Source organism: Lissotriton vulgaris, chromosome 4_1, assembly GCF_964263255.1.
Source record: "Lissotriton vulgaris chromosome 4_1, aLisVul1.2, whole genome shotgun sequence".
NCBI classification, from domain to species: domain Eukaryota; kingdom Metazoa; phylum Chordata; class Amphibia; order Caudata; family Salamandridae; genus Lissotriton; species Lissotriton vulgaris.
The window spans coordinates 727,841,820-728,130,177 of record NC_141691.1 but is presented as its reverse complement, the minus strand read 5'-3'; the positions used below and the strand labels follow the sequence as shown (position 1 = coordinate 728,130,177).

The window sequence follows — 288,358 nt, the reverse complement described above, 5'->3', positions numbered from 1 at the left end:
CCAGCATTTACATACATCTCTCTCCCTCCTGCTCTCCCTCCTGCCCTCCCTCCATCTCTCTCTCCCTCCTGCCCTCCCTCTCCCTCCCCCTCTGTCATCTCACTGTGTGTGTGTCTATCTGTGTCAGCCTTCAGCCCGGGTTGAGACCGCTTCCTCAACGCGCACACACAGACAACAACACCAAAGTACTTAACAGGTCTTTAAAAGACCATTAACATATTATTGAGGCTTTGTTTGTTTTAGCGCCCCTGCTTCTCCACCCTGACAATCACTGCTTGCCCGGCCCCACAGAGCAGAGGCTTTGTTCTATTTCACCTCTTTGTGGCCTTGCATCTCCACTCTGCTCTGTGGGGGCCGGGGGAGCAGTGATTGTCAGAGTGGAGATGCAGGGGCGCTAACACGTGAAATACAAAAAAGCCTCTGCTCTGTGGGGGCCGGGGGAGCAGTGATTGTCTGCAAGGTCTGCGCACCGCCAAGGAAGGCTTGCCGGGCCACCACCGGCCCGCGGGCCGTACTAGGAGTACCCCTGCTCTAGATACACATATGCTATCTAAGAGTCAGATAGTAGCATGATCCAGGTATATGGACACATACAGTTTCTGTGTCACCCACCCAGGCTGTTGTCCTTCCACCCATCATTGCTTCATCATTCACCCAGCCATGCATCTCATATTCTTGCCTTCCCAGCTAGTCTTCAATCTCAATAAGTAAGGAATATATAAGAGCTTACCTCTGGCCGCCACCACCACCGTCTCAACTCTCACAGCTGCCGCCGCCGCCTCCTCCCCTGAAGAATCGCCCTCCGCCTCCGTGTCGAGCACCACCACCTCCACACTGGCCCCGCCACCAGATGTTCCACCTACAAAGTACATTTAAGAATGTTAGAATAAAGCACTCACTAGTCACTAGTATTTGGTCTAGGAATGAAGACATGTGAAAACAATGTAATTTGTGACTGTCTACGTTAAAGTTAAAAAAAATGTCCCTTTTTCCAGGGAAGGTTGTCTTGCTGCACTTTTTGGCACAACTGATGAAGGCTGTTTTTTTAACACGCACCATTTTTCTCCACACAGACAGAAGATGGACTTCTAACAACAAGATCAAGTTGAAACCAGGTGAGAGCTCGGCTCGACCACAAGAAATGTCTTCAATTAATCGTCAGCACTAACCACTTTTCCATTATCAGTTAAACGTTTAGTTTTATTATGACTTCATTTTAATAAATGTGTTTACTTTTAATAAAGCTTTTAAACTTAAATACAATCTGTGTTTTTTGGTCCAGACTAGAGTGACTGAGCGAAAGGTTTTGCAATTTTTGCAAGCATGAGTCCAGATAGAACACTTCAAAAGACATTATGGACAATCCCAGAGGACTGCACTAAGTTGATAGAGCTATTGCTGACTAGAATCATGGGAGTTTCGCCAACCGTGCAATCTTAGTTAGCTACACAGACAGACTAATAAGAATAATCTAGTAATACCACAGGGAGTCATAGTAGAGGCAGGATAAGAATTTAGATACAGTCTACAAGAAGAGCAAAGACAATTTTGAAAAAAGTCAAATGAGGAACGCTAGGAAAAATAGGTACTAGTCTAAAATGAAAACTTACTGGGGCCAGCAGAGGAGCCCTCGCCTGCCCGATCCTGGCCCTGTTGATGAACAGCATCCGCCGCCTGCTGCTCCTGTGTCCTCCTCTCGCCCCTGGGGGGAGCTGACGTACAACATGAAAGAAAGAACAGAAAACATGGATGATTGTTGCTTGTCAATGTCAACCAAATCAAACATTTCAAAAGAACAATAACAAAATATTTCTGCGAAATTATATTGATTATGGTTACTTTTCATTTATTTGCGGACCTGTGACTTCGAAAGTCACGTAACTCACTAAACAAAGTACTGAAACGTTCACCTAGGACTGGCAGGCAGCAGTCCGCAGGCAAGACGCAAAGTGACAGACAAACTCCATTGTGATTTCAGTCAGATCAGTGACAACACTAACAGTTGCCTGCTACATTACCAGTCATTTAAATAGTCAAACTATCAATCCACCGCCACTATTTTTCTTATTGTCAGGGTTACAAAGGAAGGGGCAGATTTAAGCCCTTACGGCTCTTTTGCGCCGTTCTTGCGTGACTTTTGTGACGCAGCAGCTAAACAAAAAAGGGCGCCATGGTGCGGCGTATAATATTATAACAACGTGACGCATTTGGGAGATGCATCCCGTTATAAAGCCCTGCGCCATCAGGGGGCGTTCCGGCGCAAGGGAGGGCATTCCTGCGCTGGAACACATCCTAATAGTGGCTGAGGGAAATCTACAAAATATCAATCAGTCACCTTTAGGACAATGATGCGTCACACAAACCCTGCACCTGCTTGAAGCAGACGTACGGCTTGACCCAGCATTGGGGAGATAGGGTACCCCAGAGCATTGATGGAGCTGCGCCATCGTTGCGACGCAACTCCAGCAGTAAAGCTTCGGTGACGTTTTGGGCCCATGGTGCGCCGCATTGCAAATACGGCGCACCATGTTTGGTGGTGGTAGCGGGCCGCACAATTAATGGCGCATCCCTGCTACTTTGCAGGGATGCGACGGTAATTGCAATTCTGCCCCTTAGGGGCATACTTACTTACGCGTTCTGGCGCATCTCCAGAGATGCGCCAGATGAAATGCGTCACGCAAAACTACCCTTGCGACACGGCAGATGTGCCTCATTTACAATGCGGCGCGCCCTGGCGCAAGGGTAGGCACTTGCGTGAGGCATCTCGTCACGTAAGAGCGGCGCATCGCTGGAGTCACGTCGCCAACGCAATGCAACTCCAGTAATGCTCAGGGCCACCCAATACTTAACATGCTGTGTCAGTCCTTTCGCCTGCTTCGAGCAGACATAAGGAATTGAATTGACGTAGCAGCGTCGCAGAAGTGCCTGCGTTAAATCTTGTACATTTCACGCAGGCAATTTTGCGAGGCGCACAGCCGCTGGACCGCCCACCCTGCGTACTAGGAACGCACCCATTGTGGTGCAGGCCCATGGCTTTATAACGTGACGCATCTCCCTAGATGCGTCATGCTGTAAATGACTCGCAGGGATGCGGCACGTTTACGCCGCTGTTGCGTCACGCAAGGCAACGTAAACGTGGCGCAAGGGGCTTGTAAATGTAATCTGCCCCCTAGTGTCTAGCATTACGCAGTTCTGTAAAGTACACTCATACATAATAGTTACTCAGGCCAATGAGACCACGAAATAGAAAACAAATAAGCATAGTAGCAACGCCACTGAGAAGGAGAGCAGTGCACCTGAAATGCACAGAAGATTTTGAAATATAATTTAACTACAATGTAATCGTCATCAGCGGCATTATTGGCTTGCTCCATGTAAAAAACAAATATTTGCAATACAACAACACAGAGCAGGAGAAAACATCATAGTAGTGAGTGATTAAATGGCTACTACTACTCACCAAGCCCGGGGATCTCCAAGCCGAGCTGGTCCAGCAGGTCGCGCTCGCGGTCCAGGAGGTCCGTCCAGCGATGGGTGACCTGGCTGTAGGTGCGCTGGACCCCGTAGAGGTGGGATATGGCCCAGCACACCTTCTCCCACCGCTTCCGGCGCTCCCGCATGTTGTAGCCGCCGGCCGCGATCCTGCCGCCTCCCGCGATGGTCCTGGGCAGGCGGCGCTGGACGAAGTAGACCAGCGCGCCCACTTCCTCCGGGCTGAAGATCTCCCGTCGCGTCACCTGCTCCCCCCTCAATCTCCCGCATGCTGTCCTGCCACTGGGTCCAGCACTACTCCCCGCCGCCGCTGCGGCCCTCAAGTGCCTGGGCAGCTTCACGGCGCCTGGCTTGACCATGGTCTGGGCAGGTAAGGTAGGAAGAAGTAGAAAATTAAGAAAGAATAGGATAGGGAAGAAGAAAAGAAAAGAGTTTAAAAAAGTAGTTTAAAAGTAAAGAAAAATAGCAGAAAAGACAAAAATATACAGCTAGGAAAAGAGAGGGATAGATAAGAAGCAAAATCGTAAAAAAAAACTGAAAACAAGCAAAGGATGGCAAAGATACCAAGAGGATTAAACACCATGCCCAGACACAGGAAATGAATGAAAAACAAGATGGCCGGCGCCCGTTCACGAGCGCAAAAGTAAATTCGCGCGAGATTTTCCTCGCGATCTCGTGCGAACCTCTAGATTTCCCGCGCGATCTCGTGCGAACCTCTACTCGCAATGCGCTTACTGCGTGAGATTATACATAGCGGGCGGAAACGGAAATACGTCACGCAAACAAAATGGCCGCGCCCGTACTCGACCTTGGGGTAAATTCGCGTGTTGCGCAGCAAGCGGCTCGCGAATACTGCAAAAAAACTCGCGAAACAACAAGCCGCAAAAAAATAAAATGCTCATTCGCACGAATTGGCGGCTTCCGCGGTCGGTTTCGCACGACGCCGCGCCCCGCGAATAGCGCGAAAAAAACCGAAAAACGATTTCAGCAAAAGCAAAAGCAATGAGCAGGTGCAAAAGGTCAACCTCATGATTTGTAACGATTCTTTGTAGTGCTTCCTGAGGGGGCCCTCCAGAATTCGGTTGCCTGCTTGCAACTATTGTGTGACCCTGCTCTGACCTTAACTGTATGCCACAAAGGTCCTGATTTACAGCTAAAGGAGCAGACAAGCAGGTGCCAGGCTGGAACTTTAAATTCTTTCAGTGACACATTAATTAGCCCCTAATTCATTATTGTCAGTTGGGGCAGGGCAGGTGTTGTTAATAAACTAACCCCAAATTAATTCATGTCAGTTCAAGCAGGGCAGGTGGGCTTGCTTTTCCCCCCCATCTTCTACAGTGATGATGAACCAGAGGGTGGCATTGATGTAACAGAGGGTGGCATGGGTCAAAGAGAGGGTGCCAGTGGTAAAACAGAGGGTGCTGGGAGGCTGTGATGATGAACCAGACGTAGAAACAACATAGTTGCGACCGTTGCGAGCCGACAAGTAAGTTCGCAATTGCGAACTAGTACCAAATCCTCGCGAACTGGCAGAAACAATTGCGAACACAAAAAAAAAAAATCCGCAAATTCGCGGGAATTCGCGGATTTTGCGGATTGCGAATCCGCAAATCCGCAAAATTCGCGAACGCGAGATCCGCAAAATTCGCCCATGCTTACCCGCAGCGCACAAAGCGGATCAGCAGTGACAGCATTAAAAGACACTGCAGGAGGGATGAGTCCGATCCGAGGATGTGTTGAAAGGTGTCAGCTTTCACTTTGGCATACCCACTGGGGTGAGACTTTTAATATTGGAGATATGACGGGACCCACTTGGGTTTTTTTATTTTTCAAGAGACCACATCCACCAGCATGCAATTACGCATACGCCCACTGGAGCGGGATATTTAATTATGTGCAGGGGGTTCCCTTGCCTTTGTATCCTGTTGCCAGTGATCAAGGGTGGTGGTTACGCCCGAAACGCGTTTGGCTTTGCATTTGTGCCAGGAGTGTATAGCTGACTGCAATCCCTGGATTAAATGGTTACAGCTCGTCTGGTGTGGCTTCCTCAACGTGGGCAACCATTTCGTTTTTGTATAGCGGCATGCCCGGGCCGCGAGGAAGCCCCGCCGCGCACAAAGCGGATCAGCAGTGACAGCGATAAAAGACACTGCAGGAGGGATGAGTCCGCTCCGAGGATGTGTTGAAAAGCGTCAGCTTTCACTTTGGCATACCCACTGGGGTGAGACTTTTAATATTGAGGATACGACGGGACCCTCTTGGGTTTTTTTATTTTTCAAGGGACCACATCTACCATGCATGCAATTGCGCATACGCCCACTGGGGCGGGATATTTATTTATGCGCAGGTGGTTCCCTTGCCTTCATATCACTGTTGCCAGTGATCAAGGGTGGTGGTTACGCCCGAAACATGTTTGGCTTTGCATTTGTGCCAGGAGTGTTTAGCTGACTGCAATCCCTTTATTAATTGGTTAAAGCTCATCTGGTGTGGCTTCCTCATTGTGGACAACCATTTCGTTTTTGTATAGCGGCCTGCCCGGGCGGTGAGGAAGCCCCGCCGCGCACAAAGCGGATCAGCAGTGACAATGATAAAAGACACTGCAGGAGGGATGAGTCCGATCTTTGGATGTGTTGAAAGGTGTCAGCTTTCACTTTGGTATACCCACTGGGGTGAGACTTTTAATATTGAGGATACGACGGGACCCACTTGGGTTTTTTTATTTTTCAAGAGACCACATCTACCAGCATGCAATTGCGCATACGCCCACTGGGGCGGGATATTTAATTATGGGCAGGTGGTTCCCTTGCCTTTGTATCCTGTTGCCAGTGATCAAGGGCGGTGGTTAGGCCCGAAACGCGTTTGGCTTTGCATTTTCGCCATGAGTGTTTAGCTGACTGCAATCCCTGGATTAAATGGTTTTAGCTCATCTGGTGTGGCTTCCTCATTGTGCGCAACCATTTCGTTTTTGTATAGCAGCCTGCCCAGGCCGAGAGGAAGCCCCGGCGCGCACCAAGCGGATCAGCAGTGACAGCGATAAAAGACACTGCAGGAGGAATGAGTCCGATCCGAGGATGTGCTGAAAGGTGTCAGCTTTCACTTTGGCATACCCACTGGGGTGAGACTTTTAATATTGAGGATACGATGGAACCAACTTGGGTTTTTTTATTTTTCAAGAGACCACATCTACCAGCATGCAATTGCGCATATGCCCACTGGGGCGGGATATTTAATTATGCGCAGGTGGTTCCCTTGCCTTCGTATCCCGTTGCCAGTGATCAAGGGCGGTGGTTACGCCTGAAACGGGTTTTGCTTTGCATTTGTGCCAGGAGTGTTTACCTGACTGCAATCCCTGGATTAAATGGTTACAGCTTGTCTGGTGTGGCTTCCTCATTGTGGGCAACCATTTTGTTTTTGTATAGCGGCCTGCCCGGGCCGCGAGGAAGCCCCGCCGCGCACAAAGCGGATCAGCAGTGACAGTGATAAAAGACACTGCGGGAGGGATGAGTCCGCTCCGAGGATGTGTTGAAAGGTGTCAGCTTTCACTTTGACATACCCACTGGGGTGAGACTTTTAATATTCAGGATACGACAGGACCCACTTGGGTTTTTTTTAGTTTTCAAGAGACCACATCTACCAGCATGCAATTGCGCATACGCCCACTGGGGCGGGATATTTAATTATGCGCAGGTGGTTCCCTTGCCTTCGGATACTGTTGCCAGTGATCAAGGGTGGTGGTTACGCCCGAAACGTGTTTGGCTTTGCATTTGTGCCAGGAGTGTTTAGCTCACTGCAATCCCTGGATTACATAGTTACAGCTCGTCTGGTGTGGCTTCCTCATTGGGGCAACCATTTCGTTTTTGTATAGCGGCCTGCCCGGGCCGCGAGGAAGCCCCGCCGAGCACAAAGCGGATCAGCAGTGACAGTGATAAATGACACTGCAGGAGGGATGAGCCCATCCCGAGGATGTGTTGAGAGGTGTCAGCTTTCACTTTGGCATACCCACTGGGGTGAGACTTTTAATATAGAGGATACGACGGGACCCACTTGGGTTTTTTTATTTTTCAAGAGACCACATCTACCAGCATGCAATTGCGCATACGCCCACTGGGGCGGGATATTTAATTATGGGCAGGTGTTCCCTTGCCTTTGTATCCTGTTGCCAGTGATCAAGGGCGGTGGTTAGGCCCGAAACGCGTTTGGCTTTGCATTTTTGCCATGAGTGTTTAGCTGACTGCAATCCCTGGATTAAATGGTTACAGATCATTTGGTGTGGCTTCCTCATTGTGGGCAACCATTTCATTTTTATATAGCGGCCTGCCCGGGCCGCGAGGAAGCCCCGCCGCGCACAAAGCGGATCAGCAGTGACAGCGATAAAAGACACTGCAGGAGGGATGAGTCCGATCCGAGGATATGTTGAAAGGTGTCAGCTTTCACTTTGGCGTACCCACTGGGGTGAGACTTTTAATATTGAGGATACGACGGGACCCACTTGGGTTTTTTTATTTTTCAAGAGACCACATCTACCAGCATGCAATTGCGCATACGCCCACTGGGGCGGGATATTTAATTATGCGCAGGTGGTTGCCTTGCCTTCGTATCCTGTTGCCAGTGATCAAGGGTGGTGGTTACGCCCGAAACGTGTTTGGCTTTGCATTTGTGCCAGGAGTGTTTAGCTCACTGCAATCCCTGGATTAAATAGTTACAGCTCATTTGGTGTGGCTTCCTCATTGTGGGCAACCATTTCATTTTTATATAGCGGCCTGCCTGGGCCGCGAGGAAGCCCCGCCGCGCACAAAGTGGATCAGCAGTGACAGCGATAAAAGACACTGTGGGAGGGATGAGTCCGCTCCGAGGATGTGTTGAAAGGTGTCAGCTTTCACTTTGACATACCCACTGGGGTGAGACTTTTAATATTCAGGATACGACAGGACCCACTTGGGTTTTTTTTAGTTTTCAAGAGACCACATCTACCAGCATGCAATTGCGCATTCGCCCACTGGGGCGGGATATTTAATTATGCGCAGGTGGTTCCCTTGCCTTCGTATCCTGTTGCCAGTGATCAAGGGTGGTGGTTACGCCCGAAACGTGTTTGGCTTTGCATTTGTGCCAGGAGTGTTTAGCTCACTGCAATCCCTGGATTAAATAGTTACAGCTCGTCTGGTGTGGCTTCCTCATTGGGGCAACCATTTCGTTTTTGTATAGCGGCCTGCCTGGGCCGCGAGGAAGCCACGCCGAGCACAAAGCGGATCAGCAGTGACAGTGATAAATGACACTGCAGGAGGGATGAGCCCATTCCGAGGATGTGTTGAGAGGTGTCAGTTTTCACTTTGGCATACCCACTGGGGTGAGACTTTTAATATAGAGGATACGACGGACCCACTTGGGTTTTTTTATTTTTCAAGAGACCACATCTACCAGCATGCAATTGCGCATACGCCCACTGGGGCGGGATATTTATTATGGGCAGGTGTTCCCTTGCCTTTGTATCCTGTTGCCAGTGATCAAGGGCGGTGGTTAGGCCCGAAACGCGTTTGGCTTTGCATTTTTGCCATGAGTGTTTAGCTGACTGCAATCCCTAGATTAAATGGTTACAGCTCATTTGGTGTGGCTTCCTCATTGTGGGCAACCATTTCATTTTTATATAGCGGCCTGCCCGGGCCTCGAGGAAGCCCCGTCGCGCACAAAGCGGATCAGCAGTGACAGCGATAAAAGACACTGCAGGAGGGATGAGTCCGATCCGAGGATATGTTGAAAGGTGTCAGCTTTCACTTTGGCATACCCACTGGGGTGAGACTTTTAATATTGAGGATACGACGGGAACCACTTGGGTTTTTTTTATTTTTCAAGAGACCACATCTATCAGCATGCAATTGCACATACGCCCACTGGGGCGGGATATTTAATTATGGGCAGGTGGTTCCCTTGCCTTTGTATCCTGTTGCCAGTGATCAAGGGTGGTGGTTATGCCCGAAACGCGTTTGGCTTTGCATTTGTGCCGGAGTGTTTAGCTGACTGCAATCCCTGGATTAAATGGTTACAGCTCGTCTGGTGTCGCTTCCTCATTGTGGGCAACCATTTCGTTTTTGTATAGCGGCATGGCCAGGCCGGGAGGAAGCCGCGCCGTGCACAAAGTGGATCAGCAGTGACAGTGATAAAAGACACTGCAGGAGGGATGAGTCCGATCTGAGGATGTGTTGAAAAGTGTCAGCTTTCACTTTGGTATACCCACTGGGGTGAGACTTTTAATATTGAGGATACGACGGGACCCACTTGGGTTTTTTTTATTTTTCAAGAGACCACATCTATCAGCATGCAATTGCACATACGCCCACTGGGGCGGGATATTTAATTATGGGCAGGTGGTTCCCTTGCCTTTGTATCCTGTTGCCAGTGATCAAGGGCGGTGGTTAGGCCTGAAACGCGTTTGGCTTTGCATTTTCGCCATGAGAGTTTAGCTGACTGCAATCCCTGGATTAAATGGTTACAGCTCGTCTGGTGTGGCTTCCTCATTTTGGGCAACCATTTCGTTTTTGTATAGGGGCCTGCCCAGGCCGCGAGGAAACCCCGGCGCGCACCAAGCGGATCAGCAGTGACAGCAATAAAAGACACTGACTGCAGGAGGGATGAGTCTGATCCGAGAATGTGTTGAAAGGTGTCAGCTTTCACTTTGGCATACCCACTGGGGTGAGACTTTTAATATTGAGGATACGATGGGACCAACTTGGGTTTTTTTATTTTTCAAGAGACCACATCTACCAGCATGCAATTGCGCATATGCCCACTGGGGCGGGATATTTAATTATGCGCAGGTGGTTCCCTTGCCTTCGTATCCTGTTGCCAGTGATCAAAGGCGGTGGTTACGCCCGAAACGCGTTTGGCTGTGCATTTGTGCCAGGAGTGTTTTGCTGACTGCAATACCTGGATTAAATAGTTACAGCTTGTCTGGTGTGGCTTCCTCATTGTGGGCAACCATTTCGTTTTCGAATAGTGGCCTGCCCGGGCCATGAGGAAGACCCGCCGCGCACAAAGCGGATCAGCATTGACAGCGATAAAAGACACTGCAGGAGGGATGAGTCCCATCCGAGGATGTGTTGAAAGGTGTCAGCTTTCACTTTGACATACCCACTGGGGTGAGTTTTATTATTGAGGATACGACGGGACCCACTTGGGTTTTTTTATTTTTCAAGAGACCACATCTACCAGCATTCAATTGCGCATATGCCCTCTGGGGCGGGATATTTAATTATGGGCAGGTGGTTCCCTTGCCTTTGTATCCTGTTGCCAGTGATCAAGGCCGGTGGATACGCCCGAAACGCGTTTGGCTTTGCATTTTTGCCATGAGTGTTTAGCTGACTGCAATCCCTGGATTAAATGGTTACAGCTCGTCTGGTGTGGCTTCCTCATTGTGGGCAACCATTTCGTTTTTGTATAGTGGCCTGCCCAGGCCGCGAGGAAGCCCTGGCGTGCACCAAGCGGATCAGCAGTGACAGCCATAAAAGACACTGCAGGAGGGATGAGTCCAATCCGAGGATGTGTTGAAAGGTGTCAGCTTTCACTTTGGCATACCCACTGGGGTGAGACTTTTAATATTGAGGATACAACGGGACCCACTTGGGTTTTTTTATATCTCAAGAGACCACATCTACCAGCATGCAATTGCGCATACGCCCACTGGGGCTGGATATTTAATTATGCGCAGGTGGTTCCCTTGCCTTCGTATCCTGTTGCCCGTGATCAAAGGCGGTGGTTAATCCCGAAACGCATTTGGCTTTGCATTTGTGCCAGGAGTGTTTGGCTGACTGCAATCCCTGGATTAAATAGTTACAGCTTGTCTGGTGTGGCTTCCTCATTGTGGGCAACCATTCTGTTTTTGTATAGTGGCCTTCCCAGCAATGGCCCCAGAGCCATCAACCCAGGCGGAAACTAGTAGAAGACCCCCAAACAGCCAAAAAGCAAAAGTACAAAAATGGGGACTTAGTCATTTTCATGGCAATTTCCAAAATCACTCCGCGCGCGCTCTTGCAATCAAAAGTATCCATACCCAGTAGTGCTTCCAGACCCCGAAACCCACCCACAAACACCAGGAAGCCCCCAAACAGGCCCCCGAAAACATGATAGTGAGCACAAAGGCAAAAACTTTTTCAAGTCTGATTTTGTTCAAACCAGTTTTATCCGGTATTAGACCTTCCCAGCAATGCCCCAAGACCCGCCAACCCACCCACAAAAAAGCACAACACCCCCAAACAGCCAAAAATGGAAAATCTCATACTTACAATATTTTTCAGCCTTCTGTCCAAACGCGCTGTGCAGCTAGGTCATGACTCCACTTTTCCACCATGGATGTCCTAGAAAACAAATGCAATCAACATTAGACTGTGCCAGCAGTGCTCCCAGACCCCGAACCCCACCTACAAACACCAGGAAGCCCCCAAATAGGCCCCAGAAAACATGATAGCGAGCAAAAAGGCAAAAACTTTTTCAAGTCTGATTTTGTCCAAACCAGTTTTATCCGGTATTAGACCTTCCCAGCAATGCCCCAAGACCCGCCAACTCACCCTCAAAGAAGTAGAACACCCCCACAAGTGCAGAGTCTTTCTTCATTGGGCGTAATCCAGCCCTCTGCTTTGAGGGAAATAGGAGTCTGGAGGAGGAGGATAGAGGAGCATGTTCTTGTGAACTTGTGAACCTGAGGAATGCAGCCTGCGGCACCTTCAAATCAATAAGCAAATAAGTGAAGACAGTTCTGCTGATGGGCTTGTTTTTGTGATTAGGTGATTAAAGTTTTAATTATATTAACTGTGCAAAACAAAGAAAGACAGACACACAGGAATAAAAGTGAATAAGGACGAAAAAGAAAGTTATTGATTCATTGGCTCATTTTCAGGGCTCGGTGTCAGGGAATAAGAGTTCGTCCTCATACTTGCGAATTCAGGCGGGAGTAGGTCACCTAACAGAGAAGAAATTCTCTCATCTAAGTTGCTGTCCTCCTCGTCTTCTTCCGGCGTGTATTCTCGTACTTTGTAATCTGGTGGTATGAGGTGCTGATTCATCTTGATCATTGTTAACCTCTCCACATTTTTGGGCGAGAGGCGGGTCCTTTTGCAAGTTACAATGCCACTAGCAGCACTGAAAACACGTTCAGAAGACACGCTTGCGAGTGGGCAAGACAAGTAGTTTATAGCCAGGTTGGAGAGCTGTGCCCACAATTCTTTTTTCCCATGCCAATACGCCAATGGGTCAGAATTAACATAGACCTCTGTTGAGTCATTCAGATAGTCCTGCACGATCGACTCAAGGTTCTCCAAGGTTCCTCCACTTTGCTTACTTTTTGCTGGGACCTTTTGAGAACCAAACCCAAGCCAAGTTAGCCAATCCTCTTCTTCATCCAATGTTACTGTTGTGTCTGGTGCAGATGATCCGGTTGCCGGTCTCTTTAACGGCTGAGAGGTCACTTGTGCCACAGCCACAGGTGCAGAAGTGGATTCTTTTGACTGGGGATGGCCTGCTGATGCTGATGTACTGCCTTTTCCTTCAATTTGCTGCTGTTCTCTTTCAAACCTCATGGCTGACAAGGCTAGCCAATGTTTGTACTTTGTAACATCTTCATCATCAAAAGGAAATAATGCTCGGCCTGCCAGCGCCTTTTTGTAGCGTGGACCCAGAATAGTAGCACAAATGTAATGCTGTTCTTAGTGGATCATTTTAAGACGTTCATCGCTAAGTAGGCGCTCTAATAATTTCTCCACCAAAACAAAGCGTCTTGCTTTTTTTTATCTTTTTGAAACATAGAAGACACCGCCTTCAGTTGGTGCTCCAGCATGCGCAACAATGGGATAGCTTTTCCCAAATTACAGTTCTCCTTGCTGACTCCACGCGTGAAGACCTCAAAAGGACGAAGCATGTCTGTCAGGCTTTTAACTAGGTTCCATTGCACCGCATCTAGCCTCAGGTCCTTCTGAGCTGTACCCAGTGTTAAGAAATAGTGATCGAGTACCGTATACTGCTCATACAGACGCTCAGGATTCAAGCAAGCCGGGCCGACGACAGCTGAAAATGCCAGAAACCGGTCCCCGGAAACTTGTTTCCTTCCCAGTATAAGAATTGGCTTGGTAGTTTGGTTTGCCCTGTTCCCATCATGCACTGGGACAGGAACAGACTAATTTGCATGTAGCCAGGTTCTGAGCTGGGATGGTGCAGTGAGCTAAAAAAGGGTGATGGATCAAGCCCTGATCTTTGGACTGGGTAAGAGTGGTCTGCTTAATTCAGACACTCTGTTCATCACCACCCCCTTTTCTGAATCGGTTTTGGCCTCTATAGGTGTGGCAGGGTATACTCAGACATGAGTCCCTTGCTCACTGCACCATCAGGATTCAAGCAAGCCGGGCCGACGACGGCTGAAATGCCAGAAACCGGTCCCCAGAAGCTTGTTTCCTTCCCGGTATAAGAATTGGCTTGGTAGTTTGGTTTGCCCTGTTCCCATCATGCACTGGGACAGGAACAGACTAATTTGCATGTAGCCAGGTTCTGAGCTGGGATGGTGCAGTGAGCTAAAAAACGGTGATGGATCAAGCCCTGATCTTTGGACTGGGTAAGAGTGGTCTGCTTAATTCAGACACTCTGTTCATCACCACCCCCTTTTCTGAATCGGATTTGGCCACTATAGGTGTGGCAGGGTATACTCAGACATGAGTCCCTTGCTCACTGCACCATCAGGATTCAAGCAAGCCGGGCCGACGACGGCTGAAATGCCAGAAACCCGTCCCCGGAATCTTGTTTCCTTCCCAGTATAATAATTGGCTTGGTAGTTTGGTTTGCTCTGTTCCCATCATGCACTGGGACAGGAACAGAATAATTTGCATGTAGCCAGGTTCTGAGCTGGGATTGTGCAGTGAGCTAAAAAACGGTGATGGATCAAGCCCTGATCTTTGGACTGGGTAAGAGTGGTCTGCTTAATTCAGACACTCTGTTCATCACCACCCCCTTTTCTGAATCGGTTTTGGCCTCTATAGGTGTGGCAGGGTATACTCAGACATGAGTCCCTTGCTCACTGCACCATCAGGATTCAAGCAAGCCGGGCCGACGACGGCTGAAATGCCAGAAACCGGTCCCCAGAAGCTTGTTTCCTTCCCGGTATAAGAATTGGCTTGTTAGTTTGGTTTGCCCTGTTCCCATCATGCACTGGGACAGGAACAGACTAATTTGCATGTAGCCAGGTTCTGAGCTGGGATGGTGCAGTGAGCTAAAAAACGGTGATGGATCAAGCCCTGATCTTTGGACTGGGTAAGAGTGGTCTGCTTAATTCAGACACTCTGTTCATCACCACCCCCTTTTCTGAATCGGTTTTGGCCACTATAGGTGTGGCAGGGTATACTCAGACATGAGTCCCTTGCTCACTGCACCATCAGGATTCAAGCAAGCCGGGCCGACGACGGCTGAAATGCCAGAAACCGGTCCCCGGAATCTTGTTTCCTTCCCAGTATAATAATTGGCTTGGTAGTTTGGTTTGCTCTGTTCCCATCATGCACTGGGACAGGAACAGAATAATTTGCATGTAGCCAGGTTCTGAGCTGGGATTGTGCAGTGAGCTAAAAAACGGTGATGGATCAAGCCCTGATCTTTGGACTGGGTAAGAGTGGTCTGCTTAATTCAGACACTCTGTTCATCACCACCCCCTTTTCTGAATCCATACAGACGCTCAAGCATGTAGAAGGTTGAGTTCCAACGTGTTGGCACCTCCTGGATGAGTGCTTTCACTGGCATTCGACGTTCATGTAGCAGGCTCCTCAGATGCTTCCGGGCCTTAAAAGAATGGCTGAAATGGTTGCACATTCTTCGGCAGGTGGTCACTAACTCGCACACTGGACTTTCTTCACTCAAGAATTTTTTAACAACCAGGTTTATACAGTGCGCCAAACACGGCACTCTGAACTATTTACCCAGCTCCATGGCCTTAGCTACATTGGCGCCATTATCCGTGGAAACATAACCAATCTTGCGTTTTTTTGAGGACAGCCATTGAAAGACCTTTGTGTTAAACTCCTTCAAAATGTTTTCTCCTGTATGACTTGTCTCCATGCCAAACATGGCTAGTGTTGCATGTTTCCGAGCAGCTTTAAAAACGTTGTCCGGGTCAACACCTGCCCTTAGCTTTGCTGTAACTCCTGAAAAAGAGACCCAGTGTGCAGTGATGCACATGTAATCAGTGCCTGCGCCACTGGTCCACATGTCTGTTGTCAGATGTATAGTGTGAAAAGCACTCTTCCGCAAAGCTGCCCCAATCACCTCCAGCACATCTTCATGTAGTGCTGGAACCGCAACTCTGGCAAAATAGAACCGGCTAGGAACTTTCCATTTAGGGCTGAGCGTTGCCACTAATTCTAGAAAACCAACCCCTTCCACAAAAGAAAGAGGGAGAAGGTCCAGAGCTAGCATTTTAGCCAGCTTAGTGTTATACAGACGCGTCAGTGGGTGGTTGCGATCAAATGGCGCTTCTGAAAACAACATGCTTCTAATGGTGGGCTGGACCATTTTACGGGATGATGACTTCTTCGACCCAGTTACGCTCGGTGATGATGAACCTTTTCGCATTGGTGTCTCACTCTCTCCCACACTCTTAGTGTGGCTCACAGGGGGTGTGCTGCTGACAGGGGTACTGGGTGTAAGTGAAGTGTTTGACGCTTCTTCCTCCTCGTCACCATCAGATGAAACATCAACGTATACAGTTTGTTGACTTCCAATTCGGGCTTCCTTGATCTCCTTTAGGTGCGCATACCATTGGACAGTGTGCTGTCTCTCAAGATGACCTCTCTGGCCTCCGGTACCATAGTTGGTACCAAACTTACCACGACTAACTGCAAGCTTGCAAATGCTACAAATGGCTATGTTTTCCCTTTTTGGGCAAACACTAAAGAAGTCCCAAACGGCGGACTTGAAATGTCTGTGGGGGGCAGAGGAGGCGATACTGGTGGTGGTCATGCTGCTAATACCAGATGAAGTGGAGGATGTGTGTTGCCGAACTTTACTACGTGGTGCACTTGCACCACCACTAATTGAGGTTGAGGTTGATGGAGGTCCCTTCTGGCGAGAAAGAAATATGGAAGCGGTAGGGGGTGGTGTACTAGTTAACTCCAATGATGGTGTTCCCATTGCCTCCTCGTCGACAACATCAGGCTCAGCAGCTTTTCGGGCTAGGGTCAAAATGTCTGTTTGCTGCATGCTCGCTGAGGCTGGAGTGGCGTGTATGATGATTGCGTCGTCGTCGTGATAGTCTTCATCAGCAGGAGTAGTAGACGCCACTTCTTCTTCAGCACCACACTCCATAAGTTCAAGAGTATTGGGGACCTTCCTTTTACGCTTAGCTACCTTTGTTAGATCATGGTGTGCCTCACTCTCAGACGGCAGTGATGGTTCCCAAGTTTGATCCGTATCATCAGAAGGAGGTGGGCTTGAAGAAGATGTAGACACCATCCTTGATATTTTCCTTGCTAGGGATGTGGAAGACAATGAATGATCAGGAGGAGTGGCTTCCTCAAATGATACCTCGGCTTGAATGTCGATTTCCTGATGTGCCCCTACTTCGTGAGGAACAACTATTGTGGGCACTTGTGCCCCTTCATGCACCTCTGCTTGCGCATCTCCTTGCGCTGCCTCTCCTTCCACATGTACTTGGGCTTGTACTTGCACATGTGGTTGTTGTTGCGGCTGTGGTTGTTCAACACTCGTCAGATGAGTTACAACAACCTGTGTTGATTGAGGGACATTGCTGCTACTTTCTTGCGATGAGCCAACATCACTGGTCAATGGTGATTGAACAAGTAGACTGGCTGCCTCTGCAGCACTCAAGGGCTTGGACTTAAGTTGGCATGGTGGTGGTGGCACTGAGCCCAATGGATCGGGGTGCTGCTCCCAGCTTGGTCCCCAGCAGATCCCGCTGCTGCTGCAGGCGTACTTTTTTTTTGTACTCCCAAAAAATGTGTCGGGCGGCACACCAGTCTCCTTGGTAATTTGCTTCTTCTGCTCCTTACTGGCAACTTTCTTGCTAGAGGAGCTACGGGGAACTTTTTTTGGGGCCATCTTCTTCAGAGGTCAGAACAGCAGGCCGCAGTTGCACGAGTTGCAGAGTTGTCTGTGGCCAGACGTGACGTCGCGTGACGTTATGCTGCACACACACACCGCTGCAGGACTTCTTCCTGGCACTGGTGGTTCACTTGAGTCTTGTGCACCTAGAAGCAATGGAAGACAGAGGAACATCAGTTCAGTTATACACCCCAAAAAATCGAAAAACACAGAAAAATCAGCACAATCCCATGCCATCCAAGCCATCCATGATGTTTAAATTCAAGACACCCCACAGAAAGACTAGGCCCATGCACCACTCACTACCCCTGGTCAAAAGGCCACAACAACAGCCCAAAAATCGAAAAACACAGAAAAATCACCGCAATCCCATGCCATCCATGCCCTCCATGATGTTTAAATGCAAGACGCCCCACAGAAAGACTAGGCCCATGCACCACTCACTACCCCTGGGCAAAAGACCCCAACAACAGCCCAAAAATCGAAAATTCCAAAATTGTAGTTGCAGCAACTGTAATGCCCCAAACAAACTTACTTGTGAAATTTCAAATCCAAAAGTGATCCAAAGAAAGTCAAAAAGGCCTCAAATCCAAATATCCAGCAGCATCCACAAAAAGTAATCCTTCCAGGTCAAGAATCCAAATGAAAGTGACCAGCACATGAGGAAAGCACTGGGAGGAGCCTGCTAGACAGGAACAGGAAGTTGGAGACTGTGGGGCACTTCCTTCCTCCCACCCCCCACCCCCCAAAATGGACTCCTTGCAAATAAAAGTGCAGGCAAATGTCAACCTGAAGAGTTATTCTGATAAAAATCATCATTTTCAGAAGGTTTATGCTGCTTGCTGGTGGAGTTCTTGTGCAGAATTTCAAATGTTTTAATTTCGCGAGTGCGAGATTGTTGCTGCTCGCCGCATCTACGTGTTCGCAATTGCGAACTCTCGTGATGCGTGCTGTGCAAGGTGGCAAGCCGCGATTACGTAATCGCGGTCGCCAAACTCCCGCGGGATCCCGCAGCAAGATCCAAAATGGCGCAGCACTCGCAAAATATCAAGAAAAACAACTCGGCAAACGCTGAATGACGGTAAGTGAACGCCGCACGCCGCAATATTTTATCATCAAGAAAAAAAATCTGCTGCGTGCGAATTTGCGGATTTTCCGTAAATTTGCAAGAGTTTGCGGATTGCGAATTTACCAAAAATCCACAAAATCCGCGAGCGGAACAGATTTTACGCCCATGCTTATGGAGAATGCTGACCTCTCCTTTGCCCCATCAGTCAAGGCGATCTGCCAGTACCAAGACGTTAAGTCAAACGCGCTGAGGTACCGTGCAGCCCCTAGCCGATCTATGAGCTCATCAGCTCTGGGGATGGGGTGCGTGTCAGTTTTCGTGCCTGAATTGAGCCCTCTGTAGTCCACACAGAACCGAAGTTAGGGTGTGGCACCCGGCGCTGCAGCCTTCGGGACCAAGACCACTGGGCTGGCCCAAGGACTTCTGGAGGACTCAATCACCCCAAGCGCAAGCATCTTTGAGACCTCCTCTTTGATGCAAGCTCTCACCCTGTCAGTTACCCTGTAAGACTTGTGCTTCACAGGTAAGCTGTCTCCTGTGTCCACATCATGAACGCACCAATCTGTGACACTAGGAACTAGGGAGAACAGATCAGAAAACTGTCCTAGCAACAGGTGGCAGTCATTCTGTTGCTCAGGGGTCAGGGTGGAAGAGAGGTTAACACCATCCACTGACCCATCTTGCTCTGAGGCTGACAGGAGGTCAGGAAGAGGCTCAGTCTCCTCCTCCATCCCTGCATCTGTGGCCAAGAGCATGCCCACTTCAGACCTCTCCAAGTAGGGCTTAAGGCGGTTGACATGTAGGACCCTAAAGGGGTTCCTAGGAGACCGCAAGTCCACCAAGTAGGTAACTGGACTCTTGTGCTTCACAACCTCAAATGGTCTGGTCCACTTATCTTGGAGTGCAGGGCTCCACTGGGGCCATGACCCACACTTTCTGTCCAGGTTGAAACTCTACCAGAGTGGCCTTCTGGTCATACCAGTGTTTCATCTCCTCCTGGCTGGCTTACAGATTCGCCTCACCGAGTTGCCTGAAACGCCTTGTTTGGTTTCTGAAGGCTAGCATGTAGCTATATACATCCTGGGGAGGTTTCCTGGCAGATTTCTCCCAGCCTTCCTTAACCAAATTCAGAGGTCCTCTGACTGGGTGTCCATAGAGAAGCTCAAAGGGACTGAACCCTAGAGATTGATGTGGCACCTCACGGTATGCAAAGAGTAGGCATGATAAGAAGACGTCCCACTTACGCCTTATGGGTTCCTCAAGACCCATTATTATGCCCTTCAGGGTCCGGTTGAACCTTTTAACCAGCCCATTTCCTTGGGGGTGGTAAGGAGTGGTGAACTTGTAGATTACACCACACTCCCGCCACAGGGACTTCATATACTTGGAAATGAAGTTGGTTCCCCGGTCAGACACTACCTCGCGAGGGAATCCCACTCGGAAGAAGATTCCCATCAGTGCTTGTCCCACCAAGGGGCCGTCACTGTCCTCAGGCGTATGGCTTCCGGGTACCGAGTGGCATGGTCCACCAAGACCAGGATGAACCTGTTGCCCATGGCTGTCTTTGGGTCCAGTGGCCCCACAATGCCAATCCCCACCCGCTCAAAGGGGGTACTGACCACAGGGAATGGCTGGAGAGGAGCCTTGTGCTTCCTCCCACTCTTTCCACTTGCTTGGCAAGTCTGATAAGTCCTGCAATGAGTATCAGAACTCTTGGGCATTTGGGGCCAATGAAAGTGGTGACAAGCCTCTTAAAGGTCTTGTGCTGCCCCAAATGTCCTGCTAACGGCACATCATGAGCCAGCCCCAGTAGGAAGGCTCTGAACTTCCTGGGTACAACCAGCACACGGGCTGACCCAGGCTCAGCAACCTTAGGCTCACTATATAGGAGACCATTCTCCCAGTAAATCAAGTGTGACCCTGACTGATCACCTGCTGCATGGCTTGCAGCCTGTTGCCGCAAGCCCACAAGAGAAGGACACTCTCTCTGCCCCTTGCAAAATTCCTCCCTGGAGGGGCCTCCTTCTTGTTGCCAATGGGTCAGCTCAGGCAGGTCCCCCAGTTCAGCTACTTGCTCCCTGGCAGGCTGATGGGCATCCCCCTCAGGTTCTACCTCCTCCTGGGCCGTGGGAACTTTGGAGGCCGGTTCCCATTCTCCTCACCACTTCTCTCTTCGGCAGGGTCTTGGGCCTCCCTCTCCGGCTCCAGGTCCTCTTGAGAACCCCTACGGGCTGACATTGACCGGTTGGTCACGCATGCCCAGGCAGGCAGTCCAAACATCTTCAAGTGAGTTGTCTTCTCCACCTTTTCCCAAGGGGAGTGCTCCAAATAATTTCCCAACAAACAGTCAACAGGCATGGCGGGCCTCACAGCTACTTGAAGAGTACCAGAGAACCCCCCTGCTCAAAGGGAATCCTGAGCCATTGGACAATGACTCTTTGTGTTGTCGGCGTTAACAACTCGGTGACACCTGACAGCTGTCACACTGCCTCTTGTATCTCTAAGAGCCGCTACCTTATGGCCCTTGACGGTCACTTGCTGTCCATATTTCTTAGTGTTCCTGGGCAGCTGAGCTTCTGAGACCATCTCACTGTCTCTAAAGAGACTAAGGTTATCTGTACGGGACCCCACCCCCCTTGGACATCAATCTCCTTCCCCAAGGCTACACTAGCCATCTGCCGGGGCGGAGCACCAGTGGGTGCTGGTTTACGAAACAGGTGGCACCTGGTATCATTCGCCTTATGACCCAGGTCGCCACACTTGTAACAATTCAGGGGCCCATGGGGGACAGGACTAACTGTTGGGCCCCTTGCTTTCTCTCAGGGGGAGGCTGGGAACCTTTCACTGGGTTCCCTTGAGGACTACTTTGGGGCCCTTTGAGGAACTCCTTCTGTTTACCCTTGTCCCCCCACTCTTCTGCTGGGGACCCTGCCCACCTCTGTCTGAGTCTTCCACATGACCCTTGTGGACCCGGGTACTCACCCAGCGGTCTGCCTACTTAGCAAGCTTCCTAGGGTTAGTCAGCTTGCTATCTATCAGATGCTGGCGCAGCTCTGGAAAACAATTATCAGACAAGTGCTCCCATGCAATCAAATCAAAGAGACCTTGAAAATCATTAACCTTGCTGCCTTTTTCCCAACCATCTAATGCTCTGCAAAAGAAAGTGACATATTCAACCCAAGTACTGTTTTCTAACTTTTTGCATTTCCTGAACCTCTGCCTATAGAGCTCAGGTTTTAAACCATATCTAGACATCAAAGCATCTTTCATGTGGCTGTATGAATTATGGACTTTAGAAGGCAAGTCTAACAATGTATCCCGCCCCTCACTAAGGAACCTTCCCCACAACCCCGCTCCCCAATCTCTCTCAGGGACCCGGTGGGAAGAAATGGCTAACTCATAGGCTCTGAACCACTGACCAATATCATCATTCTTGTAAAACACTTTCACCACATCCTTGGGAATATACGCTCTACTTTCTGTATGTACTGACGGTATGCTGCCACCAGAGGGAGTAACTTCTAAACTTTTGGTTTTAAACTCCAACTCCCTCAAAACTTTTTCATACTCAAACTGCAATTTCTTTTCCTCAAGATCTAATCTTCTATTTTCTAATTCCAGCTGCCTATTCACTTTGAATTTGGTCATCTCCATGTCATGCCTTCTTGATCTCTCTCTGTCCTCCAACTCCTCTGGAGACAGACTCTTGTTAGAACCAATGCTACCTGCAGGGGAAGGTACCTTCCTTTCTCCTGGGCCCAATGGCCCTTCCTGTTGTACAATTGCCTGGTCATCCCCTTCCTCAATTTCAGGGGTTTTCCTTGCTTCTACACAGGCCCTCAGCGCCTTGTAGAATTCTTCTTTCTTTGTGCACCCACCAGTGGCAAACTTGAATTTCTTGCAAAAATACTTCAGGTGCTTTATTTTGTAGCTTTCTAACTTCTCTTCTTCCCATTCACAATCAATGGAGGCCACAGATTCTGCTCTCTCTATTATGACTGAATCAGGCATCTTTCAAAAATAGAACAAAAATCTAAAAAGGAATCTACCAAAAGGTATGTGGTATCATTGCAAATCCAGAATCCTCACCGCTGACCACCAATGTTAGATTTGGGAGTTTCTAGTTGCCACAGGTAGGTACTTGTGACAAGTAGGGACCCTCTCCTCTAGTCTGGATAAGGGGATTACACTCCTAAAATAACCCCTTCTCACCTTCTAGGTAGCTTGGCACGAGCAGAAGGGCTTTACTTCAGAGGCGTTGTAAGTTAAGCAATTGTGACCACATACAGTAACCCAGTGACAACACTACAAATGAACACCACACAGGTTTTATATAAAAAATAAGTAAACTTTATATAGAGTTACAACAAGACCATAAACAACAAAAATACACACTATGATTACTTTAAGATGGTAGATTTAAGCTTCGTTCAGTTCCGTTCTTAGATGCGACACTCTGCGTCAATGTACCTTAAGTTGCATTGCGCTTCCACGACAAGCAATGTTGCAGCAATGGGAAATGCGGCAAAGTTCAGATACAAAGAAATAAAGACGTGAAGTACTTCCAGATGCGGCATACTTCTCGGGGATGCGAGAAGCTCTCGGTTCAATGCGTGGACTGCAGCGGCGACACCCTTACGATGCGATGACAACAGCTCCAGCGGCGATGCTTTTCTCCCACTATGCGTGAAGCTTCAGCTCGATGCGACAACTACAGCGGCAACATCCAAGATGCGACGGCAGCAGCTCCGACGGCAGCGCGCTTCTTGGGGATGCGAGGTGCTTTTGGTCGATGCGGTGCAATGCAACAGTTCCCGCGGTGACACCTCCTTCAGAGTTGCGATGGCAGGTCCAGCGACGGCGACACGCTCCGACCTCGTTGCGAGATTCTTCTCCTGATGCGGTGCAGTGCGACAACTACAGCGGCGAACCCCTTCTTCGGAGTTGCGACGGCAGCAGCAGCGACGGCGACACGCTTCCTCTTCGTTGCGGCACGCTTCTCTCTGATGTGGTGCAGTGCAACAGTTCCAGCGGCGACACCCCCCTTCGGAGTTGCGATGGCAGGCACAGCGACACGCTTCTTCTTGGTGACTCGCGCTTCCAGCTCCTTGCGACATGCAGTTCCTCAGAAGGCCCAAAACAGCTGCAGGCACTTCCAAAGAACTCTGGGAAGCTGGGGGTGAATTCTGTTGTCCCTGAGACTTCAGCAGGAGGCAAGCTCTTTTCCAAGCCCTTTGAGATCCTTCACAAGTTGAAAGCAAAGTACACAAAGTTCCTTTCTCCTTCCTTTGGCAGTAAGGCAACCACTGCAGGCCAATCCCCCAAACAGCACTTCAACTTGGGAATAGTCTCTCCTCAGTTTCTTCGGGTTCCCCTCCTCAGTAAAGGTTTCTTCTTGTAGTCCAAAGTGATCTAATTTCATGGGATCAGGGTCCCAATATTTTTCACCAAAAATCCTTTGTTCTCTGAGGAGAGAGGGGCCTTGGCCTAGTCCAAACCAGTTCTGAAGCACTCTGTTTACTAGACTTCTCCTTTCTTTTCACAGTGCAGGGCATGCACATCAGACGCCCCACAGGAGGTGGAGCCAGCATTGTGGAAGGCAAGTACAGTCCTGGAGCACTTTGGTTACAGGACTCCTTCTCTTCTTTCAGTGTGCAGGACAGAGACATCAGCTGCTCCGCAGGAGGTGGAGCCAGCATTGTGGAAGGCAGGCACAGCCCTATTCAAGGTTCAGGTGCAACTCCTCCCTCCCATTTGAATGCAGATCTCTCTATTCACCACCGGGTGACTCAGCCTGTCTCCTGGAATTCCCCAGCCCTGTCACTCACAAAACCAGACATAGGAATTCACAACCTAGCAGAGGCAGGTTTGAATGGTTAGACAAGCAAATACCTACTTTCTAAAAGTGGTATTTGTAAACACAGAATATTAAAACCAACTTCACTAAAAGATGTATTTTATTATTCTGGGTCCAGGCATACTAAACTCACATTTCTACCATCTTCTCTGAGACAGTTAGGATTATAAAATGCAATAGCTCTAACAGCCCATTCTAGCCTATGGAGAACAGGTAGCCTTGCAATAGTGAAAAAATAAAAACTGCTGTAATTCTCTATTAGGACATGCCACACACACCAGGGCTTGTCCTACCTTATACTTACAATGCACCCTGCCCTTGGGCCTACCATAGGGGTGACTGATATGAACAAAAGGGAAGGTTTAGGGACAGGGAATTTGGTGCACTTGCCCAGTCAGCATGACAGTACCAGACTGCACACAGGCTCTGCAAAGGCAGACCTTAGACACATTTTGCAAGGCTGCTTCTGTGGGTGGGACAACCAGTGCTGCAGGCCCACAAGCAGCATTTGGATTTACACGCCCTAGGCACACTCAGTGCACTAGACTAGGGTCTGACAAGTAAACCAAATAGCCATACATGGAACCACTGATTAATACATCAATTTACAATAGGGAGCACTCGCACTGTGGCACTGAATAGCAGTGGCACAGTACCCAAAGCATCTAACACCAGCAAAGATACATGCGGCAACAGCAAGAAAATGGAAGGGAGACACACACCAATTTTGCCAGGTCTTAGAATCAGGTTGCTAGAAGCCTAGCGATTTCTGGACGTCCTTTCCTGAGAAAATAGGAACAAATGGCAATTGTCATTTGCATATTATACATTGTATGTATTCAGTTCTTGCACAGAACCCTCTCTTACTATTTATGAATATTTCCTTGTACCACACTATGGGCTAGATGTACGACCCATTTTTGCATTCGCAAATGGGTTTGCAACCCGTTTTCGCATGCAAAAACCCTACAAGGTGATGTACAAATGCTATTTAGGGAGTCGCAATGTATTTGCGAATCGCTAAATAGCGTTTGGGACTCGCAATTAGGAAGGGGCGTTTCAAGGAAGTCCCTTCCTAATTTCGACTCTGAGCCCTATGTATGACTGTTTTGCGAAAAGCAATTGCGGTCGCAAAACAGTTGCAATTCACCACCTACCTGAAGTAGGTGGTAATGCAGTCGCTAATGGGAAGCGGTTCCCCGGAGACCCCCTTCCTCTTTGCAAATGCATGCGAAAATATTTTTCTGGCAGGCAGTGAAAACCTAAACAAAAACGTTTCCCTTTTTTTTTCAAGTGCATCCCGTTTTCCTTAAAAAAAACGGTCTGCATTTACAAAAACTGCTTTATTTAAAAGCAGTCCCAGATATGGTGGATCCCTGGGATGACCAGCCACTCTCAATGGGATCTCAAACTGCGAGTGTCTCATGAATATTGATGAGCCTCGCATTTTGCAACCCCCATTGAGAATCGCTAACAGTGTCTCTGACACTGTTGTACATTTGGAATTGCGAGTCGCAAATTGCGACTCGCTATTTTTCTCAATTTGCGAGTCGCAATTCCAAATGGTCATACATCTGGCCCAATGTGTTATGAGATTTGCCTCTCACTTGGATTTGTAAAAGAAAACACTGTGCCTCCATTTATTCTTTAGTCTTATTGTGTTACTCCTGATCCTCAGGTGGTGCACATCTCATGCCATGCTTATAGGACCATTATACTAATTGTGTTCTCACACGTAATCAGAAGGAACATCAATCATACCATGCTTCTAGTTCCAAAAATCATATTTCACCATATTGTCCGCCAATTTTGACATGGGCGGACCCGATGCTGCATTTGCATTTAAGTTGGCTATATTCCCCTTAATTTCTTTATCCCATGACATCAGTAGCGGCCCGTGGTGGGAGTGCTGCCGGGCGCTGACGTGAGGGGCATGGTGGGGGTAGTAAACTGCGGAATACAGACGCACAGAGGTAAGTACACAAACAAAACAAATTTTGTTGCTCGCAAAACTAAATTAATTGTATTTATTTGTTTGTGTACTTACCTCTGTGCGGCCATATTCCGCAGTTTACTGCCCCTCACCCTGCCCCACGTCAGTGCCAGCAGCACTCCCACCAAGAGGCGCTCTACATGGCATACTCCACACCTTTAATTGAGTTAATATAAGTCCACATATTTTGCGGCTTGCATTGTTTTTCATAGGAAAATACACCTTTCCAATAAGGCTTCAGTGCTTTCTTTTCTGTGTGTGAGACATGCATCCCTGGCACAAGACGCGCACGGTACCAACCATTTTGCAGACATCCGGTGCTCACAGGTCTGGTGGACACGCTCGAAGCTCCAGCAGTGCTTAGTGCAGCAGTGGCTCATCCGCTATGGCGGAGGAGCTTCGCCTCCCTGCCAGCAGCCTCAAAACTTGAAAAATAAAACGATAATAAAACAGGCCTATAATCATTTTATTTTTTTCAATGTCTTGGGGGCGGGCCATGATGGGGGCAGTCACGGAGGGGGAGTGGTTGGCTTTGCTGTCAGTGTGCATGTGGGTTTGACTGGCTGTCTTAGGATGGCCAAACCGACATGTGTACTGAGATGTCTCCGGCTTGGAGACAGCAGGCACAGACTCCCAGTCTCTCTGGGAGCACAAATCCAGGGCGCTCAGGCCAATCCTGATGCTGCTCTCATGCTACCAGCAGCATTAGTACAGTGTTACTGGGTTGGCCACAGCGGAGTGTGGGAGCCTCTCTGCTGCAGTAGAGCCAGAGAGGAGCAGAAGAGCAGCGATGTGGCTGGCGGCAAGTTATTTTTGTTTTGTTTTTTATTTTATTTTTTTCTCGTCTTCCGCCCCTTCTCCACAATCGTCCCCCCGCCAGCCCCGCTACTCTGCCCTGACACCAGTCGCTTCTGGCTTAGTGTCTCAGTGGAAACACTGGCAAAGCCAATAGAGCTGGCTTTAATGTGCGAAGGTATGAACATACAGGCAGGCACAAATGCTGTTTGCATGTGTTAGCGCATTAAAGCCAGATCTATTAGCTTTGCTGGTGTCAATTCTCATACTGGCTCAGGGGATGTCTCCACCCACATTGCGTGAAGTGGTAGCCCCACTTCGGAGTGCTTTGAGGTACTTGCTCCGTTCCCACCCTCGACCCCTCCCGAAGTTCGTGTCTGATTGTGTCCCTAGGTGCAATGTACTCCTGGGTAAAACGCTCATATTGAGAGTTAAATAGAATTCTGGTCGCAAATATATGTCCTGTCTTCTTGTACGCATGTGATTCACACTTGCAGTTTTTTCTTAACTGACCTTACATAGCAAGCACACTGTTTTTTATGTTTAAATTACATGTGCTCTGTTTCAGAAAGTGGTATATTTAAGCCACAAAGCAGCTTTTGAATTTACAGTGTAATACAGGATGGCGCAGTGCCATCTAGCGGTTGCTATGAAAAAGTATGTTTATTAGTATAATACTCTCCTAGGCAAATTCACTTGCATGCAAGAGTGGTTCCTTTTGCTCCATGTTACAGCATCGATGTTATCATAATATCTTGTAGGATAGCAAGGTGGACTGTGCATCAAATCGGATGATACCCAACAGCTTTACAGCCTGACATCTTCAAGTCACTGTATGCATACCATTAAAGTGATTAGGAAAAGACTGCAGACGGGGTAGCCCTATGTGCTTCATTCAGTACCTGTCTCAATTGGCCCCTCTCCCCATCTGCAAAATTTCAAAGGCGTGAAGACGCCTTAATTCTCTTTCTTTTCACCATCACTATGTCAGCTGCGGCAGTGCACTGCCCTCAAATCCCCATTCTTCATCTTCAATATGTGTGTGCCAACCCGCTGTTCGCCATTGAATGGGCCTGACTTTTCAATAATTAAATACATCAGAGATTGAGACTTTGATCTCGTTAATCATCTTCCCTTAACATGCTAACTTTCTGACCTAATGCCCTAGATCACATTCCCGGTTGTTAAAAAATGTTATTAAGTTTAAGAGTGCATTTAGTTGCTGAAGTCTTAATGAAGGAACACATTTCCATTGCCTATGATTCGGGGGCCATATTTATGATCCGGTTTGCGTTGCTATTGCACCACACAACATGGTGCAAGAGCAATGCAAACCATAAGTCATATTTTTGAAGCCACGCAAAGCCACTTTGCGTGGCTTCAAATGTCTCCAAAAATATGGAGTAACACGACGCAGCACAAACTGCTTCACTATCTTACTCTGCCCTGGGTAGGTATTCCATGAGCGTTCCATGGGTGTTCCAATGGTTTTTGATGCATTCCCAAATTTAAAAGACCCTGCCAACCTGGGAATGCTCTAAACAGATACTCCTCGGGAGGCGTAACGATCCGAAATATGTTTATTTCTCCACATTGTTTCCTCTTTCTATGTTTGCTGTATTTTGCAGCACACATAGACAAAGCAAAAAGCCTCTCAGGATTGTTTTTGTGCAGGAAGGTGCCCCTTCCTGCACAAAAATAATCTTGCCTAAAACACGGACACAGATAACAGGATGTGGGAGCACACCACTGATCTCTCAGGCAAAGTTTGCCCCTGGAATTCTGGGAAATGCAGTCTCTTGTAGCTCTCGCCAAATATTTTCGAGTGTTTCACCAAGATTGGCGCAGATAGTGCTGATCTCCAGACACGTGTTTCTGGTTTATTGACGGTCATCAGTAGAGAATACAGTCATGTATTTTGGGGTTTGCTGAGTAGGCTGCTAAACATTAAATCAGGTCCGGTACCTCTCACTGGCGCGCAGGTGCTTCATCCACGAGCTCGTCAGCTCAATGACTCACAGGAGTACTTTAAATAGATAACAGGATGTGGGAGCACACCACTGACCTCTCAGGCAAAGACGGCTGGAATGCCAGAAACCGGTCCTCGGAAGCTTGTTTCAGGTCCAGGAAAGGTATGGCTTGACCGTTCGGCTGGACTGTTCCCATGAGGCAAAGGGTCAGACGGATTTGCATATAGCCATGTCTGAACTGGGGTGGCAGAGTGGGCTAAAGAACGGTGATGGATTAAACCCAGGTCCTTTGACTGGGTGTGAGTGTTTGATTGGTTCAGATGCTCCGCCCATTACCACCCCCTTTTGTACCGCTTCTGGTTTATTAACCGTCATCAGTAGAGAATAAAGGCTTGTATTTTGGGGTTTGCTGAGAAGGCTGCCAAACATTATATCAGCTCCGGTACCTCTCACTGGAGCACAGGTGCTTCATCCATGAGCTCGTCAGCTTAATGACTCACTGGAGTACTTTAAATAGATAACAGGATGTGGGAACACACCGCTGACCTCTCAGGCAAAGTTCGCCCCTGGCATTATGGGAAATGCAGTCTCTTGTAGCTCGCAAGCAAGTAACCGAAACTGCATTTACCACAATGCCAGGGGTGAACCTTGCTGGGAGGTGAAGCGGCGTGCTCCCACCCCCGTTCCTGTTTAATAGTACTCCAGTGAGTCATTGAGCTGACGAGCTCGTGAATGAAGCACCCGCATGCCTGTGAGAGGTACCTGACCTGAGAAAGATGTTGGCAGCCTACTCAGCAAACCCCAAATTTCAAAGACTGTAATCTCTACTGATGACGGTTAAAGAACCAGAAACACGTGTCTAGAGATCAGCACTATCTGCACCAACTTTGGCGAAAGACTTGAACACTTTGGAAGAAAGCAAGTAACCGAAACGGCATTTACCACAATGCCAGGGGCGAACCTTGCTGGGAGGTGAAGCGGTGTGGTCCCACCCCCGTTCCTGTTTAATAGTACTCCAGTGAGTCATTGAGCTGACAAGCTCATGGATGAAGCACCTACATGCCTGTGAGAGGTACCTGACCTGAGAAATATGTTGTTATAAACAGGGGGTTATACCCAAATATAGTCACTGGGACCTGGGTTATAGTAGTACTGAGAAGAGGGGTCCCAGAACGTAAAGAATAGAGAAAATAAGTACATGTAGTAAAATATAGACATAAATCTTAAAGTAGTCACAACATTGTTGTTTAATCACAATGTGTGAGGTACGTTTAGTTACAAATAAATATATACAATTTAAGCGTATTGTGTGCCCCAGGAAGGAGGGAGTAGGGGAAATGGTAGTGTTGGGAGGAGTGTGGGAAGATTAGACAAGTGACGTAACAATGGTCAAACGACCTTAATATACTGTAAACTCATATGATTTACAAACAAAAGGACCAGTGGTTCAGAAATAATAATTAGGCATCATGCTTCCAAGGAGGTAGTACAATCAATTATATAAATGCGGAAGGAAGCTGATAGTACAGAGAGCTGTCGACGTTTCGACCCACGAATAGATGCAGGCACAGGATGATGCCTTGCTAGGGGGTCTTCATCAGGGCGGGGTGGGGCGGGTTACCTAAATCAGGGTAATTAACAAGTGGTCATTTGACAAGATGAATTAATCATGGAATTTGCACATAGGTATGGTAGTAAGGGAGACTATAATAGTTACCATGTAGTATAGAATACTGGGTACATGGTAGAGATAATCTCAAGGTAGGTCAGGAACATCAATGGTGTTAACTACGGAGGAAAAAATGTACAGTAATTAAAAAGGAAGTTGAAGAGTTAAAGAGTTAAAAAATGACATTAGTGCGTGGCGGGTACTCTGCGCCTGGTACAAAACTCACATTATAGTTGTAGGGCCACGTCTTAGTGTATTCAGGCGACACATGGAAGTGTTCTCTGTGAGGAAAAAACACAGGAGGCAGCAAGGTATTAGCCTTGTGTCACTGGGGTGCGCGGAACCATTAAAAACAAACCTAACGATGTAAAACTCACGTTATTGTAACTGTTGCTGTGTTAGAAAGTAGCCTGCCGACAGATCGGGAAACTTCTAAAGGCAGATGCCGATGTTGAGATCCCGCCGGAACACCGATCGGGAATCTGGGGAAATGAGAGGCCAAATGGCAGAATACCATAAGGAGCTGATCACTGAGCAATTTGATACTCTAGCTCGTATGGAGTCAGAAGCAGCACATACTTGGTCTCGGGGAAAGTCTTCAAAGCGCGCGTGCCACAATGGCAGCCGGCATATTCCAAAGACTGTAATCTCTACTGATAACAGTTAAAGAACCAGAAACATGTGTCTAGAGATCAGCACTATCTGCGTCAATTGTGGCGAAACACTCAAACACTCTTGAAGCAAGCAAGTAACCTAAGCTGCATTTACCGCAATGCCAGAGAAGAACCTTGCTGGGAGGTAAAGCGATGTGCTCCCACCCCGTTCCTACAACACGGGCACACTTACACTACAGTGCAAGGGTGCCTGCATTGGCGCTAGGCTGCCAAACAGCACCAGCGGAAGGGAAAAGGACAGAAATGCTGTGTATTGAATAAATAAGACCATTCCTGTCCTTTACTTGTGACGCAGCGCAGCAAGGTGACTTGCTGCCCTACACCACTAACCTCATAAATATGGCCCCATGTTACTTCCACTTAGCACATCTTAAAACATTGTTGCCATACCTCGCACAAACGAACATGGCCCATGGTATCTAGTCTGTAATTGAGGCTATGGTCAACTACTATAACTGCAATTATTTGAATCTGCCCTGGGTTGGAATGGGAGTGAAAATGGACCAGGGTACAAAAATAAAAGTGGCCCCCATTACTGAATTAGAAAGCTAAAAATAGAGGCCATAGTACCCAAATTGGCGAAGTTTTGAACTTGTAAAGACACACTATATAAGTACTTTGCAAGGTATGGAAGACTGCATGGATTTGAGCTTGTCAGAGAAATCAACAGTAAAAACTTGCCCAGCAAACTAGAAAATAGGCCCACAAACAGCCAAAAACTGGCCTACATACCAACCTTCCAGACCAGCGTATCAGGCACTGTCTGATTGCCCTACAGGCCAGCTTGACCCTGAGTCTGCCTAAATAAGTTCAATACAAGGTGCAGCATAAGTATAACATAGCTGCTATCACAAGGCACACAGCCTTTACATGACCAGCATGGGAAAATTCAGATTGGACAAAAATGTTCAAACCAGATTTTGTCTTTATCTCTCTCTTTCCATCCATCCAACCATCCATCCTTTCTTTCTCTTCTCGCACCCTTTTCCCTCTCTGATTGTTTTTTTCTGATCTCAGCATGTGATGTTCCCAAGGCGCCAGACTGGCACAAGCAACTTTCTCAGCAGTTCCCTCACATGTCAACAGGTGGCATTGTGCAGCTCTGCACCAGGTCCGTCCGCCCTGGACATGACATCAAGGCCGCTATGTGTGAACCACCTCCGTGTGCTGATGTCAGTTCCTTTCTTCTGCGCCTACCAGCGGGGATCCTGAGCTTAATTCCTGTCATATCTGACAGAGAACTTTCTCCTTTAAACAATTTGAGTGTGCCGGCAGTGTCACCGCGAGGACCATAGATTTTAAACCGTAACATGACTGCAACCGGCAGTTGTCAGTAATGGACACCCATGATGCCTGCTTATGGTGTTGTGGCTCCAAACACCACTCAGTGTCGTGTCTGTGTTGTGCTAAGACGAACAAGAAAGCCATCTACCACCGCGAGGTGAAGTTCTCAATCACTGAGGTTTACCATTCCAAAAAGATTCCTAGTCGAGGGTCCGGAGGTCTCAGTCAAAGTCAAGGGAGCTAATGTGCTCCCATTCCTTAGGCTGCCCCTGTGACCGCTTGTCGTCGAGGTAATAGGGCTCAGGTAAGTCTAAAAAGTCCCACAGTAATACGCCCAGATAGACCGGCTTACCTTCAGAACTCCCCCATCACTCGCGCAGTGTTGCGAGTGTGGGACAGAGTAGCGGTTAAGAGGGGACTCACTTCTTTTCCCTCGCCACTAACACCCTTGTTTGATAATCCTGAATTTACCCCGGGGATGGAGGGGAGGGTGTTTCAGCAGTGGCGGATGACAGACTGTAGATCCGCAGGCCATCTATTCGATCTGGAGGGAATAATTCAGCTATTCGATTTAACACAGCTTTACGACATCAAAGCTCCGCAATGGTATCAATACTTTCAAATTTGACATTGGTTGACACAGCCCGAAATACGGTCCCTAGTCGGTAGGAAACTGACAGCTTTTGAAAAATAGCTCCTTACCAAAGAGTCAGACCGAAAGCTGATCTCTGAACTATACAAGATGATCTGTCCGCCTTCCGCCTCGCGTCCCTCGGCCAGCCAGAAGAGTTAGGAAAGAGAACTGGGGAGGAGCCTCACCTAAACGGAATGGCAAGCTATATATTACAGAGCCAAACACACGGCCAGGAACACTGCCAGCAAGGAAACAGGGGTAAAGGTTGTGACCTGCCGGTATTTGACCCTGGCCAAGTTAAACAAGGGCAACCCTAACCATAGCCCAACTTGCTGGAGGGGATGTGGCGAGGAGGGCACTTTGACCCATCTATTATGGGAGTGTAGCGATGTAACGGTTTACTGGACGGCAGTCCTTAATGACATTGACAAACACTTCAATACCAAAATTCCCTGTTTCCCCGCCTATACAATTCTAGGACTGCACAATGCACTCACGTTCCCACTGAAGTCCATCAGGGGGCAACAGATGGGTTTAGCCATGGGAGCAGCTGTCCAACCCATCCTATCGCTCTGGGGAACACAAACTCGACCTACCCACACAGACTGGCTGCATAAACTATGGTATACGGTGGGAATGGAACGCCTACAAGCAACTCTCACGCAGGCTACGGCATCCTTCAACATGGTCTGGCAGCCTATCCTGTCACTCCTTTCAACGGAATTTAATGAAGTTTCCTGCCCAAAGTACCTCCGCCCATTGCCACTTACCGACACATTGACCCCAAGGGACACACCTGGAAATTAGACATTTGGTGGTCCTCTCATGTGAGGGCCCAAGAAGGCATGGACGAGGCACACCGGTTGGCGATGATGGGGGGATTCAGGGGGGTGGGGGGGGGGGGGGGTTCTTGTTGTATTTTCTTGCCATCTTGGGGGTGAAAGAGCGGCTAAGTTGGGGAGGCCTTGGGCCCACCCGCACTCATGGACAATCGAGACCCCGATGAACTCTTGCTACATTGAGCTGAAATAAGGGGGAAGGGACGGAACCGGGGGTCCATCTGCAATGTACCGCCATGGGAGTATGTGAGAATTGTAATGTACCTGCCACAACGCCAAAATTTTATAAAACAAAGTTAAACATAAAAAGTCCCACAGAAAACATAAAAAATGGCAGCATGCGTCTCTCTCTATCCACCACTCGCACCATTCGGAGTTACGCTCTGTAACTAGGCTCGGGACATCTTGAGGATTTTGGGGACCCTGCGCCAAACTAATTTTGGGGGCCCCTGTTCAGAATAACTTTGAACTTATGATCCAATTTTAGCTCTTTCATGTCCTTTTTGGCCAGATCACAGACAGTGCACAATCATACTTGTCCGAATTCTAAATGTGTTTATATCTAATAGTCAAGGATAGAGATGTGTGTTTCCAATATTGTAACACAACAGCAATTCACTAAAATTACTGCAAATAATCTCTGTAATAATGTTCCCATTTCTCAAATGTGCGCTCTTGTTTTGATTTAAGATATTTTTTATGGATGTTGCACAAAACAAACTCATTTTCTCTGGAAAATGTCTACAATATACTCTCACACATCACTTACCTAAAAAATATATTAAAGGAAAATGGTATTTAATCTATTTAAGAATTATTAAAAGTCATCAGGGCAAGACTTTCTGCAGAACAGGGCTGGCTCTATCAGGGGGTCCCCCCTGAAAGGCCTGGGCCCTGGGCCAGAGCCCACTTTCCACATGCCTTAAAACATCTCTGCTTTAGGCCATAGAGTCATTCATTCCAAAAGGAAAGATTCCGACACCAGTCCTGCTTTGGTTTCTCCGTGAAGATGCCACATCAGCTCCAGCAGCTACAGGTGGTCATCAATAAACGTTTTGGTGCCACACCAAATCCCTCTGGAGCGCCTCCAGTCATCTTACCATCGGTGGGTCATTCCTTGGTGCAAACTGTGCCCCTCGTCTTCACACAAAAAACGACCCCTTCCTCGGGATCCGCGCTGTTGGCTTCGGCCTAGGTGCCACCGAGGATTCTGATCTCAGCACCACCTTAGATACATCCATCAGCTTCACGACCAATGCCACTGGGTCCCATATCTAAGCAGATGCTGACGTCATCGATGCCAGAAGCGGAGCCTATAGTCCTTTCAGACTCAGAGACCTGTGCCCTACCACCCAAGAGTCAACTTTCTGCCCATTCTGAAACTGGCCCTCATGCTCCACACTATGATGTAGGAGAGTCTGATTACGATGATGAGCACCAATATGGTGAAGATGGTAACTTGCTTAATGATCTCTCAGATGACTGTGGTCTGGACACTTTGTCAGATAATAGGCATGTCCTCACATAACTGATAGGATCAACAAATAAAATTCAAATTATTTAGCCTAACAGTTAAAAATATGCAATGATTAACGTAAAATTCAAAGCAATGTCACACATTTTTTATGTGCAAGCTGCACCAGGCAGCCATAGTTATTAGAATATGCTTCAGAAAAGCTAACTCAACATTGCTGTAATATACACACCACAATTAAGGACTTATCCTTAATGTGACATCTTTAGAAATGTTCCTCATAACTGCAGAATGTTCGTTTTAATCAAATGCATTATTTGCTAAGCAAAATATTGTTTCTTGTGATTTAAAACTGCAGATTCTCACCCTATTTCACATAATGCCTGTATAGAATAGTTGGACTTACAAAACAAGATTTATTTTTCATATTAATGAAATGCATTACTAAACAGTATTTTTGAAAAGATTGTTTCTTCGCTTTAGCATAGTTCATTATGTATGCAGTGAAACAAACTAATTTAGAAGGTCAAACTACGATCTATCAGCCTGATTCATCATCATCCCGTTTTGCGAGGCCCTAATAGCGATTCATAGCGAATCGCTATTAAGGACTCGCAAAACGGGATTCATGTAGGAATCGCAAAATAAAATGCGATTCCTACATATTCCTTATTTGCGATTAGCAAATTGCTAATCGCAAATAAGGAATAACTCGCCTTTCATTCCTATGGGCCAAAAGGCCCATAGGAATGAATGGGGAGTATTCCTTATTTGCGATTAGCAAATTGCTAATCACAAATAAGATTGCGATTTAAAGGGTGCCAGGGGTATCCAAAGGACACCCTGTAGCACCCCTAAAATGGAAATTTTCACAGGTGTTGCACACACACATGTCCAAAGGACATGTGTGTGTGTAACATGCAACTCAGAAAAATGCATTTAAATGCATTTTTCTGAGTTTTCGCAATTTACCGTGAGGTTTGACCTCGCGGTAAATTGCGGCCAGAAATTGCGAATTCGCAAAATTATTTTGCATGATGAATTGCATTTAAGGAATCTCAAATAGAGATTCCTTAAATGTAAGTCCTCGCAAAATTGCGAGATCGCAATCAGCGATTTTTGCATCTGGGATGATGAATCCCAAATGCAAAAATCACACTCGCAAAGGGCCAGGTTCTCAGAATCTGGCCCTTTGCGAGCCGATTTGGCCTTGATGAATTAGGCTGTATGCCTATGGGAGCTGCGGGTTATGCTTCTAGAACTTAACTACATAAGAATGTATTAAGCTAACATCTTGATAAGGACGTTGCAAGCTGCAAGTAATTTCATGAGAAAGGAAGAACTGAACCTGCTCACAAATGAGTGATGTCTCCCGATTGGATCAGAGTGAACAGAGCCTGCAACAATGTCTGCAACATGTGTTCATGTCTTTTATAATAGTGAGTGTCCTAGTTAGTCTCAATGCCTTTTTCAAATGCCTTTTTTGAATGCTTTCCTCAATGTTTCTCTGGATGAGACAACCAATGTATTCCTTAGTCCTAGACTCATTGTTTTCTAATGCTGGTTCTGTTCTTCTTTTATTTTGATGCTTTATTTTACAGTTTGCTACTGAAACTGTAGCTTGATGCGTTCGTGATATTGAGAATTGGATGAGTTTCATGAACTACTCTTTACTGGAAGTTCTGCCTCTTTAATTTGTCTTTGAGCTTTATCCTCTCCTGATCTCACTCTTATTTTGAACTTGAACTCTTCATAGGTACTACTAACTCTGAAATTCTGGTCTGAACTTTTAGAAAAGGGACTTCATTTCTTTATGGCATGCGCTTAATGCACTATTTGATTTATTGTCCTAATCAAATCTTTTATGAGATTTCTGTAAACTTACTGGAATATTTATTTGAATAAAGAAACACATTTAAACTTACTAATCTCTTAATGAGAATAAAGGTCTTGAAAACGTTTCCAAACTCAAATCATTGACTAACCTTGGAATTGTATCTGAATATTTGTTTTTGATGCCGAGATAGCAGCTCTTTGAATCATACTACGATGACCAAGATCCTTCCCCTAGAAAAGAATGTCTGCCGCTGAGACAGGGCACAACCTTGTAAGTGATGGTAATTGATTCAGTGAAGCATATTTAATTCAACTTTTGGACCCAGTCCTTGCTATCATATCCCTATGGCCACTGAGGAGTCTGCTTATTTTACATCAGTCATTCGACAGGCTGCTGAAGTGCTGGACTTAACTTACCCACTCAAGAAGTTAAAATCAATGTTTTGACAGATGTCCTCTACCCGGCTCAGTCCAGGCAGTGGCCTCTACAATACTTCAATGAGGCCTTAACCAATATTCAGGTGGGCATCTGAGCCAAGCCAAGAACTTTTGCGCAAATCAACAGGCAAGCGACGAGGCGGCATAGGACTGGTTATGGTGATTCAGACTTCTAATTGCAGCACCCTACTCCCGAGAGCTTGGTGTTACAGGCATCTACCAGTAGCCTGAACCCCAATTCCCTTTCCTCTAGCGCACCTGTCAGGGACTCTGAAAAGGATGGAGACATTTGCGAAAGAATGTTCTACTTGACAAGCCTCTCACTCATGTCAGTTAATATGCCATGCCTCCTGGGAAGACATTCGCTTGTATTATGGGTCAGAGTGGCAGACATCATGCCAGCTGTCCTTGAGGACCTCCATCGTATCTTCCAGACAGCCGCGGCCCGTGGAGGGAGTTTCGGTGGGGCAGAAAGGCGGGGAGGGGCAGGGTGGGAGTGCTAAAAACCTGAATATGGATAATTGGAGGTAAGTAAACAATTTAATTAATAAAATGAATTTCGTAGCATGCGATGCATCGCATTTTGCAATGCAGCGCGCGCTACGAAATTTGTTTTAATAATTAAATTGTTTACTTACCTCCAATTATCCATATTCAGGTTTTTAACAACCCTCACCCTGCCCCCCCCCCCCCCCCGTTCCAGTGGGTATCAGCATGATGTTTAGCACTGCCTGAATGGGTTCCAAGGGCTTTTCCATCTGACGTATAACAGCCCTAAAAGGACATGACCTTCGGCAGCTCTAGGCTTCTTAGAGTAAAAGTGGACTCAGCCCTGGTCAGAGAGACTTAGTCCACTGCCAGATCTCTGTGCTTAGCTGCACCTATTCAGTAGTTTCCCCAATAGTCATGTCCCTTTCAAAGCTTTGGTAGGGGCTACCAACAGAAGCAGATACAATTCCCATCTCTTCCCCAACAGAACTCCCAGTCCTTTCAAGGTCGGGTTCAGGGAGCAGGCCAACAGCATCCAGTCCCCCAAGAGCAAAGTGCTGCCCAGCCCCTCCACCACGGCTGCCTCATAATCACTTAAACCTGTCCTCAGTGGCACATGATGGGCCAGTGAGGGGTCATATTACTTTCCATCTGTCTCCCCTGCTGGACAAGCATCACTTCTGATCAATTGGTTGCGCTAGATCATGCAGAATGAATACACCCTAAACTTCCAGTTCTATCCCTGAACATGACACACACACAACAACACCTCCCACTGAAGGAAGTGACCCGAATAGGGTCACCCGGGTCACTCACGACCACCTCTCCGCCTTCCCAATAAATGAAGAGTCGGCCAGAAAGTAGAGAATACAAACCAAATTCTTTATTAGTAATACGCTGCAGCGGAGCCCAGTCTGACCAGTCTCCTGAGATGACTGCTAAGGGGTTGACTCCCCCCCAACATAAAATCAGATATCATACATTCCCAATTCTAAGAGAACACGCCCAGACTGGAAAATTCCGGCCCTGGCTACGGTGAACAAAGGAGGCAAAGAAGGATGAGCCATGGCGCAGCACTTGGTACATGCTGTCTCGACCCCATGGCCGCTCGGCCGGTGCCTACCATTCTAAGATGTGGAAACTGGTCTATCGAACAGCACTGGTCTATCGAAGGTATGCAACAATAGATAATACATTCATTAGTGCAGCGAAGCGTCAATCTTGGTAAGTACAAGCTGGAGGCGCAAAGACATACTTTCTGCTGAGGCAAGCATCGTAAAACTGGGGCTCGATTTCAGTTACAGAACAAGATGACGCCAAGAAAGATGGCGCCATGAATGCTAATTCAACACAGAATAGAGTATGAGCATTGCAAAGAGAACACTTCAAGTCTGTGCATTACAGGAATAGCATTTCAAATCTAACACCACAAGGCCACATGTTCATACTGTACAGAGGAGTTCAACCTCTTTTGGACAAAGGATCAATAAGAGGGTGCTGACATCATAAATCGGGACTGGTTGTTACTCTCATTACTTTCTGTGCCAGAAAGACAGAGGCCTCTGCCTTATCATAGACCTTTGCCCTCTGAACTTCTTCCTCCGGAAGGACAAGTTCAAAATGCTCACCCTGGCACAAGGCCTCTCTGCCCCGGATCCAGCATACTGGATGGTAATGCTGGGCTTGCAGGACAAATATTGTCTCATCTCCATTCTGCAGGCCCACACACATTACCTGCACTTTCAGATAGGCCAAGAGCACTTTCAGTTCACCATGCCCCACTTTGGTCTTACCAGTGCACCTTAGTTTTTCATGTTGGTGATGGTTGTGGTCACAGTCCATTTCCAGAGGTTGGAAAAACAATTCTTCCACTATCTTGACACTGGCTACTGATGGGCTCACCTCAAACAGTCATAACGTAACTTCAGATGACAGGCAACCTTTTGACATTATTGGGGTTTCCCACTAATGTGCCAAAATCACACCTAACTCCTTTACCATGGCTCCCCCTCATCTGAGCCATTCTGGATATGGTGCTATTCTAAACCATTCATCTGCCTCAAAAGGTCTGGGCATTCAGGCTCTGATATGCTCTATTGGCACCCATAAATGAAGAACTCTTAAATAAGCTCCAGGTTTTACAGAACACAGCAGTTAGAGTGGTTTTGAACTTTCCTGCTCACACCCCTTCTGCACCTACCCTGAGGGCCCTCCACTGGCTGCCAATTAAGAAGCAGATATATTTTAAAATCTCCTGCCATGTTCATAAAACTCTAAATGGACAGGGTCTCCATTACTTGGCAAATAAACTGAAAAAGTATCAGCCAACTCGGACACTCCGCTCTGCTAATAAACACCTATTGGCAATCCCTAGATTTCGAACAGTTAAATATGGTATCAGATCATTCTCAAAACTAGACCACACTCTCTGGAATTCCATGCCATTGCACCTGCGAACTGAGTTAGATCACAAGATGTTTCGTAAGTCCCTTAAGACCTGGCTATTTTCAATCCTCATCTTTTCCAGTCATCTTTCCTGTCTGTTCCTGAGTCTCGGCAAAGCGCTATGAGATCCTTGGGTGATAGAGGCGCTCAACAAGAACCAGTACATAGACATAGACATACCAACATTTCAACCTGCAGCCTTGGTCTCAGTGAGGTCAGCTCTGCTTCTTCTTGGACTCTTGGCCTCCTATATCCTGTTTGCAGACAGCGCCAGGTGGCAGATGTAAGCTAGCTCTAGAGTGGGATCTCATTGGGATTACCACCAAGGCAATCTGTCAGATTTTAGCTAGGTGTTGAAGGCACTATGAGGTAAACATCCTTTACCACGAAGTTTTTACCACGCGATACCTTTACCACGCGGTCGTTACAACGCAAGTCGTTACCACGACTTGCGCTGGAGGGCGCTAAAGGATTGAAAATAGTGAATTTACTATCCCAACACCTTCCCTAGGGTCCACGGGGACTGGTGTTAGAATAGTAAATTATACTATTCAAAACCTGCGCCCCCAACGCAATCAATAGCGATGAGTGAATCAAATGCAGGATTAGACCCTGCATTTGATTCACTCATCGCTATTGATTTTCTTCCAATTGTTTAGTTGAAATCAATGTTGATATTTATTAGTAGCTTAGACCTTGTTTGATGTACCAGTGGAACATGTAATATTCTCCCAGTATATCTTTGTTTGCAATCCTAGAACCCTATTTTTAATGAATGATCAATTCTTTGTTTCTAATAAAATAACAAACTTTTTTTGACATCAATATACCTGGTTGTTGTATCATTACATATAATAACTTAATATTATAATGTTAGTGTGGTAACATTATTTATTCAGAACAATTATTCACTATTTGTTCAGCTATCGCTCATAAATAATGCAAGCTCATAATTAAGTTAAATCTCTCATTAGTTGATCTTTCACACTACAAATAAAATCCCTTGCTGGCTTAATTTACAATTTATCTTGGCAGCCAGGCATTCATCGGCTAAACTGAATTATGCAGGACACTGGGAGAAGTTTGTTGTCTGGTGATCTTCCCAAGATATACAACTCCTGAAAGCGCTGTTATTGAGTGTTCTCCTGTTCTGTTTACCATTGGCACTGCAACATCTTGCTGTGAAAAAAGTTAAAGGTTACCTCTAAGGGGGCGTGGCCTAGCCAAACAGCAAGACGGCCGCTCTCTAACCCTGCTCTGCCGGCCAAGCCCATAATCGAGCATTTATCCTGATTATATAGAGCAATCTCTCGCCGCATTTTCATGCAAGAACTACAGCTTGAACTGCTGATCCCCTGCCTGCGAAAATGAGAGCCCAACGATGAGATTTGGCCACGAATGGATCGGATCTGCCTGAGACGCTGAGGCCCTGACTGGGATGAGATGGCATCCCTGCTGTGGGCGCGTAACCTCGCAGCAGCGAAACGCACGCATAAACTGCCTTACCTCCAGGTCTTACCCACACGGCCTGCCCACTGGCCAGAGCTGATGCACACTGCTCTCCGCTACTGAGGCTGGGGAACATCACTACGCCAAGGTTCGATGGCTTGATAGACCTGACCACCTAGAGGACCCCGGCACCCTTATAACAGTGCAACCCTTTACCTGGCCTGGGTGCCTTCATTTTCAGGAGCTGGACCGCTCCGCTATTGGCCATAACATACGCCTATAGAGAGTGGACTGTGAAGTTGGGGTGATTGGAGGGCACAGTACACCCCTAGGCCTAGACAGTACATACTCACTGACGTGACCCATGCACTCGACATTCCAGCATAACGAGCACAAACATTTGCCGCGACTCTGATTGTCGGAGCACACTTTTCAGCGTCCATACTACCAACTTCCCACGCCAACTTTTCTACTCCATGACTTACCAACCAGTCATTTTTACTCGTCCAGCAAAAGCTAGACTCTTCAAGCAGCCTTTGAGCCTACGCTGCTGACCACTGGAAAATCAAAGAGGCCCATGACTATGGCACCTACACGTCCCCCTTCATCCTCCATAACAAAAATGGGGAAGGCGGATACCAAACAGACAAAACTATCTTTTGACAATAGAAGGAGCACCCGCACCACAGATGCTGAGAATTCCCAAGACATGGAATTACCAGCGAGTAATGCAAATGAACAATCAGTGTGAGAAGTTGGCCTGATATGTGGTGTTTCCAATTCTGGAACCACCTTGTATCAGTCCAAACAATCCCTTATGGTGTCTGGTTGTAAGTCAACCTTGTTAGACAAGCTATCCTAGGGGTAGCATGGACTAAGCAGCCCTAAAGGCGTAACTTAAGAGGTCGTGTTAAGCGAGCTGTTTTACCACATACAATCCTGTAATATCAAATGAAAGGACACCACACAAGTATATATTATAAAAATATATGTGTTTATTTCTAAATTAATCCCCAATACTCTTTATGAGCAAAGGGGCACAAGCGTTAAATCAAAAGCACAGTATAACATATAAAGTTGCACAATTATGGATGAGGGCGGGTGGCCACTCAAACCATATATTAAAAAAGTGGTATAAGAGATACCAATCGAACAGTGGTTAGGCCTAGGGCCTAGAGAATTGCTGGGAGCAGTCAGGACTAGCAATGCTGAAGTCGGGAGAAGCCCGCGGGATTCGGGTGCAGCACGTAAAGTGCGGCTTTCACCAATGCATTGTCAATGGTGCGTAAAAGTTACACAAAGTTAGTTTAAAGATGCTTCCGCTGAACCTTGAGGAATAAAACTTAAGACACAGACCCTAGAGGTGTGTACCAACGTGGGCACACCGGCGTTGCAATGTTACCTCACCCACAGGAAGTGGGTGCACAGGGTCGAAGTGGCGTCGGGTTTTGACACGCAGGCTCTTGGTGCTTGGAGCTGAAGATGCTGCAGGCGATGGGAAGCAGAAGTGTCCGGTGTGATCCAAGGGTGGATCGAAGTCGAGATGAATCTGAAAGCAGAGGGGACAGAGTCTGGGTCACTCAGCAGTGACCAGGGTGGAACCAGGACGGAACCAGGCAATGTTGGGCGCAATCAGATGGTTGTTGAGAGGCTTCTCTCCGCAGTCATGTGGGCTCTGGGTCATCTGCGACGTCCAGGAGCAGGTCACGATCTGTCCCATGCAGGTTCTCGCCGTCAGCACCGTTGGCTTCAAGATTGGAGCAAACAGCACTTGGCAAAAGCAATCCACGCGGAACCGGGAGATTGCTTCTCACTCAGACCAGAAGGGTCAGAGCGGGGGCTCCTTTTCACAGGAGCTGGTGCAAATCTGGAGCAACCAGAAAAGCAAGTCGGTTTAAGGTTTTCGTCGGCACAGGGGCCACAAGCCAGCTGGCAAGGGACCGGGCCAACGCGTCAAGCCAACACAAGCAGAAGTGCCCCACGCAGCACTCGTCGAGTGTGGAGGGGGTAGCTTTGGTGCAAGTGTAGCTCAGGGTTGGGGCTTCTCAAACTCCGGTGTACAGCTTTGAGGGTCACTCGTGGGCTGCACGGTCAGCGTCTCGTGGCCATTTCAAGATGGGGTGCCCCAAGCTTCCGGTCGCCTCCACGGGTCTCAGCTCTGCAGGGACTGTGGATCGGGCTGGAGGAAGGCAGGCAAGCTTGATCTCGTCGATCTCTGTCGCTCGTTCCGGCGGGAACTGCAACAAAGCAAGAGTCGAGGTGCTGGATGGTACCTGTTTGCACAGGGTGGTCACTCCTTGACCACAAGGGAGATTCTTCAGTCTTCTACGTTGAGTAGGATGTCGAAGGGTCCAGAGTTTCGTTTCTTATGTTTCTTCAGGATAATCTGAGTTGCATTGGCACTGCTCCCACTCTTATTCGAATCTGGTGGGCTGGATTACCTGCTAGGTCCCCTCCTATGGGTGGGACCCAGGAAGGGGGTGGATACACCCCTTTCCTTTGATCCAGGCCACGCTGGGACTGGGGCTGGTGTGCCCCAGAACAGGTTTGGGCAGATTATGCAAGGGGCAGCCTTGTGCTCCCCAGGCAGTGTCTGGTTTCTTTGAAACCTCCCTGCTACAATCCACTATCTCCTGTCTGGGGTGGTGTAACACCGCCCTGCGAAAGGAAACCCTTTGTCCAGGCCACCATTTGCTGAGTTTCGGTCAGCAGCAGGAGGCCAGACCCGTGTCTGTGGCAGAGGCATCCATTTTGTGGATCTGAGGCTCTTTTAAAATCAACCGCGTTTCAGTAAAGCAACATGTCTTCTCCCTCTAGAAGGGTGGAATGCTACCCCCGTCGCCAGGACTGGCGGGGGGGTAGTATTCCAATTCGTATGACACCTTACACGACATGTTTTGATAAAGCCGAACCAAAGTTACAATATAACCGCGAGGATTATAATGCACTTAATAGTATATGGTTTGGCATTATCCCGGCACAGCTAAGGGAATTGGTCCCGACAGCTGCAGACAGGCTCAGCTCATGCTAGAGTCCCATCTCACATTAAACCACGCACTCTGCCTCCAGGATTGTTAAGGCCTGCCATAGGAGTGGCTTATAGGTTTATATGTGTCCAGTTAGGTTTAGATATAGGTATACTACATCTAAGCAAGGGGTGATTACACCACCTTGCCCCAGCTGAGTGATCAGCCAGTTGTGTCAATTTTAGATAGCCAGCCAGGGGTGGCAAAAGATATGCTGCAGCCCCTGGTAGGCCTTGGATGCACCTATGCCCTGGGCACCTATAGTGCTCTGTACAGGGGCTGATAAGGTGACCCAAGCCAATCTAGTTATGCACCTAAGGTACATGGAATCCATTTTACAGAGAGAGCAGATAGCCTGGGGCCCTGATTAGCAGGGAACCAGGCCAACTAAGTCGAAAACCAGCTAAACACAAGGCAAAAAATCTGGGGTAACCATAGTCAGGTAGCCACCTTCCTACACAACCCCTCCCCCCCCCAAACGAAGGGAGATAAGGCTATCCTTGGCCAGGTAAGCCTATATTGCCTGAGTTGCCATATAAGGAAGTACCTGCACTAGCATGGGTACCCCCTGTCTCATGGTCCACTAAGCAGTCCCTCACCCTTGGGGTATCAGAGGGTCTCCACCATAGGGAATCCCTACCTTGGGTGTGTCTTTGCAAGTTAGAAGGCTGGTTTGGATATGGAGTTTTGAAGTAAGGCTCCACTAATTTAGGACTCAGCTTCCTCCAATTATCTTCCACCATGTGTGCCCTTCTCTCTTCAACTGAGTTGCACTGTGCTCTCAGGGTCAACCTCGGGCTACCTAAAGCTGGAGGCTGGGTCCCTCTGTTTGGCTTGCTGGAGGGACAGTTCAGGTGTGGGCCCTTTGGGTCCCAGATTTGGCTGTGCCCAACAGAATCCATCTGTGGGAGGTCCATAACTACTTTTAAGGGGGCTCCCTCAGGAGTTTTTAAAGTGTTCACCTTACTAGGGCTACTAGTTTTGGTGCCCCTAATCTGTTGATGGGGGTGCTTTATTTGACAGGGGGCCTTTTGGGTCTCACTGTCCTTCTTGTCCTCTGCAGCCCTGGGCTGACTAAGGCAAGGTAGAGAGGGGCAGGTTACCTGCTCCAGACTGGGTCCCACCTGAGAAGGGTCCACTGCCATCAGAGGCTCTGTCAGGCCAGGCCTAACAACCTCTGGGGCAGTTCCTTCATCAGGGGTAAGATCAGTTCCCTGAGGAGGCTGATCCTGTCCTAATGTCTGGTGAGGGGAAGATTTCTCTTCCTCCTCCATGCTCTCAGTTTGGGTGGAGTGATCCATCATTTCAGGCTTCACAACACACATATCTGTTTGAGTTCGGGCTGTGGCCGTCACAGCCCCACCAACCTTTTCAGGGGGAGACTCAGTTTGGGTTTCTGCTGTTATCATAACAGCTTTGATATTCTGTTTAGGAAGAGCTTCTGCTAAAGATGGGGCAGAGAGTTGCTCAGCCCTACCAACCTTTCCATTGGAGTTTACCATTCTAGAATGGATTTCCTGTTCAACCTCAGCCCAGGCTGAGATTTCTAAATCATTACCAAGTAGGCAGTCTACAGGCAAGTTTGATGACACTGCCACTCTCTTTGGGCCAGTGACACCTCCCCAGCTGAGACTTACTACTGCCATGGGATGATTTGTTTGGATGCCATCAATGTTTGTTACCTGGTATGTGGCACCAGGTAAAAGTTGCTTAGAGGGGACTATACAGTCAGCCACCATGGTGATGCTAGCCCCTGTGTCTCTAAAGGCTTCAACTTTCAAACCATTGATGATGGGTTCTTGTCTATATTTGCTCAAGGTATTTGGGCAATCAGAGAAGTTGGCAAACCCCATGCCAGTCTCATAAACAATATCATTTGGCAATGGGGACCTGGATAGGCCAGGGTCCACCTGGGCTCCAAAAGTAAACCCACCCAGATTCCTGGGTGTGCTCCCACTTCCTGGGGGATTACTGCTGACAGTAACAGGAGGTGTTGGAGCTGGCCTTGGAGGTATATTCTCTTTATTGCCATTCTTGGGACAACAGCTGTCTGTTTTGTAATGCCCAACCTGTTTACAGGTATGACAATAAGGCTTCTTCTCAGTTGATGAAGTGTCTTGGGACCCACCCCCATTCTTGGAGTTTTGGGGCCCTGGGGAAGTCTTTTCTTTACTTTTATCCCCACCCTTATCTTGAGGCTTGGTAGACTCCTTCTTCTGGTTACTGTCCTGATTCTTAGGCCTAATCCTGGTTCTGACCCATTTATCTGCCCTCTTTCCCAATTCTTGGGGAGAGGTCAAATCTGAGTCCACCAGGTGCTGGTGTAAGAGCTGGTTCTGACAATTACTTAGGATCTGCTCCCTCATAATCAAATTATACAATCCTGTGAAGTCATGTACTTTGCTGCCATGTAGCCAACCCTCCAGAGCCTTAGTTGCACAATCAACAAAATCAGTCCAGTCCTGAGTCTGTGTCTTCTGGGTGTCTCTGAACTTCAACCTGTACTGTTCAGTGGTTAAGCCAAACCCATCTATTAGAGCACTCTTCAGGACTTTGTAGTTTTTAGCATCCTCATGTCTGACAGTGAGGAGCTTGTCCCTCCCTTTCTCAGAAAAGGAGTACCATAAGATTGCTGCTCACTGTTCTTCAGGAACCTGCTGTACCATGCAGGCTCTCTCAAGAGCAGTTATCCACTTGTGGATGTCATCCCCTTCCTTGTAGGGGGGCACAATCCTTGTCAGGTTTCTATTATCATAGGCCCTGTCTTTCTCTTTAGGAATTTTGCGGCCACCAGTGGCATCTAAGCCACACAACCTTTGTTCTCTTGCTAAAGCAAGTTTAGCTTGAGCCAAGGCTATCTCTTCCGTCTCTCTATCTGGAGTAGGAAAGCCCTCATCCTGGCCCTATGCTCTTTCCTCTGGGGGGAAGTCATTCCCCTTTGAGATCCTCTTGAGACACTAGAAACATGAGAGTCCCCTGATGGAGTTCTCACCCTTCTGTTGCCTGGGAGGATTAAGTTATGGGATCTGGGGAGGTGCTGGCCCTCTCCATTCCCATGTAGGTCCAAGTTGGTCTGGTTAAGCCTGCCAACCTGTACCTCGGTCACCCTCTGATCCTGATTCTCAGGCTCCTCTATCTCTGAGCCTTCTTCCTCCTCTTCCTCCTCCTCTTCTTCTTCTTCTGGAGAAATCTCATTCTCAGGGGAGTTCACTCCCTCTCCTGTCTCTAAGGGAGCCTGACTCACCTTATCTAAGTCATCCTTTTCCAGGATGGCTATCAGGGAAGGAATGGTAGGGCCTCTGCCCTTCTTTAGCCCCCTTGCAGTGCACAAGGCACCCAAGTCTTTGTGGCTAAGGTTGTCATATCTGGAAGTGGCCTTGATGGGGTCAACTATCACAGGGGCAGAGCCTGAAGCTCCTCCTGTGTCAGACATGGCTGCTAGTGAGGTGTAAGTGGTGCACTTACCTACACTAAGTGTTTCCCTACTGTACCTTGCTAGTGAGTTGTAGTCAGGGTGTGCTAATCCCTTTCATCTACAACTACTAAGTTCAGTAGAACTTAATATGCTAAGCTTTTGATTTATATGTACCTAAGGTACTTGATGTGATCTCTCAATTTGATAAAAAGATTGCAATGGTAAAACAACAGCAAGCTCAAATCCGCACCGCTGCGCACCAATGTGAGAAGTTGGCCTGATATGTGGTGTTTCCAATTCTGGAACCACCTTCTATCAGTCCAAACAATCCCTTATGGTGTCTGGTTGTAAGTCAACCTTGTTAGACAAGCTATCCTAGGGGTAGCATGGACTAAGCAGCCTTAAAGGCTTAACTTAAGAGGTCGTGTTAAGCGAGCTGTTTTACCACATACAATCCTGTAATACCAAATGAAAGGACACCACACAAGTATATATTATAAAAATATATGTGTTTATTTCTAAATTAATCCCCAGTACTCTTTATGAGCAAAGGGGCACAAGCGTTAAATCAAAAGCACAGTATAACATATAAAGTTGCACAATTATGGATGAGGGCGGGTGGCCACTCAAACCATATATTAAAAAAGTGGTATAAGAGATACCAATCGAACAGTGGTTAGGCCTAGGGCCTAGAGAATCGCTGGGAGCAGTCAGGACTAGCAATACTGAAGTCGGGAGAAGCCCGCGGGATTCGGGTGCAGCACGTAAAGTGCGGCTTTCACCAATGCATTGTCAATGGTGCGTAAAAGTTACACAAAGTTAGTTTAAAGATACTTCCGCTGAACCTTGAGGAACAAAACTTAAGACACAGACCCTAGAGCTGTGTACTAACGTGAGCACACCGGCGTTGCAATGTTACCTCACCCACAGGAAGTGGTTGCACAGGGTCGAAGTGGCGTCGGGTTTTGACACGCAGGCTCTTGGTGCTTGGAGCTGAAGATGCTGCAGGCGATGGGAAGCAGAAGTGTCCGGTGTGATCCAAGGGTGGATCGAAGTCGAGATGAATCTGAAAGCAGAGGGGACAGAGTCTGGGTCACTCAGCAGTGACCAGTGTGGAACCAGGACGGAACCAGGCAATGTCGGGCGCAATCAGATGGTTGTTGAGAGGCTTCTCTCCACAGTCACGTGGGCTCTGGGGCATCTGCGATGTCCAGGAGCAGGTCACGATCTGTCCCACGCAGGCTCTCACCGTCAGCACCGTTGGCTTCAAGATTGGAGCAAACAGCACTTGGCAAAAGCAATCCACGCGGAATCGGGAGATTGCTTCTCACTCAGGCCAGGAGGGTCAGAGTGGGGGCTCCTTTTCACAGGAGCTGGTGCAAATCTGGAGCAACCAGAAAAGCAAATCGGTTTAAGGTTTTTGTTGGCACAGGGGCCACAAGCCTGCTGGCAAGGGACCGGGCAAACGCGTCGAGCCAACACAAGCAGAAGGGCCCCATGCAGCATTCGTCGAGTGTGGAGGGGGTAGCTTTGGTGCAAGTGTAGCTCAGGGTTGGGGCTTCTCAAACCCCGGTGTACAGCTTCGAGGGTCACTCGTGGGCTGCATGGTCAGCGTCTCATGGCCTTTTCAAGATATCGTGCCCCACGCTTCCGGTCGCCTCCATGGGTCTCAGCTCTGCAGGGACTGTGGATCGGGCTGGAGGAAGGCAGGCAAGCTTGATCTCGTTGATCTCTGTCGCTCGAGTTCCGGGGGGAACTGCAACAAAGCAAGGGTCGAGGTGCTGGATGGTACCTGTTTGCACAGGGTGGTCACTCCTTGACCACAAGGGAGATTCTTCAGTCTTCTACAATGAGTAGGATGTCGAAGGGTCCAGAGTTTTTTATTTCTTATGTTTCTTCAGGATAATCTGAGTTGCATTGGCACTGCTCCCACTCTTATTCGAATCTGGTGGGCTGGATTACCTGCTAGGTCCCCTCCTATGGGTGGGACCCAGGAAGGGGGTGGATACACCCCTTTCCTTTGATCCAGGCCACGCTGGGACTGGGGCTGGTGTGCCCCAGAACCGGTTTGGGCAGATTATGCAAGGGGCAGCCTTGTGCTCCCCAGGCAGTGTCTGGTTTCTTTGAACCCTCCCTGCTACAATCCACTATCTCCTGTCAGGGGTGGTGTAACACCGCCCTGCGACAGGAAACCCTTTGTCCAGGCCACCATTTGCTGAGTTTCGGTCAGCAGCAGGAGGCCAGACCCGTGTCTGTGGCAGAGGCATCCATTTTGTGGATCTGAGGCTCTTTTAAAATCAACCGCGTTTCAGTAAAGCAACATGTCTTTTCCCTCAAGAAGGGTGGAATGCTAACCCCGTTGCCAGGACTGGCGAGGGGGTAGTATTCCAATTCGTATGACACCTTACACAACATGTTTTGATAAAGCCAAACCAAAGTTACAATATAACCGCGAGGATTATAATGCACTTAAAAGTATATGGTTTGGCATTATCCCGTAACAGCTAAGGGAATTGGTCCCGACAGCTGCAGACAGGCTCAGCTCATGCTCACCACTGGAGTCAAGCTATCCAGGCTGAAGAAGGCTGATAGCCAGAAACCGGTCCTTGGATGCTTGATTCCGGTCTGGGAAAGACATGGCTTGGTAGTTCGGACTGGACTGTTCCCATGAGGCACAGGGTCAGATAGCCAGGGTCTAACCCAGGGTGGTGTGGAGTGCAAAAAAACTATGGATTTAGGCCCAGATCCTTGTACTGGGGTGAATGTATGACATTGTTCTACATTCTGTCCATCAACTGTGTTCTTTGCAATTTTCACCCCGAGTGTGCTGGGTATACTCAGACGTGAGTCCCAGGCTCTCCACACCACTGGAGTCAAGCTATCCAGGCTGAAGAAGGCTGATAGCCAGAAACCGGTCCTTGGATGCTTGATTCCGGTCTGGGAAAGACATGGCTTGGTAGTTCGGACTGGACTGTTCCCATGAGGCACAGGGTCAGAGCTGATTTGCATATAGCCAATGTCTAACCCAGGGTGGTGTGGAGTGCAAAAAAACGATGGATTTAGGCCCAGATCCTTGTACTGGGGTGAATGTATGACATTGTTCTACATTCTGTCCATCAACTGTGTTTTTTGCAATTTTCACCCCGAGTGTGCTGGGTATACTCAGACGTGAGTCCCAGGCTCTCCACACCACTGGAGTCAAGCTATCCAGGCTGAAGAAGGCTGATAGCCAGAAACCGGTCCTTGGATGCTTGATTCCGGTCTGGGAAAGACATGGCTTGGTAGTTCGGACTGGACTGTTCCCATGAGGCACAGGGTCAGAGCTGATTTGCATATAGCCAGTGTCTAACCCAGGGTGGTGTGGAGTGCAAAACAATGATGGATTTAGGCCCAGATCCTTGTACTGGGGTGAATGTAGGGCATTGTTCTACATTCTGTCCATCAACTGTGTTTTTTGCAATTTTCACTCCAGGATTGTTAAGGCCTGCCATAGGAGTGGCTCATAGGTTTATATGTGTCCAGTTAGGTTTAGATATAGGTATACTACATCTAAGCAAGGGGTGATTACACCACCTTGCCCCAGCTGAGTGAACAGCCAGTTGTTTCAATTTTAGATAGCCAGCCAGGGGTGGCAAAAGATATGCTGCAGCCCCTGGTAGGCCTTGGATGCACCTATGCCCTGGGCACCTATAGTGCTCTGTACAGGGGCTGATAAGGTGACCCAAGCCAATCTAGTTATGCACCTAAGGTACATGGAATCCATTTTACAGAGAGAGCAGATAGCCTGGGGCCCTGATTAGCAGGGAACCAGGCCAACTAAGTCGAAAACCAGCTAAACACAAGGCAAAAAATCTGGGGTAACCAAAGTCAGGTAGCCACCTTCCTACAATCAGAAGATGATATCCGAAGCATCTTATTAGATGTTAAACCCAGTCTCAAAGCAATAGCAGCAAACTTGACAGACTCTCTTCCCAACTTGAACAAGTTCAAAGTTGTGTAGACACTCATGAAATGTGCTTAGATCAATTAGAAAATAGGGTGTCCATCGCTCAAGATTTCAAGCTGGAGTCAAAAGAACATTTACTGCATGTGGCGAAAGTTCTAGACGTCATTAAAGCAAAGAACGAAGACCTTGAACCTTGCTCAAGGAGAAATACCATTTGCGTTCTTGGCATTCCCGAGATGACAGCAATAACAAAAATGGAAACGTATCTCGAAGATCTTCTTCGCAAGCTATATGGCCAGGATTTGTTTACCATGTTAATAGTGGAGAGAGCGCACCACACTCTGGCCCCTGACCTGCTGTCAGAGCTACGCCTAGGCCCATTGTTACTCGCTTATTGAATTATTGGGATAGAGACATGATTCTGCAAAAATCAAGGGAGAAAGGAACAATCACAAACCAAGGGAACAATTTATCCTTCTTCCCAGACTTTACTCCCAAAGTTTAGGTGGCACAACATATGCCCTCTTTTACCCGGCCAAACTAATGTAATGTACGAAGGCATGCCGCATTCCTTCACTGATGCGAAATTAGCACTTAAGTTTGCGAAGTTCATTGACAAGTCCTCCCCCAAGACCCAAACTGTCAGATCGCACCGCTTCGAGTGCTCATCTCAGAGAGAATGACCGATGCATGTAACTATTCACCTGTTTTTCGTAATGATTGTTGGCTTCCCTTATATAATATATAGTAAGGTAACAAATGGGAAGGGGACCACAGCTTTTGATCGTATTGCACAGTAAACCTAATCTGAGGTCACCGAGGGATAAGCTCTGTTTATGCTTGGCCACCCTTACACTATGTAGGGTTATATGCCGGCAACTCCACAAACTCCGGGAGAACTCCCTGAGCACAATATTGCTGATTAGTGTTATACCTGTTGGGATGGGTGGAGGGTGGGTTCCTGTACTCAACCTAATTGTGGGGTTGGTGTGGGTGGGGTGAGGGAGGGTTGTTGAGAAATTGTTCTTGGTCACCGCAGAAGCACACAAACCACAGCTCTTAATGCAGATGAGAAGTTTGTACTTCACCACATGTCATGGGAGCGCAGTACATGGTTTTGAATTAATGCCCCTAGTGCTTCCTTTTTAGCTGATCACTCATCACTACAATGACAACATACAATTTCCTAACATGGAATATCAGAGGTCTCAATAACCAGAGGAAGACGTGACTGGTACACACTTTCCTTGTCAGGCAACACATAGACGTGTGCTTCCTGCAGGAGACTCACTTACGACCTGCTGATTCTGATCAATTTAAGCACAAGTGATGGGGGGAATGCCACTCCTCTACCTAATCCAATTACACAAGGGGAGTAGCTATTTTGATACGAAACTGAGTTGATTGGACGCCATCACATCCCATATAGACTCTGAGGGAAGGTTTTTTATACTGAAGGGATCTCTGGGTGGAACGCGGACTGTACTACTGGCAATGTATGGATCCAATGTCAATAATCCATACTTTTTTTTACGACGTTTTGGTGAGGGTTGCTGCAACGGGGTGTGACACTGTTATCTGGGGAGGAGATTTTAATGCAATCCCATGCAACAAACTCGATAGATTAGGTGCTGCCTCCACGCTCTACCCCTGCTCTTGCAATGCACTACACACGATTATATCAGACTATAATCTAACAGAAGTATGGAGGCGACTAAACTCGCACATATGAGAGGGCACATGCGTTTCATCTCATTTTAATTCCTGGTCTAGGTTGGACCGATGGTTGGTTTCAGGCGATATAGAGACATGGGCAACAAATGCACAGCACTTACCTAGAACCCTGTCTGACCATTCTCCATGTACTCTGAGGGTTGCCTTCCCCACATCCATCAAGCGCAAATTCATGTGGAGACTACCTCCCCATGCCTTGTTGGACTCAGCATTCCCAACCAAAATCAGAGATGACATTGTCCAATATTTCTCTTTAAACCAGAAATCTGGTCCCTCTCCTTCTGTAGTTTGTGACGCCTTCAAGGTCATCATAAGAGGGAAGTGCATAGCCTGCTAAGCAGAAGTACTGAAGGCTATACGTGGCACTCCGCAAAAGCTTGAAACTGAAATCAGGGCGCTGGAACTTCAATACTTTGCCTCCTCTGATGTTTCTCTTTTGATATCTGAGTTTAATGAGGAAGCCAATAGGGAATTAACATTTTTGGTAAAGTATGCCACCGCCAGGCACTATGGGGAAAGGGACCGCCCGGGCAAGACACTTGCGAATATCCTCTCGTAGCTCTCCCTATATAACAGAACTCCTAAAGGACGACAATGAACCTATTGTAGGGCCTGGAGAGGTACATGACCACATCATCAAATTTTACACCTCATTATACACCTCCACCACACCACAATTAGACTACGAACTTACCACCTACTTGGAAACTTTAGAACTGCTATGGCTCAGTAACGCACATAGATATTATTTAAAAGAGCCCTTCACTATGGAAGATATAGTGCAGGTGATCAACAGCCTCCCTGCCAACAAGGCCCCTGGCCTAGATGGCCTCACAACGGCTTTCTATAAGACCTATGCCACACTTTTAGCACCTCATCTCATGGAAATGTACCTTGATTCCTTAGAAAACAGTTCCCTTCCCCCAACGACCAGAGAGGCTGTCATTTCAATGATACTCAAACCTGGCAAACCCCGGACAAATGCGATTCTTACAGACCTCTCTCCCTCATAAACATCGACAATAAGTTCTATGCCAAACTCCTCACAAACAGGCTGCAACCCCTATTGTCACTTATTGCTAGGCCAGACCATTCAGGATTCATTCCCGGGCATTGCACGTCACACAATTTAAGAACCCTTTTCTCTATACTACATCAGCTAGACCCACAGATGTCAGCACTGGCGGCATTTCTCGATGAAACCAAGGCCTTCGATAAGCTTCAATGGCCATATCTCTTTGCTATCCTCATTAGACTTGGTCACAGCCCGCTATTTATCAATCAGATTCCGCTGCTGTATTCACAGCCACCTGCTAGACTATGTGCTAATGGACCGATCTCAGCCCCGTTTAATGTCATGTGTGGCACCAGGAAGGGGTGTCCCCTATTGCCTCTTTTGTTTGCTACAGCGATGGAGCCCTTGCTGCAAGAGTTTGACAACACCATAAAAAATGAGGACTTGACTTCCTCACCAGAGATGTCATTATTTCGCTATCCGTGGATGATATCACATTGTATATCAGAGATCCGTCAGACAATCTGAATCCTGTCCTCCGTGAACTCACTAGATTTGGCGGCCTTTCTGGTGTTCACATTAATTGGGCTAAGTCCACCTTACTTCCATTCACCACTGCTATGATCCCCTTTGAACCAGATTACCCTATTCAATGGGCAACATGCCCAGTTTGATACCTGCGAATCTGCCTGAGTACTGATATTCAGGACCTCTGGAACATGAACTTTGACCGCACACTTGTATGGCTGGAAGAAAAGCTGACTGTCTGGGCGAGGCTCCCTATTTTATTAGCAGGACGCATCCATATCGCTAAAATGATAGTATTGCCTAAACTCTTATATTTATTTATCAATGTACCAATACAACTTGATCCTCAAAACTCTCAGATCCTTGATGATCTCATTGGTGTGGGCTGGGAAACAACCTTGCATAGCGTGGGAAGTGCTTACACTCCCTATGGCTCAAGGTGCGCTGGGCGCACCTGACTTGGCATTATATGCCTTCTGCGCACAAGCACAGTTTTTGCATTATTGGATGTCCCCTACCCCTTTCCAGCCTCACATTGCAGTAGAGGCTGCTGATGTAGCTCCCTTACGGGAAACATCCTTTACAACGAAACTTTTACAACGCAGTGCTATTACAACGGCGGTTTTGCAATGAAAACCATTACAACGTATTGCGCTGGGGGGCGCTCTAGGATAGGGAATAGATTTAATTTACTACCCAACACCTTCCCTAGTGTCCACGGGGACTGGAGTTGGAATAGTAAATTAAACTATTCACTATCCAGCACCCCAAAGCGCTATGCGTTGTAAAGGTTTGCGTTGTAACAGCATGCGTGGTAAAAGCATGCGTTGTAACGTCATACATCCTCCCTTACCATTGGAGGTACTTTATATCAGCCCTTTTATCGTCAACATACCACCCTAAACACTGCAAACACACTATGATAGGCTTGGGACAAACTTCGCATCCGCACGGGGCACTCAATATTGTATGCACCATCCATCAAGCTTGTGCAACACCCACAGCTGCCTATACTATCGGATAAAGGAAGCTCAACATGCGCACGCAATATGGGATGGGACACATATGCAGACTTATACCAGAACAATACTTTTATCACTCCCATCCCAACTACACCAGGTGACACTTCTGCATTCTCCAATCTATTATTATATTACAGTAGCACAGAGGAACATGCCATGAAATACATGATACATTCCCTTCTCCCCTAGCTACACTCCCAGCCCTGGAATTAATACTCATGAACTCATCCCCCAGCAAACTTATTACCAGACTCTACGGCAGCATGCAACGCTCATCATCAAATACTCATCCCAAAGCCCTGGCGACTTGGAATGCAGTGCTTGGTGATCCTGTTCTGGATGATAAGTGGCAATTTTGCTGTGGACAGCTGCAGATGCTATCTCCCAATTACAAATTACGCTTAATACATTTCAAGTACCTGCATCGCATTTACAGGACCCCCTTGCAACTCCAGCACATGGGTCTCCACCCAGAGGTGAACTGTTGGAGATGCAAGTCTCCCAATGCTTCATTTTACACATAGCTTGGAGCTGCCCTGGCATAACAGATGTTTAGAGGAGGGTACTAGATTCAATCGACAAGATCTTGGGGACTAGTATAGCTCCCTACCCCAAACTGTGCTTGGTAGGCTATGTTAAAGAAGCCCAGCTGGGACAACGTAGGCTACTTGCTATGCTCCTTTTACTAGGAAAGCGCAGAGTTGTGATGCACTGGGGCAAGTTTAAACCCCCTGACATTAAAAACTGTGGAGCATATTATCAAAGCTGTGCAAAAAATATCGCACAGCGTTGATAACGTGGAAAAATCTATCGCCGATTTCACATCGCCTGTTAGCAGCGTATTCTCAACGCTAAAGCCAATAGGCGATGTGAAATCGTCAATAGGTCGCATTAGCGCGTGAAAACAAGCTCTATTTTCACGCGCTAATGTGTGCCTTGATAATATGAGGTGTTGGATTCAGCTTTATGATCCATCCCCTCATGTTAGCAATGCCTAACACGTACTAAAGCAGGCGTTTGGAGACCTGCGATAGACGCGTTTATCGCAGGTCTCCTTCTCCCAAGGCCTGCCTTGTGAATAGGGCAATCCCACCTCCAACCACATTTTACATGTGGTTGGACGTGGGAACGCCCACCCTGCATCTCATTAGCGTTATTCATCGCCCCCAGCGTGGGGGTGAGGAATAACGCATGAAATGCGTTGCTAACCGGAGTTAGCGACGCTTTGATAATAGGGAGATAATTAGTTCATGCGTTAGCAACCGGAAAAGGTCGCTAACACATGAATTAAGGCCCTTGATAATATGCCCCTGTGTTCTGCATACTACATTTTTCCAGGAGCAATTGAGTATATATTGGAAACTATTGCCACAAGCCTCTAGGCCCAAGGATATCTGGGAACCGTTTCTCACTTGGCTAACTGCCAGCAGCCTAGATAATACTCTAGACCCTGGGTCTGCCATGCAGTCGCAGCATGCAAAAGCTAACGAGCTATCTGACACTCAATAACTATCCACTGTCATTGTACAATGTTGTCTCTAGTAAGCTACTTATTACTGCATCCACTGTGCTACTTGCTTCCATGGAATTGTGTTTTCTCAATTTGCATTCTATACTGAATCTCACTTCAATCTCGGACCAAATGTGCTGCTTCTGCTAAGGTTCTTCTGTTTACTTGTTATGTTATAAGTACTATGCCGTATCTGCACTTTTTCACAGCATGTATTTGAACACTGCATTACTGTACCTTTTTTAAAATGTCTGTAAACACATTTTTTTTTAAACGTTACGTCTAAGTCCTTTCGGCCTTTTTGTGCTTACCTGACTAGCCATCCCTCTTCAAGTCACCTGTTATGATGCATTTTTTACAGGGCTGGTCCATATGTTCCCTCAAATTCCAGTTGTCATGCCGCTGTATGACCTTAATTTGGTACTCCCTTCAAACCCATGCACAGTTACTCTCTTCATCTTCTTACCATCAAAAAAGCATTCCTCATTGCCATAACATCAGCAAGGCGAGTGAGCAAACTGCAGACATTCAGAAATGCAAAGTGGGATCTGATGCAGGGCCCCAGCATTTGAGGGGTATGTGTAGAGATGACCCATTTGGAATGTAAATGTGTTGCTTAGCATCTTGGAATGTTATGTTTAGAGGAGATTGAACTGAGCTGTGAAGTAGGTTGTGGATGAGCTGGAGGCTCCTGTTTTTAATCAAGAACTTAACCTTATTTACTTGCCTGGACTCATCTTTACATTGGCGACGAGGGAAACTTACCTGTGCAAGGGACAGATGCTGGTACCTCCACTCTTGGACTTTGGAATATTTATTATATCATCATCCACTATTTTTGTGAGTAAACTGATTACATTCTGTACTCAATGTTAGAGATCTTTCTCCTAAGCAACACATTTACATTCCAAATGGGTCATCTCTACACACCTCCCCCTTACATATCCCACAACTAAAGATTGAAAGAAACACACAATACATTAGAAAAAAATGAATATACAATAGAGGTCAACCTAGATACAAGGAGAAAAACATGTATATTCATTTTTTCCTAATGTATTGTGTGCTTCTTTCAATCTTTAGTTGTGGGATATGTAAGGGGGGAGGTGTGTAGAGATGACCCATTTGGAATGTAAATGTGTTGCTTAGCAGCTTGGAATGTTATGTTTAGAGGAGATTGAACTGAGCTGCGAAGCAGGTTGTGGATGAGCTGGAGGCTCCTGTGCCAATTCTTCAATAAAGAACTTAAGCTTATTTACTTTACTTGCCTGGACTAATCTTTACAGTAATAGATCCAGCTGTAAAGAGTCTTGCCCTTATGACCTTGAACAGTTATTTTTAATGTGAGTGATATGTCCATGCAATATTCATAAACAGTTTGTTCTAGATCAGAACGAGACCTCACATTTGAGAAATAGGAGGGGTCACAAAGAATATTTGCAATAATATTAGTAAGCTGCTGCTGCTGCAGTATATTATTGAAAAAAACTGTCACTATACCTGAATATTAGATGCAAACAGATTTAGAATTTGGACCAGTGTCCCTGTTTACTGGCCAAAGAGGGTATGAAAGAGCTGAAACTGGATCATAAATTCAAAGCTGTTCTGATCAAGGGGCCCAAAAAATACCTGTGGCCCAGGGTCACCGCAATCCTTAAGATGTCCCAGAAGACATAGTCATCTTTCTCCCAGACAAATGAAGCCTCAAGACAAAAGCAGCATTCTTGCCCATCGTAGTCACAATCTTCCACATAGGGAAATCCATCATGTTGCCAGCATTCTATGAGCAGCCTCACCTTTCTGAAGTGGAAGAACTACTTAATCGCCTGCACCCAGAACGGGCACTTAGCTTCTTTGTGGGTCGAACCAGAGATTATAGTCAGGACGACCAACTTTTTGCCAGTTTCTCTGGGATTAAGAAGTTGTGCAAAAGAGGAACATCTAAAAATGGATTATACTATACATCAAGATCTGCTATGGGCTAGCCAAGAAGCAGCCTAAAGAAGGCTTGAATGTTCATTCCACCAGAGTGAAGGCTGCTACCACTGCGCTGCCATGCAGTGTGCCAGACATGGACTTTTGCCAGGCTGCTATATGGGTGTCCCTCTACACGTTCATGAACCATTAGTGCCTGGATAGCCAAGTCTGGCAGGATGAGCACTTCACCCAATCTGGCCTACGGGATTTCCTGGTCTGAGCCTTTCCATAGACCAACTACCTGGGAGGTACTGCTTTGGTATCTATTAACACAGTGAGGAATCTGTGGTTAGAAGTCTGTGCCGAAAGAACAAGTTACTTATCATCAGTAATCCCTTTTCTGGTACCCACACCATCTAACTGTAGATTCATCACTGGCCCATACTTTTTCTTGTTCCTTGGAATTGGCTCATATAGTCCATTAAAAGGATTGCAATCTAAAGTCTGCACACTACCATAAACTAATTTAAATGGCTTTGCTTCCATTGGTGCAGACGGGAAACATAAAGAAAATGATGTCAGTGCGCAGAGCGGATGTACATATAGTGACCCCGATGTGGGGCAGGATGGATCTAACGCGAAGAATGTCAATATGCAAGGGAAATGCTACAAAAATTTCCGGATCCAGTCTTGTGCCGGGGTAATTCACAAGGTTTAGGAATCTGCAGGTAGGCAGAGTCCCTACCTGAAAAGGCTTTACCAAAGATTACTAAGTTGTTCCTTTCTACATTTTGCCTCCCTCCTTCTCTTTCTCTCTCTCTCTCTTAGCTCTCTGTACCTGCTGCAATTAAGCTTGGGGAGCTGGGGAAAGTGACAGAGATCCATAAGTGCCCCTGACCATTCAAAACCGCCCTCTGAGGGCTTCAGCCCATCAGTGAAATGCCCAGTGGAATAAAAGGCCTATCGGCCCTAGGCCTTTCTCTTAAGATTCAGTGCTAGAAACCACCCATTGTTCATCAGAGAGTGCAGAACAACTAAATGCATTATCTGTTGCATACAAATTAATAGCGGAACACGGTTGATAGGCAGTGATGCAACCCGAAAGGAGATTCCATGTGCTAGGCAAGGCTGGCAGATGCTAGATGAAGCTATTACTCTGTGGGAAAAGACATTTCTGAGTTGTTTCCTGATGGCTATCAAATGACTATGGGCCACATGTAGGAGCCTTAATACCGGTCGGAAACGGCCGATTTCGGCCGTTTCCGACCGGTATTTGGCTTTTGAGATGTAGGGGGCATCTGATTTACAGAATCGGTAAATTTACCGATTCAGTAAATATACAGAATCGGTAAAATACCGTATCGGTAAATTTACTGATTCTGTAAATCAATATGTAGGTGGCACTTCACAGAGTGCCACAGGCCCTTTAGGAGTCTGTATTTACCACCCAATCCTATTGGGTGGTAAAATACCGAATTCAGGTGTGCATGCACATCTGTGCACGCACACCTGTGCCATGTGACACACAGACATGCCCTTAGGGCATGTATGTGTGCCACATGTCACACAAGCCTGTACTTGGGGTGCTAGATGGTGTCAAAATGACACCCCCTGCACCCTTGCAGGATTCGGTATTTACCGATTCGGTAAATACCGAATCGGTATTTCCCATTGATTCCTATGGGCTTCAAGGCCCATAGGAATCAATGGGCAATACCGATTCGGTATTTACCGAATCGGTAAATACCGAATCTTGCAGATTCGGTAATTGTGTTTTAAAAATTACCTACATCTCCCTCCTTCTAATTTACCGATTCCTAAATACCGAATCGGTAAAATTCGGTATTTATGAATCGGTAAATTAGATTTACCTATATCTAGCCCTTTGTTTCTGGGGACTGAGAGGAAGATAATTCTAATCTTTTCAGGAAGACAGGAACCAGCTGCCCTCCAATGTAAATATGTAATATCTAGGAACTTGAAAACAGGTCCATACTTGTGCAACCAGGTACCAAGAATATTCCTGGTGGGCTGGCAGTGTGAGGACTGGCTTCACTGCTGGTGCACCAGTTTTATCACAGGGGACGGGCCAGCTGCATTTTCTGCCTGCAGCACTTTGGTGCTTTATAAATAAACAATGAAAAACAAGTGGCTTTAAAGCGTGCATCAAAACAGTTTGTTTTTGCATTTGAGTAGCTCCTTCAGGGCTTCTTTTACATGGCCGACGGTGCTGTTGCTTGGCTCAGCGAGTCCAGTACATTTATGATAAATATCCTCTAAAATTCAAAACTGTGTGTTTCTTTATAATTGGATCTTTGTAATGCATTTCAGTTTACTATATTAAATTAAATCATTTCAATGCATGGCAATTGTTACAAGTGACAGATTCTAATCATAAACATTGCAACATTCATGCCACCCCCACCACCACTGCCCTCACAATAATGCTATTAGTGAACCAAGAGGAGAGCTGTCATGTGTCCATTATGCCTGGCCAGGATGTTACTATAGATGGAGTAACATTACATTATTTTACTCTTGTGAAACGCACACCCCAAGTAGATGTATTTCAAGGGGATGTATGACGTTACAACGCATACTTTTACCACGCATGCCTTTACAACGCGGTTTTTACATCGCAAACCTTTACAACGCATAGCGCTTTGGGGTGCTGGATAGTGAAAAGTTTAATTTTCTATTCCAACTCCAGTCCCTGTGGACACTAGGGAAGGTGTTGGATAGAAAATTAAACTTATTCCCTATCCTAGAGCGCCCCCCAGTGCAATGCGTTGTAATGGTTTGCGTTGTAATGCCTGCGTAGTAATGGTAGTGCGTTGTAAAGGTTTTGTTGTACAGGTTGTTCACAATTTCAAGGAGAGTGTTCTCAAGTGATGATGAAGGGAAATTGCCTATGTTCACACAATGTGGTCAAGTAGAAGCCCTGATTGATGCAAGATTTTCGCACAATTCTGCCACTATATGGTTATTCCATTCTCTCTCCCTTTTTAGATCAAAGCTGTGAGAAACTGGATTACTGGTTGACTGGGGTGTGAGCACCGATCAAGCAGCAGCTACAATCTTTGTCAGAGTAAGGCACAAACAAACCCCAAATTAGCCTGTGCTCAGCCCCCTGGTAGCGAGGCATAGAGCAGTCTTAGAGGCAATGAGTAAAGTATTTGTGGCACAGTAAAGCCTACCAAAGAAGGATACCACACCAGTTTAGAAACATAGAGCAAAATGTAATTAAATAAAGATCAAAATGACAAACATCCAATCTGTAGAACCGAAGGTATGTGTTTTTATAGATTGTAGTTGAAAATAGCACAAAAAAGCACAGAGCGCCAACTGTGATCATCTGGTTGCATTGGCCCTGGTTAAAGCCACACTTTCAAACAGACCGCGATGGAGTGCGGGCTGAATACAGTCACCAGATGAGGGCCGCTGAAGTTTACCTTCTCAAATTCATGGCAAGAGTTCTGTTCATGGTGGAAGGGTCTGCAAGGAGTAAGGAGAGTGTCACAGGAGGCTGCCGGCGATGCATGAAGATCCTGAAGTCATCCCGGGGGAGCGTCGCTGAAGCTTTGTGTTGATAGTCCCCCGCTAGCACTTTTTTTTAAAACATATTTATTGAGTTTTATAGTATCAAACCATACATTTATTCCAAGATCTTTGTTACATAACCATGTATAACAAGGCGTTCCATCTTGAATCTGCAGTTTTCAAAGGTATGTACATTAAATTCCAGCTTTACATCACTTATTGTACAGTCGTTCATAAATGTGTTAATAGCAGTGTAGTATAGGGCAATACAAGCAATAAAACCCAGAAATGTACCCCAACTTCCCCCCTCCCCTAATGTCACGGTCTCTGTCCGCCCATTACACACTGCTCTGAACATACAGTGGACAGCTTCATCATTAATTGTGTCTAGTCCGCACATGCAACATTGCATTAAGTCCCCACACTGGTCTGCAACACACATACTGCATGGGTCACATCTGTACCAATCATTCATTTCCTAATTCAAGGAATCCAAATCATGTGATCGCATCCCTTCTAACATAACTTCCCATTCGAGGGAGATCGGGGTTTTACGTAGGCCTCTGATTTCTTCTCTACGTAGTGCCACACCCTCTGCGCCGCCCCAGCGTAATAAGTCTGTGTGCCAGACTCGTACTTCAGGGGATTTACGAGATTTCCATCTCATAGTGATATTTCGGATAGCCAATATAAATGCAAGGTTTATGAATCGGTGCTGCACTTTATGGGTAGAGGTATGTGTATGGAGCCCTAAAATGCACTCCCCCAGTGTATCAGTAATGGCAAGATGCGTGGCTGACTCAGTCATGTGTCGGACTGTATCCCAATATCCCCGTATCTTCGGGCATTCCTATACCATGTGTATAAAGCCCGCTCCCTCTAGAAGGCATCTCGGACACAAGTGCTGTGTTTGGGGAAACATCTTGTCTAGTCTGTTCGGGGTTAAATATGCACGATGTAACACCATTGTCTGGATAAATTTGAATTTGGAATTGCGTGGGACTTTTCAGGGGTGTTCCAATACTATTGACCATTCCTTTTCCGGCATTTCTTTTCCCATATCTAATTCCCAAAAGGTCTTCAGCGTCTGCAGGGAAACTCTTGTATGTGTCCTAATACCAGCGTATAGCCACTTAATCAGATGGCGCCCACCGCCCATGTAATATACCATCTTAACCAATTCGTTCTCGGGTGGGGATGTTCTCTGTGGGGCCCAATGCATCTTAATGAATCTAATTAGTGCTGCATGCATTAGGTACAAGTGTGCCGGCGCGCCAGTCTGATTTATAAACGTGTCATGGTCCATTAGTGTCACTTCCCCGAACAAATCCGCCACTGTACTAATACCAGCATCTAGCCAGGGCGTCAGTTTGCGTTTCCTAAGCCTACTACTTACTAGCGTAATTCCTAATAATGGTATGTTCCCTGCGTACCTCTGTGTGGTGTTTGTGTACTGAAACGCCGCTTTCCAGCACCGTAATGCCGTCTGCAGTAATGGGGGAATGTCTGTTGGGGCCCTGCTACCTGGCAATAGTAAAGCATGAAGTGACCCACTATCCATGTCTGTGTCTGTATAGTCGATTTCTTGCAGATTACGTCCCGCCGTCCAATACGATAACCATTGCAGCTGACAGGCGTAGAAATGGGCATGAAAATCTGATACGCCTAGGCAACCCGCCCTAGTACCAACTTGTAGTTTTTTTAGGCTAATACATCTCCTGCCCTTGCCCCAGATGAGATCTGTAACCAGAGTGTTGAGCAAACTAAAGGTATGCTGTGGCACGATCAGTGGCAGATTCGTAAAATAGTATAACAATCGTGGTAAAACAACCATTTTTGCAATAGCTGCTCTGCCTGTTACAGAGAGCCGTAAAGCACTCCAAAAAGTGACACTGGATCTCAGTGCTCAAATCGCTTTATTCAGATTGCCCTCCAACATGTCTTCTTGTTTCCTATATATCTGTATGCCTACATACCTAAACGTCGACTGTGTGACATGAATGCTAGTGCCTCCGATATCTACCTCAGCAGTGCCCTCCTGTTCCACAAAGAAAAATGCATGTGTTTTTGTGGTGTTTAAAGCCAGTCCCGATATAAGTTCGAAACTTCGAAATGTTTCAAACAGCGTGACCATTGGTCTACTAAGATCGGATATATACATGAGGATGTCATCGGCGTACGCCAAAAATAAGTGAGTCATATTACCTATTCTTATCCCCCAATCGAGGAAGTCCTGTTGTAACTTTAGTGCCAATGGCTCTAATGCTAGAATAAAAATGAGGGGGGACAACAGGCAGCCCTGTCTCGTCCCTTTATGTATGGTATATTCCTCTGATATGTGTCCTCCCATTCTAGTGCGTGCCGTGGGGGCGCTGTATAATATTCATATCCACGTTATGTATCCTATCCTTCCAAATTTTTGCAGCGCCTAGAGCATATATTCCCAGTGTATGGAGTCGAAGGCCTGCCTAAGGTCCAGTGAAAGACAGCCAGCATGTGGATATAGCTTTGAGGCCTCCGTTAGCAGATAATGTAATTTCCTAATGTTAAGGGAGGTGCTGCGAGTGGGCAAGAAACCCGTTTGATCTATGTGTATAAATTTTGACTAATGCGGGAGCAGTCTATTTGCTAGTGCTTTACTCAATTTTTTGTATTCCTTGGACAATAACGATAACGGCCGGTAGTTTGCCATATCCGTGTGCTCTCTGCCCGGCTTTGGTAGTGTAATACCCAAGGCTTCGGCCGTCGTAGTAGGTAAGGAGCCCTTCTCACATACTTCTTTATATAGGTCTACCAATTGTGGCACCAGAGCCTCTGCATATGTGTCATAGAACTCAATCGGGGGCCCATCAAGTCCGGGTGTTTTGTTGCGCGGTAGCCCCTTCATTGCCACCCTAATCTCATGTGATGTAACCTGTCCTATAAGGCCCTTTCTTAGCGGTTCTGGAATTGTCGGACAAGTTAGGGCGGATAGAAAAACCTCTGTTTGGTTCTCAGTGGAGAAGTCAGGTACTCCATATAATGTGGCATAATAGTCGCAAAACGCTGCGTTAATCTCCCCTTGAGTGGTAACTATGTCCCCATTGTCATTAACAATCCGAGGTATGACCACCAATGGAGGGGCATCACGTATTAGGCGAGCCAGCAATGCTCCCGCCTTGTCGGCCTCGCTGTGAGTTAGTTGTGTGAATGCCGTATAGTCTATGACCCACAGAGATTCCACAATTCCGCATGACAGATTTGTGCCTCTTGTAGTGGGCCTTTTTGTTCTGCATCTGTAATTGTCCCTTTTTCTAGCTTGCCCAATGTCTCCTCCACTTCCACTAGCGGTTTATGCAATTCTTGTTTCGCTCACACCGTCGTACCAATAGCCTTCCCTCGTACCACCGCCTTAAATGCGTCCCACTCTATCAATTTACTCGTGGCCGTGTTACTGTTGTCAATAAAATAGTGTTCAATAGTGGTAGAGAGGGTATTGCGAAATACTTGGTCCTCCAGGAGTTGCGGCCAGAGGCGCCACGTTGGGACCGGTGTGGGTACTCTACCCCATGTGATGATAGATTCCAGAGGGTTATGATCAGAGAAAGTCTTGGGGAGATAAGTGGAGTCAGTCACCTGCATTGCTATCCTGTCAGAGCAGAACAGTCTATCTATTCTTGTGTGGAGGTCATGCACCGCCGAGTAATATGAGTATTCCTTATGTAGTGGGTGTCGCATTCACCATACATCACGTAGACCCTACCCCTCTGTCCATCTTAGCAGGGCTTCGGTTTGTTTGTGCACACCGGTACCCTGTAAAGGCGGGTGCGACCTATCCAGGGATATATCTAGAACTACATTACAATCACCTCCCAATATCCATGGGTATGCCTCCCAGCCCGTCAATGCCCCACTCAACAAATTCCAATATTGATCTTGCTCGTAATTAGGGGCATAGAAATTTCCCAATATTACCATTTGGCCGTCCAATGTCCCTTTAATGAGTACATATCTACCTAATTTGTCAATTCTCTGCTCTTGTGCAACAAAAGGCACCCCATGCCTTATCCAAAATTGTGGCACCCCTAGCATAATTAGAGTAGAGGGTGGAGAATACTTGCCCCCTTCATTTCTTCCGGAGTTTCACAACTTCACTTTCTATCATGTGTGACTCCTGCAGATATACTATTTGCGCCTTACGGCGCTGTAATTGGGCATGTATCCTGTGACGTTTATGTACCGTGCCCATACCTCTTACATTCCAAGTTATAATTTTGTACTTCCCTGGTGTATGCATCTTTACATTAATCATAGTGTGCGAGAATATAGCATGTCGCATCGGCAGACCAGTATATCAATAATGGCAGACAATTCAAGACCGTACCCCGTCTCAACTTCAGTCCAATTTGAAAACTGTACCGGACCACAACCCTCAATAACTGACCCAATATACATCCAAGGATCAACAATGAATACAGAGATTGAACTAACAAAAAGGAAACAGTAAGGGGGTATACATAGCGCCTTCGCCATATGGGGGGGTTGCGCCTTTGCTCTGCACATGGTATGGTGTATCAGATAGCTGCCAGGTTTGAGCTACTATGGTACAAGAGCTCCATAATCTTTAGCTTAACATAAAGTAGCTATACTTGCTGAGGGGGGCCTGACGCAGCTGCGGTATGGAAATACAGAATAAGAATTACAATACTTGTATGAGTCCATCACCCAAACAGGTCCGTGATCAGCTGCGGAGTCGCTGAGGGGAACAAGGCCACACTACCCTCGGAATCCGATCCCTGTGATTCCTCCTCCTCCGTAGAGGACTTAGTGATCGTCTGTGGCGCATTCGTGAAGGTCGCCATAGCCAATATCGCCTGCTTTTTGGTCTGTTTTATCTGTTGCGAGGTGACTTATACAGGCCTGTTGGTCCTCCACAGTCTACGGCCTCTGCACCCAGTCAAGGTAGTTTCAAAGGATTTCTGTCTCTCCTCAGTTATTGCTGCATTCTCCTCCGCGTTAGTGAGTTCCATTACCTCTAGCCAGTCCTCAACATCTCCAGGGCTCTCAAAAAAATAAGATATCTGTTCGTACACTATTTTTAGCCGTGACGGGAACAATAGTGCATACTGTAACTTCAGGTCTCTAAGCCGAAAGAGGACCGTTGCTTCTGCATTAGCATTGTGTAATCCGGGAATAAAGAAATCCTCGCATTCTCGAAGTTAATCGACGCCGCCTCCCTGGCTTTCTGCAGTAGAATGTGTCGGTCACGGTAATTCAATAACTTCACTATGAGGGGTCTCGGAGGAGCACACGGTTTTGGTCGTCCGGTAGGTATTCTATGCGCCCGCTCTATGCAGTATTGTGAGGAGAGCTCCTCTGTTGTGACATGGTCTCTGAACCACTGCTCCATATACCTCGTTGCATCAGGTTCTTCACGTCTCTCCGGCAGACCAATCACCCGGATGCTATTCCTCCATGCTCTCCCTTCCGCATCCTCCACTCGCTCCAGTAAAGTGGCCACCTGTATTTGCAAGTGCTTCACATCTGTCTCCGTTTGTTTCTGTTTGGGTGGCAGCTCCGCCAGTATCGTCTCATGGTCTTTCACCGTCTCAGCCGTTTTGACATGGTCTGCCCTAAGCAAGTTCAATCCCGTGGACAGGGACCCTATTTGTAGCTCGAGTGCTTTCCTTGAGTCTTGCACCTCCCGCAGTATAAGGTCCAGCTTATCTTCCGTGGCAGACTCCTTAGTCGTGGGGACATAGCCAGATCCCATCGCCCCGTCCGTACCACCGAGGCCCTCCTGTGTCGGGTCCGCATCGCTCTGCTCTGGCTGCCTCGGCTTGGCACGTCCCACCTTGCCCATTGTTCTCCTTGCAATCACACACTAGATTAGAGATACGAAACAGAGGGAGTCCTTTAGAAATCGCGTTCCGACCCACACACGTAAAGTCCGTCTCTGCTGCTGGGGTGGTGGAGATGTCTAATCTACGAGGCTATCCCTACCCTCCGTGTGAAGCTTCAGTGCACATATAGGGCCCACCGACCTCTCCAGTTCCCACCAGACTCCACAACGATCAGCAGCGGGGCAGATCAGCCCCAATGTCGCTTGTTACACCTCGCGATGGTACCTCAGAGGCTCCACCACCGTCGTGTCCCAGCTCCGGGGGCGAGGAGGAGAGCGACAGCACCGACAGGGAAACCACTGGTCGTCTACACCCGTATTAGTGCTCCGCTCCTCCCAGGTTCGTCCGGGCCCAGCAAAATGACAGATCAGCACGAAGGGTTCCTCCTCAGGTTCCCACGAAATATCAGGCCAGCGTTAGTACAGTTATGTGACAAAATAGCGCTTCTTCCGTAGGTCCAGCAAAGCCCTCTACAGTCCGCCCACCTCACACCAGGCTTTAAACAGCGTATAACGGCCTCATGCCACTCCGTCCGCTCACCTCTGGGAGGGTTTCAGGAATAATCACCACTTTTCAACTCCAGACTCACAGCCGTATTCAGACCGATTACAAATGGCCCTCACCACTGCGGGGTACGCCCGCCAGGTCTCGGTCCCGGTGTTTGCTCAGGCCTTGCTCAGCACAATGAGGGATTAGGGCCCCATTCTTCTCCCCTCTCTGACCTCGTCCCACTTCAGGCTCCGAGGGATGGGTCTCCGCGTTCCAGTGGAGTACACTCTGTCGGGGGTCCGTCACCAGAGAAAAGTAGGCCTCATATCATCCCCGGACTCTCATAGATGCGTGACCCGGTACCCCTCCTGACCCGTCCGTGTGTCTGTGGTCACAGCACCGGCAATTTCGCGGCCAGTAAGTGCAGAGATGTGCTGCGCTTCCCCCTCTGCCCGGTGCAGTCGCTCTTGCCCCGGGGTATCAGTCTCTAGAATCTGCGGTGTTAGATCGCCGATCCGGGCAGCCGCTCCTCTTTCCCATGCACCATGTGGCCTCGGTGATATCGGCGGGATGTGCCCCTTTCTTCCGCGTCTGTTCAGCACCGAGTGTCCAGGACCGACCCTGTAGTGTAGTTCCTATATTCCCAATAGGCTCTGCGCATTGGAATAACATAAACGATATGCAAAACAGGTATGTGGTGGTAGTGTTTCTCAAAATTGAGAAAACGTCCGCACATGTGAATGATACAATACTCTAAACACGTATATGTGTAATATTACTTTCAAACAGTTTCTAATGTGAGGTGCACTGTTATCCTGTCAAACACACACCACCAGGAGTGTTGAATTAGCAAAAAAATGAATTTTTACTAATGTTAAGTAACAAGAGAAAAAACCGGCATTGATCATGCACCCTCACAGGATATGTAATGATCCAAGTACTATTCACAATTTTATAAAATACAATTCATTGATAGGAAAAGGATTTCCAAAATACGGATCCAGAGCCAAACGTTAGACTTCAAATCTTTTATTTTATATTCATTAAAATTATTTCCAGCTTGTCCTGCCGACACGTGTTTCGTCTCTATGGAGACTTTTTCAAGGCCAAAAAGACAGAAATGGTGCACTGGTGTTAAGCATCACGGTCTTGTTATACGGAGAAGTGGAAGAATCCAAGTTCTACGATCACATCAGAAAGATCAATCTTAAGGACAACGTATAGTGAGTCCACAGTTTTCACGATCCAAGTCGCCGGTGTATAATCATAGAGGGTAAGTACTGGCATCCAGAGCAGTGATCAAAACTTTATTTTAAGAAGAACAAACTTAGTTAATTACACGTCATCATTCTTGACAGTTGATTCGAAATTCTTAATCTTTATAGGTTGACCGAAGGTGCTAGGGTGACGCCACGACGTAAGAGTGACTTATCATGGTCAACCTATAAAGATTAAGAATTTCGAATCAACTGTCAAGAATGATGACGTGTAATTAACTAAGTTTGTTCTACCTACCCCGGTGTACCTAACCTAAGTCTAGTACAAGGGAAGAAGTAAGTGAGGTGTAGCTTGAGTTAAATAGTTTCTGCCAAGAATCTATCCAAGAATTCTCTAAGGGTCTAATCAGCTCCGTACCTTGGTTATAGAATGAAGGAGGTCTTGTATCTCTCTCTCAGGACTCGATCTCGCACTAACCCGCAAGGGTAGAAGGGAAACACTGGAGCTGGATTTCTCGGCAGGAGAAAAGACAGCGTCTCTCTCAGTGCGTCTGCTGGAGGGTCGGCTTCTTCGGCACTCGCTACAGCAGGGCATCGGGCAAGTAGTTAGTCGATCAGCTCCAAACCACCGTGTGTTTGCTAGGGCAGATGTGGGTATATTTATACTTGGAAGGTGCTGAGTTTGACGTAAGGGTGGACATAATAACGTCACTAAGAGCTCGAATTTCTTTACACGCTCCAGGAGTTCTGGGACAAATCAATACTGAAGCAGGGGGAATTCCCGTGCTGCTGAAGGCTGGTTGTCTTCAAGAACTCGTTGTACTCTAGGAGCTTAGTGGAAGTAGCCATGCCGTGTTTGGACTGCATTGGCTGTGCCTAAATATGGTTATGATTCTTATGCCTATATAAGGATATGTTAAGTTATACCTATATAAGGGCATGAATCGGGAAAATTACACTAGAGCCCTAGATACGTTTACAACACCCACTCCACGTAGAATGTCCATCTTTACTAAATACTAAGCAGTTATAACATTTCTAAGCATTTGTTTACAATCCCACCCAAAAATACATAAAATGCATTTGAACTGGTTCGTACATGAAAAATTAGTATTGTACTGTACGTTTTCTAAGCAGTGGTATCATTCAAATAATGTATATAGTTTTACATTTGAAATGCTGGCTGAATGATTCACGAAATTACATTTATTAAATGGCTCTTATTACAGAAGAGAAGGTCGAGACCATTTCATCACAGATTTATATAATACTGTACATGTGCTAGAGGCTAATTTTAAATATTGTCTCTGGGTTTCAAAAATAGAAATCTTGTTCTCTAAGAATTGTTCTACATTAAGCAGATTACTCTGTGCCCAAAAAAGATAAATATTTTGGTATTGAGAAAAAATAAATTTCGTTGTAGTAAAAAATAGTTCCAAGTTTTTAGAAGTCCTGTTTATCAAAACTGAAGGCCGAAATCAAAGTTCAGGAAACGCTGTGTGCTCGTTTCTCAAGAGTTATTCTCGTTGTTAGGAGAAAACATTAAATCAGATAGGCTGGCAAAGAATTCGTCTACCACAGTAGGTGAAAGTTGGGACATTTCCGAAAAAGTAGAAATAGTGCATATGTGAGATGCATTACCGTCAGCGTGATCTGGATCAGTAATGTTCACAGAAGGTTGTACCTGTGTGCTGCTTTTATCTCGTACGTCACAGCCACCTAGTCGTAATGGTGAGCTCACAACGAATGCCGTCATCAGAATTGGTAGCCGCTGGGAACAACACGTTGCATGAGCCGTTACCGGACCAAGCAAAGTATCGACATCCATAGGTACTGCTGATGTAAGTGAGAGACAGATGTCTAACACGCATTCTTCTCCGCATAGCAGGCATCGTAGAACAGGTAAGATGCAATCTTGCCAGATTGGTCTGAATGATAGAAACCATGTGGTATTCAGATCTCTTAGACAAGCCAAGCCAAGCCAAGAACCTGTGTTATCCTATTTCGGTACTGCAGTGCCTGGATCGCTTGTTCCATGGTAACCTGGGTATCGCTGGTGACTGGACTTGCCATATCGGAGCAGGAGGAACAAAAATAGAATTCCTGCTACGAGTCCAAAAATGAGAGGCAGGCCGCCGAACACAGAGTGCACAAAATTCGGGAAAATGCTCAGGACTTCTTCAAAGGGTGCTAACAGCCCCGAAAAAATTGTCTTAAATACATGTGCGATGCCACTGGTATCTGATATGTTTAAAATTTGACCTAACATTTCTACGAAATGTACGGGGCAGTTTGTTGACAATAATGTATGTATCTCTACTGGGGTCCTTGTAACTTGCAGATCATACGTTTCTCTGGACGAGGTCAAAGGCACACTTTTTTGTAAAAGAATGGCTTTCATTCTGCTTAATGTATCAATTTGAATAGAAGAGATATTCAATGAAGGCCAAATCGTTGCCTCCTTGTCAGGCTTGCTGTTTGGATACAATACTTGCATACAACAAGTGACCCTGGATGTAACACTGACAAGATAGGCCGTTCCTGGCAACATGCCACAGCAGCTGTGGTCACTCAACATAATGTAGCTACCTTTGGAAAGCTGCCTGAAAACAGGTTCTATTTGTGTGGCTGGGGTGCGTGCAAGTGGCAAGAAAGGTCATTAGATGAACCCTCACAGGCTCCATGTAAATGCATTTCTTGACACAGAAGTGTACCACTTAGCGAGTTTTCGCAATCTTTCCCACTAAGAAATACTTCTTTGTTACGCCCACTCCAACATCTATGTGTGTAAGGTAAATTCCAGGTCGACTTAATGTATCCTTTACCCAACCTTTCATACAGGCCCGCTGGTATATGCTGTAGGTAGTATTGAAACTGGAGTCTTGTTATTGGTATGGTTATGGTACCATGTATTATCCATTCAATGACAGGCCTCTCGGAAACTGTTAATGGTAATCTTTCTAGTTTTTCAATGCTCAGCACCGTATAGTCTGCTCCTTTTTGTGCCAAAGTGATTTGTTTATCTGTAAGGTTAAAGATAGAAAATAATGACGTTGTGTTGATTAGACGCCAAGGCAGGTAGCCTGAACGCAGATTTTGTAACGTCCCTCCTAACTGTGCAATAGAGCGTAATTGGGACTGGCCATGTTGTAACATTAGCATATCCTGTTCTATTATATCAATAGCAGATGATACAATGCTGTCCAAAGAATAAATTCTGGAGGACAGTCATTAACCCATCGTCCACTACAGACAGTGATTTTTCCAAATGAATACGATCAATTTCTCGTACTTTTTCAGCAGTTTCAATTTGCGTTATTTTCCAAGCTTCGTTGTAAGCAGCATATATACCGGCGTATATGAAACATTTTTGACGCTGTTTGCGAGGTCCCAATAAGAAATCCCGCAAGTAAGCACCTTCTTTAAGTAAAGTGAAGTGTTGCTTAATTTCAGGTAGTGTGGATTTCTGAAGCCATTTGAGGCATAGTTTTCCTACACTGTATGTTGTTATCATCCCTTGATGTTGTCTCTGGGAATATCTTGGGTCTGGCCCGCTCTGTTTGAACCCCTGTGTTTTGACAAGGAATCTATCTTGACAGTTATTAGTGTCTGTGGGCCAGATCAACCACTTTTTTCCCAGCAGGATTAGTTCTGTTTTGGTATAAAATATGGGACACGTCTAACCCCTCATCTGTAGTGCTATTTCTATCAGGCATAGGTTTTGGTATAGACGGGTTGTTTAAATCTTTTATCTTGGCTAGGCCAAGACAGGTTGTTTGTTGAATGGTGTCATTCAGGAGCATTATTTATTCTGGGATCATGCAGGCTCTGAATAATGATTCTAGTCCCTGTACTTGCCAATCTTTTGAACCCCAGATTGTTTTTGTTTCAATGTTATCTTTCCAGAAGTCAAAACCAAATGTAGACAATTGTTCATAACATTTTGCAGAATATATCTGTTTTGTATTGGTCAACATATGTTTCATTCCTGTCTTATTCACATTTTTTAAATAAAACGTTTCTGGATCTGTGACATTAAACCCTGGGAAGTATGGAAGTTTCTCAAAAAATGTTTTCGAGCTGCCTTTTGGCGGTGTTGGACAATGTTCCCATTGATTATAAGTAAAAACATTTCTAGGTTTTGCAGATTTATGCAAATAGTGGTGCCCAAAATGATTAAAGCAATACATTTCTTCATAATCAGATGAACCTTCTAAATAATCATGATCTGTAAATTTTGCTGACATTTCTAAATCAGACATCATATTATTAATAGTCTCAAAGTCCCAATCATCAGAGAAACTGCTCGGTGAGACAAAGTCACTTAATGAAACCTTGAACTGATGTGGATACTTCAAGAGTTCAACCGGGCCATAGATGTCGAAATCAGTAGCGTCCCACGCTACACCACCAGGTATAGGAATTGCTGTGATGTTTACTGATGACAGGTCTCTTTTTCAACATGAGATGACTTGTGAGGTTTTAGGACCAAGTTAATGTTCTGACTTGCTGTGTCCATTGAACTGTATTTTCCATCAATCATTCTTCCCAAGCTTAAAACTAAAATGAGCCAGAGCAGGAGGAAAAGTACACCTAACACAATCCCCAATTCAATCCATGGTGAAATAAGATATATTTCTCCAAGCTGATTAAAGAGTTCTGTTATTTTTTCTTTGAGTGTCTTGTTTGCTGGCTTTTCTTCATGTTCACTAGGATCTTCAGAAAAGTAATCGAAATTGATGATATACCCAGAGACAGTTCTGTCAATTATTGGAATCGCATCAGGATTGTTATTAATCTTTGTAGTTGCTTCTTCCTTTTTCATATTAGTATAGTCAGAGGCTACATCATTGTAGACTGGTGTTTCTTGACGAACTGTTGCAATTTGGGTTTCAAGAGGCACAAGTTCCATGGCTTTGTTGCATAGTCCTTTTTTATTCACTGCAGGTTTATCAAATGTGATTAGTCTCTCAGTTTGAACCTCTTGAATTGTAGCAAGGTTTGGTCTTCTGCTACATCTTGGGAGTCCACTGGGCCTACTACTTATTATTGGCCACATGGTTGTGGTTTTACCAGGTAGATTGATACAACTCTGTTCTCCTTTTTACCGGCAAGGGGCGGTAGTACTACTGATCTTGTTCCGTTGATTGCTAAGACAGGTACTGCTTTTCTGTAAGAAGGCCCAAATTCCTTCTTCACCGCAATCTTTTCTATGACCAGATCCCCAATCTTTGGAATCAAGACAGGTCTTGCTGGGACAGATGGTTTTTCTTCAGTGGCCGTTGGCTTTAGCTTTGTGTTATTAAGACTTCTTCTTGTTTCATTTAAGTCCTGTAAAACAGCCAAACGATTTTTGTTCCACCACTGAAGTCTGACTATCGAGGTCTTCGATTATCATTCTAGTACCAAACAAAAGTTCATACGGAGTGATTCCACACAGAGAATTTCTTGGCAGATTATTTAGACTACGTTGGATACTTATTAGATGTTTAACCCGCCCATCACCCGAACCTAATACCCTCGCTGTTATAGATTGCTTTATGTCACGTTTTTTTCTTTCCACTACCCCATTACCCTCAGGATGGAAAGGACTAGAGTACCGCAATGCAACGCCCAAGCTGGCCATGGCCTCCTTGTAAGCCCGAGAGCTAAACGCAGGACCCTGGTCAAAATGTAGAGTGCCGATTGCGTATGTGCCGATAAAGACTCACAAATCTTTTATAACAGTTATGGCGTCAGCCGAGTGCTGGGGCCACATCCAAATGAATCTTGTGCAGGAATCCACTGCGACCATGATATATTTATAGTTACCGTCCCTTTGTAAGGGACCACAGTAGTCCAGGTAAACACACGGTAATGGTTTATCTGAGATCAGAAGGGGCGTCTGCGCAGGACGTTTCACTGTTGATACTTTCATTTTTTGGCATATTTCACATTCTAGAACATACAAGTAGATTCATCAAGCATTTTTGCGAGCGCAAACGGTGCGAAACGCAAAATTCAGCCGTTTGCGCTCGCAAAAATGGCATTTGGAATTCATCAATGGGTCATGAACTCGCAATTTGAAAAATCGCAAATAATTGCGATTTCTCAAATTGCGATCGCATTTAAGGAATCTCAATTAGAGATTCCTTAAATGCTATTCATGAACCTTTGAAACATTGCGAATTCGCTATTTTTTACCGCTATTTACCGCGAAGTCTGACTTCGTGGTAAATAGCGAAAACTTAAAAAAATGCACATTAGTGCATTTTTCTAAGTGGTATGTTACACACACACATGTCCTTTGGACATGTGTGTGCGCGATATCAGTCTACATTGACATTTCAGGGGTGCTACAGGGTGTCCTTTGGACACCCCTGGCACCCTTAAATCGCATCCTTATTTGCGATTAGCAAATTGCTAATCGCAAATAAGGAGGCTGTAGGAATCGCAATTTATTTAGCGATTTCTACATGAATCCCGATTTGCAAGTCCTTAATAACAATTCCTTAATAATCGCTATTAAGGACTCACAAATCGGTACATTGATGAATCTGTGTGATAGTTTCTAGTCAGTTTCCTCATGCGCGACCACCAATATCTCTGTTTTAATAAAGATACTGTGGCGGAAACACCTGCGTGTGCAGAGGCGGCCCTTTATGTGCTGCTACGATTAGTACTAACCTATGTTCCATGTTTGGGATTGCCCTATCCCCCACTCCAGGGATTTGAGTAAAAGGAACATTGTTTGCATCAGTTTTATATGAGTACTTTAATGGAAAGCCTTTCGGGAGAGTCCTACCACTGTTTTTTACTGAAGCATTGATTGCTTGCATTATTTCGCTGTCTATTTTCGTTTTAGAATGAGTGATTGCAGCTACGGAAGCCGTGTGGACGGCTGCCTTTGCGGCTTAATCAGCCAATGAATTGCCTGCAACGTGAACGCCATCACGTTGATGACTCAGCGTATGGATCACGTGAGTCTTTTGTAGTTCTTTCTGTAAAATAACTACTTGTTCCCAAAGCATTTTATGCTTTATTGTGCCACCTTTCGCATCTTTGAAACCGTTTTGAACACAGTTCTGCAAGTATTCATTGTAAGACTGGACGCAGTAATACGAATCGCACACTATTAGTGTGGGGAATTCGCGATCGGTATTCTCAAGCGCCATCTTGAAAGCCTGTAGTTCAGCTCGCTGAGCTGTACAGTCTCCGAGTGATTGAGTTTTTGTGACCATAGGTCTGAATTTACCTTCGCGCCAGCGACCTTTTACAATCGCGCACGCAGCACTATAGGCTTGTTTACCCCCAATTGTGGGCTGTGCTGATCTGTCTGTATATATTATACAGCCGTAATGTTCAAGAGGCAGAATTTCGGTCGGCAGAGGGCATTCGTACTCGTATTGGAGAAATTCTTGTGTTTTCAAGCTAGGGTCAAAAACGTATTCAACGTCTGCTGCAGCAAGAGAATTAACCCATTGTAGCCATCGTGGATGTAAAGCTTTAGCATTTGGAATGCTCGCTCTTGTCACTGCCTCTAAGGCAGGTACAGGTGTGACAACCGATATGCGTTTTCCCTGTGCGAGGGCTCTTTCTTTTGCTATAGCAGTTTGAACCGCTGTCAGAATTTTCTCAGTTGAAGTGAATTTTATTTCAGCTTGTGTGTACAAGTGTGATTTGTAAGCTATTGGTACCGTTTCAACTTTGTTCTAGGTCAGGTACGTGAATCCGCATCTTCCTGGGATGACTCGGATTACAAGGTTGCGCACGTTTACGCATGTTTGCAGCTTTGTTTTAGCTAACATGTCTGTTTGTATTGAACGTATAATTTCTGTGTGTTTTTGAGTCCAATTAGTTTGTTTGAAATCAGGTTTTATTAATTCGTAGAGAGGTTTAACCCTCTCTGCGTAATTCAGAGCGTAAGTTCTTCCAAAATTCAGGAAACCTAGAATTGATTGTAAGTTTTTTAGCATTTTTGGTGCTTGGAACAGCGCACATTTCTCTAAAAAATTGGCTGCTAGGCTTTTCCCTTCACTTGATAACTCATATCCTAGAAATAGGACAGTGAGGTGGGCAATCCGTGATTTTTTAAAGTTGAATTTGTACCCTTCATATGCGAACCCAGGTATAATGGTGTTCACTCTTTTCAAGTGCCTGTCCAAATCATTGTCTGTTAGATAGATGTCATTGACATAAGATAATGCCTCATCATCATACATTTGTAGTAACTCTGTTACTCCTCTGGCTGAAAATAATCCTGGGCTATTCTTGAATCCCTGGGGGAGATGGCAAAATTGCCTCTGGGCCCCCATACTTGAGAAAGCGGTCAAATACCTGCTTTCTGGTGCAATGTTTTGACAGAAGAAACCATTCTAAAAATCTAATGTCGTTTTATATTTTTTGCGCACGATGTTATTCATCAGTGCTGCACTGTGTGAATTTTGTACTGCAAATGTTTCGCAACAAGAGTTTAAGTGTCTGTAGTCCAATACTAGACGGTATGAATTGTCTGGTTTGGAGACAGGAAACAAAGGATTGTTCATTTGTGAGGTGCATGTTTCAATCACCCCCTGATACTCAAGTTGATCGAAGATCTCCCTGACTTGTTTTTTAGCTTCTTGCTTAACAGGATACTGCCTTTGTGCAGTAGGTTGATTTTTTAACTGGATTTTATGGTGAGGGGATTCCTCATCCCATCCTACATGATTTTCATATAATGCAGGGGCTTGGGCCACTGCCCATTTTCTTGCATATGTGTATTTTTTATAAATTGGAATATGATTTGAGAAGGCAGGCATAATCATTTCTTCGCCCTGTGGGCATTCCCTAACACATTCTGGTGGCCAGTCTTTTTCAGCTAGAAGAATATCATAGCCTTTAGATAGCTTCTCCCTGAAGAGAGTTCTTATTTTCTGTAACGGGGTGTAGAAAAGGGCATCGGAGGGCATGCAGGACTCAAAGCCTCCAGGTGCTGGTCTCGCTCGAACAAAGAGGACGACCGAGGGGAGGTCCGACCTAACGCTTGTTCCCCCCCCCCTCCCCTCTCTCTTTCTAAATCACAGGACCCAGGTGCAAGCTGGACGGAGCCGAACGCCATGGACTGGCCCTTTAATTCAGGAGAGGACGCCGAGTAGGAGGAGCCGACCTATCCGACCTGCCCCTCAAAAGGAGAACACGACGAGTCTCAGGGGTGCTTGTTCACCTGGAGGACGGAAGGAGAGAGTGCGCGGAGAACGGATGGTCGAGAGGAGGAAGATAAGGATCGGAGGATCGGACTGCAGGAGGAGAGAGCGGGAGACGCCAGTGGAGAAGCCGAGAGCCGGTCAGCGAGAGCGAGAGAAGGAAGCCGGACGCCAGGAGAGGAGAAGAGAGCAGATTCGGCGCCTGCCACGGACGGAGGGAAGCCAGGAGGCCACCGTTCCCATGAGCCGCCCAGCCACTCACCCAGGGGAGGTGCGTGGCTTCTCCAGGTACGTGACCGGTTAAGGGGCTGGGTAGGAGGTCAGCGTACGCTAGGTACAACACCCCGGGACGTCTAACCACCCCGGTATCCTTTCGGTGCACTTAACCCCTCCAATCACTCGTTAACTGGAGCACAGGTGATCCCCTCACTCCCTACCCTGCACGGATTGTTGTTTGGAACAGACGGCTGATACTTTTCCTTTCTTCTCTTTGGGTGATTGCTGGAGAGCTACCCCGATAGTCGGGACGGACTCCGAGGAGGAAGAAACACCACCCAGAAGACCTGAAGGGACCCGAAAGAAGGAAAAGGTCGTCCACCGCCGACGGAGCAGAAGCCGGTCTCCACGGAGATACCCTATTCGGAAAAGCTGTACAGACCAACTTTTTGCTGCAATAAAACCACAGTTGCCACGAGCTCGCCTCTTGCCCCTATCTTCTGCGCCGCATCCCGCACAAATTGTAACAGGGGTGGAGAATGCGGGCAACGTGAATCCCGATACAGAGATGGAGACCATCCTTCAAGAGCTTGTGAAAGGACAGGAGAAACTCGGCTGGGTTGCAGAACAGCAGTTGACCTCGGCCCAGGCTGACCGCGAGATCCTAAAGAAAGCCCTCGCAGCCAGAGAGGAAACCCAACAAGCTTGGGTGGATCCCGGCCCCACAGGGGGATCCCGAGGAAAAGGAACTATCCCCCATGGCTCCTCTGCAGTGGCCCTGCAGAAATATCATGCAGGAGACGACCCTGATGCTTTTTTGCTTAATTTCGAAAGAGCCGCGAGGGCCTGTGGGTGGCCCATAAGTAAGTGGCCCTTCTTCTTAGCGCCCCTCTTATCTGGTGAGGCGCAAGCCGCCTACCAGGTTGCCAACCCCAACGGGGACACCTCCTATCAAGATGTTAAGAAAATCATTCTCGATCACCTAGGTCTGGACACAGAGGCCTATAGAATAAGGTTTCGGAAGGAAAGGGGCACCCCCGGAGAGACCCCTAAAACCCTATTTGTGAGACTGAAGATGGCCGCCGACAAATGGCTGACCCCTACCACCAGCACTAAGACCGAGATCATGGACCGTATTTATCTCGAACAATTCCTAGAAGCCCTTCCCTATGCTACGCAACGGTGGCTCCGCCAACATCACAACCTGACCACTGCAGAAGCCGTGGAAATGGCCACCACGTTCTCTAGAGCACAACCCCGCTCCTCGGGGTGGGAACATGAGCGCCACCAGAAGCCTTCGGTGAAACAAGAGAGACGCCCAGTCCCGCGTCCCATCGAACCCCCGAAACCACGTAGCTGGAAGCCAGACATTCCGTCCAGCTCTGGTCCACAATGCTTTGATTGCGGGAACTGGGGCCACATCGCCAGATTTTGCCCCACCAAGAAACCCCAGGAAGAACCTATGGAGGTGGGATACTTGCCTCGGACAGTGCTATACTCAGCCGAGATGGGGAGCACCTATCGGGTGAGTGTACAGGTGAACGGAGCAGCCATTCAGGCTCTATTAGACTCAGGGTGCCGGCAGTCAGTTATTCAGGCCCAACATGTCCTCAGGTCACAATACCTGTGTCCCCAAACAGTGGCCATTAGATGCGTACACGGGGATGTTAGAACGTACCCACTTGCTCAGATACCCATAGCCCCCAAAGGAGGCCCCCAGCAGCTAGTAAGAGTAGGTGTCCTCCAAACCCTCCCGGAGCCCCTAATAATAGGAACTGACAATCCCCGGTTTCTTCAATGGTTCAGGCAGAGTCTAGGTACAGGAGAATACAGCTCACAAACCCCAAAACCAGCCCTTCTAACTCCTGAACCCTGGGTAATGGACCGGAGCTTTAAATTTGCACAGATCAACGACACTACGCTCTTGAACGCCTGGGAGCAGGCCCACCAGGAGATGGACGCTCCTCATCCCCGATACCCCAGGTTTCTCATTTCAAAGGAGCTACTATACAGACAGGCAAAGGAAGGCGAACCAGAACAGCTACTGGTGCCTGTCTCATACATAGAACAAATACTATTCTTCGCCCACACACATCTAGTGGCTGGGCACACCGGGAGCGAAAAGACCACCCAACTTATATTACGTTTTTTTTACTGGCCCGGTATATATAAGGATGCCCAGCGTTATTGCCAGGAATGCAGTATATGCCAGACAAAGAACATGACTAGACCTCCTGCAGTGCCTCTCCAGCCCCTCCCCATTATCGGAAAACCTTTCGAAAGAGTTGGTATGGACATCATTGGTCCATTACCAAAAACCCGAAAAGGACATCAGTATGTGTTGGTGCTAGTGGATTACGCCACCAGGTTCCCGGAGGCTTTTCCCCTCACGGCTACCACCACGAAGCAAGTCGCTGACAGAATGATTGAGCTGTTCAGCCATGTGGGGTTCCCAAAAGAACTACTGACAGATCAGGGAACCCCCTTCGTCTCCCGTCTGATGAAGGAAGTGTGCAAGTGTCTAGATGTGCACCAAATCAGAACTTCCGTATACCACCCGCAGACGGATGGCCTAGTTGAGCGCTATAACCGCACCCTAAAGGCAACATTGAGGAAAATGATGGAGGTCAATGGGAACGAATGGGACCAAATCCTTCCCCTGGCTCTATATGTAATAAGAGGGCAACGCCAAAGTAGTCTCGGGGTTTCGTCCTTTGAGCTCCTATATGGTCGACAACCCCGCTCTCTGATGGAGATGACAAAAGAAGCCTGGGAGAACGAGGTTCCCGAAGAAACCTCAGCCACTCTGGACTATGCCCAGAACCTCGAATCCAAATTGGGAAAGCTCAGGGATCTGGCCTATGCAAACATGGGGATTAGCCAGCAAAGACAGAAACAAATCTACGATAAAGGCAAGAAATGGAGGCAGTTGAGGGTAGGTGAATGGGCCCTCGTATTGTTACCCTCCTCCACTCAGAAGTTTCGTGCCAGTTGGACCTGACCCTACCGAGTGGTCAAAACCATCGGAAAAACCACCTATTGCCTACAGATAGGACCCAGAAAAACGCAAACCTACCATATAAACACGCTAAAGAAATGGTTAGGGGCCCCTCCCGCCGATGTGCAAATAATGACTAGTATTGATCCGTCTACTTCCACTCGAGACCAGCTGAACATCAATGATGAGTTGACTCAAGACCAAAAGAAGGATATACAGACAATACTCCACAGACACGAGGGATTGTTCTCCGACCAGCCCGGACTAACCAACCTGGCCGAACATTGTATAAACACACCCCCCGAAAAGGTCATTAATATCAAACCCTACCGGGTGCCTGAAGCCAGGCGAACCGCCATCCAGAAAGAAGTGCAAGACATGTTGGAGCTAGGGGTGATAAGGCCGTCAACCAGCCAATGGTCAAGTCCTATCGTCATGATTCCCAAGCCGGACGGTAGCCGGCGCTTTTGTATGGACTTCCGAGCCCTCAATGAGATTTCTGAATTCGACGCCTACCCAATCCCTCGCGTGGACGAACTCATAGAACGCCTTGGGGAAGCCCGGTACATAACGACCCTCGACCTTACCAAAGGATATTGGCAGGTGCCCTTACGGGAGGAGGATAAGAAGAAGACCGCCTTCAGCACTCATGAAGGGCATTATGAGTTCACCGTCCTCCCGTTCGGGCTCCACGGGGCACCTGCCACCTTCCAAAGACTCATGAACACTGTTCTTGCCCCCGTATCTTCTATGGCATCGGCCTATTTAGATGACATCGTCATACACAGCAAAACCTGGGAGGAACATCTACAGCATATTCATCAGGTGTTTCAAGAACTGGAGAAAGCGGGACTCAGAGTAAACGCCAAGAAATCCCGGCTAGCCTACCAGAAGGTGAAGTACCTCGGTTATGTCTTGGGTCATGGCTTGATCGAACCGCAGATAGAGAAAGTCAGGGCAATAGTGGACACCCCTTTTCCCTCCACCTGAAAAGAAATGAAGGCCTTCCTAGGGTTGGTGGGGTATTATAGGAGGTTCATCCCCCTCTTTGCGGACATTGCGGCCCCCCTTACGGATGCCCTACGACAGCCAGGGAGATCCAACGCCCCCATCAAACCCACGGAATGCATGGCCGATGCCTTCAACCATCTGAAGCGCATCATAACTACCACCCCTGTGCTAACGTCACCAGATTTCTCAGTCCCGTTCCTACTTCACACAGATGCCTCAGAGTACGGCATAGGCGCAGTATTGTCCCAGATAGGCAAAGACGGGCTTGAACACCCGGTGGTTTATGTCAGCCGTAAACTCTTTCCCCGAGAGTTAAAATATGCCACCATAGAAAAGGAGTGTTTGGCAGTGCGATGGGCCATTGAAAAGCTGGCTTACTATCTCGAGGGTCGCCCGTTCCACCTGTACACTGACCATGCTCCCCTCTTGTGGATGTCACGAAATAAGTCCAACAACGCCAGGGTCATGCGCTGGTTCCTGGCGCTACAGCCATATTCATTCACCGTGTACCATAAGAAAGGAACTGAGAACGTTAATGCGGACTACCTATCTCGCCATCCACTCCCCGATCGGGAGCGTCCTAGGGGGGAGGTGTGTAACGGGGTGTACAAAAGGGCATCGGAGGGCATGCAGGACTCAAAGCCTCCAGGTGCTGGTCTCGCTCGAACAAAGAGGACGACCGAGGGGAGGTCCGACCTAACGCTTGTTCCCCCCCCCTCCCCTCTCTCTTTCTAAATCACAGGACCCGGGTGCAAGCTGGACGGAGCCGAACGCCATGGACTGGCCCTTTAATTCAGGAGAGGACGCCGAGTGGGAGGAGCCGACCTATCCGACCTGCCCCTCAAAAGGAGAACACGACGAGTCTCAGCTGGAGGACGGAAGGAGAGAGTGCGCGGAGAACGGATGGTCGAGAGGAGGAAGATAAGGATCGGAGGATCGGACTGCAGGAGGAGAGAGCGGGAGACGCCAGTGGAGAAGCCGAGAGCCGGTCAGCGAGAGCGAGAGAAGGAAGCCGGACGTCAGGAGAGGAGAAGAGAGCAGATTCGGCGCCTGCCACGGACGGAGGGAAGCCAGGAGGCCACCGTTCCCACGAGCCGCCCAGCCACTCACCCAGGGGAGGTGCGTGGCTTCTCCAGGTACGTGACCGGTTAAGGGGCTGGGTAGGAGGTCAGCGTACGCTAGGTACAACACCCCGGGACGTCTAACCACCCCGGTATCCTTTCGGTGCACTTAACCCCTCCAATCACTCGTTAACTGGAGCACAGGTGATCCCCTCACTCCCTACCCTGCACGGATTGTTGTTTGGAACAGACGCCTGACACTTTTCCTTTCTTCTCTTTGGGTGATTGCTGGAGAGCTACTCCGATAGTCGGGACGGACTCCGAGGAGGAAGAAACACCAGCCAGAAGACCTGAAGGGACCCGGAAGAAGGAAAAGGTCGTCCACCGCCGACGGAGCAGAAGCCGGTCTCCACGGAGATACCCTATTCGGAAAAGCTGTACAGACCAACTTTTTGCTGCAATAAAACCACAGTTGCCACGAGCTCGCCTCTTGCCCCTATCTTCTGTGCCGCATCCCGCACAAATTGTAACATTTTCCTAGTTATGTCTCCTTCTATACGCAATGTTATTCATATAATTTATGGGGTACACTAACTCTGGTGTCTGCAGTTTCCACATGAATGTATTCATTCGCGTCCACTGTCTCCAGAAGATTCATCAGGATCTTGCAAGCTATGGTCACTTCTGCTGCGCTGTCTAGCATTGTTTGGGCCCACTCTCCGTTCTTGAGTTGTGTCCTCAGGATCCTCGGCATGTTTTATCTTTATGCTTCTTTTAAGAAAATTGAGATTTTTTTACTTTGGTGAGCGGGTTCCTTGTCTTTGGACTTGACGTGCTCTTCTTTATGTTATGACCGTCCTCTTCTTTCCGATTTCTCAAGAGGGACGTGTATCATTATCTTGATATCTGTCAGGTTTTTTCAAATTATCCCTATTTCTGAGGTTATATCTTTTCTCAGAGGGCTCCCGTTGTGGAGACCTACCCCCCGTTCTGGAGATCTATCTCTCCGTTGGGGAGACCTTCCCCTGGACTGAAACTGTTTCTCTTTAGGAAGAGTCTGTCTGGTAGTTTCCCATTTCTTTTTAGGAGTAATTAAACTATTTTTACTGAAAGTTTTTTTAGGATTTTCTGTTAGTTGTGGTTTTAGTGGTTTCCCACCCAAACTATCTCTACCTAATTCTTCATAGGATTTTTCAATTATTCTGGCAAGTTCAAAAGGTTGTTCTGTTATATCTGTTTCTTTTAAATTTTGGCTGCAGGTTGTACCATCAATTGTCAATTGAACTAATTGTCTATATGCCTTTGTTAATTGTTTTAGTTGAACTAACAGTTCTCTGTCTGACATCTCTTCAATGTCAGGATGTGGTGTATAGCTGGCTAGAACCGGCCTTGTGGCTCCTGGTCTACCTAGCGGACCGAGCCTGGTAATGTGATTTTGATGTTTTAGGGCACCATTAAACCAGAGCTGATGCTCCAGGTAAGTTAGTGGAATTTCGACGTCCTCGAAAGGAACGTATTCCGCTGGAGTTTCCTCTGCTTTGTAGTAGTGGAACTCGTGTGTCACAGCATTTGCTGCTGGAAAAGTTATCCATGAATAGAATACCTCTGTCTGCCGATACTCATGTGCCTCTACCACAAATATGACTGTACCACCCCTCGATGATACTCCATTATTTATTAGTTTGTAAGTTACACTCTTTCTTACATTTATCGCAATGATTACTGCATCCGGGTTGTTTTGCTGAAGACTTGTGTCCTCTGCTAATAGTTCAGTTGCTATTCTAGCTCTCATCTTTCGTCTTCACTCTCTGTCATTTTGCTGATGGAAAGTTTGCAGAGCAAGTTTCAAGGAAACAATGATTAGGTGCACAATATTTTGGAACACTGTATCCTTCAACGTTGAATATACCAAAAAACGAATACATAGGATTCTCGTCCTACTTAGTTCTGGCGGATACTAGCCTTTTACCCACTCCAGACGTCTATTGGAGTTTTTACGGAAAAAGGGGTCTGTGTGAAAAGCACGACTGAGTTACTCTAGTATCTAGCGTTATATTATCGCCTTACCAAACATTGGGCGCCATGTAGTGTAGTTCCTATATTCCCAATAGGCTCTGCGCATTGGAATAACATAAACGATAGTTTAGACGTAGGACTTAGGTCGACTAGGTCTCTATTGAATATGTTAGACTTAATTGTGAATGCTAGCTAGCTCAGAGGTCACTAGAAACTTTCTCGAATACACAAGAAGGGATTAGTTTCTGACAACAATATAACATGACAACTTTGTTCCCCAAGAATAAGGAATATATCTCCAGAGTCGCGGAAACAATAGATGGCTATTTCACTCAGTCAATCGTGCATACTTTGTTTCACCAGAAGTGCAGAGAAATAGAGAGACAGGCGTTGTCAATAAAAAGGTTATTTATTGAGCAGTCTTCTTTCTCATGCAAGAGAAGTTAATTGCAACAATCGTAATACTTGCTATGAAGTAAAGTGCGTACAGTAAAAGGAGTATTATGAAATAATACTGTAAAAGCATTTATATGGCTTCTAAGCCGTAAGGTACTTAAAATAGATAAGATACATACAATGATAAATAATGACTAAAAGTACTCAACTGGTGCATCTAAAATACGCCTACCCCGGTGTACCTAACCTAAGTCTAGTACAAGGGAAGAAGTAAGTGAGGTGTAGCTTGAGTTAAATAGTTTCTGCCAAGAATCTATCCAAGAATTCTTTAAGGGTCTAATCAGCTCCGTACCTTGGTTATAGAATGAAGGAGGTCTTGTATCTCTCTCTCAGGACTCGATCTACCAGTAACCCGCAAGGGTAGCAGGGAAACTGGATTTCTCTGCAGGAGAAAAGAAAGCGTCTCTCTCAGTGCGTCAGCTGGAGGGTCGGCTTCCTTCGGCACTCACTACAGCAGGGCGTCGGGCAAGTAGTTAGTCGATCTGCTCCAAACCACCATGTGTTTGCTAGGGCAGATGTGGGTATATTTATACTTGGAAGGTGCCGAGTTTGACGTAAGGGTGGACATAATAACGTCACTAAGAACTCGAAGTTCTTTACACGCTCCAGGAGTTCTGGGACAAATCAATACTGAAGCAGGGGGAATTCCTGTGCTGCTGAAGGCTGGTTGTCTTCAAGAACTCGTTGTACTCTAGGAGCTTAGTGGAAGTACCCATGCCGTATTTGGACTGCATTGGCTGTGCCTAAATATGGTTATGATTCTTATGCCTATATAAGGATATGTTAAGTTAAACCTATATAAGGGCATGAATCGGGAAAATTACACTAGAACCCTAGATACGTTTACAACAACCCCATGGCCTCTTGCCACAGCTGCAGGCGTCCGCTTATGATTTATGGCTAATATATGACAGGATTTTGGAGGCTTGAGTCCAGAGCTCTCCTAGCAAATAACCGCCATGCTCGGCTGCTGGCCACGCCCCCATCCCCCACTAGCAGTTGATTCTGGAGCACAAGGAGGCAGCGGTTTCAGAAGCTTCACTCTGAATCGTGATGCGAGTGACGAAGTCTCATTCAGAACAGGTCTGTTTTGGGTTGCAGAGCACCCAAGAACCTGCATACAGCTTCCTTGAGTCACACCAAGGGTCCAGGACCTGAGGGGTCAGAAACTCACTTTAGTTGGATCCAGGTGCGGGTGCAGATGTTGGGGAGTCTTTTATGCCCCTGAGTCTCAGCCCTCGTAGTCACTCTGATGTCCTAGGTGAAGTTGCAGGTCCAATTATCTTCTCACCCAGGCAAGAGGCAGAAGGCAGCAGGTCAGCCCAATAGGGCAGTAGTTCCTTCAGTGCAGCAGTCCTGTAGAGTGGCAGTCCTTTCGGCAGCACAGCATTCCTTCTTCCTGGCAGAGTATCCACAGGTTCAGTAGTGTACTGAAGAGTTGGGGTCGAGGGTCGAGTAATTATACCCAGTTAATAATTTGAAGTGGGGAGAAGCTTCTAGAGACCTGCCTTTGAAGTGCACAGGTCCCCTGCCTTCCTGGCCCTGGCTCCAAACTAACTGCAAGTAGTGTGCAGTCTTTTGTGTGGAGACAGGATACAGCCTATTCAAGTGTTAGTGGGGCTGGGCACTACGCCCCCCTCCAACCCTGCCAGTGATGACCCATCCAGTAACACCTAAGCTCTCCATTGTATGTGGCTGTCTGGGACGAATGCACAAAGCCCAACTGTCAACTACACCAAGTCATGTGACCTAGAGACTGGCTGAAGGCACCAAATGGCTAAGACAATAAAATGCCAACTTTCTAAAGGTAGAAAGTACAAACTAGAGCATAATGATCTAGACAGGATGTTCACTATCTGATATACTCCTACATGAGTGTGTATTAACGTTTCATCAAAAATGTATAGGACATATTTACGAAAGGAAAAACAATGTAATCTGTTGCTCCACAAATAAACAAAGAACTGTAACTGTACAATGAAAAGTTTAAACAATCAACCAAGTCCGTCGTGCAAATATACTTCTTTGTGTTCGCTTTTGTAATGTATATCCAAATCAAAAAATGTTTCAACAGTCCATATAATCAGATTATAAACAATGAAATATGGCTTGTTCTTCAATCCAAATCCCAATGCATTTCTGGTGTAGCCAACACCCTTTTTCAGGGGATATCTACAAGCAAATAGGTTACATTCATTGTATAGAAATTAAATATCATTGTTTTATGAAAGCATGAATTAACATACTCTGTGGACCCATAATATCCGGGAAAGTTCAAGAATAATGTGTGAGTTACACTCAGGAAGAGCAAATTAGTAGATGACCACCAGATTACTGTGAATGTTGTGACACTAGAACAACAAAGCACACAAAGTGTTAAGAGTGCCAAAGGTCCCAATTCACCCTGTGCTAGGAGTAAAAAGACAAAGGAAAAGCGCTATACCAACACACATGTGCAAAAAACATGTCTACCTAGTTGAAAAACTGTGTCCAGACCTAAAGCTGGTCTATCAAAATATGCCAGAAACCGGTCTGTGAAGTCAAAAAGAAATTCAATATCAATGATCCTAGGCACCATATAAACATGCCCTACATATTGACCATAATGTTACTAAGAGTAAAGCGGAGAGCACTTAAACTTACCAGGCGTCCAAATGCGCCGACACCAACCATGATTCGTGGTGATTAACAAGCGTGGAAGGTTCACTGCTGCTCGAGCAGCAGAATACTGGCTGTAAACGATATGTGGTCACTATCAGAATGAGCCCATTATAAATGTTAAGGAGAGCATCAGATGGAAAAAAAGGAAAAAGGGCACTTACAAAGCTAGTAATGCCTTAATCGAATCCCACCACTCTTTCTGTTGAAAGTGATGATTCTGCAAATTAACATGAACAGCCTCTTATTCGAGTGTTGCGAGTGCTCTAACCTAAGAATGCCTTCAGATTAAAAGAAAACTCTCTCTGTTTCAAGTCCGGCGCCAAAGTACTGTCACTGAGAGCTGTCCACCTCGCCATAAGTAAACGCTTGCACGCTGCGAGTGCATGTGTAAAAAATAGAGGAAGGACTCGTCAGTCTATTACTGACGAAAAAGACACGGCCATATTGGAATAGTGAAATGCCTGGATAAAATGTAGTCAGACGCTCAACTTGAAGTGAAGAGAATACTCCCCATCAGATGGCATCAATCGATTATGAGTAGTGTCTCTGAAGAAAACATCCAACGTGAAAAAAATAATTAATGAATATCTGTGTCCTCCTATTTAATACATAAAACTCTGCCCGACTTGAACCTAATCATCTATAAGAAACCAAAATAATCTGCCTGCTGCACAAAATGAGGTAAACGTGCAATGATTAGTGCTACACACAGAGTCGAAGCAAAAGAGTGCTCATGAGTATGGTGACAGACACCTAAAGTGCATGCCCAAATAAAACCTAGTGTAGTTCACAAAATGTGAATGAAACATAAAATGAGTAAACACTGCTTAATGATAATCAGTCAGCACATGAAGACTACTGAGTGTAAGCTTGTGCTCTATAAGACAAGTAATTCAATGGTACATTATCTGTAACAAAATTCAGTGCTACATGGTTGCCCTCTTCATGAGAAACTATAATTACATAGTGGCATTTTCAAAATTGTAATTTAAATTTTGACTTCACCATAAGTTAAGATTTTAAATTACAATTCAAGAGACACCAAACATGAACTGGTTGCCTGCTCCCATTTGGAAATTAGTCTTATAAAATGTAACAAGGTAACTTCAGTGTTATCCTATGGCAGTGGTAGGCCTTGCAGTTGTGAAAAAAAATAAATTAAGAGTTTTTCTTTACCAGTACAAGTAAAACCTAAAAGTGCATGTCCTACTTTTTAAATAAATTGCACCCTGCCCTCCGGACTGACCAGTTCCTACCCTAGGGGTTACATATATATGTGTAAACACGGAAGGTGCTGGCAAAGGGTTTTCCTTGCCAGGTCGACATGGCAGTTTAAAACTGTACACATACAGGCTGTAATGGCAGGCTTGAGATATGTTTAATGTGCTACATAAGTGTGTGGCACAATCCGTATTACAGGCCCACTAGTAACATTTCATTTACAGGCCTTGGGCAGAGGTTGGGCCACTTTACTTGAGACTTACAAATCAATTAAATATGCCAATTGGGTATAAGCTAATTTAACGTTTAAACAAGAGAGCACAAGCACTTTAGTACTGGTTAGCAGTGGCAAAGTTTGTAGAGTCCTAAAACCAACAAAAACTAATTCAGCAATAAAACAAATAGGAGTAAGTAGACAATGCAGAATGGGCTAAGTCCAACAAAAGCTTAATGCTAATTCTGTGCAGTGTGTTAAATATATCCAGGCTACACCTGTTTCATATTGATTGCTGGCAGTAGTTTTTGGGAACAGTAATGTTTTAATGCAGAAGCTAAAATTAAATAAAATGAAAACCAGACCCCCCACCTTTGGTCAGTGCATTGAGACCAATTGCTCCATGTAGCTAAAATACTTTATAAAAAATAATCCATTCATGAAATAATTCATCCACCCACTCCTCACCTTCCCACTATTCATTCATGGAGCCATAGAAAGCTGTCTCTACTCTCCATTCTTTTAGTCATGATTGGACATGGTTTGATAATCAAAAATATGTTATAAGCCATTGATTGGCTTGGGGAGGGGGGCACCCTCACAGACCCACCACTTTATTTAATCAATATAGATGTACCGACTGCCCGGGCACTGGCCTAACCCAAGGGGCTTTTAATTGAAAAGGGTAAGAGCCTGCCTTTAAAGAAAAAATACTGTGGTGTTGTGGTATCGCTAAAACAAATTTTGGTTTTCGCTCCAAAGCATCAAGGTATTCTTACCTTGTCCATCGATATGGTTTTTTTTGGGACACAGGAATTGACTCCCCGAGTCCTAAAATGTCTCGCAAATATCTTTCTTGATGTGAGGCAGCCGTTCAGATTCTATCTTTTGAGCTGCCGGTCTGCTGTACTACTCGCTGTAAATATATTTCAAACAATAATTTCTCAAAACCTACTGAACATTAACCCTGGGCGTAGTGGGCGTAGTGGGGCTTTGCGGAGCTACGTAAAGTGGGTGAGAAACTACGCCCACCTCCGCACTCCGCGTAGCCCCACTACGCACCGCAGGCCTCCCTCCCTCCCACCCTCCCTAAATACTTTAAATTAAATGTGTAAAAGAATTAAAAGGCACTTACCTTGCGCGCCGCTGCCCGCCGCGTCTCCGGGGCACCCTCTCTTCATCGCCCCCGTCTTGGGTACTAATGCGCATGCGCGGGCGGCCGCGCATGCGCATTTCTCGTGAGAAATGCGCAAGCGCGGCCGCCCGCGCATGCGCATTAGTACCCAAGACGGCAGCGATGAAGAGAGCGAGCCCCGGGGACGCGGCGGGCAGCGGCGGGCAAGGTAAGTGCCTTTTAATTCGTTCACACATTTAAATTAAAGTATTTAGGGAGGGCGGGAGGGAGGCGGGTGGCGGCCAGCTACGCACCGTCTGCGGAGCGTGCGTAGTGCCGAATTCTACGCCTGCTACGCAAAATGCGTAGAAGCCAGCACTACGCACACTCCGTGCACGGAGCGTAGCTGCCCGCCCACCCTTACTGAACATATTTACAATAAGGGGTAGATGTATCAAGCTTTTTTCTTGCTATGTATGAAACATTTCATTTAAGCAAATTTTAGCTAAGAAATCGCAAATTACCACCCACTTGTGCAATTTGTAAAGGTGCCATGTGACGCTCATACATGTATGTGCGCCATATGCGCACAAATGTCATTTTCAGGGGTGCAGCAGGGTGTCCTTGAGACACCCTTGCACCCTTGAAATTATTCTCAATTTGCAATTAGCAAATTGCGAATCGCAAATTGAGAATAATTTCACATTCATGAAATGAATGGGAAATTATTCCTTATTTGCGATTAGCAATTTGCTAATCGCAAATAAGGAATTTTAAGAAATCGCTAAAAAATAGCAAATTTCTACATACATGCCATTTTGTAATTTCCAAATAGCGATTCCTTAAAAATCGCTATTTGGAAATCGCAAAAGGGTATGTTGATACATCTAACCCCAAATCACCAAAAACATGCTTTTTGTGTAAATATCTAGTTTTCTTCCACAGTTGGTAGAATTCCATTTAGAAATTTTTTCCTATGGAAAATTGTATGAGGAAAATGAGTTTTGCAACCCCGCCTTATCACAGTCCCCACTTGACGAATAACCCAGAAACATTCAGGAAGGAGCTGAGTTGGCTTAACCTATTTTGTTGAAAGTTTCGTGAAGATTCGTCAAATGGTGCCAAAGTTATTAACAAACCAAACAATCTATGTCCTATAAAACGCTTTCCTAACTATAACTACACAGTGGCGATTGTCACTGTGTAAAATATATATTATAGATAGATAGACAAACAGACAACCAGACAGACCGACAGACAGACAGGCAGATAGATAGATAAATATTGTTATATTTTTTATTGTAAGTTTTTTTAAATGTAAAAAGGTAGGGCCCGATTCACAGAACTAACTTAAGACAAAATCCAAAACGTACTACCATTTTGGTATTCACAGAAGGCACTTACTCATTTCGGTATTCACAGAAGTTAGTAGTCCTAACTTTAGGACTCCTAAATGCCTTCTGTGAATACCGAAAGTATTAAAATTAGGATATTTCTCAATTTAGTAGTAGTAAAGTTAAGACTCCTAATTTTAGGACTCCTAAAGGCCTTCTGTGAATACCAAAAGTCTTAAAATTAGGATTTTTCTCAATTTAGTAGTAGTAAAGTTAGGACTCCTAACTTTAGGACTCCTAAATGCCTTCTGTGAATACCGAAAGTAATAAAATTAGGATTTTTCTCAATTTAGTAGTAGTAAAGTTAAGACTCCTAACTTTTGGACTCCTAAATGCCTTCTGTGAATACCGAAAGTCTTAAAATTAGGATTTTTCTCAATTTAGTAGTAGTAAAGTTAGGACTCCTAACTTTAGGACTCCTAAACTGAGAAAAATCCTAATTTTAAGACTTTTGGTATTCACAGAAGGCATTTAGGAGTCCTAAAGTTAGGACTACTAACTTCTGTGAATACCGAAATGAGTAAGTGCCTTCTGTGAATACCAAAATGAGTAAGTGCCTTCTGTGAATACGAAAATGGTAGTAAGTTTAGGATTTTGTCTTAAGTTAGTTCTGTGAATCGGGCCCGTAATTTACATACTTGGTTTAAAACATTTGTTTATCTTTTTGAATTTTGTAATTTTTTTTGTATTTCGTTTTTTTTTTTCATTTTGTCTCAGTCAATCCACCCCTCCATCCACCATAGGCGCACAGCCCCGCAACAGCATTTTTTTTTTAATTTATCATTTTATTTCCACCTGGATACCCTGGCTGACATATCAGCATCATTAATTTTTTTATGATTCTTCTATTTCACCCTTGACCACATTGCCTGTCATAGGTACACACTAATCTCCATTTTTTTAAGATTATTATTCCATTTGTCCATGCCGTTCTCTGAGTTCAACAGATGTCTTCTTTAGAATATATGGACATAAAGGAAAGCGCTTTATCTGCATATTGTATGTTATTCTGATGGGGAATTACATTTCATGGTATGGTGTGTGGTTTGAATTTAAAGTGGTTATTACATAATTAACCAACCCCACTAATATTGCCTTTATCTGTGTTTAAACTGCAAAAATGCCTTTTTTCACTAAATGTTTTCTTGCTTGTTTGCTTTTAGTGCACAAGAGACAAAAAGACATCACCCATAGTACTGCCAACCAGAAGGCCTGTACAGTGACGTCACACATCAGTTCTCCAATCTCTTTTGCTTGTGCAGCTTAGTGCCACTCGCAGCTGAGAGCTTTAAGATGGCCTTAAAGAAAGCTGCAGCAAGGAAAGCAGTCTGTGAGAAGAAGCAGTTTTCCAATAGTGGCGTGTCAGCCAAAATCTTTTTCGGACAACGTCGCATGCTTCCAGGGAGCAAGCTGGAAGCAGCACTTGTGCATCAACAGCACCACCCCAACCTAAGCCGAAGACCATGTGTATCAGTGATGCAGCCACTGCAATCATGGTGATGCCGATTAACAGTGACAGTGAATTGGATTTGTCTCTTTTGCAAAGTAGTACCCAATTGTTTTAGTAAACAGAGTAAAGTGGACAGCAGCCGCAGCCAGCAAAAGTACATCTTCCTGATGTTAAAGTAGTACTGGAGGTCGAGCATCCTGCTGAGCAAGAACCCGGGGGCATATTACCAAGGGGGGAGATAGGCAATTATCGCCGGTTTAGCTGCCGTTTTCGGCAGCTAAGCGGCGATAAGTCTATTGCTCTATTAGCAAGCTGTCGCTAACTGATGTTAGCGACAGCTTTTAGGCGATAGCGAGCGGTTTGGGGCCCGCTTTGCATGTCAGCGATATTTATCGCTAATGACATGCAAAGTGGGCGTACCCAACCTGTTAGCGACTGAAAGCAGTTGCTAATGTTGCTATCGCTTATTAGCAAGTCAGGCGTAGCGATGGAAATATTCCCGCTGTCGCCAAAAACTAACGCCTGCTCAGACCAGTTCTTAGCCATGTTATCCAATGGGAGGTGGGTAACATGGCTAAGAGCATTTTGTCGCTAATGCGTGAATATCGCTGTATTCTCAGCGATATTCACGCATTTCGCCGCTATCGCTGGATATTTTCGCACAATGGAAAAAACGTTGCTAATAGCATGTTTTCTCCGCTAACATATCCAGCGATAGGCAGCGATAAAAAAATCGCTGCTAAGCCTATTTAGCGATAAATATTGCTACTTGTTAGTAATATGTCCCCTCCTCTTTTAGAATCATTGGCTCCCAGACCTCCAGCAAGTAAAAGAAAGGGTACTACTCCACTATCTTCTTCAAGCACCACTTCTGATGATAATAATATGAAAGTGCCATGGACCCCACCAGAGGCCAGGAGACACCATGAAAGGTAAGGGAAAAGAAACGTTTCTGAAAGCCTTAGAATTATGAAAGGGGATGATGAGGTTGATGACGACGATGAACTAGGCATTTTGGAAGGTGACACAGAGGAGTCCAACATTTCTATTCAACCTGCTCCGATGGATGTGCCACAGGTAGCACCACTAGCTCCCATATTTGCAAAGCCCAGCTGAGACCTGCACTAGGCACTACCTCAGTAGAAGTATGTACTGCAGAGAGGTAATCGACGGCACATCGACCTACCTCTAATTCTTCTTCAGGCTTTGGTAGTGGCCCAGTAAAAATTTGCTCCTCCTCAGTTTGGGACTTTTTTATGATTAGCAGAGATAAGGAGAACACTGCAATAGGCACCATTTGCCACAATGGTGCATTCATTGAGTTAAGCCTGTTTCACATTATGGTGCTGAAGGCCAAACGACCCTTATGAAAAACATCACATAATCCAGTGGGAGGAGCACCTTAAAAAATTGCTGAACATGGTTGTGATGGTGAAAGTGAGGCGAGCCAGGGAACATCAACTACAAGTCTAATCACTGTGGGAGGTGATGATGAGGAAGAAGAGAGTGACATCCTCGTGCAAAGCAGCCCTGTCCCAAATCGTGCACCAGCAGAATCACCCACCTTCACAATGGCACAAGACTCAGAATCAGATGGAGACACCAAGCCATACAGTGACTGCCCCACCTCGATGGGCACTTAGTCTACCACCACCTACTTCTCAAAAGTCACTTGTGTCAGTGGCTCCAGAAAGGAAGAAAAAAAATGCAGGCTACTATAATGGGCATGTTTAGGCAGGAGGGGCCGTATGACCTAAACCGCTGAAAGACACATTTGTACAACGGAAGCTGGCAAAAATATTAGCACTGGGCCTCCTCCCTTTTACTTTTGTGGAAGGAGTGGGATACTTAGAATTTGTGGCAGTCATCTGCTCAAAATAGAAGGTTCCGAGTCGGACCTATTTTGCCAGAGTTCCTATTCCAGTCAGCGCTGCATCATGGGATTGAGTTACTCAGAGTCAGGAGGAGGATGGAAGAACTCAGGGCGGGACTGCCTCATCACCAGCTAGAAGAAAGAAATTATCAACTTCAAAGGCAAACCATGACTCTGAGGCCTAGTACTCAGCTATGTGGAATGGAGAGAGGTGCATTGATTTGGGAAATGCTGCTGAGTGTGTGTGTTGCATTGGTGGCAAAAGTGAAACTCTTGTTTTTTGCTTTGCCTCTGAGTCTTCTTGGTATGCTCATCATGAAGCTTACCTTCTTTCTGTCCTTCTACTTGGCTGTAAAATACAGTTTCTGTTTTACAATCCGCAGACCTCCACGAATGAAGGGCGAAAGCTGAACTCCTGCTTACTGGTCCAGACAGGCACCCAAGAGTGATGGAATTCCTGAGGAGAATTCAGGTGCACCACAGTATTATTTTTCTTTTAACAATCATATTTTAGAACTGGGTGGTTTCACTCCTCCAAAATGTGATGTTTTCAAACCTGGAAGACAGATTATTTAAATATCTGATAACTTGGGTCTCTGGAGCAGAAGGACTGTTTGCAATGCATTTAAATGTATTGTGTCTTACCACATCAGACTGATGACGATAATGTGCTGCTCATCCTCCGATGAAGATTGTCCTTGTGTATTGTTTGTCTTCATCACACCTTTCCCCAAATCCCCTTTCCCATCCATTCATCAAACCCTTAAACCTCTTCCTCCGGGCTCTGTTTTTTTGAGGTGTGACTTAATTTACACCATAAATGGATCACAGACATGGTGGGGTGGATGTAGTGAAAGTGACACCAACTCACTGCAGGATCTTCTATTACCAAAGCATTAGCTCACACTTGGCCCCATTTACCCACCCACACATAAAAGTGATCCATATTTTAGATTTAGAAGAACATCAATTGTAAGCATCATCATTTAGGCTTTATGTTGCATAAATCTTGTCCACTCCTGACTTTAAGTCAACTTTTTATGACTCGTGGATTTTGTAACTTTCGTTTTAATTAAATACTAGCTCCACATTGCTCAGTAGAAGTTACAATATATATATTTTTTCATTTCATCACTATCAGGTATTTTTTATTGTGTTACGTAGTAGTCTGGTCTCAATTCTTTGTAAAGCTAAGATATAATGTATCTCCCACCAAATCAGTGTTTTTATTTCCATTTAGAGGCCTGAAATGGATAATCTTTCCAAGTAATCCTACAGTTGGAGGTCACATGGGTGGGAGTAGGACCTCACTTGTGAAGTTGTGATGCTCTCCTTTTATTGCTTTATCTATATTCAGGTAAAAGAAATATGGAGTTAAGTGAACTAGTTAAGTTAATAAGTAGGCAACTAACTGCTACTCCAGTTAAGAAATCGTTTATCTATTTTGTTTTAGGCAATATAGGTCATGGCTGCATCCTCCCTATTGATCAAGATAGTTACGTAGGGTAATAAAACAAGGATATATAACTATTTATAACTAACTAAGAAAAACACCCAGTCCCAACCCACCCTCTCCACCCACAACAAGTCCTTCCCACCCAAAAAAAACATTAAAAAGGGCGTAGAAGAGGGCATTGTCCTTACGGGTCTGGAGCTGGTCCAGGCTTTGCTCTGTGCTCCCTAGCCAGCTTTCAAAACGGTCGAGCCGCTGCAGAATACAAAGCTGAAATTGCCTGTTCGAGCAGGAGGGGGTGACAGCAGTGGCAGTCAGGGCCCCTAACAGATGGTGGTGGCATTTGTGATGTAATGTCCGAGAGGCTGAGGCTGGGGCTGGCTTTTTGATCAGGGTCCTGGGTCAGAGGCAGCTACTTCTGCCTCTTCATCCTCCAGGGCACAAGTCACCGGTATTTGGAGTGAATGGTCTCCAGCCTCTGCCGCCACATCAGAGCCGATATTTCCTGCCTGGTGGGTGGTGCTGGTGGACTAGCAGAAGTAGCTATATTGAGAAAAACAAAAAGAAAAAAGACAAATTGTAGACAATGCTCTGTGCAAACACTTGTTTGAAATTAAGTAGTGGGTGGCAGAGTAGCAGTACATTGCCGGTCCCCTGGGGCCATTGGAATTTGATGTGTTTATGATTAGGCGAGTCATAGGGCCAATTTTATTTTTAACCACACATGCCTCACATGAAAAGCAGTGACAGTCTGGCAGAAAAGAATGAAGGCAGAATAACACCAGATTATAAAAACAGTGATTTGATTTTTTTTTCTGTTAAAGGCTTTTCTAGTTACTAAACAGACACATTGAGTAGAAACATAAAAATAAATTACCTCTCATTAATTAGTAAGTCATTATGCACTATGGAGCACAAGTTGTTGTGCTAAATTAATGGAGGCATGGTAGCCAGCACGTCGGGTACTTTGCTACTGTCTGCAGCTGGGGCAGCTGTAGATGAGAATTATCTATCTTTAATTCCAATGGCCCTGCTCTTCTACAAATGCCTTTCAGTTCATACACTGAATCCAAAGAGCTAGATGAATAATAAATGTAATACTAGGCCACACACATCACATATAAAATGTGGATATTATTATCCTGTCTGTCGTAAGTAAACTGGTGAAAAAGTTGTACTGCACTACAGGGAAAGGAATGGGCTTTATAGATTGTATTTGGCAAGTTTGTCACAGAGTATCCCTTATGCCAAACTTGAAATCAAATCTAGCACTTAGTCCCACTTTACTTACTGGCCTCGCCCACCACCACAAATTTTTTCCAACAAATGTATTCGATGGGCAGTAAGGAAAGGAATCTTGACTTACTCTACTGCAGGGTAAGGTAGAAAAATTAAGCGGGTAGGTAAAGCTTTTGCTATAGAATAGAGGGATGTCACCGATCATCGATTCGTCATGTGCCTAAGCATGTGCCTAAGCCACTGTAATAGATGAACATTGAAAGGAAAAATCTGAACAGGCAGTAAATAAATCTGTTAAGGGAGACCATGAAATATATTATGGCATCACTTCACATGGCCATAAAAATGTGACATACGCCAAGAATTGATTTTTCAATTTTTTGGTAGGCTGGGTGGGAAGAACTTAGGAAAGAATTAAGGAGTGAAGCGCTAAGAGGTGACTGAGTGGTGAAGGGAAATACATTGAAAACTTTGAAAATGCTGCATTAACTGAAGCAGATGCACATTGCACGGCAACACTGCAGTCAAGAATTGAACCACACTGCACTTCGGTCATGTGTAGTGAAATGCCATGCACAGGGAGTGGGGTAATGAATTATGGGTGGGATACATATCTGTCTTGCTTAACAAATATACTAAGTCAAGGAATTAGAACAAAATTAAAATACCTCCCACTTTTAACTATAGCTTTGATAACCATAATACAAACTAAGCGAAGTAGGTGAGCAGCTTGCCCCCTTAAAGAAGATCTCTCTTGTTTATTCATCCAAGCAATTATTCAATCATTCTTTCATTCTTCTATATTCAGCCATAGCCACCGTGATTTAAGCTTTATATTTTCTCATCCAGCCCACATCACAATTTCCGAACCATTATCCATTCATTCAGTATCCACGCTTTCTTTCAATCATCCTTTCACCCATCCATTCAGTTACCCAATACCCACTGATGCATCCTTTCCTTTCACTCATACCATTTCAGGCTATCTTGATTCCAGTGGCAAAGTGAGCAAGGGACCCACGTCTGGGCATACCCTGCCAACTTAGGGCGAACAAAGCGATTCCCATGAGGCACAGGGTCAGACTGATTTGCATATGGCCATGTCTGAACTGGGGTGGTGGAGTGAGCTAAATAATGATGATGGATTAAACCCAGATCAGTTGACTGGGGTGAGTGTTTGATTTGCTCCAACGCTCCGTCCATCATCCCCTTTGGTATCGCTTTGTTCACCCTAAGTTGGCAGGTTATGCCCAGATGTGGGTCCCTTTCTCACTTTGCCACTGGATTCAAGCTAGCCTGGCTGATGACGGCTGATTAGCCAGAAACTGGTCCCAGGATGCTTGTTTCCGTCCAGGGAAGACATGGCTTGGCAGTTCGGGCTGGACTGTTCCCATGAGTTCCCATGAGCAAGGGACCCACGTCTGGGCATACCCTGCCAACTTAGGGCAAACAAAGCGATTCCCATGAGGCACAGGTTCAGACTAATTTGCATATGGCCATGTCTGAACTGGGGTGGTGGAGTGAGCTAAAGAATGATGATGGATTAAACCAAGATCAGTTGACTGGGGGTGAGTGTTTGATTTGCTCCAACTCTCCGACCATCATCCCCTTTGGTATCGCTTTGTTCGCCCTAAGTTGGCAGGGTATGCCCGACGTGGGTCCCTTGCTCACTTTGCCACTGGATTCAAGCTAGCCTGGCCGATGACGGCTGATTAGCCAGAAACCGGTTCCAGGATGCTTGTTTCCGGTCCAGGGAAGACATGGCTTGGCAGTTCGTGCTGGGATGTTTCCATGAGGCACAGGGTCAAACTGATTTGCATATGGCCATGTCTGAACTGGGGTGGTGGAGTGAGCTAAAGAATGATGATGGATTAAACCCAGATAGGTTGACTTGGGGTGAGTGTTTGCTTTGCTTCAATGCTCCGTCCATCATTCCCTTTGGTATCGCTGATTAGGAGTTTGGCAGTGTGGGAGCGGGTGCCCACCCTACTCCAACACCATCAATCTCAACCGCTGACTGCCCGCCAGAGTACAATTTGTAATCCGGGCAGTGGGTCCTACGGCAGCTGGCCCAAGATGCTGCCTTTCAAAGGCTCATAGGTGCAGCACCTGCACCACCAGCATATTATGGCCTCAGATCATTGCATGACCACCAGGGAGTGCGATTCCTTGTTGGTAGCAGTGGTCTATAGTAGTCTGACCGCCAAAGTGATAATGGGGTGATCAAACCGCAAGTGCAGCAGTTGCTGCACATCCACCTTGGGTTTGGCGGTCCATCGGACCGCCAAACTCACAATTGGGCCCTTATTTATTCTCTGTTTTGTTGGTAGAAAGGGTTTTCTATTAGTAAATGTTAGTGGTTAGCTACCTCTGTGACAGGGCCATAGGTTAGTGCTGTCATGTTTTTATTTCAAAGGCAATTGGCTGTTTGCAGCATATTCTACAGTTAGTGGAGATTGTTAGAGGTGTCTCCATATGCTTTGATTAAAATGGTAGTTACAGCCTTGTATGGCTGTGTGGAGTTACATGTTTTTAATGGTTTGAACCATGGCTTTATGATAGTAGTTCCTTGTTGTATGTTTGATAGGGTTTAAGAGTTTGCAGTAAGTGCTGCTTTGTTTATTTAGTATTAGGGCATATATAAAAGTGATATTTGTATTGTGGTATTCACCACATATTGTGTATATCTGAATACATGGTTTCAGACACATTTTGAAGGTCCCATCCATCATTCAAGTTAGACAATATCTTAGTTTTAGTAGGTTATCTGCTGTCGAATGTATTAGGATTCATTTATCATTGTTTAGGTTGTCATATAACAGGATATGGTTTTCATTATCTGTCAATGTTAACTGTTCAGGTATTTCTATATCTTGGTATCTTCTAGGGGCAAAATGAGTACTGTTGGTGGCATTTTTTCATTTGTGCAATTAAACGTTTTAGAGAGGGTATAGGTGGTAGTTAGCCTATGATGTGTTTGGGGGCCTTAAAGCAGTATATTTTTAAGGATTTTGGTTGTGGGTTCCTGGACTTCTTGCCTCTCTTATATCCTGCAATACCTCCCTTACTTCTATTTCTATTACATTTGGACAGTGGTTGTGTTCCCTTTCATGAATTACATCATCTTTTGTTGTGGCTCTCCCATCGCATGCATTAGAATAATATTTGGTACATTTCCATTTCACATTTTCAGTCAATGTGCTTTCTTAGTTGAAGGTGTAGCCCATTTGACGTATTAACTGTTTTCCTTTCTAGCATGTTATCTATTTAGCTCTCTGTCATTGTATCTTTAAGTAGTGCAATAGCATAAATAAATGAATTTTTTTTACAGTTTATATGTTTGTTATTTACATATATGCACACATACAAAGCCCTACACAGCACAAGACCAGAATATCTGAACAGCTGCATACGCTTTAACAAACCCACCAGATACCTATGCTATGCCTCATTATCACTTGCACACATTCTCGGCATCTGCAAAAGCAAAAAAGGGGGGTTGGTTGTTCTCCTACATCGTACCCAAGACATGGAACTGCCTCCCTCAATACGTTAGAGCCTCCTCCTCACTGCTTGAGTTCCACCAGAAGCTGAAGATATGCCTCTTCGTAGAAGCACTTTGGGGACCACAAACTTACACACCTACCCAACCTCCTGGATAGCCCCTAGGGTGATTGGGGTGCTGTACTGATCAATAATATAACATATAAAATTATGCAAATATTTTTATTATCTATACTTTTTAAATGTTTCACATTGTTTTGTAGCTTTTTCGTTAGGGGTATTGTAATGTGGAACAGATTTTTTCTTCTCTGTTGGAAGGGGGAAAAGTGTCAGTTTCATTGTAAATGTTTATTTGTTGGCAGTTTGTAGAGTTTGGGGGTCATTAGATTTATTTTTACTTGCTTTTGTGGTGAGTTTATCTTTTTTAATAATTTGTGTATAATTACTATGTTATATCTTTTTGCTGGTTTGTGATAGGTGTTTATTTCTTCAGGCAGGTATTCACTTTTCAAGTTTTAGTGTTTTCATTTAGGAGGTACATCTAAAGACGTAGAAGTTGGAGAGTGCGTTCTTAAATAGTTGCTATTTTAATGTTTTTATTTTATTACAAGTAAGTTTTAGTTCTAATATAAGTTTTACTTACTTGGTTAGGTAGTTGTCAAGATGTATATATTTCTTCTTTAAGGTTCTGGTCGGAGAAGCAAGCAGAGTGGCTTCATTTTGCAGTCTTTGTTGATTTTAGTTGGTAAAATTCTTTTTTCTTTTATAGTGTTGATTTAATTGTTTGTCTAATTTTATTAGATAAGGCTGTTTGTATTTTGATTTTATTAGTTATTTTCATTTTCATTTTATCAGTTATGTCCTTCTATGGTAAAGGTTTTGTTTATAAAATGTTTCATATACAGTTTGATAGTTTTGAATGCACTTTATATATATTTAGTTTTTTATTAATATTTAGATTGTTTGTAGTTTGTAGTTAATGCAAATTTTGTTTGGTTATATTGTTAGGAATTTAGGTATATATTTCATTGGGGTGAATTATAAATATTTTGGGGATGTTATATATTTCTATTTAAACCGAACACGTGTGTCCAATGTTTTAGGTTCATTTTAAATAATTATTTTACATAAAAGGTGTTTTATACTTTTTCTTAATGATATAGTCATTACTTTTGCAATATTATTGTACTCAATATTGTGTGAATTAATATTTTGTTTATTTAAAGGTGACAATATTTTTTCCTCCGATATTTTTGTTTTTGATATAAGTAAAAAAATCAATTTTTTTAACAAAGATATTGTCTTCCCATGGGTCTGTTTTAGTATGGACAGTGTACACCCATCTCTCTCATAGCAAAAGAGTAGGGGTGGACAGAAATGGCGAAGTTTCACTCCTAGGAATTCCACAGATTTACATAAAAACTCTGTGAGATTCCACTGAGTTCCAAAACTAGGCATAAATAAGCAGGTTGCGTTGCTTGCACTGATTTTAACCACTGGGAGCTTATTCTGTGCTGCAAAAAGAGCTTGAACTGCACCATGCGGTGCTCCAGAGGCGCTGCTTCTTTGCTGCTGCTCGAGTGGCAGCTTTCTTATCGCGAATGGTTGCGACCTCCCAAGACGGTCTGAGTTAAGAAATTCTTGCTGGGTGTCATCCTAGCACCTGAAATTGTGGACGAATACATCAATTTCCACTCGTACTTGCCAACTTAACGTTGTCGCCCCACACATGAGAAAAAACTCAGTCACACTGCGGTTCGCACCGTTTTGCCAGAACTCCGCGTAACAAGTGTAAAGGGGAGTGGGAAAAACTACACGAACTCCGTCGACGGAGCAGCATTTATCACCCACCCCAGAAAAGAGCACAAACTCCTTAGTATAGTCTGGCATTCCAAGAGAGGCTGCTTATTGTCAGCAATAGCCAACCATGCTCAAGAACTTTTGTACTTCTCCTGCGTGGTTGGGAACTACATTTTAAGGACTGTCTTACTTTAAGGTCTGTCTCAATGCGTTCCTGGGACTCTCGCCTCACTCACTTTCCTATGTGATGTCCCAGGTACATGACTTCTATTTGATAATAATGTAATTTCTCCTCAGAAACTTTATGCCCCTTCTCAGCCAGGTGGTTGAGCAAAGCAATTGTGTCTTGTCTGCAGGCTTCCTTGGTCATCGAAGGAATCAGAAGATCATCAACGTACTAGATTAGGGTCTAAATAAATGGTAACTGCTGAAATTCTAGATTCTTTTTAAATATCTGTTTGAAATAGAATTGACTTTCAGTATACCCTTGTGGAGCAAGACACCACTTGAGAGTCTTCTCTTGGAACCAGAATGCAAAGCGAAAGAGGCTCTCTTCGTGTAGGGAGACCGAAAAGAAGACCTCACAGAAGTCAATGACCATAAAACATTTTGCCTCGGTTGGAATTCAGAACAAATCACAGCAGGGTTTGGTACAACAGGATAGCCTGGAACACCAATGTGGTTAATTTTTCAGAAATCCTGAACTATCCTTCACTTTTTAATAAATAAAACTATTTACCTTGCGTTCGCTGCATCGCCAACTCGGTGATGCAGCGAAAGCTAGGTCAATAGTTTTATTTATTTATTTACTTATTTTACTCCGTACTGTCATATGTCTGAGTCCACTATCCCCCCATCCTGCATCTCCCCCGCCCTGCTGCCCCGCAGCACTCCCTCGGTGAGCTGCCACTGCCCTCCACCCTTTCCCATTAAAGCTGAACAGTGACACTGTACCACCAGGAATGAGACCCAGGTTTTATGAGGAATTGTGAAGTTTGCGCTGCACCTGTAAACCCCGATTGGTTGAGCTTTGAATCTATCAGATCGCACATATGATTGAACATCCATGTACTCCAAGCATGATGAGCTACCTACTGCCTGCCTTGTTGTCTCCCTTTAGGAAAAGGTGGTACTTTGTAGCTTACCTCACAGAAGTCTGCCAAGTGTCACTTACTGAGGGTTACACAAAAACATTTTGGGAATTTCCCTACATTACTGTGAGTTCCAAGGGTGCTCACGCAAATCACCTGACTCGGCTGACAATGTCTATTTCCAATTTCATCAGCCTGATTGTAGATAAGAGCTTTGTTTACAGCCCCAGCCTTCCAGCCCCCTCTTGCAGCGACAAGCAGCCAATGGAAGTTTGGTTATGGCGCTGTGTGTTGACTAGCACTTCAGTGAGCATCTGAGATTCTCATTGTATCCCGGACAGTCTGGCATCCTCTCCCTGAAATTGTGATTGGCATGCTCAATAGCACAGTCACCCAACAGAGACTCTTGTGCGGCTCTGCGCAGTGCACCACTTGTTCCCAGAGACCAGCTCTCCATGATGAGAGGCTTCAATTGTGAGGACTGACTGGCACCATGGTTCACTGTGCACTGCAGGGCAGTCACCAGGAGAGGAAGGAGGGATGCCAGAGAGACTCTGGGTGAGCTCATGGCCCTAACATGTAATGAGTGTAGTAGGCTGGGCCCTCCAGGTCAAGGACAAAGCTCAGAACTGCCGATCGGATCCACAGGTACACAGGAACATAACTATCCTGTGACAGTTGTAGAATTCCTCCTGCAAATGGGGCCACCACCACACGGTATGTTTCTACTCATCTTTATTCGGGTTACAGGAATACTTCCATTCAAATGCCATTCCCCTCATCTGTGATCAACATATCTGCAGCTAATGACCAACTGACCCCTTTGCATCCTCTGCGTCCTGTTAAACCCCCCCAACAGAAGTAATGACCAGTGTCCTTCAGTCCTACTCTTTTCCTGCGGTCCTACTGCCCCTGTATTAGTCGTTTAATGCTCCTCGACATTACAACTGCATGAATCAATCGAGGATCTGTGATGCTGTGTGATGTCCGGGTGCACCCGTAATGTCCCTTACTGCTTCTTTGCTCACACAGAGGGTAGGAGCCAAGAGTCAGAGGGTGGCAGCAGGCAAAAAGAACAGGAAACGCGATGTGGATCAAGGTGATAGGGTTGGGCATATGGGCAGAGTGCATGTGTAAAGGCAGCAGGGGTGACTGTGTAAGAAAAGAGACCTGGGCCAATAAATTAATGAGGCACAGTGAGAATGCATCTGCAAACGATCTGGCAGGGGCAGAACGAGACAGAACACTAAATGGCTAGGGTATTGGAAATGTAAAAGCAGATCGATGGGCATGGGCGTAACTTAAACATTGGTGGGGTGGGGGAAGGGGGGGAGGGGTGTGGGTTGAGTTCAGATTTTCTATCAATTCGGCTGGCATATAATGTTAAAACGCATTTATACAGCAAGCAGGGTGCATGAGAAGGGCCTAAACAGCAATGGGAAGGGAGACGAATGTGGACTGATAGGAGTACTAGGAGAGACAACACACAATTTTGTAAAATATCCACATTTTTGAGGACTTTTAATACAGAGAGGGAGAGAGTGTGCACGTTTTTTTCGGTATGTATGTAAAAGTCCCTGGTGAAATCCGACAGACACTTCACCATACCCAACTGAAAGCATGTTTATCCAACTACTTATCAAAAAGTACATTTATTAGGGAGTGTAACACCCCGGACACCCCCCCCCCCCACCCCCCGAAGCTACCCCTCTGGTGATGGGTAGTGCCAACATTTGGGAGCAGAACGAGACGGTAATACAAGGAGTTCAGGGCATTCTGAGGGATTCAGAGCAAAGAAACGAAATAGGATCAAAGTGGAATCTGGGCAGAGAGTAAGTGGATGAAATAGTCATAAGATCAGAGCAGAGTTAAATAATCGGGGCAGAGTTAGTGAATAGGAGCTGGTGGATACCCCATGTGCAGAGGCAGTGAGCAGTGCATGCCTAGGAGGCTGCCAGTGGAATGTCGTGCAGAGAGTGCTCAGGCATGGTAAAATGGGAGTGACAGAGCAAGAGGGTCTGAATGGAGAGTGAGGCTTGTGATGGAGTGACGAGAGAGAGCAGAGGGGTAGAGTAGTAATAGATGTGTGCCGGAGACCTGTGTATTACACTGAGAAAACATGTAACTCAGTTGCGACTGCTGACTGGAAGCAGCAGTAGGGGCAGGTCAGGTTTAAAAAAACAAAACGCGTACCTCCTGGCTGGCCAGCCGCCACCGCCTCTCCTGTGTCCTCTTCCTGGGAGAATCAGGAAGCACCAGCGCTCCCACGCTCCTGCTGCAGTCTAAGCGCTGTCAGGGGCCGGAGGGGTGGGCATGTTCTCCATGCTGGCTGTAATGCAGCCTGCATGGAGAACACTGAGCAAGCGGGCCAAAACGTTATTGGGCACTTAGGAGTGTTCTACCACTCCTCCCCTGCTCTGCAGGCCCGCCCTCTCATGCAAGCTACTGCAGCAGCAGGACAAAACTAATTGTTAATAACATTACATTATTTTCATTTTATTTTTTACTTTAATTTGCTGCTTTATGGTAGTGGGGCGACGATCCTCCACCTTGAAGGAGCCGCCACTGATGTATATAGCTAAGATGATATTCTCTTTCTGAGGTGACTTTACAGTGCCTTGGTGGCATGGACGGACACACGGATGGAGTAGGGCAGGCAGGGAGAGAGGACAGCAGGTCACTTGTATGTGGATCATGTTTTTGGGCCTTTGTAAATGTGCAATACAGCTTGAGAACAATATTGCATGCATTGTACGTGGCCATACCTGGTCTAGACTGTTTGGGGCCATTTATACATGTACTCTCTGGGTCCATTAACATTTTTACAGCTTGCTGTCTGGGATGCTTATGCTATCCAGAGTGGCATGCATAACCTAAGCATGATAAGCTGGTGTGACACTAGGAAGTTTAGCTCTAATAAAAAGTAAGAAACTCCACAAAGCACTTTGCAGTTACACTTCTAGGGTTGTGTGCTGGAAGTACTTGGAATTTAGTAGTGTGAAGTCTCAGTATTGGCCATCATGGGTTGTTCAGGGTGGCCTTTGAGGGGACAGGGGATTAGCTGGTGCTTCTACTAAGAGACTTCCAAAGTATAGGACAGATTTACAAGACAGTGACGTGTCTGTAGAGATGCGTCACTTTCCCTGCGCCACCATGAGAAACGCTTGTGCCGCTATGGATGCGCCGTACTTACAATACATATTAGCAACAACAACGGGCCCCAATTCAGTCATCAGGGGACCTCGGGGAACATACTTATTCAAACAACAGTGGTCCCATGCATTCCATAATATATGAACCAATAAATATAGACAAAGTCAGATCTATATTTGGAGTGACATGTCCAGCCGGACAGAGGTCATTCAAGTTTACTTAATAAACAGTAAATCCAAACAGCGAAGATACCTTCCACAGTACACCCGTGTGGTACACAAGCCTGTGCCCAACACTAGCGGGGTGGTTACAGATGGTGAGAAATAGAAGGGTTTTAAGGCAAACAAGCGTTTTTCTGTTCACATTCAAATTATACAGAAATGTCAAAAAGCACCATTACAGTGCCAGGGAACACTTCCTATGACCGACTAAACCGGCTTACCCTGGCGTCGCCCGATAACGATTCCGTAACGCGGCAACCCACGGCTTATTCAGGGCTGCTGGTCCGGGCTTTTTGCTTATCCATACGGCAAAACTATTATCAGTATGCTGCCTTGGCATTTTGAGGTTTTAACGTTAAGGCAATTATTGAATGTCCTGATGATGGTCCCCATGACCCAATAGGAGCACCGAAACGCCGTCGACTTGTCTAGCACCTTATACAAATACTTGATCTCTAACTACTGTAATGGTGCTTTTTGACATTTCTGTATAATTTGAATGTGAGCAGAAAAACGCTTGTTTGCCTTAAAACCCTTCTATTTCTCACCATCTGTAACCACCCCGCTAGTGTTGGGCACCCACTTGTGTACCACACGGGTGTACTGTGGAAGGTATCTTCGCTGTTTGGATTTACTGTTTATTAAGTAAACTTGAATGACCTCTGTCCGGCTGGACATGTCACTCCAAATATAGATCTGACTTTGTCTATATTTATTGGTTCATATATTATGGAATGCATGGGACCCCTGTTGTTTGAATAAGTACTTACAATACGGCGCACCATAACACAAGGATTGACAGATGCAACAGAAATTCTGACGCAGCTGTTAGGGCAAAAGTCACGCATTGCTGGAGTCGTGTCGCAAGCATAATGCAACTTCAGCAATGTCTTTTGAGGCCAATTCCCACTACCCTGCGTCACTCCTTATGCCTGCTTGAAGCAGGCGTAAGGTTTTGACGCAGTGGCGTCCTAGGAGTTACGCAGTGAAATCTTGTAGATTTCACTACGTCACTTTTACTAGGCTTTCCTGCGTGGGAATGCCCACCCTGCATACATTATACCTGACACAGGCATAATGTGACACAGGGCTTTACAATGTGACGCAGCTCCCTAGATGTGTCACGATGTAAATTGGCCTCATTTTTTACACCGCCTCTGCGTCACAAAAGCGACGCAAAGGCGGTGCAAAAGTTTTGCAAGGGGCTTGTAAATCTGCCCCGATGTGTCTAAGAGCAATTAGTAGCAGGGACTAATACGTGTCACTCAAAATGTCACACTTAGGGCGTGACAGTGTCACACATAAGCACACCTCAAACATAGAAATGTCACACATAAGCTGAATGGAAACTTAGCAGCCATGTCACAGTATATTTTGGATTGGAAAGTCCCCGGCATGGCTCTGGGAGACGTGCTGCCCTACCCTGTCTATATTTTGTGAGGGACCCTATAATTTTTGTCTCAGTGTGAGCCCCATTAATAGTTCCGCTTCACCACTTGTTAATACACATCGAAAATGCGGGAGTTAGTGAGGTATTTGCGTGACAGTGCAGCAGAAATGCTCAGAAGAGATGGTTAAATACTTTTAACAGGGGGGAAAACCTTACTATTCAGCGCCGCGACTGTTTCTTTGTAAACATAGTCCTCGGACCAAAGTTCACAACTTCCCTCCTGAAAGAGCGCAGAATGGGATCTACCAGAAGCCTCTCTGATTTCGTACATCCTCTAAGGGTGAGCAGCGAACCGCAACATGCTAATTCGCCGCAGCACTACGTCAGGTGGGCTTTTTTGTTGCTCGGCACATTCAGTAGGACAAGATCTGAAAACTGCACGCCTGGCCCCTTCACAAGAGCCCGCCATGAAGTTCTTTACTGCAGTTCTGTGCTTTTTATTATTACTTATGGCATCTCTCATTGAAAACAAAGAATGGCCCGTGCACACTGTGTGCAGAACAGGCGACTTGGAAGTGTCTTATAAAAGCTGTGGTGAGTGTTTTTTCTCCCTTTCCTAATGGTTTCTGAAGCGTCTGCTGTTTCATAATTAGACGCTGGCAGAATCATGTACTATTTTTTTTCTGTTTCATAGCGCACATGAGCTACAATAGCAAAGAAGTCAACTTTTCTTTAAAAAAGTCTTCGAATCGGAACTTGTTCTTTAAATGCTCGCCATGCCTTATTGTTATTTATCTGTTTTTAGAGGTTTTTGTGGGATTTTCACAGGGATGTGTGATATTTTGGGAGCTCTTGTGCGAGTAAATCCGCTCATGTGTTGCTGCAGCTCGGATGAAAACAAACTATCAAAAATTCATGACGCAGGCGACATCAGCTGTTTGGCAACCAGATGTTACTTAATGAAAATGAAAAGGGAGAGGCAGCTCGGTTTACTTGATTCTGCTGCTGTAACCCTTCATGGTCGGGATGCGTGACAGCCCAGGAGGAAGGATTTTGTCAAAATTAAAATTCGGACATCATCATCGCTTCATATTATGGACATCATTTCTTTTAGAACAGCACACTATTATATCATGTCACTATGGCTAAACAAGCCCTTAAAAACATTCAGGATTCAGGGCGGTGGTGATGGGGTGGGAGCTCACCTTTGTGAAACTAGACGTGTGTACTGAGTAGGCATGTCAGAAAGTTTTATGGAAGTATATCAAAAAGTGATAGATGGAATGCTTGAATTAATCTCAGCCACTGGTAAACACTCACGGCTGCATCCTAGTCGTTTGTTATTTTGCCACTATGCCACCTCAGTTTGGGCTCAGCCATATGCAAATCAGTCTTGACCCTGCTCCAATAAGAAAAACCCACCCTGAACCTCCAGGCCAGACTCTCCCAGAAACGAAACACAAGCAGCCCAGGACCGGTTTCGCCCTAACCAGGGCTCATCAGTCAGGTATAGCTTATGCTGTCACTATAGCATCATCGAATACCTACTGTTTGTGAAGTTAGTATGTGATGTGTTTCCTTCGCATACCATAATTAGCCAATCCATTAAAAGGTTGGCATAGAAGGGGGCAAATCTCGCACCCATCACTGGCTCTTATGTATGCACATAGATCATTATTATTCTGCATCGCTTCTAATTTCAAATTGCTATGCATGAGAATGTTTAATGATTTGGTGAACACTTATATTTTCCTGCTACATTGGTAAATCACCTTGTTTTGCTGAAGCATACCAACTGTATTAAACTTGTTTTTGGGCCATTTAAATTCTAACAATTTCAGCATCAAATGTACTTGAATCACTGCATCTGCCACTTTGGCAAGTCAAAAGGTCCAGGTAGCAAAGCTTTTTCAGTTACTAGTTAGGGAAAGCTCATTAGATTTGTCCCCTACATGCATATAGTTCAAGTAGACGAATAATAATATTTTAATTTATTTTGGAAAATATGGTGTACATCAATTTGTACTTTGTCATTGACTGAACTGAGGATTCGATATCTAGTGATTTTCTGCCCTCTTAATTATGCTCTTGTAAAACCTTAATCACAAAAAGTTTTCTTTGGTGCGCTTCTCGTAGTTGTGTGCAAATCTTAATGATAGTACGCATAATCCACTTCAATTGTTTTTTGCAAGAATATTCATCAAGCATCACAGTAAGGAGCTCAGTAAAGAATCTTTTATATTGCAAATTTAATGTTACTCGTTTACAAATCTTCAAATGTATTTATTTGCTTTGTTAGCTATTTCCATGCTTACGTACAGATGTAATTCTATCAATGTGAGAGGTACTATAAATTATGAAGGCGTTTCAGATTAAAACTCTTCATAAAGGGAATATTTTTAACATTTATCTGCAAAAATAATAAGCAGCAGGTACAGAATCTTTTTTCAAATAATTTATATTTTGCCATTTTTGTTTTGGATCGGTGTTCACATTTAAAAGTATTTCAAACCTTTCCAAACAAAAAAGGGAAAAAATGTGGTCTACTTAGTATCAAGTTCTGTAGTACGAATACTCCAGTTGCAATGGGGGAGGATCTGCCATTAACCAAACAAACATCCCTTCTATTCCGAGGTTACAACATGTGTATCATAAGGATTATTGGAAATCCTGGAGGCATGCAGGTAATCATGGCCCTAAATATATTATATTTCTACGCATTTTCATTCATGCTGTCATATTCATGAACGGGCAATTTTTAAACATCTTACCCTGCATTAATATGATATTCCTGTTTAAACCTTTGCTGAATTTCCACTCAATTTCATAGAGAAATGTCACTCTCTGTGTACCGTGTTCTTTCTCATCAGCACATCAAAATCAAAGGTGTCACCTTAGTAGTTCTTTTTTTTTTCAATATCTATTTTTATTGGCATTTGCATGACAACAACGTTTACTGTAAATAGTTATATCACATCAATTACATTGTTCTCTGTGAAAAGCAGTCATAACATAGGAACAATCGGCATAGAATGTTAACAGTATTTTACATAGTTCTTATTTTTCTTTTTTTTTTGTTAAAGATATTTTTATTGAGAGAATAGAAAGATAGAAACAACAGAAGAGAAAGGGGGATGAAAGCACATGAATCACAATTCAAAGAAGTACCCACGCAGGGGCCAATGCAAAAGGCCAAGCAGCAGTAACAGTTATGAAGGGCTAAGCAGTGTCATCACTCAGGGCAGGATATAAGAGTTCAAAAATAAAAAGTTCAAAAATCTGCCCGGGAGAATGTCAAGCCCCCTGCGAAATCCGGAGGGGAAAGCCCGCCTTGGTATAGGGCAAGTCTATCCAAGTCAAGTCCATGTACACCTCCATGCAGTTCGGCCATAAGAAAAACAACGCGACAAAGAAGATCATAAAAATCAAATCGTCCACATCCCCCTTCAGAAAAGAAAAACAAAAACCAAACCCCCCCCACCCCCCCAGAGGCTCCAACCTCCCCAGTGCACCCATCCCCCCCCGATGGTGGCAGCCAGACGCCAACCATTCACACAAGCACAGTTCACACCTGAAACAGATGTAAGGCACGTATAGTGGGCGGGCAAACCGCTGACGACAACCCCCGAGAGAGAAAGCGGACCAGTGGGCCCCATCTGAAAGTAAAGTTCTTAAAGTTATTTCTGAAAATGTCCGCCATACGCTCCACACTCAGCAGCCTCCATAACCTAGCAAACCAAAGGGAAAGAGCTGGGGCCTCCCTCTTTTTCCATGCAGCAGCCAGAGTCAGTTTGGCCGCTCCCAGACAGAGCCAAAGGATGTGCTTGTCAGCCCTGGTTTGGTGCTCCAGAAGCGGGTCCCGAAGGCCCAGGAGCACGAAGCCAATGGAATCTGGAATCGGGTAGCCCAAGATCTCCCTAATATGAGACAGAATCTCCTCCCAATAAGGGCGTATGATGGGGCAATCCCACCAGATATGGCGAAAGTCCCCCAGGAGACCACAGCCCCGCCAACATCTGTCAGAAGCTGAGGGAAAAATCTTTTTCAACCGGGTCGGATACAGATACCAATCTAGCATGGTCTTCATATGTGCTTCTCTCAGATCGATCGAATGATTGAATGTGTGTAGATCTCGCCAAAGATGGGACCACTCTTCGTCGGAGATGTCTCGCCCCAGGTGTTCCTCCCACAAACCCATGTATCTAGGGCGAGGTGAGATAGCCGTGGTTAACAGTAAATCATAGAGAAAGGAAATCACCCCCTTCATAGATGATGTGCGAGTAATGTAAGATTCGAAATCCGTGGGAGGCCTCGTCGCAGCGTCCTGCACCTCAGGAGACAATGCCCAATGTAGCAGCTGGGCGTGCCGGTAGCGCTCAGTAGGTGGCACACCATAGTCACGCATGCAATTTTGGAAGGTGAGCGGCTCATAGCCATGAAACAAATGTGTAAGTGCGTGGCAGCCCCCCGCCTTCCACCCATCAAAGGGTCCTCAACAAGAGCCGGCGGGAACGCTGGATTAAAGTGAATAGGTGTGAAGGGGGAAGGAAAGGAGGTCCATCGTTCATCATTAGAGACCGAGTCCCAGAACTTCAGAGTGGTGCTCGTAGGGGTGCTAATGTATGCGTTGCGAGGCCGATCCCCCTTCGCCTTCCAAACCAGGTCCCAAATAGAGCGCCCCGCCACACTCCTGTCCATATGCAGCCAATGCTTCTCTGACTCCATTTGGGTCCATTCAGCCAGCACCCGGAGTTGAGCCGCCTTGTAGTAAAGAAGCATGTCTGGAAGGCAAGCCCCACCCTTCCTCAAGGGCCGGCGAAGCGTAAGAAAGGAGAGTCTAGCACGGCCCCCCTGCCAGATGTAACACAGAACCATAGTCTTCAGACGTCGAAAAAAAACCCCGTCCAAGGGAATGGGGAGGGCTTGGAACAGATATAGAAGCTTGGGGAGCAGCGTCATCTTGACAGCATGCACGCGTCCAAGCCAAGAGATAAACATAGGCTTCCAGCGATTCAGCTCAGCCTGTATCTGAGTCAGCAGAGGAGGGAAGTTAGCTGCATACAGGGTGGCGATGGAGGAGGTCAGCTTGACCCCGAGATATTGAATGGAGGAGCCAGACCAGGCCAAGGGCGTAAGCGGTCGAATGCGCTCTACCTCAGAGGGCGAAAGCGTGAGATTGAGTATGTATGATTTGCCGGGGTTCACCTGAAACCCCGCCACTGCTTCGAACTGGGACAGCACGTCCTGCACCCGCGGAAGGGAAGTCCCGGGGTCAGCTAGCGACAAAAGGACATCATCAGCAAACAAAGATATTTTATGCTGTTCTCCCGAAAAGGGGAGGCCCACTATATCCCGGTCCTCTCGAACCCTAATGGCAAGAGGCTCTATGCTAAGCGCAAAAAGTAAGGGAGATAGGGGGCAGCCCTGCCTTGTGCCTCGGGAATGAGCAAAAAATGGTGAGACATGACCATTCACCATGACTCTCGAACGCGGGCCATGATAGTTGGCCCGGAGCATATCTATAAATTTGGGAGAAAAGCCAAAAGCATGAAGAGTACTAAAGAGGAAGTTCCAGTCCACCCGATCAAACGCCTTTTCAGCGTCAAGGCCCAGCAGGACAGCTGGAATCCTAAAGCGTTCAGCTTTCTCAATCAGATGAATCAGCCGTCTGGTGTTATCATGGGTCTGACGACCCTTTATAAAGCCCGATTGATCCGGATGGATGAGAGCAGGCATAAGGTCCTTTAGCCGGGTGGCTAAGATAGAGGAATACAATTTGGCATCAACGTTCAGGAGGGCTATGGGCCGGTAGGATTCACATTTGGAGGGGTCTTTTCCCGCCTTGTGAATAATCGAAATCATAGCCTCCGCCATAGTGCCCGAAGTGTGGCCCGCCTCCCTCATGGTGTTGAAAAGGAGCACCAAGTGGTCTCCCAACTCGGACGCGAACGTCTGATAAAAGGAGGCCGTATAGCCATCCGGGCCCGGGGCTTTTTGCGGTTTGAGGGACCGAATGGCTGAAAGCACCTCCTCCCTAGTAAACGGGGCCCCCAAGAGCTCATTCCATTCCCTGGAGACCTGCGGTAGCGACAGGGCCTCCAAGTGTGCTTGTTGAGCGGCCGGCACCAGGCGGTCCGCCGAGTATAGTGCAGCATAGAAGTCACCGAAGAGCTCTGCCTTAACCGCATCCCTGTGTTCCACTACCCCGGAGGGGGTCCGAATGCCACCCACATATTCTCTCTCACGTTTATCACGGTGCTGCCGTGCTAAGTGCTTCCCCGCTTTGTTGCCCTGAGCGTAGGAGAGGCGCCGTAGGCGCAGGAGGGTATATTCAGCTCGATTATTATAGTGCGCCCTGAGCTTCCCTCGCACCGCAGCAAGAGGGCGAAGTGTCTTTCTAGAAGGATTCTGCTTATGCGCAGTTTCCAACGTAGTCAGTTCCGCCTCCAGCGCCTCCCTCTCCTCACGACGAAGCCTGTTCAGGGCGGAGTTCAATGCAATGCACGTGCCCCGTGTCGTTGCCTTGAAGGCGTCCCATTGGGTAAAGATCGAGGTGTCACCAATCTTATTCAGCTCAAAGAACTCACCAATGGCCGCCCTAAGCTTCTTGCAGGATTCATCATCTCGCGTAAGGGATGCCGGGAAATACCATTTGCGATGAGGGGACGACTCTGGGGCCCAGATCAAGCACGTCGCCAAAAGGCTATGATCCGAAACTGAAAGTGGAAAAAATTTGCTATCGCGCAGGTCGCCCTGTAAAGATTGATGCACAAAAATATGGTCGAGACGGGAATATGTGTGGTGAACATGTGAATAGAACGTGTAGTCCCTAGTGCGGGGTTGGAGGGAGCGGCAGCTATCTATAAGGCCCAGACTTAACAAGTTATCGCGCAGCTCCGGGGAAAAGAGACCCGTCTCCGTCCTCTGTTGATGTGAACAGTCAAGACTTTTATCCCAAACCAAATTGAAATCTCCCATCACAATCAACGCTCCCTCCCCAAAGTCCTCAATCACACTCAGAATAGTCTTAAGGAACCCATGTTGCCCTGTATTTGGAGCATAAACCACCACCCAGGTGCAAAGCTTACCCATGAGCATTCCCTTCACCATCAACCACCTCCCCTCCTTGTCCCCCCGCACCCCCACAGGCTGAAATTGAAGGGCAGATCGGAACATAAGCGCAACCCCACGGTGCTTAGTAGTGGCCAGGATTTATAAATCAGGGGATACTGCCTGTGCTTAAGCCTGGATTCATCTTTGCGGGCCAAATGAGTCTCCTGCAGGCTCACCACATCTAGCTGATGATCTAAAATATACTTCCAAACTTTCTGGCGCTTTTGAGGAGAATTAAGGCCTTTAACGTTCCAGGAGCCTATCGTAACAGGCAACATCGAGACCAACTTCCCCCCAGCGCTCCAATCAATGCAGCCCAACTCTAAGTACAAACCAGACACACCACTGCCATACCAGGTCCCCATCCACCACCACCGGGATCCATCCCCAACAAGCCTACCGAAACCCACAGGAGCCTCAGAAACAAACCATAAAAAAGGGAAAGCAAAAAGTAGAAAAAGAACAATGAAAGCCGGACATGACCGTCGGGGGTAGAAGACCCAGGTAATGCCCCCCCCGAATCCAGGGTCGGGGTAACCCTCCATCGGAGAACTGTCCTACAGAGTACCTGAGGTGGTAGAGCCCCCCGGCTCCCACGGGCCGCTGTTGAGGGGGCCTAAGCCGCCGAGGAGCTGTCCACTCGGCTTGATTCAGTCACCTGGGCCACCGAGGCCAAAGCATCTCCCCTTTCACTCTGGCTCGCCGACGGGGATGGCCCCTCTGCTGCGCCATGTCGGCCCACTCTCTGCCAAGCTGGGGATCGGGAACGGCGACGTCTTCTTGGTGAGGCGCTGACGTCCGCCGACGCAGATGTTTCCTCCATTCCGAGCAAGTCCCTGGCGGCTGCTACTGTTGGCACTTGCATCAGTCTATTTTGCCACCGGAAGATAAGCCGAAAGGGGTGACCCCAGGAGTAGGACACCCCGTGCTCACTCAGGAAGGCGGTGACTGGGCGAAAGTCCCGTCGCTTTTGCAGGGTAGAGGCCGCCAGGTCTTGGAAAAGTTGAGGGCTGTGCCCACGAAAAAGCAAATTGTTAGTGTCTCTCGCCTTCCGCAGGATCGTCTCCTTCAGCTGAATGTCGTGGACACAAACAAAGATGTCGGGAGGCGGCGAGCGCGCGCCACGCGGCAGGCCTACCCGATGTACTCTGTCCATCTTGACTTCATTGCGATCGTCCTCCGCCAAAATGTGCAAAAAGAGAGCCTCCACATATTCCCGCAGGTTCCAACCGTCTCCATCCCACGGCACCGCTCTTATTCGGATGTTATTGCGACAGGACCTGTTTTCCAAGTCCTCGCAGTGGGTCTGGAGGTCCAGATTCTGCTCGCGAAGCTGGAGCAAGTCTTGCTGTAGCTGATGGACATCCCCATTGAGGCCCAAGTCGTGGTCCTCCAGGGTCGCTACACGCTCGCCGATGCCGTCTACATCACGGCGGACTTCACGGAGGTCGGAGGCCAGTTGTGCTTTCAGCTCCGTGATATCCTCCTTGATGGAGGAAAAAAGCTCAATCAGGAAGGCCTTCATGACCGGGCCATCAGCGTCGTCTTTGGTCGGTGACTTGCTAGGACTGGGGGGCGATCCAGATGCCCCCTTACCGGGACCATCCTTCCCCGACTTATTCAGGCGATTCCTCGTCGACATGATGCGACGCCTCAGCGCAGATGGTGAGAGGCAAGATGGCACCACCTCTCCGCCCGTTCGACGTCTGCGCTGTCCAGCAAAGCTCCAGACAGGCCGGCGCCTCCTCGTCACCTCTGCTCGGCGACAACTGCCAGCTCGGACACCGGAATCACAGGCAGGCTCGTCACAATTCCAGTGTGGGGGACTCGCACAGAAGCGCTTCACTCGATCACTTGCCAGAGTCCCGAGTCCCCTCTTGCGAAGAGTCGATGCCGCCCAGACAAAGCCCCGTAGGCCGCTCCGGTGCAAGTGCGTCACCAAAGTAACACCCCGGCTAAGTCCGCCGTCCCGTGTCGTAGCTCGACGGGAGGAAAGACAAGCCAATGCAGGACGCCTCAGCGAACCCAGGAAAGTCAAAAAGCCGGGGCTGAAATCGCCCCAATACTGCTATACAAAGCTATGAAGGGCTCGGGGTGCCGGAGGAGCTCGCAGGCACGTTTTACTCCGTCGCCATCTTGGCCACGCCCCCTTTTTTTCTTTTTTTTAATTAAATATTTATAGGGATTTTATGAGTAGTACAAACAGTCATATACATGACTTGTAGTGGTCTGGTTTACTCTTAGGCGAGTGATAGAAGAGGGAAAGGACAGAACAGACCAGTGGGAAAAAGAGAAAGGAGAGGAACTAAGAAGAGAAGGTTAGTATGGCCCTGTATAAAGAGTACTGCAGAATCAAACTATGCATCACACACACAAAACAACACCAACAGGAGGAGTAGGAACGGACATTCCACTGCTGCAGATTCCGTTGGCTCAGTCCATCGAGGGCGTCCGAGCAGCGATGACGAGAATTGTAGGTCTTCTAATCCGGCGTTTCATGGGGGTTTATGGGGGTAAGGTACCTGTCCAGGGTCTCCCACATCCCTCTGGACGAGGCTTTCAATGGGGAGTACTGCAATGCCAGGCTGTCCGCACCTCTTAGGTATGTAATTCAGTTTATCCAGGTTTGAAAGGTTGCTTTGCTTGAGTCTTTCCAGTTGTTCAGAACTGTTTTGACCACCACTGTCAGCAGGAGGTCCATAAGTTCCTCGTCGTTTTCCGAGGCAAGGTCTGATCTTATTCCTGCTGTGACAATGGAGATAAAATCTCTGTTCGTCTTGCGCTTAAAGATCTCATCTATAAAGTCAAACACCCTTCCCCAGAAGATCTTGAGTGTAGGGCAGTGTAAGATAAGGTGTATAATTTAGAAAATACATCTACGCATACAAATATAAATTCTCTCCTTGAATAATGATATCATCTCTTGGGTTTTCTACAAAATTATCAATATAAAAGCAGTTATAATTGCAATTCATGTAAATAATTCCAGTTCATATGTCTTATCTCAATATTGTAACTGCAGCATTGTTCTACATTCTGTCCATCAATTGTTCTTTTTGCATTTATCTCGTAATTGGTCTGGATGCTGGTATTTGAAGTTCCAAGAAATATCACCCACAATTTCTGTCGACAGCACGACTAGTCCTTTTTATCATTCAGTTACTCAGAACTCAGTGTTTTACAGTTTTCTATCATGTAAAGTTCCTTAGTTTCTTGTTTATATCATTCCCTTGTAGTGGTAATTTTACTTGTTCTTCAGTTTAGAAATCAGTTCACTTGGGAGACGGAGAACTATAAAAGTGTCACATGATGGCTCACTATGTGCCAAAGCATTTACATTTTATTTCTTCTTACATGTAAAATAAAGGATATTGATAGAGCTATTTAGAAATTACACTTAGAGTACTAAATTTGATTTGTGGTACCCAAGGCTTTAAGTGGGCCGGGTCCCTTCAGGTCTCAGACCCGGTAATATTTTAATACGAAGCCCTATTGACCCCTATGTCATGGTAGATAAGTGCCTGCATCCTATGAAATGCTAGGAAAATGAGTCAAAAGCTTGCTTCATCCATAACAGCAGTGACACCATAGCATATTGCCTTTTTGTCAGAGTGGAGTACTGAAACCTGTGAGGCTCAGAACATGAGAATCACCTGTAGCCATAGGTGCTTGGAGCAACATCATATAATGCAAATTCTATCCTCATCTACGGGTGTTTGATTGTAGATCCATCACACTGTGCATCACCAGAAGAGTCTTACTTGAGTGTGTTGAACAGTATGCTATACTTTCTATCCCACCTTTAGAACCATATCCCCTCCCCATTAGAGACAGGCAGAGTTTTCTGTATTTAGAAAGATCTTAGCATTCAAAAAAAATTACTAAACCTCTAATGTAGAAGAGGACCAGGAGACATTTTAGTTACACCAGTGTAATCTCATATAATTCCCGGCATTGTGTGTTAAAGTTGTTATGCCAGCCACGTCGAGTAGTATCAAGTCCATTTGGGTTAAACTTCTATCACAAGAGCTGGGACAATACAAATTAACAAACCGTAGGTGTCAGTTGTTCGCAGCACTTATGGTTTCTTTTCCACTAGTTTTAGCACAAGATTTGTCGTCATGTCCATTTCAGACTTGAGAACTGATTTTGCACAAAAATGTAGTGGAGAATGCTGGGTCTGCATTTAGTTATATTCTGCATATGACATAATGTACAATATGTGTTATGGCACTTTAAGTGCTATGCTCTATCTTTGGTTTTAGTGTTGCTATGTTCCATGTCACTGTTGTGTTCCTCTGCTGTCAGTTGTATGCTGGCTGCAGCGGGAATACCAACGTTATCTCTGCGCTCTTAATACAGTTTTCTTCTTATGAATATAATTGATTGTGGAAGATTCTTTGGGGTATACCACATTTCATGTAATGTAAATTTATTTTGGGGGAAATTTCGCATGACTACACAAATGGAAATTACGCATATTTTTCAAATACAGAATAGGATGATGGAAAGGGCTCATGCAGGAAACACCTTCAGAGTGTTTTGGTTGCTTGGGAATCTAGTACTTTTGTATCAGGATTATGGCCAAATTGGAATAACTATTATTAATCTTTGTGGAGGCTTTATCCAAAAAGAGACTTTGGACTTCCCCCCCTTTAAAACTATCATAGAGATAACGAAAATAGAACCAATCAATGGCAATTGAAAGAGGACAACAGCCTTACCCAACACATTAACTGAAAGTGCAGAAAGTGATAAAGAACTATCCTCCAGGACCAACCATCAGTAGCAAAAGAAGCAGCCATCTTGAACTCCCCTCAAGAACAATCACTGGCATTAAACGTAGTTGCCACTTTGATCTGACCACTTATCCATGTTTAGCAATACTAAAACTACCCATCACTATTAGATCATCGACACACCTTTCTGGTTCGCCTCGCTGCAAATATTCTGGTGAGACCCCCCCACTTAGCCTTACATAACCTACTACTTCCAAGTCTGGTTCCTTATAGATACAAGAGCTGCCTACATCATGGAACACACAGGATTACACACTTATAACGTTATATACCCGCAAACCTGTCTAAAAAAGCAGCCAAGCTTTTTAAACATGCCGTCTGCCGTAACCTACCCAGCCGGACCTTGGGCAGATTTTCCCCACGTCTCTACATCCTATCTTCCTCCTACTCCTTCAACCCTATCCCCTTACCCTTCCTTGCTCCATTCACCTTGTCCCCTATGTTCTTTAAATGCTTTTCTTGATACTTATATAACTTTTAATCTGATGTAAATTGCAACATTATTGTTCCTCATGTAAAACGCTCTGATTCCTTGGTTCTAGCCAGCACTTTATAATAACTCATTAATTATATATGTTCCCATTAAGAACTCTTTCTCTCCTTGTCTACTTCCCTAGCTCCTATCCCCGCTCCCCTGAATCTCTCACCTTGCCGGCTAGTCTGTCTAGCCCCCTGTTCTTTGTGCCCTTTGATCCAATATTTATACTCTGGAGTCTCGGCGAACCCGCTGAGAGAGTCCACTGCGCCAAGGGAGCCACTCACAGTTGAGGTATGGTATGGCACCCCTTGCCAAAGCACTCCCTCTCCCCTTTTTGGGGAAGGATCCAGTATGTAGGCCTTGGAGTCTCAGAGACCCCTCTGAGAGAGTCCACTGCGTAAAGGGAGCCTCCAGCAACCACTTCCCTTGGGATCACAGCTTACTGGACTTTGGACGTTGCTTTGACTGGTCTACCGGTTTGTGTCCCTGTCGCCCTTCCCCTCCTCTTTCCATGCAGTGTCCTTCCCCCTCCCCTCCTCTTTCCTACATTCATTACCTGTCTACTTCCCCAACTCCTACGCCTCCTCCCCTGAATCTTTCCCCTTGCCTACTTTTCCCCTGACGTATTTGTGCTTATTGTTTATCTCGGCCTTATAAGTAACTATGTTGCCATGCTCTAATAATTGTGCAACCTTTGTAACAATGTAACCTGTAATTATGATCTGATGCTCATGTAAAGCGCTCTGATACCTCCGGGTCTAGCCAGCGCTATTTAAAACCTTTAAAATAAAATAAATAAATAGCGCTGAACGAAGGTGAAATGCCTGTGGCTATAATCATCAGTTTTAAAACGGCTCGTGCCATTCAGGGTATTGGGAAAGCAGTGCAACAAAATCCTAATTTAGAGATGTTACCAGTGGATGAACTTCCAGCTTTAACATTTCATCCAAAAGTAAAATAATTTCGCATTACCACAGATATGTAAATCTGCCATAGATGCGTCGGGCATACATGAAACTGGTACATGAATCGGGTCCCATTTTGATTGTTTTATCAGAGTTGTATAAATCACTCAAAGGCCAACTGGAATTATCGCTGGTTGTTTTAAATAAACAAACTCTAAGAGTGCCAGGGTGTTTTCTAACTATAAGCAGAGAATCAGTCATGTTTTCCCTGGACATTGATTTTCATGTTTTCATTTGCACCATCAGACAGCAAAGGGTTTTGTGGATGATGGGAAGACAAAGTTACTATTCCAACTCCAGTTCTCGAATATCTGGGGAAATGGCAGCTTTCCCTAGAGTATTTCAGAGAAAGTTAAAAAAAAAAACACCATTATTTTAAAAGAAGGTTGAAAAGTTGTTGCTAGAAATGGGGTTTCTGGTTGGCTAGGGCATGTGCCTAAGCCCGGCAGAAACCACCACTCTAGTCAGGGCAAGGGAGTTACACGCTGAAGATAACCCCTGCTCCCCCCCACCCACCTTGGTAGCTTGGCACGAGCTGTCAGGCTTATCCCAGAGGCAATGTGTAAAGCATTTGCGTAACACACACATACAGCAGCAACACACTAGGCACACTACAAAAGAAACTCCTCACAAGAGTACATACACAATAGCCTTTGTATTATCCAAAACACATTAGAGTCATAATCACACATATACACTGTTGCAGCTGGCAATATTTACAGGGGATTATTTACACATGACATGGCCAATCGGGCCACGGTCAGAACCTTTAGAAAGCACTAGTAGCACATATAAAACACAACCAGTGACTACTGTAAAATACTATACTTAGCAATCACCTGCAATATAAACACATTATGTATGCAGGGGCGTAACACAGGCCTCCGCAGCCCACGCGGTGCAGGGGGCCCCCTAGCTTCAGGGGACCCCATCGGCACTACAATCTGGCCGGAGAGCTCCTGATTGAGCCCGAAGGGGGCCCCCCTTAGTACCGAGCAGGGAGGCACCCTCACTTATCGTTACGCCTGTGTATGTCTGCATCATATTAGCATAAACAACGCATTATGCATAAACACCCTAAGCATAAACACATTATTTCATAGGCATCACAGTAGGCATAGACACATTAGGAATAAACCACATTAGGAATAAACACATTATACCTAAAACATGAGTACTACACCCCAGCACCACAGATAAAGTGCACACCGCACCTTTAGCAAATACACTCACTGAAATGACCCCAGGCCAACAGGCCTTCTCTAGGGCTCAAATGCCCTTTGTCCAAAATATCGGGGCGCGATCCTAGGGCTTTCCAAGTGCCCCTTTTGCTGCCAATGAGTCAAAGAAAAGTGTGCAATGCACTGGGGCAGAGGAGCGTATCTCACTCCTTTGTCATGAAAACGAAATTGCCTCAGTGTTGCAGCTGCCCGCTCTCTCTCGCGGTGCAGCTGGAAATTAGGCTTGGGCACTCCAGTGCCTGTGGAGCCCCACTCTGGGACTCCTACCACAACAAAATTGCCCCCAACGTTGCGGGTGCCCACAACTGCAGTGCAGCTGTGGATCATTAGGCACCACAGTGCCTTGGCAGACCCACTCCAGGACAAAATCGAAGGGGTCCCTCCGTTGCAGCTGCCCATGCTTTTGCGGTGCAGCTGGGACAAGCAGCAAAAGCACTGGCTACCCGATGCCCAATGGGAGCCCCACTCACCGGGACTCTCCTTTGACTGCTCCGGTCTCCTTGGGGCACCAGCACCGGACTGTCTCCTCTCCTCATGCTTGTGGGGGCTGCACTCACGCAGCACAGCTCCCTCCTCACAGGAACACGAGGGAGCAGGACACAGAGCAAAGTCTCCGGAGGCTCTCTTCACGGGAGGTTACCCTGCCTACAACCAGGCAAGATGCCTGTCCTCCGGCTTCCTCCTTCCTGCCAGCCAGCCATGTGAGGCTCTGCCTACAACCAGGCGGCACTTGCCTGGCATCCGGTTCACTTTGCTTCAGCAGCTCTCTTCACTAAAGTACGGGGTAGGCTCCCACCTTAAATTACCAAATGCGGAGTGAGCTCCCGCTTCACCAGTGGCACCGCAGGGAGGTGTGGGCTCCCGCTCTGTCGCTAAAAATACCGACAAGGCGGGGCAGGTCCCCGCTGCACCTCTGGACCATGACATTGTGGGGTGGGCTTCTGCTCCACCACCAGCAGCACCAGGGAATCTCTATGCCGGGGATTCCCTCCGAACGATGTGCAGCTCAGCGCTGCAAAGCCCCAGGACTCTCCCCATCCTGGGAGAGCGATATGGCACTTACAAGGTGCTCAGTCCAAGTTTCATGGGCACAAGGCTGGGCCCAGACAGGCCAGCACACAGGGCCCTCCAGCAGGGAGGCAGTCCCTCGTGGTGGTTCCTCCTAGAGCCCAGCAACAGCAAGTCACAGGAAGCACAAAAAGCACAACATTGGCATGTGGTCACAGCCCCAGTATTTATAGAACTTTTTCCTTTGTCTGCCCTTGGCACAGAGCTTGGGGGAACCAGCCTGAACGTGTTCTGGGTTTTTGAGCACTCTGTTGACAGGGCTCCTATTCCTATTGTCAGGTGGGGCTCGGTCATTAGACCACCACAGGGGGGCAGAGCCAGCATTCACCCAGGCAGGCACAGACCTATTCCGGGTCAGGGGACTACTCGTCCCACTACTCCAAAGGCAGATCTCCCATTCAGCCTAGCGCTGACTCACCCTGCCCTCCCTGGAGCCACACACAGCTCATCAGCCCCTGTCACTCCAAAGCCAGACATGCAATCCACATCAGGCAGGCAAACACATAGCACACAGAAATGCCAACTTCTAAAAGTGGCATTTCCAAAATAGGTATAATATACCTGCGCACATCATTGCGCAGCATTTGTTATTACCATTCCAAATATTCCAAACTTGACCACGCTGTTCCTCTCATATCAGGAATAACCAGTAAAACACTTATCAGGGAATCCCCAATTCATTCCTATGAGAGGGCAACCTCACAGCAGTGAGAAACCAAAATGGCTGTTTGTCACTACCAGGACATGTCACTCACTTAAGGTACATGTCCTACCTTTTACCTACAATGCACCCTGCCCATAGGGTTATCCAGGGCCTACCTTAGGGGTGACTGACATGCAACAAAAGGGGAGTCACAGACGTGGCACACACTTTAGGTGCCATGTCACAGCGGCAGTAACACTGCGCGCACAGGCCCTGCAATGGCAGAGGCCTGAGATAGCTTTGAAGGGCTTCTTTGGTGGGTGGCGCAATCAGCGCTGCAAGCCCACCAGTAACATTTATTTTACCGCCCCAAGGAATCTGGGATACACCTTTACAAGGGACTGACAGGTAAATTAAATATGCCAAACAGGTGTAGACCAATCTTACCATGTTTACCACAGAGAGCACACACACTTTAAACTGGACAGCAGTGTCAAAGTGCCCAGAGTCCTAAAACCACCACCACAATGTTAGAAAGAAAGGCTAGGTGGTAGGCAAAAAGTTCAGGGATGACCCTCCAAAAAGGGCCAAGTCCAACAGTTGTAATTGTGCAATTTTAGGTTCCCGAGGCACCACTCGCTGCAATAACTTAGGAACTTCATTTTATTTTGTAAGGCTGTGAAATGCACAGACAAGACCAGGACACAGTGATGCTGTAGACAACTGTTTCAGTCCTGAAGAAGCCATTGCAATTGACTGTGCCATCATGGTATTGAAAAGTAATATTCTACCTAATTCCACCAAGGTAAGAAGGTCTGTGGAATATACTGGAGGTTGCCTGAGTTACATCTAGTCTAGGGTTAACGGGATTCGATGCCCGGAAGCACTAGCACATAGCATGCTGTGAGTTGGGCTACTTTGAATTTGTATGCCTATATATAATGAAATGAAGAGAATTAGCCAGGAAAGTCACAGCATAGATTACACACCGAGCTGGAGGAAGAGATTGGCAAACTTTTATTTGTGTTAGTTGGCTGTTTTTTCCTATTTTAAAAATTATGGAATTTTGCTGGAGCGGGGGGAAGAGAACAAAGTGCATTTATACAAATCAGTCAACTGTTTTTATACATTTTTTAAAAACAATATGAAACTTATGAAATATGATAGATAACAGAATTTGCAAAGTGTTGAGTTTACTTTTCGAATATTATGGATTTTGTATTGTATGGCTTACATTTGTAAACTGAAACAATAAATACATTTAGACTTCTGAATTTGGCTAACTTAAACACACAAAAGGGATCATTAATCTTTATTAATAAACCTTCTCTAACCGCAACCTAGTGGAAGAAAAAGCATTTCACAGAAAACTTCTTAAAGAAAAAACTATCAACGAAAGCAAACAAGAACAATACAAGAGCAGGGATCACAGGCAGGATCAGGAAACATGGAACAGAATGAAGTGTTATGGATGGAGATTGTGATGAGGACATATCCCCAAACATTGTAACGCTAAGTAAAAGTGCTACAAATCCATTAATTGTTTCCATTACTGCCTCTGCAAGCGGTGGCCCTGAAACTGACCACCCACCATGTTAAATTGGGATAACAATGGAATTTAGTGCTCAATAACAGAGAAGCGTGATGTGGTCCTTCAACCAACAAAGGTCCCCTTCCACATGATTGTCTTTATTAAGCTTTGGTTCTTTGGCTTTGTCCCTGGTAGATCATTATAATCCTGCAAACAGCCCAACACCAACATAGAGCTACCATCCATCAAAGATAGAAGCCTGCATGCATGGAGCATCTGGACCCACCACAGCTCGCATTGGGGTTATTTATACATTGGACAGCAGAAGGATTAGTTTTAAGTCCTGATCAGTAGCGGTCCATGGTGTGAGTAGCTGCCGGGCGGTGACCTGGGGAGGGGGCGGGGTAGGGTGGGGGGTAGTAATCTATGGATTCCGGAGGATTACAGGTAAGTAAACATATAAATAAATAAAACAAATTTTGTTGCGTGCACTGCATCGCATTTGGGGAGGCAGTGCGCGCAACAAAATGTGTTTTATTTATTTATATGTTTACTTACCTGTAAAGCTCCGTAATCCATAAAATACTACCCCCCACCCTGCCCTTCCCCCTCCCCATGTCACCATCTGGCAAGTATATTCACTAACGACCGCGGCTGGTCCTGATACACCCTAAACGTGCTCAGCACCACAAATGGCACCTGGGAATAGTGCAGCATTCAAGAAAAACCGTACAAGGCCCTGGTTAGCTAAACATTGAGACTTGATTTGACATCATACTTAAAGCACTAATTGGAGGGATGCCCTATTCGTTAAGGGGATTTGTTAATTGTGTAGGTTCTGCACTAGAGTTTGTGAAATGCCATACTTTTTTAATGAAAAGTCATAAAAGTTCACGAAAATGTTGTGAAAATGTGCAAAACTACACTTAGAGCACAAAATGTGATTTGTGGTACGAAAGGCTTTACGTGGGACTGGTCCCTTCAGGTCTCAGACCCGGTAATAGTAGAAAACTAATCCCTATTGGCCCCTATATCATTATCTGTAACCCTATTGCTAAAGACACTGATCGTTTTCTGAACAATGAGCGTAAAAAAAGTTACGGTAATCCATGTTCCCCATCCAGAAGAGAAACTAGATCAAGATCCTCACGCACACCTACACAGCCCTCCATGACCAAAGACCTTGACTTAGGAGTCCTAACTTTACTACTCCTAAACTGACAAAAATCCTAACTTTAAGCCTTTTCATATTCACAGAAGGCATTTAAGAGTCCAAAAGTTAGGAGTCCTAATTCTGTGAATACCGAAATGAGTAAGTGCCTTCTGTGAATACCAAATTGAGAAAGTGCCTTCTGTGAATACCAAAATGGTAGTAAGTTTAGGATTTTGTCTTAAGTTAGTTCTGTGAATCGGGCCCTTAGTTTGTGTCTAAGCTACACCCTTAATTACACAAGCCCTGCCCCTTTTAGAGACACCCCACTTTTTTCATCTAATTTAACCCCTTAGCTGCGGCGGCTATTCCGCCGCAGCGCTAGGGGAGAGGGGGGCCGCGCCGCGCTCCCATACTCTTGATGGAACCACTCCGTCACAAGCCTCAAGCGCGCTGTGCTTGTGACGGAGCGGTTCCGTCACTGCCCCACCCACTCAATGTAACGCGCCGCGCAGGCGCGAAATCAGCGCCGAGCAGCCCGTGACGGAACCACTCCGTCACCAGCACAGCCCACCCGAGGCTCGTGACAAAGCGGTTCCGTCATGAGCATGGAACGGGTTAAAGCCTTGTCGATTCCTCATATGACTTTTCACATCAGGATGCATATTATATTAAAAAATGTATAGATACCAGCAGGAGGCAGCTGTAAGCAGAAAATGTCTCTGAGCAAAACATTTTCTGCACAAACCAGTCTTCTTCAGGAAAACATTACATTTTGCGAAGTAAAATAATGCAACATTTTGAGAAATGTTATGAGTTTAACATAATGCGAAATTCAGAGGTTTCATGTATTGCCATTATAATTAAATTATTGCCCATGCTTAGTTCGCTGGACCGGCTCCCAACACCTGCATCTTCAATGATTTGGAGCAAAACTTATCTATGGCCTCACTACGAGATAACTCACATATTAAAATTGAAGGGAAAATGCATTTCTGACTCAAATGGATTACAAAAGACATGCATTACGTTAAAGATCTGATAAACCTGGATGACACCATATCCATTAGTACCCTTCACCTACAATACAACCGCCGCGACAAAGCTTGTTATGACTTCCTCAAACTAAAAGTAGCCCTAAACAAACATCTGAGCTTTTGCAACCCACAAGCACCAGACTTAATTAAACAATTGCACACACATGATCACTAAGAAGCTAAAAATATATCAACTACTATCCCGAAAAACCCAGAAAAAATATATAAACATACAAAAGAAATGGGAAACTGCCTGCAACAACTAAGGAATGCAAATATATACCTCACTGGTGTAAATTGTGCACGTTTGCACTTGCCGAGCTCTAATTAGGAATATGTGCACGTGTGAGCTATTGTGAACAGACTGAAAATGTAATTTTCAAGTGTCTTGTTTTTGGAGGGGGAACTAATTTTGTCTCGTTTGAGAACCTGTAAACGCATTCACAATATGCCATTCTCAGTCTGAAATGGGGCGCTTGTCTCTTTTCATCTTAAACCTTCTTTCTCGCTTTTCAAAAGGATTAATTTTCTATGGATATGCAGGAGCTTTGTCTTATTTATTTTTTATTTATTTTTGTGTTTTATAGAGCGCGAACATGACCCGTGAGGGTATCAGAGCGCTTTACATGGTATACATTGTTGAGCAAACAAAGGATTAAGGTGCAGGGACAAATAGATCAAACATTACACGGTATACAATGTTGAGCAAAAAGATTAAGGTGCAGGGACAAACAGATCCACGAATGGTTGCACTCATTGTCATAGACAGAAACAAAAGCAAGGTTCCAAATGTATTTGTCGTGGGTAGCTTTTGATATGTGAGGCGGTAGTCTTAGAATAGTCCCACTCAATGAGGAGGTTCTGGGCAGACCTTAGGCGAAGAATTTACCCATGAGGAAGGTTTTCGTCTCAGTTTTGAAGCGTGCTAAAAGGGGGATTTTTCTGATGGAGGGTGGCAGAGAGTTCCAGATTCGTGGTGCTGCTCCGGTGAACGCCCTGTTATAAGTTCTTTTTTTTTTGAAGGAGGCAGGTTGAAGCAGTAGGTTTCCGGCAGACCTGGAGTTTCTGCTTCCTCCGGATATCACTAATTTCTGTGCCAGATAAGCAGGGGAGTTTGTGTAAAGCGCCTTGTGTACAGTGCAAGCCACTTTCAACTGGATTCTGGCCTCCAGGGGGAGCCAGTTCAGCGCTTTCATGTGTGGAGAGATGTTGTCAAACTTCCTGGTACCTGTGAGTAGTCTGGCAGCCGCGTTGAGGCACGCTTTTAGAGGTGCTAAGGAGGTCTTAGGTAATCCTGTGAGGGTAGAACAGCCGTATTCCAGTCTGGAGATGACAAGTGCTTGAACTGCAGTTTTTAAGTCTGGTGCATCGATGAAAGGTTTCAGCTTCCAGAGGTAGCTCAGGTGGAATCTGGCTGCTTTGGCCATTGAGTTAATGTGGTCTCTCATATTGAGGTTACTGTCGAGGATAATGCCCAGGGATTTGGCAGAGTCCACAATGGTCGGTGTGCAATTCAGGGCTGTGATGGCCTTAATCCACATCTGTATCTCCGGGTTGGTTTTAGATGGGGAGATTAGGAGAAATTCAGTTTTCTTTGCATTTAGTTTGAGTTGGTTATTGGCTAGCCAGTGGACAGTTAATTTCAGGGTCTCGTTCAGGGAGATGATCTCATTGAGCGAGGAGATGTTGATGTATAATTGGGTGTCGTCCGCATACATATGGTAGGAGATGTTGGCGGAGCGAAGAACTTCGGTGAGTGGCTCAAGGTAAAGGTTGAAAAGGGTAGGGGAGAGGGTTGAGCCTTGAGGGACTCCGACTGTGACCGGGGTGGGAGCTGATAGATTGCCGTTGATGAGGAATCTCTGGGAACGATTGTGGAGGAAGGATCTGAACCATTCTAGTACCACGCCATCCAGGCCCATCCTGAGTTTGAGGCGTTCAAGTAGTTTTTCATGGTTGACCGTATCGAAGGCAGAGGATAGATCAAGAAGGATTAGAAGGCAGGTTTTGCCTTGGTCTAGGGCTTGGAGGGCATCGTCCACGATGTGCAGCATAGCAGTTTCGGTGCTGTGCCCTGGTCTAAATCCAGATTGGAAGTCATCTAGTAGGTGGAAGTTGTTAATATGCTGGCTTAGTTGCTGTTGAACACACTTCTCTAATACTTTGGCTAGTAGCGGGATATTGGAGATAGGTCTAAAATTGTCAGGAGAGGCAGGGTCAAGTGACGGTTTTTTTAAGATGGGGAGAACTTGGCCAGCTTTCAAAGGGTCCGGGATCAAGCCCTGCTGGAGAGAGGCATTGATAATTGCAGTCCAACAGGGGACGATGGATTGGGAGGCGGTGGTGAGGCAGTTGGAAGGAAGCGGATCATTGAAGTGATTGTTTGGTTTTAAGCTAGAGAGAATTTTTGAGATGGAGTCTTCATTATAGTATTTGAAGTCCGTCCAGCGGGCTTTGTTTTTAGGGGAGGCCATAGAGGTAGGAGTGGAAGGGTGTGGCAGAGCAGGAGGGGGTTTGGCGCAGTTGGTAGTACTAAGTTCAATTCCTAATGCCGTGATTTTATCAGCGAAGAAGGAAGAGAATTCGTCTGCAGATATTAACGATTTGGGGGATTCTTTAGTTGTTTTAGCCAGTTTGTTAGATTGGAATTTGACCAGTTCAAAAAGCTTTTGGGGTCTGTTCTTGGCGTTCCCTAATTCCGATCTGAAGTACTCTTTTTTGCAGTTGATGATGTGCTTGTTGTAGGCATTTCTCGCCTGGCGCAGCAGTTTTAGATGCACTGCTGAGGGGTGTTGTCTCCAACTTCTTTCAAACTGACGGAGGGCTCTCCTCTCCATGTTGAGGGAGCCAGTGAACCAAGGGTTTCTGTCCTTGATTTGAGTTCTTTTAAGTTTTAGAGGGGCAAGGTCGTCTAGAATGTTCGAGATGGATGATGCGTAGTGCTCGTTGAGATCGCTAACCTTGGTTATGTGCAGGGGTGGGGGTAGGTCAGATCTGCATCGAGCCTCGAATTTCCCAAAGTCAAGGTTCTTAGTGTCTCTGGTCCATCGCTTGGGAATCACCGGTTGAGACGTCTTTGTCTTGCGAGTCCCGGGCAAAATGAAGGATATGGAGTGATGGTCAGACCAGTCACAGGGGTCTATGGAGATAAGCTTGACAGCGGACTCCTTAGAAATGATCCAGTCAAGGATGGCTCCTTTTGAGTGGGTTGGCATAGAGCAGGCTTGGGTCATGGCTTGGTCATTTAACAGGTCTTTTATGGCATTGACGTAGGGATCTTTAGCGTCATTCCAATGCAAGTTGAAGTCACCCAGGAAGATTTCTGTGGCATTGGAGGAAATCTTTGTAGTCATGATTTCCAGAAGGTGATCAGTGAAAGCATCGTTAGGACCTGGTGGGTGGTAAAAGATGTGCAAGTTACAGAGGTGTACTGAATTGTTGCAGACAGAGAGTGCGAGGTATTCACAGGAGTCTGAGATGTCCTTTGCGAGTTCAGTGATAAGCAAGGAGGATCGATAGATGCAGGCTATGCCTCCTCCTTTCTTATTAGCATGTCTATCCAGTCTGGCAATGTTGTAGTTTGGCGGGACTAGTATATCCAGGCATGGCGAAGAGTATTCCTTTAGCCAGGATTCAGTTAAAATGGCTAGGTCTAGGTTTTTGTCCAGAACGAGGTCGGCGATGTCAGCGGCGTGTTTAACTGCTGACCGGCAGTTTATTAAAAGACCAGATAAGGGGGTGTCGGAGGGAGAGTCAGGAGTCTGGACAGATAGAGCTACAGGCGCCAGATTGCTTTTTACCACATTTCTGTTGTGGAGGGTAGCTGGCCTGTTTGGGTTAATGGTGACCGTGCTGATGGGGTGTTCGGGCCGGGTGGTTGATGGACAGGGGATGGCTGGGGTAGAGTTGTGGTCCTGGAGGATGGCTAGGATTTCATTTCCAGTGAGGTCAAGATGGTTAGGGGAGGCGGTGGGTGCGTTATAAGTGAGGGAGAGAGCTTGGGATTCCTCCTCAGAGAGTGGGCAAGGTTGTTTGCGTGGGCGAAGGTGTCTTAGGGGTAGCGGGAGAGGGTGCTTGGCAGGTTCGGTGTTGGGTGAGGGGGAAGTATGCGGTGACTTCAGGTTAGCTAGTGAGGTCTCGGCACTGTGAAGGAGGTTCATCAGGTCCAGGATGGAGCAGTGAATGCTCTGGGTGAGTTTGGTCGCTCTGGAGTGCAGAGTTTCAAGATTGGTATAGTCAAGGGGTATGAAGGGATAGGGGTTCGAGTTGACCAAATCAGTTGAAGGGGCATGTGACAGTGGTAGGGCATTGGCTGGAGCAGGCTCCATGTTCTTTGGAGAAGGAGTGTCAAGCTCTGTATTTTGGTGGGGGGCTGGCGGGGAGGAGGTCTGGTGTCTAGGGGTGGTTCCATTATAGGTGCCTGGGTCGGGGTGATCAGGGGTAGGGGGGGTTAAGGGGCTGGCACTCAGTGGAGCAGGGGACATTGGGAGGGTATCAGTGTTCTCGGTAGAGAGGGGCACTGGATGGGAGGAGATCGCAGGTGTGGGGGAAGTGCATTTCATCTGGCCCTTAGTGGAAATATTGAGTAATCGCGTATTTAAATACTTGTTTATTCATTTGCATTTTTGTGGAGGTGGAAAGCGTCAAACACTAATTTGCATGCCTGCCTGCTTGACCTGCCGAAATGTAACAAACGTTGAGGTATTTCACGCTCCGATAATTATTGGATATGCCAAATACCTTCAAACTCATAATTCCGACCCATGCAAAAACAGGGGTTTGGGCACGGGTCAGTATACACCGACCCACTTGTAATTGGGCCCTATCCGTTTCTCCTCAGGATGTGTTGTTTTATATGTAAATGAGACATTTAGGCATGTCACGGGCACCTCTTCAAGTTAAGATCTGGACGCAGAGGATATGCCGTTGAATTAGGAACTATCTGGCCACTTATCTCACCATATCACACGACATTCAGAGATGCAAGGAATCTTCCTGGGAACCCTTGCATGGCTTTATTTTCATTGCTCATTCTGGACGGCAGCAACATCTGAAACTGTAAGAAAATGTCTTTGCTTTTTAGACAATTGATACCTGTAGCTGTGGCATCCATCTGTCCCAATGCCAGTCAGTTTATTCCTCTCATACCATCGACACCACTGCCAATCTGTCTGTGTCTGTCTATGTATGCCATCTTGTCCCTAACTGTACCTGTATGTATGATGTGTGTGTGTGCCTCTGAGTGTCTGTGTGAGTGCATAGCTGCCTGTGTTTACATAGGAGCCTGTATATCTCTTAGTCTATGCTGATTGGTGCCACTCTTTATGCTTGGATGGCTATATGGCAGTTGTACTGAGTAAGAGTTGCGGTATGTTGTCTGCATCAGAGCCGAATGCCTATTGGTCAACATGCCTGTGTGATTGTATGTTTCCTGCTTTGTGTGCATGATTGCTTTTATGTCCCGCGTGTGTGTGTGTGCACGTGTGTGTGTGCGCACGTGTGTCTTTTTGAGATGTGTGAATGAGCAACTCTATGTCTATTGGTCTTTGTGTACAGGTACCTGTATATCCGTTGAACTGTGTATGTCTTACAATCTGTGCTCACCAATACACATAGTTGTGTTGGAATCAATGTTTGTAAACTTGTCCTGTTTTCTGTCTGCCGATCTTCTGTTCATCGATGTGTGACTATACGTGTTGTCTGTGACTGAATGTGCACCTCCATGCCTGTTGTGTGTTACAGCATGCATGTAATATATGTGTGTATGTTAAATTCTTTATCTCATTCGTATACATATGTGGCTCCGTGTCTATGCTACCTTTGCGTCTGTTGGTCTGTGGACATGGGTGCTTGTATGTTGGTCGGCCTGTGCACGCAAGAGCCTGTTTGTTTAGGTCTGTGTGCATTTGTGCCTATATATGGTATGCATATGTTTATATGTTGTGTGTGTGACTGTTGGGCTTTGTGAATGCTCAACTATATGTTTGTCTGCATGCATAGGTGCATCTAGGTCTAATGGTCTTTCAGCATCGGTGCATGTGTGTCTCTTTGTCTCTGTGCATCTTGTCTGTAGGTATTTTGCTGTGTTTTTTCTTTGTGTTTTGTTCATGAAGCGTCTGACCATGTGCATACATTTTGTGTATCTGTGTTCATAAACTGTTCATTTACTATACACAAGTCGAACTTATATTCAGGCTTATTATAATTGTAATACCAGTGACCGCATATTCCAGAGCTGACCATGCACTTATCCCCTTAATGCAAGTATTAGTGCTCACAATTTTAAATCAATTGGATGAAACACCTTTAGACAGTGACTCATAAAATATATAAATCCGGGATTTGAATATGTAGCCCTTGGTGCTTGTGAATGAATATATGTTGATTAGACAGGAAGATCTTTAAAGATAGGATTTATCAATTGCGTTGATGTCTATATCTTGTCCAGGGCTTGCTTGTAACAAAACAATCAAAGGAAACCGCTGTCTGCACAATACAAGGAAATGAAAGAAGAAGTAGGAAAGTGTACACAGGCTGGGCGAAAAAGGAGAAGTTCAATCGAAGGGAAAAAGTTTGTGTTTCTCCCAATATTTCATAAACAAAATAATCTGCCTTAAAGATCCTCTGAACTCCACTCTGTCATTTTAACTACAAGGGAGTGCTAAGTGACCTGGTATATGGTAGCAGCGCAACCTGGGGGGCGGGGGGGGGGGGGTTGTATTTTATGAAAATGTCTGACACTGCTGTACTCGTTCCATTGCAGTGTGCAACAGACTCCGGTGATCGGGACTTTGCATTTATATTTGCGCAGACTAATAAAATGTGTTTTAAAAAAAAAAGATCCTCTGTCATTTTTTTTTCGCAGAAATAAGTGTAGATTTTTTTTTATCATATCAACATTTATTCACTAAGCACGGAAAGTAATTTCGGACGAGTATTTTGGGCCATCTTTAGAGAATCACAGAATATCTGCAATGGGTAAGTACCGGTACTGCAGGATTCTGTACTTACTGGATGTGATATAGCGGGTCATAGGGTAGAAATACAGTATGTATCGACTTCTCTGATTTGCAGTATTCAGAATGTAGAGGAGCCCACGCAAATTATATAAGGTTATGTCAGGTGAAATGTTTGCATCAAAAAAGTGTGCTGTTTGCGCGCCTCTTGTTATGTTATTTGATGTTTAATATGCAAGTGCGTTGTTAGTCTAGAGCAGTGGTCTTCAAACTTTTTGATGCTGAGACCCCCAACAAAACATTTTAGGCATAAGGACCCTTCCCTACAAAAATGTCTAGAACCTGGTACTCCTTATCGTGGAGGAACATAAATGTTCGCCGGAAAACGGTCAATCTGTGGTTGCACCTTATTAGTACCAGAGTTTAACACCCAAATATAGCAATAAGCAACAATATAAGCCCCTTGAGCTGCCGGTGCGTCATATTTTTGATGCTCTGGTAGCGCAGACTACAGTCCCATATCTACGAGGCCACACAAAGTCACTTTGCATGGCTTTTCATGGCCTCATAGATATAGTGTAAGGCATTGCAGCTCAAGTCGATACGTTGCCTTACACCGCGTCAGGGGGGCGTTCCATGGGCGCTGCAGTGGGCTTTCCTATGGGTTTTGACACATTCCCAGATTTACAAGAATCTGTAAACCTGAGGATGCATCAAAACTGTATGCTGCTCCAGGGGATGCTTAATGAGGAGAAATATCTTTATTTCTCCTCAATTGTTTCCTCTTTTTATGTGCAGCACACATAGAAAGTGGAAAAAGCCTCCATGGGTTGTTTTTGCGCAAAACCAATTCTGCCAACAATGCAGACACCCTTGCCCCATGGTGCAAGGGTGCCTGCGTTGGTGCTAGGTACCAAAGTGTGTGCTGGCAGAAAGGATAGGAATGCACCGTATCTTTTAAATACATTCCATTCCTGTACTTTTGAATTGGCATAGGGCAGCACAGCAAAAATACTTGCGCAGCTGCCCTACACCATTTCATTATAAATGAGGCCCGTAGATTTTAGTAAAATCCAGACCCTATGGATGCAATTTATTTTACATAGCTGTTCCTTCAACACATTCTCAGGGATAGTAAGAACTAAGTATATACAACAACATTTAAAAGCAAGCACTTGAAAGCTCAGTTAACTCTGTGCACTACCTCTCATAAAGCTTCAAGTGATTTAATCAAGTAACTGCAACAGCACTCTCCTGTCCTGAAAAAATCAAAGCCAGGCAGACAGCTTAACACACCTTGCTGCTGGCCTGAAAGAAATTAAAATGTGCACATTGAGTTAATCTAAAAATCCTTTACATTTGCAGATTAACTCCTTGTGCACATTTGCATTTCTTTCAGGCCAGCAACACACTTGTAAAAAGGCATCTTTAGCAGTCTGCCTGTCTTCAATTTCCCCTTGTTTCACGCAGCGGACACGGATCTATGCTAAGATCTTGAACAATTCTATTGTCATCCGGACTGACCCCTGGGTATCTGAGGATAAGGAATCATGTCCCGACACTGCTACTATTCCCGCTAAGCGTCTAATGCGGATGAAGTTTCTAAACCACAGGCTGGTTACCTCCCTGCCCATTCCCGTCCCGTCCTGAGGAAGACTCGCAGGCAAAGGACCAACTGTCCCATAAGCCACAAGTCGCGTCGAAACGTTGACGGACACATTCCCCTGTACCTGGACCTACCAAGCCTCTAACGATCACGTGCCACAAATGACTACAATCTGTGATTGTAGCAACCAATGTAAATAGACCATGTAAAATATATTAATGGGCCAGGACACCCAGATTGATACACTAGATCAATCTCATTCTGAATCTGTCACCTTTTTCTTCTAAGTTTTCACGCCAGGAATACTTTCCCACCCTACTCATACCTTCGAGCACTTTTTCTCTGCACGTTCCCCTCGGAGCAACCACTGTTCCTCATGATAAATGTCAGTAAAGTTTGAAATGAAAATAAATTCATGTTGTATGCTGACAAAAGTTAAAGTCTCTGCACATCCATTTCTTCTGTTTTCGCAGAAAGTTTACATTTATTGTATATACATAAATTGGTAAAACTGCTAATACTACGGGCCAGATGTAGGTAATTCCTATTTACCTACTCTTAAATACCGAATCATACCGAATCGGTATTTAAGAGTAGGTAAATAGGAAGGGGGCAGATGTAGGTAATTCTTATTTTAGAATTACCAAATCTGTATGAATCGGTATTTACCGATTCGGTAAACACCGAATCGTTATTGCCCATTGATTCCTATGGGCCTTGAAGCCCATAAGGAATCAATGGGAAATACCCATTCAGTATTTACCGAATCGGTAAATACCGAATCCTGCAAGGGTGCAGGGGGTGTCACTTTGACACCCTCTAGCACCCCAAGTATAGGCTTGTGTGACATGTGGCACACACACATGCCCTAAGGGCATGTCTGTGTGTCACATGGCACAGGTGTACATGCACAGATGTGCATGTACACCTGAATTCGGTATTTTACCACCCAAATGGATTGGGTGGTAAAATACCGAATTCTGAAGGCCCTTAGCGCTGTAAACAGTGCTACCTACATCTGGGATTTACCGAATCGGTAAAAATACCGATTCGGTATTTTACAGAATCAGTAAATTTACTGATTCGGTAAATTTACCGATTCTGTAAAATGATGGCCCCTACATCTCAAAAACTAATTACCGGTCAGTAACGGACGAAATCGGCCGTTACCGACCGGTAATTGGCGACCTACATCTGGGCCTATATGTTGGAACAATTTTGTCCAAAAGGAGTGCCAATTTTACTTTAGCACCAAACTCAGTAAATATTAGGAATATTTTCACTCGTGCAAATAATTGGTTTGAGGATCACTGTTTTTCTATAACCATCTGTCTTTCATTCCCCAGCACAGGAGTCAGGAGAGTCCCTAAAAAACAACATTCCAGGGAAAGCATTTTAAGTACCGGAATTAACCACCTGGGATGTTTTCTTTTAGGAAATGAAGAGTGCAACCCCTTTCCCATGCCTCCACGGCCCCCTGCGGGTTGCGCCCCACAGATTGAAGACTGCTGGTCTAGAGGGTGTCTTGGCACAATGGGGAAAGTATGAAGCCACCCACAGATATCTCATCAGAGATAGAGCAAGAACACTTCATCAGTGGGCCGGGGACAGGGAAAGAGTCACTTCTTGAAAGATTTGCCAAGTTACAAATGGTCCTCCATCTGCCAAGGTGGTAAAAGGAGGTGAGCTGAAGAGCATAAAGTTCTAAGGAGGACAAAAGGCCTGAATTTCAAAGAGTGAAGTAACATGGTCCTGCTTGACTTACAGCTCAGTGAATTAGGCAAAGATTCTTGAATATTTCATTTTTCTTGAAGGAAGCCAAACAAGTGAGGGTTGAAACTTGAAATTGCAATATGGGCACAAACTGCTCTTTGAACCTGAATCAGGATTTATGGTACAGCGTACAACAAGGCCTGAGCATTAACAGAAGGAGTTTTGAATGTGTAGCAGGACAGGCATTCTGCATATAATTTTGAATAATTTCACCTGTAGGGGTAGGCTAGGCAGCTGCTATTTCTATTACTGTATTTATTGCTACCATCACTGCTGTGCATTGTTCTGCTTTGAAAGGAGATGATGCAGACCCTACAGAGTTCTTGGTCATGTAACTCAGGCTGCATCTCAGTTTTGTGGCCACAACAGACTATAACTGGCATGGGGTTGCTTGTGTTCTGGGATTGTCTGTCTGGTGGGGACCCTGCTTGGATCTTTGGGCTAGAGTGGTCCTATGGGAGTAGGACTAAACCTGATTCGCACATGGAAGATCTCTGTCTAGAATAGCACTGGGGGTGAAAAAGATCTATGGAAATGCAGCTTGATGGTTCACCAGTGGCTCAAAATAATTCAAGCATTCCTTCCATCACTCAGCTTTTTTTCTGTTTGCAGAGTTCCACAGAGCACAACTCCGCAAACTCTGTCCAGACCTAAAACATACATGCTAACCCATAAATACTCACTCTCTCACACAAACCTACTCTCACCACCAAGCACACACATAACATACCTTTCAAAATATTTTTACTTACCTCAGCTGCCACCGAAGGTCCCATTCCAGCTCCATATGCTCTACTTTTTATTACAATAATAGTGAATATTATAATATTATTCATGGCTAGTGTAATAAAACAATGGGCCAAAAGCATAGAGATCTGAGCCGCCTCTGTGTTTTTGGCACTGGTTTTACTATATATGAGGCCAGGGGCCTCAAAAGCAGTGCCAGGGGCAAGTTAAGGGTAGCAACTTTGATCTTTGGCTACCCACATATGACGTCCATGTAAAGTTGTGAAATTTAGAGCATCAAACTACATTTTATGATAGTTGACAGAATAAAATCACAGAAGTGATATAAAATCTCACAATATCTTGAATTTATAAACACACCGCCTTGTCTACCGCTTAAAAGCTTTGTAGCACACACATGAATGGAAATATGTAGAAAATATATCTCCTGGCTCCAAGGTGGAATGCAGAACTGAGGAAGAGAATGATATTGTATTTGAATATGCACAACATAGCATCATTGTAAAACAATATATCCCCTTAAATGGCTTAAAGAAGTCTAAGAAGAAATGGACAAGCTTCTTATTCTCTCTATCACATCCAGTAGTGATCATTGCTATTACAATGGCCTTCAGCATTTGTCTGGGTAAAACCCCCCTCTGATGCTTATTGCAGTGGCTGCTGCTGTGGAATTGGGGTAGTGGGGCCGGTGGGGGGGGGGGGGTGGGGGGGGAATGAAAAATAAAAATAAAGATCACTTACCTGTTCACACCACATGCTTCTTGTCGTCCTCTGCTCTTCCTAGCTCCCAGAAACAGGAAGCACCCAGGCTCCCCCAAGCCAATCACAACACTGCTTTCATCATGACAGCAGCCTTGTGATTGGTCTGCGAGCCCCGGTTCGGCGCTCAAACGAGGACTGCGAGCCTGTGCATGATCTCCACTCAGGCTGTGCATTGCAGCCCGGTGGAGGACATGCTAAGTGCACATGACTATTTGGCCGGCCCAAGACGGCTGGACAAAACATAATTCACTCTTAAGGTGCATATACTCTTCCTGCTGTACTGTGACATAAGCCTAGCCCGCCCCGCCCCACCCAACCTGGCTTCGTAGAAAAAAATAAAATGATAATGCCATCCTGTTATTATCAGTTTTTGTCTTTTTTGCACTGCTCAGAAGCATGTACCCATAAACATGAAAAATAATATAGCATGTTACTTGACACTATCACTGATGCTTGCAATGCGGACAGACCCCTTGATATCAGCTGTGCTGTGATAGATGCCAATCAAGTAAGAAGAAACAAAGGTCCCTATGCCAAATAATTCATAGAATCATATTTTTGTTATTTAATAATCAATTGTATTTGCATATCTTCAGTTGACAATAGATAAATAACTATGTTCAGTGAGGTGAATAAGTGTATATCCTCTGTGCTCGAAATATGACACATTCGTATGATATGCAGAAATAATTGTGTACAACAAACTTATAAATGGATGGCCCAGTAAACACAATTAAATACAATTAAATGGGTCCGCCTATCCATTTGACGGTACTTCGATCCCTGGAAATGACAGGATCATCACCAGGACTCCGTGTATGTATGAGCCTGAGAGTTAGCTACATGCAAATATAGGGAGGGAGGGAAAACAATGCCATATGGACACTTACATGGGGTCATGAAGGTGGAGAATTTGCACATCTGTGCTGGAGACTCCAGAAAGGAACTCACTATTCTAAGAAAAGAATGCATAATAAGTAAAGATGTTTGGGCAATGATCTTGAGTTAAGGAATATAGAAAGTGCAGATCGCAAAATACATGGGGTTATGGAGGAGTATTACCCAGTTATGTAGCTAGTCCTAAGAGACAAGGGGGCATAAAACCCCAGAAATGAGCTGCAGAAGAGTAAGTATCCTGTATTAAAAAAGAGGAGTGGAAATCCTCTGCGATAAAGTACTTGAAAAATAATTGTGTTACAGTATCTGCAAGAATGGAAAGCAGGACCACTGGGCCAAATCAATCAAAGATGCAGCAAGGCGCAGGGTGACAGTTTTTAATGGCCTTTATACAGCCGTGGTCGGGAGTGGGATGACCTGCAGGGCGGTGACGTGGGGAGGGGGAGGGGCAGGGTGGGGGGTAGTAATGTATGGATTACAGAGTTTTACAGGTAAGTAAACATATAAATAAATGAAACAAATTTTGTTGCGCGCACAGCATCGCATTTGGTGATGCAGTGCATGCAATGACATTTGTTTTATTTATTTATATGTTTACTTACCTGTAAAACTCCGTGATCCATACATTACCACCCCCACCCTGCCCCACCCCCTTCCCACGTTACCGCCCTGCAGGTCATCCCACTACCGACCGCGGCTGCCTTTATATACTGTGTGCACGAAAGGAAAATAGGACCCTATCCTGCATCAGGATGAACAGTAATTCAGCAGGGTAGAAGAGGAGTTCTCTATTAGGCTATGTGTTGTCTCAGTCAGTGTGCGGCATATGGGCAGCTTATGATGGCGGCAGATATAATGGACAGTAAACAGAAAAAGAGTACTTACACAGAAGGAACTTGAAGCGTTTCTGAGGGGAGGGGTGGCCATATTGAAATTTAGTGGGAAGTGGCAAAACATTTTCTGCTAACCTACAGAGAGAAACACTGCTAGAATATTCAAGTCACCAACCTAGATCCCTAAAAGGCTAACTGCCTTGCAGTCAATTTTCAAGGATCCGTAGCAACTGGTCGGTGCTAAATGATGGATTGGGATGATGTCCAAGCAATTGCCAGTGGCTGAAATTAATTCAAGCATTCCATTCATCACTTTGAATTTGCTGCCCTAAGTGTGATGGTTATGCCCAGATGTGGATCCCATGCACAGTATGTCACTGGAACCAATCTGTACCTGGCTGATAAGCCCTAACTAGGGCGAAACTGGTCCTAGGGTGCTTGTGTTCTGGTTCAGGGAGGCCTGGTCTGGCAGTTTAGTCTGGACTATTCCCATTGGAGCAGGGTCAAGCCTGGTTTGCATAAGGCTGGATCCAAACTGAGGTGGCACGGTGTGCAAAATAATGATGGACTGGGATGTGGCCCAAGTAATTACCAATGACTGAGATATATTCAGGCATTCCAGCCATCACTTTTGTGTATACTTCAGTGTGTCACCCTAAGTGCAATGGATATACTGAGACATGGGTTCCATGCACACTATGCCACTGGAACCAAGCTATACCTGGTAGACGAGGCCTAAATAGGGAGAAACAGGTCCTGGATTGCTTGTGTTACAGTTTAGGGAGGACATGGCCTAGCAGTTTTAGCCGGACTGCTCACACCGGAGCAGGGTCAAGACTGATTTGCATAGGCTGGGTCCTAACTGAGGTTGTATTGTGTGCAAAATAATGACAGATTGGGATGCGACCCTCAGTAACTACCAGTTACTGAGAGTAATTCAAGCATTCCATCCATCTTTTTTTTGTATACTTCTGTGTGTCACCTTTGGTGGGTCGGGTATACCGAGATGTGGGTCTCTTGCGCAGTGTCATTGGAACAATTGCTTTTTTGTATACTTCAAAATCGATTTCCAGCGCACACTCAATCACTCGTTCAACTTACCTCCTCAAGGGCGTCATGTCACCAATGCCCTACATACTACCTGTGTCCTGTATTGTTGTTTAAGCGTTTACTCAAGCTATCTGATATGCTTCATGTGTTTGATGTCATATAGCACATGTATCACAACACTCCTTTTGCCTTGCATTCACATCAATGTGCTTGCGTGTGATGTCACAAGTTTCCCTATTTTGCTAGGAGCTATAGTAAAATGTACGTGCCTAAGCTCTTTCTTTGTGACTCAACCGTTATTAATATACCACAACTAATGAAGCAGTTAGTATCAATGCACCTATTTATCTAGAATATGGATGTATACTTCATAACCTCCAGGCAGAGAGAAAACTGTTTATGAAGAAATGTAATTATATTATTGATCAGTCTGAAATGTTTCTATATGTAAATGGCTGTGAATATAAAACTAGGTATGTAGTATATATCTTCAGAATCATCTGTATTTTCTGATCCTCATCTGTGCAATCAGGAATCCTTTGTTAAGTTAAAAGTTCATACTATTAAGTTGACTCCAAGAAATGTCATTGCTCAGTATGATAACATTGGTTTTTAGACTATTCACCCATGATTGCTTTCTCTGTGATAGGATTCATATTTGATTAGTACTGAAAAATACCTCACCTATAATCAGATATTTCAAATCATCATGAGAGTGGTTATGATCCAAAAGATGGCAGGGCATTTTAGTTGTATTCCGAGTGAACAGGGTGCCAAGGCAATTCTTGAGGATACACTGTTTGATTGCTGAAGGACTCTGCCTTTGTCCTACCAGAATTCTGGCTTTGGTTTTATTGTCGGTACAGTGGCTGCCTCAAACTGGATTTTAGTGTTAAATGTGGGAGGATACTTGGATTACCATAGTATACTCCCAACACACACACCTAGCCCTAAGAGTCCATGTTAAGTGTGGCCAAAGACTTCTGCCATCCTAAAAAGTGCCAAGTCAGTATGGTTGGCGCCGGGAACTTTTACCCCATTAGTTAGGGCATGTCCAGGAGGCATCATTCCCACCCATTAACTAGTGCCAGGCATAAATGTGGCGGCACCTCCAAGCACCCACTTCAGAACACTTTCTTAACCTGCCGAACATCAAAAGAGGACTGGTTCTGCTGTCTCTAAGAGGAGCCATTAAGGACTGGACCTCAGTGGTGGCTCGTCAGCTAAAGGCATCGCCCCACTGCTTTTCAGCAGTGTAAGGAAACATAAAATGATAACAACTGAAAGTTAATATAATTTTATATTTTCCTGTTGCAAGCACAGCAGCTTTGCAAGGCAGGCTGGGCGGGGCAGGGCTGCTCTGCTGACAGAGCAGAGGAGGGGAAGAGTGGTTTTCTCTCCCAAAGTGTGCATGAATGTTTGGCCAGCCCTCTTGGGCCAGCCAAACATTCATGCGCACTTAGCATGTCCTCCACCTAGGCTGCATTACAGCCTGAGTGGAGAACATGCCCAGGCCCCCATTTCCTGGCTGAGCGCCTGACCACGGCGCTCAGGACAAAGACAATGCTGCGTTACAGTGCTGTGATTGGCTATGGGGAGCCTCAGACTGGGTGCTTCCTGTTCTGTATTCCGGTGGAGCGACGAGGAGGACATGGTGAGGGAGGATGGGGCAAGGAGGAAAGTTTAATTAATTTTTTTATTTACCCCTTGTCCCCGTCTACCCTCCTTCCCCCCTCTGTGCCATATCTACCAGGACGTTGAGCTTACGTTAATTTACTAATTTTGAGGAATCGCCCTGACAAGTGTTGTGATTGCTCCTTGAGGTGGGTAGACACGCACCTCAAAAAATAATCCAATTTCAGTGACGATCTTATTTAAAAACATAAGTGTGGGCTATGCTACTAACACTCCACTTCAGGTTCACACATTGATACGTTTGTGTAATATACGAAACATACAACACCATCATAAGGCTTGCTAACTCAACCATTATATAAAGTTCTAAACAACATAACTGAACCCTTGAAAGACTGTGGAGAAAAAAACATTTCCAAAACATGGAAAACCAACTCCATCAACAGCAGGGAGCCTCTAAAGCAACTCTCAAGAAAGTGATAAAGAACTCTTCAAATGCAACTCTGAATGGCATGGCCCAAGCTTCTAACACTAACTGTGCAAACCACTTTCATGAGCTCTGCAACCCACTGGCAGATGACTTCATCAAAGAACTAACAACCTGCAAATTCGCTTTCATTTTAAAGCAATAAGAAACCATCTTTCCATTCTAATCTTAATTGTACCAGAACAAGTATGAAGCCTAAACTCTGCGCGTTCAATACAGTTTTCATAAAAGAAACATTTGAGTTTATCAAGGCTGGTTCGATCACCGGATTAGCGACGACCAGTGCTATCCAAATAGATTTGAAAATATTCCATTCCAGTGGCATTGCATGCGTCAGAGTGGCTAGAGTGATTAGTAATCTCATGTCTTTCAGGACAGGTGCTCCCCGATGAACTAAAAATCCTACATTAAGTCATCACTAAAGAAGCAAGGACTTGATCAACCGGACCCAAGTACTCTGCAGGATTCAATCAAATGGCCACCTTCTGAGGAAGCTATTTGGAAAGAAAGCCTTGAGTCAAATTTCTGATTTCATCGCACGAAAAATATAACCTCCTCTCTGGCAAATAAATCAGGTTTTATCCCAAAATAGGTGATGAATCTGCACTCATTTTAATCTGGTAAAATCACAAGAACACTATCGTCGCCATTCTCCTTCCCTGCCTGTAAACGACCATCAACTCCTGCCCCAAAGATCGAGGGCCAGATGTAGGTAAATTTTATTTACCGACCTCTTAAATACCGAGTCATACCGACTCGGTATTACCGAGTAGGAAAATGAGATGTAGGTAAGAATGGCGGTAACAAATACCGACTCGGAACCAGTCGGTAATCGGAAACGGTATTTACCGTCTCGGAATATACCTACACGGTAAAATCCGAGACGGAAAAACCCAAACCGATCCACCGGTGCCACGGCCCATAGGAATGAATGGCAACTCCCGACCCGGAAAATACCGAGTAGGTAAAGACCGACCCGGTATTTACCGTGTCGGAACTATCCGCCGAAGAATTTGAAACTGACAAACATGTGCGCCTGTGAACCAATCAGGTACTTCAACCACACCCAAATTTCAAGCCACAGGGGAACTAACCAATCAGATCCAACCACCACACCCCAGTACTTGGGACAGGCCACGCCCATGCAGGTGCAGAAACAAACAGTCAGGAGAGCAGGAGGACAGAGTGTGGAGCAGCCTTACCTGAGACAAAATACACAGCAAGATGGAGAGCCAGGAGGCACAGAGAGAAGCTGCAGAGCGCAAAAGGAAGCAGAAGTTCAGCCAGGAGGAACTGCAGGTGCTGATTTCGGAGGTTGTCAGACATTATGGCAAAATTTTAGGAAAGCAAACTCTGCATGTTGCAGAATCCATCAAACGCAGCACCTGGTTGGACATACAAGGCAAGGTAAATGCCATTGGTGTCACCCACCGTGACCTAGAAGACCTAAAAAAACGGTGGTATGACATCCGCATAATCACCAAAAAAAAGCTTGCTGCCCACCGCAAGGAAAGTGATGCTACAGGCGGAGGAAGAAACAGAGCCCCCAGACTCACCGACATCGAGGAGATGGTCGCATCCACCCTTGAGAAGGAATGTATACACGGAATAGGAGACGCAGACAGCTCAGCAAGAGGAGCTAAGAAACCAGGTAAGATGCAAGAACACTATCATTTACCCTTTTACCTATTCCCCTCACAGGACAAATCAGACTCCACAACAGGTTTAACTAATGTCCTGCAATGCATCCTGTGAAATGTAGTCATGTGTAGATACCTCAGAGCAGTCAGCGTGCATTGCAGCAAGGGGAGCAACAGACAAGTAGCATAGGCAAATGAGAGACAGGCTAAAGTGCAATAGAAGTGTATTTTATCACATGACACAGGTGATCAACATTACTGACACAATGTCCATGTCTGTCCACAGGAGAGTCAAAGCGCAGCACAGCTGAGGTCAGAGAGAAGAGGAGGGAAGGAGCCGGACCTAGCACATCTCACGGAGGGCAGGACCAAGAGCAGGCAGCCCCGATACCTGAGGAGGCAACTGCAGAAAATCCACAATCCCCTCTCCTATTCGGTAGTCAGGACACAGGAGCGGCAGAACTATCACCCACCCCCACATCACCATCCCCAGTGCTGGGAAGAGTCAGGAGCCATGATGTGCCCCCTCGCAGAATACTGCAAACATCATCGGAGGAGGAGGAGGAGGAGGGTGGCACACAGGACAGAGGCAACACCGAGCAGCAGCCCACTCCCAGAGTCACGCGGGCCAGTGTCCGAGGGCGACGTCCACGGGAGGAAGAGGATGTGCGGCAAGTCCAAGGTGTCTTCTGCGGACTGGAGGCCACCATGGTGAAGGTGCAGCGCCTGCAGGCGAAAGCAATGATGGGGGTTCAGAGGCACGCACGCACAACAAATGATAAACTGGAAGCAGTAGGCAAGGGCATTGGGGAAATGGCAGAGAGCATGCAATCCATGGCGTCAGGAATATCAGATATCACACAGTGCATGACTGTCCTGTGTGACAAATTGGACAGGGACCATTTGGCGAGACGCAAGGCCCGTGTGGATGCGCGCCAGCAAACCAAGGCCCTGAACACGTTTGCAACTGCCATAGTGCAGTGCTGCAACAATTTAAGTGAAGGCATGGCCAGGATGACCTCTGCAATGGAGCTGGTGCTCGCGCAACAGACTGGCACTGGAGGCGACACTTGTGCTGCCGAAAGCGAGGGGTCCACCAGCAGGAGTGGTGCAGGCACTCCTGTGCATGAGTTACGGAGGAGTGGCAGGCGTGGGGGAAGTGTGACAGGCCAGCGTGAGGACATTGATTCACAGCCACAGCAGCCCCGCCCTGTGGCCCGTGCCCACAAACAATGACTTTGCACTCCAACCAAGGCTGTAGTCACGGTGGTGTTAACCGTGACATCACACTCATGGAGTGTTTGTATTAGTGAGCCCAATGTGAGCTAACAATGCTGTGGCGTAGTGAATATTAAACTACTTCAACAAAGTTACATTCATGCCTGTGTCTCTTTACTCACTCAGAAATATTGTTGTGTAACCTCTGCCCGTCTCAGTCTCCCATCTGTAGCTGCTGCTGCCACTGTAGCTTGGGGCTCTGCCACCTCTGGGTCGTCATCAATGTTCTCATGATATGTGAGCTCCACCTCAGTGCCTTGCTTGGTGGCGAGATTATGCAACATTGCACAGGTCGCTATTATTTTGCAGCAGATGATTGGGGTGTACTGCTGTGCACCTCCACTCTTGTGGAGGCAGCGAAACCTGCTCTTTAGGAGTCCAAATGTGCGCTCAACTACGTTTCGTGTGGATCTGTGAGCCACGTTGTATCGCCTTTCACTCCTGGTGGATGGGTTGAGGTAGGGAGTGAGCACGAAGGACCGCAGGGCATATGCACTGTCGCCTAGGGGGAGAAAGATAGACATTAATTGCAAGTACATGAGACGTAGATCTAATGTGAGTGTCAGGGTGTGTCAATGTGATTTACCTAGCAGGTATCCATTTCCAAATTCTCCGGCAAGTAGGCGCGTGTATATTCCACTGTTCTGGAAGATGTATGAATCATGGCTACTTCCGGGGAACTTGGCTACGATGTCAGTGATGAGGTTACCTGCATTACATATGACCTGGACGTTGATGGAGTGCGTCGATTTGCGATTCCGGTATATGTGCTCTGTGGCTGCAGGTGGACAGAGTGGGACGTGGGTGCCATCGATGCAGCCGATCACGTGAGGGAAGTGTGCCAGTTGATAAAAGTCAGTCTTGGTTTTGGCTAATTCTGCCGGTGTAACAGGGAATGAAATATAATGCCCCATCCTCTGCATCATGGCGTCAATAAACCGCCTGAAGAAGCGGGACAGGCAGCCCTGGGACACGCCACCCACTGCAGCTATCACACTCTGGTAGCTCCCTGAGGCCAGCAGGTGTAAGCTACATAGCACCTGGACATGAGGTGGGATTGCATGGGCCCTGGGTGTTGGGTGGTCCAGGAGAGGGTGTAGGTCCCTGATCAATTGCTTGATGGTGTCTGGGTGTAGCCTGTACCTCTGCAGTATTTCAGGCTCTGTCAGTTGGAACAGTGTTATCCTCTGCCTGTACACTTGTTCCTCCCTTAGCCATTCTCTCTGTCCTGCTGCCTGTAGTCTCTGCCGTCTTGCTATGATGTAAAAAGCCGCCATCATGGGTCCTGAGGTGCATTTTGGGACTTTTTTTATAGCCCTCCCTTGGTTACCACCTGCTTTCAATGCATGGTAAATACCGACTAATAAATACCGTTTTTCGGCAGAATCGGTATTTTTGTGCTTACCTACATCTCCATGGCTAATTTTTACCGTTCCTGATTTACCGAGTCGGAGAATACCAACTCGGTATTTATGTATACGGTATATTCCGACACGGTAATTTTACCGGGTCATTCTTACCGAGTCGGTATGTTTCCGACTCGGATTTTCAAAAATCGGTAAATCATGGCCTCCTACATCTCATTTCCTCGGTAACGGCCGATTTTACCGGTTTTCGGCCGTTACCACCCGGTAAACGCCTACCTACATCTGGCCCTTAGTGACACAAGGATTCAAGGCACCAACCTTAATGGGATTACGATCTGCCTGGCTGGCAAAACCCAAACTGTTATGGTTGCTTCTTCTTGCCCATCATCATTTAGGCACTGATTGGATGTTTCTTAAAAGCTTAATGATGGCCCCTCCATTTACCAGACTCCTACTGCAATCACTACTACTGACAGCCAGATTATTCTAACACTAGAAACACATTCAGACAAGGACATGTCAAGGGTCAGTCAGTCCCTACAGGATGCAGACATCAGGATGCTACACAGTGCTTAACAGGAGCCGTAGTTTCCGGTGCTCGGCACCAGCACTTTTTGTCAACACTAGCACTTATGGCAGTCTACCACATGGTGGCGACATCTAATTATAAAGGTGCTAATTGCATGCAGTAATGAGGAGGCAGACTCAGGAGCTTAGGGGAAGATCGATTTATTATTTAACTACGATCGCGGGAGAGCGCCAAGCGTCTTCTATGCTCCGACGCGCGGTCTCCCTCTGCGCGCATGCGCACTCGCTCCGACTGGGCATCTTCGCGTGTTGCGTCACGACGCAACACGCGAAGACTAGAGCACAACTCTACATATCTCCCCTTTTTACACTTACACAAAAGAGTCCTCTGAGTCCTCAGGGGCTTAACATCCCCCTAGTTCAAAGTCTCTGAAATGATTAGGTCTGACCACCACTCTATCGGCGCGGGTGCGTCTTACCGGTGTGGAGGCTTCTCTGGTGCAGTTCTCTGCAGGGCTTACATTCTTGTCTCTCTGCTGACTCTGCTCTGCTCTTCTTGGCGTACACCTTTCTCCCTGCGTTTCCTCTGCAAAGGGCCCTTCTGGGTGTTCCAAGTCCTCACAAGATTCTTCTTCAGTCTGGCGCTCTTCCCTTGTTGGTGTACCTCCTTCTCTGTCTCCTGGCTCTTGATCTTGTAGGGCTCTCTCTTCCTCCACAGGCCACTGTAGGATCTTGTTGATTTTAGCCATACGGTCTTGGGACCACACGTTCCTATCGCTGAGTAACGCAGCTCTATCATATACTTCTTCTACTTGCAGAGGCGGGCTATATTTGCTTTCTCCCTTCCTTTTCAACACTGCCAGTTTGACTCTCACCCACTCCCCTCTTTCAAGTGCAGTCTCTTGCACGTTTCTTCTCCGGTTATAATGGTCGGTATATACTTTCTGAGCTCTCTCTAAGTTATGTTGCACTACTGCAGGGGACCATTTGCTGGTGATGGTCTTTTCTCTCCAGACCACATTGTCCTTAGTGAATGGGTGTCTGCCTCTCAGAATTTGGAATGGGCTGTACCCAGTGGAGGTGGGGGTAATTCAGTAGGCCCATATCATCCTCTGTATCTCCTTTTCCCAATCCTTGCCTTTCATGATGGAAGCTTGGATAGACCCCATGATGACCCGATTGAATCTTTCCACCTGTCCGTTGCTCGAGGGGTGGTATATGGAAGTGTGTTTGGTTTTGATCCCATTCCTTTCTGCATACTTGTACCATTTTTCAGAGGTAAATTGCGGGCCATTGTCGCTCAGGATTGTCCTTAGGATCCCTTCTCTCAGGAAGACGGACATGAGGGACTTTATTACAGTTTTGGAGTTCATTTGTTCTTGGATATGAATTTCTGGCCACTTTGAGTATTTGTCCACCAAGACACATACATACTTCTGCACTCCTTGGTTGTCCAGAACAGGTCCTAAAATGTCGACCGAGACATCTTCCCAGGGGTTGCGTGGCTGGTCAAGTTTCCCTAAGACTGGCCTTAGTGGTTTCAGTATTTTATCAGCCCCTTGGCACTGGCCACAGTCTCTCACATGCCTTTCCACTTGTATGTCTAGTCCAGGCTACCAGTACATTTGCTTCACTCGCATTTTGTTTTTGACAATCCCGAGATGCCCTTCATATAACTGTGCCAACAGGAACGGGATCAGTCTCGTAGGTGGCACCACTTTGTCCCCTCGGTATAGAATGATGCCTGAGTCACTCACAGACAGTTCCTCGTGGACTTTATAGAATTTCCGGAGTTCCTCCTTCACTCTCTTCTTTTTGGGCCAGCCCTTGATTATGTGTTCTTTGACCTCACGGATCTCTTCATCCTCATCATATGCTAGAACCCATTCTTGTTTACTGATTACTCTTTCCGGAACCTCCGTTATAGCTATCATTTCTTCATCCTCCGATGAGAGGTTTGGGGCTTCTTCCATGGCTGAGGCTCTACTCAGGTAGTCTGCCACCTTGTTGCGTGTCCCCGGTATATACTCCACATCATGCCGGTACTCAAGTAGTTTCGACGACATCTTGGCTATGCATGGCGTGGCGGTCGCATGTCCATTCGAGGTTAGCACCGTGACTAAAGGTTTGTGGTCCGTCTGCAGGCAAAATCTCGTGCCCCACAGGAATTGCCGGAACTTCCCCAGGGCCCATACCACCGCTAGCATTTCTTTCTCAATTACACTAAATTTCTGTTCTGTGGGCGATAGAGTCCTGGAAGCAAAGCTGAGGGTCTCCACAGTTCCGTCTGTTCTATCCTGCGCAAGGACTGCTCCCAGTCCCTTCTCACTGGCATCTGTCGTCAGTATGGTCTGTCCCACGGAGTCATATCCATGTAAAGGCACCGCTTGACTTATGTTCCTCTTAACACTGTCAACATTCCACTTGAACACTGTCTTGTCTCTTATCAGTTGCCTCAGGTGATGTGTTTTAGTAGCGAAGTGCTGGACAAACTTTCTATAATATTTGGTCATCCCCAGGAAGGATCTCACCTCCTCTTTGCTGCCTGGTGCCTTGGCCTCACAGATTGCCCTTACATTCTCTTTTTTTGGCGTAATTCCGTGTTCTCCTATTTCGTGTCCAAGGTAAGTGACTGATGTCATTCCCAGTCGACATTTCTCCCATTCTGCGTCAGGCCTGTTTCTTGTAGCACACCCAGCACCTTGTCCAATTTCCTGTCCTGGTCCTTCCGGTCTTTCCCCATTACCAAAATATCATCCTGAAAGTACTGGATGCCTTCAATGTCCTTGAATAGGCGATGCATTAGCTTTTGGAACACAGCTGCAGCTGAGGCAAGGCCAAAAGGCATCCTGCCAAATTGATAGCATCCAAAGGGCGTATTAAAGGATGTGAGCTTCTGGCTTGTGGGGTGTAGGTCTATTTGGTGATAGGCAGACGTAAGGTCGATAGTGGAGAACCACTTTACTCCTCTCGTTTTGGCTAGCATTTCTTCTATGCTGGGTAACGGGAATTTTTTCCACGATAAGACACTTATTAAGTTCCCGGAGGTCCACGCACAGACGCACCTTGCCATTTGGTTTTCTTGCCACCACCAAGGGCGCCAGCCACTCCGAACTGTCTATGGGTTCAATTATTCCTTGGTCTTCCAGTCTACGCAATTCTTGTTGTACTGCTTCCTTCACTGCTAGGGGAACAGTCCTAGCTTTGTGGGACACTGGGTTGGAATTTTCCTTGAGGAGAATTGTGTGCATGAACTTTTCTAGCTTGCCGACTTTCCCTCCAAACACCTTCGGGAAGTCCCTTTTTAATTTCTCCAGATCCGGCCAACTCTCAGGAGCTGTTATCAATACTTGAATGTCTCTTCCCGGGTCCAGTTTGATCCCCAAGTCATCTTGATCCATCCAACCTAAGACCGATGGACCTTTTTCTGCCACATACAGCTTGCACTCTGCTGTCCTTCCTCTGAATTCAAATTTTAGAGTCCTATACCCTACCATGGGGATGGGTGTGTTCAAGTATGTCACGGGCCATATGTCTGGTGGATCTAGTCTGGGCCCTAGGCTGGGTTCAAACTCTTCCTCCCATACCGATCTTTGGATTATGGTGAACGGGGGCCCCGAGTCTATCACAATCTTGATTTTCACACCTCCTATTACCATGTCGCATTGAGGTTTGCGGGAACGCTTGCTCCCTATTCCCAGCACCTGCTCCTCTATGCACAACACATGGTCGTCGTCATCCAGCTCGTCCTCCTCTCCTTCTGTGTGGTTTTGTGTTACGTACTTCCCTACTGGTCTCTTCATTTTCTTGCGACACACTTTTTCATAGTGGCCCAGTAGGCCACAGAACATGCATTTCGCCCTGAACGCTGGGCAGCGTTTGTCCTGGGCTGAGTGGTTCGGGCTTCCGCACCTGTAGCACGTGGACCTGCTTTCCATGGGTTGTTTCCTCGTCTGTCCGGTTCTTTCCGCCCATCTGTTAGTCCTTTTACTTTCTCCAGGCGCCGTTCTATTTCTTGTTGAAGGTTCCGAATCTTCTACCCTGTTCACCATGGTCTTCATGGTGGATTCCCTTTTCGCTGCTTCGGCACAACGTTTCGACAATTCCGCTTTCTTTACCATGGATATGACTTCTTTCAGCGACGCTTCTCCGTGCACCTATAGTTTATCTTGTACAGTCTTATTGGTGGTGTGCATCACAATTTGGTCTTTTATAAATTCGTCATGCAGGGCCCCATAATTACATGTCATCGCTAACCGGCGTAGAGCAGCGACATAATCATCGATGGATTCATCTGCTTCTTGCTCCCTTTGCTGGAAATTGTAGTGGTCGATGGAGACACGTACTGCTGGGCGGTAGTGATTGTCTAGATCTTCTAAGGCATTCTTGAAGATGTCAGCATCCGCTTGTGGTCTGGTCGTTGGCACTAAGTTCGTGAAGACTCTTATTCCTTCTGGGCCCAGATTGTGCAAGAGTAACCTTCTTCTCCTCGCATTGGGGAAGGGTTCCCCGTTTTCATCTTCGAGGGCTTCAAGATAATTTTTGAAATACTCCCTCCAGTCTTCCCACTTCATCTGGGGATCACCTGGTTTGGGCAAGAACGGGACTGGCGCAGTGAGTGACGACGTCTGCGTGCTCAATCTGGCCTGTTCTTCCGGTTCTGCTCCCTGGTTTCTTGGGCTGCCGGGTGCGCTTGCGTTCCCACCTTGCGTCGGGTTCGGTCGGGGTTCTCCTGCACCCCCTTCTCTGCGATCTCCCAGTTCCGCCAAGGCCTCTGTGGGGTTTATCGCTCTGCTCCGTGCTTCACCCCTTTGGTTCCCGCCTTCTAGCACTGGTGCATGCAGTTGGTGCTCCCTGCCTCTCTGCGCTTCTGCCGCGCTCTCCCTGCGATCTTTCCCTTGACCTCTTGGACGTGGTATCTTCCCACGTTGTCCTTTGTCAAGGTGCTCACGTGGGGTATGTTCCCCTCCTGTTGGTGCTGCTTCTCCGTTTATCTGCTTCCTTTATTTGTATTTTCTTGTGGGTAATCCCACTCCTCGTCGCCACTATAAAGGTACTAACATGCAGTAATGAGAAGGCAGACTCAGGAGCTTAGGGGAAGATCGATTTATTATTTAACTACGATCGCGGGAGAGCGCTGAGCATCTTCTATGCTCCGACGCGCGGTCTCCCTCTGCGCGCATGCGCACTCGCTCCGACTGGGCGTCTTCGCGTGTTTTGCGGCACGACGCAACGCGCGAAAACTAGAGCACAACTCTACACTAATTAACCCCTTCCATGTGTCGGACGGCCCCCGTCTGGCCGACGTCACGGTGGGCGTATGCGGAGGATGGCCGAGGGCCATCGATCTGTGCACGAGTCAGATTCACCCGCATTCCGCCAAAGTGAAGTGGTTAAGAAATGAGAACAAAAACAGTTGTTTATTTATTCAATATACACTAAAAATCACAAATACCAGCTGCCCAAGCCTCTCTTATAGCTTTAGGGGCCTGGAGTAGTCTGAATTGTCACACCAGAGCAATGGTTATTAGTTATGTTGGTGTTGTCATTGGCAGCACTGGTAGGGGTGGCAAGGGGAGGTGCAAGATGCAGTGGCCTCCTGACAAGTGCCCAGGCACTTATGTGTTTTTTTTACAATTTAAGCACTGATGCTACAGAAGCACTCAAAGCTCAAAAAAAGGAGATCCTCGCTTTTGGGTTTTTTAAGGGGTATGTTATCAATGTATTTTTAAAGTTAAGTTTGAGAGGGTGATTGGTTGCCAGTGTGAAGGTAAAGTGACAAGGGGAATGTTTCACCCAGTTTCTTATCTTATGTCAGCATATATAGAATGTCACCTAATGCCAGTATAAGTTGAGGATTTGTGATAAGATTTTCACTGGGGCTACTGCTTTGGGGTAATAATGACCAGAAGATTTATTCTCCTTTTACAGAAATTCTCATGAACATTCTTGTATTTTATTTTGAATGATCCTAACTCTGTGTTGTTTCTCTGCTTGACAGATCCAGTGCAAGATCTTGGTTTCAGCTTCGAGCCTTGTTTCATGACCCCACCAGGAATCGAGAACATGAAACTTGCAATTCTTTTAAGTAAGTGAATAAGACGTTCTTAATGAGAAACATTATTTTTTGAAAGTGCACCTATGCATCAAGTTTGCACTGTAGGACCTTTTAACCTCACATACATGTGTAGGGAAACCTGTTCATGGTGGCTCCACTAGCACTCACCCTCTTTTACTGAAAGCGCCATAAACTGCGTATGCAATGCTACTCACTTGATGGTGGCGGGTTAGGGGGGGCGGGTGCCGCATGGGGGATCGAAAATGAAAAAAAACGTACCCCAAGGCCGGGTCCCGCGTCTTCCTCTGCTCCTGCTCTCCTGCCTCTGACAAAAACAGGAAACTGCCTCCCCTAAGCCAATCACAACGCTGCATTGCAGCATTGTGATTAGTCAGAGCGCCGTGACATGGTGCTCAGCCAGGGGCTGGAGGGGTGGGCATGATCTCTTTGCAGGCAGTTAGGCAACCTGCATGGAGAACAGGGAATTGCGCATGACTGTTTTGGGCAGCCCGAGAGGGACGACCAAACAGTCATTGTACACTTTAGGAGTGGGCAAACCATTCCTCCCCTGCCGTGCTTGGAGAGCTTAGCAGGCCTGCCCACCCGCCCACCACAAAGCAGCAGGACACTAAATATTAAATGGCAAGAACTCTAAGTTATTGTCATTTTATGTTTCTCACTGCTTAAAAGCAGTGGGGTGACGCTCCTCCGCCACAGCAGAGGGCCGCCCCTGATGCTACTTTCATTTTCCATAATTCTAGGAAAATGTACTCATCCACCATTTAGTTACAATGCTATCACATAATTAAATTCTCACAAATAATGGGATATCTGGAACTCAAAAACTGGGATTTCATTGTGGCAAGTAATCTCGGTGCAGTTGTCATGTTCATTGCACACATGCACTTTTCTTTTATGGCGTTGCAGGCACGTGCTGAAACCACTCACTGCTGTTTGTGGTACACAACTCGCTCTAGTTAATACCAAATATCAGACCTGCCTACTAAAACAACATTTTCACTGTGTGAGGAGTGGGCAGGGTCTTGAAGGGCAGGGCCTCAAACAGAGAAGTACCTAGGAGGCTATTTTGCCCCAGCTCCGCCCCCAAGCGCCCTCCTCCTAAAAATAGAAAAAAAGATTGCCAAACCGTTTGCCAAAGTCCTGGGGTGATTCCACATCACTTTATGGACGTCAGCAGTTTAAAGGCACCAAAAACAAGATGGAAATCCTCTATTTACACTGGTTTTCAGCTCGTTTTCCCTGTCACCATGTGGTTTTGACTACTCACTGGGTGACTGTGTGAAGGGAGCTAATGTGTCACATGGTGGCATTGTGTGAGTAGGCAGGCCTGAAATGTTAATCCAAATTCCAGTGTTTGGCATTATTTCATTTAGGTAAAAATGCAATTTTTTACATGAGCGAAACCTACTTTAAACACCGATTATTGGCTTTCACGTATTTCAGGAAGTATTATTTCTACTTAGTGTTTTTTCATGGGGGACTAGTTCAAGCAGAACATGTCTTGTGTGAACTGTAAACCTGGATGTATGTCACTGCCACACGTGCTGAATGTGCTAATTTTCGTGAAAACATGCTTTAAAAAATTGAAATTTCACTCGCACCCCTTCTAAGGGTCTCACCGAAATTTGAGCGTGGTCTGGAAGACATATGACATTGGTACAATCCAGCTGAGTAGTCTGCTCAAAGCAGATAATGCACATTTTACTCTTCTTTACACAATAGCTATTGATGGAGCGAACCCAGACAATCATGTATACAACTGGTGCTTAAATGCTAGTCTTCCCTTTATCACAGGGTTGTATTTGAAGGGCGAGAATATGATGGATGGTGCCCTCCTATTCAGGCAGGAACAAGCACAGAATTGAGATTTAATACTCTTCTGTTGATGCAGCACAACTTTGTTGAACCCTAAGAATAAAATAGCACAAAACATTAAAATTAATTACAATTAAGTGGAAGATTTAAATGTAGCCTGGGAGTCAGGTTAGGCGAAGCAGACATTTTCTTAAGGAACTGGTTCCCCAATATTAACCTTAAAACTACAGGAGGAGGCCTTCTGCTGAGAATCTTTTTTTATACAAGAAAAGTGTAACCTATTCCCAGGCAAATAGTCCACCCTCACCCACACTTCTGTGTGGCATACTTCATCATTGAGTCCTACGTCCAGTACATCTAATATTGCCAGACAGGCTCTGCCTCACTCTTTGAGGGCGGTACAAAAGGGGGTGGTGATGGACGGAATATCTGAACCAATCAAACACTCACACCCAGTCAACAGATCTGGGAAGGCATGGCTTGGCAGTTCGGGCTGGACTGTTCCCATGAGGCACAGGGTCAGACTGATTTGCATATGGCCATGTCTGAACTGGGGTGGCAGAGTGGGCTAAAGAACGGTGATGGATTAAACCCAGATCTGTTGACTGGGTGTGAGTGTTTGATTGGTTCAGATGCTCCGTCAATCACCCCCCCCCCTTGTATCACTCTTTGAGGGAGCACTTTGTTGCTACTGAGAAAAGGAGGGAACTGCAATTGTTAAAGATGGCCTACGGGTGAACCCTTCTAATGTTATTTTTTAGGTACGCTCGGCTAATTAAAAACAAGGCAGGAGGCCAAGGGAGTGGCTATTGACTCCTGCATCCTTTGGTCAACATGTTTTAGCCGGTTCAATATAGCCTAAATGTCACCTTGCTTTTTCATCAGGACCAATCTGATCTCTACTACATGTGGCACCTGAAGATACTGGGGTCTCAGTTTTGAAAGTTATTCCACTGCTGGTTGGAGCATATAACTGTTTGGTAATTAAATCTAATTATTGGAACACACAGCGCTGCACACCAGCCTGGTACTTACCGTGCACTGGGGCGCGGGATCGCTGCGGTGCAGATAGTGCTGCTGCACCCTTTACATTGTTCTAGCCGGAACTGTTCCACACTTTTTATTATTCTCATAGTGTTTTAGCTTGAATTGTCTTTAACTACCACACTACTGATGCAAGCAAAGCTGCATTCATACTTCAGAAAGGCCACAGGAAGGCTCTCTTGGACTTATCTTCTTGTTGGGAATGCCACAACCTAATGAGCACAGAGACAGAGAGACAGAGAGACAGAGAGACAGACAGAAAATGCCCTTCTTAGTACAGGACATCATGACAGTAGTGTGGCTGATTTATGCAGGCCTGAGGCCATCTTAAAAACTCATACAGGCCCTTTGGGTGTTAAGGCAGCTTATGAAGGGACAATAAGGGAGGGGCTGGAGAACAGAGGCTAACTCCATGTTTTCGTGCAATGAAATTCTGAAACACCATTACAGTGTTTTATCTCTTATATTGTGTATTAATAATTTTCTTTGCCACTGTATTGTTTGTCTTTATAATTACACCTATCCACATTATTTGCACTAGATTAGGACATTGATTTAAATAATGTTTTAAATATATAGGGCCCGATTCATAAAGGTAAAGTGAGACGAAAGTCTAACTTTAAGACTTTCGGTATTCACAAAGAATATTTACTACTTGTAAACAGTAGCGGGCGGTGGTGGGAGTAGCTGCCGGGCGGTGGCGTGGGTAGGGGCAGGATGGGGGGTAGTAATCTATGGATTACGGAGGTTTACAGGTAAGTAAACATATAAATAAATAAAACAAATTTTGTTGCATGCACTGCATCGCATTTGGGGTTATAATCCTTCCTGCCTTCAGCTGATACTAGTGACAACATTCAATATTTTGGTCATCGATCTCCTACACTTAATAAATCAAGTACCTAAAAGAATATTGTATTTATTTAACATGATCAATCTGGCTGTAGGACTATTACCCTCAGGTTCCGGGTGGCCTTTAAAAGAAAAGATGGTTGATAGGTCCAAGCATGTCATGCTTACAACCCTTAGCTGCTTGCATTTGGAAACCAGTTAACAATAATTACATCAGGTTCCTCTTACTTTCACATAGCTGCAATAATTTTAAGGACTTTTTGTGCTCATGTTTACAGCTGTTGCAATTTGATCATAGGCTGTTTTTTCTCTCATGTGAATCACAGCCTTGTGCAATACGCTGATCCCCTCTTCTGCATCCAACTCATGCAACCTATCTCTATATATGCATTTTCTAGTATCATTATCTTCCCGCAGCTTCACTATTAAAGGAGACCTCTAAGATTTGTCACTCCTCATATTACCTCCAAATTCAGGCTTCCCCGCTTACCATCCTTCGCATGAACGTAATAAGAGAGTTGCTTGGATCTAAGTACCTTTCCCACTTTGGGTTTAGTTAAGTCAAGGAATTTAGGATTTAGGAGGTAAATTTAATTAAGAAATGTTATGCCGTTGGATACATTCACACGCTTTATATTCTAGATTTATACTCAAGAGAATGTGCCCTATTCTTGTTCTCACTTTATTCTTTATAAAAAGGTTATGACATTTTGTGTACATTCCCTAGATTTGTATCTATAAACTAAATTTGGAAAGTGTCGCATAAAATACAAATGTGAGTAATTTTAAAAAGTATCAGTCAATGTTTCTGTTTTGTTAATGGGATATTTTAGTAAGTTCTAGAATCGCTTGAACCTGCTCCCAACTTAATCGTGACAGAAAAGGGGCTACATTTTATTTCACCTTTGTGGAATCCACTTCCTTACCCTTTTACAGTACCCACTAGCCCCATTAAATGTGGCATTGAGAGCAGACCAATCACCAACCTCAGTGGCATGTGAGCCTGAAGAAGGGCACCAATGCCACACTTGGGTCCCTTTCTCGCGCATGGCTTTGGCGCAGTCCAGCACCCATTTGGCCTGCTTGCTAAATAGGATCCTGAGAAACTGACGCGACTGTTAAGCCTGTGCAGTTAGAAAACTGTACAGAGCGTACACTAAAACTACAAAAATCAATATTCAGCTGCGGAATGTAGGACTTGGAAATACAATAGTAAAGTTAGGTCTTTTTGGAAAACTGACAATCCCCTTTTCATTGGGGTTGTTGGGATTAGTTTTCGCCCTCACTCTGGCAACGCACTCATTTGATGGGTGTACTATATGAATAATTGTTCAAATGCCTTGTAAATACACGGAGGAAAGCAAAAACAAAAGCTGGCAGCAGAGACTCGTGGTGCATCCGAAATTAATTGCCCAGTATCACATCTCAGGGATTTATAACATAATACTTCGATGAGATCACATAACGAGTCAAGCTTTTTAGAATAGATTGCTAGAGGGAATCGTACAAGATTTTGAAATAAAGCCTGGTATGCAGCTGTGCCACTGATTACCTGTGTGCACAGCAGTTGAAGCCATGAATTAATCTTCTGTAAAGGGCTCCAAAATATATAATATAATACGGCATTCTCTAGGTCGCTATGATAAGCAATGTCAATGTATTCTCAGAATTGTAGTGCTATGTGAACACTCCAGAGCTTCATTTGTAAAACACGAATTACCAAGGCCCTTATCAGGAGGCCACTGCAGCTTGCACCACTCATTGCACCTATCATTGCTGCCAGTCACAGTACCAACACAATACCACCCATCACACTCTTACAAGAGTGACAATTCAGACTATTCCATGACCCAAGCTGTAAGAGTGGCTTAGGCGGCAGATATTAGTCATTTTTAATGTATCTTAAATTAATAAATAACTTTTATTGTACTCATCTCTGTATAAGACAACAGCGCCCCTTTGTGGCAGAATGTCACTAGTGCCCGTGTTGGCAATTAAGTGCCGGTGCTGAGCACCAGAAACCACCTGTTCAAATTAAGCAGTGGCCTCTCTTTTGCCCTTGGTAATTAGCATAAACCGATAAAGTTCTCCAAGCTCTACGGCAGAATGAATTGAATGTATACAGCCAGCCTTCCATTATCTTTAATATAAAGGTCACAGGTGTGCTATGCTTAGATGACCCAGGTTATGCACTCTCCCAACCTAGAGTAAAGTTGTAGGTTAATTGTTAATGAGGGTTGGCTCACTTTGAGGTCTGGTGCCATATACAGGTATGAAAGACAGAAGATGGCACACACTGACTTGGCTTTCTAGGACGGGTGTCGAGCAGTGCTTAATTTGTGAAAGAAGGAGTGGTGGTGCCTGAAGCTCTGCTCAAAAGCTGGTGGTCTATGCAATTAAACATTGGTGCACTGAATACAATGGCCAGTAGTCTTTAATCCATCAGCAGACACTCCCTGCCCCTTTTTCTCACTCATACAGGTTCTTGCTTTCTCCCTTTTTGACTGCTTTGCCGCCTTTCTCTTCCTTCACCTTTACGAACTGTGTGTTTTTCTCTCTCTTACACTCGACAAATATCTGAGGGGAAAAAATAAGTGAGGGTCCCCAAAAATAAGTGCCAGTGGCCCCCACCACCAATCACCGGCTCAAATTAAGCACTGGTGTTTAGGCCCTTTGTGGTAGGAAAACAATTCTATAAAAACAGATAGACATAGAAACATGTTATTAGACATGCATCCATTACCACAAGCAATGACTGCATTATCACTGGTCAGCTTTAACATGTTTATGCCTCGCAAAACGTGCAATATTGTATCACCTTTCAATGAAAAGAAGGCTGGATGAAAGAAAGAAATTGGCAATGGTAGACCCTGTCAGCCATGCAGCTTCCAAGCATTTCTGTTAGCTATCTCTGCATTCTGCATGCACTAACTCATGTCTTAATTACCCCCCCCCCTATTTTCCTCTCTCAAATGTCCCAGAAAGTTTGTTTATTTGGTATGCGTCCGAACTAACTGATCATTAAGGACAAAACTGATTAATTGATTGTTGTAAATTTAATTACTATAAGTACATAGTTGGCAAAGAATAATTTACTTTTCCTCCTGCAGCCTAATTTCTCTCATCACATAAAGACTTATGCTAGTACTGTTCATGGCAGCTGTACATATCATCAGGAAGTGACGTAGGTGCAGGCAGGGAAATGACCTCATTAGAAGAATGTCACAACAGTAAGATTGTGGAGCATGATGGGGTCATTTGCATTTCAGTCTCAGCTTGACATGCTGCAGATCCCATCACAGTCCTACTGCGCTCTCAGAAGAAAATGTCTATTGTGAAGTCTCGCAATATCCATATTGACCAATCTACCACTCAAGAGAAACTTACAGCTTTAGCCCGCTGGAGAAGAAGATGAAGGAGTCCGGTGAAACCCAAAGGTGGATTCAGGATGAGAGGTACATACAAGCAGAGGGGACAGAGTCTATGCCACTCAGGAGTGTCCAGGAGGCACGGAAGACAAATGCCCACCGATGCAGCAGATGCTGACGGTGCCCTTGAAGTTGCAGCTGTGCGGACCAGGCGATGCTATAGAAGACCAGGAGTCATTCACAAGCTGTCCCACGTTGAATGCCAAGGGCCAAGGTGTCAGTGTCCGGCAGGGGCACCATCAATCCTTGGCAGTGGCAAACAACGTAGTCAATGAAAAAGGTGCAGTGTATGGACCAGCAAGTTCCAAGTGACTCACCACGAGCAAGTAAGTGGGAGCAGACCCCGAGCAAGCAGAGCAGCCCACTGAAGCCCAAGAAAACCCTCAAGAAGACCCACAGGCCTAATCGCAAGAGGACTTCGAGCAGCTCACCAAGGAAGTAGGCCCACTGTGCAGAGAGAGCAGTAAGGACGAAGATCTTGGCTTCATGAGTTGCTTGAGGTTAGAGCTTCATGGGGCCTGAAGATCTCTGGAGGAGAGAGTCAACAAGTAATGGCAACGGCAAGTCAACGCAGAGCACAGGCGTTCTGTTTCAGCGGTTCCGAGGAGGGATGCTGGCCTCAAACTTGGTGTGAAAGTAGTGCAGGTCTCGAGGGAGTGCAGAACCACCACTGGTGTTGCTGAGCCTTTTAGGGTCTGTGGGAGCCCAGGATCAGCAGACCAGTCAGCTGCGCTATGGTGCCTGCAGATGCAGGGGAGTGACTCCTTCACTGCAAGGGAGATTCCTTCAGGTGTCTTGGATGTCCACAGGCCTGGTGAAGAACCGGTATGGAGCACGGGCAATGGCGTTGCAGAAGACCAACAAAACGACAAGACCAGGAGCAGCAGTAATCTTACCAGTTGCAGTCTTGGTTCCCAAAGCGAGATCCAGAGTGTCCAGACGGTCGAAGTTGAAGTGGTATGTGGATCTGAATCTTGTCCCACAACAAATCTAGGGACCCACCCACAGGTAAGCCATTAAGTACACTTAGGAAAGGGTTGGGATGATTCAGGGATCCCTCCCAGAAGAGGGTCCGGACAGTGTCCTTTATCCAGTTTCGCACCAGAGTAGGAGCCAGCGTCTCTCTGAACTGGTTTGAACTGGAGTATGCAAGGAGGGCACCCAATGTGCCCTTCAAGCAGTCTCAGTGGTGCTGGTAATTGCCCCCACCAGGTCCCAATACACTAAACCCTGTCTGGGAGGTGGTCACACCACCCTGTGACAGAATACCTATTGTTCTGCCTCCCCTGCTCGAGCTTGGCTCAGCAGCAGGAGGGCAGAAACGTGTCTCTGGTCGGCAGCAGCCCTAGCTTGCTGTCCGGTTCTGGAAGACTGGTACCTTGAGCACTGAGGGCCTCCCGGCGGAGCTTTACAGTGCATGGAATCATACACACATGTTTGATACCAAACATGACAGGGTTCGTTACAGCCAGTTTAGAGATGGTCATCGCGATATGATGAATGGCCACTCTATATGTTGTAATGGCTGATGCACTTACAACACGGGAGAAAACGTGACTGGGTCCTGATTAGTAGGATCTTAGTCAGACCAGTCAGGAAAACATAGTGACAAAGCAAAAAGTGGAGGTGATCATGAAAGCAGATCCTACTTTCCTACATGAGGTAAGTAAAAAGAAAATGCTTTTAAATGTATGTGTGTTGTGTATGTGCTTGCATTTTTGAGTGTGTTTATCTAACAGGGAGTGTGTGTATGTGTGACTGTGTATGCATGTGTAGCCAGAGTGTGTATGTATGTGCGAATGTGTATGTATGTATAAGCATATGTATTTGTGAGTGAAAGTGAAGGTGATGGGGTAAGTAAAGTCACTACCGCTACCTCTGGCATTTTGGTGAATTGACGCCATACTTACAAGGTGTCTTGAACCACAATAAAACTACCCAAAAAATCTTGGTGGGCCCCCTGAAAATCTCTGTGAAAAGTACAACTGTTTTGTAAACAAACAGTTTCTTTCAGTACAAACTATTTGCTAGACGTTTTTTGTTGCATTCGCCTGAATGTATTTGTCTTTTTTCCCATGTCTAGGGCGTGATGTCAATGTGCTCTTCTTCCGTGTAAATGGATTTATAAAGAAATTAAATGTGTTTTCCGCAATTTACACTTTCTGCTCGCTGGATTACCCAATGTATTCTTTCTGTGGAGCAAAAAAAGGAGGTAAAGTGTACATTTTTTATCCATCTGGAGTACGAAAAGTAACACTGTTTAACATTATCAACGTCCAATGAAACATGTATGGTAATATGTCTCATATGTATGATTGAAGAATTTAAACCTTTTCTGGAAAAGCAAGCAGCATTTAATCTTGGTAACAATTTCTAAATACATTCAGTTATGCTGATTTCAACCAAGGTCTTCTTAGAGACAATTTCACAGATGAAGCAACACCCCAAAACGTGTCACTCGCAATCCATTTGGTTTTTGTCCAAGGGCCTGATTTAGGGTTTGACACACAGGGTACTCCATTGAAAGGAAAGAGTGTATCCTGTCCGCCAAACCCTAGCTCTGCGCATCTCATTTAGAGATGCATGGACCATAGTTGTGCCCATATTGCAGCCCCCGTTGGCTCGGTTGACGGAAAACTTCCTCTGATGGCCCAATGGAGTAGGGGCATTGTAGGGAGGACACCACACCACTCACTCACACCACACATAATGTCTTTTTTTCTGTCCATTACTGCCAGCGAAAACCTGGCAGAGAGGGCCAGAAAAACATAATGACCCCCACACCATGGGAGAAAGCTACTGAAAATTCGAGTGCATTGGGCCTCCATTTTATATTCGCAAATGCGCACCATTTTCCTCAGCTCAAAAATTGCGGTGAATTTGAGAGTTTCTCGAAGAGCAAGTTTGTGGGATAGGGACAGTGAGAGTGGTTAAAGAAAGCCACAGGCTAGTCATAGAGGTAGAAAAAACACATACATTACAGGATACTGAATAAATACAAATTTGCAAATTTGAAATGAAGAGTTCCTAGAAATTTGTGAATTCAAAAAAAGGATTAACTTATCAGGCCTGCAGTTGGGTGTATTACCTCTTGTGGTGCATGCATGACGGGGCGCAGCTCTTGACTGCAAGCCAGCCCTTGTGTCCGACCTCTTGCATGCAAAACCTTGGCGGACAAGTAAAAAGTTTGCGCACCCTTAGTTTTGACTCAGTTGACTGTCATGACTGTAAATAATTCTTGCAATTTAGTGAGTATGTATATAGTACACAACCAATCCTACTATCAGTAGTTTCATTTTACTATTGATTTCAAATTGACTGGTTTTCCCAATGATTTTCAACGGAGACGTTTTCCATAGTTTTACGCCTCCTATATGATTTTCTTCAACTTTTTGCAAAATGTTTATGATTAAAATGTTATTCTGTCGTTTTCTCAAGTGTCCCAAGTATATTTCTTTAGGTTACTATTGTTTGGTTTGTTTACTCATGCAGACCACATGCAGTTTCCTCAGAGGACTGCTTTGCTTCCTAGGAAAATCTACTGAAAGAAAGTCAAGGTTATTCTCACTGAAACCTTTTTACCAGTAGCGGCCCGTGGTGTGAGTGCTGCCGGGCGCTGACGTGGGGAGGGGGAGGGGCAGGGTGGGGGGTAGTAAACTATGGATAACAACCTTTAATCAGTCGCGATCCATAGTTTACTACCCCCACCCTGTCCCTCCCCCTCCCCACGTCAGCGCCCGGCAGCACTCCCACCACGGGTCGCTACTGCTTTATACATCTGTGGATCCTGAGCATAATATGGGAGCTAAGTTAAAACCCTTATGTGTAGTATCTCTCCCCCAACCTGTCAGGCTGATTACCTCGAATATTGCTCCCTACAGAACGCTCACTAGCCTGCCCTTTATGTTCCCTTCTCAACCCCTTATCAAACCCTCCTGCACATACAATACCATCAGAGTACAAAGGTTATCCAATTGGCAAGGTATAGTTCACAACATTTAGTCACCACCCAAGGCAATCAGTTTCATGCAACATCACCCTTCTTATGTACAAATGCAATATACTAGAGCTCTTTCATCTGGCTTTTGGGCCTACCACAATATGCACTCATACATGTGCAGATGCATGTGGTATCAATTACTCAAAGCATCCAAGAAACTGTTGCTATGCCCCTGGAACTACACATACGTACTAAGACGCGATGAATAAGCATTTACCCTGTCACTTGCAGTGCACAATTTTGGTGGGAAATCCGGGGTTGCAACTTCTATATTTTAGCTCAGCTTATGATCCATTTGATTTGATCCAGTGAAGCGTACTTATAAATAGTTTTTGGGGTCTACTTATGACACACTCATTTAATCCTCCAACCTTACTGGGTCCTCTACGATTAGATGATCAAATCAATTTCATTTACCACAGAGGCCATGATCCTCTGATGAATCTTTCAACACCAATAGGAGGGGTGGAAATTAAGCCATCCAAGGAGGACCATTAATTGACAGTCAACTGACCGGTTAGAAATCAAATTTAGATACACCACTCTTAAAAGCATACTGTATATATAGGGCCAGATGTAGGTAGGCATTTACCGGTCGGTAACGGCCGAATTCGGCCGTTACCGACCGGTAAATGCAATTTGAGATGTAGGGCCCTGTATTTTACAGAATCGGTAAATTTACCGATCGGTAAATTTACCGATTCTGTAAAATACCGAATCGGTATTTTTACCGATTCGGTAAAATTGATATGTAGGTGGGACTCTTTTGAGTCCCACAACCCTTACCGAATCGGTATTTTACCATCAAATATATTTGATGGTAAAATACCGATTCCGGTGTGCATGCACATGTGTGCATGCACACCTGTGCCATATGACAGGCAGACCTGCCCTTAGGGCAGGTATGCCTGCCACATGGCCCCCGAACCTTTTGTGGGGGTGCTAGAGGGTGTCAAAGTGACACCCCCTGCACCCTTGTCAAAATCGGTATTTACCGATTCGGTAAATACCGACCGGTAATGCCCCATTCATTCCTATGGGCTTCAAAGCCCATAGGAATGAATGGAGCATTACCGGTCGGTATTTACCGAATCGGTAAATACAGATAATTACCGATTCGGTAAATGGAACATCTGGATGTTCCTACATACCCCCCCTTCTTATTTACCGATTCTTAATTACCGAATCGGTAAAATTCGGTAATTAAGGATCGGTAAATAAGTTCTACCTACATCTGGCCCATAAAGACTATCAACATAAAGTTCAGTTTACATGTCACCAACTGTAGCATAGAATAGGCAGTCCAAAGTTAATAAAAATTAAATAGGATCCAAATCTATCTTAGTCCATAATGCAATGTAGCATGTTCCAATAACATCTAAAAAAGAAAAGTCTGTAAAGCGACAGAAGTTGAGGGTAAAAAAGGTCTGCATTTGCATAAAAGGCCCCTCCTTTTGGGTTTCTTCTTTTATAGGTTCTTTGGTAAATTTCTAGTGGTGTAGCATCACACCACCATCGAAAGACCATCACATGGCTATGGTCACATCATCTCACCTAAAATGATTGAAACATCAAACTGGTTTCCAATTATGAGAAACAAAACCTCGCAAATCCAATTAGGCCTAACGTTGCTAAAAAGAAATACATAGCTGTAGTTTATGGTCAGAGTTAAAATTCAATTCCAACGGGAACATTTCACTGTGAAAATTCGAAGAATAATGAAAACATGTCAAGGAGCAGTAGTGTACAGAACAAATAAGTTACATTACACCTGTAAAGAACGGTCTATTGTATTGAATCAAGGTAAAGGTCAATACCAGTGAAATACATCTTGAAAGAAGATAGAAAGGCCTTTAAGTTAGCATTGTATGGTTAAATGAAATACGCTTTAACTCTATCTAATTGTAATGAATTTAAATTCATTCTCACAAAAATGTATAAGCTTGTATGAATATTATCATATGAAATGTCTAATGTTGAAATATTCTACTTACACAAGTTTTTTTCTCGTAAATGCACGTTTTTCAAAATATAAAATTCTAAACTTGCTTAAATAGTTTCATATTCTATATCATCTCTAATATCAGTGTGTATAATATCAAGTTTATATTTCTTTTCGAACACATTTTAGCATCAATTTTCTAAATGATGCATAATACCAACAGGCACCATTTTACTAAGCCACTCCGTTTTAACTGCAAACTTTCATTAATAAGCATGTTTCATTAGTACAACTACATTTATATGTATTAACATTATTCAACATGTTTTCTTCATATAATTTTTCAATGCACACTTTTACGATGCTTCTACTTGACTAGTCTCTGTTTCATGCATTCCTTTTCTATTGAGTGTAATGTAACATTTCAACCTTTTAGTTTCTCTATGTATAAATGTGTCGTGTATTTTTGATTTTCAAAATCTCACTGAATCAAGCTTATAAAGGTCCCATACTAATGTCGCAGATTGGGAAATACATTTTTGGGTGATCCCTAAGAGTGGAAATCATTTAGCTTTAGACTTACCAGTGGAATCTGAAACACATGGCTTGGAGGAGACTGAAGCTGTCTTTCTAATTCTCGATGAATTGATTGAGAGTAGGATCCTAGTTCATTCTCATTAACAGTGTATTAGCTCAACCTGAATATACACTTTCTAGTAAAGTCTCACTAGTGGATGTCAGCTTCCAGATGCACTTCACAACTGTTCATCTATTTTTTCTTGTGCTTATCATAGCTGTTTCTACACTAATCAACTGCGTTGTTGTTGTTCTCTAGAGCTATGTGTATTCATTTTGCTTAGATAGGATTGAGCTAGACTTATACTTATACTATACAGGGCTGTTACTTGGAAATTTAGAACTGTGGCAAAGTAACCCCCAGCTTCACCCTCCCACCATCATTCTAGTCCCAGAATGATGGAGGATGCTGATAGCACTACTGTGCAGCCGTGCACAGCCTTCACTATGTACTTGGGGACAGATCTACAAGGAAGTGCCGCAGCGTGGCACCGCAAGCCCTTTGGCTGCGCCACGCTGCAGCACTTCCGAAGCACAGGGATGCAATATATTTACAAGAATATGTTGCATCGCTGCGCTTCCCCCTGCGCTGGTGCACAAACTGCAGCCATGCACTGGCGCAGGCACCCTTGCAGCATGGTGCAAAAGATGCCTGCGTCGTTAAAAAGCAATCACTACAGGCATTTTCCTCTTTCAGTGTGTGCTGTAGAATGCATGAGAGGAAAAAAACCTGGAGAAATTAAAACATTTCTCCTCGTTGCGCCTCGCTACTCCACCTCTAGGGTGGCGTAGCATTCAAACGCATCTCAAGATTTACGGTTTCTCGTAAATCTGGAGATGTGTCTTGTTCCATGGATGTTGCGTGGGAACACCCACAGCAACACCCATGGAACGCTCCTTCAACACAAAGTGCTGCCTGTGAAGGGGCCATATTTACAAGGAGAGGAAAAGTCACGCAGGGTGGCTTTTCCTGTCCTTGTAAATATGGAGGAGCCCCTGCGCCAACAGTACGTCACGAAAATTGACTTACTGGTGGAGCAGAGGGATTTTAAATCTGCCCCTTACTTTACTGCCCAGGCATACCAGGCACCTTAACAACCTTAGGGAGGTAGGGGAAGCCTAAATTACCTCAATTAGTCTCATATGGTGCTACCATTTTTAATGTTTCGCTGGAGCAGGTGGGATCACATAAAACATTCTGCCATATAATGCACATTAACACTTTAAGCTTCTATCAGCAGTTCCATCTCATTGTCACTAGTTCATCTCATCAGATACTAAGTCAATGCGATCCATGTTGTGATCCATGTTGCTATTATGCTGCCCTTTTTGGCTCCAATGCCATCTAAATCCTGCTCCTTAATGCCACCAGTGAAGGAAAACCTGATTATCCAGGAAAAGCTCTATCAGATGCACCCAAATGACACTCAAATTAAGCACTGCCTAAATCTCAATTATCTTCAGATGGCTATGTGATGCTGGAATTTAGAAAAGGCAATCACAGAGAGCATCCCACAAGTAATGAGGAATTTCATTTCCTTAGGGTCAAATTGTGTTGTACCAGCACACAACTGACGCTCTGCCTCCCACCTCAGTGTTCTTCCCTATTTATCATTCTCAGCTCACTGCCTAAGATTGTGACATCACTGGGCTGATGCATTCAGCTGCTTGCCCATGTACACCGCCTAGAAAGCGGTGCTCCGTCACAATATAACTCAACAGAGGCTGATAGTTGTCACTCACTCTCTTTGCATGCATTCCAAATCGCTCCATTGTGCATCCTAAACCTTCCACCTAACCTGACTGCCTTCCTACAATAACACCATTGGACTCTAAATACCCAGCAATTGAGCCTAACAGGGAATCTTGCGAGCAGGGTTGCTCCCTATTTAATTCTACACTGTTAAGTCCCTCTTTCAGGGTGTCAAATTCCTGATTCACTGGTAATGGAATTGTAACTGACACGGAAAACCACCCCTTTTGGCTAAATGTGTACACACAAAAAAGCCCAGCAATAGGAAAATACCTGTGGAAATTGGTACAAAGCACAGGTTTCAGATGTTAATCTTCATTTATAAGTGCAATGCTAGTAATGCCACAGTAATCGGCTATGCTGGAAGTACCAGTACCATGGTATTGTACTTTGGAGATAAAGGAATGCCAGCACTGGAGTACTGCATCTGTGAGAATTGGGCCAAAAGTAAGGTATTTTGCTAATGCAGTGTCTTGTATTTGTGTACCCAAATATCAGGGACGCAGAAAAACCTTGTATATTGGGTCCAATACAGTTTACAGTGAAATACTGATTGCCACTAGTTACCCATTTTTGTGAAAACCCACCTAATCTTTCTTAAGCTTAACAAATTGTTTACTATGGTTTAAAATAAAGCATTAACAGCCAGATTCATCAACGTAAAATCGGCTCGCAAAGGGCCAGATTCTGAGAATCTGGCCCTTTGCGAGCGCAATTTTTGCATTTGGGATTCATCATCCCAAATGCAAAAATCGCTATTATAGAAATTGCAATTTTGCAAGGAATTGAATTTAAGGAATCTCTATTTGAGATTCCTTAAATGCAATTCATGTAACATTTAAAAATTGCGAATTCGCAATTTTGGGCCGCTATTTACCGCGAAGTCAAACCTCGTGGTAAATAGCGGAAACTTAGAAAAATGCACCTAAGTGCATTTTTCTAAGTTCTATGTTACATACACACATGTCCTTGGGACATGTGTGTGCGGAACACCAAGGTCCAATTTCATTTCAGGGGTGCAACAGGGTGTCCTTTGGACACCCCTGCACCCTTGAAATCGCAAACTCAAAAATCGAATCGCTAATAGCAATTCGCACATTGATATGTCTTCCCATTCATTCCTATGGGCCTAAAATAAATGGGGAGTTATTCCTTATTTGCGATTAGCAATTAAGGAAGCAAAATAAATTGCGATTTGTACATGAATCCCGTTTTGCGAGTCTGTAATAGCAATTCCTTAATAATCGCTATTACAGACTCGCAATCGGGACTTTGATGAATCTAGGGGCATGTGGCTTAACTATACAATTCTTTAACCCCGGGAGGCAACTACATAATTAAATACATGCTGTTCATCATAACGTTCAAAATTCATATGACAGTACTTCTGGTACTTGACAGGCCAGACCTTTAAGCCTTTCACTGAAACATAATTTGGACTACAGATTCTAATGTGAATTTCCACAAAAATGGGATAGACAACCATCTTCCTACAACATCAAATTAAGGTATATTACTGAATCTACATGAAGATTCTGCTTGATCTGCAACTGAGAAATAATAATCATTATTTTATTGATAATCTATTAAAGCCACACCTTTTATTCTTCATATTACGGTGGAAATGTAAGTTATATAAATATATAACTTATGTAATGTCACAAGGTTTTTATTTTTATACAGCTCGCCCTTTACCATATCACTCTCATCATAAATACTCACAATGATGTTTCTAACGTTGACGTAATTGTTTTCATTACATGGGTTCAAATTTAAATATACACCATTACTGCACCATTATTGCATTTACATTATCTACCACTACCATATTATGTTAAAAAAGTTGTCTATACATGTACAGGTATCCTACACATTCAATCAATCCCTAAGCAAATCCGTCATCTGAGGGACAATTTATATCTTTTATTTTTAACCTGATCTTCAAATGTGTTCTAAAATCTTAATTCTAATCTGCTTTAAACTGTTGCCATTCTAAATAACACTTACACTTTGTGCACACAGGTTTGGATACTAGGGGCCAGATGTATCTAGGCTCTGTTTTGCGATTTCCTAAGTGCGAATCTTTGCGATTCGCAATTAGTAAATCGCAAAACGGAATGCATGAAAGTGTGTTTAACACTTTCTGCGATACCTAGGGGATCGCAAATGACCAACCTCATGAATAGTAATGAGGTAGGTCGCAATTTGCGACCCCCTAGGAATCACAAAAATCACAGGGATGGTGGCCTGCTCGGTTCAGCAGACCACCATGTCTGTGATTGCTTTTAAATAAAGCAATTTTTTCAAGTGCAGCCCGTTTTCCTTTAAGGAGAACGGCGTGCGTTTAAAAAAAAAAAAGATTTTACTGACATTCACAAAGTAGAAGGTTGGTAATCCCTTCCCATTTGTGAATGGGTTACCACCTACTTGAAGTACAGCCTTCACGGTCGCAGAACATGCATACATACCAATGCAATTCGATATTAGGAAGGGACGCCCTAAACACGCCCCTTCCTAATAGCGAATCGCAATCCCATTTTGTGATTCGGTAACATGTTACCGAATCGCAAAATATGCTTTCCTACATCTGCAAAGCATTTTCGGGCACATGCATCATTCATACATTTTGCATTTCTTAATTTGCGAAAATTACCGAATCGCAAATTAAGAATTGCAAAATGCTATGCATCATTTTTTTCGGTATTTATTTGTGATTCGGTAAAAATCGCAATTTTTACCGAATCGCAAATAAATACCGAATTCCTAACTGCTTTTTCGCAAATACCATTGATTCCTATGGGCCGAAAGGCCCATAGGAGTCAATGGGAAGGCATTTACGAATTCGCAATTTGTTGATGCATTCCAAGGGTGCAGGGGGGGTCCAAAGCACCCCCCCCCCTGCACCCCTGAAATGTATTTGAAAGTGCATGTTTCAAACACACATGTCCTAAGGACATGTGTGTCTGTAACATGACAGTGTAAAAAATGCATTTTTTTGCATTTTGAAAGATTTTCGCAAATTAACACGAGGGTCAACCTCGTGTTAATTTGCACTTCCAATTTCAAAATTCGATTTTTTTTTTAAATTGATGCATTGCATTTAAGGAATCGCACAAATGCGATTCCTTAAATGCATTTGCATTTTTAAGAAATGCAAAAAAATGGGAATATTGAAAAAGTGTTTGATGCATCCCAAAAACGTATTTAGGAAGTGCAAACGGCCGAATTTACTGATTCGCACAGTTTGCACTTCCTTAATAGGTTGATGCATGTGCCCATTTTTGTGTTAGCAAACGGGCCCATTCTGCGAATCGGCCCGTTATCGAACGCAAAAAGACTTGATACTTCTAGCCCTAGATGATATACTCCTTGAAGATATGTCATCAATCTTGGAATCAGTTAACATTTTTACATCTCTTCTTGGAGTCTACAATTTTCTGAAAAGGTCTGTCTCACAATATATTTCTCGTTTTATTTAGAACATTCAGAGAAAAGTCTTTTGTGGTATTTTTCAATCTAAACTTTTCTTCCATACTTGCTTTCATAAGTTTCATAGTTGTCTTTTATTCACATATGGAGTCAGCTCATTTTTTTCACACTTATACCAATTCCATAGCACGACTTCTTACTAATTTCTCACTCTCAAAGCAAAATGCTTTGTTATTTTTCTGAAATTAACATCATGGCTTGCATTTATGACGATTGTTTCATTTTCCAGTTGCCCAACATCTATTCCTAAATTTGTATTGTTTCACTCTTGAGAACCCAATCATGCATTCTCAGAATGTACTTTCGTGTCCAGACCAATGGTGTTCAATCAAAGCCAATAATTATGTATAATCAAATATGACAGCTAAATTTCCCTGTTAAAAAGAATGTGAAATAATTCATTCAAAGCTTTATGTTTTCGTAATGAAGACTTGTCTACAAGGACAATGACATGACCTGTTCCTGAAGAATCAGCTTAAATGTAGATCTCGTGATTGTTGGGTAAGAACATAACTCCCCTACTCCAAATAAGTGTAGACTTTCGTTCAGGCTAGAAAATACATTTTTAGAAGCAGCAAATGTTATCTGATTTTCGGTGGTTTTGGAATTTGGGAAGAATTAAGTAGTGATCAATTGTATCATTCTCCCCCAAATGGATACCAGGTGTAATCCTTTAAGGCTAGCTCATAAGGAGTCAGCAAGTAGGCAGCCCAATGTCAAACCTTGAGATCATTCAGTCACCTTGTTAGAGGCTGAGAACTACACAATGCCCATAGGTTTGCAACCTGTTTGAATTTTAGCCAATATTCTTTTACCTACAGGCTTCGAGAAATACCCAAACATGTAGCATTAAGCCTTAATTGCCATTTAACAGGACTTGCACAGCAAGTTTCTTAGATGAAAAATTTTGTATTTTTTGTTGATGACGAAGAATGCCCAAATATTTAAATGTGATGGCTGACAATAGACCAACAATCATTTTAAGTTGACTATTCAAATGTTATTACTTGGCTTTTATCATCAATCAATCAATCAATCAATCAATCAGCGTATTTATATAGCGCACTACTTACCCAGAGGGTCTCAAGGCGCTGGGGGGGGATCCGCTACTGCTCGAACAGCCAGGCCTTGAGTTGCCTCCTGAAGGCGAGGTGGTCCTGGGTCAGGCGGAGGTGGGTGGGGAGGGAGTTCCATGTCTTGGCGGCGAGGTAGGAGAAGGACCGTCCCCCTGTGGTGGCTCTGCGGATGCGGGGGACGGCGCCGAGGGCGTGGCTGGTCAAACGGAGCTGGCGTTTGGGAGCGTAGAAGTTGAGGCAGCCGTTGAGGTATCCTGGGCCTTGGCTATGTAGAGCTTTGTGTGCGTGGGTGAGGAGACGGAAGGTGATTCTCTTGTTGACCGGGAGCCAATGCAGATCTCTCAGGTGTCCGGAGATGTGGCTGCGGCGGGGGATGTCCAGGATGAGACGTGCTGAGGCGTTCTGGATCCGCTGGAGTCTCTTCTGGAGTTTGGCGGTGGTTCCGGCGTAGAGGGTGTTGCCGTAGTCCAGACGGCTGGTGACGAGGGCCTGGGTGACCGTCTTCCTGGTCTCGGTGGGGATCCACTGGAAGATCTTACGTAGCATGCGCAGGATATTGAAGCACGACGAGGAGACAGCGTTGACTTGTCTGGTCATGGAGAGGGAGGAGTCCAGGATGAAGCCCAGGTTGCGTGCGTGGTCTGTTGGTTTGGGTGCGCTGCCTAGGGCGGGGGGCCACCAGAAGTCGTCCCAGGCGGAGGGTGAGGATCCCAGGATGAGGACTTCCATCTTGTCCGAGTTCAGTTTCAGGCGGCTGTTCTTCATCCATTCGGCTACCTCTTTCATCCCTTCGTGAAGGTTGGCTCTGGAAGTGGCGGGGTCGTTGGTAAGGGAGAGGATCAGCTGGGTGTCGTCGGCGTAGGAGATGATGTTGAGGTTGTGCTGGCGTGCGATGTCTGCGAGGGGGCTCATGTAGATGTTGAAGAGGGTTGGACTGAGCGAGGAGCCTTGAGGGATGCCGCAGATGACTTCGGTGGCTTCGGATCTGAACGGGGGGAGGCGGACTCTCTGTGTCCTTCCAGCGAGGAAGGAGATGATCCACTCCAGTGCCTTCTCCTGGACTCTGACGTTGCTGAGGCGTTGTACTAGGGTGTGGTGGCAGACAGTGTCGAAGGCCGCAGAGAGGTCAAGGAGGATGAGGGCCGCTGTTTCTCCGTTGTCGAGCAGCGCTCGGATGTCATCGGTGACTGCGATCAGGGCCGTCTCGGTGCTGTGGTTGGCCCGGAAGCCAGACTGCGAATAGCTGAGTTGCACATGGTTCATTTCAGCAAAATTGGCCACAGCATTAAGTGTTTTATTTAGGCCCATAGCAGTATGATCTAACAAGAGTGGACCATTGATGTAGAATCGAAGCTGAATACTTGCAGGACACAGCCATGGTGGATCAGTGGTAAGAAAAATCAAATGCTGACAAAATTCACTGATAAAAAATATTCAACAAAATATGGGGCAGAACTACAAATTGTGTGATGCCAGAGTAACTTTATACCTCATCAGTTTCTTCCTGTCATGGTTCTGGGTCCGGGGGCTCACCTGGGGGCCCGACATGCGGTGTGGATGTGGTGTAAGATTGATCCCGAGTCCTTATGCGGGTGCTACAGAGCTCTGTAGTGTTATACGGTTCGAGGTCAGCGTTCAAGAGACCTCCAGCCGGAATCACCTTACCAAGCTTCAGCACGGGTTGAACTTCCTGGTGAGACCACATTTAAACCTGGGGCGTTTAACCCGGCGCTGCTTCGAATTGAGTCTCGGTGCGCGAGTCCGGAAGTGACCAGCGCCTCTGTAGAGCATTTTGCTCTGAATCTCTGGATTGCAGTGGACCGTGGCAGTTCACTGTGGCTTGCCTGGACCGCCTTTGCCCTCACAAGAAAGTACTGACCAGTGGTAGTGTGTGGGACTATCATTGAACAGCGCAGGAGTGCTTATACTTTTCTTGAGTACAACACTTAGGGCAGATCCTAATCCGCCATTTTCTATACGCGCAGGAGCGCGTATTTTTTCTTGGGAAAAACATTATTTGGAGCAGCCCCTAAGACTGCCATTTTCTACATGCGCAGGAGCACTTATCTTTTCTTTTGGAAGCAAAACATGTGGCAGTTTCAAACTATTAACCCCCATAAGTGCAGGAGCACTTATACCTTTCTTGAGCACAACACGTGGGGCAGTTCCTAAACTGCCATTGTCTACACGCACAGGAGCGCGTATTTATTCTTGGAAAAAACATTACTTGTGGCCGTTATCCAACTGCTGTTTTCTATATGCGCAGGAGCACTTCTCTTTTCTTTTGGGAGCAATACCTTTGACAGTTTTCAAACTGTTAACCCCCATGTGCGCAGGACCGCTTGCAGTTTTGTATCTTGTTCCTTGCACATGAGCGCTTACCCTGATGTCCTCATTTCAGTTAAGTGTTAACTGAGAATCCTGAGGGTATCCTGGTTGTTGGCATGAACCATTTTCCCAGGTGATTACACATGTTCAAACTGTTTCTTTATTTATTGTGCAGATGGGTGTATGTATGTGACCTAGGGTAATGGATGATCTGATGCTGTGATTTATCCCAGTAGGTTGCTGTTCCTAGATGTGTCCCTGTCTTTTTTCCTACACAAACCATTCTTTTGGCTTCCATACTCTGCATAATGACAGATTGTTCATAGCCAGGAGTATATCCATTACCCAGGGCATGGAAGAGGTATGTTATCTTGTCGCCAGGCAAGGTAGATTCTGACTTCTGTCTTTCTTGTTTTAAGCTCTGCATACAGAAGAACACACACTATACCATCTAGGATTCCCTCTCCTGGCCCCAACCTTCACCATGGTTGCTGTAGTTGATATCACTACAGGGAGGTAGGGGACGTGGAGGTTGTTCATATCGTCTCTGCAGGACCGCTCGGCGAGCATAAGGTAAGGCTCGTAGAGCTCTGAAAGATTTCAAAGCCCAAGACACGTGTCGTGCCTGGACAATAGGACCCACCCCAATAAAAGCCTGTAGGATATAGCAGCTATGTTAAGATGTAATCAGGTAGAGAACCAGAGTTTAGAGTCAAGATGTAACAGCTTTACAAAGCCAGCTATCTGCCAGCCCTACTGGGGCTTGGGGGGTCAGGTTCCTCACGTAAGATCCAAACAAAAGGAGGTATTAAGACCTCCTTTATTCAATCCTGGTGGTTTTGCTCCACATTTTCAGGGGGTTTCTTTGTCCACTCAGGGTGCCGCTACTCAAATACAGGTGATCACCCCTCATTCTGTTCTGTTAGCTGCTCCAAAATGCTTTTATGGCGACAGCAGCAAATACAGCGTCTTTCTCATCAATTCCATCTGCACTTTATGGCTTCTGCCTCGCCCTTCCCGGACGATGCTTCCAAAGTCGCTTTAATCTTTTCCTATTTGGGTGGGGACGCTGCTAAGTGGTCCATACCTATGGTAGAAAACGACGACCTTATGCTATATAACGTTACTATATTCAATGAAACATTGCAAAGAATGTTTGCCCCTCACACATTTGTACAAGCTGCTGACAATGAGCTCCTCAATCTCAGACAGGGTAGTTCTGACTTGTTTCATTACATCACCACCTTTAACAGACTAGTGATTGAAGAGAAATGGGCTGAGTCAAAGAAGACATTTTTAACCCATTCAGAGGGTCCTGGGCCAAAGCTCCCAAGCTTTTAAAATGGCGTCGCCCTGAAGTTATTTCAGGTCATTTCTCACAGCTCCTGCTCCTGAATCCTTACCGCTAAAGAGGCAGCTCTGCAAACGCCCTAAAATGAAGTGAATTACTGCCCTTTGAATGTGTGTTGGTCTACTAAGTCCCTGTACAGCTTGTCTGTTTACTTTATGCCGATCAATGCCTGACTCCAACACGGCGATGGTTCAAGTCATCCTCGACTCGTCTCACAGTGCCTTACCTTAAGATGGCGCTGCCTCAAAACTTTATTGTTTGACATCACAGTTCCATTGCTGTGCCTGAATACTCGCCTAATTTTTAATTTGCGGGCTACAACTTCATATTGTTTTCAACCACACTAGTGTCACTCCTGACTCCATTTTGCTCACCTTAAGACCTCCTTTAATATCAGGTTCCTGGAAGACTTCTACACTTCTTGCCCAGTTGAAACGCTGAAGCGCGCCCAAGATGCCGCCCGCCTTGGTGACTAATGAGAAACACTCCTGTGAGACATGCCTCAGTCACCATAGCTCCATCACGCCTGTGTACCGGGAGAATCATCCCTTCCGCTGCCTTTTTACCCTTCTACTCACATTAGTGCCCTACCCTAACCAACATGTCATTACCTGACCTGACGTGGACTGGGGAAAACTCCTATACTCTGGTTCCCCCCCCCAACCTCTCCAAAACTGCTGCTAAATCATACAAGCACGCCACCCTAAAAAGCCACCCTGAGATGCTGATATCCGACCTGCGCATCAACGCGGACAGTGGCATTTGCATAAATGACCTTATTTTCTATTCCAGAAAAACCGCCGCCTGACGCAAAACCTTGGCACACCTTCTTAACAATCGCTCAACCAGAAACATTCCATATGGCACCAAACTCACAATTGCTCCCTCCTCTACCCTGCGAGCGGACCTCACCATCACCCTCTACAAAAATTGCATCGTTCTGATCCAAGCCTCAATCAATAACCTTAATAAATTCACAGACCTTTTCACCCTCCTCAGAAACCATGTGCACAACACGGATAGGGTAACTAACACCCGCACCAATGACTGCCTATTGTGCCTAGCCACCCGCATACCCCCCCAATGGCTTCCATCGCAGTTTATTCTATCCCCCCAGCATGTCTACTGGCCCTGGCTACCGTCTCTCCCCTACACCTTTGATCCCCTCCCACCAACTGGGAGACTGGTACACTCCCAAAGACCCCGGACTCAGTTCCAACTAGCCTTCTAACGGCTCCCAACACTGATCACCCTAAACGTTATAGCTCATCCCAGGCACCTCCAACCTCTGATCACCTTCCCGCCAACCATTCACCAAAACCGTGAGCTTGTTACACCTCCAAAGACCATTGAGTCGGCTCAACACAACCTCTCTCCCCTTCCACCTTTGTATGCCACCTGTACTGCTCCTGAACCTTTGCCCCACTGCCCTCTAGCACCCCCAGCTTATATTGATCTCGAAATTCTGCACTCCAGAGCGGATAAACTAACCCAGAGCATCCATAGCTCCATTCTGGACCTTACGAACCTCCTTCACCTTGCCGAACTCTCCCTTGCTAACCTCAAGCCACCTCAATCCTCCCACCCACAGATCGCCGAGCCTCCCAAGCACCCACTTTTGCTACCTTTGAGAGATCTTCGCCTGCACTCTTGCACTCTCTTAGAACTCTACCACTGCCACCTCTAATCCACTAGACCTCGCGAGAAACGAAATCCTAGCCATCCTCCACGACCACAACTCTGTCCAAGCCATCCCCCCCACTAGATATGAGTCCTGAACACCCCATCAGCATGGTCACCATCAACCCCAACAGGCCAGCTACCCTCCATAACAGAAGGGTGGTTAAAAGCAACCTTGTGCCTGTATTCCTGTCTGTCCAGACCACTGACACTCCCCCAGAACCCCCACCCCTATCTGGTCTCTTAATCAATTGCCAATCGGCAGTTAAGCATGCCGCTGATATTGCTGACCTCATCCTGAACAAAAATTTAGACCTAGCTATACTAACCAAATCTTGGCTTAACAGATACTCTTCCCCTTGCCTGGACTTATAAGTCCCTCCCAACTACAACATTGCTAGACTGGACAGACAGTCAAGCAGGAAAGGAGGAGGCATTGCCTGCATCTACCGATCCTGCCTTCTTGTCACTGAACTCTTGGCGGACACCACTGGCTCCTGCGAATAACTCACCCTCTCCATTTGTAGCAACTCATTACATCTTTGCAACTTGCACATCTTTTACCACCCCCAGGTTCGAACGACTCTTTCACCGATCACCTCTTGGAAAACATCACAACTAAGATTTCCTCCAAAGCCAAAGAGATTTTCCTTGATGATTTCAACCGGCACTGGAATGACCCTAAAGATCCCTATGTCAACGCCATCAAAGTCCTCCTAACCGATCAAGCCCTGACTCAAGCCTGCTCTCTGCCAACTCACTCAAAAGGGGCCACCCTTGACTGGATCACTTCTAAGGAATCCTCAGTCAAGCTTATCTCCATAGACCCATGTGACTGGTCTGACCACCACGCCATCTCCTTTGTTTTACCTGGGACCCCACAAGACAAAGACAAAGACAAGACAAAGACACTGCAACCGGTGATTCCCTAACGCTGGATCAGAGACACTAAGAACCTTAACGTTATGAAACTGGAGGCTCACTGCAAATCTGACCTCCCCCCCTCGCATATAACTAAGGTCAGTGACCTCAATGGTCATTACTCGGCGTCTATATCGAACATTCTGAGCAGTGTTCCGGTGCGGGATAAAGCCTGATTGATCTGGATGAATCAGGTCGCAAACAACAGTGAGGAGGCGGTTGGCAAGAACCGCAAATTTGCGGATTTTTTTTTTTTTGTGTTCGCAAGGATTTCTGCCAGTTCGCAAGGATTTCTGCCAGTTCGCGAGGGTTTTGTACCAGTTTGCAATTGCGAACTTACATGTCGGCTCGCAACGGTCACGATTATGTTGTTTCTACATCTGGTTCATCATCACAGGTTCCCAGAACCCTCTGTTTGACCCCTGCCACGCTCTGTTTTACCCATGCCATCCTCTGGTGCATCAATGCCACCCTCTGGTTCATCACCACTGTAGATTATGGGGGGGGGAAAGCAAGCACACCTGCCTGCTTCAACTGACATGAATTAATTTGGGGTTGATTTATTAATGTGTCACTGTTTTAAAATTCCAGTCTGGCACCTGCTTCCTTATCTGTAATTTGCTTTCTGTTGCAGTGCAATTTTTTTTCCAGGACCTTTGTGGCCTACTTGTAGCTATTCTATGAGCCTGCTGTGAGGGTCAGAGCAGGGTCATATAATTGTTGCAACTAGCAACTGAACTCTGGAGGGGCCCTTGTCAGGAAGCACTACAGGGAATGGTTACTAATGATGAGTTTGAACTTTTGAACCTGCTGAATGCTTTTTTTGTGTTCGCAAGGATTTCTGCCAGTTCGCAAGGATTTCTGCCAGTTCGCGAGGGTTTTGTACCAGTTCGCAATTGCAAACTTACATGTCGGCTCGCAACGGTCACGATTATGTTGTTTCTACGTCTGGTTCATCATCACAGGTTCCCAGAACCCTCTGTTTGACCCCTGCCACCCTCTGTTTTACCCATGCCATCCTCTGGTGCATCAATGCCACCCTCTGGTTCATCATCACTGTAGATTATGGGGGGGAAAAGCAAGCACACCTGCCTGCTTCAACTGACATGAATTAATTTGGGGTTGATTTATTAATGTGTCACTGTTTTAAAATTCCAGTCTGGCACCTGCTTCCTTATCTGTAATTTGCTTTCAGTTGCAGTGCAATTTTTTTTTCCAGGACCTTTGTGGCCTACTTGTAGCTATTCTATGAGCCTGCTGTGAGGGTCAGAGCAGGGTCATATAATTGTTGCAACTAGCAACTGAACTCTGGAGGGGCCCTTGTCAGGAAGCACTACAGGGAATGGTTACTAATGATGAGTTTGAACTTTTGAACGTGCTGAATGCTTTTTTTGTGTTCGCAAGGATTTCTGCCAGTTTGCAAGGATTTCTGCCAGTTCGCGAGGATTTTGTACCAGTTCGCAATTGCGAACTTACACCGCACGCAGCAAAAAATCCGCTGCGTGCAAATTTGCGGATTTTGCGGGAAATTCGCGGATCTCGCGGATTGCGAATTTACCGAAAATCCGCAAAATCCGCGAGCGTAACGGATTTTCCGCCCATGCTTAGTAGTGACGTAGCGCCGGGTGCATTAGCCTCCAGGAATCCACCAGACCAAAGGTGTCCAGGAACCCACCGAGCCATGACTGAGACGCGGGAAGGTCCCTGGGGGGGTGACGATCCAAATCGCCGGAGAGTACCGAGTTGAAGTCCCCACCCACAAGGAGAAGACCATCAGGGAGCCCCAGCAGCAGCCGACCAACGTCTGAGAATGTAGTGGTCTGGAGTCCAGGGGGTACATAAACATAAACCAAAGAGAGAATCTTGCCCTCCCACCTACCAGTGAGGGCGGCGTAGCACCCTCTGTCGTCAAGAGTGACAGTATCAATTTCAAGTGGGAGGGAAGACCGGATCAGAATGCCCACGCCCCTAGAACCAGTGGTGAATCCGGAGTGTGCAACCAGTCGGTAACCCCATCTATTCATCGTGTGACATACATTGCCAACTAGGTGCGTCTCCTGCAAAAGTACCACATCAGGGGACAAACGTCGCAAATACTGCAGAACAACACCCTGTTTTATATGATCGCCCAAACCGTTGACATTCCAAGATATAAGTTTCAGCCCACTACCCCCCACTCCCAAACATGTTGCATGGGGTTTCCCATGAAGAGCAGGACATCAGGATCAGAGAAAGAACTAATACACCGCCTTGAGGAAGGAAAACACAAACACAAACCCCCACCCCCACCCCCCAACTAGAACCCGTTACAACTCCCCCCTCCCTGCACCCCTGCAAAAGACTAAAAAGCCCCCCCAAAGTGCAGTGTGCCTGTCGCCCTAACAATCGCATTCTACAAAAAGACCCCGGAGGAGGAAAGAGGCCCGTTCCCACCCACCACCCAAATGTGGACAACTACAAGGCAACAAAAACAGAAAAACAGTACCCAGCTGAGCAAAGTCCAATGTTCAGAAACCAGGGACCGAAGAGTCACTTATGCGTAGGCTCACCACCCTCGGCACCGCCAGGGTGCTCCGTACGATCGCCTCGGCCCGGCAGGGAATCCAACCAGTCACTCACAATGTCCAGTCGGTAAAAAAAGAAGGTCCGTTCCTCATACTCCACACGAAGCCTAGTAGGGAAAAGCATGGCGTACTTAAGGCCCAGGTCCCAGAGACGCCGCTTCACTCCAAGAAAGCCTATCCTTTGTATTTGCACAAGTTGCGTGAAGTCTGGGAAAAAGTTAATCGAGGAGTTTTCAAATTTCACCGGGCCATGCACTCTCGATGCCTGCAAGATCGCATCACGGTCTCTAAAATGAAAAAGTCTCGCAATGATGGGCCTAGGAGGGGCGCCCGGCTTAGGTTATCCGCCCGGGACTCTGTGTGCGCGCTCGACCGCAAAGAATTTACACAAGCCCGAGGGGGCAAGATGGGTGAGGATCAGATCCTCGACCAGGAGATCCACAGAGTGAGTCTCGGGGTTTTCCGGGACCCCTATAATGCGGACGTTATTGCGCCTTGCCCTGTTCTCATAATCCTCCAGCCGATGGGACATTTGGTCATTCACCGATTTTAAGTTCCCAAGTTCAGTTTGAAGTTCCACCACATCGGCCGTGAGGCTGGAGGTCTTCAGATCGAGTGATTTGACCTTTTTGTTCGTTTTAGACAGGTCGGCCCTGATCAGAGTGACATCCACAGCAACCGTGTCAATTTTGCTAGCCAGGGCCTCGTATTGCTGGCCGATGGTTTCCCTCATGCCGGTGATGGCGCCCATAATGTCCTGCAGGGACAACTCGGCAGGAACGGAAGGGCCTCCTCGGGCGTCCTCCGGAGAACGACTGGGAGGCCCAGGGGAGCCTTTGACTTGAGTATACCGATCAATAACATTTGTCTGGACCGGTCCACCACGAAGAGAAGTTTTGGTCTTTCGCTTCTCGGCATCACCCTTGCCCGGCATGCTGGAAACTGCTCCCCAGAGGGGCCCACACGACCAAGTGAAAATGGCCGCCGACAGTCCGGGCGCCAATGAGATCACAAGAGCTGGCTCGTAGGACCAAGAAAAGGCACGATGTGATCCAAAAAGGATGAAATGAGGAGACAGTTCAGACACAAAGTGGGGGCCGGACTGGTCCCCAGCCGGGCGAGGCGGCCTCTCAATCAGACCATGTGGGGATCCGGGAACGAAACCGAAAGTAGAGATGCGGTCACCGATGAGGCACCACTGCCGTTGTTGTTCAACTCCGTCCCGGATCCGCAAGTAGCCAAGACCCCGGCATAGCCTCCAGGTGGGCCAGAAAAGTTCAAAGTGCCATGTCTCCGGTCACCGATGTCCGATTTCAGTTCTGAGAAGAGTTATGGACTCAGCTGAGGTACATCTCCAATAAGCTGTCCAAGAAGTCAGGATATCTTCAGGATAAAGTGCGAGGAGCGGCGAGGATCCGGGGAGCTTTGTGCTCACGCGACCATCTTGGATGCCCGCTAAGCTCCTCCCCCTATATCGAACATTCTGGACATCTTTGCCCCTCTAAAACTAAAGAGAACCCAAATCAAAGACAGAAAGCCCTGGTTCGCTGGTTCACTGAACTTGGAGAGGAGATCCCTATGGCAATCTGAAAGAATCTGGAGACAGCACCCCTCTGCTACGCATCTAAAACTTCTCCGCCAGGCGAGAAACTCCTACAACAAGCACATCCTCAATTCAAAAAAAGAATACTTCAGATCGGAATTGGGGAATGCCAAGAATAGACCCCGCAAGCTCTTTGAACTGGTCAAACACCAATCAAATAAACTGGCTAAAACACCCAAAGAATCTCCTAAGTCTCTAATATCTTCAGAGGAATTCTCCTCTTTCTTCGCCGATCAAATCACGGCATTAGGAATTGAATTAAGTACCGCCACTTACTCTCAACCCCTTCCGGACCTGCCCCTCCTTTCCTGCACTACCCCCACTGGCCTCACCTAAAAACCAAGCACGCTGGGCCGACTTCGAATACTATGACGAAGACTCAATCTCTAAAATCCTCTCTACCTTAAACACAAATAACCACTTTAATGACCCGCTGCCGTCCAACTGCCTCGCTGCTGCCTTCCAATCCATTGTTCCTTACTGGACTGAAATAATCAACGTCTCACTCCAGCAGGGATCGATTCCGGACCCCTTGAAAGCCGGCCAAGTCCTCCCTATTTTAAACCATCGCTGGATCCAGCCTCCCCGACAATTTCAGACCTATCCCCAATATCCCTCTGTTAGCCAAAGTATTAGAGAAGTGTGTACAACAGCAACTAAGTCAGCACATCAACAACTTCCACCTACTTGATGACTTCCAATCGGGATTCAGACCGGGGCACAGCACTGAAACTACTATACTCCACATCGTGGACGACGCCCTCCAAGCCCTAGACCAAGGCAAAACCTGCCTTCTACTCCTCTTAGATCTATCCTCCGCCTTCGAAACGGTCAACCATGAAAAACTACTCGAACGACTCAATCTCAGGATGGGTTTGGATGGCGTTGTCCTAGAATGGTTCATGTCCTTCCTCCACAACCGATCTCAGAGATTCCTCATTAACGGCAACCTATCAGCTCCCACCCCGGTCACCGTCAGAGTCCCCCAAGGTTCAACCCTGTCCCCCACCCTCTTTAATCTTTACTTAGAGCCACTCACCGAAGTTCTTCGTACCACCAACATCTCCTACCATATGTATGAGGACGACACCCAAATATTCATCAACTAGCAGCCCGTCCCGACCTTGTCTGGGAGCAATCAGGCTTCCCCGACCCCCGCCCGCCGGCCCCGTTTAAAATATAGTTTACAACAGAATGTTCATGTGCAAAATTCCACTACCACAAGGTTCGGAGAAGTACAAACATGCATTTAAACATATTCGCAGAAACAGGATTTCTGTGCGTCTCCACACCTTCCATGAGAGCAGCAGTCGGGGGTATAGAAAAAAGCGTAGGCGCCAGTATTTGTATGCTTCCCTTTCACTTCCGGGAGGCATAAACATACGGTGGTCGAGGGGATTTAAACCAGATAGATGTTCTTTTAACACCTGTCTCCTACGCCCTGGAGAGTCCTGGCCCACAGCTATTAGCCCGGCCCCCGCCCGGCCCCCGCCCGGCCCCGGCCTGTCCCTGCAGCAGCCCGGCCCCTGCCCGGCCCCCGCCCGGGCCGTCCCCTGCCTGCCCCGACCCCCGCCTGCTCCGACATGGGTCCCCTTACCTCAGCCGCCGCTCCTCAGTTTACCGCTCCTCGCCACTTCACCTCACTGCCGCTGGCCTGTCCGCTGCTCCTCACGTCACTGCTTCTCCCCCGCGCCATGTCCGCCGCTCCTGGTCTGGTTCCTGGACGCCGCTCCTCCCCGCGCTCCTGACGTGAGCACGCACGTTGCGGCCGACGCTACTTCGGAGGGACTACTTTCTTTTTTACTGTACATTTTTGAAATAACGTTTTTTTTTAAATTTATATAGCCTATAACCATCTACACACCCTGACGATTCCAACGGTGTATCGGGTGTGTGGATTGGCGCTGCGGTTCCCGAGTTTACCTGCCTCAAAGGCTGAAAGTTTATTATAGTATTATAGATATTTCATAGCTCGAGGAGATCCTCCCACTGAACAAGACCTTGAAATTGACTGTCCAATTGCTAGCCGCCAACCAACTCAAACTCAACGCAAAGAAAACGGAATTTCTCCTAATCTCCCCTTCAAAAGCCAACCCGGAGATTCAGATGTGGATCAAGGCCATCACAGCCTTAAACTGCCCGCCGGCCATTGTGGACTCTGCCAAATCTCTGGGCATAATCCTCGACTGTAACCTGAACATGCGAGACCACATTAACTTGATGGCTAAATCAGCCAGATTCCACCTGAGCTACCTGTGGAAGCTGAAACCCTTCATTGATGCTCCTGACTTAAAAATGGCAGTCCAAGCACTAGTCGTCTCTAGAGTGGAATATGGATGTTCCACCCTCATGGGATTACCCAAGATCTCCTTGGGCACCTCTAAAAGCCTGCCTCAATGCGGCCGCCAGACTACTCACCGACACTAGGAAATTCAACCACATCTCTCCACATATGAAAGCGCTGAACTGGCTCCCTCTAGAGGCCAGAATACAGCTGAAACTGGCATGCATTCCACACAAGGCTCTATACACAAACTCCCCTGCTTATCTGACACAGAAACTAGTGGTATCAAGAGGAAGCAGAAACTCCCGGTCCGCTAGAAACCTCTTGCTCCAAACTGCCTGTTTTCAGAAAAAAAGAACCTACAATAGGATGTTCTCCGGTGCAGCATCAAGAATTTGGAACTCTTTCCCACCCGCCATCAGAAGAATCCCTTCTCTAGCACGTTTCAAGAAGGAGGCCAAAACTTTCCTCATGGGTAAATTCCTTGTCTAAGGCCTGCCCTCAACCACCACAGTGTGCCTGACGAATCTAAAACTATTGCTTCTTCCTCAGATCACCAATTCACCCTGCTGCGAAAATGTAGGGCTTTTGTTTCGACTGATTCCAACTATAACTGTAACCATACACGTGTGTCCCCTTTTTTTCTCCTATGTTTCCCAGCATCCCTGCCCTTCGCCAACCTTTTTGTATATTTCTGTACTTTAGACTTTTTGTTTGTTAACCTCTGTAAATCATGTAAAGTGCTCTGATACCCTCATGGGTCAAGATTGCGCTCTATAAAACACTAAAATAAATAAATAAATCTTATCTCCCAAATGTCACACCCACAGATGTGAGGATCATTAATATATCTATTAGTCAAACTAAACTATAGGATACTTGAACATAAGGCAGTGATTCTAAGTTCCTTGCATACCGAGAAAAACCTAAAACTGATATATGTAAGATACACAAATACCTCAGAACCAATGCAAATAGGTAAAATCCATGGTCCCTTGTCAAGGGAAGAGAAGGAAAAAAGGCAAAAACAAAACCAATGCTTATACTGTGGCACAAACGTCATTAAGGAATGTTCCGTTAAACCAGCCAAACCAAGACAGAATAAACCATATGCTCTTCCAGTAATTCAAGGGAACTTGGCGGGAAACAAAGTGACTCGGTGGAAGACGGGGTCAGTCCACTGGGTTAATCATTTAAGTAAACCTTGACCATAGCTCCCTGTGATATCAACCATCACGTGGGTATAGCAGTGACCTTACAGTCGCTGTTAGGACAATTATGACAGGTTTCTGCTCTTATTGATTCTGGAACCACAGGGAATTTTATCGATACTCAATACATGGAGGGTTTGGGTATAACCACCATAACCAAGAAGAGACCCAAAACTGTGAAGGCAATGGATGCTACTGATCTAACCTCCAGTCTAATTTGTTGCCAAACCAAAGCCATAAGAATGCACCTGTAAAAATGATCATGTTGAAACCATTACCTTCGGCCTTATTGAAGCGCCTCAATTTAGACTTATCTTGGGTCTTCCTTGGCTGGTAACACATAATCCACACATTGATTGGGTGTCCATAGTCATAACACTAGACTCAGCTTACTGCAAATCTTCCTGCTATCCGCAGAAAGACATGTTACATGATCGGTCGGTACAAGCCCATGCTTTCCCATTGGCAGTCAAGGGTGCCATCACACAGGGGGTAGTACCTGAAATATATGCCGATTTAGCGAAGGTGTTTGATAAACGAGGGGCCAACACATTACCTCCCCATCACAGTTTTGATTGCCGAATAGATTTGATCCCCGGTTCTAGGCTACTGTGTAGCCGTGTATACTCCCTCTCTGAAAAAGAGAACAACCATTCCGCACGTACCTTGATGAATACCTGAGAAATGGGTTTATACGCCATTCCAAGTCACCCTTTTCTTCTTTCCTCTTTTTCGTGGCAAAGAAATAGGATGCCCTGAGAATGTGTATCGATTACAGGGCCATAAATAACATAACAATAAAAAAAACGATACCGGTTACCCTGAAAACCAAAATCATGACCACCCCTATCCTAACACATCCCAATCCTGAACAGCTTTTTATTGTAGAGGCTGGCACTTCACAGAGTGCCCTAGGGAGAGTATTGTCGCAGTGAGACACCAAGACAGGAATGGTGCATCCTGTGGCCTACTAATTCCGGAAGTTGCATCCTGCAGAGTGCAACTATACGATATCCGACCTAGAGCTCCAAGCTATCAAGGCAGCATTTGAGGAATGGCGTCATTACGTGAAAGATGCTCGACATCCTCTAACCATATATACCAACCATAGAAACTTGCAGTTCCTACTCTCAGCTAACGCCCTCACCTCTAGACAACTAAGATGGAACTTGTTCTTTAATGAGTAAGATTTTCTGATTACATATCGTCCTGGAAAAGAGAACGCTAAAGCTGATGCTCTTTCTAGGATAGGTGAAGCAGAAGAGTAATCAGCCAAAGCAGAATCCGTATTGATCATACCCAAACATTGTTTTCAGGGTGTAGTACTTACATCCTCCTTTTTGTCCACACTACACCATGACATAGAACAAATAAGACCTGAGGAATGGATCTGGAACCTTATGGGTATTACATTCCAGGATGGGTATCTATACAAGGATCATAGGTACTATCCCCCTGATAGAACACCAACACCAGGCATTGCACATGTGTCATGATCACCTCTTAACCATCCACCCTGGATACCGTAAAACACTGGACCACATACAAAGGCATTTTTGGTGGCGTTCTATGTCCACTGACATGCACGCATACATAGCTCGTTGTTCTGTCCGTGTCCAAAGAAAAACCCTGTCCCGGCCAGCTGTTGGCATAATTCACCCCATTCCGGTACCACCGTGTCCTTGGCACACAGTGTCAATTGACTTTGTAGTTGAACTACCCAAAACGAAGACAAGGTACACAACCATTCTCACTATTGTGGACCACTTAACCAAGATAAGATCATATCTGCAACCCCATATAATATCTATATTTATGCTTCAGGATTTGAGAAGAATGTTCAGCAATATGCATTTGCGCTGCAGTGGCATTTTGATAGAATGGATAGAGTGACTTGTTTACAAATAGCATTTGCACATTCTATTGGGTACATTTGATGCTCTTGAGTTGGTGCCTATGATTATACATTTGGCAGGATAGATAGAGTGTCTTGTTTACAAACGATATTTGCATTTTATGCTCTGAGTTGGTGCTTATTATCATCCACTTGCACTTTAGGTGACAGCAATGAAAGCATGGGAAAAGACTTTAACAAGCACTTGCACTTTAGATAGAGGGTTGCTGGTCCCTGTGGGAAACAATCTAAAAATATGCATTTGCACTTTATGAGGTTTGTGCAATAATATTGGGATGCGACTATAATGGTAGGTGATTAAATGTATTGGTTGCACTTGCACTTCATGTGCGTGCATTGGATGACCACAGTAAAAATATTAAAAATAATATACAGGCATGTGCAATTCAACAAATGTATTTTTACAACAATATATGTGCTATAACACTGTACTGAAGAAACATGATGCTACAGGAAATGTGCTATGCATAAACAGTTGATAATCTAAGCTGATATGGCAGGCATTTAATTGGTTGTGCATTATTATTGAATAATGCATTCCCAGTTGAAAAATTTTAAATCTGGCAATCATACTTGTAAAATTCTATAATGAAAAGAATTCCAAATAATACAAAAAATTATATTTGAAAATGTGGTCTGCACGTGGGGATCATGTCACTGCATGCAATCAAAAGCATTTTAATGTGGCTGAAGCTGTGAGCCTAGATGCTGTTGAAAGGCAATGAGCAAAGAGGATGTGACAGTCGCTCTCTTTTTTAGTTCTCTTCTAGCGATGCAGCGCATGTGCTGCCCACTTGGCGAGATCTATTGTCATCGATTTTGCTTCCGAAGGGGGACAGGAGATATGCACGCGCCCGAACAGGAGATGTGCACGCGTATAGTGTGCGGGCACGGCACGCTTTCATCAGCTGCTTCCACGCCTGGACAGGAGATGTGCACGTGTATGGTGTGCGGGCACGGTCAGCTTACGTCAGCTGCTTCCATTTACTAGCTTCTGAACAGACAGCGCAAAGGGCAAATCATCCAAAAATGTGGTGTTGTGTGAGCATTGAAATAAAGGTAGATGGGCAAAAAAATTTCATGCTAGAGAAGAGATATAAGACAATACTTTAATGACATGCCCCTCGTTCTCTTAATATACGAATGAGTGTAGCTGGCTCAAGATGGCAGAAATCACTTACAATCAAGATGGTCATACTTTATATAGATCTCCAGGGCTGGCGTGTGGCTCCTACAACAAATGTAATATGCTAATTGCAAAGTTCCGTTGATACAGCCTTGTCAAACAAAATTACATAAGCGCTTTGACGTCTCGTTAGAGGTAGTAAGCGCTATATAAATGCAATTACAATACAATATAGGAACATAAGTGTGCAGGGACCTACAAGGTGGCATTGAGTCATGGCAGGGATGTATTTAACCCGTTGTTGCTCGGACTCCATAGGGGAAGTTAATCCCTCCACAGCTGGGTCCTGTCTGGGCACTAGAGAGGCTTGGAGCTTCTTACCTCTTTAATGGCTCTGGTTAATTGCTCAAGGACAGGCGGCCTATCACTTACATAAATAAACAACAGATTGCCACAGAAAGCTACACTCACAAACTGGCAGACGAGGCAGGTACGTTCCCACCTCCAGGTGTGTCAACTGTACCCCATTAAGTTTGCGACTTTGTTGTTTTTTTTATTTACGTTTTCTCCTTACAGAGCACAAAAGGCTAGGAAATGATGGCCCTGTTTATATTTGTTCTGCAATATCCTTCGGCGTTGTTGTGACTCCTTGGTTTTCCCTTGTTGCATTGTGCGTTTTTTGCAAACTTTTTATGAACAAACAGACAATTTAGTATATTTAGAACATGTAAGTTCAGCAGGATATAATTAGGGTAAAAAGTTTGTTAGTAACAATGGAGAATGTCAAAAGCGCTGAAAAACATAACCTTTTTGCTTAACGAAGGATTCGAGTCATCAAATATATTATAAAGATCACTTCCCTTGTTGTAAAGAGTAACAATCTAAAGGATTGAGATGCATTGATGCTCAAGGCAACACCAGTGTTCTCTGTTATTTCTTAGTGGAGTGGAAATACAATAGTGAAATTGGATTTTGATTCTAGCGCTTTCGCATTTAATATTAGATAAAATTGGTATGCATTTGTGAACAATCCTTAGTTTGACTTACTGCTTTTGGCTAGGTATGTACAATGCTCGAAAATAATGTATAACACTCCCACGAGGGCCAAGAAACCAAAGGACACACTGCAGTGCTCTTTGTAGGAGCAGAGTGCATCGTGCACACCTCAGGGTGGTAATAATGTGTGACATTGGCAAGGATGTGCTGTTTGCACAATATCCCCCTTCGACCGCCCCAATCACCCCAACAAGGAGCTATGCCAGACACCCATTGAAAACAACCATTTGCAATGCAATAGGTCTTGCATTTACGTGAGTTTAAGCAATTGGTATTATAAATGGCAATGCCTTTTATTTATGTTTTAAAAACCAAATCATAAAAAAGGCATTGTCATTTACAATGCCAATAGCTCAAAATTACGTAAATGCGAGACCTATTCCATTGCAAATGCTTGTTTAAACGTAGTGGTTGTGGGTCATGGGGTTGCCTGGTTGAAGTTGTAAGTCGAAACACGTTGACGTTCCATGTTGGGTGTTGCTGCTTAATAAAAAATAAGAAATAAACATCTAATGAACATTCAAATATCGAGTGGCATCTTTGTTGGAGTTTCGAGGAAAGTGCAGCTGGATCATCCTACAGCGATGATTGTTATAGAGTAATATCTATATATGTGTGTTGAACACTTACCTTAATTATACTTACCTTAGATAAACTTTCCATGCGTGATAAAGGCATATGTTTGGTAAAGTTTTGTGTGGTAAAAAACGTGTGGTAAAGGCATACATGGTAATTGTTAGCGATGCAATGTCATACATCCATTTGCAGGACACAAGTTCGATACCCAGCAACACTATCTCAGCCTTTAACCCTTCTAAAATCGATAAATTGACTACCATCAATGGGTAATTATACCATCTGGTATTTACAACACATGGATTGGATTAAGGACCTGATGTGCGTAGCATTTCACCGGTCTCAAACGGCCAATGTACAAAAGGCAAAATTTGACTCTGTAACTTGTTACCAAATCACGTTTTGCTTTTGCAATTCGGTATTAGGAAGGGGCGTGTTTAGGTCATCCCTTTCTAATACCGCATGGCACTGGTATTAATGAATGTTTTGCGACCGGAATACAGACGCAAAACATTCATATTTTACCAACTCTTTAGAGGAGGTGGCAACCCATTTGCAAACAGGAATTCCTTTGTGAATTCGGTTGAAACATTTTTTTAAAGCAGGCAGTGGTCCCACTGTCTGCTCTTAAAAAATGAAAAGAAAACTTTTCATTTTTATTTTCATAATTCAACCCATTTTCCTTTAATCAAAACAGGCTGCATTACAACAACAAAAATATTGCTTTATTTAAAAAGCAATCACAGAGATGGTGGTCTGCTGACACCAGCAGGCCAACATTCATGTGATTGTAGCCATTCCCAATTGGTCGCACATTGCGACCTCCCTCATGAATATTGATGAGGCATATCCATTTGCGACCCATTGGGAATCTCAAACAGTGTCTGAGACACTGTTCTACATAGCTTTTATGATGTCCTAATTGCGAATCGCAAACATTTGCAATTAGGAAACCGCAAACTCACTTTTTTGTACATTTGCTCCGAAGCAATTTGATGTGCTTGAAGAAAAAGTTATTATATATTTAAGCAAACTATTCTAAAACAGGTTCTTGGCTTCTGGCTTCTTCTGTATCGTTTTCCTCTAAAAAAATATCCTTCTAGAGAAGCACAGTTTCACCAAACTGAATGATATGAAATATCTACTGGCACTCGAATATGCATTTACTAAAAGTAAACTTTCACAAACCCAGCTGGTGGCAGTGGTGGCTTGTGGCCTGGCACACCGAGTGTCATTGCAAACATGTGCAGGGTGCTTGGTCTGAATATAGCACAGGCAAGAGGCCAGCCACGAGCTAAACATGTATCACTTACGTCTTCACTATCAAGGTTCCACCTGACACGAGCTGGCAGGCACAACAGTAAACGAATGTTTCCATTGTGACAACAAGCCCTGTCATTGTTATACTGTGCAGGGCCAACATATTATGTAGGGGCCATCGAGTTCAGATGTCACGTAGACACTAGCGCTCATTGGATATGCCCCAATCTGCCAAATGTGAAAGGTCAGCGTGCTTTATGAGCCTAACACAGCCAATAGGGAGCAGGCCAGCGTGCAGAGGGCAGACCTAGAAAATGCTTTTGGTGCTAACAGCTATCCATGGCCTCAAGTTAAAATGACTGAGGTGGAACAGCCACGATAAAATAAAGGCATGATGCAATGATGCTGTTTTCTGTCAATGGCATGATCAACTGGTGCATGGAGGCCTTTTTTTGTGTTTACTTGGAACTAACTTTCTTTTTCCGACACCGCTTTGTGTTAGCCAGCAGTAAGATTGGCAGCGCGAGGCGTCGGTCGTGAATGTGTAGTCTTCAGGAGCATAATTCTGTTACACTATATGAGCAAGCAATTATGGAAATTGTGGCAGCCCTGCACAGACAGAGAAATTAAACTCGGAGGATATTTTTAATAAATGTTAAATTACGAGAGAGCAGCTGAGGCCGTCCTCCCCTGGCTGAGTGATTAATGGAAAGCCCTTGGCGAGCAAACGAATTCACTTCACGTCCTCCTCCGCGATGGTGATTTCATTAAAAGAAACACATTTCTTATTAAAAGTGCGGAAGGAAAATAGATACACGCGCTGTACAATTTCCTTTCAAAACGTAGAGAAAACAACCATGGGGAAAATATATAATTTTTTAAAGACGGAATAAATAATGCGACAAGAAACGATGACGTATGTAGAAATGTGAGGCTTTCTTTTTACCCTACCGTGCCTATTGGTCAATACATATCTAATGTAGAAAACATCATAAATATGAAATGATGTGTCGGTGTCAATGTTGCGAGCCCTTATTTAACGTATGACGTGCCTCAGGCGGCAAACAGACCTTAGACACATCTATAATTACAGCTTCAAAACGATTATTGTGAGCATCCTGGCTTTCAAGGGTTATTGGGTGGACCCTGTATGTTCACAAAAACCTCCGGCCCTCAACCCACCCGTCCTATTTCCACTGCTCTGCCTCTTCCCCCTCCCCCCCCCCCCCCCCCCCCCAGTTGGAGGGAGCATTTACAACCATCACCCAGCAATGGGTATTTTAAGATAGTTCAAAATGGACCTCACATTCGATTTTCAGGTCATACACCCCAGATTGCTCCAAGGGTGGACCAGCTGGCTCAAGAGATAAGTATGCTTCTGAGAAAGCAGCGTGACCTGTTGCAAACCAACCAAGCAACAACGATGTCTTCTCCTGTAACCTCTATGAAAGTGAGGCTAAAAACTGAAATATCTCTGGACAGATGGATCAAAACAGAAATGCCTTCACATCTATGTATCTAAGTAGCTAATAAAGATGGCTTGATAACTCAGGGGAAGTGATGTCACAAGGGACAAATACATCACAGCAAAATGTTGGAGTTCATGGCACTTCAAACTACCCTAAAACCCTTGCATCAAGTGATCGATTCACATTGGATTCTTCTCAGATCTACACTTCAACCACAGTGTGTGACTTCAACAACTGCTCGATAGAGAGAGCGAGAGAGAGTGGGGGTGCTGGCATTGGTTTCTGGCAAGGAACATTCAAGTTAGGCAATTCATCTCCTCTGCCTGCAAAACCTGCCGGCTGATGAGCTCAGCAGACACCTACAGGAAGAGCAGGAATGGAGGTTGTAGACACTATATTTAATAATCTGATTAGATAAAAAATAAAGTGCTTATGCAGGATCAAGAGAGGGTTGTCCTCAAGAATAGATGAAGAAATGTGCCCCTAAATGTAGGATGTGGATTTTAAACCAGCATTTCGAATAGCATAATCAATTAAATCAGCGTTTTTGAGTGAAGTAAAGAGGAAACACTATGAAGCTTTAATAAAATATTTAAGTGCAATGCAGAAGGCAAACTATAGTTTGTCTCAAAATCAGTCAAAATGTATAATGAATCAGTCAGAGGGAATTGACATAGTCTCAGAAGTCCAGAGAATGCAGTAAATCAATATGCTAAGAAGTCAGACAACCTTAGAGGCTTGAGAGAAAGTCTGGCTCACCTCTAGATTTATGCCTTTTTATTATATAACGCACAATGGAAACCTATGGAAATTGCACAGCCAGCATAAGGTGAGCAAATGTACCACCTATTAGACAAATCACAACGCATAGTTAAAACAGTGTCATCTAATAACACCATCCTAGCACTATCCCTTTAATAAACATTAATTTTATTTCCCTGGCCTGATGCCATCTGATGTAACAGCACAGATCTGATTACTTATACAAGGTAGTGCGGGGAATGAGATTTTAATATCTTTTATGATCAAATTGATAACTTATCTCATTCGTCAATTTTGGATCGCTTGTTGTCTGTCATTGAGTAAAAGACAAACCCCGCATAGGTTAGATAAACCCCATTAACTGACGCCACTCTGAAGAACCACTTACAACTGATAAAGTTTAAAAGGTTTTATATAAAATCAAGAAAAGTTGCAAATACAATCCTCTCAGGATAAATCTTAATCAGTATACGAAGAATACAATTGATATCAACTCCAAATCTTAGCAGATTAAAGCATCAACTCAATGTGGTCTCATTGCGTCATCTACAGAAAGAGAAAAAATAATCAAGTTAAATCTGTCCCTACTCTATACTAGGTGACATCCCTACTTTGCAAGTTTCTTTCCTAAAAAGGTGTCAGCAGTTTGACTCCCAAAGAAGTTCAAACTCTCTTAGCCTTTAAAGGTAACTTAAGTTTAAGAAGCAGTATCCTCTCTCTGCCTACCCATCCGATCTCTAAGGGTCCTCGGCCTACTGCTCCCTTGCGCTCTGATCTCTCTCAGCGCATCTGCTCAAGTCATCTACGCTTTCTAACTTGCCTCTCGCTGTTCTCGCTGAGCTCTTGCTATCTTCTCCCCGGGGTGCTGTCCCTAAAATACACAATCATAGTGTGGGTGGAACGCCCCTTCGACGCCCACCACGGACTTTCCCCGTGAGGTCATCTTCTAGCTTTTTCCATGGCTTCGTCTCTTCGCCGTCCGTTAAGTTGACCTTTCTCCTTAGACGCCATCTTCGTCTTCTTGCTGGTGACTTCATTCAACTTTACCTTTGACACCTTTGGAACAAAATCTATCACTTTATCAGAACTTTTATTCTTTACGGCTGTACGTTTAACCTCATTTGGTCCTGTGAATGGTCATTTCAAAACAAGACTCAAATTCCAATCGTCTCCTCTCATGTTTAGGCAATAAACCTCGTCCGACATTTGTCACCTTAAATCTAACAAGAACTAGACTCTTTGGCTCGCACATTCAAGTGAAGGCTATTCACGACTCCTGTGAGCCCACTAAATTACCAACAGCGGACTACACTCCTGCGAACCCTTGGTCAGTCAGGTTACAATCACAAATGACCTAAACTCTTCTAGCATTCCTACAAACTTCTTCTACACAGTATAACCTTTAACACACATTTATATATGATCGCATTTAGCAAATCCTTTGCTTGTATGTGAATACATTTTTACATAGAATATAAATTACGTAAAATATAATTTTATATTCTTATTGGTTACATCGTTACATATGTATGCTCTCTACACATTTCTCCATGTTACATTTCACGCCGTTTCTGCATTTAAAGTTACACACGTACATGAATTCTACCTTGCACGTTCTTCTGTTCGTAAGCATTTCTACACATTTCTACATTAGCCCACTACATATACGGGCCTTCTAAATCTAATGCATTTTCAAGAGTAAATACAGTTATGTTCCCTATATTACTTTGGTCACATCTGTTAACTTTATGCTGTAAGCGTCAACTTCACGTTCGATATACATTTCATTCCTACGTTTATACAATATACTTCTAAATATGACTCGTATATACGTTTTATTCAAATTGCGCTCTCTCAGTTCCCCCCTTTGATGACTTTTTAGGAGTCATCACTAAATGCAATTTGAATAGCACTTTTAAACAGAACTAGTTACATCATTTCCTCTTTTCATCATTTCAAGTGCTCTTAAACTTTTATACTGTTGATCTTGTAAAGCAGCTAATCTCCTTTCTTGTTCTCTCATAGATCTTTGTAACCGGTTCGTCCTATACCATTTATATAGTTTCACAAATCCTAACAATGTGATTATACAAATTAATACTATTAATACAGGTTTTAATATGTACCATACTATACTTTTACCAAGGTTGGCAAACCAACTTCCAACCTTTCCTACTCCATAATCTACTTTTTCCCAAACATTTATTTTTGACAAATCTTCGATCTCTTGATGAATCTGTGTAATGTTTCTTATGACCTTCTCAAGTGGTTTTGAATTATCAGGAATATAAGTACAACATTCCTGGACCTTCAAAGCCTTGCAAACTCCGCCTTCTTTTGCTAATAGCACATCAAGAGCAAGTCGATTCTGAAGAACCATTGCTCTAATCGATTGCATCTCACCTTCTATTAGCATCAATGATCTTGCAGTACTTGCAGATAATCTATCTACGACTGTAGCTAGTCTCCTGATCTTAACATCGTTAAGTATTAAACCTAACATAGGAAACATTGCTCCAAATACGTCTCCTACTACTTCTGCATCTCCTACTTCTCTTTTCGTTCTTGTCGAAGCCTTTCCTTCTATTATCGCTAAATCCTTTGCATGATATATTTTGGGGAAGACAATTGCCAAGTAACACGAACCATACCAATTGTCAGGCAGTTTTACATAGGCATTTCTCCCACATACAAAATATACATTAGGAATCACTTGCATCTCCTTCATGAAATCTTTCGTGTAGTACTCTAATCGAAAAGCATGTTCGCAATTAACTTCACCTACGAATACATTCTCATAATATGTCTTGCTTCGAGTTAAACATAACTTTCCTTTCTGCGTTCTATCCAAAGCTTTTGGACCATTGCTCCCTTTCTTTTTATGTGCCTTCTCTTCTTCGGTCCAATCAGTTTTCCACTGTCCTGACATTTTTTGAATCTTCTGCCTTCTGTATCGGTCATCTACTTGTCCTATGAATTTCTTCTCTATCTCTGACACTTTGCAAGTCAGATTATTTCTACGTGCGTATGAAGTATCTAATGTATCCCAAGGAAGGAAGAATTTGGCTAGTCTATCCTCCTTTTTGTAATAGTCCCACTTATTCATTTTTTTATAATTCGGAACTTCAGGCAGTACCGAATCATAATTTGAAAAGTAGTACTCAAATCCTTCTCTACCATAAAATATACTAAGCAGTAAACTACATGTTATCCCATAAGTCAATGGGAGATGATGATATCGAATGCCTTCATCTACAGAAGCCGGCAATTGCATACATACATAGCAATCTTTGGCCTCCATGGCATCAATATATTCATATAATAGTTTAGCATATGCGTTTGACCTAAAATTTCCCTGTGATTCGTCTACATGTAATCTATGAGCTTCATCTGCCAATAACGCTTTTTCACGGATAACATTGCTCTCCTCCTTCTTCCCATCAAGAGCAGGTTTCAAAGTCGTTACAGGCTTTACATCTGCTATTTCTTTATCAGTTTCATGTCCTATTATGTATGATATTGTCACTATTGCAATTATGAGAAATATTACTACTGCTATAAGTGTACCTATTATACATCTGGCTTTTCTGTTTGGGTTGCCGTTCTCCATGTTGTCGAAACAGCGTGACTCCTTCTTTTGCGAAAAAGTTTTTCAGTTCAGTCTTTGGTTCGCTTTCTTTTCTTCTCAGTTTGTAAAGTGCTCTTTATCAACAAAGTCTCTTTTTCGCAACAATGTCTCTTTATTTTTAACAACAGACAACCCTAACCCTTCTCCGTCCTCTAAATGTAATCCCTAAGTTTATTCTTCTTTCCACTCGGCGCTAGGTTATCTTCTTCTTTATAACTTATATACAAAAAGTCTTTATACATCAACAATTATTCTCGTACCTGCAGCTCTCGCAACAAGTTCCAATAGTTCGAAACGAATGACTTTTTCTTCTTCTTCCGGAATTTGATGACCAAATGTTGGAAATTGTAATCTGTTTAGCACTAAATCTTTAATCTGACTCAAGTATGGGGGTATGGGAAGTGTGAAAGTCAGTAATCCCTCAGTCTCGAGTCCAGGAGTCAACATCCATATCTCCACTGCCACAAATGGGTCGAGATCGATTACCTTCACGTTCTTCACTCTCCCAGATTTCTGTCCCCAAGACATCTGCTAGATAAGTCCACTCTGGGGTGGCGTACCTTCTGCAGGGCACACGTACCCTTCTCGATCTTCTTGGACTCTCCGTTCCTGAGTCTGTAGTTTCTTCTTCTTGGTCTGACTCTTCAGAGATTGGGACAATAGTTTTCTCCTGCTGTGCTTTCAAGCTTGGCCTCCTTCTTCTTTCTGGCCAACTAGCTTCGTCACTCCTTGTCCTCCTGCTCCTTGTTCTGGGACTTGTCTCTTGGTCACTCTCAGCTTGTTCGGTATCCGATTCAATCTCCCAATTACTTTCTTCTCCTGAGGCGACTTCAGTCTCACTAGTGTCTTGTCCCTCATCGACTTGTTCCGTCACAGGTTCAGCCTCTTCAATCACCTCTACAGCTTGGCTTTCCCCCTCTATAGCTTCTCCGCCTTCCGCTGGATTCTCATCCGAGAGAGGAGCTGTTTCTTCTAGAGGTGTTGGCACTCTTCGAGTGTGTGAAGCATGTATCCAATTTGGCAGGCCTCCACACTTCACTGCAGTGTTCGTAACAAGTATGACTTGAAATGGTCCTCGCCAACGCACGTCTAAGCAGTTCTTCCTGACATGCTTTTTCACCAAAACCCAGTCCCCCGGACTCAGGTCATGGCACAAGTCTTGTGCTGATGGAACCTCTGCAGCCTGGACCTGGAGGGACACAGAATTAATGGCATCAGATAGTCCCTTGCAGTAGTCCAAGATCAAGTCGTCTGTGATGTTCAATAACGCTGCAGTCGGAACCGATGGCAATCTCATAGCTCTCCCCATTAGCACTTCATGTGGAGAGAGACCTGTTTTTCTATCTGGTGTGCTACGTATGCTCATAAGAACCACTGGAAGTGCGTCTGGCCAACTCAGGGATGTTGATGAACAAACTTTAGCAAGTCTGGACTTAATTGTGCTGTTGATTTGCTCTACTATCCCTGAAGCTTCTGGTCGATAACTGCAATGGAGCTTCTGATCGATACTCAAAGCTGAGCACAACATCTTCACTATTTCGCTGTTGAAATGAGTTCCTCTGTCCGATTCCAAAGAGGATGGCACCCCAAACCTCGGTATTAACTCTCTAAGTAACAATTTTGCTACTGTAAGTGTATCACATCTACGTGTAGGGTAAGCTTCAACCCATCTAGAAAATATACAAACAATCACTAAAACGTATCTGAGTCTGTTGCATTTAGGCATTTCTATAAAATCAAGCTGCATTCTATTGAAAGGCCCCCCAGACCTCCCAATGTGACTCAATGTGACTGGTGTTCTCTTTCCCACGTTTAGTTGCTGACAGATCGTGCATCTTTGACATACTGCTTCTGCCGCTACTCTAAACTTAGGATTAAACCATGTTTGTCTGAATACTCTCACCATGGCATCTCTACCTATGTGTGCTGATCCATGCAATTTCCTTGCCATTGGACTAACAAGTTCATTTGGTAAAACTGCTCTCCCATCGGCAGAAATCCAGAAATTCATCTCGCTTTTTATACACCCAGCTGTTTCCCAGCCCTTTTTCTCATCATCTGGTGCATTCTCCTGAATACTCCTTAGCTCATCCCACGTATCTACAGTGTCTAACAACATTGTCAATTCAGTTCTTTCTTGGATTCCCCCCACCTTTACATCCGTGTGAGAATATCCTTGTTCTGCGCAATAACGCGCTACTTCATCAGCATAGCGATTGCCCTGCGACACAAAATCTACGTTTTTCGTGTGCGCAGCACATTTGACAACTGCGATAGCTGATGGTCCTTGCAATGCATCTAACAATAATCTCACGAATTCTCCATTCCTAATGGGAGAACCCGAGGAGGTCATGTAACCTCTTTGAGACCATAACTGCCCGTAATCGTGAACTACCCCGAAACCATATTGGCTATCGGTGTATATGGTGACTCGAATTTTGTTACCTGCTAAACAGGCACGCGTCAAAGCAATAATTTCAGCTACCTGAGCGGAGTGTACTCCTTCCAGGCAAGCGGCTTCTACAACTCTGGTAATTGTACAAACTGCATAAGCTGCTCTCAGCTGACCAATATCGTCTCTTACGCATGAACCATCAACAAAGAAAATTTCATCGGGGTCAGTCAATGGCTCATCTACGATATCGGGTCTCGGTTTGGTGCATAGTTCAGTCACATCAAGGCAATCATGATCTGTACAAATTTCATCATCCACATCATTTGGAAGTGGCATCAACGTAGCAGGATTCAAGACGGAGCATCTTTTCAGGGTCACATTCTCGGCAGCCAGTATGACCTGCTCATAGCGTGTGAGCCTGCTATTCGTCAGATGCTGAGTCTTAGTCCTGGTCATTAACAATTCCACAGAATGCGGTACGTACACCACTAACTGATGTCCCATCACCACGCTTTCAGATCTTTCAATGCTGACACCCGTTGCAGCAACGGATTTGAGACATCCGGGCAACGCTGCGGCTACTGGATCTAATGTAGCCGAAAAATACGCTACTGGCCTACGCGCATCTCCATGAATCTGGGCCAAAACTGCTAAAGCGCATCCCTCTCTTTCGCAGCAGTAAAGCAAAAATGGTTTTGTGTAATCAGGCATTCCCAAAGCCGGGGCGCGACATAAGTCCTCCCTCAGCTGCAAAAACGCCATCAAACAGTCTTTGTCCCATGGTACCGGATCACTCACTCCTTTGTGCGTCAGTTGTAATAAAGGTTTTGCCTTCAGTGAAAAGTTAGCTATCCACTGCCGACAATAACCGACCATGCCTAGAAACATCCTGACCTCTCTTTGTGTTGTAGGCGCGTTCATTTTCATAATCGCCTCTATTCTGTCTGGAGACACCTTCCGTTTTCCCTTTTCAATCCTGTGGCCCAAGTATTGCACTCCGGTAAGGCAATATTGCAATTTACTTGGAGACACCTTATGCCCGTTCTCGGCCAAGTGATTTAACAAGGTGATGGTGTCCACTCTGCAAGCTTCCTCAGTTTCTGACGCAACTAGGAGGTCGTCTATGTACTGGACTAGAACTGAGTTCTTGGGCAGTACTAGACTCTCAAGATTTCTCTTTAATAGCTGGTTAAAAATCGATGGGCTTTCCGTATACCCCTGAGGGATACGACACCATGTTAAAACGCGATCTTCCAGCTTAAAAGCGAAAAGATACTGGCTATCTTCGTCCAAAGGAATCGAAAAGAAAGCCTGGCACAAATCTATCACTGTAAACCATTCAGCTTGGAACGGTATCTGAAATAATATCACTGATGGATTCGGTACCACTGGACAACATGAGACAACAATATTATTAATCTTTCGAAGATCCTGCACTATTCTGTATTTTCCACTAGGCTTCTGTAAACCCATAATCGGGGAGTTACATGGACTACCCACGATCTCCTTCAGTATTCCCTGTTTAATCATGGATTCGATCACAGGCTTTATTCCCGCAATTGTCTCCGGTGTCAACTTATATTGTGGTGTTCTTGGGTACTCGGCATTGGGTCTTACCATGATCTTTACTGGTTCTACCCCTTTGATCAGTCCTATTTCTTCTCCAGTAAAATCCCACACCTCAGCTGACACTTTCTCCCTCAAGTCTTGTGGAAGCTCCTCCACTGTTAAGGTAGGATATAGTTCCACGCATTCCTGCGAATTTACAACTTTAAAATCGGCATCTTCATCGTTGGTCTGCACTTCTACTCCTTCAGGTGTGCAATGTATTGTGCAATTCAGTTTACACAACAGATCTCTTCCTAGTAAACACACCGGGCTAGAATCACAGATCACAAACTGATGTTCGTCACTGAAATTCCCTATCTTTACTGACACTGGTTCTGTCAGAGGATTCGTCATCCTCTTGTTTGCGACTCCTACCACCTGAATCATCTCTCCTGATATCGGCAGACCTGGGACTATCGCTGATCTCAACGTGGATCTAGTGGCTCCCGTGTCCACCAAAAAGGTCGTAGGACATCCAGCTACTTCGGCTTCTACGTATGGCCCTCTCTGATCTACTTCCAGGGCTGCTCCTAAGGTACAGTCTTCTTCCCTATTCACTCGTTGCCCTGTAAGAGGATCAACGTAGTAGCATTCTTCTCCTCCTACGAACAATGGCATTTGTCTATGTTTTCCCTCCATTTGCAATACGAGGCGGTTGAGGAAACGGGGCTCGAGGAGTCTGAGTCCCCCCTTTGATAAATTTTCCCTTCGGGACTGTTGCTCCCTTAACCACGTTATTCTGTACCTCTTCCTCCTCCTGTTCTAATTCCCCTGTCTCAATATTATAAGGACACTCGCGTCTCCAATGTCCCACCTCATTACACTGATGACACCTGGTTGTCCTTTTCAGTGTTGCGATATCCATTCTCAGTCTCGGTCTTTCTTCCTCTTCTCTGCTCTGATTATTCTGTTTCTTTGCTGGCGTTCCTGTTCCCTGCTGTCGCTGTCCACCCTTTCCAGCTGCTTGCATTTGTACCAACATCAGCTTTTCCTTAAGCTTCTTTGCCTTTGAATCTATCTCATCGCTACAATATCTTGCATACCTCAGAATCTCATCCAAAGGTTTGTTCTGCCAACAAATTAAATGCTGTTGAATCATGAGGCTTATGTCTGGTCTCAATCCGAGAACAAACTTCGACACAAACTGTCCTATATCTTTAGGATCCATTACGTCTAACCCACTGTACTGTTTAAATGCTTTTAGCAATCTTTCATAGAACTCGTGAACTGTCTCTTTAGGCTCCTGAGTTGTTCGATCTATCTTAACCCAGTCTATGTCCTGCACCGGCACTTTCTCTTTCAGCCATGTTATTACTCTCTCGTATTTTTCCATGACTCTGTCTGATGGACCGTTCGTCTGGGTATCTCTCGGAGGCTCACAAGTAGGCCATTCAATGCTAAGTTTGCATGCCGTCCACAAATCTCCGGGTACCACGATATCGAACAAAGTGTTCAAATCGATCCACAGTACCTTAGAGATCTTCACGAATCTCTCTACCTGCTTGTACCACTCTACGGGATTTTCTCTAAGCTTCGGGAAGGAATTAGTGAATGCCGCTAAATCCCCCCTACTCCATGGTACATGCACGTAGTTTCCGTTCGCGATTTCTCGCAAAGGGAAAGCTTCCATTCGCATTAAGTCTGTATCCTGAGACTTCACAAGTGTACTCCGTCTGACAGATCCCTTCTTGGACCATCTTTCCTCCCATCTATCCAGATCTCTCCATATTCTAATACACATGACCAATTCCCTTATGTGTACTCTTAGCCCAATCGTTCTGCGCTCATCAAAATCTTGATCCGTGCAATTCAGCCTATGGTTGGCCTGTAAAGCCTTAGTTCGTGATATGTCTATCATGTATTTATCTGCCAATTCAGATAATTTTTCATGAGCTGATCTTGCTTTCCGAGTAACATCCTTAGATAAAAACAGTATCTCATCTGGTGCGTACAGCTCTAACCTCTCAATTGCCACTGTACCGTCAATTATTTCATCTAAGTCTGATTTTAAACTCATTACATCTATGCGTCTTGCTTTTATTTCAGCTCTCAGTACGTCAGTCCTAGGTTGTTCTCTTACATCCCTCTCACCTCCACTATGCGCCCTACGCCTAAGCACAGGTGAGTTATAAGGAATTTTTCTTCCATCCCTTTGTTCCCACCTCTCTAGATCCCAAGCCTTTCCATCTTCCCTTGGGGTGTGGTGGAACAATGCTCCATCCCTCAACCCTACATTCCGTCTTTTCGGCTCGGTTTCTCCAGATACGAGATAGGATCCTCCGTGCTGTTCTAATCCACTGTAACTCGCTTGCTGTCTGGTGTCACTCAACAAACGATAAGGACCTTCATGGCTCTCCATGCTCCCGCGATCTCGTTCGTGATCACCGGATGTATGGCGAGATGTTTCGCGACTCCCTATATTCTCATGAATTCGTTCTTGATCACCGGACGCATGGCGAGACCCTTCGCGACTCTCCATGTTCCCGTGATTCCAATGTTGCACATTTTCATCCGGAGTATGGTGTGTGCATCTGAAAGTATTTCGGTACTCCTGCGTCCTTCGTTCTCCCTCACTAAAGGTGACGCGAGGCACTTCGCCACACCCTGCACTCCTGTCGTTACACATTTGCCGATTGCCACTAGTAGTAGGGCAAGTATCTCTCCTGCTTCCTTGACTCCCTCTCTCCCACTCCGGACTGCTTTCGCCAGCTCCACAATGAGAGAGGATCTTGTTATCCTGGTCTCTCCACTCTGCTCCTGTTTCTAAACTTTTATTCCGAGCCTCTTCGGCAGTATCCCATTCTTTCAGATATTCCCTTAATTCCTTATAGGATTTCGGTTTCGGTCCCCTCAGATCCATTGATCCTCTTTGACCCCCTTGTTCTATCCAGGGACCCGTTGCGAAATCCAATGGGGTACTCCGACTCACTGGTGCTAATCTCTGCCTCTGAGGATTCATCGTGTTATTCCTATTCTCTATCTCTGCCCTTTCCCTGTCCCATCGTGCCTGCTCCTCCTGCTGGACCCCCTCTGGGTTGTAGATTGACACTATAGGGCCTATGGTAACAGGTACTTGTAAAGCATCTGGCATTTGGTACGACCTTGCACATTGCGTCTCTGGCACCTTCTGGACCACGAATCTTCCCACTACTCTCTGTTCGGAACTAGCTTGGGGTGTTTCCTCACTCTTGTTGGGGTCCCACTCTGTTACTGGGATCAATTTATATTCCCCCCATCTAGCTCCGTCTTCTTGCTGTAGTATGGGACTTGCGGTTTCGCTGTTGTACAGAGGTGGTCTATCTGTTAGTAGTCTCTCTATCAGATCCTCCTCCGTCTCGCTTTCCTCATCTTCCTCTAGAGGTTTCTTTTCTCCCGTGGCTTCTATCATGGTAAACAGTTTGTCTGCTTCTATCTTTTGCACTCTCCACTTCTTAGCTTCCTCATCCCATTTCGCATCCTGCACTGCCTTTACTGATCGTCTCACTCTTTCTTGACGCCTCTTTACGCTCTTTTCGTGTGCCGCTCTAAACCATGCACTAAGGGCTTCGAATTGTGTTGGCCTCGGTAGAGGTCTTGTTGCAAGCATTACTGCTTTTAGTTGGTTCAACACGTCTAGCTTAAATGTTCCGAATCTCAGAAACGTCAGTTCCTTTTCCCCTTCCGTTAGCCTATTCCACTCGGAGATCCACATTATCGAGTGTAAGCCTACATTTACTGCCATATGATAAGCTGGTGTGCCTTCTGGTGGAGCTTCTTCTCCAGCATATAAGTTTCTTCTATTCCTCCTAAAGATTTTTCTTAAACCCTTAAAGCACTTCATTTTCGATAATCTACGATTTTCTTTTATTAATTCTCTTCCTTGTTTATGTCCCGATGACAACCACCAATCCCTGTGCGATTCTCGCTAGTCAGCCTATCCCAACGCTGTTCTATGCTAACCGACCAATCTCAGCGCGACTCTACGCTGACGTCACTCGTCCCCTCTGCAGCAGTTTCCTTCGTTTCTCAACTCGTCTCGTGGTCTTACATGCGTTTCATTCATACGCCGAAAAATGACTACTTCCGTCCAAGCGATCACTTTTCTCTGACTGTACGGCCACAGTCTAACTGTAATTGCCACCTCAACTGGCGAAACGTCTTCCTCTTACGGTCAGGCGCTCACCTTAACTGATAGGTTACTTACACACAGTAAACGTACGACCAGCATGCGTTTACTCATACACTCACTCAAACGCTCCCCCTATCATCGGTCTGCGGGCGATCAATGGTACCTCATGACCCCCTTTAAATGGTAGGCAAATTACTCTGGGTGTTCGATACACCCGAACCACTTAAGTCCTCTCTGGACATAAGATTTTATCTGGTTGCGCGCGCTCACAACCTTCCCTCAATCACACTACAGGCATTCAACTCCGCTTGACATTACAACACAGGAACAACATAAAACACCGCAATCTTACAACGCATGACCCTTATACTCACTCTCGACCGACTCTGCTGCTTTTCTCTCGACGCACCGTCAGCACCGTCTTCGGCAGGGATTCTTCTTCTGGTCGTCGATGACTAGGGACCTTGGGGTAAACTAAACCTGACCTAGGTTGTCTTCCTCAAGAAGAAAACCATCTTTCTCTGCTACCAACTGCGGGGAATGAGATTTTAATATCTTTTATGATCAAATTGATAACTTATCTCATTCGTCAATTTTGGATCGCTTGTTGTCTGTCATTGAGTAAAAGACAAACCCCGCATAGGTTAGATAAACCCCATTAACTGACGCCACTCTGAAGAACCACTTACAACTGATAAAGTTTAAAAGGTTTTATATAAAATCAAGAAAAGTTGCAAATACAATCCTCTCAGGATAAATCTTAATCAGTATACGAAGAATACAATTGATATCAACTCCAAATCTTAGCAGATTAAAGCATCAACTCAATGTGGTCTCATTGCGTCATCTACAGAAAGAGAAAAAATAATCAAGTTAAATCTGTCCCTACTCTATACTAGGTGACATCCCTACTTTGCAAGTTTCTTTCCTAAAAAGGTGTCAGCAGTTTGACTCCCAAAGAAGTTCAAACTCTCTTAGCCTTTAAAGGTAACTTAAGTTTAAGAAGCAGTATCCTCTCTCTGCCTACCCATCCGATCTCTAAGGGTCCTCGGCCTACTGCTCCCTTGCGCTCTGATCTCTCTCAGCGCATCTGCTCAAGTCATCTACGCTTTCTAACTTGCCTCTCGCTGTTCTCGCTGAGCTCTTGCTATCTTCTCCCCGGGGTGCTGTCCCTAAAATACACAATCATAGTGTGGGTGGAACGCCCCTTCGACGCCCACCACGGACTTTCCCCGTGAGGTCATCTTCTAGCTTTTTCCATGGCTTCGTCTCTTCGCCGTCCGTTAAGTTGACCTTTCTCCTTAGACGCCATCTTCGTCTTCTTGCTGGTGACTTCATTCAACTTTACCTTTGACACCTTTGGAACAAAATCTATCACTTTATCAGAACTTTTATTCTTTACGGCTGTACGTTTAACCTCATTTGGTCCTGTGAATGGTCATTTCAAAACAAGACTCAAATTCCAATCGTCTCCTCTCATGTTTAGGCAATAAACCTCGTCCGACATTTGTCACCTTAAATCTAACAAGAACTAGACTCTTTGGCTCGCACATTCAAGTGAAGGCTATTCACGACTCCTGTGAGCCCACTAAATTACCAACAGCGGACTACACTCCTGCGAACCCTTGGTCAGTCAGGTTACAATCACAAATGACCTAAACTCTTTTAGCATTCCTACAAACTTCTTCTACACAGTATAACCTTTAACACACATTTATATATGATCGCATTTAGCAAATCCTTTGCTTGTATGTGAATACATTTTTACATAGAATATAAATTACGTAAAATATAATTTTATATTCTTATTGGTTACATCGTTACATATGTATGCTCTCTACACATTTCTCCATGTTACATTTCACGCCGTTTCTGCATTTAAAGTTACACACGTACATGAATTCTACCTTGCACGTTCTTCTGTTCGTAAGCATTTCTACACATTTCTACATTAGCCCACTACATATACGGGCCTTCTAAATCTAATGTATTTTCAAGAGTAAATACAGTTATGTTCCCTATATTACTTTGGTCACATCTGTTAACTTTATGCTATAAGCGTCAACTTCACGTTCGATATACATTTCATTCCTACGTTTATACAATATACTTCTAAATATGACTCGGATATACGTTTTATTCAAATTGCGCTCTCTCAGTAGTCATATTAAGGAATATGCCTACAGTCATGGAGCAGGAAGAGACCTTGAAATTATGCAAATTTGCAAGATGATTTGCTTTGAGGCGGTCCAAAAACAGCATGACCTAAAAAGCATCAGAGCACATTTTGCTGCATGAGGTGTCAATGAGAAATTAAAACATGGCCGCATTTGGAATCCAAGATGGAGTCGAGGGCTGGTTGGGACCTAGTCTGGAGAATATAGTTCTAAATATTACAGCATTTTCATTTTAACTGCAAAACATTCAATATACTGAACACATAATATTTAAAGGCAACATATCTCGCACAATGGCAAGTAATAATGTATTCTCCAACATATTCTCTAATTGTGGCTCTCCATTCATAAACCTATTTGACACTGTAGAGCATGCCAAAACATGCCAAAATCTCACCTTAAAGTTTACTGATCCTGTGTCCAAGGAAATGCTCTTTTAATAAACCAAATTAGGGGGTGTGAGGAGCACTCCATGTTTGTCCAGTTTCCAAATGTTCCAACCGATATGAATAATGATACTCATTTGCGTGCAGGTCGGGTAGGGTGCCTAAACCCTATGACACCAGTGATAAAGCAGACAAAAGGGCAAATCTTTGCCCTAACCCGCCGCACTGTTGCTATCGCCACTCTGGCAACCGTCATTTTACACCTTCACATTTTTAGCCAATCTTTTCCATCATCATCTCTGTTAAATTAATTTCTCCACAAGTTTTCATTCTGTATATCACTCCACACACGGGATAATTGTGCAATTTTCAAGCTTCTAGTGCAAATGCTGTGCCCATCCGGACCTCTTGCAAAAACACGACAGATGCAGGGGGTTCTTCCAAAACAGCGTTTTATTAAACCAATGCATTTCGAGCATCAAGTGCTCTTCGTCAGGGTACGCTGGAATTAATACAAACATATGTCCATTAACATCTTTGAAATACTAAATGTGTTACATAGTCATAAACATACATTAACATTATTGCATTCTTCATAACTATTTCTGTGACTTCACTTCCTATACCTGCATGTTAAATCAATACCATATACATAGCAGTTGGTCAACCTTCTGATTCATCATCATCTATAGCGTAAACAAAACCCTTTTGACCCAAAATATCTCTCAGGTTTTCCCCTCCCTGGTCTGTTGGACTTGTGATAATTGCAAAGCTAGTGCTCCTCACACCCCCTAATTTTGTGATTATCAATCTAAACCCAACCTGGGGAAGCACCCACAATTATACTGAAGTAAAGACTGTGAGTAAAGTATCGTAAAGACTTGTCCACACAGACGGAGCATCAATCTGGGTTCTTTATAAAGACTGAGTTTTAACGGGACTACTAACACTGGAAAGCAACATTTATTTTGTGCATATTGTGACTATAATAGAGACCTATACGGCGCAATGTTATGTGGAGTAAATAACCATTTTTTAGAAATGTCGGCATGTTGAATTATGGGTAATGCAGTTTGGTACGAATATGAACACCAATGAGCACCGCCCCCATGGCTGAATAGCATTTAGAGGCGGTATCAAGAGGAGTGGATCAATTAAGGAGGGATTTAAATAAGGGCGGTTTCCCAGGGCCGTTACAAATATGTAGTTGGTGATTGAAGCGGCGAGAATACCTGAGACAGGTACGGCAGCTATATCAAAGCATATCGATGTTAAGACGGGGGCACGAATATATCATCGAGGAGAGTATGTTAGTTGCACTGAGGGATTAAGCTGGAGGGAAGAATGATGGGTACACAGTCGGGAGAGTGACCGTGATTAGTACAAGGCACAATGCAAACGGTTTTGCCACTGCGCGCAGCGCGGGTTAAAGCGGGATTAGTTTAAGGTGTGAAATATGTTGTTAGCCAAGTATCCACGTTTGCACGCTAGAAGACAGCTTAATAGGTTAGAGCAAAAGCAGGGCACTCAAAGGAGATAATATGTGCCTCCGTAGAACGAACTGGTGAACATGGGTATTGCAGTCTAACAGTAGCACCACAGCATGGAACGCTCAGAGCAATAGCTTTGCAATTATCACAAGTCCAACAGAAACAGGGAGGGGAAACCTGAGAGATATTTTGGGTCAAAAGGGTTTTGTTTACGCTATAGATGATGATGAATCAGAAGGTTGACCAACTGCTATGTATATGGTATTGATTTAACATGCAGGTATAGGAAGTGAAGTTACAGAAATAGTTATGAAGAATGCAATAATGTTAATGTATGTTTATGACTATGTAACACATTTAGTATTTCAAAGATGTTAATGGACATATGTTTGTATTAATTCCAGCGTACCCTGACGAAGAGCACTTGATGCTCGAAATGCATTGGTTTAATAAAACGCTGTTTTGGAAGAACCCCCTGCATCTGTCGTGTTTTTGCAAGAGGTCCGGATGGGCACAGCATTTGCACTAGAAGCTTGAAAATTGCACAATTATCCCGTGTGTGGAGTGATATACAGAATGAAAACTTGTGGAGAAATTAATTTAACAGAGATGATGATGGAAAAGATTGGCTAAAAATGTGAAGGTGTAAAATGACGGTTGCCAGAGTGGCGATAGCAACAGTGCGGCGGGTTAGGGCAAAGATTTGCCCTTTTGTCTGCTTTATCACTGGTGTCATAGGGTTTAGGCACCCTACCCGACCTGCACGCAAATGAGTATCATTATTCATATCGGTTGGAACATTTGGAAACTGGACAAACATGGAGTGCTCCTCACACCCCCTAATTTTGTGATTATCAATCTAAACCCAACCTGGGGAAGCACCCACAATTATACTGAAGTAAAGACTGTGAGTAAAGTATCGTAAAGACTTGTCCACACAGACGGAGCATCAATCTGGGTTCTTTATAAAGACTGAGTTTTAACGGGACTACTAACACTGGAAAGCAACATTTATTTTGTGCATATTGTGACTATAATAGAGACCTATACGGCGCAATGTTATGTGGAGTAAATAACCATTTTTTAGAAATGTCGGCATGTTGAATTATGGGTAATGCAGTTTGGTACGAATATGAACACCAATGAGCACCGCCCCCATGGCTGAATAGCATTTAGAGGCGGTATCAAGAGGAGTGGATCAATTAAGGAGGGATTTAAATAAGGGCGGTTTCCCAGGGCCGTTACAAATATGTAGTTGGTGATTGAAGCGGCGAGAATACCTGAGACAGGTACGGCAGCTATATCAAAGCATATCGATGTTAAGACGGGGGCACGAATATATCATCGAGGAGAGTATGTTAGTTGCACTGAGGGATTAAGCTGGAGGGAAGAATGATGGGTACACAGTCGGGAGAGTGACCGTGATTAGTACAAGGCACAATGCAAACGGTTTTGCCACTGCGCGCAGCGCGGGTTAAAGCGGGATTAGTTTAAGGTGTGAAATATGTTGTTAGCCAAGTATCCACGTTTGCACGCTAGAAGACAGCTTAATAGGTTAGAGCAAAAGCAGGGCACTCAAAGGAGATAATATGTGCCTCCGTAGAACGAACTGGTGAACATGGGTATTGCAGTCTAACAGTAGCACCACAGCATGGAACGCTCAGAGCAATAGCTTTGCAATTATCACAAGTCCAACAGAAACAGGGAGGGGAAACCTGAGAGATATTTTGGGTCAAAAGGGTTTTGTTTACGCTATAGATGATGATGAATCAGAAGGTTGACCAACTGCTATGTATATGGTATTGATTTAACATGCAGGTATAGGAAGTGAAGTCACAGAAATAGTTATGAAGAATGCAATAATGTTAATGTATGTTTATGACTATGTAACACATTTAGTATTTCAAAGATGTTAATGGACATATGTTTGTATTAATTCCAGCGTACCCTGACGAAGAGCACTTGATGCTCGAAATGCATTGGTTTAATAAAACGCTGTTTTGGAAGAACCCCCTGCATCTGTCGTGTTTTTGCAAGAGGTCCGGATGGGCACAGCATTTGCACTAGAAGCTTGAAAATTGCACAATTATCCCGTGTGTGGAGTGATATACAGAATGAAAACTTGTGGAGAAATTAATTTAACAGAGATGATGATGGAAAAGATTGGCTAAAAATGTGAAGGTGTAAAATGACGGTTGCCAGAGTGGCGATAGCAACAGTGCGGCGGGTTAGGGCAAAGATTTGCCCTTTTGTCTGCTTTATCACTGGTGTCATAGGGTTTAGGCACCCTACCCGACCTGCACGCAAATGAGTATCATTATTCATATCGGTTGGAACATTTGGAAACTGGACAAACATGGAGTGCTCCTCACACCCCCTAATTTTGTGATTATCAATCTAAACCCAACCTGGGGAAGCACCCACAATTATACTGAAGTAAAGACTGTGAGTAAAGTATCGTAAAGACTTGTCCACACAGACGGAGCATCAATCTGGGTTCTTTATAAAGACTGAGTTTTAACGGGACTACTAACACTGGAAAGCAACATTTATTTTGTGCATATTGTGACTATAATAGAGACCTATACGGCGCAATGTTATGTGGAGTAAATAACCATTTTTTAGAAATGTCGGCATGTTGAATTATGGGTAATGCAGTTTGGTACGAATATGAACACCAATGAGCACCGCCCCCATGGCTGAATAGCATTTAGAGGCGGTATCAAGAGGAGTGGATCAATTAAGGAGGGATTTAAATAAGGGCGGTTTCCCAGGGCCGTTACAAATATGTAGTTGGTGATTGAAGCGGCGAGAATACCTGAGACAGGTACGGCAGCTATATCAAAGCATATCGATGTTAAGACGGGGGCACGAATATATCATCGAGGAGAGTATGTTAGTTGCACTGAGGGATTAAGCTGGAGGGAAGAATGATGGGTACACAGTCGGGAGAGTGACCGTGATTAGTACAAGGCACAATGCAAACGGTTTTGCCACTGCGCGCAGCGCGGGTTAAAGCGGGATTAGTTTAAGGTGTGAAATATGTTGTTAGCCAAGTATCCACGTTTGCACGCTAGAAGACAGCTTAATAGGTTAGAGCAAAAGCAGGGCACTCAAAGGAGATAATATGTGCCTCCGTAGAACGAACTGGTGAACATGGGTATTGCAGTCTAACAGTAGCACCACAGCATGGAACGCTCAGAGCAATAGCTTTGCAATTATCACAAGTCCAACAGAAACAGGGAGGGGAAACCTGAGAGATATTTTGGGTCAAAAGGGTTTTGTTTACGCTATAGATGATGATGAATCAGAAGGTTGACCAACTGCTATGTATATGGTATTGATTTAACATGCAGGTATAGGAAGTGAAGTCACAGAAATAGTTATGAAGAATGCAATAATGTTAATGTATGTTTATGACTATGTAACACATTTAGTATTTCAAAGATGTTAATGGACATATGTTTGTATTAATTCCAGCGTACCCTGACGAAGAGCACTTGATGCTCGAAATGCATTGGTTTAATAAAACGCTGTTTTGGAAGAACCCCCTGCATCTGTCGTGTTTTTGCAAGAGGTCCGGATGGGCACAGCATTTGCACTAGAAGCTTGAAAACTGCACAATTATCCCGTGTGTGGAGTGATATACAGAATGAAAACTTGTGGAGAAATTAATTTAACAGAGATGATGATGGAAAAGATTGGCTAAAAATGTGAAGGTGTAAAATGACGGTTGCCAGAGTGGCGATAGCAACAGTGCGGCGGGTTAGGGCAAAGATTTGCCCTTTTGTCTGCTTTTAATAAACCAGTCAAAGACATTTCTCCATGCTTTCTGCTGATCTCTGTACTTACAAGGTTGATCTCCAAGTACAAGTAGGGCAAAGTAATAATAAATCCAGTTACTCTAGTCTGACCAAGACTGTGGAGCTACCCACATCTGCTTCAGCTGTCCCTCTGTCCACACAAGACTCTACCGTGCAGGCCAGTCAGGACCAGTTCTGTAGGATGTCAGGGAGGACTCTTCACCTAAACTGTAAATTGCTGAGTGTGACAACCGTGTACCTTCCGTCAGACACTTGAATCTCCAGGATGGGTGTAATAAAATCCTAAAAGATGAAGTCAAACACCTTTCCATAATATCCTCTAATTTCTTCAAATGTAAGAGTTCCAGCATTTCAAGATGCAGATGGACCTAGGATTTTGCCAAGGTGACAACACTTCTTTATCTGGCTAAATCTGATTTGTACTTCTCCCCTTTTAATGCACAACCGTTCACATTAACACAACGTTTCTTCTCCGGAAACTTTTTTCACAATTCCAACGTTTCCCTAGAGGTTCTAGACAGGTCCTCATCACTGGTATGGAGAGATTTGTCCACCTCTTGAGCATGTGCACAAAGCGGAAATATATGTTCTGCAATTTCACACGAAAATAGAGAAATTCTGTTTGTGTATTTAGAGAGAATAAACACCCATTACAAGCCCCTTGCGCCGCCGGTACGTCAGTTTTTCTTATAATAAAAGTGACACATCGACGGTGCAAGGGCTTGAAAAAAGCCCTTAGGTTTACATGTAATTCACTTTTCCATCTTTTACCATGCCTCTTCGACCCAGGAGTCTTTAATGCGTTTGTTGTTGTTGTTGTTGTATTCTACATAAGATTGATTTCTACCATTGTTATCTATACAGCTGGATTAAACATGGCATTGGTGAATCGTGAAATGATCTTTGCTGTCTTTTAAACAGCTCCACCAGTATTAAAAATATCTTGTATAATTGCTCAAACTATTGTAAGCAATATTATGGTTGTTGTCATTTCAGAACTGTTTCTTTATGACGGACCTCAACAACTCGGAATTAAAGAATTGCCACAGGTGAGGTTTCGCTATATATTCACAAAACATTTTGTAAATAAACCCAAACACGTACTCTTACTTGTAACAGTTGTTTAGTTAACAGTTGTATTAGTCGCCGTTTCACTTAACAGCAACTGTGCCTCCACAGGTACTGTCTCTAAAACCATGAGGGACTCAATTGAAGATTCCTGCAGGAATTACTGAAGGCAAATCGCAGTTGCAGGCAACAACTAGTCTAGCTATTTACAAAGTGTCAGGACTATGAAGAGGGATGCATTGTTGGACTAAGAGCAAACACCACATCACTCACAACATTTCATCACTTTTCCTTATCACAGTTCTGAACAAATGCAAGTAAATTCATATCTGGCAACTAACAGCTATGTCTGCGCTTCAAGTAAAAACCATAATTTTGTTTGCTCCTGTCTCCCAAGCTCTTGTTTGCGTGCATCTGATCTGGGAAAGTCAGGCCTGCCAGGCTTCTGCATTCAACGGAGAAGGGATCATCAAAAGGTCAACCAGATGTACATTGGGATAGAATGAGCTAAACATCCCAAGTGTGGTTGAGCTGCTTATCGGTAACCCTTGGAACAAGGATATAATACATTTTATTATTTTTTGGGGTGGGTGATTGCCCACCTCAAGGAATAATCTCAACCCTTGTGAGGGTAACCCCTGAATATCACTCAATTAACCCAAGCTCAACCTCCTGGTAGCTGTGGAATTTAGGGCCATGTGTAAAGTATTTATGCGGTACCACAACAGAAATAAATTCAAACAGCAAAACAATAAAAATCCCAAACTAGAAAAATTGAGTAAATTGTAGAAAACAAAATGACACTGACATGTAAAAAATCTAATAAGGAGAACCAGCGATATGACATTTTGAAGTTTTCCGTTGAAATAGCTCCAAAAACGACATATTGCAATAGATTGTCTATGGTCATGGTAGTCTAGAACCTAGGAGCAATTTGAGACTGACTGTGATGGAGCACAGATACACCAACCTGGTTCATCCTGTACAAAGCTTTTACCTTCGGAAGTAGTCCATAAGTCCCAATCTCCCACAGGACTACACTTCTAAAGTCTCCTAAGACCACAGAGGAGACTCTTAGAGACCCACATGGGTGTAAGGCAGAGGCTAGCCCAATCCAGTTGCCAACCGTCATCTGGGCAGTTGCAGGAAAGTTAAATATCTTGTATCCCTGTAGCTTTAAAAGGAGGTCGGCTGTATGACCCTTGCAGTCCACTTCTATGTCCTGAATAGAATAAGAAGCAGGTCCAGCCCTGTAGGGCTTCTCTAAGGCCATGGCCAGCAGGTCCCCTGCTCTTCTGTTCAACCTCAGGTCCAGTAGTGTTCTGTAGTCAGTGCTTGGAGATGCCACAAGCTTGTGGGTGGGAATGACTCCTGGACATACCCTAACCAATGGGGTTAAAGCTCCTGGGGGCAATCATATCCACTTTGGGCATTTGCAAAATGGCAAACGTTTTCAGCCACACTAAACGTGATCTCTGATAGCTTGGAGTGTATATGTGGAGTGTACTATGGTAATACTCCCACATCTAACACCAAAATCAAATAAACCTTCAGACAGTCGTCTGGTCAAACAAACTATCAGCCTGATTCATCATTCTCCCGTTTTGCGAGCCCCTAATAGCGATTCATAGCGAATCGCTATTAAGGACTCGCAAAATGGGATTCATGTAGAAATTGCATAAAGAAATGCGATTCCTACATATTCCTTATTTGCGATTAGCAAATTGCTAATCGCAAATAAGGAATAACTCGCCATTCATTCCTATGGGCCAAAAGGCCCATAGGAATGAATGGGGAGTATTCCTTATTTGCGATTAGCAATTTGCTAATCGCAAATAAGATAGCGATTTGAAGGGTGCCAGGGGTGTCCAAAGGACACGCCAACACAACCTCAGCATAATCTCCTACGCCGACGACACCCAGCTGATCCTCTCCCTGACCAACGACCCCGCCACCGCCAGAGCCAACCTACACGAAGGGATGAAAGAGGTAGCCGAGTGGATGACGACCAACCGCCTGAAACTGAACTCTGACAAGACGGAGGTCCTCATCCTGGGCTCTTCACCCTCCGCCTGGGACGACTCCTGGTGGCCTCCCGCCCTGGGCACCGCACCCAAACCGACAGACCATGCACGCAACCTGGGCTTCATCCTGGACTCCTCCCTCTCCATGACCAGGCAAGTCAACAACGTCTCCTCGGCGTGCTTCAACATCCTACGCATGCTACGGAAGATCTTCTGGTGGATCCTCACCGAGACCAGGAAGACCGTCACCCAGGCCCTCGTCACCAGCCGACTGGACTACGGCAACGCCCTCTACGCCGGCACCACCGCCAAGCTCCAGAAGAGACTCCAGCGGATCCAGAACGCCTCAGCCAGACTCATCCTCGACTTCCCACGAACCAGCCACATCTCCGGACATCTGAGAGACCTTCACTGGCTCCCCGTCAACAAAAGAATCACCTTCCGCCTCCTCACCCACGCACACAAAGCCCTACATGACCAAGGCCCGAGCTACCTCAACAGCCGGATCAACTTCTACGCTCCCAAACGCCACCTCCGATCAGCCAACCATGCCCTCGCCGCCGTCCCCCGCATCCGAAGAGCGACTACAGGAGGAAGGTCCTTCTCCTACCTGGCCGCCAAGACCTGGAACTCCCTCCCGGCCGACCTGCGCCTGACCCAAGACCACCTCTCCTTCAGGAAGAAGCTGAAGACCTGGCTGTTCGAGCAGTAGCGGCACCCCCCCTCCCCCAGCGCCTTGAGACCCTACGGGTATGTAGCGCGCTCTATAAGTGTCACTGATTGATTGATTGATTGATAGCACCCCTCAAATGAAATTTTACACAGATTTTACACACACACATGTCCAAAGGACATGTGTGTGTGTAACATGCAACTCAGAAAAATGCATTTAAATGCATTTTTCTGAGTTTTTGCAATTTACCACGAGGTCTGACCTCGCGGTAAATTGCGGCCAGAAATTGCGAATTTGCTAAAAAAAATTGGATGATGAATTGCATTTAAGGAATCTCAAATTGAGATTCCTTAAATGCAATTCCTCGCAAAATTGCGAGATCGCAATTAGCGATTTTTGCATTTGGGATGCTGAATCCCAAATGCAAAAATCGCACTCGCAAAGGGCCAGATTCTCAGAATCTGGCCCTTTGCGAGCGCAATTTTGTTTGATGAATCGGGCGGCAAGGATTTTGTAGCAGCTAGACAATTGATACACAAGAATTATCTTGGCATCTTGTTCCCACCTTTTCAAATTGTGTCCCCTGTATTATATGTAAACCCAACAGAGCTGTCAGGCAGAATGTGACACTCCAGCAGGATTTGACACTGCTGTGTCAAAAAGGATGTCCATAGCCCCCACACTGCATATTCTGTGAGGTTTAGAGGAGTCATTCAGTCAACCTATTATTTGCTCCTGAGCGTCTTTTTACACTTTTTTCATGCCTATTCAAAGGATAATCACTAGGCGGGATAGATTGGATGGCAATTGCAAAGTAGCCTCCTGGAACGTCATGTTGGGAAAAGGTAACTTCAAATTGTTACTTTCTTCCCCTTAATATTTATTTAAAATCTAGCTTCACCTTTGAATTGGATTGGATTTTTAATAACTATTAAAAATAGTTGTTTGATTATGTGTCTAGCTAGTCCCATTCCCCAAATACTGTATTGGGATTTCAATCTGTATACTGGTTTTCCACATAGTACAGCTACACCTTCCATAGTTTGACACCGTGCCACACCGCCAACTTTTGGCATGGTTGTCTCACATCGGCATCTCTGGCCAGGTGTGGGAGTGTATTGAATCCATTTTAGCCAATAGAACACAAGTATGGCTGCCTCCTTTCCCCTCAACACCTAGAAGTCTGAGTGCTGGGTCCCTCAGGGCTCAACGTTGAGCCCTTTTTTGTTCAATGTTTATATGAAGCCCCTAATTTACTTGGCAGAGGAGCTGGATGCTAAGATCATAGCTTATGCTGATGATACCCAGTTCCTCTATACGTGGAAGAAAACTGATTTCTCACCGTTCACTGCCAAAAACTGTCTTGCTGAAGTCTTTAAATGGCTAGCTCAGGCCCAACTGAAAAGCAACGAGGAGAAATCTGAGATGCTCCTCTATGGATCTTTACCCCTACATTTTAGGGAGGACATCTGGCCGGTGGGCTACCCCTTGCCTAAATCTATGGGAAGCCCTGCGAAAAATGTGGGGGTCTGGTTCAGTGAAGAACTTAGATTTCAGTCTCAGAATAACAAATTAGCCGGTGTGTGCTTTGGCACACTGAAACGTCTAAAGATGTTTCTGCCCCTATTGCCCACAGTGGCTAAAGAAATGGTGACCCGTGCTCTCATCCTATCACGTCTGGTCTATGCCAATGCTTTGTACATTGGTCTTCCGGCATATCAGATAAAAAACCTGAGGATTGTCCAGAACGTGACGCTAGAGCTTTATTGGGTAATACTGGTAAATTTAGCGTAAGGCAGAATCTACGGGACCTGCACTGGCTCCCGGTTGACCAACGTATTTTGTTTAAAGCTCTTACGCTTGCCCACGGCGCTCTCTACAAGGCAGAGCCTCAGTATCTTAGGAGACGTTTCACATTCTATGTGCTGCCCAGACAGTTACGCTCTACAGGTCAATGACTTACTGTTGTCCCTAGGTATCACCTGAATAGAATGGGCGGCAACTCCCTTTCTGTTAGAGCAGCCACGGCTTGGAACGCCTTGCCCTTTGAACTTCGAAATATCAGGGACCTCAGGCTGTTAAAAAAACAGTTAACAACTTTGTTATTCAAGTAATCTCCCAGCTGAGTCAGCTCCTCTCTGTCTCCACCATTTGGCTTCCGTGCCGGGACACTTCTGAGAAGCCGTGCGCAATATAAATGGAGGTTAACATAACATAACATAACATAGTGAAAAATAGCCTTTGGGTGCTAGTCAATGTAACGGCTTGTTAACATTAAATGGCTTCATCTCCTACTTTGAAATACCATGGACCCTTACTTGTGCGATACAAGGCCTACACAGGCGTGCCTTATTACTATTTAAAAGGTATGTGTTGACCTGTCAAAAGGGTGTATTTTGACAGATCAAATTGCAGTTTTTACGCTGCTACAACCAGGCTGAACTGGTAGGCCTGGACCATGTTTTGCATTGTCACTGTAGTGGATGGCACAATAGGTGCTGCAGTCCACTAGTAACATTGAACTTATAGAACCAGGGTACACTTTGTGCAATATACTAGGGACTTACAGGCAAGTTAAATATGCCAGTAAGGAGTATACCAATTTCATCATGTTAAAAAGAGGTGCACATGCCCGTTACTACTGGTTAGTCAGGGTAAGGTACACAGATTTCTACAACCACCAAAAAGAGTTAATGCAAAAATCTTAAGGGTGATCACACAAAACATTGTAATGTCATAAAAGGGCTGCCCATACAGCCAACTCAGTTTCATTTAATGCATTTGTTAAGTCTGTTTCCCTGGTCTGCATGTGGATTGCAGTTCAGAAATTGGTTCTCTGAAGTGCACGCCCCCATGGCATCTGCAAGGACAGGTTAGCTGAGGTGCCCTTCACAGATATGCAGGTTATCATATTGTGTGACATGCAATATTTTCATGGAGTACACCATTCACCAGACATACTGTGTCCCTTGCATTACAAATAAGAAATCACATAACATGCACTCAAAGTAAAGTGATTGATCCCTATTACTGGGAGCTCAGCGTTTTCCTCAAAAGATTCAGCAGACGTTTACCGAGATGTACAGGTGAAAGTATATGTGCACTGAGAATCAGTCATTGACTGTCAACTACCATCTCCCCATAGCCTTTGGACTGGGCAAGAGCCATGATCAGTTATAGATGTTACAACACCAAGTTTCTGAAAAGTTGTTTGGGGTATCCAGCACAACCGCACCCATCATATAGTGGGTATGTCCAGAAGCACAATTTGAGGTGCAAGGATCATGTGGAACTAATCACCACAACCCTGTTATCAGAACAGTCAAAGGAGAGCTCTAGAATACATTTTCAAATGAGTTGATTAGCACCCTCTAAAAGTACTATCCTCCTGTCAGAAATAGCATCCATTCCTCAAGAAAGTTCATAAGACCATGTCTGCAATCAAAGTACTCTTTATTTTTTTCTTCTAAGAACCAAAATATTCACAATTGCTTGCAGGAGACGTGTTTTATTCATTAGGAACTTCTTCAGGGCAATAATTTAAGTGACAATGCCTAATGAAAAGATATCCAGGTTTTAAATAGTAGAATCCTATATTTCGCTCACTTCTACGGAATATGCGTTGATGAGGTCCTTCGCGTTTGTCATATCTGTACATACCCCAATTCAAAATACCTCTATTTGATATCGTCAAGCGCCCCTTTATTCTAGTGTTCCTTCGTACTTCACTATACCATCCCAGTCTGGTTCTGGAACAATATAATGTACGTCATGGCGGATGCAGTCCATCCGGTCTCTTAGAAAGCCATCACTACAAGATGTGCAGAGTTATGGATTTAGATACAGATTGGGTGACACATTGAGTATAGTTTTGTGTTCTGCTGGGAAAAAGCTACAAACAAGCAGTGCACTGCCAGATCACTCAAAGATGCTGAGTCTTCTAGTAGTAAGATATAGTTTCAGCTAAAAATAGGGAAACAGGATGAGGAAAATATAGCTGTCCACTCAGGTAAAACTTTTGTAGCTTAAGCACACCTGTGTTTGGAGCTCATTGAGTGTTGTTTGGAGCTGGGTGTATGATACAAGTACCAGCTGCAGCTGATGACACGAGTGTGTGCTCTATCGTTCTGGAGAAAATGTCAGCAAGTACTTTTTTATTAATGCGCAAATGTGCATGCTCCCTCAAGTCCAGATGGGATTCAGTACTTCAGCACTAAGGGCATAGTTAGGCCTTATTTTAGCTGCCTGGTCAAGAGAAAATGGTTCGGGTTGCGGATATTACTGAAGTGTATTTCCTGATGAACATTGTGTTTGATGCCTTGCAGTATGCAACACTAGGGTATGAAATAGCGTTGAGATTTGCAGAAATGTGTGTCTTCAAGTGTGTTAAAGCAACACAGAAAGGGATGTTAGTGACTTATTGCTTGAATCAAAAAAGACATTCAGATATCAAGATAAGCATTATCATTTCATGTTAAGATAAGTAGGCATCCTAGGTGTAATTCGAACCATTCTTCCTCACCAGGCCATTATACAAAATGCTATTTTCAAATGGAAATAGCAGTCAGTTGCTAGAACGGACTATAGGATGTCTGATTGTCCTACCCCAAGGCATGTCTATTAACTGATTATTATTTTTTTAACTGAGTTTTATATAGCGCGAACTTGACCCGGTATCGGTATCAGAGATCTTTTCATAGCACCAGTTGCATTACATGGGGACACACATTCATTTTTGTTAGGCATGGGGAGATTAACTGATTTGCTCAGAATCACAAGATGTTCAGTTTCATTGCTAAGACTTGAACCCGCTTCCCCAGATTCGAAGTCGACTGCCCTAGACATTAGGCCAACTCCTCTCGACAGTATGATTCTGAAAAAACTGTTACACCACCCTCAGCGGCGTAGCATGGTTTGTCCGCGCACGGGGCAACATTTTAACCCCTTCCGTGCTCCCATCGGCCAACGGCCGACGGGAGCACTCCCTCCCTGGTGCTGCGAATGACCATTGGCCGTCGCAGCCCCACCCACCCTTTAGAATGCCCGCACCGCGGTGGAATTGCGGCTGCAGTTAAGTTATTAAAAGAAAGGATTGCTCTTTCATCCCATGAACCGTTAGCTCAAGAAGTGCGTGGACTGTTAGCTCAGGAAGTGCTAATGGTCCAGAGGTTTGGGGGCGCAATATTTTCTTTTTAAATGTTGCACCTCTACAAATGTTGTGCCTGGGGCAACCGCCCCTGTGGACTTCTCCCCATGCTACTCCACTGCCCACCCCCAGCCTCCATTTGTGAAGTATACTAAGGGAAATGGGGAAACTAATTCTACTAGGCAACAATCCACCCCATCTCCTCATCTGATGCCCTTACACAGACGTACTAGGCAGGGATAATCCTGACCCTGTTCACCAATCCACCCATACACTTCATGGCCTCCACCCACTGAACTCTTGCGGCTCCACCCATATATGTTTGTGGGAAGGTGAAGCCTGTCTGTTCAACTATTTCCATCACCAGGATTTTCCTCTCAGCGATATCACAGTGCAGGAAACGGTGGATGAAGATGCAGATCAATAGTCTGGACATTTTTTTAACTATGCTTTAAATAGTCATAGGAAAATCGGAAAACACCACCTCCTACCCTGAAGATGGAATTTCTACATTTCGCCTGTATAAATTAACAAAGATGCTGCAGTATCTCCCCTGCATGACTGGACAACATTTCCTGTCCGCTATCAATCTGCAGAAAACATAAATGTGCCAATAGATTCTTAAAACTAGCACTTGCTTCATTTGCACTGGGAAGTCTGCACTATTTTGGATTCTCCAATTTGGCATTGGGACCTCTACATGGGTATTCAATAAAGTATTGGCTCTACTGACTGGGCCGGCATTATAGCAAGTATGCTCATGTTGCCAATACATATATGACTAATTGAGGTGAACTCATTTAATCAGACAGAGGATAGCTTTGCCTTATGCGTTTGATGCTGCAGGAACCAGGATAATGGACCATTTAGAATAAGTAAATCTGCTGGCATCTCTTTAAGCGTTATTCTCTTTTTTGCAACTGAGCAGTCCTTTTTCATGTGTTTGTCACAACCAACAGGAGGAGTTAGGTTTTCTGCCAAGTTCCAGGTCCTTCTCCCCATTGTCCTCCACAAAAGTCAATGTGGTGTGCTACTTTTGGTACTCTGCTAAACTTTGGTACTTTTTTTAAATCACCTGCCCAAATGGACATTTGTTTCTGGATTCTCTAGCTGGCTAGGCTTTCGATTTCAAACGAATGCTGGCGAGTGACAATGGGGACTTGGAACTTGAACATGGTACAGAGCAAACTTCATTTCGAATTCTTTATTGTGGGCTTACTGCCCAAATATAGACTCTGGCATGTGTCAGCACTCTGACCATAATGTCAAAATTCTATGTTCTTGAGGGAGAGGCCATTGTAAGAGAAACATATTTGACATCGCACTGGTACATGCGAAACAATATCTTACCAAATTTGTCAAGGATTTTTCCCCATTGGTCGTATGGACCTTTGTTGCTTGACATGAACAATTGAAAGGAAAAGACATCAACAATACTTTTCCATCTTGTGAAGCCAATGTGACTCCGCAATAAGGACTAGGAATCACCAAATATGGTTAAGAGGTTTCATTTTGGATCACCAATCAATCCAGTATATGGGCAAACCAAACATAAGTTCAATAGGTACAGTAATACAGCAGATAAGCTTAAATGTCTCAGTAGGTTGAGTCACAATAGAACGAGATATAGAATTGTGATAGCAACAACAATGAAGAAACATATTAAAGCAAACAGGTGTTTCATAAAGAAACTAACTTTCTCTCCTCTAAACATAAGTCAAATATAGGATTACCTACCAAGGGTCTCTGTTCAGGGAGCATAGAAATTTGTCAGCAAGATACAGCTTAAATAGAAGTCTTTGGAAAAGGGAAATAAGTGTTCAGCATAAAGCTTAGACTTGCAAGAATAAAGCAAGCAGAGAGGTCCGTCCCTCTCTAATTTAAAAGTAACAGGAGATTCAGAAACTTTCTTATCACCTTTCACACCACCAGGAACCAACCAAATAGTTACTTGAATGCATCTGCAACATCACTTCAGTTTCCCATCCATACTTGAACTGTACTTCTAAACCATGAACATCTGTCAGTCCTGGTACATGATGAACAGAAGCCTCTTCGACCATTAATTCTCCATGTTCACTGCCAAGTTATTTCCTCCGTGCCTCACTATCAGCAGTCTAATGCAAACGATAAGAATTTCTGTAACTAATGAGACTCATGATAATACATCTGCAAAAAAGAAAGAATATGCTGGGAAAGAAAAATGCATTTTAATTAAGGGCTGTAGACAGGCTAAGTTAAGTTACCAGTTATTATGAATCCAAATACATGATTATACATGCACATGTGAAACTTGAATAGTAAATGTAAAATGTAAATGTGAATAAAATGTACATTTTCACATGTTTCAAATGAACATGAGTGTGTATACATGTAAAAATCTCTAATCCATAAAATGATTACATGTCATTAATGCAATTAAATGTTCCACACACATCCATGAATTTAAAGCACACATTGAATATAATGTCAGATACCAGTATGCAATTGCATATCTGTGACATATAAGGGTGAAGCCTAAATTGCTCTGTTCCTCATTTGATCAATAAAGACAACACACAGGAACCCCACTCAAAGAGTCCATTAAGAGCCTTACATAAAAACACTGTGTAATAACTGAACACAAGAGACGAACAACCACTTTTTATTCTCTTTTACTTCCAGGCACTACACAATTCTTCAGATCACCTGGTATTGGGTTGGGGACAAAAGAGGATATATTACATAATTTCAAATTGTATTCAGATTTAGGTTTATATTGATTTATCACATGTACTGGAGGTTCCATTTATTGGTTTTAAATTTATTCATTCATGGCGTACTTGATACTGTCTGTGCTGTACTCTTCACGCCTTAGGGGCCTAACTCGTACATTAAAGGTTTTTGACCAGAGGGTAGGGTTATAACCAGCCAGTCATTCTGACCGCTTGATGTGGATAGTAGTGAAGGAGAGTGTGACTATCCTGTTATTTTAATCAAAGTTAAAGCAAATGTCTCAATTTTTAAAAACACCATGGGGCAGATTTATGTCGGACTTGCGCCACGTTTACGCCGCCGTTGCGTGACGCAATGGCGCGGAAATGTGGCGCATCCCTGCGACCTATTTACAACGTGACGCATCTAGGCAGATGCGTCACGTTGTAAAGCCCTGCGCCACATGGAACCTGTGTCAGGTTTCATGTGGGCGTTCTGTCGCAGGGTGGGCGTTCCCTCGTAGGAAAGCCCCGTAAAACTGTCGCAGTGAAATCTACAAGATTTCACGGTCAGTTTTACGACGCTGTTGCGTCAAATCCTTACGCCTGCTTGAAGCAGGCGTAAGGAGTGACGCACCACGTTATGTATGGGTGGCCTCTGTACATTGCAGGAGTTGCGTCGCACTTGCGACGCTACTCCAGCAGTGCGCCGCCCGTACACCACAAGATGCGTCACGCATCTGCCCTTCCTTGCACCATGGTGCGCCGCATTGTAAATGCAGCGCATCTGTGGTGCCGCAAGGAGGGAATTGCGTGACGCATCAGTTCTGGCGCATCCCTGCTGATTTGCAGAGATGCGCCAGAACTCATAAATCTGCCCCCTTATGTGAGTTGACCAGTGCTTCACTGACTCAGGTTTAGTTCTCCAACTCCCCGAAGAATGGCCAGATCTCACCCTAATTGTGGAAAACAACAACTTGGAAACAAATGTTGAACTTTTCACCCCGTATGGAATTTCCCCTAGCTTGGTAACATTGTATAGTGCTTACTACCCCATACGAGGCGTCAAAGCATGTTAGTAAGGTGTGTTGGCAACCATTTACTTGAAGTCGTTGCCTGTGAGCATGTGTGGCTGTCTGCTAGTTCATTCTCCCTTCTGGTTTCATTCCTTAAACTGCTACCCTAAAGTTAATAGTTCGACCAAAGAGACCTGTTTACTCGTTCTTCTTGACTCTTCATGTGCCTTTGACATGGTTGACTGTGGCAGGTTGAAAACGAACCTTGAAGTACTGTACAGAATCAGCAGCTAATTCTAATCAGAGGTCTCTATAAATGGCTGTTTAAACTTTTGGAATGCGTAAAGCGTGCAAATGCCTCATGGTCTTAGTGTGCCATATAAATGTGTTAAATAAAATAAATAAGTGTAGTCAGTCATGTAATGAATGCAAGTGATATGCGAACCTAGTTAGATGAATGATTTGATATCATGAAAACGCATTGTAGAAAACCTGTAGAGCACCGGAGCTCCTCCTTGTGGGTAGAAAGTGGCTGTGCTTGTAATTTTTGTGAGAAAGAGTCGAGATACATGCTGGTTGCAGTTGTGAAAGAACTATTAGTCGAACTCATTGGCGAGAGAGTGTGTGTTTTGTGTGTGCACATGCATGGTTGTCAGCCAAATTATTACAGATACAATTGGTCACAATGCATCTCTCTCTCCCTGAATCATCTGATTACTACATCCGGTGTGTCCGGTGTGACAGACACTTCTGAAAGAGAAACATGGCTGTGAGAGACAATCTGCTCTGAGGAAAACATCCTAAACAGGGCATAAGTTATAAAAAAAGAAGTCGGGGGAAGCTGTCACCGGAAGTGACATCACAATAGGAAGTGATGTCAAGAAATGTGCAGAGCCCGTCGTCCCTGAGAGGCCAAAGAGTGAAGTCCAGCTGTTTGGCAGGGGGGACGACGACCCCCCAGTAAAATAAGTGGGGGGACGCCGTCCACCCACGTGGTCCCCCGACTCGAGCCCTGACCCTAAACGACTTCAATCTGCTCGAATTGGGATTTCAGCTTATTTTCCCTCATTCTTAAAGCCTGGATTTCTACACCTTGTCTTTCATCTTGTTTTCAGATTGCCCAATGTGAAGCAAATCTGATTTCTTGTCAGCCTCAGTTTGGATAGCACCCTTGCTCACTGACTAGATGCCAAAAAGAAGCTGGTGCAGCTGGCCACTACGAGGCCGAACCCATCGGAGGGGCACAGGTCACACCCTACTGTAAAATACAAAGGGTGCCAGAAATGATGACCTCTTCTCCTTCCTCAAGGAAGGAGGTGGGAAGCAAACCCCACAAGTGCAGTTTACCTTGAAGAAGGGCAGACGGCATTAGCAAGTCCCTTTTGAATTAGCCAATAGTAGACAAAGGGGCTAGCAGCTAGCCTGGTGATGGGGATGCAAAAGTTCAAGGAGGGCTACAAATCCTATACATTTAGGTGGTGAAAGATATCACACCCACTCACGGCCAAGAAGAGTACGTCGGAGGTTGTCTCCGTTGCTGTGCTACAAAGGAGGAGATGTGACTTAACGGCTAGAGTGGCCGACCTTGAAGCTGGGGAACCAATTTCGAGTCTGTCAAGAGGCTTAAACATACTGTGATTCTAGGCAAATCACTTAATCTCCACGTGTCTAAAAAATGTATGTGTCCGTCTGTGATGCAACTGGTTCTTATGTAAAGGCTTTGATACCTTCGGGTCAAATTCGAGCTATATAAAACTGCAAAAAAAAAAGTAAGCAGTAAAGGTTTGGAAGGGTGGTGCAGAGGAAGCATCAATAATTGCCAACAGGGCACAAGTCCTAAAAAAAGAAGTGGGGAGGGACTAACCAAGTTAGGCAGTATGCACACAGATCACACAGACTCAGAGAGAACCGGAAAGTGGTAAAGCTGACAAAAGGGACGTAGATTACATCCTACTCCTACTCTGACAAAAGCGTAAGCAGAGACGATTGCAGCCATGTTCTTTTTAGAAATAATAGCCTCATGCACGTTTCGTAATGCCTGCAGTCCGTTAAATAAATAAACAATGGTGAGAAAGACAACATGGGAAGGAGCATGACAGACGCAACAATGAGGCACAATCGAAGGACTGGTATTTTACTGCCACGCTGGAAGCGCTGGCTCTCTGCATTGTGGGCGGTGTGAAGTGGGAAGTGTGAAGATCCCTTTGAAGTGAAGCTCACAAAAGGTAGTGTTTTAAAAATTGCAGCGTGAATAGTAGTGCTCGTGAAAGGCACAGCGCTGAAATGCGAGACACGGCCTGGTGGCCGTGAAGTGTGAAGCAGGGGGCGGGGGAGTGGATGCCTTTGAAGTGAAGCTCTCGGAGGCATGCGGCTCGGGACCGAGGGAAAAGCGCGTGCTTGTGTTCACGTGAACTGTTTGAAATCCGGCGATGGTTTGAGAACTTATTTTGCCCACTATAATTCTCCCCTATCCATTTCTTGCAGAACGGGATAGGCGAGACCTAAAAAAGAAGTGGGGGGACTAACCAAGTTAGGCAGTATGCAAGTGAAATCATGACGCGTGCCATCACAGCACACGAGGTCACGACGCATGACATTGCATGTGACATTACAAGAAGTGACCTCACTGGAAGTGACATCACAAGAAGTGACATCTGATATCAGAACCTCACAACATGATTATCAGGTATATCATGTGTACATTTAAGCGCATTATGAGATTTAACACATGAGATTTGGCGTCGGGTGGTGCCAAAAAAGTGTCGCAATCCTGATGCAAAATCTGGGCCTCAACGAATAATTTTTTTTTTTAGCCCTGCCACAAAGAAATTGGCAACAAGGAGAAGCATGGCAGTAGATTTGTTATGCTTAATTGGTTGCAAAGTCTACATTTTAAAATATATGATTGGGTTAAGGCATCTGCTGTAAAAGTGCCCGGTAAATCTCAGGGAATAGTATTAATGGTGAGATAACTCTAGAGTTTAACTAATTTGTGGGAGAGATCACAATTCAATTCAATTCAAAAACTTTATTCGATCATTTTTTAAAAATAATCATAAAAGTGCATACAGTACATCACATAACTTACAATTAACAAATTACATTTTATGGACATTAAGTTACAAAGGACATACTTTTCCTAACAGATACAGATTTTAAAATATATACAGCAGTAAAAAAGCACACATCGGGTGCATCAAGTGCGAATAAAAGGCTCATGGCTGATTTCATAGAAAATACCTTATATTTTTTAAAAAGTGGTTTCAAATAGATAATACGGTATTGTAGGTAATAAGGGCAAATCAATAAAAAGAGCTCAGGGCTCTGCTTTGAGGTCCCGTCACACGGGCATGGGGCTGCGGTATATACCTTAATGTGTGGACAAGCAACAAGCATGTGAACAGTCCCCATTCGTAGTCTAGTAAGGACATACTGGTGTGAGCGTATAGTTACCATTTTTAGATATTCTGCAAAACCAGATTCAGCCAGGTTATATGTATTGTAAAAACGGTGTGTAGAATACTGGCTAGTGGCAGCCCTACGCTTTTGTGCCTTAGCCCTCATATACACGAGCTTTAGCTCTTTTTTTGGGATGTCCAAGGCACTGGAAGGGTCTTCATGGACATTCAGCTTAAAGACATCTTTAAATGAAGTAAAAATGTAATTGAGCCAGGGAATCAGGTTACACTTGTCCAAGTGGAGGCAGTCATTAATGATTTTCCTCGTAAAGCTGGTTTGTTCTTTAAGCCAGATAGATCTCCATACCAGCAGGGGTCTAAGGCCAATAAGGTCTGATAGATGCTCCAAACCAACCTCCTGGTGGATCAAGCTGGTAGAGACTGAGGATGGTAAGCAGAGGAGTTTCTTAATGAATTTGTTTTCTCCAACTTGAAGTAAGTTATGGTTACAGTGTCCCCATACCCCTGACCCATAGAGGGCCAGAGCTACACATCTATGGCGATATATGTACAGCATATCAAATATGCGCCTGGAGCCCAATTTGGATGCAAATTTAAAAATACCAAATGCACATTTGCCCATTTTTGCCCTGACGTTGGTCATCTCATGAGACCATATACCCCCACTGTTAAAAGTAATACCTAGGTAGCAGAATTTGTCAACCACTTGGATCGTTTGATCCTTAAACGAAAATGATCTTAATTTATTTACTTTCTTTCCACAAGCCAAGATGAAAGTTTTTGAATTGTTGATCTTAAGTTTTCTCCCATTAATAAAATCCAGAAATGTATCCATAAGTCTCTGCAGCCCGACGGGGTTCTGGATAAGAGAACCGTGTCGTCCGCGTAAAGCAATACCGGGATTGCTAAACCATCAGCAGACGGAGCATCGGCACTAACTGATCGCAATTCCTACTCTATGGCATTAATAAAAAGAGAGAAAAGAAGGGGGGCGAGAACACATCCTTGCCTAATGCCGGAACCTACTCGGATACTAGAGGTACATTCACCCATTTGCCCAAAGCGGATCTTAGCGGGCAAATTACTATACAAACGTGCCAAGAAATGAATAATTTCGGGTGGGGCCCCCATATTCAATAAGGTTGTCCATAGTAAACCATGGTCAACCAAGTCGAATACACTTGAGAGGTCCGCAAAACAGAAGAACAACGAACCCTGTTTGGCACGCGTATACTTGCCTATAATGAGGTCTAGGTTGATGCACTGTTCTATAGTGCCTAGCCCCTTGCGAAACCCAAACTGGGAGTCTGCAAGGATGCCATTGTCTTCTACCCATTCCTCCAGGCGAATCAATAACACCCTGCTCATTATTTTCATGGAGGAGTCGAGAAGAGAAATAGGGCGATAGTTCTTGGCCTCGCCCCTATCTCCCTTTTTATAAATTGGGATAATAATCGACTCTCCCCAGGTCTGTGGTGCAGAGGCCACAGCAACAGCGTTAAAGACCTTGGTCAACAGGGGGCTCCATAGCAATACATCTGCTTTGTATAGATCGATGGGGACCCCATCAGGGCCGGGTGCCTTCCCTCCCTTACTACACCGGATGGCATTATCCACCTCGGCGATTGTAATATTAAGCGGTGTAGGGGGACCAGAGTCAGCAACAGTGTCTCTCCCTGGTGATGTCCCTCCTGGATTAAATATACTAGAAAAGTGGGATACCCAATTTTCCTCACTTACTTGGGCAGAAAGTACAGGGTATACCTCGTTATGTAGGAATGGGCTATTAACAGTATTCCAAAATAACTTGGTGTCCCGGAGTTCCACGGCCTTGGACATGTTATCCCACGCTTCCTCCCTTAATTCCTGCTTCCTCAGATTCAGGTGCATTTTGTAAGTGCGCCTTAGAGAACTGACCGCTTCCCTATCCCTGGGTTTACTAGTGAGGGCATTTTTTTAATTTTGTAAGGATTTTGTACATGCCCTGTTAAACCACCCTCTAGGAGCCCCTGGTCCCTTTACCTTGTTGCTAGTCAGAATCTTTTTCGTAATCTTGTTAATTGTATCAAACCCAGCTAATATACCTGTCAGGCCTGTATTGGGCTCGAGACAGCATTCCACCTCCTGGAGACATGCAGACACGATTTTGGCCAACAGCTGCTCCTCATTATGCCTCCCCCATTTAATCCTAGTACCGTTCGGTCTATGCGGGATTAAATCCGCCACTGTTCCATGTGGCACTCCGGCCTTCTCCCCCCACAAAAACAAATGCGTTGTAAGACAATTGTGATCACTAAGGGCCAGATCTAGTACTTCCGGGGTGCTACACAAGGAGTTAATACTTGCTGAGGCTATGAGGTAGTCTATGATAGTGGCGGAGTTCCTTCCCACAAAGGTTGGTACCAGATTACCCTCATTATCTTTCCTGGGCAACAAAATCAGCAAATCCAATTTAAGCATAAGGGTATTAAGTGAATCACCATAGGCCGAATGTGAGAAATGAGCCTGGTCCTCCCCGTCCTCCCCTCCAAAACCACACACCCTCAAGAAAGGATAAGAGCACATATGAATATTAAAATCTCCTCCTCACAAGATATCAAAGGGAACACAGGTTTGCCCACACAAATTGTCAACTGCGGCATCAAGTTCATCGACCACTAAAGAACTGGAATGGTTAAACACATTATTATAGTGGTTGATTATTAAAACATTCCAGCCACCATTGTGCTGCAACCATAGTACCTGTGAATGTGAGCCAACTGTCATGTGAGTTTTAACTCGCACCGGGAGACTCACTGACAGCAGAATCACCAACCCACCTCTGGCTCTACCCATGTTGGAACTCTGGGCCGGACAGTTATAAGCAACATAGCCATCCAGTAGGATATCTTCAGTACACCACCCTACAATATTCCAACTCACTAACTTGTATCCTTTTCCTGGAATACTTGCTTCCCCGGCTATATGTGTTCCCATGTGGGTAGGGTGCAGAAACCTATTCAATGGGTTATCTAAAAACAGGGGGTTGGTAGGTGCCATCCGGGGTGCCATGGGGGATAAACTATCACTTTGGTCCCTCATCTCCATTTACCAGGCAACCTAAAATAAGTCCAGTGTCATGATCATGACAATAACCGGAAATCCCTGCACCCCATGGTCATTAAGGGGTTCCATTTGGGCCTGATTATATTGTGAACAAACTTCCCCGTGAAGAGTGATAGAACCCGAGGGATCATTGCACCCCATGGACCTCTGAATATTGTCAAACAATCTCAGGGCTTCCGCTTCAGTTCTTCCCATCGGACTACTTAGACGTGTTACAGTAGTTAGAGTGTTGTCCCTAGGAATCCCTATCACATCAACTCCGTTGTCAGTACCCTCCGAGCTGAAGGTATGTATTCCACTTCCCTCATCCCCTACACTCAGTAAACTTCAATCACAATCATCCAATCCATTAAATATCTCGAACCTATTTGTGGTCTCCAATGGCGTAAATGGCTTTAAATGGTCCATTCTCCTATTGACGGTTGTATTGAACCTAGAAGGTACAAAATTCCACCCGTAGGGATCAGGAACCGGTACAGAATAAGGCACATATGGAGGGTTCCTGACGTTCTGTATGATTGGAGAGTAAGTGTTAGAGTAAGCTTGTAATTGCGGGAGTTGAGGGAGTTGGTGTTGAGGTGGGAACACCACGGATCTCGGGTAAAAATATGTCAATGGTCGGGGGATGATGCGGTTGTTAGCATTACCAGGAGGCCAATTTAATATAAAATGAACAGCGTTTTGGTCTCTAAAATTCACTACCACCACATCTCCCTCGATATCCTTAGGTTTACCCCCCAACCACTGAAGGCGGCGGACATGTACAATTTTGCCGCTGATGTTACTTGCAATTGGCCTGTATATGCTCAGCCAATGAATAATTTTATTCTTCAGCTGGGCAAATCCCTCCCGCTTGTTCTCTTCCAGCACAGGCACCCCTGTGAGAACTACCACGAAAGGCACTGCTTCCGGTGGAAGTTCTGGAAGGGGGCCCCTATTTTGTATCCCCCGAGTGTGCCTGATACTTCCCCCCTCCCTTGTTGATATCCCCAGAGATGCATTGCCCAGGCCCTTAGGTGGTCTGCTAACAGGAATAGCAGGAGTCGGGTCGGTTCTGTTTGTCGGCATTATAGGAGGTGGATTGTGTTGGTTATTATTTTTATTGTGGGGAGGTTTCGGGGTAGCTGGAATCGGGTTCAATACAGAGTTGGGGGCAGATATAATAGGTTGAGTAGGCAATGTAATGGTTTGCGCAGCGTTGTTTGCTGCAGCCCTTATAGGGACTTCCTTTCTTCCCAATTCCCGCTCTATTTTCCCTAGTCTTTCTTCCACCTTGTTTAATCTCTCTATAATTGCTAGGGAATAGCTCCTAATTATACACTCAATACTATCCAGTGTAATAATATTATGAGCTACTTGCGGCACAATGTCAGCTGAAGAAATATCAATACTAGCCTCCCTAACTATATGTGTGGAGGCTGAAGATGCTGGCATTGGGCCTGTTGCTTCGGGGGCAGCTATTGGAGCCTTATCACTCCTAGAGATGGTCTTGACCTTTATGCCAAAATCGGAGTGACTCAACTTTTGTTTATGTAGATCCCCCCTTTTCCGCCTTTTTTTGTTAGGGGGTGGGCCATAATTTATATGCAACGTAATTTTCTTAGCCCTATTTCGTATGATTTTACATGGCATAGGTGAAGGAGTAATCAGTGCCTCAGTTACAATGGAAGTGCTGGTAAGAATAGGGGGCGAAAAACCATTCACAATTTTTTTAGGGCAGGTACTGGGTGTCGGTGTGCAATCTCTAAATACAAGAGGCACGCTATCCAGTAAAACAACGCTATCATTGCCATTTTGGCTCTCTTCAATAGTGGAAACAACTGGTAAAGGTGACTCAATCAATGACCTATTCTTCATGCTTTCAACAGAACGAGGGCGTTCCGTACGCCGCTCTGCTAGAATAATTTCCTTGGGGGTATCAGCGGCAGTCTTTATAAGATAGTTATCAAGGGTTCCATTAAGCAGACCCCCGGACCTGTCCAACATTACAGTATCTGTGCTTAGCGCTGACAATGACATTTATAAATGTTTAAAACACCAGTAAATGATGGACCTGAGTAAACTTACTCAGAATGTGCTCAACGGGACGATGAACAACCAAGGGTTCTGGCCCAGTCCAGTCTCCTCGGGCCTCTGAGGGCCACAGAGGGCCCGCCCTTTGCCCGGGCTTCGCCCCGGACTACATCCGCGGGCGTCCCGCTACGTGGGAATATAGGCAAGTTTAAATCCCTGCAGGCGGGGGGGGGGAGGGAACGCCGGGGGAAGAGGCAGCAGCTGTGGGCCAGAGAGCCTGCTGGACCTCGCAGTCCCTCGGCGTCTGCAACGAGTCGATGATCTCTCCCCTCTCCGCTCTAAACACGAGCACTGACAGAAATAAAAGCACAAGGATCCCACGACGTCCTTCACTCGCCGTCACGGGGATTAGGGTCAAAGCAGCACAACAGCAGCACACGGTGAGCGGCACCCGCGGAGCGGGGGCCGCGATAGGGGTTTTAAGTGTCCTGGCGGGGGGCGGGAACGCCGGGGGAAGAGGCAGCAGCTGTGGGCCAGAGAGCCTGCTGGACCTCGCAGTCCCTCGGCGTCTGCAAAGAGTCGATGATCTCTCCCCTCTCCGCTCTAAACACGAGCGCTGACAGAAATAAAAGCACAAGGATCCCGCGACGTCCTTCACTCGCCGTCACGGGGATTAGGGTCAAAGCAGCACAACAGCAGCACACGGTGAGCGGCTCCCGCGTAGCGGGGGCCGCGATGGGTGTTTTAAGTGTCCTGGCGGGGGGCGGGAACGCCGGGGGAAGAGGCAGCTGCTGTGGGCCAGAGTGCCTGCTGGACCTCGCAGTCCCTCGGCGTCTGCAAAGAGTCGATGATCTCTCCCCACTCCACTCTAAACACGAGCACTGACAGAAATAAAAGCACAAGGATCCCACTACGTCCTTCACTCGCCGTCACGGGGATTAGGGTCAAAGCAGCACAACAGCAGCACAAGGTGAGCGGCGCTCGCGGAGCGGGGGCCGCGATAGGGGTTTTAAGTGTCCTGGCGGGGGGGCGGGAACGCCGGGGGAAGAGACAGCAGCTGTGGGCCAGAGAGCCTGCTGGACCTCGCAGGCCCTCGGCGTCTGCAAAGAGTCGATGATCTCTCCCCTCTCCGCTCTAAACACGAGCGCTGACAGAAATAAAAGCACAAGGATCCCACGACGTCCTTCACTCGCCTTCACTCGTCGATCTGTGTTTTGTGAAGTCCCAGATCGGAATCAAAGTAGTATAAGGTTAATGTGTATCCTGCAAAGCACATAACATAACATGCAGATGACAGATTTTTATTTTATGTAGATAGTAAAGTGGGTAACTGCTTTAACACAGAGATCCTTATGTTTCCTGCAGTTCATAAATTGTAATCCTTGTAATATAGTATAGTGATCTATGAAGGACATGTGACTCCTACACCTTTTAAAAAGAAATAAAATAGTGCTATTGAAATTGTTATTAGTGTAAATACTGGCACAGACCAAAACATCTGACATTCTTCTAGTGCACGCATCTCTTATATACAGGGACTGAACAAAGGCAAAAGCATGCTGCTCTTAAGTAACTGTGAAAAGATAACAAACTGCCTTTGTTTCCCCTCCGTGGCATTTACTTTTAAGTGTGAGGTTCCAGGACACCTCCATTCAGGATATTCAAACAAAAAGGAGGCCTGATGGCCCCCTAACTTAGGCCCAGCTGGAGGTTAAAAAAAAAGCTCCCTCACTGCCTGCACATTGCTGCTAGGAATTTAAAGAAGATAAAGTTAAGGTGCTGCTGAACATGTCCCGGTGTCTTACACTGGGACAAGTTCAGCATATTTCTGTGGGGCCCAACTTCTTGGCAGGGGGGACGGCGTCCACCCTGTGAAAATAGTGGGTGGACGCCATGTACCTGCGTGTACCCCCGACTTCTGCCCTGATTGCCATCAAGATTCCCCTACGGATAGGCCTAAGAGACTACGGTGAAGAATTACAGACCGTTGGGCTTTGGAATGCCTTATGGCAGAAACACAGCGCAAGAAAGAAAGAGAAAGGAGCGGTTGTAGACACAAAGCAGCCACGGTACTTGCAGACCAATATGGCCTTCTTAGCAATTCAAGCACAGTAATTTGTAGCAAACAGGCCGGACTGGCCATACCGGGCATTTCCCTGGTGCGCGCCAGGGTTGGGGGCGGTTTTGGGCCCCTGAAGGTCCATTTTTGTTACCGGGGGTCGGCAATATCTGTCTTGTGTAACAAAATCATCCGAAAGCGGCCCTGGGAAGCAGCTCGGCCTCAAACACCACCTGACCCCCAGGGGGGGCGGCCAAGCAGGTTGCCAGGGCCGGCTTCAGTTCCCAGTCCGGCCATGGTAGCAAAAAAAGCCTAGGCTGTGTATTGCACCTCCACAGGAACAGTCATGTGTTTATGTACAGCAGTATCTGTGAACAGCTGTGATGGTGATTAGTGGTGAATTAACAACTATAATAAGAAACTGTGGCCTCTTATCTCCAGCACTTGACTCTGCGTAGTTTGTGAAGGTAGGAAATACGGTGTGTGGGTAGGCCTAATGGCACGATTGGCCGGGTTTGCAAGCTCGCCCTAGGGAGCCACTGCTAGCCTTGGCTACCTGCTGACAAGCCATGCCAAGCTTTGACTTGTTGCAACCTCACTGTAGACAGCAAATTCTTTTCACTAATCCTTGGTGAACTATGGATTTCCGCTCTCAGGTTTTCTGCTCCTGCCTGGGGCTACTACCAGGTTAGGCGTTCTATGGCTGGGTTAATCACATGTAAATAACCTCCATGGAAAAGAAGTCTGTGTTGTTTTTGTTACCCCTTCCATTGAGTGGGGACTGTACACTATAATAAACTCATTGTTTATTGAACTGTAGATAATGGCTTCCTTGCTGTGGCGTGAACGTAGACAACAAGATACGATGGTGCTTGGGCACCAGAGCAGGTATTCCCTCACTCAAACCTCTGTTTTCAACTGCCTGTAACTGATGGGGTGCACACAACTCTCTTGATGACATCACTCTACAGAACCACATGTGTCCTCACCCTCACTCAGACGGACACTCTAGAATACAGCTCTTCTTACACAACACAATAACACACCGAAAGCACAACTACAGATTAGGGGTAGAGCAGGAGCTGTGCATGTTGAATGCTTGGATGTAGGGAAATATGTTTATTGTTACCTCCTCATGATACACATCTGTCACTCACAGTATGCTTTCTGCACACTTTTTTAGGATTTCCCCCCTTGTTTTGGAAAACGTCCCCAAATTGCTTAGTGGATCCTTCCTGCACACTGAAGGGATTCACATACTCTACCCTGCCGCATGTAGTGCCACAGCACCACAAAAGTGACACATGGGTGGGAAATCTATAGTTTTTTTCTAAAAATCATGCCTGTCTATACAAATTGAAATGCATATTTATTTGCTGGCATGTATTGCAATTGAGGTAAAGGAGCCCTTTACAGAGACAACCACACACGTAACCTAGCAGAGAACAGTGGTAACTACATAATAAAACACAAAGCAAAAGAGAGATAACTGTGAACCTCGATGGTGTGAGTTCATAATCAGGGCGGGGAGTGCTTTTCAGGGAGAACAATGCAGCGAGGGTCGACGACGAAACACAATAGTGGCACAGACAGCAGTGGCCAATAACAGAGCAGGAGGGCAATAGGCATATTGAGGGTTCGCTTGGAGAAGGGGTGTGGCATAACAGTTAGAGCTGCCGACTTTGGAACTGGGGAACCAGGGGCCATATTATCAAGAAAGGGCGATACATTCTCGCCGCTTTTATCGGCAGGAAACTGCAGCTAAAGCGGCGATAATGGGCTTGATAATATGCCCTTGTGGATTCCCATAGAAGCCCAGGTTCTGGTGTTAGCCTGGGCTTCTATGGGAATTCACAAGGGCATATTATCAAGCCCATTATCGCTTCTTTAGCGGCAGTTTCCTGCTGATAAAAGCAGCGATAATGTATCGCCCTTTCTTGATAATATGGCCCCAGGTTTGTGTCTCGGCATTGGCTCAATATCCTGAGTTTCTGTGCAAATTACTTAATCTTCCTGTGCCTACCAAAAATGAATGTGTCCTTGTCAGGGCTTTAAGTGGGCTGGGTCTCATTGGGTCTGAGCACCGGCAGTTTTTTAAAAGGGACCTCGAAGCGGGTCTCTATCGGGCTCTGTTTTGTGCCCTGGCACAGGCGGTCCGTTTTTTTCCTCCGGACTGCAGTGACAGTAGGCACATCGATGTGCGTGTGTTGAGCGTTGTAGGGGAAGGGAAATCCTTTAAAGAGCCATTTTCTCTCTGGGTTTCCCTTCTGAATCTCAGGGGCAGCAACATTGTTGTGGTGTCACCAGGGCTTTAAGTAGAAGTGTTTTCAATATTATATACAAGTCATAGTTGCTGCTTATTTATCTTAAGCAACTAACAACCATTGACAAAGCCAATAGTCCTGACTTGTAGGTATGATGTGACTTGTTGTGTCATATATCTGGACTCAATGACCAGAACAGCAAAATAAAAGTTGGGTGGCACAACAAGCTAAGCACAGATTTTTAGCTTATGTGTTTTTAAGCCACACCCTTAATTACATTGACACGCCCTTTGCGAGACCCCCAGTTTTTTCATCCCACTTAAAGCCCTGGTCCTTGTGTAACATAAGTGGGGCCTGTGTAAAGCGCTCCAATACATTCAGGCCAAGTTCGCGCTTTATAAGCCTAAAAAGAAGTAAATAAAAATAAAGAGAAGGAGAGTTTTATACACCCAAAAACTGCGACGGAGAGCCACATAGGGGAGCAGTTACTTTGACGGCTACGTTTTAAGGTTTTACTTGAAGTACGGGAGATTGGAGTTCAGTGTAATCGCACGGGGGATCAGATTCCACTGTTTGGGAACGAGGCAAGTCTTGCTTTGCAGTTTTACTTTCAGAATTTTAGGCAGGCACCTAATAGTGCAGAGACTGGTGATATGACGTCATCAAGCTCGTCACCAACTCCTCCTCTGGAATTACAAGACCGAAGGGAACGGAGCTGCATGGGCTGATGAACACCGCTCCGGTACAGTGAGCAGGCCGGCTGGTATGTGAGCGCTGGCGCCGCTATCACTCAGAAGACAGGCAGTTTAGTAAGGAAGCAAGCATCCCAGGCCCCGCGGAGATAAAGAAATATTAGAGCATAATCTGGTGCCACAGAAAAAAACAATATCTCCCTCACCCGAGTTCTCAAATATCTGTGATGGCGTCGGTCGGGCTTTGAACATACAGCCAGTCCCTTGGCTTCAGTTCAACAAACAGGCAACGAAGAGCTCGGAACAAACCGGGAACAAAGTTGGTAGGAAGAGCAAAATTAGGGAGAATTCCATGAAAACAGAGAGCAGGAGCTGCGAGGCCTCAGGAGCAGAGTACCCGATGAAAAAGGCATTATGGGAAGGCTTTGTATAAAGCCTTCAATCGGTGCACGTGAAGGTAATTGAATTAAATGTGCCTGTTGACTGTCAACGAGGAGTGGGAAATTTGACTCGTTACTAATAATACTGTAGTCATTTCACACTGGAAACATTACATCACCACAGAACGGGGATGAGATGTTCAGGTCGCCCCAAAGGATTTGGTGCATGGTGCAGCATATAGGAACACATAAGCCACCCTTAGGTAAAGCAATAAGGGCTGCAGGTCAAGCTAATGAATATGAGCGAAGGATTTTTTTTAATTTCAAAGATTTTATTAGAAGAGTTTTGTAAGTACAGTACAGATATGTTGAAGGCAATATTGGTGTCATAGTACGCCGGTGAGGTTACAATTGGTGTCGCGCTGTCAGGCTTGAACCCGCAGTCATCAGACAGACATTGTCGTGGGCTAGGCGTGTTAGGGCTTGGCCATGTTATACATTGCCCTCATAGGGAGGAAGAGAAAAGAGAGAGAAGAAAAGTCAGGAGAGATAGACAGAGTAGCGGATAGGGTGGCAGGCGTTTCTCGCTGGGTGCCATCCTACAGAAGTTCGCCGTGTGTGAGGGGGGAGCAAGAGCGCTCCGATCTATGTGATTTGCCTATGGTGGTTTGTGTGAGCTCAGATAGTTGTCTAGGGTGAGCCACATCTCGCCCTTAGTGGTAGAGTTGGGTGAGTGTTTTGATGTTATGTTATCTGCCCCTCTTAGGAAGGTGATCCAGTTGAACCAACTTTTGAAGGAAGCTTTCCCTGTGTTCTTCCAGTTTGCCGGGATAGTTTTAACTGCTGCTGTGAGTAGGAGGTCTATTAGCTCGCTGTCCTTCTTAGATTGGATCTCAGGAGTCATGAAGGCCGCGACTGTCCGTAGAAAGTCTGTCTGCAGTGAGAACCCCGTTATGTTATTTATGAAGTCTCTTACTTTGTTCCAGAATGTTTTGACTTTAGGGCAGTGAAAGATTAGGTGGGCAAGGTCTCCTTTTAGTTTGTGTCAAGGATTGGGGTGACTTTGTTTGTGCTTGCTGAGTTCCACAGGCGCATTTTTTCCCTCTCGCTGAAACACCTATTATGTTGGCCTTTCCAGTATTCTAGTGTTTTGGCATTTAGTTTTGATGAAACTGGGCTCAGCAATTTGTATAGGTGTGACGTTTGGTGCCAACTTTGTTTAGATTAGTTGAGTATTGCAGGATTGATGGGGCTTCTTTGTTAAGATCTGCCCTGGTGAGTGCCGCCATTATCTTTAGAAAGCTGTAGAATTCTATGTCTGGTAGATTGTGGAGGTGTTTTAGGGTGTCGAATGTGAGTGTAGTGGTACGTTTTTCTAGTGGGATGGGGGTGGAGATGCCTCATTCGTACCAGGGGATCATGTATTTTATCTTTGTATTTTATTTTTGTGTTGTACCAAATGAATTCCCATCTTGTGTTTTTTATGCTAATCTCCATTCGTTTGTCTACCTTGGTGTTTTTGAGTATAATATTGTTGGCTTCGGGGTGTCTATTGGCTGTGAGTAGGGCTAAGGGGTCGAGACCCATTTGGATTGCTTTTTCTAGCGTTAGCCATGCCGGTGTGTATTCTTGTTGTGGGGAAAGCCAGTGTTACCCTTGTTTGGCTAGGCATGCGGTCTGGAATGTTTTGAAGTTGGTCAGGTTGGGACCTCCTAGACTTTTGCTCAGCTTTAGTTTCTGTAAACTTATTCTGGGTTTCTTGTCTTTCCATAAGAACTTGTTTATCAGGGTATCAAATTTTTTGTGGAAGTCTTCTGTAGTTATTAGCGGGAGCATGCTTAGAAGGTAGTTAATCATGGGTGCTATCATCATTTTTATTGTTTCAATTCTGCCCCACCAGCTGACAAACTTTGGTGACCACGCTCCGAGTTTCTCTTTTACTTTGTTTAGAATTGTCTTTTCATTGAGGTCAAGTGTTGTCTTGAGATCTCTCTCAAAGTGTAGCCCGAGGTATTTCAGAGCTCATTTTTGCCACGCCAACCTTGAGTTTCCTAGTACTGCCTTAGTAGTGTGTACGTTTAGAGGTTTGCATTCCGATTTGTCTCTATTGAGTTTGTAGCCCAAGACCTGTGCGTATTCCTCAATGGTGGCCATTAGGGCTGCTATTGAGGGGCCTGGGTTCTCTGTTGTGATGAGTATGTCATCCGCGTAAGCAGCTAACTTGACTGTGTTCCCTCTGATATGGATTCCTTTTATTTCTGAGTTGGCCCTAATCATGCACAGCAGTGGTTCTATAGAGAGTAGGAAGAGTGCTGGGGTAAAAGGGCACCCTTGTCTCGTGCCTCTTTCTAGGAGTAGCGTCTCTGAGGTGCACCCATTGACTACTACCCGGGCTTTTGGTTCGTTATATAGTGCCATCACCATTCTTCTATAGTTCCCCCTAGTCCCAACTTGTGCATGCATTGGCCAAGGAAGGACCACGACACTCTGTCAAACGCTTTCTCTGCATCGAGAGCTATCATAACTGCTTGTGCGCTTTTGGCGGAGGCGTGGTTTATTAAGTGACATAAAAGCCTTGTGTTGTCTTGGCACATCCTGTTTTTGAGATAGCCCACCTGAGAGTTATGGATTAGGGTTGGAAGTAGCGCGTTTAGCCTTGCTGCTAAGACCTAGGCATAGATCTTGCAGTCTACATTAATTATAGAGATAGGGCTGTAATAATGTGGGTGCTGTGGGTCTTTGCCGTCTTTTGGGATAACTATTATGTTGGCTTCTGTCATTGAGCTAGTCATTTTCCCTTTGTGGAAGCAGTGTGTGAACACCTCTTCCATTGTGGGTTTAATTAGGCGGAGAAATTGTTTGTAGAAACCCGCTGTGTAGCCATTTGGTCCGGGAGCCTTGTTGTCTTTGAGGTCTGCTACTGCTCTCTCTATCTCTGTCCCCGCAATGTCTTGTTCTAATGTCGTTCTCTGTGTCTCCGTTAGACTGGGTAGGTTTAGACTGTCTAGGAGGTTGACTCCCTTGTCTGCTTTAAGGTTTTTGTCTTCTTTGTACAGGCCCTCGTAGAAGTCTTTAAAGACATTGAGGATCTCATTGTTTGACGTTTGAGATGTCTTGTTGCTGTCCGTTATTGCTGCAATTGTGTTTTGTCTCTGTTTGCTCTTGAGGTATGAGGCTAGTGCTTTCCCTGCTCTGTTTGCTTTACATAGGTTTATAGGTTTATATTTATTTATCCACATGCCTGCTTTTTCGCTTAGGATCTTGTTGAGCTCGTATTTTTTCCGTGATAATTCTGACAGAGTATTTTTGTCCCCTAAGTTCGTGCTGTGGCCTCTTTCTAGGTCTTTATTCTGAGTTTCGAGCTATATTACTTTTTTTTCCTTTCTCTATTCATTCTTGATTTGATGCTAAGTATTTTGCCCCTGACTGTGGCTTTCAGAGCGTCCCAAAGGGTGCCTCTGTCCATGCTTGGGCTGTCATTGAACCCTAGGTATTCTTTTATGGTATCTTCTATTTCGGTAATGTTATTCAGGTTTTTGAGAATGTCACTATTGAATCTCCACCTGCGGCTAGCCTGTTCATTGTGTCTTCCGCTGAGTGTTAGACTGATGAGTGAGTGGTCTGATATCGTTCTTGGAGCTATTTCTGTGGGGTCTATGAGATGTGTGTGGGGGGTGGAGATGAGGATGTAGTCAATTCTGCTAAATGAGTTGTGTGGGTGAGAGTAGAAGGAGTAGTCTCTTTTTGTCTGGGTGTTGTAGTCGCCAAGGATCTTTTAGGTTGAGCTTGGCGCACAGGTTCCCTAGGGTGTTTTGTCCTGGTGAGCAGTGGCTTGCTCTTTGTGGGTGTCTGTCTATTGTGTGGTCTAGTACTTGGTTGAGGTCTTCTTGTGGAAGCTTACTTAGTTTGTTCTCAACCTTACTCCAGAATTCACTGTCCTCAGAGTTGGGTCCATATATGTTGGCAATGTGTATCGTGTCCTCCACCCTCTTGAGACTGGTTATTAGGAATCTTCCGTCTTCATCGGCGTAGCTATCTTGTACTATTAGCCTAGATTTTTTGTTTATAAGTGTAATCACTCCCTTCTTTTTGTGGACCGCTGGCGAGCATAGCGACTGACCTATCCAGTTAGCCTTCAGGCGTTGTGCGTCTTCTGCTGACAATTTAGTTTCCTGGAGCATGCACACATCGCTTTTTGTTGTGCTCAGGTATTCTATAGCCTTCCTTCTCTTGACCGGGGGATTGAGCCCTTTGACATTAAAGGAGACTACCTTGATCGTTGTGGGTGCTTGGTTGTGCGTGGCTGGTGTCATTCCTTGACTCAGGAATCACTAAATGTTGTGGTTTCGTGATATGCTCTTGGTCGCCCTGGATGGTGCCCTTGACTCCCTTCGGCTGTTGCTCCCCTGTGATGTACACTTTTTCTAGTATGATGGCTTAGTAAAAGCTTGTGTCTGTCCGCGACTCGGATAGAGAGGATAGAGAAAGAGAAGGAAAGAAGGAAGAAGAAAAACATGGAAAGCAGAGATAGCTGTACTCAAAGGACCGCCCTCCCCCCATACCCCCCCGTCCCACCCCCCACCCCCAATGCTTGCATTACGAGCGTGCGACAGCAAAGTTCCTCCCCTCCTTTCCCCCGAGGCTTGTTATGAGCTAAGTCCAAGCCTCCTATGAGGCTTACGACCGTGCCGCTAATGTAAGCTTAAAGGATATATAAGGGATCCTGTTGTGCTGCAGCTCCCTGTAGTCGAGACATTGCGCCTTTTGGTGCTGTCGTTGAGGTAGTTGCTGTGTCTGAGGTAGTTCCGTTGCAAATAGTCTTAGTCTTTCCCCTGTGTGGTAGTTCCTTGTATATATCAATTTGTGTTAAGTCCGAGGAAGCCTTAGTTTTCTTTAGTGCCATCCGACTCGATGTTGCCTGTTGATGCTCTTCTTTTCCCTGCACCTGTGTTTTGTGTTTTGGGCTTCCATATCTTCTGATGGAGGGCCTTGGAGGTATCTTCTCAGCTCGTTGGGGTCATCGAAGACCTGCGTTCGCCACTTGTCTGTGATTCTTAGTTTGGCTGGACCTGCAAAGCTAAAGGTGACATTATCCATCCGCATTCTTTCTCTTAGCGCTAGGAATCCTTTTCTGGTTTCTACTGTTTGCCTTGAGAAGTCTTGCGTAATTATTATCTTGTGTCCGTTCCATCTTAGATTTGGGTTTTCCTTGCAACTGCAAAGATCGCCTCCGTTTGGCTTGATCTCAGGGGCTTACAGATGATTGGTCGTGGGCCTCGGCCTTGAGGTAGTTTTGGTTGCAGGCACTCTGTATGCTTTGTCAATTTCGAATTGTCTATCAAATTTGATGCCTGTTAGTAGTGGTATCAACTCTTCAATTAAGTTTGGGCATGACCCGGGCTTGTCCTCTTCTCCTTCAGGGATCCCTAGCAGTCTTATGTTCCCCCTTCTGGTGCGGTCATCTTGTTCTGCTAGCTGCTTCTGGAGAGCGGTTGAGGCCTTTGCGATGGAGTGTAGGCATTTATTAGCTTGTGCATTGTCATCCTCCATGGTGCTGATGCGCTTCTCCGTAGCATCGATTCTGCAGTTTGTTTTATGCTGATCCGCCCTTATGGCTGCTAGTTCCAGTTGCATATTGTCTATTGTCTGCTTCGTTGATTTACCCAACTCGTTGCCTTCACTGATTTTTTTGAGTATCAGATCCAGGGTTATCTCGCTTGTTTGCTTTTGTGGCGAGTCAGGAATGTCTTTCCTGTGTTTCTTGATTTCGTTGGTTAATTTGCTGTTGTGACCTGCCATCGTTGCAAAACCTCTTCTGACCTGATAGCTCCCTAGTCTCTCATCTTCCTGTTGGGTGCTGAGGGGGTTTGTTGGGATTGGCTCTCCTCTGTCTGTGACCTGGTGGTTCAACCTGAACCTGCTTGGTTCCCAGATGGTTCTTGTCCTGGTCTTTGCTCCTGCCAGTTCTCCTCTTTGACACCACCCTTTCCTTTTGGCTACTCCCTTGCTTTCCCCTCGGATCAGGCACTCTGTATGGGTTTCTTCCGGTTATAGGCACACTTTGCTTGTTGATGTGGGTGTGAGTTCAGCTCTGCCATTCACAACTCATCTGTGTGGTTTGGCGAGCGCTTGGAGCACACTGTGGCCTGTTGTTGGGTATGTTCTTGTTTATTTTGGTTGCTGCGCGGTTTTTGAGCAGTGCAGGGCTTGCTGACGTTTATTGCAGCTGGTTTTCTCTGCTTCCCCTGCTTCCGTAAAGCGGACTTCGAGCGGGGCTTAAAATGGTGGCTCCCTCTAGTGTGCTTCCAGTTTCAGTTTCGGTATTGTCCCTTAATTAATGTAGTCGTGTTTTACTGGCATGGCTAATACTGGTGCAGCGTCGTTGTTACTTCCCTTCTGATTATCTCCTCTCCAGTGTGTCTGGTTGTTTGTTTAGACGTTTGTTAAAGCCCCCAGCTTTTGTGCGCTGCTTGCGGTGTGTGGGATGAGGTCTAGGTTTCAAAATGGCGGCCCCTGACGGGCTTCCACTTTCTTCTTGTTTATGTTAGCGGGTTTCGAGTATCGCTTTCCTGTTTGCCTCACCACCTCTGGCGCGCTTGCGGCACTTACTTGGCTGCTTAATTGGAGCTTTGCGGTTGTTGCTGCTGTATATTGTGGCTGGTACAGGATCACCCTGGCTATGCTCCTCTGGTCTTTCCCCGCTCCCCTCTTCCATGGCGTCGGCGAGGGTGCAAGATGGAAGCCCCCAGTAAAGCGCTTCTAAGTTGTGGGTTGTATTCAGCTTCCCCTTGTGGTTCTGCACCCTTGCTTAGTCCGACGGCAGTGCCAATTATCTCTTCCAGCTTGTCTTTCAACCGTAGTGCCAGGCAGCTTCCGTTCAGCGCCGCTCGCTGCTCACCCCTGCAGAAAGTGAGATGTTAAGATGGCGGCCCCCAGTTGTACTTTCGCTTTCTCTCTCTCTCGTTTGCTTTTGCATAGCGCTCTCTCTGCCGCTTCAGCTCTCCGTGGGTCATTTGCGGCAGCCGGGGTATTGGGGCTCACCGTGTGCACCTCGTGGTTCAAAACAGGGGACCCACCCAACATCGATTCTTTTCCTCTCCGACTCTGTTCTGCTCGCTAGTTGTTTAGGGCGCCATCTTGGCGATGCCTCGCCCGATCTTCCTTGGGGTAGTATACTGGCCAAAACTTCTGCGATTTGCTGCTGGCGGACGCTCTTGTGTGCTCTTCTTGTGCCCCTGGTGTTCCGACGTCTTTTGCTGGTCTTCTGTTTCAGGACCGAGCTCGTTTCGCTGTAAAATTCGCTTTTGTACGCCTCAGGGTTGTGGAGGTAACGGACCTAGGCGCCGTCCTCATTGCCGTCCATGTCACTTCCCCCATTAGCGAAGGATTTTGAGGCGTCAAAAAGGACTGCACGAGAAAGCAAAAGACACCCAGATGATTGAAAGAATGCAGAGCAAATCAAACATTCACCCCAAGTAAAGAGAGCGCTGCTAAATCTATCGTTTTTTTGCTCACCATGTCACCCCAGTTTAGACTCAGCCATATGCAAATCAGTCTTGACCCTCCTACTCATGGGAACAGACAAAATAGAGAACAGAGAGGCAACAGGTAAATTATAGTACATCAGCAAAGTTTTTTCAGAAAGAATGCTCATATGCATTCACAAAAAGAGTAGTGGTCCTTCATGATGTTCTTCCAATATTTTTTATTGCAGTCTTCATACAATATCTTGAAAGCAATGACAGTCAATGCGTTTCACCCAGATTGGGCTTCCTCAGGGCTTCAATATATATATAGTTGTCCTGACTAGGTAAGTGATACACTATTGCCGGGTGAACACTATGATAGGTGTCCCTGGATGTTTTAAATTATGAAGAAAAACGCTGTGTCTCCATCCAGCAACCGGACCCGTTTTCTCGTCAGCATCCGTGTGTAGAAAACTGCGCGAGAACAGTCCAACCCGAACTGCCAAGCCAGGTCTTCCCTGGACCGGAAACAAGCAACCTGGGACCGGTTTCAGGGCATCACCCCTCATCAGCCAGGCTATCTTGAATCCATTGGCACAGTGAGCCCGGGACCCACGTCTGGGCATACCCATCACACTTAGAGTGAGAAAGCAAAAGACACACAGATGATTGCCAGAATGTAGAGCAAATTTTTGAATCCGCAGCCCTCAGTCGACGTGACTAGGAACAGCTCAGAGGTCATAAAAGCGGCCCTTATTAATGCAAGATCAATGGTCAGACACGCGGCCGACATATTTGAGCTGCTGGATGAGAACGAGCTGGATCTCCTTTTCGTCACTGAAACCTGGCTCTCCGAGTCCTGTTCGCCGGTGGTGGAGCTTGCTATACCACGGTGCTTCAGGATTACTAAGACTGATCGACCCTCCGGTAGGGGTGGCGGCCTGGCGGTGATTCATCGGGATCACTGGGTAGTTGTCAGTGATCCTCCTGACCCATTGGGTGAGACGGAAATGATACACTTTGTAGTGGTCCTCTCCCCCCATTTCACCTTGGGAGGCACCCTTCTTTACCACCCCCCGGGACATGCGGGCAGTTTTGTCGCCAATATTGAGGAGGTCATCGTTCCCCGCGCCCTGAAATTCACCCGATATCTCCTCCTGGGGGATTTTAACATTCATATGGACGCGGTGTATTCGTCGGAAGCGGTGCGCTTAGCCGAAGCCTTCTCGTTGGCTCACCTCACACAATGGGTGAATTTTCCCACCCATGAGGCCGGCCACTGGTTGGACCTGGTGTGCTCGAATTTTGAGATCACTATGTCTCCCTCTAGGGGCGTTCCTTGGTCAGACCATGCCCTAATTCAGTTCGCCTGGCCCCTGAGCAAAGAAGGGTTGAGGGGACTGCCCCCCCCTCAAGCGCATTCTTAGCGGATCAACCTGGCCTCCCTTTCGGACTCCCTTGTGCTTAACCGCCCGACTTTGCCGTCTGAACTTGATTCAGCGGTTGAGGCCTTCAACTCCTGGGTCGAACAAGGCTCCGCCTGGCCCAATAATAAAGGTAGCAGCAGGCGGACTAGGTCCTCCCCTTCTAAACCCTGGTTTTCCCATGCTCTTAGGGAACTCAAATCCGGCTGCAAAAAGCTGTAGAGAGCTTGGCGCCTTGATTTCCGGCCTGAACTGAAGAGCAATCTGCGGAGGGCCCAGAAGGCGTACTATGCGGAGATTAAGGTTGCTAAAAGCAGATATTTCGCAGGGAGGATTGAGAAGGCGGACAACAATGGCAGAGAAATCTTTGCCATTGTCCAGAGCTTCCTCTCCCCTTGTGCTGCTCTACCAGCTCTCCCGGCATCCGATCTTTGGAGTGAGGAACTGTCCTGTTTTTTTGACAATAAGATTGCCAAAATTCAAGAGGAGCTTCAAAACTCCTGCGGTCTCCTACAGCCCCTACCGGCCGCCACTGGTCCTGGGCCAACTCCACCTGCTATTCAATTCTCTAACTTTGAGCCAGCTCAGCAAGCGGATGTGTTGGCTGTCCTCGAAGCTCTAAAGTCGGGATCTCCCTCTGACCCGTGTCTTGCAAGGGTCTTAGGGGGAGTGGCGAGTCTAGTCTATCAGGAGGTTACCCAGATTGTGAATCTGTCTCTGGCCTCTGCCTCCGTGCCCCTTTGCTGGAAACAGGCGAAACTTCTCCCCCTGCTAAAGAAGCCTGGCTTGGATCCTCTGGCCACTTCCAGCTATCGTCCGATCTCGCTGCTCCCGGCCCTTGCGAAAGTATGCGAAAAGGTCGTAATCAGGCAACTGAACAACTTCATTGAGTCCTCCCAGGCCCTGCACCCGGCACAATCGGGGTTCAGGGCTGCCTTTAGCACTGAGACGGCACTGGTTGAGGTATCGGAGGCCATCAGGGAGTGTCTGGATGGGGGCGGCAGGGCGGTCCTGGTTCTGTTGGACCTCTCTGCCGCCTTCGATACGGTGCCTCATACTCAGCTGCTGATGAGGCTGGCAGAGGTAGGCCTGTCGGGTGCGTTCCTTGCCTGGATCTCGTCGTTCTTGTCTGATCGGACGCAGCAGGTATGGATGCCACTACACGCCTCGCTACCCAAGAAGCTCACCACTGGGGTGCCGCAGGGCTCTACATTGAGTCCTTTGCTGTTTAACGTTTATATTACCCCGTTAATCTATCTGGCTGAGCAGTGGGGAGCAAAAATAATGGCGTATGCTGACGACACGCAGCTGTTGTTCACCTGGCCAAAGGACTGTCTGAATGCCTTAGTGGTCCGTACTTGTCTGTCCCATGTCTTACGCTGGCTTGCCGTAGCTCAGCTCAAATGTAACGAGGACAAATCTGAGATTTTATTCTACGGTAACTTCCCGGCCAATTTCAGAGATCTCATCTGGCCGACTGATCTTCTGTGTCCCAGTTCTTTCGGAGGCCCGGCAAAAAACCTGGGGGTATGGTTCGGTCAGGACCTCAAGTTTGAAGTCCACCTAAAAAAACTTACAGGGACCTGTTTCGCCACCCTCAAGTCACTCAAGAGGTTCTTTCTGCTTCTCCCTAGGGAGGCGAAAGAGACTGTTCTGCGGGCCCTGGTTTTGGCAAGGCTTGACTATGCCAATGCACTGTTTAGTGGTCTCCCCGCATACCTCATAAAACGGTTGCAGATTATTCAGAACGCGGCTGTGCGACTCCTGTTTCATCTCCCGAGAAGAACCAGTGTGCGTGCCCATCTCCAAGACCTTCATTGGCTCCCAGTGGCCCATCGCATTTCGTTTAAATCGCTGGTCCTGGCCTATTGCGCCTTGCACCAACTTGGTCCACAATATCTGCATAAAAGGTTCATTTTGTGCACCCCTCGCCGCGCTCTCCGATCGGCTAATCTGCATTTGATGACAATGCCCAAAGTCAGATACGCAAGATTGGGCGGTCAATCCATTTCTCTTCAAACAGCTCGATCATGGAATGTTGAACTGGCGGCAGAACTCGAAAGAACTTCCCCAGTTCAAACGCCAGAAGCTCTAAGACCATAACCCTACATCCTATGTTTTCTTTTCCCTTTGGGAAAGGTGACCTCAGAGGGGGACTCTACTCCATCAACTCCTAAAAATCACTTGGAACGAGGTGACAACAACTGGCCCCTAATGAGGCCACTTCTCTTACTAACCACCTCTCCATCCCATAATAGACTTAGGGTATAACTCGGGCCACTGGAATTATGCTGCAAGAGAGTGCCAAATTATGTAGCAGGGTTAAATAAATTATGTCGTAAGAAAAGGCAAATTATGCAGCATAATGCAGCACATTTTATAATGGTATTGCTTCTTTATTTCAGCATTGTTAAACTTCTGAACACTGCCTGGGTATTGGTTGCACCTCATAATAGTCTGTTTAACAGTGAAATATACTAATAAGCAACGGAAAGGTGACCAGTCCAGCTTTTCAAAGGGCATTCCGCTGGCAGCAACAAGTGTCGCTGCATTTTTACTAACTTTTGAACCGTTTGAGCTAGAAACACATTTTTGTTGTTAATATCCATATATTCTGCAGATGATGTATTATGTTACAAATGTGGCGATTCTATAAATATGCGAAAATTGGTGCGGCCACACAATCGCTTAATTCCAGTGGCCCTGGGTATAACCTAGCCGGTGAGGGGGGGTCAAGAAAAGCACACAGCTGATCCTGCTACTCTAGGGGGGCTTAGGTGAGACTTGCCCCCTCTGAGAGGTCCCTGCAAACTCCCACGCTTGCCACACCCGCCATGGCCTGAAAGTGATGGTCCAGCGGGGCAATGACACTGCTTCTGGGCCGGACACACGAGGAAGGGGGCCGAGGTGAGAATCTGGTAAGGGCTAGAATAACATCTGGCCTCCAGCCTCAGTTTGACAGCATGGCAAGGAAGTGTCCATGACACTGGCAACGGGTGACCATGAGGCACAGGCCCATTGCCCAATGCCCGACTGCCCGCTTTCCCAATCCGACCCTGAAAGGAGGAAGCAACCACAGCCTGGAAGGCCTTGTGAGGTAGGCAGGTAATCTTAAAGTTGACGCATGCCTATAGGGAAGTCCAGTGTAGTTGTTTTCAGATCAGAGTGAAATGATCTTATTTCTTAGCATTTGAGACTAGACAGGCTGCTGCATGTAGGGTGGCTGGAAAGGAGCAGTTGTTGTTTTGGGTATAATATAGCAAAATAATGGCTACCCATACAACAAAGTCAATGGTTCATCCAAACCTTGTTTTACAAATCTTGCTTAGAAGTAGGGACACTTCATAATTTATCTGTATCCATTATTATATAATTTACATTGTAAAACATTATGCCTGCCTTTTCAAAAGTCCAAGACAAGCTAACAGTCATTTTTCAATGATGATAGAATCTGAAAGAGACAGATCGCTGGAATAAACATTTATTTTATTCATCCCACTTCCAATGCATAATAGTAACAACAAATTGAATTTCCCCCCATCTGTCCCAGCATATTTCACTAAATTTAGCAGTGGTGGTCGGCACGGAAGTGATAGGGCGGGGGGGAGAAAGCAGGAGTTAGGGGCGAGGAAGCGGGAGGGGGAGGACGCAGGGGAAGCGGGTAATAAAAAAGAAATAAATTAAAACTATTCTTTTCGCCACTTCCTCGCCGCGTCTCTCCTCCGTAGTCCTTCCCTCGCTCGGCCGCCTCAGGAATTATACTCAGGCTTCCACTCAGACAATCTAAACGCTACCTCAGCAGTGTTGTTATTGGTCTGAGCGCTGTGTTTCGGGTCTCAGACGTTGACTGGAGGCCTGGACATGTTCTCCACGTAGGCTGTAATGCAGCCCGCATGGAGATCATGCAAAGTGCACAAGACTGTTTTGGGCAGCCCGAGAGAGCCGTCCAAGCAGTCATTGCACACTTTAGGAGGATGCTACTACTCCTCCCTTGCCCCCACCCCCTCACACAAAGCTGTGGGCGGAAGTAGGAGAAAATAAAATGATACTAACGCAAGTTATTATCATTTTATTTTCTCTGTGTTTCACTGCAAAACAGCAGTGACAACGCTCCTCCTCCTTAGCAGAGGAGCCGCCCCTGAAATTTAGCACATTATGGGGCATATTATCAAGGGGGTTTATCTCCACTTTTTTTGGCTTTAAAAGCCAAGAAAGCGGAGATAAAATTATCTCCCTATTACCTAGCTGTCGCTAACACCAGTTAGCGACAGCTAGTAGGAGATAGCGACCATCTTGGGCCCCACTTTGCATGTCAGTGATATTTATCACTAATGACATGCAAAGTGGGCGTGCCAAGATGTTAGCGACTGATAACATCGCTATCTCCCATTACCAACTTTTGAAGATATTCGCGCTAAGCGCGAATATCTCCAAAAGCTAACACCTGCCCTGAGCAGTTCTTAGCCATGTTATCCAATGGGAGGTGGATAACATGGCTAAGAGCATTAGCTCGCTAATGCATGAATATCACTGACTTTTCAGCGATATTCATGCATTACGGCCGATTTTTATCGCATTTGCGATAAACCTTAGTAATACCAAGGTTTATCTGCGATAAAAATCGCTGCAGCTCGGTGATAATTTTTTCACGCTAACCAAGCAATAGCGATAATTATCGCTATTGCTTGGTAATATGCCCCTATGTTTTCAGGGATGGTCAACTGAACAATGTGAGAGGCAAGTTTTCATGTATACCATTTAGATGAACGTAGCCCCCTACAGAACGGAATTTAATCAACAGAGATAATGCTGTGAGTGGAAGTTGCATTCAGTGGTGTAGCTAGAGCTTCTGGCGCCCAGGGCTATCCCTCAGATTGCCGCCTACGGCCGGGGAAAAAGGACGTCGAGCAGCGGGGGTGGACTGGCAGGGTTTAAGTTACAACACACTTTACTTCACTGTAGGTCTCCTCGCAGCCCATCTACTCTTGTGCCTCACACTCAGGGGGTTCATATCTTGCTATGAAATATGTTTTTTCTGCATCAAACGAAAGCAGTGAGGAAACTGAAAGCCAGGTGCAGGGGAACATTTCACACACAAAAGCACTGTTTGCATTCCTGGCTGAGGGTCACCAACAAGAAAACAATGGTGGGGGGGGGTGTGGAGGGGGTGATAACAGCCTCATCCATTACTGGTAATGTTAATGGCGGAAACTCTCAGTTAAATGCGGGATGCAAGGGCGTCAATGTAATGCATTCCGGTATTTACAGTTAAAAAAATACAATATTCCTATCCACAATGAATATCCTGATAAACAACTGTTGTGTAAATCACAGTTATCCAAAACATATCCTGCTTATGGCTTTGTAAGTCACCCAAAATATTACCCTTTCCTTTAAGTCAATGCTGTACCCTCCTTGTCTTGTCTGAGCATGCACCAGACGATGAATCCATGGATGAAGGAACCCTGGAGTTGAAAGGCATCACTCCACCAGGTGCTGACCCACGTCTTGAACCCATCGAGCCGAGGCAGGTAGAGGGCAGACCATATAGTGGAGCACATCCAAAAATATCACGCCCCTGTGCCAACTACCCTTGTCAGAAGCGTGCACGAGCAAAATGTTACCCAGCTAAAATCCTCTGCTTTTAAAATATCGAAGTTATGGGTATAGAAGCAATTTCTGTGTGAAATCAATTTCACTAGGTGATGTTTAGGTGAGATGACATCAGCATTCACTGGTGCATACAGAGGCTTAAAAAACATGTATAATCAGGCTAGATGGGCAATAGATTAGGCAAAGCCGAGGATGTAAATAGGCCAGCTCCAACATGCCATTGTAGGCAAGTAGATAGATGAAACACTAGGGCAGTGCATGACTTAGCTGATGTGAAGGACATTTTTGGAAGATGCTCAGGCTCAAATGGACGATTTAAGGCAGCAGTACCCGTGACACGTGACCCTCTTTTTGCTTAACTTAATTCTTCCTGCACAATCTACCAGGGCTCTGTCACAATCACTCACATGAGCGGTTCATCATTGTCATCTTTTGCTGTCCCCCCATCGTCCTCCAGCAGACCTTCAATGGCGCTACATATTGCTATGTTGTGTAATATGATGCATGGAGCTATGATGTGGCAGCCTTTGATGTACATTAATTTATACGTCTTAATCCCACATGTCTGCTTCACCCCAGCCCAGCACTGCTGTACCTGTGCTGCCTTCGATGGAGGGATAAAGATAGGGTGTAAGGATTCACCTACATATTTCACATGTGGTGATCTATGTTGTTCGCACATGTATGTCGAAGGAGCCACTGCCGGCAAACGCTGATGTATTACTCTATTCCTGAAGATGTAGGCGCCATTTCTGCCTTGTTATTTTCCGCTACGTCTGTAATGACGTATCTTGCATCACAAGTGACCTGCACACCCTGTGAGTGATTGCTGTTTTTATTTTTTAACATAGGCTATGTGGACCTGGTGGGGGGACATGGCAACATATGGATCCCATCAATAGGTACAATAATATAAGGGAAGAGTGCAATGTTGTAGACTACAACCTTAACGACATAGACAAGATGTTTACCTCGCCGGCTGTGACCGCATCAACAAAAACCTGAAGCCATTTCCGAGTTCAGCTGCTGCCCATGAACTTGTGACTCGAGGCGTCACTGCAGCAGTGCCTGGGCTGGCCAAAAATGAAGCCCAGGGCCGTCATTGGGAGTGCTTTCGGCGAGCTGCAAGATTGACAGCCCTGGGACCCACATACGCTGTGCATCGCGCGGCACACCGGCGCCGCACCACCACTATGCTAGATAGTGCAGGATTTGGTTGCAAGCAGGTGTGCTTGCACTTACAGATATACATGTGGTGTACTGGCTGCTTAGAAACAGCTGCCGCACATGTGCCCACCACCCCCAAAACAGTGCCACCTGGGCGGACCACAACTTTGCACCCCCCCCCCCCCCTTAGTTCCTCCCGCGCAATGTTTTATATGTTTATGAGTGCTCTCAAGAAAGTCATTGTGTGCCACTCGGTTAATTTAATATTCCGCTCCTTTTTCTCTGTCTGTGAAATGTCTTCTTTTTTAGTTTTCAAAATCTTGCCTCCCTATATCTTAGACACAATTGTCCACTTGACTATGCGTTTAATGGCATTTCAACCTAAGAAGTTGAATCCACGGGTCTTCATCAGCACAGGAAATTGTGCACACCTTAGGATAATTGGAGTGTAAAGGGGAATGAATATATAATAGTCTGTAATTAATATATTGGAAGGGTACTATGTCTGTTGAATTATCCTGAACATCATCGGATTTGGGGAAAGGAACTTACTCATGCAGGATGCTAAAGAGTAAGAGTACATTTTGAAATTGGATTGTATATAAACTCTACCAACTGTAAACTAGAACTGTCATTTCCGTATTCTCAAACGTAAACGTATGAGAACATTGAGTTTGGTAAGATATGAAACAGCCCCGATAAACTATTCAAAGTAAGAAAAGACACCGAAATTTAAACCCATTTGCAAAAATAAGGAGCGAACCAACCCCGGAGTAAATCACAAAGTTGTGGTTTGTGCAAGGACAGAATGAGAAAAATGCAGAAATAGTACGCGCAAAATGGATGTACACATCATATGGCTGTGTTTATTTTCAGTTTTGCGCAGATCCACAAGTGAGGATAAACATTGGTGGTAAGTGTGAGCACAAAGCATTAGCAAATGCAATTTACACTTGCCTCTAAATCAGCAAAGGTGTACAAATAGATGAAAAATCATTTGTGCCCATTTTTGCGCCCTCAATGAAGGTCCATGAGAGGGTCACATATGAGTGCCAAAAGCAACTGTAAGTTTGAAACTTGGCAATTGTTCTAGAAGCAGCCAAACATGTCAGTACATTCATGGTTACTTTTTACCATTTTGATGTTCAATTTATACTTTCTCTTCCCACAGGGAGATTATGTGATAAACCTGGACCTGTACAATGAAGACCAATACCTGATCGCCTGTGCTAACATCACCATCTTTAGCCGCTGATTCTGTTTGTTGTTTTTCACGGAAATTGTACAAAATATTTGTATAGAATACAATACAATTACTGTGCAGAGAACTAATAGCATTTCAGAAATGGATGAGGAGAGCAGAATTAAAGATCAGCCTAGTTCCTCTTGTTTGTATGTTTAATAATGCAAGAATATTATGAAATGGCTGGCTTAACTGCTGTGTAGTAAGGCAGAAGAGAAACCATTTCAATCACACTTGGGTCTGAAGATGATGTAGGTTCGTGGATTGCTACCATGTCCTCAATCGTGCTAAAGTAATAATTTGTTTTTATATAGTGCTTCATACCTCACTTGTGCTATTTCTATGTGCTCTAATTTACTAGTGCCCAATGTAATAAACCTCAGTTTACTAACAACAGCAGCTTGAAACTGAGTTTGCCTCATTATTGTCTCGATTTGAACTGATAAACTGCTGATCACTTTGATTAACCATTAACACCTAACTCTAATAATCATATATATCATTTCAGAAAACACCCATTTTAAAATTGGTAAGTGAGCACTTAAAAGTGTTCGATAGGGACATTACTGACACATGCAATTGCAAAGGAAAGTACATGCATCTGAATATATGCTTTAAATGAATGATTTTAATTTGTGTTTTTCTTCGTATACTGGTAAAATAATAAAAAAAATCTGTCCTACTTTAGGAGCCTTTTTTTCCTTAGGCATGCCAGAAAATCAAATGACTGGACGAGGATTGTGTTGGCAACAGAGTGCTAGTTATCAGACCCATACAAAAACAGTTGTGCACCGAAGGTGTACTTAGGTTCTCAAAAAAGCATCCAGAGGTAAAATTTTTTATCTTTAATTCATTCTTGTTTACTTACGGCAGAGGACATTTTGCCATTAGGGAAGATTTTCTTCCGTTATGGATTGAGGTGGGCATGTGCGTCAATTCACCAAAACACCAGGTTTAGTGGAAGTGATTTCACATGCCCTTTGACCTTCACTTTCACTTACACATACATATGCTTATACGTACACAAGCATTCACACATACAAACACACTCATACATACACATGCACACATACACACACTTTCTCTTACATAAGCACACATAAACCTGCAAGCACGCACACAACATACATACATTTAAAAAATACAATTTTACTTACCTCAGCTGCCAGGGTACGTCATATTCCAGCTATTTGTACTCCATTGTTATTGAACTATTGGCAAATAATGTGATATTATTCGTTATTCGTATAGAAAAATAATTGACAAAAAACGATGTGAGTGAAGACCTCACCGAAGTCGATAAGGACGAGCTGCTTCTGTTCCTGCCACTGACTTTGCCACTGCTGATGCTAGGGGTCACGAAGGTAGTGCCAGATGCCAGGGGTTGTAGCAGTGACTCCCGGTGACACCTAAATGACGTCCATGAAGGTGGGGGCATTCCAGGATTGGCCACCGTACAGAAATGAGTGAAAGCATACAGACCAATCAGGTTATTCGTCCTAACCTGAGATTTACAGTTTGTTTTTCAAATGGAAGAACACACAAATGTCCTCCTGTTAAACCTAGGACAAGTAAGATTTAGCAGTGGGTTACAGGGTTTTCCAGGGAGGAAGATATTTCGACTGTGAAGAAAAATATATGTACAATGGTTCATGTTTTACTCCTACGCAATTGGTGTAACATCACTCTCTCAGCCGCAATGAATCAACTGAACATGTGCAGTCCTAACAATCTTGTTCACAATGACATAGACACTATCTGTAAATTTGATTATTTCAGCATGAGACCCCTTGTCAGAAGTCAAACCTAGAATAAAGAAATATTTAAAAATTGTTCCTTGTTATACTAAACCTCTGTATAAAAAAAGTAAAAAATGGAGGAACGAGCCAAATTCAGAGCTAGACTACATGCATACAAAATAGGCATGAGGAATGGTACTCCAGTAAAACCCTACCCGCTAATAATACTCTTAGAGAGATTTTACGGTTAGCAGAAACTTAGGAGATACTGCTACTGGCAAAGCAGCAATCTCCGCATTGATGCAGCTCATCCCCTCCACCTGCACACCTCCCCCTTGCTGGAGGATTTAAGGAACAGACTCAAGACATGGTTTTTCGACCAAGGCTCACAGAACCCCAGCGCCTGGAGACTCACCGGGGTGGCAAGCTGTGCTGTATAAGACCAGCTGATTGATTGATCCAGTGTTTTACCTGGGCTCAAAATATTTGACGTTGTATTTTACAATCTTATCTATTTAGGATCTTACTCGTCACATTGAAGGGTGGGCAAGCTAGGGTTTTGAATGTTGGCTACCCAACGAGGACCAGGAATTGGTAACAGATTCACAAACTAGTGATCAAGTTTAAATAAACCACCCTTAATACCATTCTGTAGAGGAATAAGATGGTAACGGGAAGTCCAAACCTCCTGAAGAAGTTTAATCGGGCCAAAATCACATTAACCAATAGACCTGCAGTGGCAATGCAGAAAAACAGTAGCAGAACCTGATGTTCTGTAAACAATCTGTGACTATCTCTATTGTTCATGAGAAACTGAGGTATTGTATGCACAGTGTCTGTGGAAAGAACATTTTCAAAATGTAAAAGACTCAGACATTGGAGGTTTCATTTACGTAGGTTTAGTATTCAAGGCAATACTAAGCATTTCAGAAAGTTCAGTCATAAGTCTCAGTAAGCAGATACAGATGTAGTTTAAAACTACACATTTTGTCATCATCAAATAGAAATACGTTTGAAAATCTTTGGGGAAAGAGTCTACAAAATCATTCTAAAAGGGAAGTTACAATAGGACATTAGGAAAGTTATGGTTCAGCCAAGGAGTCCAAGGAGAATTCGCTAGGCCTGAGGGTTCCTGCCACTAGCAGGGGCAGGGGACAGTCTGCAAGAGTTCTTCCAGCATAGGCAAAGGGTCTTGTCAAAGTCCACAATCAGCCAGTCTGTAAGCAAAGGCAACAGCTACAGCCAAACGAATGGAAAGAGAGCTGCTCTTCTGCAATCTGCTCTCCTCCTTTGTAGGGTAAATCTATATTATAGTTCGACAAGTCCGGAGATGACATCTCCTCAAACCCCGACCAAGCAGCCACTAACCTCACCCAATGGTTATCCTACAGCGCCGACATCCTAGCACCACTGAAAAAACGACATATCAAACTAGGCAGCAAGAAGGCCTCCTGGTTCAACGATGATCTTAAGAAATCCAAGAAACTCTGCCGCTCTCTGGAGAAGGCCTGGAAAATAGACCCAAACACCAGCACCAGGAACGCCTTCAAAAACGCCACCCGCATACACCATCAACTGATCCGGACTGCCAAGAAAACCGCTTTCAAGTACCGACTAGATAGCAACGCCCACAACAGCAAGGAACTATTCAACATCGTCAAGGAATTTACCAACCCCTCAGCCAACTCCAACGACATCACTCCCTCTCAAGCCCTCTGCGACTCCCTAGCCTCATTCTTCCACAACAAAATTGCAGACATCCACAACAGCTTCGACAACCGACCCAAAGACCAACCCACCCAACACTCTGCAGGACCCCCACCCCCCTTGAACATCCTCAGTGACTGGAACCCAATCTCCACTGAGGACACCATCCGTCTGATGAACTCTATCCACTCAGGATCCCCCACCGACCCATGCCCTCACCACATCTTTAACAAAGCAGACTCCATTATAGCACCGCACCTCCGAGACGTCATCAACTGCTCCCTCAACTCCGCAACCTTCCCGGAAAGTTGGGAACACGCCGAACTCAGCGCCTTCCTGAAGAAACCCACAGCTGACCCCACCGAACTCAAAAATTACCGCCCTATCTCGCTCCTTCCATTCCCGGCCAAAGTCATCGAGAAAGCGGTCAACAACCAGCTCGCCGCCTTCCTCGAAACCAACAAGTCCCTCGACTCCTCACAGTCCGGCTTCCGAGCCAAACACAGCACTGAAACCGCCCTCATCGCAGCAACAGACGACATTCGAACCCTACTGGACAATGGAGACACAGTCGCCCTCATCCTCCTCGACCTCTCCGCAGCCTTCGATACAGTCTGTCATAGCACCTTAATACAACGCCTCAGAAACATCGGAATCCAAGGAAAAGCACTGGAATGGATCACCTCGTTCCTCACCGGAAGAACCCAGAGAGTCCGCCTCCCACCATTCAAATCAGAGGCCACTGAAGTCATCTGCGGCGTACCACAAGGATCCTCACTCAGCCCCACCCTCTTCAACGTATATATGAGCCCCCTCGCGACCATCGCACGCCAACACAACCTCAACATCATCTCCTACGCTGATGACACTCAACTGATCCTCTCACTCACCAAAGACCCAAACACCGCCAAAACCAACCTGCATGAAGGAATGAAAGAAGTAGCCGAATGGATGAAGCACAGCCGTCTGAAACTGAACTCAGACAAAACAGAGGTCCTCATCCTAGGCACCTCCCCCTCCGCCTGGGATGACTCTTGGTGGCCAGAGGCCCTTGGAAGAGCACCCATCCCGACGGACCACGCATGGAACCTGGGCGTCATCCTGGATTCCTCACTCTCGATGAACAGACAAGTCAACGCCGTTTCTTCATCCTGCTTCAACATTCTTCGCATGCTCAAAAAAACATTTCGCTGGATCCCCACCGAAACTAGGAAAACGGTCACCCACGCACTGGTCACGAGCCGCCTGGACTACGGAAACACCCTATACGCCGGTACCACCGCAAAACTCCAGAAAAAACTCCAACGCATCCAGAACGCTTCAGCCAGGCTCATATTAGACATCCCGCGTAAAGAACACATCTCTGGTCACCTGAAAAACCTCCACTGGCTCCCCGTCAATAAGAGGATTACTTTCCGCCTCCTAACCCACGCACACAAAGCACTTTACGAAATTGGACCCGAATGCCTCAACACACGACTGTCCTTCTACACCCCCTCCCGCCAGCTACGATCCTCCAACCAAGCCCTGGCCACTGTACCTCGCATCAACAAAACCACCATGGGAGGTAGATCCTTCTCCTACCTGGCAGCTAAAACCTGGAACTCACTTCCCACTCACCTGCGCCTTACTCAGAACCACCTAGCATTCAGAAAGCAACTTAAAACGTGGATATTCGACAAGTAATTCCCCACCCTTCTTCAAGCACCTTGAGACCCTCTGGGTATGTAGCGCGCTATACAAATCTCTTGACTTGACTTGACTTGACCATCATCGTTCGACTTCCATTTGGTCATCAAAAGTGGCAACACTAGCATTCTTTCCCATACTGTTCATGGGAATCGATTGTCCGTCTTGGGCACATAGGTTAGTCTACAAAGAACCTTTCATTACTGAAGCTTCCCATGCACTAGTAGCAAGAGTTCATGTCACATGGTAGTATCAATATATAAATTGCAATATGTTGCAACTAGCTCTGGAATGTCATGGGATAAGTACAAGAAAGTTACATGAGTGAGCGAAAGTAAGATTCTTTCTCCCAGGCATTATGAGAAAGAACAGGCCTAAAGAATAAAGTCATGTTAATACATTAAACATAGTACATCATAATCAATATATATATATGCATAATTTAGATCCAAGAAGGTGTGACTTAATGAATGCATTTGTCAAAACAGTCGTGTCTTAGATTGTTTCATGTAATTGTTCAATAGTATGTATGACCTACTACCACAGTTGGAAAGTGCACACGTGTAGCATATACGTATATATTGTTTTATAATTTTTGTTATACGAAATATAAGACTTTAGATTTATATAAAGATTCAAAATGGAAAGTTTCATCTTTCTAACTAGTTGCATATAGGTGGTGCACCAACATTTAAATGTAAATGGTGCATTTCGATGAGAGTAGCAAAGGATGAGTCTCTTAGGACATTATATAATCATATTTATCATAAAAATCCACACAATTGTAAATGAAACTCAATAATGCATCAACGTTTAGTTGCCAAATGTGTATTTCTTATTAATTGCGTAATTGCAGAAAATACATTTTCGTGAGTTTTCATTTGAACATGGTTTAAAATCTAATTTTAGGCAAGATAAGCACACAGTATACGATATGCTTCTATTTCTAATAATCTAAGCACTCTTTTATGGTATTTGTACTATATTTTTCCCCAAAATCGTTGCCATTGTCTGAAACATGTGCAAGGTGCACGTTCATTTCATATGTGTTTTTTGTTCACATGTTCAGTTTATATGTCGCGTAAAGGATAACCAGTTTTTAAGCTGGGTCACAGATAACGGGAGGCGCCGCCACCGGCCATTAGGAAGTCTCTTGCAACGGAGGGTTTTGTCCCCTCTCTTCATTCCACCCTCACACCAATTCGGCTGCTAACTTCCTTGCCCCTGCTTAAGAGGAATGTGTCTCCTAGGCAATTCAGACTCCTAAATCTGGGTATCCTCAAGAATTTTCTCCAATCCACATATTACACTATCTCTTCTCTCTCACCACTGAGCCTTTGCATATGATCCTCAAAGTTTCCCAGCAGCAGGTAAATGGCAAAAGATTTTAAACAGACAATCATTCTCTCTCTTTAAAAAAGCAGGGGTTTCCAAAATAATAACTCTAACTAATGGCCTTTCTTTCTGCTGCAAGCGCCAGGTGAGCGCTGAGACAACCATGTGACAAAATGTCTCTCTGCCTTTTTGGAGGAAAACTAGGTCCTGGACTGGTATTTCATCCTGATTTCAGCAGTAACGTGGTAGTAGTGGTTGCCCTGATGATATCCGGCTGATGGTATGTAGTAACAAGGTCAATGTCCTGAACCTTTTGGATTGGATACTTTAGGGGCATTTTTATATGGCCAATCATGGTGGCCTCCTAATATTCAGGCTGTTTGACATTGGTAAAAGAAAAGAGGTCTTGATTTGGTTTCACTCTTATATCTAACTGTAGCCATTCCTCATTTACTTCACAGGATATGACTATCTCTTCTAGTTTCCCACAGGGTCTGCCCTTTCAGCCTACCTCTTCAATGTCTATGTGGTCTTGCTAGCTATATCAATCCATACACATGGCCTCAAGGTAGTCACATACACAGATAATTCTCAAATTCCTCTTCATCTGTGGGCCACAGGGTTACAGCATGGGCCTTCCAGAGAGGGATAGCAGACATCAAGCAGTTGATGGGTAGCAACTGTCTCAAGATTAAGTTAGATAAGGTATGCAATGAACCTAAATGAAGCAAATTTACATAATTAGAGATTATTCTGAAAATCTGGTACCCACCTAGTCCTACGATGGACACCAATGGTCTAAAAACATTACTTGATGGCTATTTCTTGGAGAGAGTTACGGGGTTACAGGCCTAGAGAGGAAGTTAATTTTTATAGCTATATTCCTCACTTTTAAATGTGTACATGGACATGCTGCTACCCACTTATGTGAGTAGGGTTAAATGTAAACAAGGGGTGACAAATCTAGGTTCAGCTTAGCCAGATCCATGCCAGATTTTCAGTCGTACAACTAACTAGTTGGCTCAGGCCCTCCTCGAACTAGCAGGGGTATCCCTGATGAGGAACCACTGAGGAAATCTTGGTTCTAACGATTAATTACTTTTGGAGATTCCACAATCTGGATTTGGGAGCTTCTGATTTCTGGGGTGGTGGCCAGACTCTGGAATGCCTCTACTGCAGAGGCACTGGAAGTAGGGGTTTAGAGGTGCTACAGCCCCTCCCCCCTCCCCAGACCAACATGTTCCAAAGGTGAATGACCAATAAAGATTCCTCTAAATGTCATTTTTATCTAGTCCCGTTTGCTGTGCATTCAGAGGCAGAGGTCAAATGTCAGCCTATGTCTTCAGATAAATTGCTGTTTATTCTTTTAACATGCCGATTGGTGTTTACTTTTCTTTGTCTGCCTACAAAGTGAGAGGATTTTTAAAAGAGAACTATGGCATAGATGCATCAAGCTAAATTGTGATCGCAATCGCTGTGAAACAGCGATTGCGATTGCAATTCCCACTTCCGCAATGCATCAAGTACAAAAGCAGCATATTGCGAATTCGCAAAACAAAGAATTGCTAAACCATTAGGAAACCCCCATTGCGATTCCTTAAAAGCGATTTCCCACATATTTAGCGAAATCATTAGAGAATTCGCAGCCAAATAGCGAATTCGCAAATAAATCGCTATTCCCATTCATCATCAATCGTACATAGCGAAAATACCATAAATCGCTAAATATGAGTCTCAATTTAAGGAGAAGCAAAACCAGGTGGTAACCATGAAGTCAAATTGGCAAAAAGAAAATACATTTGCAAACAACAAACAGGTGTTGGGTAAATCAAGCACACTTAAGGAGACTCAGTAGGAGCATGAGAAAAGTCACAATAGCAGGTCTCTACATCGTGGCAAGGCGGCTGAGGCTCCAGGCTGCAGCCCAGAACTGACGCAGGATCCAGGAGCGCATCTTCTGGCTGCGCATTACACTACTGGGACAGACTGAAGAGGAGATCTACTCCAAATACAGGCTCAATGGGGCAATGATTAAGAAGCTCGTCAAAGACCTTGACCCCCTGATGTAGCACCCAACACAGGGGACAAATGCGGTGCCCACCAATGTCCAGGTCCTGTACTGCCTGAACCTCCTGGCCTCTGGCAGCTTCCAGGGGATAGTCGCATATGCAGGGGGTATATCCTAGAGTACACTGTCACGCTGCCTACAGAGTTTCCTGGACGCCATGCTGAGCCGGATACATCACTACATCACCTTCCCAACAACCCAACAGGACTTAATGCAAACTAAACTGGACTTCTATCACACCGCCCATTTCCCCCATGTAATTGGCTGCATCGACTGCACCCACATTCACATCTGTCCACCCGCAGAGACTGAATACATGTACCGGAACCGCAAGTCATACCACTCCCTCAACATTCAGATGGTCTGCAATGCAAAGACCATCATTACAGACATTGTGGCACAATACCCAGGGAGCACGCATGATTCATTTATCTTTCGGCACAGCAGCATACACACCCGCTTGGTCAGGGGTGAATTTGGCGAGGGACATCTCCTAGGTAAGTACACATGCCCACATACAGTATGTCAAGACCAATTTGCCGTGCATAACAGGCACTGACACTCTGCTCCTCCCTTCAGGTGACAGCGCCTACGCCCTCCATGAATACCTCCTCACCCCATACCTCAACCCAGCAACACCACAGGAACAGAGGTACAATGCTGCGCATATACACACCAGAAATGTGATAGAGCGAACATTTGGCATGTTAAAGAGTCGATTCTGCATCCTCCACAAGACTGGCGGGGCCCTCAAATACCGGCCCGAGATCTGCTGCCGCATCGTTGCCGTGTGCGCCATGCTGCACAATATTGCCACCAAGCGGAGGATACCTGTTGAGGTGTCTGGTAGTGAGTCGGAGGGGGACGACCTGCCACCTGTACATGTGCATCATGCCCTCTGGGAGAATCCTGCTGAAGGTCACAGGCGCCGCGCCAACATCACACAGAACTATTTCTAGTGCATCCATACCCCTCACACAACACTGCACTCATGCAAGCCACACCAATGATTGACATAATGAAGAATTGTTTTCAAAATAAAGCCTTTGTTTAATTCACAAGCTCTCAATGTGCTTTCATCAGCATAAAATAGGGGTACTGTATTCAGACATCCAAGCTCATGTAATCTGAGCTGGCGTGCATGGTTACCTCACCAAGGCACTGCCGGAAATGTCAAGTAACTAGCGCCTCCTGCCGTACGCACCCTGTCGCCTCTCACCCTCCACTTTAGGCAGGTTTTGTCGGGATGCAATGTTGGCCCGGGAACTGCGCCGCCTTTCTGTTTGCACCGGCACAGACAGGCTGCTGAGGCTAGATGTCCCTTCGCTGGCATCACCCCCCCCTTGCATTGCCATGGTCTGCTGCCTGTTGGCGCTCCACAGCGTTGGTGACCTGCTCCAGGGCCCTTGCACTGTCAGCACAGCATTGGACCATCTGGATTTGCATGGCCAATGATCTGCGCGAGAGCCTGGAAGTGGCGTTCCCAATCAGGTGATTGGAACGTGTGTAGGCTGATAGCCGTGTGAGCAGCTGCCTGTGGCGTCTGCGGGTGCTGTCCTGCTGCGCTACCATCAGCTGGTTGCTCTCCTTCACCGCTGTGGTCAGTTCCTGCACACTCTCAGTGAGGAGACTAATGTTGCTTGCAGTTTTATATAGCTGCAGCTGCATTGATGCCATGTGCGGCACCTGTTTACGGTGCACAGCAAGCATCTGAGCCTCAATGCCCAGGCCCAAGTTGTGTGCGTGTTGCTCCATGTCTGCTGTGGTGGGCACGGAGCACTGCTGCCTTAACCTGCTGCTGGCGTAGACCCGCACACTTACTGGGCATCGTGTCTGCCTCCTGGGTGGGGGTGGGAACTGCTCCACTGCCATGCGTGCCGAGTGGTGAGGTTGTGCTCCACCTGTAGCTTCCGGGGTGGCCCTGGGTCTCGGTGCATGTGCAGGTGCAGGTGCTGGCTGGCTCTCCCCCTCCGTCTCTTCAGGTGTCTTCGCAATGTGAAGAATATCACTGTCAGACGTGTCAGCATCCGCAGCACCTGTGATGTGGATGAGTGCATGATTAATGATATGATTCAGGCACCTGGGATGTAGCAACATGCATGCAGGCTCGCTATTGCTTGATGTCTGCATTCCCTGACTGGCTTTAGGGGTCCGTGTTACTTGACTATTCTGACTGTGTGTGACTAGCAGGGCACCTTGACACACTACAGGTTCCACAATGCATTTGGGCATTTGGGAGGAGCAGGGACTGGATTACTGGGGTTACAAATATGGATTGCACTGGGGGCATGGGCACTGTTAGGGTACGGGGTCGCATTAGCATGGCTCTTACCTTGAGTTTGGTGTGTGGCGCGGGAGGTGTCCAGTTGAGTAACGCCCACGCAGGCAGCAGGGTGGATGGTGTCCTCCACTAGGTCCTCCATGGGTGTGTTTTCAGGGACTGTGGAGTGTCCTCCCGTAGCCAGTCTCTCCCCCAATCTCTCAGCAATGCGCTCCTTGGCACGGCCTCTGAGGTCGTACCACCTCTTTTTAAAGTCATCAATGGACCGGTGCGTGACTTCCACCGCGTTCACCTTAGCCTTGATGCGCACCCAGATGCGCCTCTTAGTAGCCTCGGGCACCTTCCCAGACAGCTTCCCAAACAGTTGGTCGTGGTCCCTGCTGACTCCTTCTATCAGGTACTCCAGTTCTTTTTCGCTCAATTTTATTTTGTGCTGCCTGGGTTTTTCACTTTGTCCTGCAGCTTCCTGGGACATTGTGGTATTTTGTTCAATCCTTTATTGGCACTGCAGGGTGTGTCTCTTGGAGCTCAGTGCTCTGCCTCCTCCTGTATCCAGCTCTGTGATCCAAATGATGCATGGAGCAGGCTACTTCTTGGTAGTGATGTCATCTTGTGCTCAAGATGCGACTTCATGTTTTTGCGATCTCGCAATCTGCGAGATCGCTAATAGCGATTTCGGTAATTGCGAAATCGCAATTTGGGGGTTGGAAACAGCCGACTCTGCGATTTTGTTGGGATTTTTGCGGATTCGCATTTGTCGATTGCGGGCGGTTGCGAATCACAGATATTTAGCGATTTTGATGATGCATCCCATTCTGCGATTTCTAAATAGCGATTCGTTATTTTTCGCTATTTGGGATTCGCAGAATGGGTGCTTGATGCATCTAGGAGTATATAACAATCTTGCTGATGTGAAAGTAAAGGCTGTATGATGTCATTTTTTTCAAACACTCATCAAAATTTTGGTATCTATAAATTAATTGTACAAATATAAAAAAATATAGCAGCAGTCATGAAAGCACAAAATAAACCTTTTTGTAATTCCATCTTGTGATGGAAACAAAGATTTTAATATGATCAAAATAAATCAAGACACTTTAGTTGGTGTTGTATAAATGACAAATAGTTGCTGAAAATCGATTTCCACACCTTATATAGTGTGTGCGCTATATAGTTTTATCTGTAAAATATGTCTGTGCATATTAAGTGGCCATTTCAATGGAAAGAGTGTTATCTGTAAATGACAGTGTGCTCCCACACCATGCTTTAGTGTTATATTTGCTCCAGTGTGTTCTTCTGAAATACACTACGAGCTACATATTAGACCCTTACTTCTTTCCTGCTCAATTGCCATGCAGACAAATTTCTGTTTCTTAGTTTACCTATGCCTTTATTTTGATGTCATTTGCTACAGCGCCAAGCTACAATTATTCTTATAAAGCCACCTTATACATAGAAGGAAATAAATCTCTTCCCTTTCCTTTTGTCTCATTTCTTTTTCAGATTAAAAAATACTTCACAGCTTTCCAGATGTTTGGTTTGAGCGCCTGCCAATAGCAATAAACTGCAGTAGATCAGAGATGGCAGTCTGAATCTTCTTCCTCCAGACATTAGGCACCTCTCTGGAAACCAGAGGCGACTGATGTTGCTGTTTAGTCCCAGGACACACTCACTCAAACAGAATTAAAAAGTGACGTAACACCAGGGGCTGTATTGTAGAAGTGCCCCAGGGTCGACACAAGCGTTGGCGCCCCCCTTTGCTTGCCCTGGGACACTTTGGCATTACAGAAGGGACCGCAGACGCTTGTGCGGCCTCTTCTGTAATGCTGAAAGCACTGTCACACATACAGTGCCAGTGCTTCCTCAAGAGGGCGTTCCCTCATTTGCATGGGGGGGGGGGGGGGCGTTGCAAGTGAGGAGATCCCTGTGCTTCTGTGCCCGTGCCGTGTTACAGATGTGGGTGTGAAGGCAAAGAAGCTCTCACAATGCGCACTAACAGTGCGCCATCCAAAAGGTAGAGGACTGTCAGTGTGCCCCCTGATTGCAGCCCTCTGGTGGCGGGAAAAGAGATATCATGGACCCCCCCCAGACATCCCATTGCAGGCAGGTGCAGTCACTGACTCCTAGAAAGACCTATATTGCTTTTTACCAAAGGAATATATCCTAGAAACGTTTGCATAAAGAGGATGCTAAAGACAGAAGCCAAAACATCAAAATATTACTAAAATATATTTTTATTTTTATTTTTTATATTAGGATTTTGGTTTGAACTGTTATTTTATAAAGATTAATGCATCTATACATTTTATTTTGTCATATAAATTCATAAACAGTCATATATTTTTTTGTGCAATTGAATAAAGTGCATTTTTAAGAGAGAGTAGTGCCCCTAACAAAACAGAATATTACTAACATTCATACACTCACACATACCAATCAATCCTATGCAGTGGTTTAAAAATACATAACATCATATCAGCAAAACTAAACAAAATAGAAACAGTAACCCGAAGGTATAATTGGTGGTTCACTAATGGAACATAGATTTAAAGATTTCACCAATAATTCATTGATCTGCATGTTGTTGACCAATCTATGATTCTTCTTCCAGATCTATTATGGATGTACGGCCTACGTACGTTTCGGTGATAGTGTGTTGTTAGATCACCTTCCTCAGGGCCAAAGACATTTAGACATAAGACAACAGGCTAACAAAATATACTAAATCTAAACAAAGGTTAAAAAAAAATGGTAGGGGCAGTGCAATGTTTTTTCTTTTTTCTGCAAATTAAAGAAACATTGGTAAGCATTTGATCATTCTATAAGTTTTTACATAAGTAAGTATAAGGCTTTTAACATTTTAAACTAGCATTCTATACACACAATGGTCAAATACATCGCTATTTTGAAAATTATCTAAAGTTACTCAGACTGCTATGGCATAACAACTAACCATAATAGATGAAGACTAAGAAAATGAGAAGGAAACGTGTAGAGTTAACCAAGAGGGTTCAAGCATAAGTACACCCGGTGAGGTCCTACTGATCTAATAGAGAGTGGTGGTGTTCAGTGTAGTTCAGCATCACAGAACTGTTACTTAAGAAGATATGGTGCAGAGATAGTAGAAAACAATAAGGGATTTACCTATTTATAGACACAGGTACGTAATATGTACATATATAAAGGCGGAAATGCCAAATCCTTTTAACTGCTACTGGAAAAGTAATGTCTGGAAATGATAATAAGATAAGTCAGGTAATGCAGAATAAAGGATGGACGTATGAAGAATATTCAAGGGAGTATTACCTGCTATGGACAGAAGTTCGATATTATGTGATAATCCAGGGGTTAATATTAATATGGAATACTCCAGATAGTATTGGAACAATAAATGTGCTCATTGGGTGATACTGGTGTGTCCTCTAGTGGTTCTGAAGTAAAAAAGGAAGTGAGAAATGATATTGCACAATGTTTATGTGTATCTTTAGTCATACTGGCTATGATTCATGACACAAGACAAAATAAAGTATACCTGATCATTGGTTTTGTATTTACACGTGCCAGAGTATGATGACGGACGACCGCATCTTCACCTACAATGCAAAAGTGGCAGGTGATGCGGTTACTGCTAAAAAGACAGTGTAGGTAAATGTGCATTTACATTATTGCAATAGTTCCATATAGGATGGGTACGAGGGTTCTGCTCGTACTTCTGTTCTGGAACTATTGCAATAATGTAAATGCGCATTTACCTACACTGTCTTTTTGAGCACATTTATTGTTCCAATACTATCTGGAGTATTCCATATTAATATTGACCCCTGGATTATCACATAATATCGAACTTCTGTCCATAGCAGGTAATACTCCCTTGAATATTCTTCATAAGTCCATCCTTTATTCTGCATTACCTGACTTATCTTATTATCATTTCCAGACATTACTTTTCCAGTAGCAGTTAAAAGGATTTGGCATTTTCGCCTTTATATATGTACATATTACGTACATGTGTCTATAAATAGGTAAATCCCTTATTGTTTTCTACTATCTCTGCACCATATCTTCTTGGGTAACAGTTCTGTGATGCTGAACTACACTGAACACCACCACTCACTATTAGATCAGTAGGACCTCACCGGGTGTACTTATGCTTGAACCCTCTTGGTTAACTCTACACGTTTCCTTCTCATTTTCTTAGTCTTCCTCTATTATGGTTAGTTGTTATGCCATAGCAGTCTGAGTAACTTTAGATAATTTTCAAAATAGCGATGTATTTGACCATTGTGTGTATAGGATGCTAGTTTAAAATGTTAAAAGCCTTATACTTACTTATGTAAAAACTTATAGAATGATCAAATGCTTACCAATGTTTCTTTTATTTGCAGAAAAAAGAAAACACATTGCACTGCCCCTACCATTTTTTTATAGATTTAGTATATTTTGTTAGCCTGTTGTCTTATGTCTAAATGTCTTTGGCCCTGAGGAAGGTGATCTAACAACACACTATCACCAAAACGTACGTAGGCCGTACATCCATAATAGATCTGGAAGAAGAATCATAGATTGGTCAACAACATACAGATCAATGAATTATTGGTGAAATCTTTAAATCTATGTTCCATTAGTGAACCACCAATTATACCTTCGGGTTACTGTTTCTATTTTGTTTAGTTTTGCTGATATGATGTCATGTATTTTTAAACCACTGCATAGGATTGATTGGTATGTGTGAGTGTATGAATGTTAGTAATATTCTGTTTTGTTAGGGGCACTACTATCTCTTAAAAATGCACTTTATTCAATTGCACAAAAAAATATATGACTGTTTATGAATTTATATGACAAAATAAAATGTATAGATGCATTAATCTTTATAAAATAACAGTTCAAACCAAAATCCTAATATAAAAAATAAAAAAAATATATATTTTAGTAATATTTTGATGTTTTCGCTTCTGTCTTTAGCATCCTCTTTATGTAAACGTTTCTAGGATATATTCCTTTGGTAAAAAGCAATATAGGTCTTTCTAGAGGTACCCTATACGCACAGTTCATTTTTTGTCTCCCCCCTCTGGACCTTAAACTAATTGGGAGAACTCTTCTTCATTTCTATTTCTAGCAGTCACTGACTCCCACTAATCCCCTTAAAAAGTGCAGGCAGGTTGCCACCTGCACTGTGAAAACACGGAGCTGCTTCAAAGCAGCCACTCCATTCTTCACATGAAAGCGCTGCCCCTAGGGCAGCGTGAGTTCGCAGCTGCATTGGGGCAGCGCATTCACCATAATGCTGCACGTTTTACTGGATTGCGATAGGCGCACCTTTTGAAAGGTGCACCCAGTGCAATCTAGGAAAATGCGCCACATCCATAATATGCCCCAAGGTGGTATGCAGCAGAGTGGAAGAGTTAGGAGGAAAGCCAAGAACTAAAATGTGTCCTGATATATGATTGTGGTGTTTAATCCTTTGAAGGAGGCTGAAGGCTGCCAAGTTCTGCAAAAGCTTGTAAATTAAAATCCCTATGTACAATAATATTGGATGACAGAATGACCCACTCTCACACTAAATCAACAAGCATTTGCAATGCAATAGGTCTCGCATTAGGAAAGTTTGAGCTATTGGTATTGTAAATGACAATTTTTTTATTCATGTGTTTGTTTTGAAGATAGCTAAATTAATAGCTTTGTCATTAACAATGCCAATAGTTTTAACTTTCGCATATGTGACACCTATAGCATTTGTACTGCAATATGTTTCGTATTTACGTGACTTAGATGTATTGATATTACAAATAATAATGGCTTTTAATTTTTTTAAATAATTAATACTTAAATGAAAGTTATTGTAATTTATAATGGCAATAGCTTAAACTTTTGTAAATGACTTTTGTGAAGAATATGTTCAGTGTATTTTATTGTGACGAAAATCTATGAACAGAAGTGACATATTAACATCTTTTTGTGACATTTGTAATAAAGCTTGAAACATTGAGAGAACATATTTGAATCAGTTGTTGTTGAATGGTTGCACAGATTGATGCTGTGGTGGTGCTGAGTGATGTGATAGATAGATAGAGTGAGTGCGATAGATAGATAGAGGGAGGCCAATAGATAGATAGAGGGAGGGCGATAGATAGATAGAGGAAAGGTGATAGATAGACAGAGGAAAGGCGATAGATAGATAGAGTGAGGGCGATAGATAGATAGATAGATAGATAGATAGATAGATAGATAGATAGATAGATAGATAGATAGATAGATAGATAGATAGATAGATAGATAGATAGATAGATAGATAGATAGATAGAGTGAGGGCGATAGATAGATAGATAGATAGATAGATAGATAGATAGATAGATAGATAGATAGATAGATAGATAGATAGATAGATAGACAGAGGGCGATAGATAGATAGAGTGAGGGCGATAGATAGATAGATAGAGTGAGGGCGACAGATAGATAGAGTGAGGGCAAGGGCAATAGATGGATAGAGAGAGGGCGATAGATAGATAGATAGATAGATAGATAGATAGATAGATAGATAGATATTAGATAGATAGATAGATAGATAGATAGGCAGATAGACAGAAAGACAGACAAGATAGATAGATAGATAGATAGATAGATAGATAGATAGATAGATAGATAGATAGATAGATAGATAGATAGATAAATAGATAGATAGATAGATAGATAGATAGATAGATAGATAGATAGATAGATAGATAGATAGATAGATAGATAGATAGATAGATAGATGGATAGATGGATAGATAGATAGATAGATAGATAGATAGATAGATAGATAGATAGATAGATAGATAGATAGATAGATAGATAGATAGATAGATAGATAGATAGATAGATAGATAGATAGATAGAGGGCGATAGATAGAGTGAGGGCGATAGATAGATAGAGTGAGGGCAAGGGCGATAGATAGATAGAGTGAGGGCGATAGATAGATAGATACATAGGCAGATAGACAGATAGATAGATAGATAGATAGATAGATAGATAGATAGATAGATAGATAGATAGATAGATAGATAGATAGATAGATAGATAGACAGACAGATAGATATATAGATATATAGATATATAGACAGATAGATAGAGTGAGGGAGATAGATAGATAGAGTGAGGGCCATAGATAGATAGATAGATGGTTGTGTGTGTGGGGGGTGTAGTGTTTGTGGGGGGGTTGTGTGTGTGGGGGGTGTGGGGGTTGTGTGTGGGGGGTTGTGTGTGGGTGTGTGTGGGGGGTTGTGTGTGGGTGTGTGTGGGGGGTTGTGTGTGTGTGTGTGGGTGTTTGTGTGGGTGTTGTGTGTGGGGGGTGTGGGGGTGTTTGTGTGGGGGGTTTTGTGTGTGGGGTGTGTGTGTGGGTGTATGTGTGGGGGGTTGTGTGTGGGGGGTTGTGTGTGGGGGGGGTTGTGTGTGGGGGGTTTGTGTGTGGGGGGGTTGTGTGTGTGGGTGTGGGGGAGTGGTTGTGGGTGTTGTGTTTGTGGTTGTGTGTGTGGTTGTGTGTGTTGTTCTGTGTGTGCTTGTGGTTGTGTCTGGGTTGATGGGTGTGGTTGTGTGTGTGTGTGTTTGTGTTGTTTTGTGTGTGGTTGTGTGTGGTTGTAGGTGTGTGTGTGGTTCTGTGTGTGTGTGGTTGTGTGTGATGCAGAACAGAAGCATGGCAGGACTGTTTTATTTATTTCCAAGGCACAAACAGAGTGCATATAAAGATGCTTATGAAAGATTTCAGTTGCAAACAATTTGAATGAAATGAATGAAAAAATAAGCTACTTTGAGTTCCTTTATTTTTACCAAAACAGAAGTACATTTATATAGCGCGAACTGGACCGGAAGGCATTGGAGAGCTTTACACGCGCACCAGTTTACAATGCAGCTCAACCTGCAACTCACGGATTCCACTTCCAATAAATAGCCAACTGTAGAAATAATCAATGACAGTAATATAGTTGGAGGGTTCAACGTCATAACAAATGCGAGTTTAGAAACAATCAACTGTTGCAGGACAGAAGCGCTGCAGGACTGTTTTATTTATTTTCAATATTAGAACAACACAAAAGCCAATGCTGAGAGAAACTTTTGAACCAAAAAGGGGGGGGGGGGATTTTGAAAAAAGCAAAACCACCTGCTTGATTTCTTTAGCAACGTATCAAGATTTATTTTCTTGCAATTATTTTTTACTTTGTATAATACACAATTTTTAGTGCAAGGAGAAGCCAACAGTTTTCATATATACAATACATATTACAATGAAAAAAAGAAAAACATAAGTATTTCAAGCATTCAGTCATACATGGCCGTCCAATCATACACAAACATTCATACACATACTAACATGATCAACAAACCAAGAGAAACAAATAAAACCACGTATTGGTCAAAAATAAATTGGAAAGAATCCCTTTGGATGATGCAGTTTTAAAGTCTTTTTTGTGTATTTACACCGGGACAAGTCTTTCTCTCAAAGTAAGCGAAGGTGCTCAGTCCTTAACACAGCAGATAAAGACCAAATACGGGGTAGAGTGGTCTACGCGTTTCGAACCCCGCTTGTTAGGGGGGGTTCTCCTCAGGACCAAGTGGTTCTGCAATAATAAAAACGGGTGCTTAGGGAGGGGTTCCACAAATAATTATAATGAGAGACTCAACAATCCCGTGCGTACAACAGCCTACCTCAGCCAATGGACCAACAAGTCATCAAAATTCGTAGATGGTGAGTCGAGAAGTTTGAAAGTAGAATGCTCACAGTAGCTGTAACCAAAGCAGAAGAAATACCCGTGCTGGTCTTAGTGTCAAACACTCACAGTGATTCATTCGCTATATCCTAATGTCTAACAGAAGCGGGACTCTTACCTGCGCTTATTTATTTTCAAGGCACAAACAGAGAGCAAGTAGAGGTGCTTATGAAAGTTTTCAGTTGCAAACAATTTAACAGTAAACAAGCATTTGCAATGCAATAGGTCTCGCATTAGGAAAGTGTGAGCTATTGGTATTGTAAATGACATTTTTTTTAAATATGTGTTGGCTTTGAAAATATATAAATTAATAGCATGGTTATTCACAAAGCCAATAGCTTACACTTTCCTAATGCGAGTCCTATTGCCTATGGCAATGCTTATTGGTAGGAAGCAAGGACAGTGCTGTTGTGGTGCTGAGTGATGATGTGGTTGGGCTGAGTGATGTGGTGGTGTATTAAAGTGATGTGGTGGTGTACTAGAGTGATGTGGTTTTGTCCCTGAGTGATGTGGTGGTGTCCCTGAGTGATGTGGTGGTGTCCCTGAGTGATTTGGTGGTGTCCCTGCGTGATGTGGTGGGGTCCTTGAGTGATGTGGCGGTGTTTGAGTGATGTGGTGGTTTCCCTGAGTGCTGTAGTGGTGTCCCAGAGTGGTGCAGTGGTGTCCCTGAGTGATGTGGTGATGTCCCTGAGTGATGTGGTGGTGTTCCTGAGTGATGTGGTGGTGTCCCTGAGTGATGTGGTGGTGTCCCTGAGTGATGTGGTGGTGTTCCTGAGTGATGTGGTGGTGTCCCTGAGTGATGTGGTGGTGTCCCTGAGTGATGTGGTGGTGCTCTGAGTGATGTGGTGGTGTTCCTGAGTGATGTGGTGGAGTCCCTGAGTGATGTGGTGGTGTCCCTGAGTGATGTGGTGGTGTCCCTGAGTGATGTAGTGGTGCCCCTGAGTGATGTGGTGGCGTTCCCGAGTGATGTTGTGGTGTTCCTGAGTGATGTGGTGGTGTCCCTGAGTGATGTGGTGGTGTCCCTGAGTGATGTAGGGGTGTCCCAGAGTGATGTGGTGGTGTCCCTGAGTAATGTGGTGGTGTCCCTGAGTGATGTAGTGGTGTTCCTGAGTGATGTGGTGGTGTCCCCGAGTGATGTGGTGGTGTCCCCGAGTTATGTGGTGGTGTCCTCGAGTGATGTGGTGGTGTTCCTGAGTGATGTGGTGGTGTCCCTGAGTGATGTGGTGGTGTCCCTGAGAGATCTGGTGGTGTCCCTGAGTGATGTGGTGCAGCAGTACAGAGACTGAAGCTAAGAACACGCAGGGTTGAGTGCTACAAAGCGCGTTCAGTTTATCAAAGCACAGAATGATGGAGCCAGGAAAAAGCAAGGGGAAACAGGAAAACCAAGCATTTACAATGCAATAGGTCTCGCATTATTAAAGTTTGAGCTATTGGCATTGCTAAATATTGCAACACCAATAGCTCAAACTTTAGTAATGCGAGACCTTTTGCATTGCAAATGCTTGTTCCTCTTCTGAAGTCAAGTGTTGACACACACAACCACCCCTCCCGATGTCCAGTGTACGTTCTGCTGAAGTCACTGCCTTCAAGACCCAGAGACAAGGAATGGCAAAAGCGGGGGGCCGAGCTCCAGGGGGGCTCTCAACACAGTATCCTGACCTGAGAGCTACTGAGTGAGTCCAGAGGAAAGCCCTCTATGTACTTTTCAGGGGGGGCGCCCTCAAGTTTCATTACACCATTAGGTAGAAAATGCGGACACCCCTGTGAACATCAAATAGACTACCTTCCTTGGGCAATCGAAGTAAACTGGCAATCAGAGTTTGTGACTGTAAACTCAGGAAGTTTAAATTTCTGAAGAAACAGTGGCACCCTCAGTAGGGCTCTGCTCTACCACAGTTTGTGACAGATGAACCCCAGGCAGACTAACTTCCTCTAAAGGCATCTACGCAATGTGCAGGAGAAAAGTGTACACTTTGGGTGGGTCCTCTATTAGAGGTATTGAGGTAAAAAACGTGCTGCGCTGTGTCCAAAGATAAGGCAGCCAATGTCAGGACAGGCCAGTTAAAAGTTCTGAGTAGGGCCAGGATAAACACACAGCCTGGAATTAAAATGGCTCAGCTAGTGACACATTTTACCACGGTTTGATTAAACGAATTGCTGCGTGATTTCTAATAAAACGTTACTCTGGTACAGCCTGTAGCTGGATGCAAGATTGGAAATGGATACTTGAGAGCAAACTGTGTTTTGGCAACGAAAAGCTGAGGCAGACAGTGACTGTGGGGAGTGAGAAATAAAAAGAACGAGGGGATTGGCAGTCTGGAGAGAGGCACAGAGATTGAGACCATGAAACGTAGAAAAGCCAAGGAGAAAATAAATTGATAGAGGCGGGCAGAGAAGCAATGCAGGGTTAAAACGGGGAGTAAGGCAGATGAAAAGGCAGTGAGAGATTAGAAGAAAGAGGAGATCTGAGAAGGAAAAGAAAGTGGCCACATTATGGGAGCAGGGGTGGTGGAGAAACAGAGGTGGACAGGCAAGAGCGTGATAGAGAAAAGAGAATGGTAGAGAAGTGGGGATAGCGTCAGGGAGATATATATATATAATGTGATCAAGGCTGTGGCGATGCAGCCGAAACCCGTCATGTTGACTATGGAGAAATAAAGCACTAAGAAGATGACCTCACGCGTTTGTGGTCTGTACCTGATTTGTCTACTATAGGATATAGTAGCAGAGTACTGTTGGTGATATGTATATATATATATATATATATATATATATATATATATAGAGAGAGAGAGAGAGAGAGAGAGAGAGAGAGAGAGAGAGAGAGAGAGGACAGAAGAAAACAGGAAGAAAGAAAGAAGGGATGACGGCAAACAAAGACACAGAAGTGAAGATAGGGGAGGAGAAAAGGAGATAATGAATGAGAGAGTGTGGAAAAGACGGACAGAAGAGAGGCGAGGCGAAAAGGGCGGGATAGATAGGAAAAAAGAGAAAAAGTGGTTGAAATGGGAGAAGAGAGAAATAGTAGAAGAGGTAGCCACAGAGAGCACTTCTGCAGACAGTCTCGAATAGTTCAGCTGTAAACTGCGACTACTCAGCTGCCCATATTTTGCTTCGAAGTGCATCGGGAGAGAGAAATGTTCTGTAGGTTCACGAAAGAAAAATAAAGTTCTGCTTCCATGACTGCCAAGTCCCCTCCTGCAGAAGTGGAGTATGCATAATCTCCCGAGTGACTGATGGCCTGGACCGACATTTGGTGGCGAGCTGTCCTGGTCATACTACCGTCTTGTCTCCAGAGGGACATGCATGTAGGCCTTTTCATGGGTGGGGAAGAAGGAGTCTTGAGAAACATGTCCACCCCTTGCTTTGGGTTTGTTTTCCCTTATGCTGCCGACTCACAAGCTCGCTAATTCCACCCTGCTTTCAAAAGCACTTTCCACTCTGTCAGCAGCGCCACCCCCTTAACCACAGCGCGTGGCCGGGACACAGCAGGCCGCAGCACCCAGGGTCACTCCTCCCTTACTGGCACCTTTGCATTATGTGGC

General features: G+C 45.3%; 1 protein-coding gene across 1 annotated transcript; it reads left to right on the top strand.

The window, feature by feature from the left end:
• Positions 1–112,810: 112,810 nt before the first annotated feature.
• LY86 (lymphocyte antigen 86) lies at positions 112,811–265,648 on the top strand. Its single transcript, XM_086966851.1, has 5 exons — positions 112,811–113,018; positions 160,010–160,096; positions 169,310–169,438; positions 222,781–222,833; positions 265,178–265,648. The coding sequence occupies exons 1-5, from the start codon at positions 112,892–112,894 to the stop codon at positions 265,259–265,261; spliced, it is 480 nt and encodes a 159-aa protein (XP_086822977.1). The 5' UTR covers positions 112,811–112,891; the 3' UTR covers positions 265,262–265,648.
• Positions 265,649–288,358: the final 22,710 nt, after the last annotated feature.

Bases quoted from the DNA above. Each gene is read 5' to 3' on its own strand.
- LY86 (XM_086966851.1), top strand. From the start codon at position 112,892: ATGAAGTTCTTTACTGCAGTTCTGTGCTTTTTATTATTACTTATGGCA. The intron at 113,019-160,009 runs GTGAGTGTTTTT...TCTGCTTGACAG, and splicing joins AGTGTCTTATAAAAGCTGTG to ATCCAGTGCAAGATCTTGGT. The intron at 222,834-265,177 runs GTGAGGTTTCGC...CTCTTCCCACAG, and splicing joins GAATTAAAGAATTGCCACAG to GGAGATTATGTGATAAACCT.